Below are 251021 nucleotides of genomic sequence, written 5' to 3'. Positions count from 1 at the left end.
ACGTAAGTAAATAAGTTTTTGGTTGACTTATAAATCCGAGGGCATTTCTCTGTAGGAAGCAATGTTCCGCTACATTGCTGCCTAGCTCGGAATGTAATGTCATATAAGCTTATAGAGATTGTATGGGGACCAGTAGTGCCGCGACAGGACTGTGACAGCTGGTAACAGCACTGTTGCGGCAGCGCTGCTGCGTGCAGCGTGGTTCGGAATCATACCGTAAAGCAGTAAAGAAGAATACTAGCACCTACTTAAAGAAGATATTTTTATCTAACAAATCACACTACAGTATAATTCGAAACTTGTGACGGTTCATATAGGTATTTCTGGAATGACTAACATTAATTAAAAACCTAATTTATGTTAGTCTACTCTTAAAGAACCTCGTGAGCACTATGAAATTGTCCAGCAATTTCCATTACAGTCCTCTTGGAAATTGCTGGCGAGCGGCCAGTAAAGATCCAATTACAGTCCTCTGTAATGAAATCCATTCTTCAGTAAAGTAGAGATTTCCAAGCAAGTGAGAGAAAAGGTAATTGTTCAGTAAATGCTAAAATATTGGAAAATGGATAATCTTTGAACGGTGATAAAGATAGATAGCGTACCTAGTACCTACCTATTTGAGTTTGCACGGTCAAGTTCATTCGGTGACTGCTGACAGAGGATTATGCTCTTAAGCTAATCGCCTATAATCTATGCAGAAACCTATGCTGTTTATGCATATATTGGCTTTATCTAGCTAACTAGGTGCTGGATAGGTAGGTACCTACGGCTAGAACTCAGAATTCGTAATTAGACCCTCTAATACGTAGCACTTTAGTAGCACCGTAGACCTTGCTACGAAAAAGTTAATATTAGGTATGTTGTTCTCGATTTCAATACAGATGATGAAAACTTTAGGCATTGGATTTTTTTAATTTATAGGCTAAGCAGGTATGAAGTAATAGATAATAAGAATTAGAGCGCTTGACTGCAATCACATCTGTTGGTAAGTGATGACAAGTAATGGTAAGTAATAACACGCCTCCATGGCGAAGCTTGGCATGTAGGTATGGAATGTCAGGACCCTGAGATATATCTACCTATTTATTTTATGGTATGAGGTACCTATACCGACGACCAGCCGCAGCCCTCTTCTTGCCTACACTAGGGAATCTCTGTATTAAATTTCCAAGGCTTTCGACGGGGCGTTAATGAGTCAGTCAGTGAATGAGTCAGACTTTCATACATAGGTGTAGGTATTTAGATATCTTCCTAATTAAAAATGGCTGAAAACGGCAAGCGGCGCAAGTACCTATACCTCTCTTATCGAGAGTTACGTTTGCCGTGGACACCCTTGGGCCATGGGGTCTTAGTGCTAAATTAATAGCCTCATCTGGTGACAGAAGGACTGGCTTATTTTTTGGGCAACGGATCAGCCTGGTAGTCCTGCGCGAAAATGCAGGCAGTATTCTTGGCACCATTCCACGCGGGCATGATTTGTATAGTAATTAGATGGCTATAGCTTTAAGTTTTACTGAAATATTTTCAATCAAAAAAAATTACACATCGAATATCTGCATGTACTATGAATAAATAGGTAGGTACCTACCTAATGTTCATATTTGATTCAAACTCGCGTAACTCGTATAAACTGCAGCAACCGAGCAATCATTTCCGCAATAGTTTCATAATTAAGCTATCACATTATTCTCATTACACAGTTATTATACAACTATAAACCCGCTGATTGCTCTATTAGCTACAATTTATGCGCCACTATAAAGGTTTATGCGCTGCGAGTCCAGATTAGCTGTTATGTTATACGTGATTACTTAGCCTACTAATTAGTGATATTCAGAGAGTCGTCACATTACTATACAGGCAGCGATGACAGAGAATGTTACCTACTGCAAAATGACCTCAGCTTTTACAAAGGTACCAGTCAAAACATTTTTTATCAATAAATGAAAGCTGGTCCTGCTCTCAATACTAATTACTTAGTAATATTAATTCAGAGAGTTATCATATTATAGAGGTAGTGATGACAGAGACTGACGTCCAAATTGGCTGTTGAGTCAGTTAGTTGCAACTAGTTGAGGCCACTACAAAGGGATCAGTCGTAGCATGGCCGTAGCCAGGAATTGATTTCAGGTGGGATTTATCAGAACTTTTACTGAATCCTTTCTTAAGAAACGCTCTTTTGCTCGACTAATTGACAGGGTAAGTACCTGATTAGACGAATTTTAGTTTTCAATTTGACAGTAAGACAGAATAGGTACAAAATAAACAGAGTTGGGCCGTGAAAAGCTAGCACACTCTTTCTCATTTATAATATTAGTATCGATGTACATCACGGATTAATAAAAATTAAAAAGGGTTGGGTCCGTAACAATATTGAAAGCTGTAAAAATATTTTTTATATCACACTATAGTATAGTGGCTTAAGCCATACATAATTCCATTTAGGTATTTACCTATACCTACATTCGTGGGTGTAAAATTTTGTGATTGATATCTAATCGAAAAATACAGTGGCATTGATAAGAGTCTAGATTTACTTTTATTTACGACCATAGATAACGCTACACGTATGCAATGCTATAATATAAACATGTCACTAATCCCTTTATTGCACCCGCTATCTGTTTTTCGTGAATATGAAATTTGACAGGGATAAGAAACGAAAATAATATGTATGGTTTATATTATGTTCCTGTATAGGTAGTAGTAGGTAGGTACTTACCTATCAGTATTATTACATTGTCTGATGTACTGTTCTGTATGAGTAGGTATAGCCCGCGACAGGTCGAGAATCTCGAGATAGCAATCAGGGAGGTAACGCCCCGCACACCCGCACAGGTGATGTGTCAGTATGCCGGGTGACCCCCCACCTCATACCCCGATTGCCATCTAGACCTGTCGCGTACTATACCAACCTACGTGGGGAAACCTGCCCTAAAAGTTTTCCATATTGTTCTTAAAGGTGTGTGTGAAGTCTGTCAATCTGCACTAATTGGCTTGCGTGATCATTCTGAAATAAAAAAAATAAAAAAATGATATTTTAAAAATTGAAACCATTAACTTTATAATTCCCTCATTTTATTTCAGAAAATAGGTAGGATCAATCGGTCACAACAATAAATAATTTATTCTTGATGAATATTCATGCTCAATAGGTACCTACCTACTCGTTTAATTTCCTAATAATATAGAGAATAACTAGACGTTGTTTTGGTAAAATCATACTCAATAATACTTTGGGTGGGTATCTCTTACAGGGGTGACTATGATTCATAAATAAAATGGATTCGAATAACTGTAGAGAGAGATGGATCATAAATTATACCTTCGAGAAATACTATATAATTTACATATACCCACAAATATGATAATGTATAATTAATGTAGGTATATAGGTATGTTCTATAATGTATATCATAAAAATACAAAGGACAGCTGATTAAAAAGAAAAACTTAAAAGGTAAGAACAATAAGGCGGTCTTATCTAAAATAAATATAGGAATTTTTTTAACCGACTTAAAGATAGGTAAATATTTTGTTCTTATTTGAGTTGTTTCAGTTGTGGCATAGCATAATTATTTTAATATTTCCGTACCTCCAAAGATAAAAGGAGGGTTCCTAGGATCACTTCGTTTCGTTGTCTGTCTGTCTGTCAAGACTCAACACCCGTCAAGAGAAACAAAATCCATAGGGTATACCTACTTCCCGTACTCCCGTTGATCTAGAGTCATGCAATATCTCAATGTCAATGTCAAAGCACAGGTAGGTAAGATCTGAAAACCGTGAATTTGTGGTTAAGCATCATAGAAAAAAATTAAACCTTGTACGATGGTACAGAATCCCTTCGGTCTGACTCGCATTTGACCTGTATTTTTATTAGATACCTACCCACTCGTAAATTTACGAATCAATAGATAATATGTATCTACTTACTTGATAAAAAATAATTTATTTATAAAATATTGACATCTATTATTATTATATCTGTTATCTTTGAGAGATAGTGAAATATAAATTCATTTATTTATAGGTACCTACATAATATCTAGTCAAAACTTGCTGCCCATTTAATTCGGTTAAATTATTACGATTAAACATAAAGTTTGGTTACAATACAATGGTGGGTAAAGATCCCAGTTATTAATCATTTGATTGCCTTAATGAAGCGAAATTATGCGTATTCAAAATGCGTTCACAATGGGCACGATCTCCGCGCGAGCCCGGGCTTAGGGCTTTGCGCTAATTCTGCAGAACCTTTCACAGACCTCTTTATTTTATAAACAATCGAGAAAGTGTTAATGTATTCAACTTATACCTATTATCTACCATTGGTCGCTGCCGCTCACTGAAATACGCAGTAATTGTATTTACAGTGTGTAATAATATTATTAGAGTTCTTCTAAAATCTCGAAATAAAATAAAATATAGGTAGATAGAATAGATTCATCGACTATTCAAAGCACTTGGTAAAGTTTCCTAGAATAAAAATTATTAACAATGAAATAAAAATGTAAAATAAATAAATTAAGTAAATAAAAATTGTTTCTAATTTGTTCTAAGTATACCTAGATATGTATCTCACCGCTTTGAAATTTGGCAACGTTAACTGGATCGTCAGACTTAAACTTACTTATCGTACCTAGTTAAACAGTAGGGACTGTCAATAATAATTATGGTTCTACACTTGGTTCTAGGATGTAAAAAATCTCCTGTGGTTTTCGACAGATACCTACCTACTTATTCATCAAAACTTAAGGACTGTTTTACGAATTGCTTTGAAAAAGTATTTCCCACCTAAGTAGGTAGGTAAAATTTCAACAAATTGGTTCAAATTTTGTCTCAGATAGGTAATACTTGAGAAAACGTCGCCCTGTAATTAAGAGGAGCACCTCTAAGCCTACGAGAACAGGAAGAGTAAACAGAACAATAGGGATGTGCGACGCGCGACGTCGTCGATTAGGTAGGCATAACTACTCGTAAGTAGGTAGGAGAAGTACGATTGTTCGTGAAACATATCCCATCATCCACCCATTGCCGGTCCACTACTAAGTACGGGTCTCTTCACGGGATGAGAACGGTTAAGTCCAAGTGCGGATTGGCAGACTTCAAAGGAGAACTCTCAGGCATGAAGGTTTCCTAACGATGTTTTCCTGTATTTCTTAAAACGCACATAACTCCGAGTTAGAAATGCGTGCCCGGGATCAAACCTTCGACCTGCCCAAAAGGTGGACGTCTTACCCACTATTCATAAGCACTTTTAAAAAGTTTACATGGATAAAAAAACATTCTATTCTATTCTATTCTATTCTATTCTATCATGGCTCTTCGTAAAAAAAAGTAGCTTGAAGTATTATACATATATGTAAGTACGCGACGGGTAGAAATGGCAATCGGAGAGTGAACACCCCGCACAACCACACTGCCCCCATTGCTCGCCCAGTGCGGGATAGCGCTGGTGACGTGTGGGCGTGCGGGGAGTCCCCCCGCCTTATACCCCGATTGTCATCACTGACGCGTACTATGCATTCTTATAGAACGTTCTTTGAAAAGTATCGACATTTTCGATACATCTCTATAAGAAGGGCTCAAATTAATTTAGTCCAACATGTCCTTTTAGGGGTCATCCACTGAACTTCGCAAATTGAGATCTTATCTTTTAATTCGGTTTCGACTAAATGTACCTACCTACCTACTCTTTTAAGTATCGGTATACCTACCTACCTATTTTTATCATAGCGAGAAAACTCCCATCATTCGATGTTTAATGGATGGCGTCACGACCCTCACCTGTATGAGATACCTATACTTTTAATGAGTTTAATGAGCTGCATATAGGCTGCCTTACCACAGGGGTTGTGTGATGATGCATAAATGAAAAAGAGTGGCAAAGATTGGGAAGAATTGGGAACCTCTTAATTTTCATGTAGCTCATCTTAGTTTTAACAGAAAAGGATCTATAGAGCTAAGCTATTGGGATAATTACCGCAATTTTAAAAAAAATCATCTATAATATTAATTATTAGGGTAAGGTTGCCACTATTGGACCACATTTTTTTACATTTCGATAACTTGGAAATATTTAATTGTAGAACTATTAAATTTTGTCATTAGTTAGCAAATATGATTAACTGTAACGCGAAACTATTCAAATGTCATAAAAATAACTTATAGTAGAGAAAACCTCGAATAAAGCTCAGCTAAAAAGTTGCTTTGATTGGACCACCAGCACCTTGATTGGACCCCCAAAGACTCCACGATTGGAACACAGGCTACTTATACAACTGGTCCAATAATGGAAACTCGAAAAAAAATTTTTTTAATAAGAAATGAAATTTTTTGTATACTTAATTTTTATAATTTTAATTTACTTCAAATAATCAAACAACTTGAGATCACAATATTGCGACATTACAAAGCTTAATTTTTCACGTAAATAACAAAAGCAGAAGAGTGGCTCTCAGAACTCCGTAAGATCTAGCTGCCCCATTGAGACCAATTTTTTTTGGACTTAAGTGCTTCAAGAGCAAGCGCCATACTTGTTGCGTTACAGGTATAGTATAGCCTTAACTTTTTGCTTTTACTGGGCTCATTTTCATCATTTTCAGCCATCCTAAAAATAAAAAATAAATTTGGTTTTCCGTACAGATCCATCATTGGACCAGTTCAATAATGGCAACTAAGACTGGTCCAATGATAGCAACTGGGTACTTCATTAGTAAAATGTCATTCACCACTTATACGTTATCCTAAAACTTACTAATCGTGTACCAAAAGCAAGCCAGTTTCATATGAAACCCACTAGCTGTAGTAAAATTGAGACACATTAAAGAATAAAGTACTTACTTGCTACGTCAAACCACCATATGAAAAAATTTACTGCACTCTCTGACACACAAAAAAACTTCACTTCCAAATGGACGTTGCTGGTACACTGGCGGTTGTGGAGTAAGCAAATGAGTTCTAGAGAATGTGTTTTATCTCTTTCTTTCACGCACAGGTCCTTCCAATTCCGAGAAACATCGATGGTCCAATCAAAGCGTCGGTCCAACGATGGCAACCTTACCCTAATTATCATTAAAGTATGAATAGGAAACATAATGTCTCGCACTTGGCCGGCTTTTATGGACAATGAATAAGTACTTACGTACTTTTTAGCTCGGAAGATCAAAGAATACCCATGGGATTTTTGAACCCAAATCGCCGCGAACAAAGTCGTAGGCATCATTTAGTCTCTAATAAAACAATAGTAGGGAGCTGTTATTCCATTACCAGTGACGGAATTAAGGTTTAATTGCCGTCTCGAATCAATAAAGCCTCGTGTAATGCAGTCGGAGTGAGTCTTACTGCTCGTATCGCTAGTTCACTGCTCACCCGCAGTTACTTCCACTACATATAATTACGATTCGATTTACGGCCCGTGTTCCGTAGCAGCGGCAGATTGGAACTACAGGTTTGATGTAAGTATCTGCTTTCCATCACTAATTGTAGGTACCTAAGTAGATCCAGACCCTCATCATCATCATCAACCCATAACCGGCTCACTGCTAAGCACTATTTCTACACGGGTTAGGCCAAATGCGAATTGGCAGGCTTCACACACCTTTGGGAATGTTATGGAGAACTCTCAGGCATGCAGTTTCCTCACGATTTGTTCCTTCACCGTGAAAGCAAGTGATACTTAATTGTTTAAAACGCACATAACTCTGAATAGTTAGAGTTGCGTGCTCGGGATCGAACGGGAATGAGTCGCAGGGAGTAAGACGGCGTGTGGAAGTTACTACAAGAGACCTAAGTCGAGCAGTAAGTATACGTTTATTAAATATTCCTCTTGAAATGTTCTGAATGATAAGGAACCCCTGACCCCTGAGAAGTTTAGATACCATAAAAAATCTCCTGAAACTGCATTGCACCTCCTTATGTACTATGACTAACTAGGTACCTAGTACCTAGCTATCTACAGAGTTTATGTAAGCAAAGTTTAATTACCTCCCCAGTTCAATAAAGCTATCTCTAATGGAATGCTTAATCTCACGCTAGTTCACCCCGCAGTTACTTCCACTACATATAATAACGATTCAATTTATGGCCCGTGTTCTCAAACTACTCTACTTAATAGTAGTTACTTGCCTAGTTACTTGGCTATGGAAAGATACCTACCTATGTTTCAAAATCTATTTGAATTTGGTACAGATAGGTGTACTTACCTAAATCTAGTGATTAAGGCTTTGGCCTCCTATTCGTGGGGCCCGGTTCGACCCGTGTACGGGATCTCTGTCTTTTCGTGGTGAAGGAACACATCATAAGGTAAGCTGCATGCCTAGAAGTTCTCCATAAGTCGGTCTTTTACCTGATATTATGTATACCTAGGTAGGAACTTATAGGAGAGCGTTTCAGGAACTTCACAGCAAGAATTGAACTAATTAAGGCAAAACTCTCGCAGGCTGCAGTTAATAATGCTGCTGAAACTACAAGAACAAGAACTCTAGACAGATAAAGCTTCAGCCAATTTTCACAAATGCTAAATATCTATTGTAGATAGTGAAAACTAAAAGTGAAAAATTCAGAATAAAAGGAAATTCTGACTGATCTATTAACGCACAGCTCAAACTACTGAACGGATCGGGCAGAAATTTGGCACGCAAATAAGTAGCTATTATGACCTAGACATCCGCTAAGAAAATATATTTTTGAAAATTCAAGCCCTAAAGGGGTAAAACAGGGGTCTGTAATTAGTGCAGCCCACGCGGACTAAGTCGCGGGCTAGTTACCTATATTTAATCCCACATACAACATGACAGGTCAATATCATTAATAAGATAAATAACTTAATCCGTACACTCCACATAAAATCAATCTCAACCAATTGTGAGCCCCCAAACGCAAAATTAGCGTGTAATATTTCCTGTTAGAATTATAAAATTACCCGATTTTTCCCGCCAAAATATTGTCAGTAGATTGGAATTGAATGCCGCCCCCGCGTGCTCGCGCGTCGGCACGCGTCGGCACGCGGCGGCCACGCGGCGCTTCGCCCCCGCAGCTCGCAAGTATTAAACAGCGAACGCCCTACGCGCCCTAACTCCTAGTATTTATTTTACAACCATCATCTCTCTGTAAGCCTGTGTCATCCGACCGCGCAAATTTAGTTGTGCTATTCTGTAAAATATATAGTTCCTCGTTCTCGCTGTTGAAATAGGTAAGAGTACCTATATTAATTTTATTTTAGCGACCCGCCCCGGCTTCGAACGAGAGAATTACAATTTTTGTAAAGATCTCAACTTTTTGAAAAAAAGCCTATGTCACTCAGGAATAATGTAACTTTCTATAGGTACGTAAAAGATTTTTCGAAATCGGTTCAGTAGTTCCAGAGATTGCTTCCTACAAACAAAGTTACAAATCTTACCTCTATAGTGCTTATTAGTATAAGTGTATGGACACCACATACCCATTCTTTTTACAATAATTGTTTACAGATTTGTGTTTCGTTAATATTACCCGATGATGACTTGTAATAGATAGATATAAGTAAAAACTTAGGTAAAAACGACTTAGTTGAACAAGAGGATTTCAAGATCGACTTAGTCAAGCGCTCACTTTGTACAGCTACAAAAAGTATTATTTATTTCATCGCTGCGTCAGCGCTGTAAGCGAGCTAGTGTTTATAGAATAGCAGTTCAGTTTAGATTTCATCTCTCGCCCCCGTTACGTCATCGCGCGCTAAGCAAACAGATTCCCAGATTGCATTATTATTTAATTGTCTCGAGTGTTTTCTTTTGTGAATTTAAAATGAGCATCGCCTCGTTGAGCTTTGATCAGCGTGCGTTCTCTGCTCGCTCACACGTGTCTGTTAGTAGGTATATTTTGAGGAATTATAGGTAAAATGTGCTAAGATTGTGATTCCCCGTATTACATGATACACATTCTATCGGTTCCATAAGTAGGTATGGATTGCCTGGAAGAAATCACTTTAGTGATAAGCTTTCAAGTGTACCTATGCTGTATTTTTAGGGTTCCGTACCTCAAAAGGATAAACGGAACCCTTATAGGATCACTTTGTTGTCTGTCTGTCAAGAAACCTAGAGGGTAGCTACTTTTCCGTTGACTTAGAATCATGAAATTTGGCAGGTAGGTAGGTCTTATAGGACACATAAGGGGAGAAATCCGAAAACTGTGAATTTGTGGTTACTGGTTAGATCTCAAAATCAAAACAAATTAAAATGTGTTCATGAACAAAGAATCAGTATTTTCAACTTAGGTACGGAACCCTAAAAACAGTAAAATCACACTATAAGCGATCTTAAATCCAAACTCGCCCAACCTGGAGGCTGGAGTAATACAGGCGGCCATACATCAGCCGGCTCCATTCTAATGGTAATGCGGGATATACACGCTCCGATATTGTGCCCGGTCCCTTCTGCCATAACAAATGTTTATTTTATACACAACGCCACTAACAATAGTGTGCAAATACCTAAACAGCGTAAATGGTGGCGATGCGATTTAGATGATAATGCCCCACAATAATAATGGACGGCCGTAATTTCGCGCGGTGTTGCCCGCCTGGTCGTACCGCGGCCGCGGTTTCCAATTAATGGCTTCATTTTTCGATTGTAATGGAGACTTTTTGTTTTGTTGCGTAATTTATTTATTTGGAAATACTTAGGTTGGTAAAAATTATAGACGTTACGGTTAATCCATACCAAGTTATATTATAAATGCGTGAGTGTGTCTGTCTATCTGCTAGTTGTTTACGGTCCATCCGTTTAGCCAATTTTATTGAAATTTGGTACCTATACAGAGAAAGCTTGCATCCTATGGAGGGATTTAAAATAAATAAATAAATAAAATAAAATGTTTTTATTTCGACCAACAAGGATCATATTGGTGTTAGTAATTACACGAAACTTAAACCTATTTGTTGTAGATTTAGGCTATTTATCCCGGAAAATCAAAAAGTTCCCATGGGGTTTTAGAAAACCTTAATCCACATGGACAAAGTTGCGAATATCGTTCGCATGTAAAAAGATTAGCTTGCATCCTGGACGGACTGGACGCGGACATAAAAATTACATTATTTATCCCGGAAATTCAAGAAGATTTATTATTAAAAATCTGTACCTACCTATCAAGGCGGATGTAAACCTATCAGTTTAGGGTAAGTAGATTATAAAGATAGGTACCTATCTATAAAGATTATAAAATATAGATTATAGAGACTATTCAACACCCAGCCGAAGCCGCGGACCTAGAAAGATGAAATTTTGCACAAAGCTTTTCTTTATAATGTAGATAAGGAATAAGGACGGATTTTTCAAAATTTTCATGAGAGCGAAGCCGCAGGCAGTCGCTAGTAGGTAGGTATATAAGTACGAGTAGATAAATATTAAGTCTATTGTTTTGCACGTACAAAACATATTTCGGGTTATACCTCGTAAACTGCCTGTTCAAAATGCTAACAGAGTATAACTTCACCCATTCGTTATAATATATTATGTATTTATACTATACCTATGTGTAAAATGTTTCGCTACATGGCCACGTGTAAGCGCCTACATGTTTAATTTGATATTTAAAGGTGGCCCCGTACCTGACAGCCTTAACACTCATGCATATTCATGTGGCGTGATTAATCATCCCCTTAAACTAGGGCTGTTACCTTGGAGAAAATTATACAAACACGAGTACGACGGTCACTCAGGTTTTTAAACGCTTGGGTATATCAGTGTCAAAAAAAGGTCTTTCGCATAGGCCTTCTTCCTGCGTCTTCCTGCGTCGCTCCCTCAATTTTAAGGATCGTGGCTCCCCTTAGATACAATCTTTCCATTTCCCTCTGTTTCTTGCAGCGCGGATTGAATCGCAGATAGGTGTGTCGACTGTCGACCGCTTCTTTTATTTGGTCTGACCAACGTCTCAGGCTACGTTCGCGGGGTCTCTTTCCTTCGATCTTCCCAGTGATCATGAGTTTTTCAATATTGCTGGCGTCCTTTCATGCGATGTGACCGAAGTACCTAAAGGCCTACAGCTCAAATTAATAGGTAACTAGGTACAAGATTTTAAGGTACAGATTTTAATTATCCCTGTGGTTTAGAAATACGTAAAAATATTGCCCTGTAGACGATTAACTTGGGGTTCAATAATGCTAGTTGATCTTTTTTCAATAATAGGGTTAGGTAATCACAAATTACGATACGTACCTTCTTTGGTAACTATTAAAAAGCTAAAACTACGCACAATCTATTTCTTTTAGCTAACAAAGCTAGCTTCGCCATTATAAGAGGCAAAAACATCTTTAAAAAAAGTTATTTCATGTGAAAATAAAAAAGCTTACCCTGCCAACCCTACCTAAAACAGCCACAAGATACGCCGTTATTGTAGGTACGGAATTTCGTGAAATATAACGAAGTATTAGTTATGCATGCTAGTGCAATTTGTTACTGGAAATTGAGCGTGCTAACGAAATTGTGTGTAAATATTTGAACATTATAATATTATAGTACCTATCAGCCTTTCGATTTATTTATTTACTTACTTGATTTACCTACATTATAATATCTACTAATAACACTGATTGACGCGTATGGATAACGCTGTACTTAGGCAAAATCGTAGTTGTAACCAGTATAGTAGAAACCTAAATATCCTAATCTTTTTTTCCAATATTTTTTTTCCAAATTTAATTGGCAATAAATGCCCCTTACTATTTTCCAGTGCCATGCCAAACAGCCCTATTCGTCCAGTAGTTTCAGCTGTGCGTTGATAGATCAGCCAGTCAGTCAGTCAGCTTTTCTTTTTATAAGTATATATATAGATGAATTAATCCTGGTTTAAAAATAAGAACTCATAAATATACTTTTCGTAATTTTTATTGTTTTTACTGACTGCAAAAAAAGTCGGAGTAATTTTTCATATTCAAAAATCGTAATACAAAAGCAAAAAAGATTTACGTTCATGGCGGGATTAACCCGCGCGTGCCCACAATTTTTTTTACAATCATAAAAAATAGTTTCTTTACAATGTTCTGTACAGTTTTTTTGATATTAGCATACGGAACACGTATTAAAGTCGTATAAGGTTTACATCTGTCGGTGGGCGGGAACGCGTAAGATGCATTTCGGATTTATGCTAATAGGCGATTAGCGACATGCGATTACAATATTGCCATTTGTATAATTTTCGCAACCCTATTTAGTAATCAGTAGTTTACAAAATGTTTTTTATTTGGCTGAAAATTAGGGTTTTATAAGTACCTACTCTAAACTTCCTTAGTTCTATAAACACTTAACATTTATCCATCCATACTTCCATAGGTACTAATCCATACTCCATACTAATATTATAAATGTGAAAGTGTGTCTGTGAGTCTGCTAGCCTTTCACGGCCCATCCGTTCAACCGATTTTAACGAAATTTGGTACAGAGATAGCTTGCATCCCGGGGAAGGACATATGCCACTTTTTATCCCGGAAAATCAAAGACTTCCCATGGGATTTTTAAACACCTAAATCCACTTTACATATTATTGGATCATCCATCTAAGTGTTATTTTAATATTTTTTAAAGAAAAGCAAAAAATATTAAGCAGAAGCGAAGCGAGTGCAAAATTTTTACTCGCTTCTTTCACGCTTTTTCAACTGTTCATACCTAACTCGTTTTTATTTTTTCTACTCTGCATACCTAGATATCTATCAAAAAAATGGAGCTCGCTTTGCTCGTGAGTACCTACGTATTAATAGATATAAATTATAAATGTAAGTAGGTAGGTAGCAGGTACCTACCTACTTTTAGTGGTACTTATAAGAAAAAAATCATTCGGAGGTCTAAGTTTTCGTAATATAAAATTGGGCCTGGTTTGAGTTGAGTACCATATTGATATGTTAGTCAGTCAGGTCCTCTTTTTATAAATATACCTATAGTGCGCGACAGGTCGAGATGGCAATCGGAGTGGGGACGCCCCGCACACCCTAACAGCCCCCGCGCTTACCCGATGCGGGATATCGCGGGTGACGTGCGGGTGTCCGAGGCGTCATCCCGCCTCATACCCCGATTGCCATCTCGACCTGTCGCGTACTATACTATAGATGATCTTTGACTTTCATCGCAGTGTTATCAGTATGGGAACAAAGTGCTAGCGACACATGTCAGTGTATGGCGCGCGTCAGAGGCGATCGCGCGGCAATCCGTCAGTGGCGCGGTCCCGCGGGAGGCGGCGCGTGCCTGGCTAGCACCCCGCTAATTTGTTATTCCACTTGTCCAAGACGAGATAACGATTGTATTTGGAAATATTTAGGACTAGCATATGCTCGTGACTTCGCGTGGAGTACATAAACAAACTCCTACTTTACCCCCTTAGAGGTTGAATTTTCAAAAATCCTTTCTAGCGGGTGCTTCGTCATAATAGCTATCTGCATGCCAAATTTCAGCCCGATCCGTCCAGTGGTTTGAGCTGTGCGATAATAGATCAGTCAGTCAGTCAGCTTTTCCTTTTATATATTTACTTAGATAGATATAGATATATTATGTAGATGGGTAATTCTGTAGATTTTATGAATTCTGAAACATCGGTTTCTCCAAGGATCTCTACGATTTTGCATCGCCGGTTCACAACTGAGTACCTACGAGTCAACTCTTGAATAAGTAGGGTTTGGCCATAGTTTACCACGCTGGTGATCAAGTGCAGATTGGCAAACTTCACACATCTTTGAGAACATTATGGAGAACTACATGATGCCTGCGACTTCGTCCGCGTGGATTTAGTTTTTTGAAATCCCGGGGGAGCTCTTCAACTTACCGAGATAAAAAGTAGCCTATGTCCTTCCCCGGGATATAAGCTAACTCTTTACCAAATTTCGTCAAAATCGGTTGAACGGTTGGGCCGTGAAAGGCTAGCAGACGGACAGACAGACAGACAGACAGACACACTTTCGCATTTATAATATATAGTATAAAGTATGGATTCTCAGACATATTATCCGTCACCGTTAAAGCAAGTGCAATTTAATTGCTTAAAACGCACATAACTCCGAAAAGTTAGATGTGCGTGACCGGGATCGAACACCGAATGTGTCAACCACTAAACTATGGCGACGGCTTCAAGTCAAATGTGTATTGCCTCAAACAACTCAAATCAAATTTAGGCAAAGAACTGAAAACTAAAACGCAAATGTTTTAAGTAGCTTAATCCTTATTCGATTCATCAGGCTTTGCTTTGCAGTGCCTAAGTATAGGTACGTTTGTACAGCTAACTAATTGCTAGTAGGTAGGTAGTTTTTGCAAATAAATCTCCAATCGCCCAAAAAAATGTGTAAAGGGGGAACACATAATATTTTAACGAACCTTTCAAAACGATCATCCAATTGGATTTACCAATCTGCGATCGGCACGATAGCGCCCATATTTTCCACTACGCTGAGTCAACACGCGCCAGTCACCGATGCAATGAAAATATTGTCCATTTATCTCTCGTTTTTCCTCTGAACCTCACGATTTAACTCCGACTGTGAACGTGTAGTGTGTGCAACGTCATAACTCATTTAAGTATATCGGCTCGCTGATATGTGAAATCACTTATATTGTTTGACGTCGACGGGTATTTTCAATTTGCTGAATTCTGAAATGGATTGATCCCGACTCCCTACTCGTAACCTCATAGAGGTACCCAAAGTAGATAGACGTACCTACGGTTTGTGGGCTACCATGAAACTAGGACTCCGCATAAAAATACCGTGAAAAGCTAGCCGACAGACCGACAGACTAACAGACTGACACACTTTCGCATTTATATTATTATAATATATATTATAGTACCTATATTAGTATTATTAGTACCTATAATAAGTAGGTATAATAGTATGGATCTTTTATGGATATACTTAGCAAATATTTTTGCAAAAAACTTTCAGCACACTGCACACCTATATTAATGGTGGAGCATTAGGAATTAGATAGGTACCTACGCTGTCGGATTCTAAGTGGACGATTCAACTTATTGGGCTGAATTCCAAGTCTTTCATTTTAGTCTGGGTCTGTCACGGGTACCTAGATACCCTACCACTCTTACACCGACAAACAGCAGCTGTTGCCTGCTACTTAATAATTATAAGCATCACTTACCTAAATTTTAAAATTACAACCTTTTTAGGGTTCCGTACCTAAAAAGGAAAAATGGAACCCTAGGATCACTTTGTTGTCTGTCTGTCTGTCTGTCAAGAAACCTACAGGGTACTTCCCGTTGACCTAGAATCATGAAATTTAGCAGGTAGGTGGGTCTTATAGCTGGCCCCGGCGTGGCAGAACTGGCTAATGGTCTGGGTCTCAGCGGCCCACGAACATTCGCCAGCTCGGCTATACGAGGCATCCTTCATGCAACCGGGCGGGTCGGCGGGGTTGCGGATTGCCGGTGTCCCCCAGGACCCTGGACAAGAAGGACTGCTACGGTACCACTCCCAACACCGGAGCAGAATCCAGCAACCCTCTTTCCGTGTTCCACCCATCCCCCTCCTAACCAAACAACCTTCCATCAAATTCCTGTAAACAACCCTAAACTCCCGCACACTCCACACTCACTCTAAACACACAGAGACACACATAAACACTATACAACTAACACACCTTTTCTAAAAAAATGGCGGACTCGATAAAACATAATAGTCTCCTGGTGGGTAGCGGCTCAGAGCCCAAATCCCACCCTGGCACCCAGGCGTCGTCCACGGACGGCACCCAGGGCCCAGGCTGCCCCACCGTATCAGGAGGGGGCAACGACCCGCACCTTAAACCAACGACCTCAGCAAACCCCATATTGGACATGTCCGCCCTAGCCGCAGCGATCCCGGCACCTGCCAGCGCAAGTGCATGGACGCTTGTGGCTCCAAAAAAGAAGAAAAAGGGAAAAAGGACAGACCGACGGACGAGACAACAAATGGATACACGCAAGGACGGACAGACGGACACAGGAAATAACCGACCGACTGACACTAGGAAGGTCGAAGGCGGGAAGCGGAAAGAACCCGACTGCCCAACCGCGGGTGCCGGCGACTCGGCCGGGGGAAGCAAGGGAAGAAACGAAGGGCGGCCCCCGCTAAGTGGAGGACGTCCTCTCGTGGACACCCGCGCAACCCCTAGCTATTTCGCCGGCGGACATGCGAGCGGGCAGGTATCGGCCTCTGACCGCAACCCACATGCCTCGGGAGAGTCGAGCACCACCACCGGCGGGGCTGGGCAAACCGTGGTCATGGACAGGGGGAACGATGGCGGTCACACTGACCCCAAAGGGAACCCAACCCGGACGCGGGGCGCAACGGGCCCCGACGGTTCCAACACCGCTCGACCCCCAACGACAACAACGACAACAACAACAACAACAACAACCAAACCAGACAGAGACAACATGCAGGAAGCCCCCCACCCACCTAACAAGCGGGCTCACCCCCGCTTTAGGAAGAGGAACAGGGGAACGACACAACCAGACACACAGAACAACCCCGGACCGTCGTCAAGTCAACCTAACAACAAAAGGAACAGACTTGACGACACAATATCACCCAGGGGGGAATATAAACGTCCACGAACAGACCACAGACCACACCGAGACGCGAAGGACAACTACGCGAAAGCCGTCCAATCGCACTTGAGTGTGGCTGTGACAACTACCCCTAGAACTGACCTAACCCAAGCTGAGGCGAACACCATACAGGGTCTGATACAGAAGGCGATTTTCGCGGCCTGTATCGAACCCTTGGCGCCAGGCCAAACCCGATACGCCCCGGCGTTTGAAGGTAAAGCCTTCCTCAGCGAGGGTGTTCTAAAAATGTGGTGCCACGACGACCAAGCGCTTAACTGGCTCAAGAACGTGGTACCAAATTTGACATCACCCAAGAGCGGAACAAAACTCACTGTGATACAACAGACCGAAATACCAATTAGGGTAAGGTCGGGGCTATACGTCCCGGGCTACGACGGGGAGATAGGCCAACTACATCAAGTCCTATCTCACCAAAACCCGTGGTACAAGGTGTCACAGTGGGTTTTGTTCAGCTACTCACGAACAACTAGCAGCCCTCCTGGGGTGTTCCTAATATTAGGAATCCCCAACGAGGAGCTACCAACGATCCTGGAGCGCGGCAGGAAGGTCGCCTACTCCACGGGCACTATCTACATCAGGTTCTTCACGGATGAAGGACTAAGTGATGTACCGCCCGGGCATAACTTAGAGCCTGAAAACCGAGAGGAGCCTGATGTGGGTGGTGACATGGATGTGGATGAACTAACCAGTCAGCTCCCTGCAACACCTGAGCCCTCCGTGAGCACAGTCCTCGACAGAATCGAGGAAATGCTAGCGGACCCCCGGACGAACCTTATACGACCCCGGGAGGAAAAGGCGACACAAGACGCTCCAGAGGAAACTGCCCCTGCCGAACAACCCCCGGCACAGAGGGCGACGGAGAAATGAAAATTATCCAAACCAACCTCCAGCACAAACACCTTGCCACGGCCACGTTACGTAGGCAGCTGGAGGTTGAAGACGAGACCATCGCCCTGATCCAGGAGCCGTGGGTCAGGGGAAAAACTATATGTGGTTTCGGAAGCTGTCATGGTAAGATCTTTTCACACAGCACCGACGAACCACCAAGAACATGCATCTACACTCCACGCTGTATTACAGCGTTACTACTAACACAATACTGTTCCAGAGATCTGACAGCAGTCAAAATAAATAACGGAATACAACAAGGCATGGGGCGACCACCAAGACCGGTGGTTCTAGCATCAATATACATGCCCATCGAAGACCAAATACCACCAAAAGAACTGGTGGAACTTGTAATACACTGTGAGGATAACGACATCGATTTAATTATCTCTGTCGATAGCAACGCGCATCACAACCTATGGGGATGCAAAGTCAACAACAAACGTGGTGAGCAATTTGTGAACTATATACTAACCACTAACCTAACAATTATTAACATAGGCACCGAACCGACCTTCGTGACGAGTAGGTACCAAACTATAATTGATATAACCTTAGCGTCAACCAGAGCCGCAGATCAGGTAAAAAACTGGCGAGTCAGTGACGAGCCTTCATTATCTGACCACAGGCGGATATGCTACGAGCTAGATCTCATGATAACTCCACACGTACCAAGGAGAAACCCAAGAAAAACCGACAGATTAAAATACAAAAGCCTGCTGACACATCAGATAGGCGTAAATAAACCACAAGACATCGATGATATCGCCAACATCGAAGAAAACGTAAATAAACTAACGAAATATATTAAGACAAGCTATGAACAAGCTTGTCCCCTAAAGAAAAACAACATAAAGCAACCATCGAAAAACAACTGGTGGGGTCCTGATCTGGAAAGAATGAGGAAAAAACTCAGACATCTTTTCAACAGAGCCAAAAACACCAAGCAAGAACAAGATTGGGACAACTATAAGGAAGCCCAATACCAATACAATAAACGCGTCAGGGAAAAGGAAAAAGCTTCCTGGCATAAGTTCTGCACAAGCATAGAATCAAACGATACTGCTGCTCGCATACGCAAGATTCTAGCAAACGACAACACCCGCACACTCGGCTCACTGAGGAAAGCGGACGGAACATACACCAAGGACGACAAAGAGATAAGCGAAACGCTCATCGAAACACACTTCCCTGGCTGTAGAATAGTAGATTCAACAAACTGGGGAAGCACCCTTGGTCACCATCCAATAGTAGAGGATTGGGACTTTGCCAACAACATAGTCACGCGAGATAGAATCAGCTGGGCTATTGACACCTTCCACCCTTTCAAAACAGGAGGGACCGACACCATTTTCCCAGCACTTTTACAATGGGGAAAACTTCAACTGACACCATGGCTGGAAATAATATACAAGGCCTGCATAGCATACAAATACATACCAATGGCCTGGAGAGAAGTGAAAGTGGTCTTCCTACCAAAACCTGGAAGGAGTGACTACACATTGCCGAAGTCTTTCAGACCAATCAGCCTTACATCTTTCCTACTAAAAACGCTCGAAAGACTTGTCGACAGGTCCCTCAGGGACAGAACCTTAAAACATCTACCTTTACACTCACATCAACACGCTTACAGTACGGGCAAATCAACAGAAACCGCACTTCATTCTGTTGTTACCAAAATCGAACATGACCTCGAAAACAAATTATCGACACTAGGCGTGTTCATAGACATTGAAGGAGCCTTTGATAAAACAACTTTCGATAGCATAGACAAAGCCTTGGGAAGATACAAGGCGCCAAAAACCATACGCAGCTGGATAAGAGCTTTACTAGAACAGAGAATCATACAACTAGACATCAACGGAGTCACAAAAGGCATAGTGGCGAGAGGCTGTCCTCAAGGAGGTGTCCTGTCACCAATACTATGGAACCTTGTAGTTGACGACCTGATAACCAAACTAAATAAAAGTGGGTTCTATACCATTGGTTATGCAGATGATCTCACCATCCTAATCAGTGGCAAGCTAGAAAACACATTATACGAAGTCATGCAACGAGCTTTGCGCTTAATAGAAAGATGGTGCAAGGAAAACGAACTTACAGTAAATCCGAAGAAAACAGAGATGATACTGTTTACCAACAAAAGGAAAATTGAACTAACCAAACCACCAACTTTGTTTAACACAAGCCTTGAACTGTCCGCAGAGGTAAAATATCTCGGTGTGACACTGGACAGCAAACTCAGCTGGAAAAGGCATACAGAAGATAAAACCAAAAAATCACTAGCAATACTAAACCAATGCAAACGCATGCTAGGGAAAAAATGGGGGCTAAAACCAAAGATAATGAAATGGTTATACCTATCGGTAGTAAGATGTTCACTAACATATGCTGCACTTGTATGGTGGCCAAGAACTCTCCTTACTACCGCCCAGCTAGAACTACAGAAATTTCAACGACAAGCATGCCTCGCCATTACCGGCTGCATGAGCACCACACCAACAGCAGCGTTAGAAGTCATATTGGGCATTCCGCCCCTACACATACACATCAAAGAAGAAGCAACACTCGCAGCCCTGAGACTGAAAACCTCAGGGCATTGGAAAGAACAAAACACAATGCACACTAAAATTCTAGGGCAAAGCATAAACAAAGAACCACGTTTGCAGTGGAAATGCGACAGAACCGAAAAACAACACATACTAGACAAAAACTACAAGATAAACTCAGAGAAGAACTTAGATCCGAAGCCAGCACAAGACACAATAGAAGTGTACACCGACGGATCCAAAACGAAAACGGGCACAGGAGCTGGAGCCTACTGCCAAGAACTAAACATGAGAATAAGTCACGCACTCGGTAAGGACAACTCTGTCTTCCAAGCAGAGTGTGTGGGCATTATGACCGCGGCTATAGCCGTGGCCAATCGACAGGTAACAAACTTTAAAATTAACATTAACTCTGATAGCCAAGCTGCTCTTAAAGCCTTGGCTAGATTCTCGACGACCTCACAACTCATACAAGACTGCCACAAGACTCTGGAAACACTCGCCATGTCAAACGACATCACCCTAAGGTGGGTCAAAGGACATGATGGAGACCAGGGAAACGAGGCGGCCGACGCACTAGCACGAAAGGCTACGACATTGAAGGTGATCGGGCCAGAACCTATTGTTCCCATACCCTTCAGTGAGTATAAAACCTGGTTGCATGAACTAACACAAAAAGAGCATTCCCAACTATGGGCGAACACAACAGACTGCAGGCAAGCCAAAGAGGCTTTCCCCAACATAGACAAACGGCAAACTAACAAACTACTCCGCCTGGACAGAGGTAAACTTAGAAAGGTGGTGGGACTCATAACAGGGCATAGCCCACTAAACAAACACCTTTTCGTTATAGGTGTCACCGACAGTCCTTTGTGCAGGGCATGCATGGAGGTCGACGAAACACCGACGCACGTGGTCCTAGAGTGCACGGGCGTAGCAGAACAACGCGAACGCCATTTGGGTTCCCCGACCTCATTCCATGAAGCCCTCGGCAACCTGGGCGGTCTACTCGGCTTCTGGAGTGAGCTTGGATGGCTGGAGTGAAGACTTCAGCGGGGAGGGGCAATGCACGCACAACAGACGGAAACGTTTAAGTGCGGAAACCAGCCCAGAGCGAAGAAGAAGCTGGCATTAGGGGAAAAATCTGAAAATCGTGAATTTGTGGTTACATAAAAAAAATTAAATTGTGGTCATAAACTAATACTAATTAGTATTTCCAATTTTCGAAGTACCTAAGATAACTAACTACATCAAGTGGGGTATCCTATGAAAGAGCTTCACCTGTGCATTATAAAAAAGATTTTTATTCATTTTTATGCATCATAGTTTTTGAATTATCGTGCAAAACGTCAAAAAAATACGACTGTGGTACGGAACCCTCGTTGCGCGAGTCTGACGCGCACTTGGTCAGGTTTTATTATAAATTTTTATAAATCTACTAGCACAAACGCGGGCAAGAGCAAATTTTTCAAATAAACATCTCTAAACATTAAACGTTGAGTGCCATCTGTTGTTGAGTAGAGAAACTACTTTTCAAGTTTGTAATAAATCGACTATTCGTCACTAGATGGCGTGATTAGGAAATTCAACCATAGATCATAGACCTTTGCTTGGTTAATAATCTGTGCCAATTCAAAAAACTAGAATCCAGCGAGTAATAAGAACATGTTATTGGTCTGTGATAAGAACCGCGCCTTTTTTTTAAATCGTACATACGCGACATAACATCTTCTATGATCTTCGCACATAAGCGACATACGGATATAAGTCACTGTTCTATTTAACTACGATTTTATTCTAAATCAGTTTGATATAATTTAATTGCAATATAAGTAATTCGATAAAAGTTGTTATAAAAATAATGAAATAAAACGAAGCATTTCTAAAAATAGCTTTAATTTTTTATCATTGGTAATTTCCATTGTCATCCCGTGAAATAAGAAAGTAGAAATATAAAAAAAACAACGAGCACTTCTAAAATAAAACATCACAGTCAATAAAATAAATGCTATTATAACATCAGATCTTGATTAAATTATTCTATAATGTAGAGAACACATAGAGAATTGATTAATAAGAAATAATTTAACAAAAGTTAAACTTATTTCCTAAATCTTCACACAAGGTAAGTTTTCGAGATGGGTAAGGTGATAAATTAAAAAAAAAACTGCATAACAAAATCTTTTCTTGCAGTTTTTCTTTCTAAATGACAAAAGATTTTTTTGTATTTCTCTAGTCGCCTTACTGACTCGGTATATTTTAACAGTAGCTCGAATAAAATATAGACGCTCGACAACGCAACGCAATCAGCCTTACATTCGTAACTTATAAATTATTCTATGAGCAGCGACAATACGTGAAACAACTTAGGCAGGTCTGGCGCTACGGGTATCTTGGTCTAGAACAAAAATATGCAGTGTAGTGGAGGAAATCGCATAGAAAACAGTGGACGACGACTGTTCAGCAAATCGCGTGATCCCGCGCGGTAGAAATATCTTTCGATCGATTTCCTCAAGTTGTGTACCAGATAGGTACTGTAAGTATCTACGTTAGAAAATGTATCATGCATTTATTTAAGTTATAGCACTGCGGTATTTGGTGGCAAGGTGGCAGTGGCGTGCACAGGGCTCAAAGCCAGGGTAAGCGGTAGTTAAGAAGAAACCTACTTACATTGAGCATTAAGCTATTTCAACTAGGGTAACTATTTATTGGGTAAGCAGTGCTTTTATGCCTCTATGAGCTGCACGCCACTGCAAGGTGGCAATAGTCAATTACAAACATTATGTAAGACAAGCTGATTTTCGCCGTTCTGTATTTTATGCGTTGCGCCTTTATATGATTTTATCAAATTTCTTCAGAGCATTGCATTATGAGAGTCTCGCCAGTTTGTTACTAGACTTATCGTTATATATCGAAAGCTTTTATTTTAAAAGTTTATTTTACAATAGATAAATAACATAAACTACTTAACTCCAGCAAGTCATGCTCGAGCTAAACAAATAGTTTATATATTTTTAATTGATTATTATTAATCTAGTTAAATATTGAGCAAGGACTTATCATTAAATAACATTAGTCATGTTATCAATAAACTAGCTTATGTTCGCGACTTTGTCCGCATGGACTACACAAATTTGAAACCCCTATTTCATCCCCTTGGGGGTTGAATTTTCAAAAATCCTTTCTTAGCGGATGCCTACGACATAATAGCTTTCTGCATGCCAAATTTCAGCCCGATACGTCCAGTAGTTTGAGCTGTGCGTTGATAGATCAGTCAGTCAGTCAGTCACCTTTTCCTTTTATATATTTAGATAACATTTTGAGACAATAAAATGTTGTGGCCCATTTTTAATGTGGTAGAAAAATGATTGTGCGCAAAACAAGTGGTCCTATCTGAATACGAGTTGTATGACTGCGCATTGTACAAAAAACAGATCTCTTCAGTCGGCCTTGTGTAGATATCGTAAGTCTATTACCTGCGCAGACCGTTATGCTACCACTTCAGATTGGACTACAGTACGCGGCAGAAAGTTTTTTTTTGCGCTACAAGTTAGCCCTTGACTGCAATCTCACCTGGTGGTAAGTGATGATGCAGTCTAAGGTGGAAGCGGGTTAACCTGAAAGGAGTATAGCAGTTTTTATTAAACCCATACACCTTTTGTAAGTAAGTAAGTAATGTACAACAGCCTTTAGAATGACATTTCAGCTTTGTAGAGCGTTGTCTCTGTCACTCATACCTGTATGAGTTTTGTCGGTCCCAACGACGGGACAACGCTCTACAAATCTGCTATCTCCTTCTAAAGGTAAGGTAAGATACGGCAATAACGGCACCAATTTTATTACAAACACCTCATAGGACAATGGTATATTTATTTATATCTATCGCTTTAGAATCCTGATTCTTGTATAGTAGCGACAGGACAAAATAGCAATCGGGGTAAGAGGTGGGGGACGCCCCGCACACCCGTACGTCACCCGCGCATATCCCGCACACTTTTACTTTGCTTAGACTCGGTACTGTAAGAACGAGACAGCGTTGGCATTATTCTGTCATGTTTTAACTGAATCTTAAGTCAAGTCAGAGTGCACTCGATATATCTTCCTCTGAGAGTCTATTCACATTGACAATGAATCGAAGCGAAAATCTAAAATTTTCATAGCATATTAACCTTGTAACAAAAAAAGAGGCAACCCTGAGACCCTAAAGACTTAACGCTAACAAAAGAAAAGCAATATTCCGGACCGAACTTTTACATGGCCTTTGAATGATTCGGAAGTTGAATTTAAATCCATTAACTTTACTAAGTCCAACACGAAGACTGGATTGTTCTAGATTCTGACCAGGTTTTAAGAGTATTATAATATTATCTATCTAGCTAGTATTTGAAATACAGTACGACAAGGCTCTTTTGGCACTTGAATGACATTGACAGGGGGCATAGTTGTAGAACAAAGGCTTAGACTTTTCAAACAAGAACAAACGAAGAAAGGGGATACTTGATGGCAACGTTAGTTCCGATTTTCGCCACGCGCCAAAAGAGCCTTGTCGCCACTGCACTAAGACCATCAATACAGATGAAATTCAAGACTTAAACTCTACACATGTCATGACACAGACCGTTCACTACAACTTGTCCCCTGCCGTCATGTTGGCACCATTGCTTTATTCCTTAGACCTTAGGGATTATTCGTAGATAGAGTAATAAAGGTAGATACAGGAACGTTTTCTTTCTCATTCTTGTTTGACATTTCATAGCCTTTGACATACCTAGATACAAATCTTGAAATCGATCAATTCTTATAGTGCGAACAGAAATTCAACAAAACAAGTTATGAGATTCACATACGACGAGCTGCCAAACATTCGCACGTTTAATGTCTTTTGGCGCAAGCTCACAGTTAGAATATCCGCATGGTGTTGGCGCAGCCGTGGTTCATGCGGTACTGCACGTAGATCATGGCGGAGTTGTGCCAGTAGTACAGCGCGCCCAGCACCAGAACGTGCCACCACTGGTGCGAGTGCCCGATGTAGTCCACCTTGCCAGGGAACCAGCGCTCTGGTATCTGGAACGAGCGAAATGGTTTTGAAGATCTTGTTCCTAACTAACGAGGTAAAGAGCTCGAGTGGGAACAAATCTAAATATATAAAAGGAAAAGGTGACTGACTGACTGACTGATCTATCAACGCACAGCTCAAACTACTAGACGGATCGGGCTAAAATTTGGCATACAGATAGCTATTATGACGTAGGCATCCGCTAAGAAAGGATTTTTGAAATTTCAACTCCTATGGGGGTGAAATAGGGGTTTGAAATTTGTGTAGTCCACGCGGACGAAGTCGCGAGCATAAGCTAGTATTGAAATAAAACAATATAACGGCAGTGAATGTAACAGAAGTGACCAAGCTATTGAAATGGAAACTTCAAAGAATTTTTAGCGCGAAAGGCAACACAACGGCGACGCGCCAACAAGAGAGACGCGTCGCCATTGTGTTGTCTTCTGCATGCTTAGTACGAGATTTTATGTCTTACCAACGTTGATAGTATTCGAGTGTCGAAACACTTCAGCGTTATAGTAAACTGGATCTTAACCTGCCTTGTTTTAAAGCTCAAGTTTGTCTATACATCGGAATGCTATGAATGTCTACACAATATGCCAGCGCTCCAAGCGGAAACGTTGCGAAATTAAAATCGGTGGTATTGAATTTTTGACTTTAATTCAAGGAACTTACGATCCATTTTACTTTGACGTTATTGTGTTTCGACTCTCAAATACTATCAACGTTGGCTAGACTTAAAATCTTATACTAAGCGTACTGATAGAACCGATCTGTTTACTTCAGATGGACTCTGTTTTAACGGAATCAACCGGTAAACGACGTGTGCCTGCACATTAAAAGCATCATTTATAAAATTAAAATATTATATACCTTGAAGGCGTAAATCGCAAATGCGGTCCCGCTGATGACATACATCCCTATAACTCTAGGGAAGAATATCTGAAACAAAAAGATAAGATTAGATATTAGAACATGAAATGAATGCGTTAACGGGACCATTACAAAAGGTACAGTAGCCGGCAAAAAATATTTTACATCGACCTTTAGAAAGACATTTCGGCTTCGTAGAGCGTTGTCTCTGTCACTCATACCTATGTGACGTTTTGTCGGTTTCAACGACAGAGACAACGGTCTCCGAAACTGCTACCTCTTTCTAAAGGTCGATGTACAATATTTCTTGTCGGCTAATGTATTTCTATTATGAAATAAAAGTTCTAGTTCTGTTTCAAAATGGAGTTTAGCCTATGAACACGCAGATATTCACGAGGTATGACTAACCTGCACCATGGGGTTATCGAAGCCCCCCATCACATAGGTCCAGTGCAGCGTGGGCAGCACGCCGTACGCCGCCCAGCCTATGAACACGCACATCTTCACGAGGTATGGCACCTGCAGACGCGGAATCTGCAGCACCATCGCCACGGCGAAGATCAGCGTCACTGATATCATGTAGAACGTCTTCCATTCCTGGAAATAAAGAGTAAAAACCTTGAGTCTTCTCTCTTTTTCTCAAGCATTTTCCGGTTTTAAATTACAATCAGGGCAGCAGTAGACGTATCTATACCTAATACATAAATTTTAAGTTCTCACTCGCCATTTTAACTTTATGTGTCAACTGTCATGTCAAAAGTACGATTTCAGTTGAAGCTGTGATCTGTATTTTTGACATGGCAGTTGGACACAGAGGTAAAATGGCGAGTAAGTTTTAATTTTGTAGGGACTATACGTATTATATTAGTTTAGCGTTGAGACACCGATGACAATGACCTCTCTTTCACTACATCGTAATCCTCATTGCGGAGGGTCGTGGCCCCTTTCCTTTTAAATTACATAATGATAGGAGTTTTATTGGGATGATAATGCGATGCGTTTCTGAAGACCTGGGTCTTTCCACGTACAACTCTACTAAAGAGAACTTGATTTCGAATCGTAGGTTTTTACTTTTTACAGTTATTTTTACAAAGATCGAACCGCACAACGGTTTAACGTGCTAAAGTACGTGACAGGTCGAGATGGCGATCGGGGGTATGAGGCGGGGAGACGCCCCGCACACCCGCAGGTCACCCGCGCTATTCCACAGCGGGTTAGCACGGGGGATGTGCGGGTGTGCGGGGCGTCCCCACCCCGATTGCCATCTTGACCTGTCGCGTACTTATAGGTAGGTAATCTTAATTATATAATACTTCACGCTACTCTATTTTACGAAGAGCCATCATAGACTAGTGGGTAAGACGGCCACCTTTTCGGTAGGTCGAGGATTTGATCCCGAGCACGCACCTCTAAGTATTCTCAAACTGTCGCATACTATAAGTATAAGTACGAACTTGCTAACTTATTCTTTGTTCTTGAGGTGGATGTCAATTTTCCAACAACACGCACATAAAACTGCGGATGCGTTCTCGTATTGCAAATTGCAATACAAGCAATCAATGGCTGCGAAGTGGCCGACAATGGATCATTTTGCTCGGGACCTTGCCACTATTGCGTTACTGCGCGTCATATAAATGCGATTGTATGATGTTACTGATGCAGCTACCGATAAGTTGTTTGTATGGATAACAATTTATAGAGGTACTAGTTTATGCTCGCGACTTTGTCCGCGTGGACTGCACAAATTTCAAACCCCTATTTCACCCCTTTAGGGGTTAAATTAAAAAAAATCCTTTCTTAGCGGATACCTACGTCATAATAGCTATCTGCATGCCAAATTTCAGCCCGATCCGTCCAGTAGTTTGAGCTGTGCGTTGATAGATCAGTCAGTCAGCCAGTCAGTCAGTCACCTTTTCGTTTTATATATTTAGACTAGCTGATGGCCGCGACTTCGTTCGTGTGGAATTAGGTTTTTGAAATCCCGTGCGAACTCTTTGATTTTTCGCGATAAAAATTGGCCTATGTCACTCTCCAGGTCTATTATACCCATGCAAAAAATCAATCTGTTGCACCGTTGCGACGTGATTGAAGGACAAACCAACAAATCAACAAACCAATAAACCAACAAACCAACACTTTCGCATTTATATTAAGGGTACTGAAGTACACTCACTCTACCTCTATAGATTGTTATAGAGGTATCAGGTAGAGTACCTACCTACTTAGATAGGCTGGTTACTCGGGCACTATAAGTTAATTAAAAATATATTATACAGTTGAACAGTTATACATATAAAGGTTTTTAAGCGGCCATTATAGCTTTCAAGTAGCGAAATTTTAACCTTTTGGTCAGCTAAAATTGCGCTATTCGAAAACGACATCATCATAGTTCGGCTAATGTACAGCTACACTAAATCTTTAGTTACCTATAAATTATACACTTAAACCTTATCGAAGAATCCGTCTAGGTAGGTACTCACTTATACATTTCGTGAAAACTATATGAAAATCCATTCAGTAGTTTTTGAGTTTAGCGCAAACATTAACTGACAGACAAACTTGGCGGAGGAACTTTATTTTTAGTAGGTAGGTAAATTAAATAATGTCATTTACAAATATATTTTTTTAAGTTTCCTCCTAGTTACTTAAGATTTTTATTTTTAATATTAAAGAAATAATAATAGGTGCCTACCTACCTACTTACTTACTTATTTATCTTAAGGAAGTGTAGTGAGTAATCACATTTCAAAAGACTCTTATTATTTTTATATTGTTACAATCTCAATTACCTTTTATGTAGAATAAAATAAACGTATAGGTATAGTGCATTCAAAATAAACAGGCGTGTTTCCACATGAGACCGTCATTAGCAATAACAATAGGATTACATTCAACATGCCACGTAATCAATAGGGGTAATAAACCAAACACTCATAGAGCCCATTCATTTTTAAAGGAGCCGGTTCAACCTCATAGTGTTGATATTTTTGAATTCACCCGCCACGACTTAATTCTATTGTTATTGTTAATTTAATGAAGGTATCAAGTGGAAACACGCCAGTTTATTTTGAATGCACTATACCTATTACATACGATGTGCTACCTATCTAGTTGCAAGACACTGTGGCTAATTCCTTTGTACACAATATCTAAACTAAACTAAAATGACACGTCTAAATCGATTGCTATCCCTGTCATAATATTGCTTACGGAAAAGGATAGCACTAGATTTAGACCTGTTAATTTAGTTTAGTTTAGAGATTGTGTACAAGTGAATCGGCCCCAATGTTAATCTCAGCTGCCTATTACAAAATTGTAACATTTGTATAACTAATCAACTGTGCGCACCTCGCGCAGTAGTCACTAGACCGATCTACAAGAGACCTATGTCCAGCAGTGAACGTCTATCGGTTGATAATGATGCTGATGATGATGAACACCTATCTCTGGCCAGCGTACAAGCCTTACCCGCAACTTTCACGATGACGTCTTCCCATCTACTGGGTTCAAGTGAGACATATTCTATTAAAATTACAACTTTACACAAAGGTGTTGGTAGAACATGCATCACGAAGGTCAATGGCGTAACTCGTAAGGTATAGTGGTAACTGCCACTGGTAACGCAATGTTACTCAACAGTCAACATTCGGCCGGATGAATCGATAAACGGCCGACCGCTCGACTCGGTAGTAGTTAGTTCAAGGGCGGATCCAGCTTTGGTGCCAGGGGGGGGTCACATAGTCGTGGTCAAGTCACAACATCTCGACCTCTTGCGACAGGTCGAGTTGGTAATCGGGGTATGACGAGCGGGGGTTGGGGGGGGACGCCCCGCACACCCGCACGCAGGGCCGTCTTTAACCTATTGGAGGCCCTGGGCACATTAGAATAACGGGGCCCCTATGATCTTGACAGAGTAGGTACTATTTTCTTGGAATAGGCAAAGAAAGCAGATAAGTCACGTTCAAGACGTATTATAAATGCGAATGTTTTACCTTTCTGTTACCTTTTCAAAGTCCATATTCTAAATCAAAATTTGGTACTATTCAGAGATAGTTTACACTCGGAAACGGCTTTTTATCCCGGAAAATTAAAGGGTTCTCACGGAAATTTTAAAAAACTAAATCTATGTGGACGAAGTTGCGGGCATTAACCAATATAAAGTAAAAGCGCGAGCGAAGGGAGCGCGAAATTTTTCATATATTTACGAAAAAATCATAAGGTAGCGTGTCTATCTACTTATCTGTTACCATTTGACGGTCTATCTTTTTGACCAGGTACTACACAGAGAAAGCTTTCGTCCCGGAAACCTGCATACACTTTTTATGCGGAAAATCAAAGAGTTCCTATGGTTTTTTGAAAACCTAAATCAATGCGGACAAGGTTGCGGGCGGGCAACAACTAATACAGAGCAAAAGCGCGAGCGAAGCGAGCGCGAAATTTTCTGTCTGTCTATCATCTCGTTAGGTACTTTTTCACGGCCAAATGTAGGTAGGTAGGTACTACTCAGTGATAGCTTGCATCTCGGAAGGGATTTATAATCGTAGTGAACCGTACGTGCGAGCGAAGCGAGCGCAAAATTTATGACATTATTTACAAAAAAGAAAAGATAAATGTCAGAAATATTGTATTACGATATAGATAAATGCCAAAATTTTTGTACTAAAAACTATAAAGTCATCTGTTGTATAAAGAATAGTTCTATTATCTTTAGGGGTCCCCAGATGCAACGAGCGCTTGGATAATAAAAACTTTACTATAAATAATGAACGTAAAGGAGCAATCCGACCAATACATTATAGGTATATAATACATATTATTTTTTACTTTTAGAGGTTTTTACTGTCGGGAATTTTTTAAAAAGTGTGAAAAAGAATGAAATATTCTATCATTTGCGTAAAGGCAATAAAGATCGGATATAAGACTATTTAACAATCTCTACGGTCCTTTGTTTGAGATGGCTTTTTTGACCGTTGATTTTATCGAAATAAACATGTTTTTGGGTATTAAAATATCGGTTGGTCTGTTATAGTTTGGTGATCTGGCAGGGACTACTGGGCCCCAATCGATCGTGGGCCCTGGGCAAGTGCCGTGTGATGTTCTTCAATAATTGAAGAACGACACACGAAATGTGACATCTCGATGAAAGGTAGCGGTGGCGCGGTAAAATTCAAATTTTGGATGCGTTTGTTCGCAAGAACATAATGTTTTTGCCATCATACAAAATATTATATTAAATTGATTAAGTATTGAAGGAACTTACATAAAATCTAGGTATATAAAAAACATTATGTTTAACAATTTTAATTAGTGGTCCACCTAGGTCCTGGACGCAGCCCAGGGGGGGGGTCATGACCCCCGTGACCCCCCCCTTGGATCCGCCCTTGAGTTAAAAGGAATAGGGAATAGATAATATTATGAGATAGGTATGCCAATGACATTGACTATTACAGAATTTGTGATTTTATCCTACTAATATTATAAATGTGAAAGTGTGGATGTTTGGATGAATGAAATTTGGAATGGAGATAGATTATACTCGTACCAATGACAATCGTTCCAAATTTACAAATCCTATTCTTAGGCTATGCGTTTTAAAAATCGCCCGCTTCTATCGACCAATGAAAATAGGCTATAACATGCTAATAAACCCTAATTTTCACAAGTACAAAAGCTGCAAATGTAATGTGCCAAAGTAGAGATGAAAGATTGGAGAGATTTGCCTTTCACTGGCGGAACCATGATTAAACTTTTACTTGCGTGCAGCCTGCGTGAATTTAAAATGACACCAATATGATTTTTTAAAGACCATACAGAAATTAAGGTAAGATAATGTTATGTAGGTTATTTTATAAAGGTTGACAATTTCATAGAATAGAAACCGGTGATTTAGTCGAGAATGGTCACTTCTTCGTGGTATTTTTTTTTTGAAATCTTGGTTATCGTAATTTTATCTGATATAAGTATTATGGTTAATAGATAAATGATGATTTACAATAGAAACATAATGTACGGGACTTAAATATTTCAAGCGCCACAAGCGCTCGCTGTGAAGACTTCTAATGAAAATTGGTAATATAAGTCATGTAAAAGGTAGTAAGAAGATGGCTTCAGCGCAATGACTTCAAGTATACATTGTCTAGAAGTCATCTGCGCGCACGATGTACCTCATCATCATCATCATGATCAACCCATCACCGGCTCACTACAGAGCGCGGGTCTCCTCTCAGAGTGAGCAGGGTTTTTGGCCATAGTCTAACTTCACACACCTTTGAGAACATTATGGAGAACTCTCAGGCATGCAGGCATGCACGATGTACCTACTTGCTATATATTATCAAGTGCCTAAGTAAACCACGAACACTAAAGCGAAATGTAGACTGTAAAGTGTGAGTAAATGCTGTTCTTATTTTAATTATCTATTATGTATAATGTGTACCTATGTGCATTCTTAATAATTATTATTGTTATTTTAGAACACTAACAAACTTTATATTTAAGTATGTATACCTACCTACCTAATTAGAAAAAAAAATTGAATCTTTTCATAGTAATCTAAGTACCTAATAAGTATGAGGCTAAACAATGTATTCCACATTGTACACACTTACTTTATTTTAATAATGTAGCAAAAGGTGAAATCTAAGTCAAGTTTAGTCCAACGTGTGAGTATAGAAAACATGTAATTACGCCATGCTACACAATTGAACTCGGCTACGCGCTATGCTTCGCTAAACGAAATATCGATTCGCTTGATATGACACAAAAAAAATAAAAACCGACTTCGTTACATAAACACTAAAAATTTAAAAATAATTTAATTTATTACCGAATATATTATGTATACAAGAGTTAATATAGTTCCATAATAATACTTTTTGGTGCCGGTGCCAATTAGCTTTAGCTGCGCGAATCGTCTAGACTTCATATTTTTATGGGACTCCACAATGGCACCTCATTGGCACCGACCCCAAAAAATATTATTATGGAACTATATTAACTCTTGTATACATAATATATTCGGTAATAAATTAAATTATTTTTAAATTTTTAGTGTTTATGTAACGAAGTCGGTTTTTATTTTTTTTGTAAAAAAAATTTATTTCACAATTTTTAGTGGCCCCATGGAATTATGCTATGACTGGTTAAAAATCTACTGTTTACTAAGCTATTACACTGATCGCGAGCAATTTACTCTTATCCGTTGAAGAGTTCCAGTATCTATCTTCGAAGATGTTCATCAGATCTTCACCAAATTGAAATGGGACCAACTTTGAAGTATACCCTTTCAAACAAAAAAAGAATTTTCAAAATCGGTCCAGGCGTTTTTGAGTAATCGGGGAACATACATAAAAAAAAAAAATCCGACGAATTGAGAACCTCCTCCTTTTTTTGAAGTCGGTTAAAAATATCGTAAATAGGGTCCCATTTTACCCTTTGGGTACGAAACCCTAAAACCGATCAAGTGCGAGTCGGACTCGCACACGAAGGGATCTGTACCATCAAATCGTAAAACGGACATAACTCCGAAAAGTTAGAGGTGCGTGCCTGGGACCGAACCCCCGACCTCCGATTAGAAGGCGGACGTCCTAACCACTAGGCTATCACAGCTTACGTAGATATCTACCTATCAAACCAGTAGGTATACCCACTTTCTCTGTATGCTCCGGAGATCACGTTAAACTGTAGACCAGCCATTATCTCCACATCTCATCCGATGTTAGGTATTTTATTACGGTTATCAACCAATCATCATTACACATTCTGTTTGTAAAAGTTAAGTATAATGAAAGTATGAGATCCGAAAAAGAATTACTCAGGTAGGTAGTTATTAGTAGTATTAGTCCCGCAAATTGCTAATGAGCGTGGCCACCATTTTAGTGACGTTAGCACTAGACTGAAGTTTCGAGCTGATGGTAGATATATATTTATTTCGGCTTACGTGAAAATTACGTCATTTCGATGTTAATGAGACATGGTTCCAGCGCAATAGCAATTTGCGGGACTTATACTTTCATTAATGTTTGTGACAAAATTACTAATTAGTAATCTTGACTGTTCAATTTCAATAACCTTTTCGTACCTACTTTTAGAAATAAATAACAGAAAAGTCATTCGGAGTCAATTCATGCCAAAAATTTACAAACGTATGTAGACAATTAAATACAATTAACATTTTTTACTCACTTACTTTAGCGAAGTGATTAGATATATTCTAAGTATAACAGAAACGATTTCAAATTATTTTATTTTACTTGGCATTAATAAAGGGCAAATTTATCTTGGCCCTATAAAGGATTATTAGATTTATCAGTGGCTAATATCATTAAAATTATCATTAATAAATATGGTATTAACTAAGCATTTGGTCATGTAGTCGTTTTAATAATAATTATAATGACTAAACCACATTATTTAAAAAAAAACTTACATTTCACAATATTATTTTATAAAAAGTTCTGTCACACATATTTGTTACGGTACTAAATCGTCAAAATAAATTATTTATAGCATATTACAACAATCGGTAATATAAAATTGCAAAATATTGAAGTAAACGCAAGTAACTTACATGGTGGCACCAGAACGCGTAGTACACACCGGAAGTGTATATCGCGAGCAGGGACAGCGCGATGCCGAAGAGATCGTACATGAGGAACGTGTTGTAGTCGTGCTCGGATCGACACGAGAACGTGTGGTATAACGCCGACAGAGCCATGCACACCTGGAAACAAATATACTCATCTTATTACACAAGTCTTATTAAATAAAAATTATACAAATTTTGAAGAAACTGATTGACTGGCATATCAACGTACCTATTGGCTACGTTCACTTATCTATAGATATTGGCTATATTCACTTGTCTATAGAATCTAGAGATTTTTCATGTAGGTTTTCAATGTAGCTGTAGCCCTAACTAAGGGTTTTTAGGTAAAGATTGAGTTACTGTAACGATACTCAACTGGCATACTAAAATATTATAAAATTTTAATATGCAAAATAGTACAAAATTTTTGCTATAAATTTATCGAAATTAGGTTAGTACATATCAGCAGTAAAGTATTCCACATAAGAATATAAAGGTTCACTTTTAAGAGTTTCAATTTTAACTCCTAACGCATAACGTTGGCAAACATTGGGAATCGAGGATATACGCCGCACGGGTTATCGGGAGCGAAGACAGACAGCGATGCGCGGGGTCGCGTCGAGGCGTTGAGTGCGCGCCGCGCTGAGCGTAATAGCGCTCGGAGCGTTCATTGCTGAACTAGCGTTGCGTGCGGCATCGCGCGCGTCGGTCGAGACGGTGAGTGTGCGCGCTCGTCGTTGCGTAGTGGCGCTCATAGCGTGCTCTATTCAAACGGCGATGTGAAAATAGAAAATATAATTTACTTATTGTAACTTATGTGCTGGGGCGACACACGAGGTTTATAATAAAGAATACTAATTTGAGAATGGGACCACTTTGAGTACAAGATACATAAATGCTGGAGATGGGATTAGGCCTGTGGATATAGTCTCCTCGCTTCGGCGTTTGTATCGCAGTGCGCCTGGCTCTGTTTGGCGTCTGACTATCAGTTAGATGTTAGATAGGGATTAGGCCTGTAGATGCCATGGTGAGCCTTGTTCATTCTTGACAATAGTTTGCTATGTTTGAATTTGTGATTACATCGGCGTGCGTTCACACATAGTGCGAACGTATGTTAATGGGGTTGCATTCAAGTATAGTGGATGTTAAATTGAGTTGTAGGCCCATGTACTAAATCTGCAGTGAGCCTGGCTCGTCTTTAGGATTTAATTACATTGGAAACTAGAATAGGATTGGCTAGCGATGGCAGATCATACGGCTATTTCTGGTTTTGTCTTGTTCTGGTATCCTGTGTTTACTTTTGAATTATTTGCTGGTATGCGTTGGAGCGCGTTGGAAGACGCTTATGCAGAGGAGACCCAGTGCCTTTGATGCTTTGTGATTCTTATATGAAGGAGAACCTAGTATCTCGGGCTTTGTGAATCCTTTGCTGAGTTGATTCTAGCATGCTTTAATAGCTACCAATCACAGTGGGCAGGTAATGCTGCTGTACTGTTTGTACTCTGACATTCGTTGGAATGCTTAACCACCTTGTGGTGTTTACTGAATACACGCACAATATAAATGCAACATTATTATACCAATACATAAATATTGAAGGTTGGGTTAAGGCCTGTGGATATTCCCGCAGTGAGTCTGACTCTCCTTGAAACCTATTAACAGGTCTGTAGTGGGAGAGCACCACTCTAAAAATGCTGTATCAGCTATGGCTGCATCGTGGGATCATAAGAGGCACGCACCTCTTTCTAAAGTATGCTTGCATACGTTGCGCCGTTTATCAAATGATGACGTTGTGGGGGGGGGGGGCTACTGTTCGTTGGTATTTTATGGACTTAGTGTCATAGGATACCAAGGGAAGGCAGAAGCTCACCGTACATGGCGCGGAGGGGCTATGTACCATCATTTACTTTTCATTCTCCAAGTAAATGATGCCATCCTTCCAAGCAACTATCCCGAAGGGATAGTTGGTTGGAACTACACGTCTTGACAACGTGATCTCATCTCAAGGTTAGAGAACTCACTCTTACAATATTATTCAATGTATCCTACGAACTTCGGTTTTCCGAAAGATTGTATTTGACTCTATTAATGTGATATGTCTTGTGAGAGCAGTCTCTTGATCCTACCATGTTCAAACCGTTTCTATAAGTGAACAGCCACTTTGAATTGAGCAGGGACGGGTATTCGTCTTGTCCGACCAAATGCTTAATAAGTATTTATACTCGAATACGCAAACCCCACAACCGTCAACGCACAAAGTCGTTGGGCCTGATGAACTCATGATTTCTGACGCTCTAAAAGTTCTTGGTTTATTATGGACGCAACATTTCAAGCGGTCTTACTGCTATACGATACACGTGCCACTTTAGGGGAATTAATTTATATCATAATCTTTGGAAAGATTCGAAGGAAAAATAGGGTAGAGGTTCTTAGGACCTCGTCAGGTTAGTTACATTACCTACATTTGTTTAACAAAAAAAGTGAGTTTAACTTTCTGTTTAGCTTTTTCTAGCTTATGCCCGCGACTTCGTGCGCGTGGACAACACAAATTTGAAACCCTTATTTTACCCCTTTAGGGGTTGAATTTTCAAAAATCTTTTCTTAGAAGATGTCTACGTCATAACAGCTATCTGCATGCCAAATTTCAGCCCGATCCGTCCAGTAGTTTGAGCTGTGCGTTGAGAGATCAGTCAGTCAGTCGGTCAGTCGATCAGCTTTTCCTTTAATATATTTAAAAAAGAAGTTTTTTTTTTTTTTAAAGAATATTAGCCATGTTAAATGACTAATATTCCCCTTTCCTCTCCAACTAAGCGTCACGCTTGTGCTAGGAGTAGGTACGACAATAGTGCAACGGGCGGGGTTTGAACCGTCGCGACCTTTCGGTTTTCAGTCCACTCCTTTACCGGTTGAGCTATTGAGGCTCTATAAGATAATTATAATAACGAATCAAGTGTATAAAGCAACAGCTGATATGATAACGTAATCTAATATTTCAAATTACGGTTACTGAGGATTTAATCTATGCGTTAACCGTGCGTTAGTATAGAATTCATGGGAATGTTTTCATTGTGACGGACGTGGACATAGCATCTGTTAGCAATTTGCTGTGACGTACGCGCGGCGTATGCTAACCGGTTCAATTAAAAATGTGAAACCTTCCATGGAGGACATATTCACTTTTAAATTTCCATATATCGCACTAGTTTTTGAAGTTAAGCCTTCTTGTTGCTTATTTTATCTTTTTCTAGGCATTTAATAAACGCAAATTAGTGAAGGATAAGGTCTCATAAAATCAGCTAAACTGTAAACAAAGTTTTCTAAATTAATTTCCAATTAGAATGTACCTTTAGTCTCTTGGGTCTTTTCATGGGGAAATAAAAAGCAGAGGCGGTCAAAAATATTTATTCAAGTTCAATGTTGGTATTAAAGATAATTAATTAATGTAGAATAGAATATTTTTTGTCACGCACCTGAAACTGGAATGTTTTAAATCGAACAATAGACCTTTTTTATATTCAAGGTAATTAAATCAAATCCTATTACAAAAAACTTGACGTGTGGCTACCGACGACAAGTCAATTCTTTTTCGATTAACGAATACCTAAACCTACTATAGGTATAAGAATTAATACCTTTAGCTACTGAAACTCGAAAGGTAAATAATCAAATATTTTAATAGTTATCCATGGTACGTATAAGAGTAAATAACAAAAACAATTATTGATAATATAAAAACTTATTTTCCATAAAATAGTACTAAGTATTATGGATCATTTTCCAGGATTATAATTTATAATGTAAGTATTAAGTACTATTCTAATTAGATATTTGGAGAATCACCAATTGTCAACAGACATAATTATTATCTGCGGAAACCAAACCCAGGTGTTATGATCATGAAGTACAAATATGCGTTATGACTTATGACTTAATGATATAACAACATGTACCTATAACTGCACATATAACTTTTTCAACCATTTTCCGGTATTCAGTCATGTCTTTTATTATTCTAACCCAGATTTTATACAATGGGTTTATGCATTACAGTATGGCATTCCGACACGGTAATATTATATAGATAACATTACCGTGATTCCGAACAAAAGTGGTAAATTTTTTTGACGATTAAAAAAGCACTTTTAAAAGTTTATTGTTGTGTTGTCAATGTTTTGGGGGCGTAGAATAGAATAAAACTCCTATTGCAACTAGGCTACATCTCACACTTGTTTTATAGTTGCTTTGCTTCCTCGCTATTTTATAATTAAAGTTTATTGAAATACAACGTAGGTATGTACTTATTACCTGCTAACCGCTAACGTAATGCAAAAACAAGATTTATAGGTACAGCATAAATCTTGGTTTTTTTCGAGATTTTTGTCATTTATTACTTACTAGTACTACATAATTAAAGATTTACTAAAGCATTATTTCCTTTACACACTTTGAAACTGTGCAAAATTAGTTACCTATACTATAATAGTAGGTAAGTACTTCATAATATCCTGATTTATTATACCTACTAAAGATTACCTAAGTAGGTAATAAATAACATTCTTAGATTAGATTAGAAGGACAAAATCAATTTGTTTAAGGAGTTGATTTCGTTTCCGTTTCCACAGTCGATTAAAATTGTCGATATTAAGTTATTATTAAACAAATTCATAATTGTTTCTGATGATGCTTAATTATTTTTGATGATAAGCTGCTAGTTTTAATATTAATTACATGGTTAAATACAATGATTTAAAAAAATATTGATGTTGAGTTTTATATGATACAAAATACGATGTAACTAGGCTTCAATATTTAAATAGGTATAATTAGGTATAGGTATAAACGTGCTTAATTACTTTTTAGGGTTCTGTACCTCAAAAGGAAAAACGGAACCCTTATAGGATCACTTTGTTGTCTGTCTGTCTGTCAAGAAACCTTACAGGGTAGGGTACTTCCCGTTGACCTAGAATCATGAAATTTGGCAGGTAGGTGGGTTTTATAGCTGGCTTTAGGGGAAAAAATCTGAAAACCGTGAATTTAGGGTTAGATCACACAAAAAAACTTAAATTGTGGTCATGAACTAATAATTAGTATTTTCAATATTCGAAGTAAGATAACTATAATATAAAGTGGGGTATCATATGAAAGGGCTTTACCTGTGCATTCTAAAACAGATTTTTATTTATTTTTATGCATCATAGTTTTTGAATTATCGTGCAAAATGTCGAAAAATACGACTGTAGTACGGAACCCTCAGTGTGCGAGCCTGACTCGCACTTGGCCGGTTTTTTATGAATCATGATGTTCACCGACACTTTTATTTTACTTATTTTTTAAAACATTAGGCGTTTTCACTATTTTGAGTTTTATTGAATCCTATGAATATAATTGAATAACTGAAATTGTAATCTTCCTGCAACACGACGTGCTCTGTCTGGATAAGAAAGGTGTAGAAACAGGTTCTACTTCAATTGCATCTCATAGTTACCGTACCATTGACAGTGAAAGTAGAAGTACAAACGACTTTACATAAAGCACGCTCAATGACGCGATTCTTTGACTGATATAAGCCGAAGCTTAAAATAGAAAAAATATAACAAAAAAATATATCAAAACATTGAATTAAGAATAAATTAAGTGATTTAATATTAGCAGAATTATTAGTTTAAGAAAGAACTGCATCAACACAATGTTCGCTGCGGAAAGGGAGAGGTTGGTGTCAGTGTAGAAGGGATTGACCCATCCCATCAGTCGTCAGTCAGCTTATACGCATTACAGTCATACATTTAATTTAACATGTATAAACCACGTATATTAAGCAATGCATAATCATTAGCAAGACAGTCAAGTTGACTACACAAATTTCAAACCCCTATTTTTACCCTCTTAGGGAGTGAATTTTCAAAAACCCTTTCTTACCGGATGCCTACTACGATCATAAAAGCTATCTGCGTGCCTTTCAGACCGATCCGTCTAGTAGTTTGAGCTGTGCGTTGATAGATCAGTCAGTAGTCGGTAAGTCACCTTTTCCTTTTATACTTGGGTACATTTTCAGATTCTGAGGTGATGAACAAAATTGCAGGCTTATCTTCCGCCCGTACATCCCATTGATAGTGAAAGTCTCAATGGTAAGCGCTTCAGTGGTGTGAACTGTGAAAGCAGGTACAGTCATTGACGAAAGTCATTGACACGTGTATACTATCAGGTGAGAATGATCAACCTCGTAACTGTAAAACTACAGTTAGTGCTATTCGGCTACTACAAAGAAAGCTTTCTATAAATTATATGGGATGTTGAATAGTCAATTTTTAGGGTTCCGTACCTCAAAAGGAAAAACGGAACCCTTATAGGATCACTTTGTTGTCTGTCTGTCTGTCTGTCTGTCTGTCTGTCTGTCTGTCTGTCCGTCTGTCTGTCAAGAAACCTACAGGGTACTTCCCGTTGACCTAGAATCATGAAATTTGGCAGGTAGGTAGATCTTATAGCTGACATTTGGGGAAAAATCTGAAAACCGTGAATTTAGGGTTAGATCACACAAAAAAAATTAAATTGTGGTCATGAACGAATAATTAGTATTTTCAACTTTCGAAGTGAGTGACTATATCAAGTGGGGTATCATATGAAAGGTCTTCACTTGTACATTCTAAAACAGATTTTTATTTATTTTTATGCATCATAGTTTTTGAATTATCGTGCAAAATGTCGAAAAAATGCGACTGTGGTACGGAACCCTCATTGCGCGAGCCTGACTCGCACTTGGCCGGTTTTTTTTAATGGAAATGGAATGGCATGGGAATTTTACGAAAAGTCTGCACAGGTTACAGACAAACCTAATGTTTAAGGTGGTTTGATAGATCCAGCCGCGATAATTCAAATTTTAGTTAGTTTTTCGGAAATAGTAGACTAATCATACATCGAAAGCTTATGGTAATAACTAATAAGTTTTGCGGGCATAACATATAATAGATTGTACAATACAATCTACATGTTTTTCCATAAAAACTTTGGTCAAAAATACTCACTTAGGGAGCCTACAAATTTGGCGCAAAGTCACTGTCGCGCCACTGCAGCGCTACACCCGCGTATCAGTACGCTGCAGTCGCGCTGCCTCTGCGCGGCACTTTGCGGTAAAGAAGTAGGTATTCGTTTTTGTCTGGTGGGAGGCTTCAGCCGTGGCTAGTTACCACCCTACCGACAAAAGCCGTGCCGCCAAGCGATTTAGCGTTCCGGTACGATGCCATGTAAAAACCCAAGGGGATGAGTTGAGTAAAAACTGAGATACTCCCTATGTTAGCCCGCTTACATCTTAGATTGCATCATCTCTTACCACCAGGTGAGATTGCAGGCAAGGGCTTATTTGTATCTGAATATTAATTTAAAAAATCGTCATACCTATCTACTTAAGGCGCGAAGACCTGCGGTTTTAAAAGGCCTAGAAATGATTAATGGATTGCAAGGACTTTTTGTAATTTTAACCTTATAAAAATGAATCAGATTTTCTACAGTAAAATAAATATGCACATAATTACGGAACGTAAACAAATTCGCGACGTTGTTATTTTTACTTACGCACACGGAAGACATTTAAAAGGCCAACCAAACTATTTCATTATCTCGATTTAAAAAAAACAATTTATTTAAATTATTTTGTTGCCTTCCTATCCTAGCTATTACTATAAACTACAGTATAATAAATAACAAAACTTCTGTTTAGCGCCACGAATCACAATCCAGACTTCTTACCGCGCTAATCTAGCAAAACTAAAAAGTAAAGAAAAAATAATATAAACTAGCTCATGCCCGCGACGTCATCCGTGTAGATTAAGGTTTTTAAAAATACCGTAGGAACTCTTTGATTTTCCGGAATAAAAAATTGCCTATGACACTCTCCAGGTCTTTAACTATAGTCTATATACCCATGCAAAAAATCACGTCGATCTGTTCTCTGTTGCAACGTGATTGAAGGACAAACCAAAAACTAAGAAACAAACACTTTAGCATTTATAATATGAGTAGTGATAGCGTATAGGACAACTGTGCCTGGTCCCATTCATGAGGTAAAATATTTCCTCAGCTTTGGCTTTCTGGTGACATTGATCTTCTACACCTAGCAGTTTTAAAATGTCCTTACTGCACCTCCAGGTTAGTAAAAAGTTGAAAAACCGGTCAAGTGCGAATTAGACTCGCAAGCGAAGGGTTTCGTACCATCATATTATTATGCTCGCGATTTCGTCCGGGTGGACTACACAAATGTCAAACCCATATTTCACCCCCTTAGGGGTTGAATTTTCAAAAATCCTTTCTTAGCGGATGCCTGCGTTATAATAGCTATCTGCATGCCAAATTTCAGCCCGATCCGTCGCACAGCTCAAACTCTGTCCAGTAGTTAGATAGATCAGTCAGTCAGTCAGTCAGTCAGTCAGACAGTCAGTCAGACAGTCAGTCAGACAGTCAGTTAGTTACTGTTTCTTTTTACATATTTAGATAACACTTTTTAACTTACTTGGCGGCCATTTTGATTTTTTTAATATTTATTGTTATAGCGATAATAGAATTACATATTCTGTGAAAGTTTCAACTCTCTATACCTACCTATTACAGTTCTTGAGAGCCCGCTGACATACAGACAGACAGGCGGACAGACAACGGAGGCTTAGTAATATGGTTCTGTTGGTCTCTTCGGGTACGAAGACGTATCTTAAATATTTCCTGACTACATTATCCAGCATCTACGTTACGTCAAAGATAATATATTAAACAAGTACAGATCGCTCACTCTCTATTTAAAATTGTAACTAGTTCAAAACTATTACTAGATGGCGTCACTTGGTTCGTATGAAATATATTTTTTATGGATTTGACGAAATATCATATTTTACTTGTCTGGTTCATCAAATTTATTTGTATTTAGTAACAAAATACAAAATTTTCACAACATCACCATCGGAAAAAGCTAATTCTTAATTTTAATTATTGACTCATTGAACTTTACGATATCCATAGCATTTTGCTTTGGATAGCTGAAGTAGTATTACAAAATTCCAGTAGATGGCGTAACAAAATGACTTGTTATTTGAAAATAAAATTATTATTTTGCCTTTGGATTGGTGACGGTTGAATTTGACGGTGTATTACAATTTTCTGAGTGCTTTTATTTCTTTTCCCTATTTCGTTTGGGAATTGTTTCTGCTATATGAACTCCGAGATTCTGCTAACCTGATTACTTGTACTTGCTCCTGGATTTTTGATGATGCCAAACTGCTGACCTACGCTTGATACCGGACCCTCTGATGATTGCCTGTGATTTTGGATTTCGTTTATTATTTGAGTAAAATTTGAGTTGGCTCTAAATAAAATTGAGTTTCATCAGCTGTTCGATAGAGTGCACTAAATAAATTCGCATCTCACATTTTAGCTTGCACAATAATGCCATCACACTATAAGGAGTTGACCTACAAGGTACCGGCGACTTAAAGGAGTTTTACGCAAGCTTTAAATGAATGTATGACGTTAGCGATCTTACTTGTATATATTATCTTTGGTTACGTGGAATACTTTCAAATATGGTGCAGGAGCGGGCTAAAGCTAGTGTGTTAATACTTATTATTAATGTCAATTATTTTACCGTGTTTCGGCAACGCAAAATTCCGAACTTTCACTAAAGCAGACAGGCGGGTCGGATATGACATGAGGCTTCGCTTTCGAGACGTCCGCGTCGACCAATGGTGTCTAAAGTACCGTGCTCATATTTCGTAACTTGTAAGTCAACATTATGTAGGCATTCAAGCTGTATATAGCCTTTAGCGACGCGACGGGTTAGACCTAAACCACTCGCTTTTTCACCACAATTACATAATTGGTATAATATGTAAATATCTTGAAGTTATAAGCCCGGCAGATATTATTAGAAAGAGATAGCGGTTTTGTAGAACATTGTCTCTGACGTTGAGACCGACAAAACGTCACAATATGTCGTTGAGTAGGTAGGTGCCTAAAAATGTGTAAAAATCTTACGTCAAAGTATACTTAAAGTCTAATTTTTTTATATCTTTAAGAGTAACCATTACAAATCACGTCATGCATTGCCAGACACCTTAGTTTACTTAACTTAATCACTTTATTGGCGAAAAATTCAAGGACTTAAGAAAATTCCTAGAAATTATACGTAATTGCGTATTTCATAAATTTCCTGTAACAAATCGGAAAAGCTTTGAACATTTATTATTTTTATGATAGTGTTTTTTTTATCATACTTATAGTGCTTTCCGAAGTTTTTTATTTTGTTTTTTTTAATAAACTGCTATTTTCAAGTGCCTTACTGCGATCGTACACAATGGAGGTTAATGGCCTGATACCTACCTCTCGTAAACTTTTAATATCTATCTATATTCTATATACTTATATACTTAAATCGGACGCACATGAATGAAGATTTGAAATTTTAAATAATAAATAATGATTCATAAACAAGCAGGCACCTGCTTACCTTATAGCTTAATCTCGCGACTTCGTGATGCTATAAGGGTTCCGTTTTTCCTTTTTAGGTACGGAACCCTAAAAATGAAATATATCTTAAAAAAACTAGGCTACTTTTTATTCCGGAAAACTTAAGAGTTTCCACAGGATTTTTAAAACCTATGTCCACGCGGACGAAGTCGCGGGCATCAGCTAGTGAAGAGTTAAAAAGCTTATAGTTATATATAAGCTAATATTTATAATAATAATAATATTTATTTATTTAAACAACTCAGTACAGTAATCAACTTTCTGAAATCCTGACCCCTAAACTAGGAAATCCCGTGTCTTAGGGGCCAGTGAAAACCAGTAATCACCTTAATGCGTTTGTGTGGTTTGTAAGGAAAAGCGCGTGAGGACTTCAAATAGGAAATACCACTTACTAGAAAACAGGAGAACAATATAGCCGCGACTGTCTTGTCGGTGACTGTCGCGTGTATGTTGATGATCACAAGGTCGTTGATGGTCAGGAACAGCAGGAGGAAGAAGCCGAATATGTGCGTCCAAATGTTCATCGTCTCGTTCGTCCACCAGAAAATGCTGCAAGGAAATTTTGCATGTAAATCCATACTAATATTATAGATTGAAAGTGTGTCTGTCTGTTAGCTTTTCACTGCTCATTCGTTTTAACGATTTTGGTGAAATTTGGTACTTACAGAGATAGCTTGCATGCTGATGGACATCGGATTTTACTTTTGTCCCAGAATATCTTAGAGCTCCAACAGGTTCAGTCAAAACTAGGTGATGCTCGTGACTTCATTCGCGTGGATTTCGTTTTTTAAAAATCCTGTGGGAACCCTTTGATTTTCCGGGATGAAAAGTAGCCTATGTCCTTCACCGGGATGAAAGCTATCTCTGTGCCAAATTTCGTCAAAATCGGTTGAACGGTTGGGCCATGAATGGCTAGCAGACAGACAGACACATTTTCGCATTTATAATATAAGTTTCACATAAAGGAGTCTTGGGCATTATCTATTTGGTACAGAGATAGCTTGCATCCTATAATTATGGCTACTTTTTACACCCTGAAAATCGAAGTTTTGTTCGAATTGTGATAGATCTGTAGAATGATATTGCTATATCATTCTACAGATCTATCTGCTGATAGCTTGCTTTTATCCTGGAAAATCAAAGAGTTCCGGGCATCAGCTAGGATTCTAATAGGTAGCAAAAAAAAACAAATGTGTACAAAATCATCATCATCAATCATTATAAATACTATCTGTCCCGGCTTACTCACGTGTAGTCGACGGTTTTGCCGCGGTTTTGACTGCCCGGATGGGTTCGAAACTAGTCGGGCTAACGTCGACTACACACGTGAGTAAGCCGGGACAGATAGTATTTATAATGGAAATCACTCACGGTAGTTTAAACGCTAAAATCATCAATCATACTAACAATCAGTGCCTTTATTATAAATGCGAAAGTGTGTTTGTTGGTTGGTTTGTCCTTCAATCACGTGGCAACGGTGCAACGGATTGACGTGATTTTTTTATGGGTATAGATAAAGACCTGGAGAGTGACATATGCTACTTTTTATCCCAGAAAGGCAAAGAGTTCCCACAGGATTTTTAAAAACCTAATTCCACGCGGATGAAGTCGCAGGCTAGTTCAAAAATAAAACAAATTATTACCTCTCCCAACATAGTCTGGTTGGCAATAATTTTCTATACCCGTCTCTGATATATGGGTTGTGCTGCAAGTACTCTGGGGCTTCTTCATATTTGAGGAGTCTTCTGAAGTTTATGTATTCTAAGTCCTCTTTCAAGAGGTTGTTGTTATCTTCTAGTTTTTTGCCTCGCCTGAGCAGTGTACTTCCTGAACTAAACTCTTTGTCTTGTATGCAGTCCTCTTCCAGCTTAAACAATATCACTGAAGTCAATGTTTTGTTTCATATACAGGGTGTAATGAAAATGCTAATTAAAACTTTGTGAATTGGTGCTTGTAAAGCAATTACAAATAGTGATAAATTATTTATTATTTATCAATGTAATTGTAAATTGTTCTAATTATTGAGCAACTAATGACAGCCTTCGCCACCATAGCGTTACTATAGATACTCGGGCTGGTGGAACCTCAGATAAACAGCTTTACATTGCTTGTTTTTTTTATTCTGGCATTTTGTTGTTTTTTTTTCTACTTAAAATCAAGTTGAGATAGATTATGTAGATGATTAGTTTAAATAAAAAAAGGAAAAACATTATCATCATCATATAAAGACCAATGGAAAATTCCAAGACTGAATTTGCATATCTCTGACACCCTTTATATAAGTCTTTTATATTATTTATTACCTATTTATTTACAGTTTAAAAAAATTAAAAAAAAACTCAACATACAAATGTCCAACAGGTTGCAAGGGAGAGACAAAGATAAATGCGAAAGTGTGTCTGTCTGTCTGCTAGCTTTTTCCGGTCCATCCATTCAACCGATTTTGACGAAATTTGGTACAGAGATAACTTGCATCACGGGAAGAACATAGGCTACTTTTTATCCCGGAAAACCAAAGAGTTTCCACTGGATTTTTAAAAACATAAATCCACGCGGACGAAGTCGCAAGCATTAAGATCTCTAGATAAATATTAAATACCTCGTGGCTCGTTGAGTAGGTACCTATATAAGTACCAACCTACTAAGTTAAAACTTATAAATATCATTTATATTCCATTACAAAAATCAAAGTTGTATAATGTGCCTATTAGATCTTAGTAAGTACCTACTTAATCCTAAAAGATACTGAAAAAAATGTTTTTTTAGAGAAAGCTTCTTGTGAAGTTGTGAAAGAGGTGTTGAAAACTTTACCATAATTATTACAGAAATAAATAAAAGTATGTACTTTCTTTTGACAACTTACTTTTTGTACGGGCATAAACTGGACAGTCTCTGCTTGGCATTCGCTTACTTTTCTCGTCATGGTTAGAGTCATGATGGAACGGAACAACAAAACTCTACTGATGGAACTGAAGATAACTTAATTTTTTACAAACAAAATATAATGATTTTAATCATAATAACACCAGATATCACAGACATTAAATCATTCATTAAGATGGCTATCTAAGAGGCTGAATTTTGTTTTTAAAATGCACGATTAATTTTAATTATTATTCGTAACAATAATATTTGCCACTCGCGGCGCGATAATTACACACAACCAAACATGCCGCGCTGAATTGCAAAACTGGTGCGCGATTTTGGGAGAATGACAGCTACAATGTCACGATCGCAATAATCTCTGATTGGTTAACGCTCGCTCACTATTGGCTACAATGCATTGTTGCAACAAGAATCGCACAAATTCAGCCAATCAGAACAATTGAGATTGTAATAATGATTGATGCAGGTTTTAGACAATCGCCCTACAGTGGCTCTACCGCGGTTGTTTGACAGCTACAATGTCACGATCGCAATCATCTCTGATTGGTTAATGCTCGCTCACTATTGGCCACAATGCATTGTTGCAACAAGAATCGCACAAATTCAGCCAATCAGAACAATTGAGATTGTAATAATGATTGATGCAGGTTTTAGACAATCGCCCTACCGATCACAGACCAATATGAAAACTGACATGAAACTGACAAAATGAGAATGACATTCGTATCAGCATTGCCAGATGATGTGCGGCAATTTCTACTAACGAAACCCTAAAGCACAGTGTTCTGAGCCCTAAAGAGATTTAAAAGTTATAAAAGATAAAAAGATTGTAAAATCAGTTATTTGCAAACATGATAATAATTAACTAGTTATATATTACACCTGACGAACATAACCCAAAAAGTATTAATTTCGTACATTTTGTAGGTACCCTTATGGCAACGCTTGTGCCACCGCCACAGGCAACGTCATTCGCAGATAATATAATGTTGACACTTTGATAATACATTGCCATATTGCCATACATTGTCAAATTCATTACAAGAGCAAAACTCCAAAAATAACTTCTCACCATCTACGGGCTGTACGGTTCACCCAGTTCACATAAGATTAGGGGCAGAGTGAACCAGAGTGAGGGAACTCTCGGTTTAATCCGAATCGACGATAATATGACAAATTTTAGGCTACCTATTTTAACGTAAAATCATAGAAAAATTTGACTACATTAAGCTACCTGCGTCAAAATGAACTAACATCATAAGACTAACATAGTGACACCTGCCAGCCAGTGATATCGAAGCCTGCCTTGACTTAGCCTTTGGCTATAAAATAATAATACCTTGTCAGAGCAAGATAGGTGTATAGAAATGCTCTGAAGAGTGATAGAGATGTAAACACAGTTTTTTGTCTTTGTCATAGTTTAGCTTTTTTGTTGGGCACGTTGTAGTTTGTGCCCAACAAACCTCTGTGATAGTAATTTATTGCGAATATTACATGTTTTTATTTAGTTTTCTGTTTTAAATTTAGTATTGAAAGTGTGTAGAAGCCATTTATGGTGCATTGCTGTGTAACAGTTGTAGCAAACGCAAATTATGAAACATAACCTTTTATAGGTACCTACGTAAGTATGATTTCTTTTGTTGTTTTGTCCCTTTCGGGTATACGCGTTTGACAAGTCTCTTGGTACTTAGTCTGAGACGCAGCCGAAAGTAATGTACATCGGCCTTTAGAATGACATTTCTGCTTTGTAGAGCGTTGTCTCTGTCACTCATACCTATGTGACGTTTTGTCGGTCTCAATGACAGGGACAACGCTCTACAAATCTGCTGACAATCTAAACTAACTAAATGACGATGTACCTACATTACTTTCGGCCGCGTACTGGACACTCGAATACAACAAAATCGTATTGGTCTTATAGATATAGGTAGTATTTTTTATCTTTAGTGGTGGTAGTATTTAGCGCCATCTATGAAAATTTTCTCGAACGTTGCCTGAAAACCTCCTCATTGCGATTGTAATGATGATTGATGGCATTGATGCAAGTTTTTCGCAATCGAGCTGCTGAGTGCTGATTCATGATTGATAGACGCTCGCCCACTATTGGCTACAATAATTTGCAGCAAGAAGAATTCAGCCAATCACAACAATTGCGATTGTAATAATGATTGATGCAGGTTTTTCGAAATCGACCTGCTGGTTTTTTATGGGTTTTACGGTTGCTTGCATTGCTCGTGAAATATTTATGAATATTATACCTATACCATTAATTAGCAATAGATAACAGGTGTTATAAAATACTATATCTTTTTTTAGGAAAGAGATTTGTAATATAATTCCGTCATTACCACCTGAGAAAGTTTCAAATTGCAAAAATGTGCTTGAAAATAACCTTTTACCTATTTTGTTATCCAAAAATAGCGCCGAGAATTCCAATGCTCATTACGTCATATCCGTAGTCAATATTGAATGTTGCCATATACAGCATTTGTATTGAATAAAAATTTTCAGTGAAATAATTTATATTATGTGTAAAATATAATGCATTAGGGTCATAAACTGTTAAAGACTATTTTTTTATATTTTTCTTTCGTCCAATTAACTATTTTATCAAGAATCCCAATGAAAAAATGAAATTCAATATCAGAGAACATTTATATTAAAAAGTTAAATAATCATGAACGTTCTTTGTAAATGGTCGATTTTCCTGTTTGCTGTTCTCCATTCGTCGCGAGTGTATTAATTTTGTTAGAACCTGCGCTCCGTTCTAATTCTTATTATTTCTTAATATTAGTTATTATTTTTTAGATAAGACTTTAAAGTTTTGCCTTAATTGTTATTTTTTCACTATTAATGCATAAAACGACTTAATGTGGTACTTTTGCGTTTAGACGGGAGCCATCTTGCAATCTCTAATCAAAGGTCCTTGGCTCACAGTTTCGTTGTCTAGTTGAAAGTCAGTTTATTCAATCATAAAATAATCAAATGGCGTTAAAACGAATTAATAGGGTACGTATTCGAAGATTAAATCGTTTATTTTAAAGATTGATAAGTTAAAAGTGGTGTGGTGCAAAACGGTAACAGACTTCTTCGTAGTGAATGTTTCGTCATTGTGAATACCTATTATCAAAATTTCTTCTGGATATTTCTGTGTGCGATGATATATTTCCCGTTTTTTTCTGCATTTATAGTGGAATCACATTTTTGGCCATGTAACGGTGTATTACTGGTTTTCAAAGTCGACAATTTTATGCACACGGCGTACATAAAATGTCGGAAATATGTGCCAATTTTAAGGATTTCTTGTCATATAATTGTGACGGGGAAACAAATAAACTTGAGGAAAATGGTGTCGTGCAGTGAAAAACGATAGTAGTGACTTTATAACGATCTGTTGGCACTGCTTTGTTCATCCCTCTTGTTTTGTAGGTGATGATGTGTTTGACACATCTTGCTTGCCTTCGTATTGTTTCCTGAATCGCAGACTAAAACTATTGCCTACTATTGCAGGAATTACAAGACCTGGGTAGAGATCCTCCAGCACAATGTTCAGCAGGACCACACGGAGAAGATCGTAAGTACTAGCATATTGATCCCTAAATAAGTAACTGCGTTATATTCGTGACTCATCGTAGAGAACGTTTAAAATGTCTTTAAAATTTTGATGTATTGTGTTCTGAATGATTTATGAATATTTGCCTGACAATACTTTCATTATAACCTAACCATGTTAGAGTAATTATAATAATCGACTTATCTAAATAAGCAGTAGTTATTAACTATTACTTGATGATTCATTGGCTGTTTTTGCTTTGTATTCAAATTATTCTTGATGTGTTGATTGATATTGGTGTACTGTTATTTGTGCTAAAAGTCAATATCAGCTGTTTTTGATAGAATGACTAGGATGGATGCCATTGATTGGGAGTTATAAAATGTAGCCATAGTTCTTTTAAAACATATACCTAACTAACAATAATATAAACGTGTTTTTTTTACTTTACAGTTTTTCACTGGCAAGCCACAATTATGGGTCCAGTAAGTACAAATATTGTTAAAAACACTAGAGATTTCATATGAGTAAAAGTATAAAATAAAAGAACTATATTTGCACAGAATGAAATTTCAGACCTGTACTGATAGATCTTGTATTTCAATGAAGCCATAGAATCAATGAAGCAAGTTGATTACATTGTCTTATACAGAAATAGACTTGGAATGTAACTTATATAATGTGTCTTTGTTTGCAGGTCGACAGTCCCTACCAGGGTGGTGTCTTTTTCCTCACCATACATTTCCCTACAGACTATCCATTCAAACCACCAAAGGTTGCATTCACAACGCGTATCTATCATCCCAATATAAACAGTAATGGTTCTATTTGTCTTGATATTTTGCGTGCACAGTGGTCTCCAGCACTTACCATATCCAAAGGTATTTTCTCATTCATGCATGTGATATATTTGATAATCTGTGTCGACAGTCACTTAATACATGTTTTTGTTTCAGTGTTGCTCTCAATCTGCTCACTTCTATGCGATCCAAACCCAGATGACCCCTTGGTGCCAGAAATTGCTAGGATCTACAAAACGGACAGAGAAAAGTACAATGAATTAGCCCGAGAGTGGACGAGGAAGTATGCCATGTGATGAGTCAAAAGTGACATCAGCAAAACATATACACACACATCGCCACAGCCCGGGCTATACCCTTCCTCTCGTTTCCGTTCCCCACTACCGTTTGGTCTCAATTCCTTACCATTAAACTAAATTACTGGCATTTGTGTTTAAACCAAGTATAAGTCTTTTAGAATCTGATAATATGATTGTCTTGTACTTTTCAATGCCAATTATTACAGCTAAGTAAAAAAATTAATTCACAATGTGCAAATAGTTTCTGTTCATCTAATGTGTAAGTAACGTTTTCTATAAGGAGAAATTGATTTCTGTTTAACATTGATGTGTCGGTAGATGTCTTATCGCATACACTGATTTAGTTAAACATAGTTAAATTATACATTATTTGAATTCATATAATTCCTAAAGAATTTGTACTTTAACTAGATCTAAATTGCATTGTGGAACTGTACAATAGCCATACGTTTAGATAATGGAGCGTTAAATGCTTGACACTTGTCCTGTTCAATAAGAATTTTGTCAATGAAATGTGTATGTATAGCTCACGTGTTACGAACATTCTGGTTAATGTAAGTAAATGGAATAACAAAAGGAGCTTGTTGACGGAGTCGAGTGAGTGTTATTTTTTTGTAAACAAACTTTTTTTATTAAGTTAGTAAATATGTAGCAAGCTGCTGAACAGACTGACAGTGATTACAGTGGTCAGTTTTCTTTCATCCACAATATTTTCGAAAACGCTCCTATAGTTAAAGAATCAATATAAATTACAGTGTATCTCATAAGACGATAAGTTAAATCTAGAGTTTTTCAATACAGCAATCTTTATTATAATTTTATCTAATATATATTGTGGTTGTAAGGATACCTGCGTTGTGATTTCCGCAAAACAAATCCTATCCACAACCTATCCTTATTCCTTGGTTTTATTATTATCAGTATGGCAAGCCGACACGGCTTGTGGCCAAGTATGATGTGTTACTTTACAGCTATTGAGGAAGCTTTTGTTCACTTGGTTAACACAGGGACAGATAGTAACCTAAAGCTTTTATCAATCTGTAATCAATCGACAAGATGTATTTTAGCTTCACTAAATTGTAAGAAACAATAAATTATTGTGAATGTAAATAACATTGTGAGCTTTATTTAGGCTACTTCCTAGATTCATTCAACTTTGAAAAAAAATAGTAAAAGTTGAAAACAATTATTTTGAATTACACCAGATGATCACTTTGGCATTAGTTGAGGAACTTCCAATACATCAATGAATAGAATATATATTTATTATTTTGAAATGGCATCATTTCACGAAAACTAATTTTATCTCTTGTTGATTGAAAAAAGGATGTGTAAGTAGGTCATTCCCCTTTATTCAGGTCATATGGACTTGAATTTTCTATGCTTAGGTAGTTATGATGACGACAATGTTTTTAGAAATAAGATCTATCAACATACCTGAACTTTAATTTTTATTAGCTCAAGCACCCAACATCTTGCATTAATAAGTTATTATTATCGACTAGACGATATCTGTGTGGATTTAGGTTTTAACCTGAACTGTTGGAATTCTTGAATTTCCGGGATAAAACATTGTCTATACCCGGGAAGTAAGCTCTACCAAATTCGTCAAAATCGTTAACAGATGGAGGTGAAAAGCTAGCAGACAGACAGACTGACATTAATTATGATATTAGGTAGGATAATAAATAACTTTTAAGGATTTAACAAAAAATAATGTTTGTTTCTGAATAGCGTATGCGCTACAAAATTTTAAATAGCAGCTGCTGTGACTATGAATTTTATACAAATAGATTCAGATGACCTCGCTGGTTCAGTGGTGGTTAGTCGAATGTTAAGAAGACCCGGGTTTCAAGGAAAGTGCAATGCTACGTCCATACATATATTATTTCAGATATAGGTATAGTCCGCGACAGGTTGAGATGGCAATCGGTAGGTGGAGGGACGCCCCGCACGTCACCCGCGCTCGCCCGTACCGGGTTAGCGCGGAGGCTGTGTGGGGATTTTCCCGATTGCAATCTCGGCCTGTCGCGTACTATACCTAATTTATCTCTGTAGGTACCGCATGAATTGACCAGGGGTATTGCTAGTTTAGTTATTTCGCAGTCAAGCGCGAATCAGTAAAAATAAACTCGTCATCATTCAACCCACATAGCCGGCTCACTACAGAGCATGGGTCTCCTCTCAATATGAGAAGGGTTCGGCCATAGTCTACCACGCTGACAGACAGGCAGCTTGGCAGACTTCACACACCCTTTGAGAACATTATGCAGGTTTCCTCACGATGTTTTCCTTCACCGTAAAAGCGGGTGATATTTTAATTTCAAACGCACATAACTCCGAGAAGTTTAGAAGTGGGTGCCCGGGATCGAACCCCCGACTTCCCGAATAGGAGGCGGACATCGCAACCACTAGGCCATCACGGCAAATAAACCAATCGAGGATAATAGGAAGAGAGTAATAAATAGGTACACTTAGTTGTCTTAGTTATTTAATATTTTCTTTTTAATCTGATAGAATTATACTTTACAATATTTATTACGTTCACTATAGAAAAGAGAACAATATACATACAGAATTTGCGGCACCTATATAAAAAAGATCTTTTATCATCCCATATTCTTACAAATAATAATTTCATTTCACGATGGCAGTTGACAATAATTAGGTAGGTAGGTACATAATTGTGTATTTACTTTGTAATAGAACGGTTTGTTTCTTATATTGACTATCTCTAAAATAGATTAGACGGTAGGTATATAAGGCAACTTTCACACAATTCTACTTTGTTGCATAGTTCCTTCCACTATTCCCCTTGACAATCGCCTTCAATGGCGATTTGTGAACTTTTCTTCCACAAATCCCCATTGACACTCTAGACTCTAGAGAGTAGATACCCAATCCCCATTAGGGATTCCAGAGTCTAGAGTTCTTAATGGGAATTAGGTCACTAGAATAGGTCCCCATCTTCCCCCACCAGAAGGAAAACGAATAACAAACAGCCATCATGTTACATAATCGCGAGTGAAGGTGATTTTTCTTTTAACTGTATAGATATCCTATTTTTAACCGACTTCAAAAAAAGGAGGAGGTTCTCAATTCGTCGGAATCTTTTTTTTTTTTTTTTTTTATGTATGTTCCCCGATTACTCGAAAACGCCTGGACCGATTTTGAAAATTCTTTTTTTGTTTGAAAGGGTATACTTCAAAGTTGGTCCCATTTCAATTTGGTGAAGATCTGATGAACATCTTCGAAGATAGATACTGGAACTCCTCAACGGATAAGAGTAAATTGCTCGCGATCAGTGTAATAGCTTAGTAAACAATAGATTTTTAACCAGTCATAGCATAATTCCATGGGGCCACTAAAAATTGTGAAATAAATTTTTTTTACAAAAAAAATAAAAACCGACTTCGTTACACAAACACTAAAAATTGAAAAATAATTTAATTTATTACCGAATATATTATGTATACAAGAGTTAATATAGTTCCATAATAATATTTTTGGGGTCGGTGCCAATGAGGTGCCATTGTGGAGTCCCATAAAAATATGAAGTCTAGACGATTCGCGCAGCTAAAGCTAATTGGCACCGGCACCAAAAAGTATTATTATGGAACTATATTAACTCTTGTATACATAATATATTCGGTAATAAATTAAATTATTTTTCAATTTTTAGTGTTTGTGTAACGAAGTCGGTTTTAGACCTTTAAATTTTGTAGAGGACCTGCCAACTCAAATTCCTTTTATTTACTGAACATTTTTGGGATTAAGACTTCTCAAAGTTAGGAAGAAGAAATCCTTTAGTGAAATTCTGAGTTTCGAGACGGACTGCCACCGTATAGTTCTGTAGTCAATTATTTATTCTAAAAACTAAATAAATATAAATGTAGGTACATAATTTAAAAAGGCACATATTTTATCCCACAAGTTACAGCTCAGTCGTTTCCATGTTTTTGGCGTTTTTCATCTGTTCGAGTTGCTGGTAGAAATCGTAGTTTGTTGGGTTCGGTTCGGCATCCCCCTCCGACTGTATGGAGGGGAAGGCAGCTGCGGTTATGAAGTAGGGTTTTTCGTTGGACATGTCCTGGTCGACTGCGTTTTCGTCGAGGGAGTCTCTCTCTGAGTGGCTGAGTTGCTCCTCAGACTTGTACCAGTCGTTTTCGTAAGCGTGGAGCCATATCGGGTTGGAGCCCTTGGTGGTGTGCTTGTTGGTGTTGGGCACTCGGCCGCCGGAGCTGCGTATCGTCATGTCCGACTCGCCTGGTGTTGGGGAAGCTGGAAAGAATAATACTTTTGTAAATGGTTAAATGGAGGTTTTAAAGGATGTTTTAATGAGCAGGCATTTTTCATGACTAACAATCTACGATTTTTATTTTACTCCAATACAAGTATTTGCGATCTCACCTGGTGGTAAGTGATGATGCAGCCTAAGATGGAAGCGGACTAACTTAGAAGGGGTATGGCAGTTTTATTACCCATAGGCACAGCTTTGCCGGTAGCGTTGTAACCACGGCCGAAGTCACCCACCAGACCAGAGAAAATTTAGAAATTATAAATTCCCAAATAGCTCCTGCCGGGAATCGAACCTGGGATCTTCCACTTATAAGTCCACACTGCGCCAGGGAGTTGGTCAAAATTTTCGATCAAAACATTTTTTTTTTCTAAAAAAAATCTTAATAAAACCGCACCAGTTTAATAAAATACATACCTACCTAAGTAATATGATCATTTTTCTCTTATCTATCTTTGTTGAAGCATAAGTGATGAGAACAACCTACACAAGAGTGCCTATAAGTACATTTAAAGTAAGTAGAGCAAGCGTTTTCTCACGAGAAGGCACCAGTAAATCTTCAAGCAAAAAGGCGATATTGGTTTGTTGGGAATACACAATGCAGCCATAAATTGTCACTGAAATCTGCTTTTTATGTCCTCACACTACAGGTTTAAAGTTTGACATGCCCATGCATCATGAGTTGTAGCTATTCCGCGCAGTGGGTGTGAAAAACTTACTCTAGCGTTACCAAAAACGTTCTTAAGAAGTACTAAGTAGTTACGACAGTCGACACCAAAACTCGTTGGTGGGTGAAATACTTACAGTAAGCCGCGGCAGTGGCGGCCTTCAGTTTCCTGACAAAGTCCGCGCGCTGCGACAGACACGTCATGACGGCGAGCACTAGCAGCACGACCAGGAACAGCGAGGTCCACACCAGCCAGTACACTGTTTGATTTGACGACAGGGAGTCCGCGGTCAAAGGCTGGTACTCCGCGGGCTGGGTGTCCAGGACATTGAATTCCTGCAATATTACCTAGTACCTATTGAGTTCCATCTCCGTAAGTCTCTAAAGGTACGCTTACACGGGCAACTGAAATTCGTCACATCATGACCACATGAAGCAATTTTTTTAAATACTAGCCAAGTTTATCATGTTCACTAATATTCCCCTTTCCTCTCTAATTAAGCGTTTAAAGCTTGTGCTAGGAATAGGTACGACAATAGTGCAACGGGTGAGGTTTGAACCGGCGACCTTTCGGTTTTCAGTCCACTCCTTTAACCGTTGAGCTATCGAGGCTTTTACTGCAATACCGGGCAATACCTGACAGCAATGCTATGCACAATAATTGCTCCAGAATCGAGACTGATCCATACGTGTTGCGGAGTAAGAATTGCTTAGAAAGTTGCCCATGTAATTGCAAGCGCACCGTCAAACTTAAAGTAGGTAGGTATTAAGTAAGACTAATTCTACGTCTATGTTCATAATAATCATCTAGCACCAATTTTACGCTTAGTTAGCGTGTAAGATGAAAATTAATCAGAATTTCGAAAAAAAATACTGTTTATTTATTAAAATAACGAATGGAATCTAGTCCTGAAAAGCCATTTTGGGTCAAGAACGCCATTTTGATCAGACTGGCTCAGTTTACAATTTATAATGATGAAAAGGGGAATAACATACTTTTAGATACGTACCTACTCGTACCTACCTATAGGTACTTATAGAACCAATACATTGCACAGATACCTACGCATGCATAATTAATGTATGGAATAAAGGAGAGATCTACTTGATTCTATTAGCACACGCACACGCTCATATTGTTATTAAAATGAGACTTGAATACAAATAGCAATTAGGCATTGTGGCTAATTCCGTTGTACACAATCTCTAAACTAAACTAAATTGACACGTATAAATCTATTGCTATCCCTTTCATAATGTTGCAAGTGGAAAGGGATAGCACTAGATATAGACCTGTTAATTTAGTTTAGTTTAGAGATTGTGTACAAGAGAATCGGCCCCAGTCCAGGTTAAATTCACCTGGATTTTGGGTAGTTGAACCTGGTTAATTGGACAAAAATATTACAGTTAGTTCTACTTTGATTTTTTTTAAGTTGACCTTATTGGAATAGGGCTATTCTAAATAGAAGTCAGATTATAGGTATCTGTAAAAAATTTGATCTCTTTAGTGATTTCCATTCCCATCCGGGGTCCGGGGTCCGGGGTCCGGATGGGTTCGAAACTAGTCGGGCTAACGTCGACTAAAGTGATATGTGAGTAAATCCGGTTTTTCCACATTTATAATTTTGATCTCTCTCGTTTTTTACAGCGCGAAGAGATTATTTTACAATGTTCCCTGCGGAAAAGGATAGCAATACTTTAAGAGCTCTTTAGTTTTAGTTTACAGACTGTGTAGGCCGGCCGGCACAATATTGCCCATGAAAGGCATATATTTGTTTCCTTTTTGGCACCGCCCGAAATCAAATCTAGGTAGGTACGTAAATTTATAGGCGGTCGGCTTGCGCCCCCTAGGACTCTGCGCCCGGGTGCACCGCACCCCTTGAACCCCCGGGTAAACGGCCCTGTGTGTGTGTAGGTAGGATTACTGATCAGGATCAGTGTCTTAATCCCAGTCCCAAAATGTGCATGCCAGAGAATTGGTTTGTCTTTAAAAAAATATTTTTTTAATCGGAAAATAAATTTACAACAGCGGCTTTCTATTTTTAATATAAGTGCCTATTTATTTAATGAAAAGCAAGAGATAGTGGCGTATTGAATAGGCGATAGATATAAATTGTAAAACATATTAACTTATATACATAGTAATATAAGATAATAATATCTCATTAAGGTCCACCGTCCAGGTGCATGACAGGCGGTTAAAGTTGCGATAACAGTTAAACTTTGGCCGCCAATAAATAATAATAATTATAGGTTTACCAAGGGATTACAAATCACGCGTAAGTATTCTAATGTTTAACTTAATTTCTAAATATTTCTATGCTCTATAAACGAGAACGGATTTCATACACCCTGTAACATGGATGTGGTTAAATTGTCATTACCGCCATCATAAAGATTAAATGTAAAATTTTGATCCAAAAAGTTAACAAACCCTGACTTATTCAAACCAAATGATTAATTAAATTAATTATTTTTGACCGTTAATAACTGTTCTCAAAGTGACCGTAACACAATATTAACCGGCTGTCATGCAACTGTGCTTTAGCGAACATGACGTCAAATGATAACGTTTTTTTGTATAACAGATAAATAAATAGGTACAGATAATAATCAAAACATAGTGATAAATTAACCCACTTGTCCATTGAGTGGTAAACATTAGTCTTATAAACCTACTTAATATTTTGGTAAGAACAGAGTAGGTTCTCATGATATTAAGACTCATAAGAGGCAGGGACACTTACCTACAATCAACTCGCGTCCATTTTCTATTGGCCGCTCTTGATTCGCGCTCGAATCGCGGCGCAAAACAACATTGTCGATGGTGTTTTCGCAAAGTCCACGGGGTATGTGTGGGGGGCTTCCGCACCGAGATTTGCACAGGAGTGAAAAGTGGCCAATAGGAAATGGATTTCTAAGGGTTACTAAGTAAACACAGAGAATTCAACTCCTAGAGTACGCATATACAAGGTTTTGCACGAAACAAAATCGTAAAATGTTGGCGTGGGACAGGGGAGAATGCTTTGTTGTGATTGGTGGACTTAAAAATCACGTAATCAAAACAATGTGCGGAATGAGGGTACCGAACAGGCGTGGGCCGACTTTTATGCTAAGCAAGTGCCTAAGCTTGGCGAGCGGGGGTGTTCGGCTATTAGGCGTATATAGGTTGTGGTCTGTGCTAAGTAAAGTACGGTAGGGTATGAATCTCAACGACGGGTACGTACCGAACAAGACGTTCATCCAACAAGTATCAAATATCACAGTAAAATGGACTTTAACACCTTTAATTTAAGACTCAAGTTAGGACATAGCTACAACCAGCGCCTCGAGCAGTAAATTCGAAATAAAAATATCTAATACTGAATTGATGACTTTAAAACATGGACCTTTAGATCTATTTTAAGTAATTGAGTTTTGAATGTGATGCTTGTAATCTACGAACGTTGTCGAGATGTGCCAACTTGATACTAAGGGTACCTACAGATTATACAAAAGTACTTGCCTTAAACAATTCATCAAGCTGCTCGATATTCTTATCAACCAGTTTCAGTACTTGGTCCACTTCCAACACCGAATGGTCTTCTCCATTAACGAGGTGCAAATACAGATCAGTCTTAGTATTGTCCACGGAACCATCTTTGTTTTCATGGACTCTCAAATCGTCGATGTTTACAACAGAGTTCGTTACACGCGCGAGTTTTTCGCGGAAAGTGTTGATTTTGTCGCGTATCTCGGAAGGATGCGCGCGTAAAACGAAACGCACTCTTTGGTCCTCTCTAAGGAGATATATAAATACGTGGGCTTCGTCCTCTAGACCGTCCGTGTCGTTAGCTAAAACCTAAAAGCACTACAGGATTACTAAAAAATTGGTTACAGACACAAAATCTTTGATGAATATAATCTTTATCACATGCACTATACAGTGGAACAACATACAGTACGCGGCAGAAAATAAGCCGAAAACTCTTTCGGCTTTGTAGGGCGTTGTCTCTGTCACTTGTACCTATGTGGTGTTAGTCTTAACGACAGAGACTTGCTATTTCAAACAAAAATCGTGTTGCATAAAGCTGTAAACTTCTCACGCGCCATTTTAACTCTATGGTTGACCCATAGAGTTAAATTGGCGCGACCCATTGGCGCGTGAGGAGTCAGGAGGAGTTTTGTCATGTCAAAAGTACGGTTCCCTTTAAAATAAGGACTAAAATCCTACTTTTAACATGAAATTTGACATATAAAGTTATAATGGCGTGTGAGGAGTTAAATTTTACGAGTAATATATGATACTGGCCAAGTTGTAAGCAAAAATGAATTGCAACTCGCAAAAATTTTTGCTCGGAATCTCTCATCCTGTACTACATAAACATAAGTTGGAAAAATATATCAAAATGTAAACATCAAAGGAAAAATGATTTTGTCGAGATTTACCTTGAAATCAAAATATCCTTTCATCCCTTTCTGCGGGTCGAAGTTGAGTGAGACAGCACCAGTTTCGAAGCCCACTAAAAAAGGGGACACAGCCAAATTTTCCAGACCTTCTGTCAGAGTTTCCTTCACGTCTCCAATAAGGTAGTATGTTATTTTTGCGTTTATACCTTCGTCTAGATCTATTGCCTAAAAATGTAATATTTATTAAAATTGCTACTAGGTAGCATATATCATCAGTATCCATTGAAAGAAGAAAGAAAGAAAGAAAAACGTTTATTTCTTTAATGTGCCTGACATCACATCTTATAACTAATATTGCTGTCTGATTAACTGACTTAGAAAAAGGGCAGGTTTTCAGGAAAACATACTTTTAAGAAGCCAGAAGCCGGAATACATTTAGGGTCATTAAAACTTATAGAAGTCGTTATTATAATACTAGTACTTATAGACTATAGCCTATAGCCTGCCGTGCTAGCCTAGTGGTTACGAAGTCCACCTCCTGTTCAAGAGGCTCCTGTTCGATCTCGGGCACGCACCTCTAACTTTTCGGAGTTATGTGCGTTTTAAGTAATTAAATATCACTCGCTTTAACGGTGGAGGAAAACATCGTGACGAAATCTACATGCCAAAGAGTTCTCCATGGCCAAACTCTTTTCATACTGAGAGGAGACCCGTGCTCTGTAGTGAGCCGGCTATGGGTTGATTATGATTATAGATTGTAGATTACTAACCTTTACATGCATGAACTCTATACCAAAATCAGCTTCTGTAGTGACTCCTCCAGTGAATATCTTGCTCAAGAATTGCGGACTATTGTCATTAACATCGTTGACTAGTACATGGACTTTCAGCGTACTGGTTCCGTGCAAGTTTTCGTCGTACACTGGTTTGGTCAAACAATCTTCCGTGGCCAGTATTGTGAGCAAATATTGAGCTTTCTCTTCCCTATCCAGAGATTTGGATGTTAACCTGTGGCGATGAAGTTCACCTATTAGATCTATCCAGTTATTTCATAAGATAAAAACGTTTAGTTTTATTGTTCATATATATAAAAGGAAAAGGTGACTGACTGACTGACTGACTGACTGACTGACTGACTGACTGACTGACTGACTGACTGATCTATCAACGCACAGCTCAAACTACTGTACGGATCGCGCTGAAATTCGGCATGCAGATAGCTATTACGATGTAGGCATCCGCTAAGAAAGGATTTTTCTCAATTCAACCCCTAAAGGGTTAAAATAGGGGTTTGAAGTTTGTATGAAACTCGGTCAGTTTTGAAGTTAGAATCGTGAAATTATGCAAAAAAGGAAAAGGTGACTGACTGACTGATCTATCAACGCACAACTCAAACTACTGAACCGATCGGGCTGAAATTTGGCAGCAGATAGCTATTATGACGTAGGCATCCGCTAAGAAAGGATTTTTGAAAATTCAATCCCTAAGGCGGTGAAATAGGGGTTACGCGGATGAAGTCGCGGGCATAAGCTAGTTGGTCATAAAAACTGAAATTAACTTACATGCAGTGTGTTTAACGAGTTTATTAGACATCAGTCCAACAGTCAGAGTCTCAAAGTTCAGACTTTTACGTTTAACGTACAGGAATTAACTACTTCATATGTCTTTAATTGGTTTTTAATATAAATAAACACAAAGCTTTATTTGGATTTGACAGAGAAACGCAGGAACTATATTCTAAGACACCTAAAAATTTCACATGAAATCTCACACGTGAGCCTTGAGTGTAAGATTTTTAAGTATAAAGGAAGGTGAAATAGGGGTTGCTTTGAATCTGCCATAGTATGGAGATGTAAAATCACGGAGCGGTAGTTTTATCAATGCAGATAACACCTCATTAGTTAACATAGATACGCTAAGGCTTTAAGTCAACAAAAAATGCAAGAAAACTCACCGATGTGTATTTCTGTCAACATCAAACATGCCATCGTCATTTCCTTCCACGATATAATAGCAAACAGGCAACACCGGCTCATCGCCTCTGTCTATCTCATCTCTCTCTATCACACTAGGCAGGTACGTGCTGTAGTCCTTAACGTTCTCAGTGATGTTCAGGTGTATGTGTTTGTATGGGAACCGTGGACGGTAGTTGTCGACGTTTTGTACGTACACTGTCAGATCGAGGTCTGAACTGAGCGGCGTTGGGAGACCAAGGTCGTATGCTTCTATTCTGAGCTGTTTGAAGGACAGAAATTAAAGTTATAGGCCAATAACTAACTTGCAATAAACATCACATTGCCTGTCATTCTCTCAGTAAAATCCATAACTGCTGTAGACAGGCAAAAAATACCTACTACAATTGAACCATTATGGACGTGCGAACTGGGTCAGCTCGTAGCTTTAGTTTTAAGTTTACGTAATTAATCATCAGCACTATAATATCATCTTACACATCTAACAATTTTTACAATCAATAAGAGTAACATGTTAACTATTTTGAATAAATCATTTGACTTTGACTTTAAATCATTTTTATCAGACGTCTCGCTCGCAATTTTAGGCCTTATGGAACTGGAAAATGATTCTCTGGTGTTGTGTGTAACAGTAAAAGGATTTGTCTATAGTCGTTAACAGGTTATAAACCAATAAAAAATAGCTACCAGCTACCTGCTAACGGCATCTCGTTATCGATAACGAATTCAGCGGCATTCTCACAATCATACGATCATAATGATTTATGACTCAGTTCGCACGTTCATAATAGCCCAACAGTATATAAATTTTACTAACTGGAATTCTTGAATATGGATTATTTAGTTATTATGACAAAGCTGTATCCATTTACACCTAATTAGGCCATTTACTTCATAACTTTGAAGAAACATATTTTAACTTGCTTGAAAGTTAAAGGAAAACATCGTGAGGACTGAGGAAATTTGCATACCTGAGAGTTATCGATAATGTTCTTAAAGGTGTGTAAAGTCTGCCAATCTGCATTTTGGCAGCGTGTCGGACTATGGCCAAAGCCCAAAGCCCTTCTCATTTTGAGAGGAAACCCGTGCTTAGTAGTGAGCCGGCGATGGGTTGATGATGATGAAGATTATTTACCTGATAAGTGGTCTGTTTATCCCGATCCAGTGATCTAGCGGTTCTCAAGGCGCCGCTCGTGGCATGTAGAGAGAACGCCCTCCAGGAGCCCTGTGCGTCCTGTCTCAGTCTATACCGGACCGCCCCGTTAGGTCCAATGTCCGCATCTATTGCACGGACCTCCAAAACCGTGGTGCCTATTGTTGCGTTCTAAAAATGAGTTTTAAGGAAGTGATTTGGCATAAATTTTTTTTAAGAAGAAACATTTCAGTTATGAAATCATGACAAACTATGATGGCAAAGATATCGTAATGACAACGATAATAATCGATTAAAGTTTCAGATTCTTCAGAATTTGGCGACACAACACGAAAAACGTTGGTAAACAAAACTGATCTAGTTTGAGTTTTGAGTTTCCTGCAATTGATACGTCAACTGACTACGACTGCCTCAAATAAACGGGCGGTTCGGATTTATAGTGGATATGAAGATTAAAAAATTTAATAGATATTTTATCTTCTGCTTCTGCTGATTGCAACCAAACGCAATTAAAAATAAAGATATACCTACCCAATAACTGATCGACGCCTCATATCCTGGTAGATAATTACGAGTATATTATAATATTGGACATGATGATTCGGGAAACACTTAAATTTTTTGATGAATACTTGTTATACTTAATGATTTGAAGCTTATTTCGTGGTTTAACGACATATTTTAATGTATAAAACGGGTAGTACATACCACGATTAATTTTTGTTTTTATTTGTCGGATATTTCAACCCAATTGCACGGGTTAAAAATTAATCGTGGTATGTACCCGTTTTATACATTAAAATATGTTGTTATACTTAAGTTCCCAAAAAAGACTACCAAAATTTACCTCAGGTACTTTGATAGTGACATTCTGTGGCGGGTGTACAAATATCGGTGCGTGGTCGTTGTAGTCCGTGACGCAGAGTTGCAACTCCCCTCTCACCACGTTAGCCGGCATGCCAAGGTCTCGCGCTTCCACAATCAAGGTATAGTTGCCAAAACGGTCTTTCAGGGGTTGCTTTGCGAAAAGACGACCGGTGTTTGCGTCGCCGCCTACTTGCTCGAATCGGAATAGATCTGTTAAAGATTAACATTTTGATAAGACATCTAGGCAAAAGTATATTTTGTAATGTACGTGAATGTCAAGGTTAAATTAAAATAACTATAAGGACTTTATTAGTTTTATGAACGTTTTTTTGAACATTGCATTGATTCGCCAGATCAGGATTGAACTAGCGAAGGTTAATGGTGGATAGCCACTACTTCCAAAAATCTAATGTCAAAACAGTTCCGAACATTCACGTAACATGCTTTATTGCAACTGGCAGCGGGGTCTCCACCGTTTGGCCAAGGCCATCCGTACCTCAATGCCTGGCATCCTTGGCTAGATGTGGCGCAGGGAAGAACGCTTCACCGATCACTTTTTTTAAGCCATCATGGCTTATGGCCACGTGGTCGTCGACAAACCGAAGTCTCGGGCTTCTTGGCCTTTTTAGTCAGGCGCATCCCCATCTTTGGGTTATTTGTTCCAGTTGCATTCTTGGAATAGTCTACTTCTTGGAGGATCTCCGATGGTAATGGTGCGATGAGTGTGTTATATCTAATGAATGGCGTGTCACTGTGCAGTTTTGAGACATAAGGTGATAATTGCAATTAATAAAAAAAAATCCTTACCATATCCCTTCCCCGCCACTAGATGGAACTGCACGCGTCCATTAGGGGTGTTGTTGTCGTCCCCGTCCGTGGCTGAGACAGATACGATCGCTTCCCGGTGGTTGTGGAACTCGGTTATAGTCGTGCACTCCGATGGTAGTTTTAGTATGGGTGGGTTATCGTTTACATCCTCTATTTGAACGCTAAAAATTATATGTTTGTTTAAGTTTCCTAAATATGTTGAGAAAATGTGATTAACAGCCGTACTCAGAGTCGCTAATCGTTACTTAAGATTGAGTTAAAAAGAGACAGATTTATGTGAGAGATATAGCTCTGTCTCGTTTTGACTAAACTTAAGTAACGATTAAGCGTCTCTGAGTACGGCTGTAAGATTTCGAATTCTCTTTAACTTGTTAAAATTTTAATTACATACACATAATTTAAATTGAGAGAATATATTTGTCAGGAAATTAGAAAATAAAAAATATGCTACTTTCTTTGATGATTATTTTTCAGACATTGAGATTGTAAATGACCATTTTCTAGCACTTTATGAAAGAAATGCTTAAAAAACCCTACTAAGTACTGCTACTATTAACTGCGATGAAATCACTACAACACGGGAAGCATTAAGTGGTATGTTTTTGAAGTTGAACAAAAATTTTATTTTTGATAATACCAAAAACTTTATTTTAGGTAACTATACTTGGGGGAAAGTTAAAACGATGGTTAAAAAGTTAAGTTAAGTAGAGAAAATAAATAAATTTACATAATCTGTTTGAAGGCATTCCTGCTCTCGCCGCTCAGGTAGCCAAACTGGTAGTTGTCCCACGCTTCCACTACTAGATTGTATGACGGTTGCGTTTCTCGATCCAACCAGTCAGATACCTTCAGAGCACCCGTGTCTGCATTTATTAGGAACTTCCCCTGCAAATTAAACCAACATTTTAGATGCAACTAACTTTGAGAAGTTGTAACTATAGTTTCAAGAGCTGCGACCCTGGAGGTCGTATTTCACAGGTACTCGCGATTTTGTTGAAGTGAAGATTCTTGCCAGACGTTTGGACTGAAGAATCCTAATTGTCAGGTAAAAATTTTCACAACCTATCTCGTTAAAAGTGAAAAGAAGGAACACGGCAATGAAATGCACCTCGTTGGCTGGGCAGCTCGTCTAACGAGAGAACGAGACAGTAAAAAGCCCGTACTAGGTATTAATGCTACAGTGTGTCTGTTTCTTACCTTTTCACTACCGATTTTTTATGCATTCCGGTGATAGGCTACTTTTTATCCTGGAAGATTAAATTGCTCCCACAGGATTTTTAAATCCAGGCGGACGATGTCGCGAGCATCATCTAGTATTATATAAAAGGCGTAAGAAGCTTCGCTTCCGTCGGCTGTCTCACGACACCTTACTGATTTTATTTTTCTTGTAAATTAAGTACCTTACCTGGGTAGTAACTCTGTCGAGCAGATAAGTGACTTTCCCGTACTCCCCGGAATCAGCGTATCTTGCTATGATGTTCGCTTCGGTTGTACCCGGCTCCACGTCTTCCTGTACCCGGTATTCAAACAGCGATTTTGGCAGTGAGCGAGACAGCAAAAGAGATATTTTATATATATTGCGTAAGAAGCTTCGCTTCTGTCGAGTCCAATGACACCTTACCTTACAGCTTTTTTTACCATTTCCTAAAAGTTAAGTACTTTACCTGAGTAGTAACTCTGTCGAGCAGATAAGTGACTTTCCCGTACTCCCCGGAATCAGCGTCTCTCGCTATGATGTTCGCTATGGTGGTGCCCGGCTCCACGTCTTCCTTCACCCGGTATTCAAACGGCGACATTTCGAATATAGGGTTGTTATCGTTTTCGTCTACCACCTACAAAATAAGTAATCAACTGTTGTAGTATCATACAAGAAATAACACTTTTTAGGGTTATGTACCTCAAAAGGAAAAATAAACCCTTATAGGATCACTTTGTTGTCTGTCTGTCTGTCTACCTGTCTGTCCGACTGTCACTCGTATCTGTCAAGAAAACCTATAGGGCACTTCATGTTGACCTAGAATCATGAAATTTGGTAGGTAGGTAGGTAGTTCTTATAGCACAAGTAAAGGAATAAATTCAAAAATATCGAAATAGGGTAACAAAACGGAAACATGGAGTTATATCACAAGTACGCGTTGTATTAAGACGATATAAGTATTTTCGGTGTCGGTTAAATCAGAACAAGCAAAGCAGGCTTTTTAAAGATCCCTTCATATTAAAAGTATAAAGAATACGAACGTGTATTTTTTATAATTTTTTAGTGTTTTACCTACACTTCACGGAAATTACTAAATAATTTTAAATACATATCAAAAATTGCGTAACCGGCAGGAATCGAACCTGCATCTTCTGGGTTCGCACCCGATGCCTTGACCACTCGGCCACGGGCACGCGAAATGACATTATTTGCTTTTTACTATATTTTTTTATAATTTATAAAAAATACTAATCACACAAAACACTAAAAAATTATAAAAAATATATAGTAAAAAGCAAATAATGTCATTTCTCGTTCAAAGAGCTACATTGTAATATGGGCCTTTGAAAGTAGTTTCGATAACTGCAAAGTGTCGCTACTAGATGGCATTAAACAGTCGCTTCAGTACTGAGTTAACATGCATATCACCAATTTCGTCACTGGCAGTAAGCAAGACCGTGGCCGAGTGGTCAAGGCATCGGGCGCGAACCCAGAAGATGCAGGTTCGATCCCTGCCGGTTACGCAATTTTTGATATGTATTTAAAATTATTTAACACGAACCTGTATGAACAAGTCCACAACAGCATATCGAGGGGGCAAGCCGCTATCCACGGCTTTCAAAGTGAGGTTCAACCACGCATGTGTCTCATGGTCTATTTTGCTCGCCACCACCAATTCCCCGGTGTTGCTTTCCATGTGCACTAAATTAAGTAGTTCCTCTGGTCCTAGGAAAATCAAAGAAATATGACAACAGACATTTAGGAAGGGCTAATAAATCATACTGTAATTTTTTTCTGCGGAGAACATTATCCATACAAATATTATAAATGTATTTGTCTGTCTGTTTACTAGCCTTTCACGGCCCATCTGTTCTACCGATTTCGACGAAATTTGGTACAGAGATAGCTTGCATCCCGGGGAAGGACATAGACTACTTTTTATCCCGGAAAATCAAAGAGTTCCCACGGGATTTTTAAAAACCTAAATCCACGCAGTTCGTCTGCGTTCGTCGCGGGCATAATCTAGTTGTGATGTAAATGACATAATTTTTAGTTCTACTAATTTAGGTTAAAATATTTTAACAGCTGTCCAAAAAGTTACCCAAGTTCAGTAATAACTTTCTAGTAAAATTTAGTACGAGAAAGTTAATACTGAAATTGATAACATTTTCAACTTAGATAGCTAGTGTGTCCGGCGAGTATAGGATATTTTATCCTGCAAAACCGATGAAGTGCGAGTCAGGCTTCCGCACCGAGGGTTCCGTAGTACAGTCGCATTTTTTCGACATTTTGCACGATAAATCAAAAACTATGATTCATAAAAATAAATAAAAATCTGTTTTAGAATCCACAGGTTTAGAAGCCCTTTCATATAATATTACCCCACTTGATATAGTTATCTTACTTCGAAAATTTAAAATACTAATTTTTAGTTCATGACAATTTCATTTTTTTTGTGTGATGTAACCACAAATTCACGGTTCTCAGATTTTTCCCCCAATGTCTGCTATAAGACCTACCTAACAAATTTCATGATTCTAGGTCAACGGGAAGTACCCTGTAGGTTTCTTGACAGACAGACAGACAGACAACAAAGTGATCCTATAAGGGTTCCGTTTTTCCTTTTGAGGTACGGAACCCTAAAAATCAAACAGTTCCCACAAGATTGAAAAAATCCGAATTTATGGGCATGAATTTATAGGCAAGGGTCAACAGCTAGTATCAAACAACGCTTATTTAACAATAGCTTTCAAACCTTCAAGAAAATACGCCATGGTCCTGTTCTTATCAGCATCATCTGCTATCACAGTTTCGATATGCATGCCATTCTTAGAGTTCTCCGTGATCGATGTTTTGTAGAAGGGCTTCCTGAATTTCGGGTTATTATCATTCTCGTCTTCCACTATGATGGTCAAGGTCGCTGCCGCGGTCTGTATCGGGCCCCCGTCTATTGCCGCCATGTCTTCTACTGTTATGGTAAGTTTTATGATTTCAACTTTTTCCCTATCTAATAACCTGCAAAAAATATGTGGTCTTTATCTTAGACTAGTTATGACAGGCGCCCGAGGCACGCGCCCAGTGCGGCCTCTATTTTCGAATTAAAGTTGTTAGAAGTGCATCCTCTATGGTTTTATCATTCGCTGGACCCCACAGAAGTTGCTCTATGCTCATAATAATATTAAGATCAATTATTATACAGGGTGTAACCAGAACGCTGGCAAAAACGAAGACAGGTGAAGTACTGATGATCAGTGATATGATATCACAAAAAAAAATTATATTTTGTAAAATTTCACGATATATTGCAAACTAGATGATGCCCGCGACTTCGTCCGCATGCATTTAGGTTTTTGAAAATCCCGTGGGAACTCTTTAATTTTCCGGGATAAAAAGTAGCCTATGTCCTTCCCCAGGATACAAACTATCTCTGTACCAAATTTCGTCTGAATCGGTTGAACGGTTGAGCCGTGAAAAGCTAGTAGACAGACAGACACACTTTCGCATTTATAATATTAGTATGGATAAAACATCTGACTGACGCTAAAGGTCAACGAACCTTCCGTATGTAGGCCACTCAGAGTCAATGCCGCGTCGTAGGTAGGACATTGACTTGAGTTTTGCACGCTATACATTGCGGGTTTGAAAAATACTAAATCACTAAAACTACAAAACGAAGCAAATGGTTATTGGTATTGGATAAGTTTTTGCTAGCGTTCTGGTTACATCCTGCATAGTAGTCTGCTACTGAAATGAATAGACAAAAATCTTACCGCACAACTCTCAAAGTTCCATCCACAGTATTCAAATCCCACAACGACAAGTAATCGTATTCAGTGAGAGGTACGGGTACACCGTCCTCGTTCTTAGCGTAACTCGCCGTCTTGTCCAAAGCAAACCGAAGCACTGGCTGCTCGTCCAAATCATAAGCTTGGGCCCGATATATTATTGTTCCGACCTAAGATCATATAAAATTCTTTAATTTTAATTTTATATTATTCATTTATTTGTAATCAACAGTTACAGATAATATATTTTACATTTCAGACTTAAAATAAGGCCAAATAGGCAATTTTGTTTAACAGATTACTTAGAAATAGTTATTAATTAAAAATTATTGTATTTTCGAATGAAGCGAAATTATATAAAGTCATATAAATGTGATAGAACTTCACACAGGCAAGTTCGTTTAATCATCAATTAATGTTGAAGGTTGAATGTTCATTAAAAGGCTCAGGTCAGAGAAAATCTAGCAATAAGATTGGTCCATTATCCTATTCTCGAACACAGGAAAAATAAATCGATATTATTGTCTGATTTGAAACATCAATATTGAACATTTTCAAGATGTAAGAAAAATATGAATTTCTTTTAACAAAAGTCTTTTCGTTGTTTAGACTGACCTGTGTGTTCTCCATAACGTGTACTGTCTCAGGGTCTAGCAAGATCGGTGGTTTGTTGTTCACATCTACTATGGTAATGTTGACTAGTACCGCTGCACTCAGTTGCTGATCTCCTATACCACCGTCGAGGGCCACCTATGAAATATTCAAAACTTAAAGAAGTCATTTTTCTTTCAATATGATTTGTTCCGTCCTTAAATTTTTAGGTAAAGTCCATTTTGAAAGATCTTTCATTCGAAGTTTTGGGAATTCATTTGAAGCACACTTTGATGGAGTTAGAAAAGAGTTGTTAAAACTAATCTAATCTACTAAAAAGTTGTAGAAATCTGCTAAAAGATATAGTACATGTAATAAATATATAAGACTAGCTGATGCCCGCGACTTCATCTGCGTGGAATTAGGTTTTTAAAAATCCCGTGGGAACTCTTTGATTTTCCGGCATAAAAAGTCTAAGTGATATCCTATGTCAATCTCCAGGTCTTTATGCAAAAAACCCATGCAAAAAATCACGTCAATCCGTTGCATAGTTTTATGATGTGCATACGACATTCGATCTAAGGATGGTAAAGCAACTTTGTGGTCAATGTTACAAGTCTAATACAAGGCCGGCCTTACACCTGCCCGCACCGGGTTAGCGCGGGGGCTGTGCGGGGCGTTCCCTCCCTGATTGCCAATTCAAATAAATAATAATATTATGTTTGACGATATAAGTCCCGCAAACTGCTAATGCGTGTGGCCGCCATTTTAGTGACGTCAGCACTAGACTGATGTTTCGAGCTGATGGTATTTTTTTTTCGGCTGACGTCAAAATGACGTCATTTCCATGTTAATGAGACATGGTTCTAGCACAATAGCAATTTGCGGGACTGATATCAATATTACGGAAAATGGAAATTAAGGTCACTTTAATGCCATCTAGTATTACTACTAGGTCGGCACTGCAAAAATATTAGTAGGTAAGTATACTAGCTACAATAGCCAACAAATATTTGTAATTTCTGCTATTTAGGTGGACAAGAACGTTTAGTGCCCACGCGATTGAAAGTCGCACGCACGCCATCTATACTTGACTTGTGTAACTAGGCTGTGACCTATACACACCAGGGTTGTTGCGGATGCGGATTTTTAGAAGTTCACATCCGCGGATGCGGATTTCAGGATTTTTTTAAGATTTTTCAATTTTAAGTACAAAAATAAATGAAAATCGGTTTAATTTTAATTGTTTAACTGTTTATTAAATAAAATCAATTTTTAGAAAATAACATAGCCCAGTCAATAAAAAAGTATTAATATTTATCGTATCCAACCGCAACTAAGTTGGAGAAACAAGATTGTATAAGTATATCTTTTTGTTTTTTCAACTAGTTTTCACTATTAGCGCTTTCGAACAAACGAAACTCCTCTTTCACTTTATATTTACATCAAAATATCCATCAACCACAAAAAAACTTAGATAAACACAGTAAACAAACACTGTAATTGATTCGCATTGGGAATCACGCCGATAACTAGAACAAAACTAACAAAACCTGTAGGATTTTGTTACCAATGTGTGCCTTCCTATTGGTATGCTGCTGTCGAATGAAGATAGCAACTAGCAAACCCGTGCGAGGCACGCGCCACTCTGGCTCCCACTTTCTTTGCAGGTCGCTACTTGTTGCAGATCCGCATCTGCAACTGCGGGACTTATATCAATGTTATAGGAATTTATGGTCCCTTTAATGCCATCTAGTATTAGTACTAGGTCGGCACTGCAAAAATATTAGTAGGTAAGTATACTACATATCTACATTGTTTATAGATAAGCGTGCATATACGGTAAGTACAGGACTGCTTTCTTCAATAATAATGCTGTATGTTTCCCGGAGGCACATCAATCTGCTATTTACGTGCACAAGAACGTTTAATGTCCACGCAATTGAAAGTCGCACGCCCGCCATCTATACTTCACTTGTGTAAATAGGCTACAGTACATTTTTTCTATGACCTGACATGGAACCGCTCGAGCAGTTGCGACTGCTCCGGGCGGCCAGCAGCAGTTATCAATGGCAGCTTCAAATTGTTGATCAATGACTGCTCGAGCAGTCCGTATATTTTGATCACTGGCTAACTGTTTGAAGCGCAAACGCATTTGTTAGTGATTGCAGGCGTTTCAGTATACGCCTGCAGTCTATGCAGGCCTTCGGAGGTACTCACCGACCTTGTATTTCTAGTTAACGAAGCTCCTTTTCTGGTATCTTACAGGTTTGTTAAAATTAAAAGCGGAGAGGCTTCGAAACACGTTCATTTATTTCCAGTTGAAGGCGAAGAGAGAGAGCGAGAAAAAAATACAATTGACAGATGCAATTTACAGATTAAATAATGTAGACACAGACTAAAATTTAGTTATATACTAAACAGCATTTTTAGACCAAAATCACTTACCACAGTTAGCGTGTATTTTGTGCTCTTCGGATCAGTTCTATCGGGATCCAGCGAAGAACCGTTGGCGACAGAAATGAGCCCTGTCCGAGAGTCGATCACGAATTTGTCGCTTGCGCCGCGTTGTATTCGATACACTACGCGATTGTTGGGCGATGATCCGTCGCCATCACGCGCTTTTACCTAGTGAAAAATTGTAGTAATCTTTTACAAATCTTTATGATAATTTAAACGTTTTATAGTTCCGTACCCGAAGAGTGCCAACGAGACCCTATTACTAAGCCTCCACTGTCCGTAAGTCCGTACGTTAGACTTTCTGTCAGCGGGCTGTATCTCATGAACCATAATAGATAAAGAGTTGAAATTTTCAGTGTGTATTTCTATTGCCTCTGTAGCAACAAATAATCAAAATGGCCGCCATAAAAAGGTGTTATTTCTTGTTCGATGGTACGGATGGTTTAAGCGAGTCTGGCTCGTACTAGGCCGGTTTTTTATTTATTTATGTTGAATACCTCAAGTACGCTAGTCCCGCCCGGCATGTCCTCAGGAATGGACCGCTGGTCGTCCATACGTTAGACTGTCTGTCAGTGGGCCGTATCTCATTTACCATAATAGATAAAAGAGTTGAAATTTTCAGTATTTCTATTGCGTCTATAGCAACAAATAAAAATTTCAAAATGGCCGCTATAAAAAAATGTTATTTCTTGTTCGATGGTACGGATGGTTTAAGCGAGTCTGGCACGTACCTGGCCGGTTTTTATTTATTTATGTTGAATACCTCAAGTACGCTAGTCCCGCCCGGCATGTCCTCAGGAATGGACCGCTTGTAGATCATCTGAGTGAACAGCGGCGCGTGATCGTTGACGTCTTGCACGTATATCGTCACGGGCACGGTCGACGAAAGGGGCGGTATGCCAAAATCTCGGGCTTTAACCTACAAAATACACAATCCATACTAATATTATAAATGCGAAAGTGAGTCTGTCTGTCTGTCTGCTAGCCTTTTACGGCCCATCCGTTCAACCGATTTTGATGAAATTTGGTACAGATATAGCTTACATCCCGGGGAAGGACATAGGCTACTTTTTATCCTAAATCCACGTGGACGAAGTCGCGGGCATCAGCTAGTAATTATTAAAACTAAAATAGAATTAATATTAATAAAACTATGATAATAAAATATTTTAAAATGTTAGAAATTAAATAGGAACTAAGAACAATGTTTATTGGCAATTTATGACAATATTTAAAAAAAACATCTGCGAATTGTGTATACTCACAGTTAAATGTATGGGTCGAATATTGCTGTTATCGCCAGGTATCTGTTCAAAGTCTAGACCCCCGACTGGCGTGATAATGCCTAGGTTACGATCTATTGAGAAGTTGCGTTTGTAATCGCTTTCTACTATTGAATATTCTATGTGACTGTTTTTTGTACCTGAAATATTATTAAAATCACTTTATTTGGAGCTACCTACTCAAGGTTCAACTTTTAGTATCGATTCTATATAGAATCACTTCGTTGTATCTAAAGGTCTGTCGCGTCTGTCAAGACCCGTCAAGAGAATCAAAAACTAAAGGGTACTTCCCGTTGACCTAGAATCATAAAATTTGGGAACCATGGAAAAGGTTGGAGGAGGCTTTCACCGCTAAAAGAGGTCTTTTCTATCACACCTAAGCAGTAGTTATTAAGAACTTTGTGGAAATCACACCAGTAAAATAAAATAAAAGTTAAATTTTTAAAAATTTTAGGATATGTATCAATATGAAAGGAAATAAAGCTGTTTTTATTTTATTTACTCCTAAAAGATCTTACCATTTAAATCGATGTCTCTTGCCTCCAAAACGAGTGGATTTTCAAACTCTTTCTCATTCTCCAACAGCCTCGCCTCGTACTTGTTGGCGAGGAACATCGGCGCGTTGTCGTTCACGTCTTCAATGTTTATTATCAGTTGAACGGTGTTCCGGTTCCCTTTACCCTAATCAATTTTAATAACATTAATATTAATTAAATAAAAAATAAAAAAAAACAAATAACAACAGTTTGTTTTTACCTGATCATCTCTCGCCTCCACAGTAAGGTAATGCCTGGAGACCAGTTCCCGGTCGAAGCTGTCGTCACCCGCCTCCCTTACTGTTATAACGCCTGATATCGGATTAAGGAACAATCTGAAACAGTGATCACAGTGTAAAAATATACAGTGACTCAACGCCTTTGATATTTGCGGAAGAGCATACTACACACTCTACACAGTGTATAGTAATACCACAGAGTAAGGATACCTATTACATACAGAGGTTCGACGAAACCGTGTAAACAGAACAATCGTGCGGTATACGTAGTTTGGGCCGTATATTGAAGGGTAGTCGTGAACGTCATTTACCACGAGACCAAAGGTGTCGAACTACTGTATCTCTGTATATACTGTGGAATTACTTACAAATGAGCAATGCTGCCTCCTAAACTGGTATACCGAATGCCCCTAGTGCCGTAATTATCAGAATCCTGGTCAAAGGCCTGCACCCATGCGACCGTAGTGCCGACCCCACAGTTTTCCGGTACGGACACAGTGTACAGGGCCTCGGTGAATTCAGGGAAGTTGTCATTGTCGTCCTTTATGTGTACCATCATTGGGACAACACTGAAAAAGAGTTTAAAATTGATTTAGATTAGTCAATAAGCTAAAGGCAGATTTTTAGGTTCAAAACTTTAGTGTCACGCGATCGACTGTCAAGATCTATGGCTAATGGTAGACTTTGCAGTGTAAGATCTCGACGTGACGGCGACATTCAAGCGAAATCTACGCACTGCTTTGTATTGAAATGTATGGAGAGCAATTATTGAGGTGAAACACCGCAACGCGCGACATTTACTGTCGTGTCGCAGTCGCGTATCACATAGTTGACCTCGCGTCATAGTCGCTTACCTCAAATTATTCTCTACACATTTCTATACAAACAAGTGTGCAAGTGTCGCCTCCCAAGTGTCAATACGGTATTTGACAACGTCAAAACGCGCGCTTAGTATGCGATATTCTATGAAATACTAGAATGTGACGTCACATTATGATGATCGATTAAACTAAAATGGTTATTACACTTGAAACTAACAAAGGACGTGGATTTTACGTATTTTGGAAGACTATCTATTTAATAATCACTGAGAAATAATTTATTTTTGATATAGTCAAATACCCAATTGTCGCTGCAACCGCGACATGCGAGCTCGCGTTGCTCCTTTGTTTTATTACAATTGTTTATTCCAATGTAATAAAGCTTAGTTTGAATTGTAATCAAGAAAGATACACTCCACTTAGCGGGTGTGCGTTGCGCCTTAGGCGTGGTTTATATTGAAACGTTAGTTGGTGTAGCCTAAACATACAACACTTCATAGAAAGTCTATAATTAAATACCAAACATTTATTACCTCATTTTGGGATCTTTGGATACAATCTCTTTGGCAACTATACTAAAATTCATAACAGTCACTTTCTCATAATCTAAGTATGATGGGTTATTCACTCTTATCAGAAATGATGCTTCATTGATTCCCTTGAAAGGTGTGACATCAAAAACACCATTGTCACCCACTAAATAAAGTTCAAACGTTCCATTTTTACCCTGAAACAAGGAAACTTTGATTTAATTATGTCATAACAAGTTTTGTGAAGAAGGAATGAGATGTCATTTTCATCATCATTCATCACTAATCCATTGCCAGCCCATTATTGACTATTGGGTATGGGCAGAGTGACCTAGAGTGAGGGAACTCTCGGTTTGATCCTGGATCGATGATAATATGACAAATATTAGGCTATGGTGACGTAAAATCAAAGTAAAATAGGGCTATCTGTGTCAAATGTACTAACATTTCACGCCTGCCAGTGACGTCGAAGCCTCGTCGTTTTGTTAGAATTTCTCTAACTATTGTGAACTGTGGTACAGGACTCCTCCCAGATTGAGAAGGATTTGGCCCAACAACAGTCCATCACACTGGCCAAGCTCAGATTGGCAGATTTCACACAATGTTTGAGTACGCTCTGCAATTGAGGTTTCCTCACAATGGTTTCCTTCGCCGACAAAGCAAGTGATATTTAATTGCTTAAAACGCACGTTGTTTAAATATTCTAACAGCCGTAATCAGAGTTGCTAATCACTACTTAAGATTGAGTTAAAACGAAACAGATTTATGTGAGAGATATAGCTCTGTCTCATTTTAACTAAACTAATGATTAAGCGACTCTAACTAGTGCTATCTTTTTCACAACGTTTCCTGCAGAAAATGATAGCAATACTATTAGATCTTACAATTATTTAGTTTAGAAATTGTATTTGTGTTGTATTACCTGGTCATAGTCAAACACCTCTGGGACACCATCTTGTAGGAATGTAATGGGTGTGTTTTGCTGAGCGTTCTCTATCACCTCACCAACATATCTCAGGCTCCTGAACCTGGGCTTCTCGTCGTTCACATCTGTGACTATAACCGTCAGTTCTGTGGTAGCGCTGGGTAATGGGGACACAGAGTGTGATTCCTCAGTAGCCTGTAAGCAAAGTAAGATTAAATATTAGAGATCTAAACATCTAAACAGGGTGTTGAAACATGGGATTGACTGATTAAAACATTGAATTACAAATCTGTCTTTGATTTAATTTCAAGGGATCAAATCTTAGAATTAAAATTATGAATCTTTAATCCTTATAATTATAGTAGTTGATGCCCACGACTTTTAACCCTCGGTGCGCAAGTCTGACTCGCACTTGGCTGGTTTTTGAGGACTTCATTTCAAAGTATTGAGTAAATTGCATACCAATATTTCCAGTATATAAGCTCCATTGCTATTATTAGGGTCTTCTCTATCCAAGGGGCTGACAGTGTACACTGTTCCTGAGCTGCTGTCAATGTCAAAGTGCTCTTCACCACCCGATATGATGCTGTAGGAGATGCGGTTGTTGATGCCCCTGTCACCATCAATGGCTCGCACTGTAATATGCAAGTATAATAAGTTCTAAAAATACCTCATTGTTAGGTGGAGAAGTCAAGTATAGACAGAAAATTATGTATTAATTGCAGCATCATACAGTTTTATACGCATTTACATTACAGCTTAATGGGAAAGTGTGTTGCAGTCCTAATTTGGATTTTGTTGCTATAGAGAGACATTGAGCTGTTGTTCTGTCCCTAGTAATTATCGCTATTTCTTATAAGTAATGTTTGTTAACCCTAAGCTCCTTGTTTTTCGTTAAATGGTTACAAACTGAAACATCAAGAACATCCGATTTCGTCCTAGATTTAGTAAATTATCTTGAGTAGGTAGGTACTGGTAGGATTTTTTTAGATGAATCTCCTCCGGGCTTGGGGAAAAAAGAACAGTAGGTATGTCTTGTCATGCTGAGAATATCATGGAGAAATCATGTTCTCAATACCACCACTTTGCAGAGAATGGGAAAATCCACTGATCTACCCAAAAGCGTGCAAAGTAGAAAGCTCGAATATCTGGGCCATATATGCACAATTCAAAATATGACCTTATTATACTTACCAACCTTACCTTACCTACCTTACCAATTTATAATACAAGGCAAGATAAAGGACAAAGTTCATTGGCTTGGTCAATCTCCGATAGGAGATGGCAATGGAAGAAAAAGGCATACCTTGTAACACAGAAGTTCCAACAGCTGCATCTTCACTGATCCTCGTGACAGGGCTGGCAACCACAAACTCTGGTGGCTGGTCTTCAATATCTTGGACTTTTACCAGTACCGCCGCAGTGCCCGTGTTCACACGGCCCTGGTTAGCTCTGTCCACCGCCAGCACCCGTAGTTGGTAAAGCGACTTGCGCTCATAATCCAAACGATTTGTTAGACGTATCACACCTTTGCCGTTCACCGTTTGTATCGCGAAGTTGTCTACATCGCCGTCAAGTTCTTGTAAATTGTATAATACCTATAACACGAAATTAATTTTAATTTAAATTAGAATCAAAATAAATATAAAAATTCACCAGGAATAGGTCATTCACCTTTTGCCACAGACCAACATGTTTTGCTTTGCTATTTATATTAAGTATATTTGACATTGATAAATGACATTTGACAATGACAACAATGATAAAAGAGCTTTTCTACGTTTCGTTTTGTGAAGTAGTATTGTTTGGATTTACATAATTAATTATTTTAATAATTTTTTCAACCAAATAAAAATAAGTGTTTTATTAGCTTTGTAGCAGTTTATACTATAATTCATAATAAGTTCATCGTTATCTTCCGACGATATTGTGAAAAACAGATTTTATGATTATATTTTTATCATGATATTACATACATAGAATGGAACGGAAAAAAATACCCTCAAGAGGTCCGTGGTTTCTCAGTGCGTTTTTTGAACTTTTTGTCCGTTATGTTTGATATATTTTTAGCGCTTCGTAGCAAAATATTTTACTGTAACTAACTTACTTGTCCATAAGCCCCTTCATCAAGGTCAGTCGCTTCAACCGTGAACAACACACCAGGTGGCGCGTCTTCCTTGACTGTTATTGCTGAGGGGTAGGGCTTAAACACGGGTTCGTTGTCGTTCACATCCTCTACTAATAGCAAAAAGCTTTGCGTGATGAAGTTGCCGTCCCCCAAATGGCCGTCTGTGAGAGTTAGCACAAACGAATATTCATCACGCACCTGAAAAATTAGGTAGGTAGGTACCTATTTAATTCCAGTGGTAGCAACACGTCATGAAGGTTTAAAAAGTGGGAAAACGAGCATATGGGGCCGATATTTCGATCGCTAAAATATTATAATGTTTAACTATTATAAAATAGACGTAAGTTTTTTTTTATAAAATAACTATTATAATAAAACTTACATCTTGTAAGTTTTTGTATTGAAATCTACCAAAATGATTGAATTCGTCGGTTAAAGTTTATTTGATGTCTGAAAAAGCAATGAAGGCATTGATTTTAATAAAAAGATCAATGCCTTCATACTAGTTCTAAAATAAAAACAGCCTCTTATAAAATATATAACGTCATAAGGTACGTGTGTTGTAGATAGTTAGGTACACTGACGCTGGTACAGTAAAGTTATTATAATATACATAGGTACGTATTATTTCAATAAATTAAAAAGATATAGCACTTAAGTTATTCTCACCTCTCTATCTAATTCCTTAACTAAATAAATATTAGCTTCGTTGGAAGAAATGGCTTCTATTCTTATAATATCACTACCTACTTGCTCCCGTATACCGAATCTCAACGTATCTCCATCAGGGTCAACACCCCTTAACCTGTATATTAAACTACCTGAAATGAATATTAGTATCATTAGTAGGTACGTGATATTATGTATTAATGTTTGCGTGACAGTTAATTACAATGAGAGCATAATTTTTAGGGTTCCGTACGCGAAGGCTGCCAACGGGATCCTATTACTTAGCCTCCGTTGTCCGTCCGTCCGTCTGTCTGCCAGCAGGCTGTATCTCGTGAACCGCAAAAAATAGTGAGTTGAAACTTTTTCAGAATGTGTATTTCTATTGCCACTATAACAACAAATAGGTATGGTAATGGTAGCCATTTTGAGATTCTTTGGCTGCTTTTAAAGTTAAAGATACTCAAATAAAAGTGTTATTTCTTGTACGATGGTACGGAACTCTTCGTGTGCGAATCCGACTCGCACTTGACTAATTTTTTTCCTACATCTACGATTGAGAGTAATTTCTTCACGTTCCTAGCGATTTTCTCCTTCCAAAAGCGTTTCCTTTCAAAAGAGACAACTTTTCCTTTCGGCAAGAATTTAGGTTTAATGATTCGGTAGACAGATACCTAATCGGTACTTACAGGAAAAGTGTGCCATTGGAAAAGAAACGTTTTTGGAAAGAGAAAATCAGAAGGAAATTTCTATCAGTATTCCCGCGTATTGTGGAATATCTGTTTTCCATTGGTCTATATAAATATGGTCCATAGAAATGTCTTCAGGATGAAATTCAGGATATTATCTCTGTGCTCTAAATCAAGATCGATTGTATGAAGAAATCGTGATACATAAAGTTGTTAAACAGAATAACCTACTGTCGCTTTACTACTAAGTAAATACTTAGCTATTAGAGCTCCGATTTTTAACATCAAATAAATTTAAGAATACAAAAATATTGGCATCTCTGGGGATCAGTTTAAAACGGATCAATCCCACTACCTAATATTAGAAATGCGAAAGTGAGTTTATTTGTAAAGAGAGTTATAGTTTGTGAGTTTGATTAAATCGCGTACATCACTTAAGTAAGTTTCTACGGACTTTTCCGTATAAAAGTCAGCTTTTCGCTTTTATCATAATTATTATGTTACGCATTAGCAGGTTATTCAGTCGCCACCGAAGCAGATCGCTAGCGTGGTCTACGTGGACGGTTGAACTCATGTGCTGAGATATGCATGAGTGATTGCAGTAGGCATTACAGTACCTATATGGCTACGTCATCCTCGTGTGAATGTCCGCCGCGCATTCAAGAGACCAAAGGGATCATTTTAATTATTTATTTCTAACTTATTTGCGTAGAGAATCAACCCGGCTGCGTGGAACTGCAGCCAGCCAGTATTTTTGGCAACATTCCATGCGGACAATACTATGTAGATAAATAGGTAAGTACGATAAAGATAGAATATATAGATCATCATCATCATGATCAACCCATAGCCGGCGCACTACAGAGTACGGGTCTCCTCTCAGAGTGAGAAGGGTTTTAGCCACGCTGGTCATGTGCGGATTGAAAGACTTCACACACTTTTGAGAACATTATGGAGAACTCTCAGGCATGCAGGTTTCTTCACGATGTTTTCCGTTAAAGCAAGTTATTTATTTAATTATTACTTACTTAAAACGCACATAACTCCGAAAAGTTAGAGGTGCATGCCCGGGATCGAACCCCCGACCTCCGATCAGAAGGCGTCGTCTTAACCTATCACAGCTTACTACCTACCTATCTATCATGTATCTATATACCTACCTAATTGTATAAAATGTACCCGAAAAGAATCTTAGAACTTAGGAACCAAAAGATAATTTTCTGCTGATATAAACAAAAGGTGCTTTATTGAATTAGTACCGATAAAATCCATATTATTTATACGATGAGTAATAATGCACCGTTACAGGTAAGCGGGATATTTGTATGGGTTCCCGTGTTGGCGTGCTGGTTGTCTCGGCAACACCGTTTCCCCCTAAAGCAATTTCCGGGTGTCTATCCTGTCGTGGTTACCACTCAACGAACTGGAAAGTGGAACGATTTTGTGTAGAAGCTTGTTTTTTTGGATGCTTTTTGTATGACTAATCGGTTATAGGTACAAAGTAGGTTAAAGCGTAGATTTATATTTATTATTATCGTTTAAAGTAAATCTTTTCCAATTTTTAAATTACTTACCTCGGTTCTAAATAAAGTAGCTATTTACATTAAAGTAAAGAGGGGCAACCGAAGCCTGTATTGTACTTAGGAATTAATATAACTAGGTATAATTTAATGATTCTAAATTGGATAACACGATTTCATAAAATGACCTAAATGAAAATCGAACCATAGTACGATGTTTTGCCTACGTGGCGTAAATAGTAGGTAATATTTACCAGCAAATTATGAAATGAAGGCCATTCGTATCCAAGCCAAATGGTAAATAACGGAGTAAGTACCTAGGTAATAGGTATCCAAACAATCAAAGCCATTGCATCGATCCAGATATGATACGAGTAGCTTCTGAATAATTAAAAATTAAATAATGCAAACTGCAAACCGATCGATATCTGTTTGAGGTGTTGCAACTTGCACTGCTTTATAAGACGTTAGACGTCATTAGTATTTTAAAATGCCAGCATTAGATTATATACTTAGTCCTCTACCACACTGTTCACAAGCCCACTGAGAAAATGTGTCTGTCTGTCTGTTATATTTTCACGGTTTAGCCGCAGAATTATACTTGACGTATGACACAGGCTACAGAGATAGCTTGCATTTTTATTCCGAAAAATCAAAGAGTTTCCATGGGATTTTTAAAAACATAACTCCGTCCTGACGAAGTAGCAGCTATCAGCTAGTGGAAGCATTTATCCTGTGCATTTATCCATCTACTAGCTCATGCCCGCGACTTCATCCGCGTGGATTTAGGTTTTGAAAATCCCGTGGGAACTGTTTGATTTCCTTGAACAAAAAGCAGCGTCATTCTCCAGGTCTTTAATTTTTGATTTACTAAATCTTAGAACTTACCTACAGGAGTATCAGGTCCTTCCTTTAACCTTATAACAATTTCTGAACGTCCGTCGATGAGGAAACGCGGCGGTCTGTTGGCTGCTACGACTTGGAGACCAACCAGTAACCAAACCACGCCTTGGATACATCTGTAGAGCTCCGATTTTAATCTCACACGTGGTAGCGTCTTCGCATTTTTGCTCGAATTTCGTAACCCTTTCATGGTTCACCTGCCGCATCGGGTTTTGCTTCTTATTGTGGTAAAGAACATTTTCTTAGTATTTTCCGTCGCACGGTTTCTCCGTGAGAAAATTCGGTGCGCGTGCTGTACGGGCGAAAGTGAGACTATTTAATTTCTTCTAGTAAAGTAGCATGTACAGTTGACTCGCGGGTACCTGTAATGGATAGGTGACAAAGTTTTAATTATTTCGCAAACTTAGAAAGGCGAGTGTGAGAAATTTTAGCACTTTAAAAGAAACTTGTCTTTTACGTGCAAGAATTCTTAGGACGCTTGCTAATTCTAAAAAAACTTTAAGTAGGTAATTCTAAAGATTCTGAGCAGCTACCATTCTTATTTCTAAAGATTCATCCTCCCTGGCGTAGTGGTGAACGCTGTGCTCTTACAAGTGGGAGGTCCTGGGGTTGATTCCTGGCAAGGCCAATTTGGGAATTTATGATTTCTAAATTGTCTTTGGTTTGGTGGAAGGCTTCTGCCACCCTTCCAAGGTAGCCTGCTTTCATCTTAGACTGGATCATCATTTACCACCAGATGGGAGCGCAGTCAAGTGCTAACTTAGAACTTGGAATAAAAAAAGTTTCTGCAAAGTTCGATTTAGAACATCCTTTCCGTAATGTTTTTCTTTATTATTTAAAAAAGAGCCTACTTGAAGGATTGTTGATTAGTTGAACTCTTTAGTAACTTTATATTCTCTTTATTTTAAGATTTTAGAACCTGCCCCTGGTTTTTCAAAGCTTTGTCAAATAAGATACCTACTTGCCTATTTACGTAAAGTTTTTGCAATAATATTAATTAAATTTAATAATTCATGCAGAATAACCGCTGCAGTGTTTCGAAAACAAATATATTTATTTTCTACAATGTCTTAATTGCGTACATAACTCAAGATAAGGTAGACCATAGTAGTTAGATACCTAGTTTATTATTGTATACTTGTAAAGTGCATAATGTGGGTTATCGCTCCGGATAACCAGTGCGTGTCAAAGGCTGTGCTTGCTAACTAGCCGTGTCTTGAGGCATGGAGAGATAGAACTCACGACGGCAGACGTCAAGTAAAAAGAGCTCTAGGGGACGGTGGAGGGAGAATAGAGCACTGTTCGTTAAACAAATACCTCTTCATTCTAGGTATCAACAACATCCCTCTATGCAGAGCATGCATGGAAAGAGAAGATACACCAAAACACGTTGTTATATCTGCCAAACGTAACGTCTGCTTTGGCTCCCCGGCAACACTCCCTGAATTCCTCGCTGACCTCGGTGGCCTGCTTGGATTCTGAAGAGAGCTTGGCTGGCTGAAGTGGTCCGGGGGGCACCGGTGGTCTCGCGGAAGTATGGAAAAGAATGCTAGGGCAGACAAAAAAGAAGACGGTGGAGGAGACGTTTCTGCGAAAAGGCACTTTCCTATCGCACGGAAAGCAAAAGGTTGGTCGACGAAACAATCGCGCACCTGAACAGATATCATCCCCCCGCATCAATTTGTACTTACTGCTAAAAGAACGATAAATCATCCACTGTGCAGGTTCAAGATCAGAGTTCTTTTGCTTGACGCCAACTGTAGAAGCTGTGATAAAACGAACTGTATGATGGCGTTAATACTGTGAGCGCAGGGAGCGAACGGCAGCAGCGTCACATACAGTGATCGCAAAATAAGTAGTCCAATCTGAAGTTGCAACATGGTGGTCTGAGCAGGTTACAGGTTTAAATATACAAGCCCGATTGTTTTTGTACACAACGCAGTCGTACTCCACGTGTTCAGAATTCAGATTGGACTATTTGTTTTGCGCGCAATTCACCTAAATATCAAATCGCGTCCAGTGTAAAGTTCTGTTGCATACTGTCGCGCTTTGTGTATGACCAGACCTTTATTATCTTGTTGCAACGTAATGTTTGCGGCTGTTTGCGCATATCTTACTTCACTTCTGATAGTTGAAGGTGATTTTGAATTTACTATCAGAAGCATCTTCGTACCATCATCGAAAGAAACATCTAATGTGATAGATTTATATAACTGATAGAGTTCTGTGACTCGTGATCATCGCGGTCCATAATTTAGTTTTTAAGCTGATATGATAGGTACTGTACTATGTTACTTTACTTATTGGGACAGGGTTGGTAGAGTCGGTCTATCTAATGATTACAGAGGTTAAAAATATGTGAAAGAGCCTTTATGTAAGTAAGTAGCTAGTTTAGTGTCAGAGCCGGATTAAATGTCGAGAGTGCCCTAGGCAAGCACTTCATAGGCGCTCCTCTATTAAAAAAATACTAACTTCGAAAGAACGAGGAATCGTCTTATTGCATAGCTGGTTGTTGATGATTATACTATTTATGTGAACGAGTGATTAACATCACGTCATGACACTTTGCTATATTAAAGAAGACATAGTTTCGGTCACTCCAAGATAAGTAGGGATAATTTATAATTAGGTAATGGAACTCTACTGGATCGCGCGCGCCCCTTCGTAACATCGCGCCCCTAGGCACGTACCTAGTTTGCCTTAGGGATAATCGGTCTCTGATAGCTGTTATAAGAGTCCCTGATGTGAACGCCCATCGGTTCAAACAGCCTCTAATTTACATAGGTAGGTACATAAAATTAAAAATATTTATTAGTTACCTACAAAGCAAAGTATTATGTAAATATATTTCTTTACCTAAAAGAGTAGACGTAAGTTATTCTGAAAACTAATTAAACAACGAATATGGAATACTTTCTGTTTACTTTCATAAATATGCCCATAATTTAGTACGAATACCAACGATGCAGTTGAGAAATATCTGCAATGCTAACAGATTTGTGAAATATCTATCTCCAAACTTGATATTACCGTTTGAAATTTATTTGGAACTAATGGAACGCAAAAGATCAACTTGTGTACTTGATCTTGATTGCACAAGTCGATTTCTTTTACTGGCCATTTACGAATAATACGACGTTTTAGATTGAATAAGTGTTTCATAATAGTATTTCTGAAATAGTTTAAAGGTGGATACACACCTGTGCATGCGCATGAACCGCGCACATAACGCACATCAAACGCCTATGGCGTCCCTATGATCGTCGTGGCGTCGCGATCGCGTATATCATGTTTGTAGATGTTACAGGAAATCTGTGTATTGACAGACGTCACTGAGGTTCAGGCATCAATGAGTCGGTGCTATTTTGTTTGTTCAATGGCCCTGTCCATACGAAGCAATATATAACTCAATGGTCCTTTTTCTTTTCTCAATTCTCAAAGTAAGCAGCTAGGTAAGTCGGTAAGATCAGAAACATCTGCTATGGCCTATGCTCTTTTTACAAACGATGACTTGACGATTTTGCGTTTATTCAGAGTCGCCTACAAAGTTACAATGGTTACAACATAAAAATTTCAAAGATGTCTTCATTATTACCAAGTGAAACCATGTGAAATTGTCCGTAAATCATACTAAGTGAATCTTTCTCATAAAAAGTTGTCGTTGCATAATTTCTAATTCCCAGATTTGTTAATTAAGCTTATAATAAAGTAACAATTACTACAGCGTTCACAATGACACGAGCTCTACAATTACGTCAATTTGAACAGGTAAAATTTTGTAAAGTGCAGTTCACACGGGTCAGCTTTTGAAACAATGGTTGAAATTACATAAAAAATAATTAAAACATGACCCCGCTCCGCCGGATGTGTGTAACGTATTGAGGAGTCGTTGACAGTCTACGTTCACACGTCAGCCATTTTATCTATTCGATTTTTTCGCATAAATGTTTTAATCAGATACGAACGTACTTCACACGTTAAAATGAGAAATGCCGAAACTTTTAGCAAGCCGGTAGGACAAGGTTTATTCCGATTACCTACCGATTATACTTACGATAAAAAGTTTCGTATCAGTTTAGTGCCAGAAAAACAAATTATAAGTAGGCAAGTACACATCATACACATAAGTCTTCATAAGACGGTAAATGGTAATAAATCCCTATTCACAGAATACTTATGAGCGTTTGATTGGCGCGGGCGAATGGATTGATGATGATGTTTGTCCTAATCATAATTATCAACCCATCGCTGGGTTACTAATGAGAAAAATTTGGCCATAGTCCACCAGGTTGGCTAAGGGTAGATTGGCAGACTTCACACACCTTTGAAAACATTATGGAGAACTTTCAGGCATGCAGGTTTCCTCATGATGTTTTTTCACAGTTAAAGCAAGTGATATTTGATTGCTTAAAACGCAAATAAGTAGCTCCGAAAAGTTACAGGTGCGTGCCCGGGATCGAAACCTTGACGCGACTTCCCCCGAATAGAAGGTCTAGGTTGGCCAGTCACAGAACACCACCTTAAATTCTCTGTGGCCAAGTAGGTATAACTAAAAAAAAATTATGAAAAGAAGAAGCACTTATCTATCTAGGTGACGTATTTATCTATCGAAATGGTATACTTAGCGATGTATTAATTGGATTGAGCTCAAAATGAAGCCTGACAATCCATCGCATCGAGCGTCGAAATACGTGGTTGGTCGTTTCGTTTGAAACAAAAGGTGCAAAGTGCGCAACGGGTGTGACTGTGAGTGTGAAGGCCGTTGACTGGCCGGTAACGAATGGGACAATTTCATCGGGGAATGAACTTTGAACTTGTCTATCATTCTATGTGGAAATAGATAAAATTATCATTTTAAAACAGTGAAATATTGACCCCTGCTCATTTTTTCGTATTTCTACCAAAAAAAATTAACAGTAAAAAGAAAATATTTGGACAAGCACTTATAATATCTATAAGAGATCTCTACCAGTGGCCCTTTGCAGATTTTCGCCATTTTTGGTTCTGATACGCGTTGACAAAATAATTAATCGTCGAGCCGAGAAGTTAACTTCTCTGACACTACTAACAAGGGTCCATGCAAAGATGAATATAACAGAAACACCTAGACTCTAGAGGAAACTAATTTACTAATGCTTTAAGCATTTCAGAATGGTTTACGTTGTAAACTCTGACCGCTAACGCAAGAGTGTGACGATCGTAATCGCTTATCTCTGACTAGCTTATTCCCGTGACTTCGTCCGCGGGTACTACACAAATTTCAAAGCCATATTTTACCCCTTTAGGGATAGACTTTTCTAAAATCCTTTCTTAGCGAATGTCTACGTCATAGTAGCTATCTGCATGCCCAGCCCATGCCAGTAGTTTGAGCTGTGCGTTGATAGTCAGTCAGTAAGTCAGTCAGTCAGCTTTTCCTTTTATATGTATAGAGATTAGTTGACACTCTCTCACGATTGGTAAAAATCTGACAATTGCTGGTTGCAACAAGAAAATTATTAAGCATCATAACAGTTGATGCTGTCGCAATGTGAATCGCCACTGTGAGGGTAATCCAAAATGTTTTGTTTTCATTGATTTCACCTTCGGTTTATCAACTCTGGTTAGCTAGCTCAGCCTGCATAGGTACCCTAGATTTTCAAGCGACTTTATCCACGTGGATTTAGGTTTTTGAAATGTCATTGGAATTTCTCAAAATCTTTTCTTATATAAGTATGCTGATAGTCCATGAAGAGTACCTACCTACTTAAGTTACTACTATACCCAGCGGTTTGAGCCTCATATTGATATGTCAGTCAGGCAGTTTAGTTAAATAGATTTACAGTTTCCCAAAACACCAAGAAAGTGTTATACGTACGAATTAATGCCTCGACACAATGTGTGTTATTTGTGCGATGGGCGTGACGGATGATAGCGAAGTACGAAAGGAGATCAGCTCGGTTACCGAAACGAGAGAAAGCCTCCCTGCGCCGCCGTTACTTCAATGAGCATCTGAGATCTCTAATATGTTAATTTATTGAGATGTCTGCGATATTATTTGAGTTAGTACGTAGTGGCGGCCACTCAATACTATAAACTTTAGGCTCTCTGCCGATCTTACCATTAGAAATAATTTTTATTCAAATAAAATTTAACAGTACCTCTCAACCGTCAGAATATTACCACTGGTTCGGAATTCCAATTCCTACTGAGAAGAACCAGCAAGAAACTCAGCGGTTGCTGTTTTCAAATTACTTAAACTCATCGAAAGAGTGAATTGAGGAATTGAAAAGTACGCGCGTAAGTATCTACTTATTGGCCATTTAACAATTAGGTCTGCATTCGAGGCAGTCCGATGGACAGAGGACCTCAAGAAATTGATGGGATGAAAAAGGCAGGGTACTCTCAAAAATACTATGTCCAGCTATTGCGGAGGTTAGATTGTTTCTTGTCGAAAGTATTAGTTTGAAATAAAAAGCATGCACAGGTTAATACCTAGTACCTACAATAGTTATGTTTATGTCATACACTGCTATACACAGACCAAATGTAACTAGCTGACTCCATGCTCCATGTGAAGAAAAGAAGTCTACGACATAGACAATGAAGAAGAGAAGTCTGTAGGCTACGACATAGAACGACGCAACTGAATCGGTTGGTGGGGTGCCTAGATAAGTAGCATTGGAGATATTTTGGTAGATTATGTACATAAATATTATTATAATTTAATTAAAGAGATATTAGGCAGGAAATAGAAGCCTTAGCGTTAATCCGGGTAAAGCCAATTTGCACAATAAAAAGCAACGTGGCTTCAATCAATAATCATCATGAATTAACCCATCGACGGACCACTACTGAGCACATATGCCATATGCCATAGTTAGAGGTGCGTATCCGGAATCGAACCCTCAACCTCCGAAATAGGAAGCCGACTTGCCCATTAAGTCCCAAGGTGCTAGAATGGCGACTTCGCCCTCGAAAGCGCAACGTTGGAAGACCCTCCAACTCCTCTGAAGGTGGACAGACGATATCAAACGAGTTGCGGAGAGTTATTTAATTCAGGCGGCGCAAGGTGCAAGCGTGGCGTGTGGAAATCCCTAGACCTACGACTATACCAGCATAATGAATATCTAATCAGTTGACTGTGATGATGTGGTATTTTTTGGGATAATAATGCGGATGACTCGCAGATCTATACTGGATCTAACAGCCTCTTCAATCCACAGAAGAATATTAGATACTTCATATTCTTTTTCAGGTATATGTCGACAAACTTACTTGAATTAATAAGGTTTGTATTTGTATTTATTTATTTTTCGATTTAGACTTACACAAGCGCTTACGAAAGTCAGATAAGCATACCTAGTACATGACGAAATTACTTAGAAATAACGGTTCATAGGTAGGTAGTTGGTTAATAGATAAAATGAAATTTTGATAGTTTTATTATTTTACATAAAAAGGCAGGGATATTAGATACTAACCACCGCCGTAGGCAATATCCCACATAGAAGTTTGGTTATGCCAATATGTAACATAAATTTTTATGAGATATGTACGCTTATCGAATCTGTAATTCTGCAATGAAATTTTATGATAGAGGCAGGTATTTCACAAATTTACAAAGCTTTGATTAAGTATTATAACGATGTATGACAGACGTAGTAGTTTTAGAATAGTGACAAATATCGCTGTAAGTAACCGAAGGAAACCATCGTGAGATAACCTTCAAGTCTAAGAGTTCTACATACCTAGTTCTCAAAGGTTTGTGAAGTCTGCTAATCTGCATTTGGCCAGCGTGGTAGACTATGGCCAAATCCTTCTCACTTTAAGAAATGACCTGTACTTTCGATAAAAAATTAAACAAAAATGTAGGTTGGGCTACCTACACTGTGCTTATTTTCACATTTCATTAAACTAAAACAGAACGTCTTTTCTTCCTATTTTCTCGTAGCAAATTATTGTGCTGGCTTCGTAAATTGTAATATCTAAGACATCCGAGTGCTAACAAATGTGTTTGTAATGAAGGCTCTCGTAAATTGTAACATTAGAATTTAGATATTATGCATAATAGGTTTGTGTCTTCATTCTTTGTTTCTTTATTGGATGAAGTGTGGTTGCATTGCTTATGTACATCCGTTATACAGCCTATAATAACAATTGAGCCATTATTATCAATGCGGAAGGAAGTGTGTGTCTTTCCATACCTTTTCACGACTCAGCCATTTGGCACAGAGATATCCTAGAGTAGGTAAGATATGGTAATCAATAATAGATATATCATTAAGTTTGCGCCACCCCGCAGGACACACCCGTACCCACGGGCCGCAGACTAAGTTTAAAAAAAGGCTGTTGTTTTAATTTTATGAGAAAAGCAAGAAAAGTCATTGTCATCATTTTAGGCGATATACTTCAAGATATCGTTAGGTTTTTAGGATATCCACAAAAGACAACAGGTGTTTGGCGTCTTGTGATTCTTGTCATAACAAATCTGAACCAAATCTATATACTTTAGGTTATTAAATAATTAAGCTTCTTTGTCCTTAACAAATAAGTAGTTATCTGTATCTAACCCTCAAAACAATATTTGACGAAAGCTATGAAATGTACAAGAATTATTTTCTTCAGGGTTAAATTGATAAGAAAACATCAAACATCCTGTAAAATAAAAAAGGTTTCGTTCTCACGACCCACTACATTTTTTGTCGTCAGTGTAGCGATAATGGAAACTGCAAATACAAATCCGGTGGAGATGCGTGGCATAGCAGGTGAACCGCTTTTTATACGCGAAAGTATCTCGGGCCCGCAATAGTTGGCGTTAATTATAGGGTCAATACGCACTTCCTTTTTATTCGCGTTGATGTTTCTACTGTACCTACACATTCATTAACCATTAATGATAAGACTTTGATAAGTGTTCTTAGCACGAATTTTACGTAGGTACTTTCAACTAGCGTAGCGTACGTATTTATTTCATTCGCGTGGTTTTAAAAAATACTCTTTAATTCTTTGATTTCCAGGATAAAAAGTAGCCTGTCATCCTTCAGGTCTTTAATAAATAGCTAGTTATAAGTCGTCCCTATTACTTAGCTATATTTATCAGTTATCGCAGTGTAGTGCAAAATTCTTACCAAAATCGTTTATCTCAAGCATTTTGTGATTACATTTTATATAGGTAGGTAGTTGAATATAAGTCGGTAGATGTATAAATGCGTCATGTAAGTAATAGGCGGTTGGGATTACATACAGTTTATTAAAACACTAGCTTATGCTCGCGACTTCGTCCGCGCGGACTACACAAATTTCAAACCCCTATTTCACCCCCTTAGGGGTGAATTTTCAAAATCAAAGAATCAAAACCCTCTTCATCCATTCAATCAAGCCTATTCATAATATACTTGTTCATATTTTGTTTGACTGTTAAAGTTTGACCACTGCTTTTCCGATGTTTTTACCGTAGAATAATTCTATAAATGCATCAAAAATGTTGTCAAAGCCTTCTGTTACGTGTTCACGATATTTCAGCTTTCCTGACTTAATCCATTGACGTAGATCTGTAAATGCTTCCGAATACCGTTCCTCCCAACGGGTTGTTAAGAAACCTTCAATTTTTAATTGTCTTTTTATTATGTCTAATTGTAAAACCGTAGCTTTAGATAGATTTGCATGGTCTTCATTGTATACACTGATGCTACCGCACACAGCAACTCTTCCAAAGTCATTCATCTGACTTATAATAATGCTGCTTATTTCACCTCCTACATTATCGAAGTAGCAATCTATGCCATTCGGTGCCGCATCTTTGAGAACCCTTTTAACATCTACAGTTTTGTAATTAAACGCTTTATCGAATCCAAGGTCTTTTTCCAACCAGTTAACTTTGTCATCTGAGCCTGCGAAACCGATCACTCGACAACCTTTTATCTTAGCGATTTGTCCCACCAGTGATCCTACAGCTCCTGCGGCACCAGTTACTACAACAGTCTCTCCCATTTTAGGTTTACATATTTCAAGCAATCCAAAATATGCAGACAAGCCTGACGCTCCCATCGCTCCAACTCCTAAAGAAGGCGACAATCCGTTCATATCTGGTAGTTTGTATACCACTTCAGTGTGGTCAGTCACAGGTGCATTCATGTCGATGATACTATAATCGCACCAGCCCTTGTGTGTCAACAATCTAGTACCTATTGGGTATCGAGGGTGGTTAGATTGCTCTATCAATCCTATTTGAGGAGAAAATTGGTCAAATGGTAAGGGAAGCATTTTGTTATAAATTCGTATGTAGGGATCAACGCTTACCCACTCAGTTTTAACAAGAATTTCACCATCCTCTAGTGACGGTAACTCGTATTCTACGATTTCAAAATTATCCCGTTTTGGCACTCCCTCAAAATATTTTATTACCACATATTTCCGAGCTCTCACCATTTTGTGTACTTTAAAATACCTGATATTCTTAACTAATAAAGAACTGTATACAATTTCTGTTTAAATACGAAAATTATCATAGTTAACCCCCTCGTGCAAGTCATGGGACACTAGTTTTTTTTTTCAGTAGCTGGGCTCACGCTTCTATCATGGGTCCAACTTACACCCATACATTTTGAAAGTAAGTAACTGAGGTACATATTAATTTTAATTAATTAGTAAACTAAATTGGCATTCAGAGAAGCAATTTTTAATGATGATGATAAGTGAATTCATCAACGGGAACTGATAACCTAACCTAACCTTTACTTAAAATTATAAAAATATATAAAATCTTGAAACTAGAAAAATGTAGATGAAAGATCTAGATCTAAAAATATTAAATATTAAAAATCTTTGCCAAAATCTAAAAGAATCATTTAAAATTTAAAATAATGCCAAGCTTCGTTAAAATAGAAATATTTAAAATACTGATGATGACAAACCATAAAAATAATTATTGCTTGCTTTGAAAAGGGTAATGTAAAGTTCTTGACAACATTATTTTCAATGCTTGATAATATAAGCCGTTACTTGTTTATTCATTTAATATTATTAATATTGTTAAATCGGTAGTGGCTACTGGCTACAACGAGAAAGTGAACTCGTGACAAAAATTCGGATCTGTAAAGTCGTGGATTAACGCATAGTTATTTAATAATAATTTTGTTTGGTATATTATTTATCACTCATCATGGAATGAAATACTTCTCCTCTCATTTATCCTTTTTTGTTCTGTTAACTTTAGAAGGATACGTACCTACTTGGGAGAAGGATTTATGTAGCGTACCTGCGAAGTCTGGGGGATCTAAAAAGTGTGAAGAGAACGTGGGTCCAGTGGACCTAAGACAACTACAGTTAAGTGTTAAATATAAAATAATGTTATCAGAAACAGTTGATAAATAATGTTATTAAACTTGTTTAATTATCGTTTTACTTGACTGTGGAACGTACCTACTTGAGATAAAAAGTTTTATTTTAGGTATAAATAAAAAGAAACCACAATATATAATTATTTTGTGTAATATTATTCTTATACACATAATATTTTCATTGAATAAATTTACAGTCTCTAGAGGAACATTGTTTTACTAATATTAATAAAAATGTTACGAAAATGCTTCTTACAGATTTTGAACCAATTAAATTTTCACTACAGCTTTACCTGTGTTTTCACCATTTAACATTCCTATAAAAGCATCGTATATGCTATCGAAGCCCTCAGTAACGTGTTCTCTAGTTTTCAGTTCACCTGACTTAATCCACTTCGATAGATCTGCAAATGCTTCAGACCACCGGTCTCTCCAGCGTGGTGCTAGGAAACCTTCCATTTTTAATTGCTTTGACACTATAGCTAGTTGTAATATAGGAGCTTTTGGTAGTTTGGAAACATCATCATTATAGGCACTTATACTTCCGCATACTGATACCCTTCCGAAGTCGTTCATTTGATTTATAACAATGCTGCTTATTTCACCTCCGACATTATCGAAGTAGCAATCGATTCCTTTTGGAGCCGCTTCCTTGAGAACCTTTTGTACATCCACAGTTTTGTAATTGAACGCTTTATCAAATCCAAGTTCTTTTTCCAACCAGTTAACTTTGTCATCTGAGCCTGCGAAACCGATCACTCGACAACCTTTTATCTTAGCGATTTGTCCCACCAGTGATCCTACAGCTCCTGCGGCACCAGTTACTACAACAGTCTCTCCCATTTTAGGTTTACATATTTCTAGAAATCCAAAATACGCTGTTGCTCCGGTCAATCCCACCGCTCCAATGCCTAAAGAGTTCGACAGGCCTTTCAAATCGGGCAGCTTGTATACTATATCTGCCGGAGATCGAAATACATTTGCGTTGATGATACAGTAGTCACACCAGCCCTTATGTGACACCACTCTTGTGCCAACGGGAAATCGAGGATCTTTTGAGTCTTCCACTAATCCAACTTGGTAAGAAAATTGGTCGTAAGGCACTGGAAACCGTCTGTTGTACGCTCTTAAGTAAGGGTCAACGCTAATCCACTCGGCTTTAACAAGAATTTCTCCATTCTGGATAGGTGGTAATTCGCACTCCACGATTTCGAAATCGTCCCGTTTTGGCATACCGTCAAAGTGCCGCTTGACCACGTACTTCCGTGCCTTGACCATGGTGCTTCTTTTACCGGTATATCGCAACTGGGTATGATCTACAAAAACATTATTATATAAGTCATAGCTGTTATCATAAGACATACATTTTATCTAACATAATATCGAAGTTATTATCACTAACATCGTATCTATTGATTAAAAATATTTGAAAAAATGATTTATGAAATGTTGAAATAAAATGTTTACTTTGCTCAGTAAGTTAATTGAAAAAATTTATGCTACTCAATAGTAAATTCATTGAATTTCAAGTAGGTATAAGCGTAAATAGAACCCGTCTGATGGTATATGCATATTGCAAGTGTTTCTCTCTTGGTTTGTGAACGATTAGAATTTGAAACATAGGTATAATCTAAAGTACAATCTTTCGTTACGATATCATGCTGACGAAGCATGACGGGGTCGTTGGCAACTACTAGTTATCTGGTTATCAACTTTTCCTTGCGTAAAATCGTAGAATAGGTAAACTAGAAGTTTCACTGAATATACGATAAATATATGTGTTATGAAAACCCGATTCCATACGTCGTATCACATTTTAACAGAGTAGGTAGGTACTTATATTATCACCACAGACGCATACATAAAACTAATCATATTATTAATTAAAATAATACAGACTTACGATACGGGAACAAACAGCTATCTGTGAGTAAAACTGACAATATGAGGATTTGTTAATGTGACACAGACTTTATCTTTACAGCGCGGCGGGCGGTTCTACACATAGTTCGCACGATTTCCAAACGAACAATAACTTTCCTTGCAAATAAGATCAAAGATTTTCCGACATCTACAGATTCCGTGAGGAAACACGAGGTAGGTACCTATCTAACACCTTCTGTTAATTTTAATTTATTACAATGGAGAAACGATAGCTAATTATCTGGTTATACTTTTTAACTACTTAAGTATTAACTTGTTAGGTACCTACGAATAAAGTGATTGTTTCGGGTATGGTTCATACCTTTTAATCAACGATATATAATACTAGTTGATGCCCGATACGATATATAATACTAGTTTAAAAAACTAAACTATGTCCTTCCCCGGGATGTAAGCTCATTCTGTACCTTTCATCTAAATCGGTTAAACTGTTGGGCTGTGAAAAGTTAGCAGATAAACAGACAGATAGACACATTTTCGCATTTTTAATATAAGTATGGAACTATGGATGTACCTACCTACCTACCGACTATCGTACATAAATAAATAATTATGGCTCTTATTATCTAGATAGCTAACTAGTAACTAGCTTTATTTCGTGTTTGGGTGAGCAACTACGTTGATTATCTTTATTAGGTGTGTTTTAAAATATATAAAAAATAAAATTATTAACTATTTTGATTTGGATTTCTTAATTTTAATATTTTTGACCGAGCGAAGGGAGGTTCTCGAGTGTACTAATTAGGTGAATTTGCATTTATCCGTCCGTCCGTCACACACATTTACAATTTTGTATATCTATTATAAACTAGCTGATGCCCGCGACTTCGTCCGCGTGAACACAATTATAAAACATTATTTCCTTTTCCATGTTTATAATGAAATAAACTTTCTTCAAAAGATAAACGATGATTTTGTATGGATATAAAATTGGCTGACCCATAATAGCAATTTGTCATGATCTACTTCACGCTATGATTCAGCTGGCATTTGTGTGATTGTGAATTGTGATGCACTAATCGAGATCGTCGCAGAAACTGCTATCTATTGCAAGTTCGGCTCACGGCTCACAGCTCACACTAGAATAATTATAAGGAATCTTTAACACGTAAAGGATAGGTTGGATGTGTCTCTACTTAAGGACCTTTTCTTAGGATTCCGTATCTCAAAATTAAAAACCGGCCAACCATCGCTCACCGGTACAATCGTACCAGAAATAATAGGTAGGTACCTACTATTTTTGTGATGTAACCACAAATTCAACGTTTTCGAATTTTTCCTTGTGCTATAAGACATTTTGATACATGCTAAATTTTATGATTTTAGGTCAATCTGAAGTACCCTATAGGTTTTGACTCCCTTGACAGTCACGACAGACAGACAAACAGACAATGAAGTGATCCTACAAGGGTTCCTTTTTTCTCTTGAGATACGGATCTAAAAACGGAAGATTAATTTTGTTGTCCGTCCAGTTGTCTTTCTCTATGTGTCAAAGGCCCTTTTTTCAGAAACGGCTATCAGGAAGTTAAAAAACTGAATACCTAGTAAGGTAATTAAGGTAAGGCCTCTAATTGCTGTACCAATTTTCTAGTTAGAAAAATCGACAAATCACAAATTAGATAAGATATATTATATAATAGGGTATAATATAATAGGATCGGATCGTAGGGCCCCTAGGAGTCGTCGACGGGCACAGAAAGTTACCTGGGACTGGTCAGAAGATAAAAGTACCAAGGGACTTAGGGAGTAAAGTCTACCTATACCTAGGTATAGACGTTTCTCCTCCACTTTAAATGGTCTCTGTTGTAATAAACTCTGGTAGGGTTGTTTGATCTCATTCCGCCCTCCTTTTTCTACAACCGCACCGCACGCCACCGCAAAAAAATTTACCCTCACCTGGGTGCCTGGTGACCTTCGACCGCCCATTGGATCAGGTCCTTTTTTCCACGCATATGCAAACTGTGGAATCAACTCTCTTCGACGAATCTTACTTTTTCTTACTTGTAAACTCTCAGAAAATCCCTTTCGAGTACGATTTAGGTATTACAATTATAATCGCTCTGCAGAAGAAGTAGGTAGGTACCTACCTACCTATACTTATCGATGCCGGTGACAAGTTACTATGTTTACTAGACTTGAACCTGTTTCTAACAAGTAGTTCTATAGGTATTCCTACATTACGCTTTTTGTCCCGGTAGTACGTTTAGGACATAATATTATTACTAGGAAACTACAGGTTCTAAGCCTGCGGCACGTTTTCAAGGGCGTTTTGACATCTTTGTGGAACAACTATCGTACAAGTAAGTTCCGACTGCGGTTGGCATTACATCTTTTTCAGCCCGCACATAAAATCCGCCATTATGATTAACACAGTGACACTCGCATCATCGAGACGAATCTAATAGTAATGACGTAGGTTGTAGAAATCATATTTTATCAAAATCGGTTAAGCCGTTGTGTAGTTACGAATGGATATAGGATAGGAAAGGGCAACATTACATACAGGTCAAATATATCTATTGTTCTTTGGGCTTCGTCGAAGTCGGGTAAAAAGGTTAAGTGCGCCAGTTGTACATCATGGTGAGTTATCATCATCAACCCTTAAGAAACACTCGTACCTATCTGTCTGTTTGTTACAACACAATTTCTATAACTCAAGGGTTCTGTTCTCTATGGTAGGTACCTAAGGGTCTGAAAACTTTTTAAAATAATTCAAGAAAATTGGTGAAATTTGAGAATTTGTTAGTCTTTAAATATAAAACTTTCAATAGTATGTTTGTGTTCATATTACCTAATTAATTTATATCCGGTATCCACCCTTCCCTCCCCTCCTGATATTTTGGTGTTAACTTAAAAAAATATTTAAATTTTTCTTTAAGCTGGGGTCATAATGTAAATAAGAAGTAAAAAATAATAATCATTATTCTACTCGTAGTTTATAAATTGCATTAGGAGTTAAGACTAAGGGCTCAAACTTAAAAACTTGACATAAGGCTTCAAAAAGCTGAATTTTGAACTTTTATTACTTCTACAATTTAATTTTAAGTAATTTAATTAATAAGCCTTCGATTTATTAAACCATAATAATATGCTTTAAGAAAATATCCTAATTATTTATTATTTAAAAAGTTCACTAACGGCCGAAATTAATCATATCTATCTTTATCTGTACCTGTAAAGTGTAAACCTATTTAATGAGTTACTTGACAAGAGGCAACGTTGTTATATTTTGTCAATAATTATTGTACCTTTTAACAACGTCGCTAAGCAACTTATCGACAGATTGATTCATCCATATATGTATGAATTTACGTACTTACCAATATCCAAGAATCCTTAGCAGTCCTTTTATAAAATAGAAAAAGAAACCAAATTTAAATTAAACGTCAATATAATAAGGGTGGTTATACACTGCACTTTCAGTTTACGGACACCTTATAGCGCCGGCGCCGCACGTCGTATTTGACGGGTTGACTACGACTAACTGGCTTGTTGGTGTAAAGTTGCAAACAGACCACATCCCTCTGTAGGCTCTACTTTCGATTTATGAGCCCTATAATTACCTATTATTAATATCAAAATATGAAATAGAGAAAACTATGATTACCTACTTATTATGATCTCTACATAGAAATGGTATCTAGAGGAAAGTAAATGTTATTGCCGAGGTACCTACTTTTAGTTTTTAGGTCTACTAATTACCGCCACTATGAAATTTTAATTAATGTTTTAAATTTTTAAAGCTTTCGACGCGACGACTTTTAAAAATGACTTTTGAAAAGCGAAAATTAAGTGGTTAGGTAACTTTTAACAAAGTTTTGAAACGGCAACGTTTTTGTCAATGAAGAAATTAATTTTGGAACATCTGGAACAGATGTACCGATTTTAAGTAAGTAATTGTAGTAAGAAAAAAGTCTGCAGTTTAGTTGAGGGATTGCATTTTTAGGCAAAAATATGTATGAAGGTAATTGATACTTACTGAGAGTAAGGCCATAGTTATTGTAAGCATAGCAAAATATAGGTAGGAAGATAGTGCAGTACGTATAGGTATACCATACCTAGACCCTAGTATGTAAGAGTTTATTAAAAGGAACTCTAAGATTAACTTTTTCCAAAAATAAAAATAAAATTGTAACATTCGCGGTTTATAATATTTATATACATACCTACTTACTTTATATTATTTGAATGAGATTGGGTACGTTTCAGTAAAATTGAGACTTTCCTTTGAAGTTTCATCTTTGAAATTAAAAAGCATTGCGTCTTTTAAAGCCTTTGGGCGTAGATATAACCACATTTTTCCATAGCTAGGAGAATATAGTTATACTCTAACCCTCTAACAAATAAACCTGGAATAGCGGTGGAATAGTTATACTCTGTTTTGTCTTTCTCTGTCATCAGTAATTTGACATTTGAAGGAAAAAGACAAAACAGAGTATAACAGCTATTCCACCGCTATTCCAGGTTTATTTGTTAGAGGGTAAGTTTACAACAGACTTTTTTTTAATTAATTCAATTATTCCATATTTAAAAAAAAAAATTTAAGATTGTAGAATTTAATCCGCTGTTGTTTGTTACCTTAGCCAGCGTAAAAGTATAAAAAAGTCTTTATAAATAGAAGATAGCATAACTTGTGATGTTTTATTTGAATTTGGAACGCGATCGGCCAAGCGCGACGCTCCCTCGGACGCGGTGGACGCGCGTTGACCGTGACGCTCAGCCGGCTCGGTACCTTAGTACTGTTATTATAGTTTTCGAAAACGACATTCGAGTTCATTTTTATTCATTACAGGCATGCGCTTGACCACACTCAGAAGTGAAGATGTGGCCTAAGAGGGGACGCGTTTGCCTAGAAGGTGCCTATTGACTCTTGTTTTAAAGATATCCGCATTTTACCTACTTGCTAAGGTAATAAACACTGATGGACTATTCCAAAGCCTAGCGATGCGTATAAGCAATGATGACGCAAAGCGTTTCGTGCGTGAAGATAGAATGTCGACGACATAGGGGTGGAAACTCACCCGGCGTCTTGCGGTGCCTACGGTGGTAAAAATGTGAAAGGGGTACAAAGTCGAAAAGCTCCTTCTGAGCACTCTGCGAAATGTATCCTGTAAAACAGCGATCAGCCGGCAACCTTGCGGCGGTGATCAAGACTAAAGTTTCACCGAAACTGGTGAACCTTTGCCTATGTTCTCCTAGCTCGACGATCGATGGCGTCTAAAGTAAAGATGGCGGCTCCGCTAAGTAGCAACTGCTAGCTATCGTAGAGATGTCTGCACGACTTGAGCTGAGCTTGATACCAAGTGACCAGTTGGTGCAGCGTGAACTACTGTTCGACCTTGTTAAGGATTCCATAAGTCTACTGCAGCCAACGCCTTAGCAGTAGCAAACATTAAAAAATATCGGTCAAGTGCGAGTCAGACTCGCAGGCGAAGGGTTCCGTACCATCGTACATTTTGAAACTGTACGATTCGCATATTCAAAAATTATTTCTGTCATAGCGGCAATAGAAATACACATTCTGTGAAAAATTCAACTCTTTACCTATTACTATTCAGTAAATAGGAACAGATGGATGGACTGACGGACGGACAGCGGAGGCAATAGGGTCCCTAGTCTAGTAGAAACTAGTCGGGCTAACGGCGACTAAACATGTGAGTATAGCCGGGTGAGAGATATTATATGTAATGGAAATCACTCACGATAGTTTAAACGCTAAAGTAATAGGGTCCCAGTATCCTTAAAAGATTGGTAATATCAAATCATCGCTTTCCTAGGAAACTGTAATTTTATAGTCCACTAGCTGATCCGTGACAACAATCCCGTGGAAACTCTTTGATTTTCCGGGATAAAATTCCCTATGTCACTCTCCAGGTCTTTGAATATACCCATGCAAAAAATCACGTCAATCCGTTGCTCCGTTGCGACGTGATTGAAGGACAAACCAACAAACCAAAAACCAACAAACCAACAAACAAACACACTTTCACATTTATAATAGGGGTAGTGATTTTACTCTGATGTTAAATTTTCGAAACTCACGATGCTAAAGTTTTCGAGTGATGCAAACTCATAGCAGGGCCTACCGGCATAATATTATGCTACGTGGGTAAAGAGTAAAGACAGAATATTAATAACACCTACCACGTCTACTCACTCCACTTGTCGTTTCATACTGGGTATCTAACTGCTTTCTTGACCAGTATTTTAAATCAGAGAGTAGAACGTACCTATTAATTAAGTGTGTATATACTTTTACTGTGATAGCCTAGTGGTTAGGACGTCCGCGTTCTAATCGGAGGTCGGGGGTTCAATCTGCACGCACCTCTAGCTTTTCGGAGTTATGTGCGTTTTAAGTAATACTTATCACTTGCTTTAACGGTGAAGGAAAACATCGTGAGGAAACCTGTATGCCTGAGAGTTCTCCATAATGTTCTCAAAGGTGTGTGAAGTCTACCAATCCGCACACGTGATAGACTATGGCCAAAAGCCTTCTGACTCTGAGAGGAGACCTGTGCTCTGTAGTGAAGCTGGCGATGAGTTGATCATGATGATGGCACTCCGGGCGGGGACGCTCCGCACACCCGCACAGCCCCCGCGTTATCGCAGTGCGGGATAGCGCGGGTGATATTCGGGTGTGTGGGGTGTCGGCCCGCCTCATACCCCGATTGCCATCTCGACCTGTCGCGGACTATAGGCACTTGAGTGGATGTCTACTCTGTGCTATAGGTATGAATGCAGACATATCCTGTACAAGCGTCCATCCTGTCGTGCTCGGTTGGTGTCGTGCAGCGCTCGCGTCACGCTCATCGACTCCGTGCACAATTACATGCACTTGTAACCGATAACTGTATAATTCTTACCTTATGTACAAACTAATGCATTAGGTGATATTAGGTAACGTTCTCACGCATCTTTTAATTCGTGTTTTTTCAATAATGTATAAGTAATATAAGTTTCTAATTATCTACCTATTTAGAGCGTCGTTGTAACGTAGTTGTCTCAACCACTAGGTAAATGTCCATTGCGCACTAGTGGATATTGTAGGTACCAACCTCCTACTAAAAATATTATGTGAGCCGTGATAGCCTTTTTTTTTTCGAGGGGGAAATCTTCTGAAGATACCCAATCGGGTTATGTGGGATTTCTACCCACTAAAACCCCCTCGGTGGCCCTCCTCAGCGCGTTATTGAGAGGCTCCGGGAACTCTAAAGGACGTACGCCGGTGCCTCTCTCGCGCGACGCCCGTTGGACACATCCTGGAGAAAGTGCAGCCACTCACGACTTCGAAGTCCTAGCGCCTAGACTATTGGTTTAACTGATCAGGGCGTTGATCAACGCCGCCCTGATATCTCCGCCTTCGAGCAGGATCAGCGCGCTCGCGAACCCGCTCGGCGGGCTCCTTCTTGAACATTACTGTTTCACAGAAGGAGACCACTGCCCGAAGCCGTGATAGCCTAGTGGTCAAGACGTCGACCCTATTCGGGAGGTTGGGGTACCACTATATTAAGTGACACTTGCTTTAACGGTGAAGGCAAACATCGTGAGAAAATCTGCATGCCTGAGCATTCTCAAATTCTTAATCACTAGGCTTATCACCGCTTATTAGGTCCATCGATTTTATACAATTTTATTAATAAGAACTAAGTATTATAATTAAGTAATATAATGCACTTCTGCAGTGTCACAGAGATAACTGTTCAGTACTTTGAACTTGATAGTGATACCTTGCGTCTAGGAGAGGTTATCACGATCAAAGCATTATGATTTGTGAACAACTACTGATGTAAATAATATTCTATGGAAATCAAAGTCTCAGTATACTTTTTATAAGACGACACGCTGGTAAAAGTTATTATGTTACCACAACCAAATTGTTGTAATTATGTTTTTAGGGTTCCGTACCTCAAAAGGAACCCTTATAATCCTATGAGGATTCCCCTTTCCTTTTGAACACACTTCGTTGTCTGTCCGTCTGTCGTGTCTATCAAGAAACCTATAGGGTATTTCCCGTTGACCTAGGTAGAATCATGAAATTTGGCAGGTAGCCTGGTCTTATAGCACAAGGGAAAAATCCGAATACCGTGAATTTGTGGTTTCATCACAAAAAATAAAGATTTGTTTCCGAAATTATTAGTGCACTAAATCACATTAAGAGGGCGTTGTACGGCATTAACTTGCACATTTGTATTATACTGGTTTGAGATTTCTTGTACGATAATGCGGAACTCTTCGTGTGCGATTATGACTCGCACTTGACCGCTTTTTTAAACGAGGAGCTGGCGAATAAAACGGTGTGATTGCATGAAATAAATTTTTATAGGAGGAGCAAAAAACTGGATAAAAGCTGTTGAAACTGTAATAAAATTTTACCTACCGTTTTGATCAAAATGATTAATCCTTGTAAATGAGTTGATGTCTTTAATACCCACTGATTAAAAAAAACTACTGATCAGAAGTAATAAGACTGTTTTGTTCGCCAGTTTCTAAATCAGGATTATTTATAAATAAAAAACAAAAGAATTGAATCTCATAATTATCTTTTATTTATAAGATAAAGTAGGGTATGTATAAGGTATATTGTACATTTTTTCAGACACAAGTCACATTCCTACAAATAAATTATCTTTGTGTAAAGACAGGGAGTAGCGTAAAAAATAAAATGGTTTATTTTAAGCTAATTTTTTGATTAAAATAAAAGTGTATTTTATCGCTATAAATTGTAGATAGGCAAGAATTAACGACTTTTTTCGCTAAGTATAACTGCAAAATATACGTAAAGATTCTAATGAATGGAAGCGAAATATAATAAACTTTAATTAACATAATTTTTAAGTTTTAATTTTAACATAGTAAGTAGTGTATTAGCCAAAATAAAAGTAGTAGATACGAGTACGTTAAGACATTATTGTTATCATTAGGTATTATTATTCAAAGATGGGCTTTTCTATTTCATAAAGCGATTTTTTCTGTTTGTATTTATGGAACTCATTTAAGTTAAATCAATTAGGTACCTACCTACTTATTATTATTGTTTCTGTACATTTTCATTAATGGTGATTTTATAAAAAAATATCTTGATTCTATGTGTCATAAATAGATTTACGGATAAATTAATATGTATTACAGTTTGTTTACTTCGCTTAATAAAGTTTATTATATCCGCTTGTTTGACAAACATCGATATAATAAGGCCTGGTTCCAATACATTTGCACCTAAGTTACATTACAGTTAACAACTTCGATGGAAACACTAATTGGAGAGACCACAAGAAAATCATACCTGCCACTTCTTCCATTTCGATTTAGATTTTTAAAAATTCAATGGGGACTCTGATTTTTAAAGACGAAAGTAGCCTAGGTATGTCCGTCTCTGTGCAAGCCCTATACCAAATATCATCAAAATTGGTTAAACAGATGGGTCATGAAAACGTATTAGATAGACAGACTCACAAATAGTCAGACACACTTTAGTATTTATAGTATGGAAAATTACGTTAGCAAAATTTTTGCTGGTCAATTTTTTTAAACAAGAATAAAATAAGTAGGTAATAGGTAACCAGTGGTTATCTCAATCAGCGTTAACTCCGAAGTCAAATTTATTTCAATAGGTATTTCCATTATTACAATATTTAAGTTTACTTATAAAAGTAACACCTACTAACACAAATCCATCACAATTATTTAGAATATCAGTTGATTCCATTTCGTTCTGGTTACTTTATCGATAATAATAATAATATTTTATCATTATTTAGCTACGCAATTTATCTAATAAAATAATCTTATTTATATTAAAATAGGTGAGTCGATTTGTCGATAAAATCTTTTCATACGATAACATTATATTATAAGAAATTAATTCAATTGTTTGTAGAGATAGAATTTCGATACTTGACAACCACAGATAAATAACGATAAATTTAAGATACTATAATCTGCATTCCTATATTATTACGATTCTTTTGAAAGGCTAATCGCTATAATTTAATTACAATTTAGATTTGACTAGAAATAATCAGTACCTATAGATTTACTTAGAATTATAACATGAACTTAGTTCTAAGATCGGTACTTTTACATGCGGGGCATTGACGTCACGATTAAGAATTTTTCCTTTTATTTGTCTGAGAAAGTAAAATGAATATTAAAAAATTCACAAAACCAGTTATAACGCTTGCGCAATACGTCATGAGACCTGCATGATATGCGACTTCCTGTTCGCTACACTTCATACCTCCCCACGCGTGTCCGTGTTGTACTTTTTTTAAATCGTAGGTATAATGTAAAAAATAAAAATTAATTTCTGGCAACTCAATACCTTGTCCAGAAGAAGGCGAATTTGCCGCGCATTGTTTCGCGCGAATTCATACGCGCGTTTGAATATATTATATCGCGCCTAATTTGCGGATAATTCGCCCCGTCTGAACAAGTAACAATAATAAAATTAAGTCAGAAGGCTTAAAAAGGTCTCAAAATCACAAGCCATGTTCCAGCTGTTCCTATAATAATTATATTAACATTTTCTTATGACCTATGTTCTCCGAACATGGTTTGGATTTCAAATTTCTGTAATGTAATTTAATATTATATTTTTTAATTGTTATTTGTTTATTAATCTTATTATATAGCTTTGTATATATACCTAGTAAAAAATAAATTCTACGTAAGAGATAGTGATTTTGTTAGCACTTTAGTAGTCGTAAAGTGCAAATTCTATGTAGTTAATCACAAAGTTAGTGTTTTAGGATATTGGGTTTTATGTTTTATAAAAAAAAAAATTAAGAATATGCCAACCTCTGAGCCTGAGAACAATATTAAAGGGAGATTTTAAGTAAATTCAAACTGCACCAGTATTTTGAAAATGTTTCGCGACCTTAAAAAAATTAAAGTGAGCGCACGCCGCACTTTGCATTCGTGTTCGTACGAAATTCTGTCGTGCGAACATGTACGAAAAGGCACTGCTTCACAGTCCCAGGTAGGTACGTGAAAAAGTTAAATACGCGTTGTTTTTACAACTGATAGGTACACATTACTAACAAAAATTACTCGTGGAATGCTATATTTATACATAATATTTTGGACTACAAATGAAGCCACACGATAATTACATAGTAGGTATGTTATACGTCCGTTGACCGTTACGTACGTTTTATGTTTTGAATAGGTAGGTACAAAAGTTGCGGAGCCGACCGGTTTAAATTAGTAATATAAACTGTTTTACACGAATAGTCTAAATAGACTATTCAATCCCTGCCGGTTCCGCAACTTTTGATATGACGTATTAAAAACTTTTTTTTTGATTATTCAGTATTGAATCTTAGTGAAAAATATTGATATTTGATGGATACCGTCAAGATCTTTCTATGGCTATCTATACCTTGATAATTTTTGTGTGGTATCTCTCGAGTCTAGAAATCAATTCCATAGGACAAAACGATATTTTGAGATTAATTAATACAAGTTCTGCTAAAACGCTTTTTGTGATTGCTACATTTTTAGGGATCCGTACCCGAAGGGTGCTAACGGGACCCTATTACTAAGACTCCGCTTTTCGTCCGTCTGTCTGTCAGCTCGTGAACCGTAGCAGGTAGAGAGTTGAAATTTTCACAGAATGTGTATTTTTAGTGCCGCCATGAAAATTAAAAATAAAATAAAAAGTATTATTCGATATTTTTTGTACGATACGGAACCGTTCGTGTGCAAGTCCGACTCGCACTTGACCGATTTTTTATTTATTTTTAGGACCATAAAAAGATTCAAGTAATTGTCTCCGTAATTTAATATTAATATCGAACTAGCATCATTATAATAAAATATACCTACTTATTCTGTAGCAATCAGTTGAACCATTCTTTCACAATCAAATACTGATAATAATTATGTACAATTTGACGTAAATGTATTTATAACTTTTTAATTTTATTTATATTAATTAAGTACTTTCATTATTTTAGATTTTCTTTTATATTTTACTACTCGCGTTTTTTTTTGCTCGCGTGTTTAGTATAGAGTAAGTAAATAATTTTATTAGTGACTGTTTACTTTTATATCGAGCACTTTAAGCCACAGTATACCTACTAACGTAAATTACTTACTTATTTACATAAATAAAACCACGTAGGTAATTTAATAATGGTAGGCATAAAACAGTCATATTTTAAGCACTTGTGCGTAATACTGACGTTTGTATAATCTAAAAATTATATTAGAGAATGATTAGTGAAAAGTTTAATAAAACGTGTAAACTTCGTAAATGGATTTTAAGATACAGCAGCGTTCAAAGTGCTCTAGGTAGATTATTTTCTGATTTAAACCACTATTCTCGAAATTAGTAGCTATAGTAATAGGGGTTTTAATAATTTGGTACATGAAATTTCATCCACTACTTTATTTAAAGTTATGAACTCTTTATGAATGAATATCTTAAAATCCAAGCCTAAAGATTTAATATTTTCAATTTTCAAAGTAAGATAACTATACTAAGTGGGGTGTCATATGAAAGGGCTTTATCTGTACATTCTAAAACAGATTTTTAATAATTTTTATGCATTATAGTTTTTGATTTATCGTGAAAAATATCTAAAAAATACGACTGTATTACAGAATCTTCGGTGTGCGAGTCTGACTCGCACTTGGCCGGTTTTTTTCCCCTAGCACATTCTACGTGGCTATATTTTAAAATAGCGAATGTCTCTATCTATCCAGCTGCAACATTAACTATAAAACAAGTGTCTAATTCTGTAGTAGACAATCTCTAAAGTAAACCAAATTGAGAGGTCTATTTTTAATGCTATGCTTTTCACACGAAGCATTATGAAAGGGACAACCATAGGTAGGTATACAAGGTGTACCTAACTAGAACGCTGGCAAAAACGGAGACAGGTGATAGTACTGATGATTAGGCTGGTATGATACCACAAAAAAATCCTAAAGCCAAGTAAGTAAAGCCGGGTGAGAGATATTATATATCACAAAAAAAACCCTTATATTTTTGTAAAAGTTGACGATATATTGCAAATCTGACTGACTCTAGAGGTCAACAAGCGTTGCGTAAGTAGGCTGCTAGGAGTCAATGCCGCGTCGTAGGCGGAGCATTGACCCGACTTTTGCGCGCTATACATTGCGGGTTTGAAAGATACTAAATCACTATAACTACAAAATGAGGCAAATGGTTATTGGTAATGGATTGTGTTTAGGTAGTATAACAATAACGCTAAGTTTTTGCTAGCGTTCTGGTTACACCCTGTATTTAGACGTCAGTTTCATTTACAGATTGTGTACAACAGAATTAGTCACATTATTGCTTAACATTTTTAACTTACAATTGCTCAGTCAATCTTCTCGCATTCTTTAAAAGTAGTGAGATTCTACGATATGAATGAGTAGTTCGTGGATTCAATGTTCTTACCTCCTATATACATTAGTTATTTTGGTACCTAATCAGCCCCTCGATTACAGTAAAATGGCAGCTACAGTGTGATAGTCGCAACGCAATCGCCTCTGATTGGCCGACACTCGCTCACTATTGGCTACAATGCATTGTTGCAACAAGAATATCATAAATTCAGCCAATCACACCGATTGCGATTGTATAATGATTGATGCAGGTTTTCCGGAGTCGACCTACAGTTTCATTGCAAGTTGGGCGGCCGCAGGACCGTGATGCAGATCGACCCGCGAAGTAACCGCAACAAATCTATCACTTCCGGGGTCTTCATTGACGTCACGTTTTCATCATTCACCTGCAATAAAAATAGTAATTAAGTACAACATGTTTGTGGCAATCAACCTTCATTGTACTGAGTATAAGAATAAGAATAAGAATAAGAATAATTTATTTTGAATTTAGAATTTAGGCACAAGAAACAAGTTTCCTACCCTCTGCACTAGGAAAACCCTGTATTGCAGAAGGCAGTTACAAGTTTTTTAAAAACTAAGGACTTAATATATTATATCTAATATTATACTAAAATTATAGGTAAGAGAACGAGTTTCCTACCCTCTGCACTAGGAAAACACCTGTGTTGCAGAAAGGCAGTTACAAGTTTCCTAAAAACTAACCTAATATTATACCTCACCTAATACTATACCTAATGTTATACTAAATTATAGATAAGAGTGAGTGTGTGTACGTGTGTTTTCTGTATGTGTGTGTGTATATATGTGTGTGAGCGTGTGTGTGTGTGTGTGTGTATGTGAGTGGGCGCGCGCGCAAACTATATTCTAATTTTTAAAATATTTTCTGTTTCTTCATAGCCTTTGGATGCCAGCCAGCTTTTAATTGCTTTGGTCAAATTGAATTTATTTATTTGGTATATTTTGATATCTTTGTTAGCCCTGCTAAATATATTATACGCCAATGATGAGCTAAATTCATATTGTGATCCAGCGAAACATGTATTTGCAGAGTGCGTAGGAAGTTTGATTACTCTTTTGCTATTGTCTATAGTGCTGGGATCGATTTCAGAGTGGAAGCGCAAAATTATTGAAAATAGGTATTGTTGCCGGACATTAAGTACATTACATCCTTTGTATAAGTCGTCAGTGGGATATCTAAATGGTTTTTCAAAAATAGTTTTTAGTAGGGTTCTGTGGGCGCGTTCTAAACGCAACATAAAAGTTTTGCCAGCCCCACCCCACGCACATATGCAATAGGTCATAATCGAAAGACATAGTGACTTGTAGACCATCATTGTTGTTTCAATAGGGGCAATATCTCTTAGATTTCTAAACAGTGGGATAAGTTTCTTGATTTTACTAGAGGTGTTATGAATATGAGTTGACCAGTTAAGATGCTCATCTAATGTAATTCCAAGATATTTAACAGTAGCCTCTTTAGTTAGTATGTCACAGCTACAACAAGCGCCTAGGCCACTTTTCCGATTACAAGGAAAAGTGTGGATAGGAAGTTTAAAGTATTTGTCAGGATTATTTTTAATTGATGGAGTGAAACATATATATTTTGTTTTCGCAGTGTTGATAGTAAGTAGGTTGTCCTCTAACCATGTCGTGATTTGTTTAAGTCCTTCTTCAGCAAGAAACTTCACTTCTTCCCAATAATTGCCTTTAAATAAAACCACAGTATCATCGGCAAAACAAAATATGCGTCCCGATCTTATGGACAGGTTACAAAGCGGATTTATATAAGTAAGGAATAAGGTGGGGCCCAGAACACTCCCCTGGGGGACACCGTATGTAATGTTAGAAAATTCACTGGTAACATCACCTATTTTAACACATTGCTGTCTATCCTTAAGGTAGTTTTTGAACCAATCCAGTGTAATACCCCTAACACCCATGTTGGAGAGTCTGTCAAGCAAGATAGGGATTGACACAGTATCGAAGGCCTTTTGTAAGTCAAGAAAAATACCAATACATTTTCTTCACCTATCAAGGCACTTTGTAATGTAATTGGTCACATCCAGTACCGCGTCCAGGGTTGATCTATTAGCTCTAAAACCGAATTGATTGAATGCAAGGAGATTTGTCTGTTCAAGGTACTTTATTAATCTGACGTTTACCACTTTTTCCACAATCTTACTCAACACACTCAATAGTGATATGGGTCTGTAATTAGAGATGGACTGCTTGTCTCCACTCTTGTATACTGGAACTACGACAGCTTTTTTGAATTTATCTGGGAAAACACCAGTAGATAAACTTGTATTTACTAGATGAACTATGGGTTCTAAGAGTAAATTTTTAAACCTCTTAATGAAGTACGTTGCTATTTGATCATGACCTGGAGCACTACTAGGTTTAAGCTTTAAAATAATTTTATGAATTTCACATATATCAGTGGGATAGAACATTAGCGAATTAAGGGGAGCATCGTATGCTACATTGGTGTTATTATTTTTGTACTGCACTCCTAACTTATTAATAATTGTAGTTGCCAGGTTATGCCCTATACTAGTGAAGTACTTATTTACCTGTGCTAATGACTCCTTAGGAGTATTCATAATATTCATTAAGGCTGTAGCAGGGGCATTTGATGTTGGTAAGTTACAAATTTCTTTGACTGTATCCCAAGTGCCTTTAGAATTACCTGCATTTTGTTTTAATTTTCCTTGTAAGTAATTTCGTTTAAGTGTCTTCAGTAGTGTGCCAGTTTACTTAGGTAATTAGTGCAAAATAATTAGGTATATAGGTATATCCAGTGCAAAACAAAGTTTTGAACGGGGCATGGTGCGAACTTTCATCGTTTCAGCTTAGCTTTTGTATCAAGAACTGCACTCTGAAGTTATTGTGTTTCCACGCTGGAATTCTATTAACGTAGGCGAGCTGCGAAATCACATTACCTGAAGTATGACGTCACCGCGCCTCAGCCTGCCGTCTCTTGCGGCGACGCTGTCGCTGTACACAGCGGAGATGTAGCTCTGGCCCGAATCCGGATGGCTCTGGACGCTGAACCCCAACCGACTGTTCCAGCCGCGGTTCAGTTCCACAGTCACTATCTGAAACGGGAAAAAAGCATTATGCTCATCTTTCCGAGCAGACTTTGTGTTAACTAGATAGACTCATAGATAAAAAAACTGCAATTACGTACGACTAATGAATTTTTATTTCAAATCTGTCCTCCAATTGTGGGACAATATTACCTGTCTTGTACAATGGGTGAAAATGGGAATTTCTTGGCTTATATTGATTGTGTTCCAACCGGAATTTTGGGACGTTTGAGTGGCTAAAGTGTATTTTACGCCAGAGCAACAACGTACGATAATGCAGCATGATAGGTATAAATAGAAACATTATATTTTCCAGTCTTTAGCAGAATACGAAAGAAGCTTCACTTCGCGTTCCATACATTTTTCTGGCGTTTACTAGGACTTGCAGGTTTTTAAGACTTTTGTTTGGATCGTTACTGTTGTTATTTGGACATTTGTCTGAGCCTTTGGCTTGTATGCCAGTATCATCACTTACCGTAGGTTCTGTGCTAGGAGCTTCTACCGGTGGTTCAGGTTTGATGTTTTCCTTCTGAGCAGTATCGATTTTTGCAGGCTTCGGCGCAACTTCCGGAAAAGGCTTCGCTTTGCGCTCGTTATCTGGTGACAATGCAACACCTTTCCATTTCTTTAATCCATTACCTGGAACATTTAGCATAAGACACTTTTAGGTATAAAGAATATAATATATTATAGTTTTGTCATCATATTTTGTAAGTAGGTAGGTATATGTGGCTAAAAGGCTCTAAAAGCAACGTTGTTATAAAAACATACAAAAAGATGTCCCTGACTCTGACTTATCAACGCTTAGCCCAAATCCTTGGCCTAGAAAGCTGAAATTTTGCAGTTTCCTTTTTAATATGGCCGGATGTTGTAAGATTCCTAGTGATAGGGAATAAAGAGGATTTATACTTTCGCCGAGCGCAGCCGCGGACGCTAGTTAAATATATTCCTTACCATCGTCTTTGTGTCCATCCGAAGCACTATCATTAGTCGTAGTGTGTAAAACTGCACTCTGATACGTTGGGTTCGAGTGTTTGAACCGTTCATCACTGGATAGTTCTGCGGGCATCGACACTGGCTCGTCGGAGTCTACGGGGAATGCTGGCTCGCTAAACCGTTGTAAATTTATGTCCTCCTGGTACACATTTGGGGCATCGAGCGTGTCATTGTCCAAGTTATTTAGCTCGTAACCATGAGGAGGCACTGTAAAATAACAAGTTAGATATAAATTTGAGGAAACAAGTATTTTATACACAACGGTATTTTTTTCATATTGCTTTGTCGTATAACAAAATACTATAAACGTAGGCATAGACTTATAGAGCTGTAATCGAATGTAAAAGATAACTGAGTACAAATAATATGGCGTAGTAAAATGAATAGGTACAAATAAAAAAATTAACTCCTCACGCGGCATTTTTATTTTATGTGTAAAATGTCATGTCAAAGGTACGATTTTAGTTCTTATTTTAAAGGTGAACCTTAATTTTGACATGACAGTTGACCCATAGAGTTAAAATGGCTCGTGAGGAGTCATTTTGTACGGAATATAACGTCGAATGGAAGCTAGAATTAGTTAACTTCCCGAGGTCGGAAGCAACGCCTGATGTGGGCTCATGGGGTAGGGTGCATGTTGCGGTGTGCGGAAGGGTGACAACTACATTGAATTTCTTAGTTTTACGTCAACTTTCACTCTTACTCTACCTCATGAGTCACGACTCACGATTTTGGTATGAAATTACGTTGAATAAGTTGTATTATACCCTGGCCAAAGGCGGCAAAATTAAATACTTAAACAAAAAATAAAAATTAAAATAGTTTAAAGCGATACTTAAAAAATGCCTAACCCAGATTTTGTCACATTTTACTTTTAGTTATTAATTTACAAAGTTACGTCAGTTTCTCTTTCTTTAGTGTTATTTTTGGAACATGCGTGTGCACGCAAACTTACGAGTATCTATAGGTAGTGGACTGTGTAACAAGTGTTTATCAATAAAATCTCTCTGACTTTTCCTTTTAACAATGATACAGAACTTTTCACACGATCTTTCTACTCGTACCTACTAGATTTTCATATTTAATGAGGATTCACATACCTAGAGAGGTTGAAGTATTTATACTATGTAACTTATTAAGTACCTACAAAATATTTATTAAGTACTTACTTGTTATTTTGTAAACTTAACTGGGTAATTATTAATTGTAATTTTTTAACAAAGTTCCAGAATTTAACAGTTCTGAGGTCTTTGAAATAAATAGATTTAGAAAGAGGTGGTTACAGAAACTTTAAAAAATAAAGTAAGCTTAATAAAATTACTAAAATAAGTTTCACTTCAACACCTAGGTACTTACTCGCACTAAGAACAGTCATGTTAAATAGTGGAACTCATCTATACGTAAGGATAAAAAGATAAACTGAGTGATTGATATCGTAGTCTACCTACAGCACAATATGACCTAGGAACTTGAGATTTTCCATGTAAGATTTTTCTATGACGTAATAAAATCCTTTCTTAGTATGAGTTCATCATACTAAGAGAGAATATTCAGAGATTCGCCCGAGCGAGCGAAGGTAGGACGGGTCACCTAGTACCTATTAAATAAAAAAACTCTATAACAAATCAAATTACAGAGAAAAATGATACAAGTTAGAATCTAAAAGGTTGAACGTAATAATATTCTAAAAACTTTTAAGATACTTACCTATATGAATCGTTTGCTTATATCTATGTAAAATAATGTAGGTTACAAGTTGTGTAAGCTGTAACTAATGCTATTCGTTCGTAAAAGTATCGACAATGGTGCTTTATGGGTTTGTCCAAAGCATGGTTTAAAATCCTCCAGACTGTCTATTGCTATTGGATTGGTAGGTATACAGGGAAGCGCTGACTGACGACAATCGATTGTAATATAAATTTAATATATAATTAACTATAGGTATGTTCTTGGAAATTATCTGAAAAACACTGGTGATTATTCAGATTAATTTTACCTTTAAAAATATATTTGTAAAATTAATTGAAAAATCTTTGAACATTTCGACAGGAAATTAAATATCTCCTCTTCTTAATTTTCTAATTAAGTCTAATGAAGTCCAAAATCAATAGAAAGTTTAATTTGTTTACGGTCACTCTTAATAATTATTCAGAGCTAAGCGTCTGAAAGAAATAAGACCTTTTTTTGGTAAAATCATGAGATTCTTAAAAATAAAGGTAGTAGGTAGGTGATAAAAGACAATAGTTTGATGAAATCAGATTAGTAATAATTGTAACAGCTGAAATTAAAAATCAATTTATCCATAATCCCTCGATAACTGATAAAGTTACTTAGCGACGTTATTAGTTATCAAAAAGACCATACAATTTTAGATGATGATAATAAAATGATCATACTAACATAGTTTCTAATCATTGTCAATACTAACAAAATATGGGTCTCTGTTGGCTTAATAAAGAATTTTTTAATTTTTTATTAGACAATTAACAACGTTGCTAAGTACACTAACTAACCTATCGAAAAATTACAGATAGAATTGATAACGCCCGTAAAACAGTAAATGAAAATCGAACGACTTTTTTTATAGTTAAGAAACGAAAGTCTTCAGCCAGCGGAGAGAGGCAAAGTATGAAAAGGCTTAAAATGCGTGAGCCGACAGAGTCTCACCTGTCAAGCTTAATTTTTGCTTTCTACAAGTGGGCGGGGCAGTAGGGCTGACAATAATAACTGCACGCTGCCGCTTCGCTTCTTCAAAGACAGGGCATTCTGGGCATTTTGCGTTACTAAACTCTACAGTAGCCTGCGGTTCCATGGCTCCGACGGATGCTGACCGTTCCATGGTTGACCGGCGGTCTATAGACGCTGAACGTTCCTTTCCAGATATTTCGGACGAACATTCGATGGTTTGGGATCGTTTGAAGGTCTCAGTACGTTTTGAATGTTGTGATTCTAGCGTAACGTTGCAACTTGGCAAATCTGTGCGGGAAAACCTACTAGCTTAAATATTGCGTGGTTATAACGAGTGCAGTGTATAGTGTTTGTACATGTACAGCCAATTTGTTGGGATAGCCATAACTAAAGCCTCGATAGAGTCGCAGTTGCGAAATGGTTATTGCATTAATATATAAAATCAAATATGTAAACAATTTTACTTGTAAGTAAAGGTTTAACACAGTTTTAATGTATACGTATTACTATAAACAATTAATACAGTAAGAATAGAAGCCTCTTTTAGTTACACCTAGACCATTCTGCAACACATGGCATAATAAAAACATTCTGTGATCGCTTTTAGATTGGATACACAAGACTATGTAGGTAACTATTTGTTATTGAGTGATGTTGACAAATATCTGCAAATATTTAACAATTTGAATATTACTGAATAATATAGGTAATATTTGAAATTTTAATTTAATTGAATTCAGTTACAATCTTTATTTATATTACTAGCTCTCTCAAACTCCCAAACTACAACTAGGAATTTTTTGTATATAGAAAGCATTGACTCAAAAGAAGGGAGTCAGTGACTTTCCTTTAATACACAATTCGAGAAATTCTCGTTCTCTACAAGCTTGATTATTAAACGTATATTAGATATTCGAAGTATTGGGAAATAATATTATGTCGTTTGACATGATTTGTTCACACAAATTTGAAATATCAATCTTCATTATCGCGAGCATATTTTGCCCAATAAATTGGTTTGTGGTTCAAATTAATTTAAATCACTATTCCGCAGATTGCATGGTCGGGATATTTACGATTGTTTGTTGGCTAGAATTAATGCACGGTAGAGCAGTACCACCTTCAGCTAAGTTATTGCATTGTTTGTGACAGATATCGTTATTTATTTCTATAAATCGTGCATCGGTATGATTTATTTGTGTACAAATCTCTCTAACGATTGATTCAGATCAATGCAAATATAAAACAAGTTTTTCGTTTCGCTGTCGGATTGTTCACTGAATATGATTTATAAACGATAAATCTGTCCGAGTGCCTAACATATGACATTTTTAAAATTTATTTAAAATTTTCAATTGAATATTTATTTAAGTATCGTACATTTCATTCGAATACTTTACGGTGAACGAATTTTGGTGCATAATATTCATTTTATAAGTATTTCGTTGATATATAATAAATCAAATGTAGGTCAAATTGAATACAACAATAAATAGGCAAGAGTGCAATATATTGCAGATATAATTGATTTTAAATTCTGTTGTAAATTTTAGCGTGGATATAGGTATCTAACTGTTCCATAGGATTTTATTATATTGCCTATTTCGTCGACCTATTTGCAGTAACCTGGCGTGTAATATTGTTATTTGCGATATATTCGTACCTACTTATACTAACCGAGTCGTGACAATTCGCTTTGTTACACGTAAATGATCGAATCACTACACACTGACGTCTTTATTATGCCATGGGTTATTTTCACAAATAAAGTTAATTTCGTAAAAATCACATCGCTTTCATGTTTCAAGTTGTAATATTATAAAACTTTTGTTTGATGCACAGTAATTGACGCATTCACACTCGCTGGTAACTTACGACAATGCGTCATGCTTCAAATACCGAGACAGTGTCAACTATCTTGCTCTAGAATTGGAATATGGTACGACAGTCTTTAGAAGATTTTTGTTATATTGAAATTACTGTATCATGCAGCCTTTTAGCATGCCTCAATGTCGCACCGTGTTGCTCTGGCGTAAATCGACCTTTAGCATTATTGTCTCAATCAAAAGTTAATGAATCAGATTATCTCGTAGATAACTGTTGTGAAAGGATAGCTTTTATACCAATTTTCTTTTTTGTTATTCAATCTTTTTTAATATTGTAGGTACTTATTATGATTGCATCGATTTCAATGCACCAACGAAATTACTTAAATGTCGAGTTTGCTTTGCCGTTGCCTCAACAATAAGATCAATATTTTATTTGAATATGAGATCACGTACCGTTGGGTTGTTCATAGTGATTGTTGTCTTTAGTTAGCTTTCGATGTTTGCGCGGTGACAAACACGGAGAGCGTGAGCCGTCTCCAGCGTCAGGCGTCAGACGTCGCGCTGCCAGGTCGCATAGCATCGATACTGCTTCGGCTCTGGAAAATTGACCCAGTTTAACCTAGTACTTCCACCAGGGAGTTACGAGGATGTGTTGCGAGCGACATGTTTTACACACATTTCTCTCAACAAATAAGATTCTTCATTTTCATAGCTTAGCATTTCGTACCTACAGTTTTCTACCAATCTAACAAGACAGCTTTTTATGTAATTCTCAAAAGAAAACCTTGTGTTCAGCGGCAACAATAAAAAATCGGCTAAGTGCAAGTCGGACTCGCACATGAAGGGTTCCGTACCATCGTATAAGACATTATACCACTTTTCAATTTTTTAAATTTTCATGGCAGCCATTTTGAATTTTTTATTATTTGTTGTTACAGCAGCAATAGACATAGTTACACCATTCTGTAAAAAAATAAATTCTCTACCTATTTCGGTTCACGCGATAGGTACAGCCTGCTGACAGACAGATAGCGGGACGGACGGACGAACAGCAGAGGCTTAGTATTAGAATCCCGTTGGCACTCTTCAGGTACGGAAACCTAAAAACTAAAATAACACAGCCTTTTGAAGCTATTTCTCTTTATAAAGTAAATTTAGGTCAATAATTAATGTACCTATAGGTATACATAGTTTTTACCTAATTAAACTACCTAACCTAATTAATTAACCTAATTAAATAGAGTTGCTAACGTAGAAAAGCACGCGTTTAGTTAAATTAGGCCTGTTTTTGCATGATTATTAATACATTGTCATAATAGTAACCTCAATGGTGGTTTAGGCCTATTGATTGGTCCATCAGAGTCCGTAGGTCCTTCTTCTTTCGGCGACATCGGCGACAAAGGTGTCGCAGCGTGGTCGCGGTAAAGTCGCAGTCGCACTTCTGAGCCGCACGAGCGCAAAAATGCAACTGCTTCTGCGTGCGACATGTTCGACATGGGGGTATCGTTCACCTGCATGCGAAAATATTAATTAAAAAACATATTATTCTTTTGCCCGCGATTTTGCCCATGTGCATTCAGGTTGTTTTAATCTCGTAGGATCCCTTTGTTTTTACACGAAAAAGGAAACATCGTAAGGATCATATTATATGATCGCGATGCTATATCCTACGGCCATCGCTAGAATCTTTGAAATCGGATGTCCAATGGGGGTGTAAAGAAATAACAAACAAATACCCAAACACCTGACAATCACTTTCTTTTACACTTGGACCACTGCATTTATTCTTAACTAGATGATGCCCGCGACTTCGTGCGCGTCGATTTCAGTTTTTAAAATCCCGTGGGAACTCTGATTTTTCAAGATAAAAATTTGCATATATAAATTTCCGGGATGCAAGCTACCTTTGTACAAAATTTCATAATAAATCGGTTAAACGGATGGATTAGGAACTCTTGATTTTCCGGGAAAAATACTTAGTAGCCTATAGTATATATCTTTTCCCCAAGATGTAAGCTAACTCTGTACCCATTTTCATCAAAATTGATTCAACTGTTGTGCTGTGAAAAGCTAGCAGACAGACAACCACACTTTCGCATTAATAATATTAGTATGGATTTTGAGTATTTAATTGAAACTTGGCCTAAATAGCTTTCCTTAGTCGCATTTTTGGAACACGTATTTTAATCGTGTCAGAAAATTAACGGCTTTTGTGGGTGTGCGATCTTATTCGGGGGCGCACATCGAGTATTTTTGATGTAAGTAGGTATTATTATATTTTATGCTATGCTAAGTACACACCAGTGGAACGAGCGCCAACGAAGGGATTGATTAAATGTAAAACTCGTGGGTTCGATGTTGATGGACATCCGTATAGTAACGAACATTGGATGACAAAAGAAGAAGAATCGTTGCTAAATTGTTCGTATAGGCGTAGGGCCATTTCACCGGGTTTGTTTATTCGCACTACGCAGCGTATGGAAAGGTTTCCTTTTAGCGAATTTTGTACCTACTGGCTACTTATAGATTTAGCATCGGCTTACATTAAGTGCTCACCACGGAAACCTAAACAAAGTACCTAATAGAAATGATATCTATTCCTAACTATTTAAAAAAAAGTTTTAAGTTTTTTTTTTTTTTTATTACCAACATAAAGAATGTTTAATAAATCCAATTTAGACACAGCAAAAAACCACGAAGGTTTAAAAAAAACTAGAAAGAGTGAAAACTATTTTAAACGCGTTAGGCAATTTTCAATTTTGGGATGGGTAAAAACTTCAAGGTCACGTTACCGAAACAATTTCAATAGTGCAAGAAGTGCCGATAGATGTGAAAAGTAAACTAATTATTTTAATGTTCAGAGCCTCAATAGCTCAACAGGTAAAGGAGTGGACTGAAAACCGAAAAAGGTTGACGGTTCAAACCCCGCCCGTTGCACTATTGTCGTACCTACTCCTAGCACAAGCCTTACGCTTAGTTGGAGAGGAAAGGGGAATATTAGTCGTTTAACATGGCTAATATTCTTTAAAAAAATGTTATGTTGTAAAAATATTATGAAATTTTAATTTTTTTAGATACGTGAGTTTTTGCGAGATTAATCATATTTTATTCAAGTATAATAAAAATCACAAACGTCAGTATAAACACCTAAATTAATAATAATGTGCAATGATGGGTGGTAACTGGTAGCCTATCGTAGAGGTGCGAGCGGTGCCAATCTCACGCTTCTTTAACAATTCTATACCTACTTATTCTGATTTCTGTGGTCCACACTATAGACCGGTATAAGCTTACCGGTCGAACAAGGCACTTATCCCTTTATCATCTTCTCCTTTTTTACTTTTTAATAACATTACACATACTAGGTTTATCTCGTCCACATGGATGAAGTTTAAAAAATCCTGTCGGAATTTCTTAATATGCTTTCTTTACAATATGCAAAATCTCAATTTTCTCCAACGGTTCATCATCATCAGTTATCTATATGTATCAGATGTATAGACTAGCTGTACATCCCCAGCTTTGCTCGAGTGGAATTTTTGAAAATCGGCGAGCAGGTAGAATTTGAAAAAATCCTGAAACAGGTCGTGTTACCTACTTTATTTTTTACCAACAGTCTAAATATTAATTTTAAAGGCTTGAAAAGTGACGGATTTCGATACAAACTTTCATCTCTAAGAGCTGGAATTTGCCCGCTGGACCGATGATGACAAGGTAGCGGGAAGCGGGTGGACGAGGAATGTGGAGGACTGTGTTTGGTGGCGCGCCTAGGTCGAGCAGTAGACGCATACAGGCTGATATTAGTTGGATTGGATTTGAATATAGAAGAAGATTGGAATAAAAAAGAAACATACTTTTGAAATTTAAATTTTCTAACTCCAGCGGCTTAGGCTGTGCATTGACAGATCATTGTGCATCAGTCATTTAGGCAGTCTCGGCAAGTCTTTTTACACAGGATTTAATAACAAGCAAATCGCGTAGTCTAGTTTAAGTTTTGGAATAATTTTATCTAGTTAAAATGCTTACCGCAACAATCCGATCTCCCGGCTGTATTCTACCGTCGCTCAGTGCTGGCTCTCTGACTAGAGCACGTACGTAGTGCCCTAAAGCGCTGTGGTCTTCCTTGCGCAGCGTGAACCCGAGGGAGCCGTTCACTTTTGTCATTACTATGTCGAACTCCTAGAAACATCCAGACATAGACATAAGAATATGTAGCGTGGTGATTCTAAAACATTGCTTTTATACATGGCATAATATTATTGTAGATAAATCGAATCTTCGAAAAGAGCAACTGCCGAGTTTCTTGCTGGACATGCGGTCCACTCCGTATACCTACGGGGTTTTATTTAATAGTTACCTGACCACCAATGGTATATAGATAGTCATATTCAAAATTCAATTTTTTTTATCAAAACTCATAGGTATACAAACATGCTTTATTACAAACATTCATTACCTATTGGTTGAATGGAAAATTGGTAGCTGTAGGTACGAGGAATAGGTATGTATAACCTGTATTATTTTGAAAATTGGTACACATTACTACGGCGATCTAAATAAGTCCACGATTTTAACTTTTCTGATTTTGGATTACCTACCCACGAAATACCTCTGAAGGGAACCAGAGTACTTTCCTAATTTTATTAAATTAATTAAGTATGTATTTTTATTATTTTTATTACTCTTTATGTATATTTCGGGACTAGTACCGAAATAAAAATATATACAAAATCAGCTATAAGGATATAAAACAGAGAGTCATGCAGCTACATTTTTACTCACCACAGATCCATCATCCTAAGGAGCGTGAACAGAAATCTTATTAGGAAAAAGGGCATTTGGGACGTCTATCTACAGGGTATTCAATAAATAGATACAATAGCACTTTACAAAATACATGAAAGTCACGAAACACAAGATACCATTATAAGTAGGCAATAATGATTGATATTTAGCAAAGTTTTTACATATAGTTGCCTAATCTATCTATAGTATATTTTTTAACTTACGGTCGTGGCTAGATATCTACCACCCTACTAGCCAACGTTGTCTTTTCGGTACGATCCATCTACGATATTATCCTTAAGTGGCCTAAACGCTTTCTCTTTCTACACGGCTTAGGAGCTGATTACGGATAAGTCTTTCGTAGCTCTTCCAAGATGGTGAATTCCAGCACCTTGGGTCTATCGGTCGTCTATAAATATTTTGAACTGTGTTCTGCTCATTACCCGCTGGGATAATATGTCGGTTACTTTGGTTCTCCTACGGATCTCTTTATTTCTGATTTGATCACGTAGAAAACTCTAAGCATAGCTCTCTCCATCACCCGCTGAGTGACTCTGAACTTTTTTGGGTAATCGTGTAAAAATGGCTTTCCATACAACCTCTGATCATTTTCTATTAGAGATAAGCCTAGTGCAAACATCAACCTGTCATCGATGAAAAAGGTAATAGATATGCGGTATTTTGTTACATTTTTCAATTTACCCTATGACCTAACACAACAGTATGAACACGACACCTAATTGCGTAAACTGATCCTATGACAGCTGATAACCGCACTGTAATAATTGATACAATGGATCAATACTTGAACTAGTCGACAGCAGGTATGCGAAATTAGTTACGCCTGATTAATTACTGATTAGGCAAATTACTTGGCTTATATACGAAGTTAATATCAAGTAGGTAGGTACTTCAAAATACAATGGATTTCAGTCGTGGTTAAACCGTAACTAAGAAAATTACCTACTTACCTATTTAAAATTATCTACTGTAGCAGAAACTTACAATATAATGATTTTGTATTAATATTGTAAATTCATAGGCACCTTGCAGAGTTTGAGAAGGGAAACTTTATGAGCGAACCTCTATAGCTGTAGTAGTTTTAAATTAAGTACTTATACCTAGCTTGGTAGGTGAAGGTGAAGCTTTTTTAATTGGTTATGAAATACGAATAAAATTAGAGCTAGTATATAGCTAGAATAGAATAGAATAGAATGTTTTTTTATTCATGTAAACTTTTTACAAGTGTTTATGAATAGTCAGGTAGTTTTAATTTACCACTTATATTTTAGTTATTACAATATAGCGTCTGTTTTTTCTTGGAGATTATTACAAATTGCTTAGAGTACCTACTTAATGTTTTTTTCTTTAAGAAAAAAGTAGCCTGTGTTCTTCACCGGGATGTAGACTATCTTTGTACCTATCAAAGCTGATTACAGAGATCATTGAAAAGGTAACAGACAGACACATATTAGTTAGTTTAGTAAGTATAAAAGTGTAGATTTTTATGTGCTCTCCCGTATTAACTCAAAACAGTTAGGTTTAAGAAGAATAAAACACCTAATTACTTGACAATCACTTAAAAATAATAAATAAATAAATACATAAAAAATGTTTTAGAGGTACCTTAGGCTCATAACAATAATGGATTACTACGATTTGATTTGACACAACAGGTAAGTTCATGAGATGGTGTAAGTATGTTTCCGACTTGAGTCATCGTACACGTGGTATAGCGAAGTATCACTAAAAGCCCGAAGTACGGATGTAAACTGGGTCGAATGAGGTGCAGCGCGTTGCAGTAAGTTCGCCCGTATATTGCCGGAGTTGTCACATCTGGTGTTTGCTCAGATAGGCACAAAGACAATACCGCATTGGACAGGTTGCATTACTCTACTTACCGAAGCTCCGCACTGTTTTACTGAACCAACTATTCAATATTAACTGGCGGGTTTCCACTTGAGATCGTCATTAGCAATAACAATAGGATTAAGTCGTGGCGGGTGAATTCAAAAGTATCAACACTGGTTGGTTTGCAACAAAATAAGGTTGAACCGGCTCTAATAAAAATGAATGAGCTCTATGGCTGTTTGGTTTATTACCCCTATTGCTTACGTGCCATATCGAATGTAATCCTATTGTTATTGCTAATGACGGTCTCAAGTGGAAACACGCCAGTTAATATTGAATGCACTATACTACTTATAAGTGGTGTTAGAAGTTCTACCAAATCGAATAAAATATTGACGGGGTATAGAGGCAAAGAGCAACCTTTCGCGTTAACGTTAACTGAGTGTTTTGCCAAGATAAAGGATGTCCCAAAATTCACGCAAGAAGTAATTTATAATTGAAATGGGTTTGACAAAAGAGTGCGAATGTGCCAGCAAAGCCGTGGAAGCCAAGATAAGATATTCTATTCCATGCGTAAGCCTATATTTTAATTTCATGAAAGAATAATAAATACGATTTTTAATCAAAACCCCGTGTGTTTTATGAAAATTACTGCTTGCGTAAATTTTGGGATACCACAGACGCTCGACTCTAAATTCCACCTTTAGAGACTAGCCAATGATGAATTCTGAGGCGGAGATCTATAGAGCGCACTTTGACTTTGCTCAGACTTAAGATTGAGTTAAAACAAGACAGATTTAAGTGTAAGATATATATAGCTCTGTCTCGTTTTAACTCTGTCTTAAGTCTAAACCAAGCCAAAGTGCGCTTTATAGATCTTACCCTGAAACTCTACGCATATCACTCAGTAGCTTATATAACTTTTTATTTCTGATAAGTACTCACTCCATATTGTATATCGTAAACTGGTAACGGCCTGTCGAGATCAGGTAAGTGCAGGTCGTGGGATCTCCTGTCTTCGGGACTTGCTTCGCGCCTGCCTCTGCCTTCTGACGACGACGTGGTGGCGCTGCTGGTGGTTTGTGACAGTCTAGATAAGAAAAGGTAAATTGAATGGGTACTGTAGTAGTAATTCATAACTTAAAACCACGTAATTTCTTTCAAGAAAATTTAAGGAAATAGGTATCCTTATTAGACATGTGTCCGCTATAGCTAAACTTAACTGAAAACCGCTGCCGTGCCTATAGCGTACCGTAGCGTTATTGTCGTAGCTAGCAACGGTTTTCAGTTATCATCTATGACGATCCACCTGACAACGCAACACTGCCAACTGGCAACTGACAATGCATTGTTTGGTTTTTTGGTAACTAGAAACGCAATAATTATGCCTTCTCTTTCTTTCTTTCACTGAAAGCTGAGAAGGAGCGGTTATTGGCTACCGGCTTAGTAACTAAGAACTTGGTAAACCAAAGCCGACCTTATCTCTATTACGCTAAGGCTTAACTGTACAAGTACTTGTCCATTACACTTTGATCTATCATTCTAAATACAGTTAGCCTTAGAGTAATAGAGATAAGGTCCTCTTTGGTTTATCAATCTTCATGAAATGTTTTTGGTTAACTGGACTGTGGCAAACTATTCGTGCAGGCGTCCACTATAGTTTGACCTATGTCAATGATCAAATTAAACTTTACTGCTATGAACTTAAGGTTGTGATTACTTCACGATATTCATGAAAGTAAAATTGGTTTTATTTTAGTGAATATGCGCGCGCTAGCTATACAGACGGTATTGATACGGCAGCTAGCTTAGTTACTACTACGGAAACCGCTGCGCGTTGCGCATATTAAATTAGTTGAAACACAACTCTGATACCGATATTCAGCAACGGTTAACAATATCGGTATTGAAACTAAGTAACTGTTGAATAACCGTTGCCGTAAATAGCCAATAACGCCCATCTTTAATCCTTATAGTATAGCCTCTCAATATAATTATTTACAGTAACATAATTTTTGTAAGACAAAATATTCACAATACACAACAGGCTAACTAGAAAGCGTAATAAGATTGCTTGCTTAGGAAAGCTCCGCTTCAGTAAAGTCCAAAAGTCATTTCTGGGAATGGGTATAATCTTTTATAATAAAATTCTAAATCTATTTTAGACTTGCCTTTAAGTACAGAAGTTTTAAAAAATCTATTAAAAGTATGCTCCTGAAAAAAGCATAGGTTACCAATTGAAGATTTTCTAAATGATAAACGAGCGTGGATTTGAAGAACGAGAATGTGTGTCTGTCTGTGTGTCTGTCTGTTAGCTTTACACGGCCCATCTGTTCAACTGATTTTGTTGAAATTTGGTACAGAGATAGCTTGCATTCCGGGATGGATAGGCATTACTTTTTAAAAAATCTAATTCCACTTGAATGAAATCGTGGGCATCATCGATTTGCAACAGAAATAGCTTGCATCTTGGATATGAGTATAGACTACTTTTTATCCCGGAAAATTGAAGAGTTCACTTGATATTTAAAAACCTAAGTCGCGGACATCAGCCAGTAAATTACAAATACAAAAGTGTGTAATGCTCTGTCTGTAAGATGTTCCTTTTTTCTGGCCTAGCCACTGAACATCTTGGCAGAATTTAATTCTACTTGTGAATAGAATATCAATGAAACAGATATCATGAAAGTAACAACTCTTATAAAATCTTGTTTGATTGCTGAGGACGAAAAAAGTAAATTGGTAATATTTTCATGGTCGATGATAATGCTAATGTTATCATAATGGAATGATTTCAATGGAGATTTTATAGCACGGTACAGCTGAACTTGTTTTAATGTGTAGTTAAACAATAAGCCAGTTTTACGACGCCATTTCATTTGGAGTATCAAGAGGTAGGTAATAAAATGTTAGGTTTAGTTGCGATGCGAATCAATTTCAAACATATGAGCTAGTTTGTGTGTTAGTTTCTCATGAATTTGTCAATATAACAAGACTAGCTGATCCCACTTCTTCATCCGCGTAGAGTACACAAATTTCAACCTCCTATTTAAACCCCTTAGGGGTTGAATTTTCAAAAATTCTTTCTTTACGGATGTCTACGTCATAATAGCTACCTGCATGCCAAATTTCAGCCCAATCCGTCCAGTAGTTTCAGCTGTGCATTGATAGATCAGTCAGCCAGTCAGTCACCTTTTCCTTTTATATACTCGTATTTAGATATAGATCTGTGGTACCTTTTGACCTGGCCCGATTAAAAAGTGTAAGAAGCTCGAGAAGAAGTTTGCTTATGAAGACTTCAAGAAAATGAACGCGTTACGCCGTATCTGGTATTTCACAGAGGTAGGCCACTTTTTATCCTAGGAAATCAAAAAGTTTTTACGGGAATGTACTCACGGACAAAGTGGCGAGCATCATCTAGTTGCAAAACACAAGTTTCGACCACGTATATGCTCGTTTTTGTTTACCAGACCCTTTATACGATTCTATAGGGACGGTTAAAACGTAGTGCGTAACACTATAACAGTAAACATAACTCGCTTTGAGTAGCGTTCCCAGTTTTAGGTACTTTAGAACCAACAATAGCGAAATGGGACTGAAATTATTATTTCCACTCAAAGGCGCCGCATTTACCGAAGCAGGCGCCTATATTTACCAGTTTCGTGTTTGAATAGCACGGAACAATTATAGGAAACAGTATCAACGGCGTTGTATTTACGCCGGGTTTCCCACAGTGGGAAATTTCTCTTCGTGACATTTTCCGTGTCTACCTATTTCTAGTAGGCTTACAATTCAAAGTTTAACATACTTAATGGACTTTTTGTTAAGAAGTTTTTGTTTTTTGTATCAGTGTTTCAAAAAAATTGGAAACAAATGAGCGTCACCTGATGTTAAGTTATTGTCGCCGCCCATGAACATTTGCTGCACCAATGGAACCGCCAGGCGCCAAGCGTTGCCGACTTTTCAGGAATTTGTTGTTTCGTGCTATAATCTAGTGGGAACACCGCCGAACGAAGTTGATTCTACAGTTTGCAAATTGTTGCGAAGGAGCAGTCTCAATTTTGTTAGGTAGGTAGAATATTAGTTATATAAAATTAGTTTTAATTGTTAATTAAGTTAATCTATGTTATAAGGTACGATAGGGTTGTCACATACATAGTGTATAAAAGCCCTTTAAAAATAAAGATATTAAAATAAAAACCGGCCAAGTGCGAGCCAGGCTCGCGTAATGAGGGTTCCGCACTACAGTCGTATTTTTTCGACATTTTGCACGATAATTCAAAAACTATGATGCATAAAAATAAATAAATATCTGTTTTAGAATGTACAGGTGAAGACCTTTCATATAATACCCCATTTGATATAGTCACTCACTTCGAAAGTTGAAAATACTAATTATTAGTTCATGACCACAATTTTTTTTTTGTGTGATCTAACCCTAAACTGACGGTTTTCAGATTTTTCCCCAAATGTCAGCTATAAGATCTACCTACCTGCCAAATTTCATGATTCTAGGTCAACGGGAAGTACCCTGAAGGTTTCTTGACAGACAGACAGACAGACAACAAAGTGATCCTATAAGGGTTCCGTTTTTCCTTTTGAGGTACGGAACCCTAAAAAAAAACTTTTAGCTCAAATATACCACATGGGTAATACAGGAACGTATTTTGGGACATACCTACTTACTTAAAGTACCTTGTAGGTATACGGTCGAGTTCCGAGGCTTGTATTGTAACTTCTCAAGTTAACGTAAACTGTGCGTAAATCTGTCATTTAGTATAGACGAAAAAGTTTTCTGTCCCTTTTCCGTTCATACGAAATGAAGATTTATGCACATTAAGTTAACGTTAACTTGAAAGTTATACCTTTGAAAGTGTTTTCAGTATAATTTTTGACATCTTGTCCATACAATAATAGTGAATACACAGCTGGGATATTATTTTACGGGCGTCCTCTACCTCGCGAGCTTCTGCGGTCACCCACACCAGCGCAACGTGCTGATGAAGAGGACGACGATGAGGACGACGCAAGCTTTACCGGCGTTGATAATACCCCTGTGCACAATGACGAGCCCACAGCCTACAGTACGGGCGCCCTGGACCCAACACAAAACCGAGACCTCGAGGCCCTAAGCCAAGAAGGCAGGCCTTAGCCGACAACGGCTTAAAGGACGTTACCGGGGAAGCGTTCTTCCCTGCGCCACACCCGGGCAAGGAGGCCATGCCTCGAGGCCCGTACCCCCGTTTTGGCCTAGGTCAAACGGAGAAGACCCCGCTGCTGAATATTTGACTTCAATTCAAGGCTGTTTAGGTCCATTTTACTGTAACGCGGAAGTATTTCGACTCTCGAATTTGGTTTCGTTTGGTGAGACGTAAAATCTTGTACTACGGGTACTGGCTGGTGACGTGGGAGGATAAGAAGGTGTAATACTGTCGAGGACATTAATCGGTGGTCAACAGATACGTAGTTCCACTCGCGCTGAGTCCGAGTGTAGTTACTTCAGAGTCTCCACCCTCCCGTATATAAATTCAATCTCACCTCGCATTTAAAGTATAATAGTTGAGCGGGTCAAGTAGTAGATGCAGCAGGTACCATGCCAGTGGGTTGTGATGCGAAGGGATGCCTCGCACACCCGCACGTCACCCGCGCTCGCCCGTACCAGGTTGGCGCGGGGTGGTAGTAGATACGGCGGGTGTGGCATCTTGGCTGGTAGTATTTTTTAGGACGTCGCACGTTAGCCGACAGATACGTTATAGTTCCACTCACGCTAATGCTGTGGGTTGTTCTTTCACAGACGTCGATTGGTGGTCGACAGGCAGTGTGTAGTACTTCCAGTATCGTAGTTCGGTCTCACCTTGCATGTAAATGATGACAATTGAACGGGTCGAGTGGTAGATACGGGGGCGTGACATCTTGGCTGGTGGTATTCTCTAGGACGTCGCACGGTAGCCGGCAGACACGTTATAGTTCCACTCGCGCTAATGCTGTGAGTCGTTCTTTTACAGCCTCCTATGTATCTTACCTTGCGTGTAAAGGATGACAGTTGAGCGGGTCGAGTGGTAGATGGGGTGGGTGCGGTGTCCTGGCCGGTGGCGTGGGCGGATCAGGCGGCGTGATACTCTCGAGGACGTCGATCGGTGGTCGACAGACACGTAGTTCCACTCGCGCTGACGCCGTGCGTAGTACTTCCAGAGCTTCCTGTGTACAAACGAAAGGGTTTTATTCAGTCTCCTGTTAAATAATCCTTAGTGGGTAGTCTAGTACACTGAGATCGTTGGGTGTTGAAATTACTGGATTGGAATTTGACCCATTTGATAGGTCCTGTACAGAATGGGTCAAATTTTGCTCAGGGCATTAACGAATTCAAAGTTATTCTGATGTATTTTGTTAGCAACGAAGCCGATCCTACAATGTTGCACAACTTCCGTGCATAGCTGAGGAAATGTCACAATAAGTACATCTATTTACTTAGTTAGTTTATCGTTGACTGAGTACAATTTTTCAAAATAAGATTTCAAGAAAAGAAGAAAATACGGATTTAATTTTATATCTCCTTCATTGCTTGCCCTTCTATAGGAGGAGTTAAAGTTTTTCTAATCGTCGTCACTATTGAAATTCTTTTCATATAGGGGCCCTTTGAATTCTCAAAGAAGTTTATGAAATATGTTTAGGCATGAACGATAAAACGAGAAAAGAAATATTTTCTTCAAAGCATAAATCAAATAATGTATCACCGACCCAACGATTGAAACCAAATCGCCCAAAAAAGAGGTCAGATATTCGTTTCCTTGGCTTTTGTCGCCACTGGTCGAGTTGGACTAAGAGCCCATTGAGTGCTAGACCATCGTTATTTTAAAAGAGCTGAAAGTTTTTCTGCTTATTGTTCAACACAAGGAAGAACGTGCAGCGACTATGAAGTTTGGATTATGGTGGCTTTGGCAGATAACTAAGGTGTACAAAATCTTACTTCAAAGTACTAAAGTGTATTTTTTTTATATTTTCTTCGGAATAATATTAGAAATCACTTCATGCATTGCCAGACGTGATATTATATCGTGGCAACCTATTGCCAGACACTCTTAAACTTTAACAATTTACTAAAGTTTAAGGGTGTCTGACACCATGGATCATGGTGATCCAAACTTCATAGTCGCTGATCGTTCCTTCCTGTGTTGGGGAAAATACGTAGAGAAACATTCAGCTTTTATAAAATAACGAAGGTAAGGCCCTCACAGGCTCTCTCTCTAAGTTAAATAGCTTATACAAAACCGAGGTTGCGAAAGCAATAAGCGGTTTGTGGGTTAGTCGTAAAACGTTTCGATCCCATTCCACGTCGGAAGGTTTTTGTTCCTACCCTAGAACTTACAATTACAATGTTATTAACTGTTTGCGTGCATGCTCTTTTTTGACCTGCTTGTAGCATGTTCTGGGTATTAAAAATAGGTCTGATTCTAATAAAAACATTTATTTCATGTAGGCCACCTCATGGCAAGACGAGTTACGTTCCGTTCGAAAAGCTGAAAAAAACTACATTTTTAGTGTAATATATAAAAGAAATCTTACCGAAAGTATTGAAATCAAGCGATGTATAAGTACTCTGATATTATTGACAACTACCTAAATGATGCCTGTGACTTCGTCCATGTGGATTTTTTTTTAAAATTCCGTGGGGAATTCTTTGATTTTCCGGAATAAACAGTAGCTCGTTTCCAGGATGCAAGCTATCTCTGCATCAAATAGGTGATGCCCGCGACTACATCCACGTGGATTTAAGTATTTTAAAAATGCCGTGAGAACTCTTCATTTGCTGGGGAAAAAAGTAGCTGGTTCCCTGCAAAAAGTGTCTGGGATATGTAAGCTATCTTTGTACCAATTTTCGTCAAAAATAGTTTAACAGATGGGCTGTGATAAGCCAGCAGCAGCCACTTCTGCATTTACAATATTTAGTGTGGATTTAGAGTTCGTAGTGTGATGCTACCAGCTACAAGGATTTTTAAGCACCTATGCTATTTCGTATTTTCCTTTCTTACTAATTAATAAGTTGCGTCAAACAGGGTGACTATACAAAACCTTGTAAGTCCAGCCTTTCTTCGTGTCAACATGTCGTTACACAATACACATTATACTATGTCCCTCTAGCTCTACATAGACGTAGTGGACGACGTCGAATCACCCTCTTAATACCCTTTTGAGTAAATCTTGTTAACACCAAGGCGTATGTTCATTTTCTATTTTAGGTACAATGACGTAGGCCGATACATTATATTGTGGAGATATTGCGAAAGGTAGAGATATTTGTCACGTATTGTTTAGAAATTATACTCCCCTTGGATTTTTTGCCCATATTTTATAACGTCATCTGTTTTTCTCACATTACCAGGGTTCAAATATATATTAGAACTATGTACACTTAGATAAGTATACTTGTTTACTGATTTTAGGTACCAGAGCATTATTTGTTGTAAACAACAACTGCAGAATTTCTCGCCGTACCGAACGGAACCGGTGGTAGAGTTTGCATTTTTGACATTAGGTGCCAATAGGTGTTCTACATTATTTCATTTCAAAACAACGACAAAAACCTTAAAGGATAGGTAAGTTTAAATAAGGATACAGGTCAATATAATGTTTTGAGAATAATTATAATATAATATATGTAATTATAGGTATCAGAAGCGGGATTTATAATATGAATTTGAGAGAACACTGTAAAAACGTGAAATATCTTTTAGGTATTATGAAACACCTATTTCGTAGCAAAATGACTTTACAAGCGTTAGACCATTTACTGCTGTAAGTAAACTAAGTAAGTAGGTATACAAATAGAAAATGTTCTCTAATTAGAGAGTGCTGTAATTGAAACGCGGGCTCATCTAATTCTACGTTTATCTGTTGTTATGTCGGGTACTAATTCACTTGGACAAAGGACCTCATCTATTTTTTAAGTGGCACCGATAGGCGAACGCTTTGTGAATAGTTAGATTTTTAGACTTAGGCCCTAATTTTGACTAAAAAATAAAAAGTTCTGTCCTAGTTTCTTCTTCATTGCGCATCCAAAAAAAAAAATTGTCATAAATTCATGCAGCGTTACAATGTTTATTGATTTTGAGCGTTTTTTTAAATAACATGAATATATAAAAACGTTGTTATTGAAGAACAATGCTTAATTATATCTAATTCTAATATACATAGGTAGATATTATAAAAAAATATATTTAGAACGTAACATTTCCTCAAATCTCTCGGTTAGCTTTTCACAGTTAAACAAAAAACATGTTATTGGTAAAAAACATTTACAGGATCGGTTTAGCACAGTAGTCACAAAATAATATTCAAAATTTTAAAATAGAGATAAAAACCGGCCAGATGCGAGTCGGGCCTCGCTCTTTTAGGGTTCCGTACATAATCACGAACAACATAATTGTTTAGGGTGCATGAAATATTTCATTTTGGAGCTAGACATCGCTACAAACCGTGAAGGAAAAGCTTGAAAAATGTTCATTTGTATTGGTCACATTTGTTATATAAATACAGTATATAATATATCGAAATTTCATATTCCTAATTAGTTTAGTTTTTGAGATAGACCCCGTCACAAAAAAGGCCTAAAACTGGAAACTTTGACGGCCCCCCATTTCTTTATTTTTAAGATAAAATATAATAAAAAATATATTCGTACTCTACTCAATGAGTTTTAAACAATAATGCCCCACATGCTAGGGTAAGAAATTTTTTTTTTCGACTCCTTCAAACACAATTTAATTGAATTTCTAGTTCAATATTTGATTTTGGGTTAATGTTCTACATCAAATACCAAAATTTCAGGTCTGTAACCCATTTTGTCTACGAGGTAGATACCTGTAACACGCGGACAGACAGATAGACGGACAGACAGACAGACAGGGACATTAACAGAGCTCCGTTTTTATCATTTGGGTATGGAACCCTAAAAAATAGGTTTTAGGTATTCATTGCATATACTGGCGTTTTTACTATTTAAAAAAATGGTTCTAAGTATAAAATCCTTTGCCGAACTCACTGGCGTAGTCGTGCGAATATTCGCATCTGGACGAATCACGGGATGAGTTTAGGAAATTATCATTTCTAGATTTAGGTAAAAGGGTACGAATTTATACACTTCACAATTTGAAAATTCACTGAAGTGACGCTGGCGAATTTGAGAACGGCCGCAGTATTTATTCTTTGGAACTTGAAAAATAGGTGCCTACCTATGCAAATATAAAACATGGATATAATATAAAAGCACTTAATTTATAAGAAAATTGTATCAAATTAGAGACAGCGTATGTCTCTTATTAAAAAGTGTCAATTGAGGACAGCGCCATGTTCTCATTAAATAATTGAGTTCAGTCTCGTACCTACAGTGTTTAATGTTATTAAGTGCAAATGGGATTTGATATGGATTTGATCAATACACATTACTGATACATGTCAGTAGGTTTTAATAATATGTACTAAAATCTGTATATCAGTACAAAAGGTAGATAGGTACCTAGTATAACTGTGGGTCTTCTAACATCGTCATCATTATTAACCCTTCACTGGCCCACTACTGAGCATGGGTCTTCCTTCGGAATGAGAAGGATTTTGAGTATAGTCCACCACGCTGTCCAAGTAAGCATTGGACTTCAAACACCTTTGTGAAAATTATGGAGAACGGCATGCAGAATTCCTCACGATATTTTCCTTCACCGTTAAAACAAGTGATCTTTATTGCTTGAACGGCACATAACTACAAAAATTAGGATACGTATCCAGGACAGAACTCTGAACACCCCAAATAGGAGATCTTAACCACTAGGCTATCACCACTACAAAGTTTTCTAACATGTAACGGTTTAATCTAAACCCTAAAACAACTTGCTTAGTCCCACTTCAGATTAAATCGCTTGTTTATTTTCAATTTAGCGTAGAAATCGTATTAACATTTTTGGGATTATTCTATGGAATGATCCCAAAAATTTCAAATTGATTTCATTTTTAATTAATAACAATTTTACGGTATATTCGGCCTAAATACTTGGCTGAAAATAAATGAAAATAAATAATCTTCAATTTAATTGAATTTTGTTAACCTGGTAACAGTTTTATAACACACATTTTTCAGTTATTGAATGGCCAACGTTGTCATTTACGTTGAATGCGAGCTTTTTGCGAGCTTTCGACCTATGAAAACTAAATTACGTATAAAAAGCAGCAGTATGAAAAATCGTATTTAAAATGGTCGTTTTCATATTTGCAGTAGCAGCTGCGTTAGGTTTGTATAATTTTTGCTATGAATAACGAAATTCTTTATAAATTTAAACGATAAAATAACAATATTTTTTATATTAATCCATAGCTTCCCCTCCCACCTAGACCACGGGTAGTTTTAACAAAAGTGCAGCGTTGGAAGAACCCGACGTGTACAGAATACAGGTGTGGCGTGTGGAAGTCCCTACACTACAAGAGACCTATGCCAATGTCATCTCAACCTGTCGCGGACTATAACTACGCCATAAATGTGTGCTCTCAAAATGGCCTCTCTAGCTGTGGATGCATGCGGGCTTCGATGGATTGGATTTGGATTGGATTATCAGTAAGATCAGTCTATAGTATAACTGCAGCTGTTTAAATATACCTAAAATAATAAGATTCCAAATATTTCTTTACTAGCTTATGCTCGACTTCATCCGCGTAAATTAAACAAATTTCAAACCCCTATTTCACCCCCTTTGGGGTTGAATTTTCAAAAATCCTTTCTTAGCGGATGCCTATATCATAATAGCTATCTGCATGCCAAACTTAAGCCCATAGATAAAAGAATCTATAATCTGTGTTTCAGCCCAATCCGTCCAGTAGTTTAAGCTGTGCGTTGATAGATCAGTCAGTCAGTTACCTTTTCTTTTACATAATATTTAGAAAATTCATAGCACTGTAATTTTTATGATTTTTTTTCTAAAAGATGTTGATTCAAAGCCACACAGAAGTTTTGAAATTCTAAGCAAATATACAGAAAATTTCACTATAGTAAATATTATACGCAATTGCTTCTTTTTTTCAATTTTTTGGAAAAGATAAGATAAAAAAAATTCTCTTGTGAAGGTAATGTACTTAAAAGCTACAAACAATTGCTATCAGTGACGAAATCGCATACTTAAGTATGTTACGTTTTCTTCTCTGAAAATGTGATTTTCAATAGAAACTGTGTTTCTTAGATAGATAAGTTTGTTTAGCCTCGATATTGCCCCCAACAATTTCATTTCAAGTCCAATAACAATATTTCCTTCGCATTCGCGGCTCTACCTACTCAAGAGCATTATTGACTTTTAAAATGTGTTGGAGAATTTTTCATTTAATAACTAGACTTAGTTCATAAAATTCTCTTGTTAACTCTTACATTTTCCAGAACAAAAACTAGCTTATGTTCGTCCCCGTCCGCACCAAATTTCGACAAAATCGGTTAAACGGATGGACCCTATAGACATAGGCTACTTTTTATCCCGGAAAATCGAAGAGTTCCCAAGATATTCTTAAAAACCTAAATCCACGCGGACGAAGTCGTGGGAATCATCCAGTGTTTTATAAAACATTGATTTTTACATGGATTGAATGGTCATTAGTATTACCTGAGAAAATATTGCGCAAGAACTGAAAGGGCACTAGCTTGGTAATTAAATAAAACTGTGCACATTTCATTTCTATTTATTATTATGAACGCTTCTATTTGTATAATCAGGTTATCTTTTAACCAGGATGTAGATACTACTAGTAGTCCTACTACTACTAGTAGTAGTACAACCGCTAGCGGTTGTCTGCAATTTTATCCTCATGGATTTAGGATTTTTTTTAATACTGTGGAAATGTGGCTTTCTCGAGAGTTTCTGAGATTATCGTGTTAAAATTAAAAACGTAAAACCAGAGCTTTTAGGATAAAATAGCCTATCATTGCTTCTGACAAGATAAGTGCCGTGCGAAAAAAAATTGTCATCAGCTTATGAACTTAAGAGATGAAGAGAAGTTAAAAATATCTCAAATTGTCATCTGGCAAACAAAACTCAAGCTGCCTCCAAATGAATTTGGAAGTTCCATTCACGTTATCTGCGACATGTGTTCAGTTTCGAAGATTTCACAAACATCGTACGACAAAGTTTCCCCGTGTTTGAACATCATTGCCACGACGTGCAAAGAGATACTAAACTTTTCTTTGCAATGGTAGATAGGTATATTTAGAACGATACCTGGTTACTTATTAATTATTATAAATGAAATATGAATTCCTTTACTATATGAGAAACTGGCCACTAACATAATATTAACATACAGGGTGTAACCAGAACGCTAGCAAAAGCTTAGCGTTATTGTTATACTACCTTAACACAATCCAATACCAATAACCATTTGCCTCATTTTATAGTTTTAGTGATTAAGTATTTTTGAAACCCGCAATGTATTGCATGCAAAACTCGGGTCAATGCCCCGCCTACGACGAGGCATTGACTCAAAGTGGCCTAGTTACGTAACAAAGAAGTAGAAAGCAACTAGCGAATATACTTACAGACAAAAGTAGATTGCGCCTTTGTTTTATTATACTATTGAGAGAGATTCAGTACAATTAATCCAGCTTGTATATGAGCTAGCTAATCACGCTCTATTATCGAAGTTTTGGAGCCCAAGAACTGATACCGGTGCGGGCTTAAATTGCTTATAGTTTGGGCATAATTACAAAACTGAATAGACTCGGACAGTGAATTAACATTTAGAGCGGCACAAAGGAAAGGCTAACAAGCTCAATTCAGCTGAATGTAGCTTAATAGAACTAGTGCAGGCCTCAATTCATTACATCATATTGAATGACTGGGTTAGACAAAAAAATTGCCCTTTAAGTTTCTTTAGTGCGTACTTCAAGTAAGTTAATATTGTGGTTCAATTTGCTTGTAGACGACGCGATATTGCGCTTGGGACATACTAAATTAATATTCTTTTAAAAATATTATCCACCGCTAGCCCATATTTCTGATAGAAAAATAATCTATCGTTGCGTTGCATCAAAAATTCACCATATCGATTTTCACATAATAATCATCAAGTAATCGATCTGAAGATCGATTACTTGATCTATTTGATCGATCAGCATTATCGACAATCGCGGTTAGGTGTTCACTTTGCAATAAAGGTAAATATACTTACTTTATACTATGGGTACCTAGTACCTACCTATAATAAAAATGGAGGGGAAAACTGATGCCGGGAGAGCGTTCCATATCAGCCAGCGGTTCGAATTTGAAACGAGGGAGCAAATTTAGCTTCGCACGTATCCGTGGAATACCACCGTTTTGTTGTGTACCCATATAACACCCGCGTAATGTTGGGGTGAATTAGCTAGTTCATTATCTATACAAGACAGACTGACATATCATCATACATCTCAATAAAAAAAATGAGATTTTGCATGTAAGTTTCTTCTTACATGCTTAGAATCCTAATAACAAAGAATTTTCAGAAATTCGGTAGGTATATCTGAAAGAATCTGAGGCATACCATCAAGTTGTACATAAAGCTTTAGAAGGCAATAATGCAAACTTACATAAGTGCTAAGTCCAGCTAGAGGCACTCCATTGGCAGACAGAAGCAGGTCCTTAGGAGCGAGTCGTCCGGTCCGCCACGCTGGTTGCGGAGGGTACAGCCTTCGTATCCTCACGAGACCGCCTCCGCCACAAACTGACATTCCTAGGCCACGTCCATCCTTTTCTACCACGACCGTAAAGGTGTTTTCTGTGGAGAAGAAAGAAAAAATTAAAAATCTTGAAACTTGGTATACCTGCTGGTATTCTCTGACTATTATATCAAAGGAAAAGCTGATTGACTGACTGACTGACTGATCTATCAACGCACAGCTAAAATCACTGGACGGATCGAGCTGAAATTTGGCATGCAGATAGATATTACGACGTTAGACATTCGCTAAGAAAGGATTCTTGAAAATAAAACCCCTGGGGGTAAAAAAGGGGGTTGAAATTTGTGTAGTCCACGCGGACGAAGTCGTGGGAATAAGCTAGTCTATACTTCTATTATAAAGAGGTAAAATATGTGCGATTGTATTGTATAATTTCAATTCAATTCAAGATCTTTGTAAACAAGCCATTGGAGAAACAATTGGTTTCTATAAAATACAAATAGTTATTTCAAAAGTTTACATAAAAATAAATGTTTACTGAATATTTCACAACGTTTCAGATTTTAAAATAAGAAATATTCAATTCAAAAACAGAGAATTATATACGTATATTTTGGGTGGCGACTGGCGAAGTTTTCGGAGCAAATTTAGCAATTCTATCCGGCCGAATATTTAATATTCATTTCGGCGTAAAATTAATATCGAAGTTTTAATAAAGACTGGAGGTAAGTACGCGACATTTTTTTACCAAAAACAAGTCCTTGACTGCGATCTCACCTGATGGAAAGTGACCTTAGTGGCATGGCGGTATTTACCCGTAGCAGTCATCCGTTTCCATTGTGATTTGTGGGTAACTCTGTTATAGGCACACAATCTTTAAACTAAACTAACATGATATTGAATGTATTGCTATCCCTTTCATAATGTTGTTATAATTGATTGATCTATGGTAAATAAAAAATATTTTTTCATTTTTCAAAAAAAAAAAAAAAAAAATGCTACTTGTGGAAAAGGATAGTCTTAGATGTCAATTAAGAGATTGCGTACGCCGTATTAGATATTATAAGTCTTCAATTTGATTCTTCCCAAAATAGAAACTCCTCTCATCGCTGCGTCACGAAGGAGAAATGTCGTTATGGTCAATTTATGTTCTTATTAGTGTTCCGTACCTCAAAAGAAAAAAAGGAACCCTTATAGGATCACTTTGTTACAATACAAGTAAAGGAAAAAATCCGAACACGGTGAATTTGTGGTTACGTTACAAAAAAAATTAGAATGACGTGTTCACGAAAAAAATGATTTACACTCAATAATAATATATTATGTAGGTGGCGCAATTTGTCATTACCTTGCAGTGTTCTATGCATAAAAATGTTAGGTATACCTTATGATGGTACGGAACTTTCGTGTTTGAGTCAGACTCGCGCTTTAAAGGTTTTTTTATTATACCCGTAACGGACGACGGAGGGTGCTGGACATGAATTAAACATTACCTAAGGGAACCCAGAGAAACAATTTCAGCAATGATCTCATTCAATTCAGCCGTTTCAACCCGATTCTCTCCACATAAGGCAATTTTTGAGGCAATTTGTGGAGTTTTATTACTTTCGCTCCACTTCGTATCGTGATTTTGTCAAAATCGTGTTATCGAAGGCGTCGATCTCAATTTTACTCGTATTTATTACTAGACAATGTTCGCGGCTTCATCCGCGTAAATTTAATTTTCATTAAATCCCGTGCAAACTCTTTGATATGCATATTATGTTCTTCCCTGGGATGCAAGCTATGAGTAGCTTTGACCTACCCGTCAAAATCGGTTAAACAGATGGGCCGCGAAAAGTTAGCAGACGGACAAAAGATTCACACTTTCGCATTTATAACTATTATTATTTATTAGTATGGAAGTATGGATATGGATTAGAAGACTAAATGATGCCCATGACTTTGCCCGCGCTTTTTAAAAAGGAAGGAAGGAAGGAACTCCTGAAGGAACTCTTAATTTTTCGGTATAAAAAGTAGCCTATAGGTAAGTATATCCATCTCCAATGTACCTACTCAGGCTATTTTATTTTGTCCCGGAAGTTGTGTGGATTTAGGTTTTCAAAACCTAAATCCACTTAAATCGTCCAAGAAATCCACACAAAATCGCGGGCATTATGTGTCTATAGTTATAAGCCTAAAGATAGCAAGCTAGATAATAACAAATATTTTTAAACAAAATTCCCCGCAATATAACCACAACTTTTAATAACTCCGTTAAAGTAATGTTACATGGACGGTTACAATGATTTATACAAGAAACGTAGAGTTCAGAATTATCATTGGTAATCTAACATCTCTACGATGGTATCATGAAGATAACCGTTATAAGGTTATAGCCTATAACTAATCGGTTATTGTTGTGATCAATAGGTTATTAGGCTTGAACAGACACACAGGGAACTTGTAAATGCTGTTTTAGCTGGAGCAATAATATGCGACAATCGGCATGCTATAATGGAAACATAATTTTGCGGCCTAGGCAACATAGGTAGGTGCGACAATGTCGTCTTGTAGAACTGGTATATATTGCGGTACGACAATCTGCTGACGATTGTTGCTACATTTGAAAGCATTTGCTGCATGTGACTCTGTGGCATGCCTCAATGTCGCATTGTTGCTCTGACGTAGATCAGTCTTAATCAAAGGAACTGTATGAAGCACGTCACATCGCAGAGAAATGTTTTCTATTTATTTAAAATAGTTTATTTTCAACCCAAATGAAATGGGAAAAGGGTCAGAGAAGAGTAATTTTCAAAACAGTAGCCCGACTAGTTTCGAACCCATCCGGGGTCCTTTTTCAAGGGAGTCAGTTCGCGAACGCGCCGCGGCTGCGTTAGTTTAAACGCTAAAAAAGTATAATTTTATTTTTGCAAGCTTTATTGCCATCCCTTTCTGGGTTTACAGAAGTTATTTATTTTTCTCTCATTTTATCTAAAAATCAGTTTCGCTATGGCGCCTTAAGAGGTTTGCCGTAATGTGGGTCCGGGTCCACTTTTACCGAGACCTTTCCCCTTTACCATCAACTCATGCCACCTTTGGATAATCAGTCATGCTTAAACACAATAGAGGCTTTGTAAAAGCTACTCACAGCCTTATATAAGGCCCCATCCTTTTATGTTAAAAAGTGCTTTGGAGTTGTTTTTGAGAGCTGTTGTTGATTTAACGTAAATCTCTGCACATTAAAAACATTTTGAAAATTCTATTTAGCATTCAAATCAAAGCATTATTATTATCGGCAGTCCAAAACAATATTTTCGAAATTCTTGTCTTTCTGTCTGTGTACACTTCATCCTGAAACTACAGTAACGGATTTAAACGAATCTTGGTACAGTAATAGTTAATACTCCAGATTAACTTAAAGTACCTATAGTTTTATCTCGAAAAACGGTTTCGTTCGGGATAGGGGAAGAAATTTTTTGACAATTCTTTATTTACAAGGATGCCTACTGTCAGGCAAGTTTTGATGTAGTATGTCTCTACGAATAACAGCGATGTTGATGATAACGTATTACACGTATGTATTTGTCTAAGGAATTGGTAGACTCCCCGTGCGAAGTCGGGGAGGGTCAACTACACATATTTAGATCGATGGTTTAGATACGAGTACGTCTTACAAGCTGCAATTCAAACTAGTGCAAGATATTGATTAAGTTATAGATAGTTCAACTGAATAGACATGAAAGTTATATAGAAATACTCTGGACTTTGCCAAGACCTAATATAACGCGCTACTGTCGTCTTATGAATAAGTTTGTTCCCCAGCTTCTTGTTTTAGACTTTTTGTGCAAGTCTGTGTGTACAATTATGTGCAGAGCAAGTTCGCTTCGAATACTTTGTTGCTCAATCACCTGCTTGAGCAACACATTTAAGAGTCCCAAGTCACAACAGTAACTTAGATGCAACATTTTATCTTTCTTAATGAGCGCAAAAGGCTCGCTAGGTTCCAAGTTGTTTGTACAAAAAGCCCTCTCATATTTAAAGAATAGACGTTGCAAAGTTAAGGATTTTGTTATTAAGTTGTTGCATAGTTTTAAAATATTCAGGTAAGTACAATATTTTTCTCGACAAGCACTGGATTTTTATATAATTTTCCTTGGATTTGCTACCTTTATTGACTCTGGAAGTCAATTTACATTATTTTATATGTGGATTTACATGGTAAAGCTAAAGTGATTGTTTAACAATTTAAAATAGGTAAAATGTAGGCCAGAACGAGATCTGATCACTCTAGTCCTCGCAGTCTTATCAGTCTTACCCTTAAAACCTAGTCTTGTAAAGGCGAAGCCAGGTGGTTCCGAATGAAACAAGCCTACAAGATCGAGTGGAGCAACGAGGTGAGGTGACGTGCGAAACCAGTTGTTGAAATCGCTAGTGTAACGAAGGTGAAGACGTTATCATTACTAATATTATAAAGAGCTAAAGTATGTTAGTTTGTTTGTAGAAAGTAATCCCTGGAACTACTAAACCGGATTCGAAAATTCTTTCACTAGTAGAAAGCTAGATTATTCCTAAGCTAGGCTATATTTTTTTAAAGAGATCCCTACGAAAATTGTAATAAGCTACACTTAAAAAGCCGGGGCAGGTCGCTATTATTATATAAACTAAGAAATAATATTTTAGCGTTTAATCTATCGTAAGTGATTTCCATTTCATTTCAGTCTCAACCGCGCTGCGTCAAGAGCTGAGTCCCTGTGAAAAAGGACCCCGGATGGGTTCGAAACTAGAAGGGCTTACGTCGACTAACCACATGAGTGTAGCCGGAATCATCTATATTATATTTATATAAAATAAATAATATTAACTACAGTTTGGCTGTTTTAAAATTATTATTTCTATAATGTTTTTTCGACAGTTACAATAGCAATATTATAGAAAACTAAAAACAAAACAACAATGAAAAACATGACATAATGTAGGTACCTATCTACTAGCGGTGCGTCGAATGTTAAATGTAGGCCGAACAATATTGTCGGCCAACTTTGTCAATATTGGAACTACGGACAACAAGCACATTCAGCTGTTGTCCTTTCTCAAATTGGAGCAAAGTGGATTCGCTGAATAAGTGCTTTTCATCTTTGTTGTGTATGTGATGTTTTTTACGACATTTCTACGTAGAAGAAATATTTTTTTTTTTTTTTTTTTTTTTTTTTTTTTTTTGAAAGTAATCAACAGCGTAAATACATAATTATTATTTAAATTTAAATCTAGGTATAACAGAAGGCCAAAAGAGATTACTTAAAATTATAATTAAACTATTTTAACAGAATAGAGTTAGAATAAATGTAGGTATATACAATAATAAAATAAAATTACAACAGTGTGTGTATGATTGTATGTGTGTGTGTATGCGTATGTGAGTGTGTGCTTATGAGTATGTGTGAGCGTGTGTGCATGTGTGTGTGTGTGTAAATGGGAGTGTATGATTGCATGCATATTTAGATGTTAGCTACTTTTTTTTTTTGTTTTACGATGATAGTTTCTTAATTCCTTTTTAAATTTATTGTTTGATAGGTAAAATAAGTCAAACTCAGCGAACTGATTGTTATAAGTACGTACCAAGCGTGGAATTATAGAATTTCGCGCATAATTTGAGTTAGATTTGGGAACATTTAGAAGGCGCGTGTGACGCGTTCTTAAAGGTTGAGCATTAAATGAAAAGGCTGAGAGTAAGCTAGGACAATCGATTGAGCCGGTTAAAATTGCTTGCAGTAACAACATATCACATTGTTCCCTTCTATGTTCCAGTGAGCCGATACCGTAGTGAGTACACGCTTCCTCATAACTATTAAATTTTTTAAAGTCTTTAAAAGCTAAGTATTTAAGAAACTGCCTCTGTATGGTTTCAAGCCTATGGGCATATATTATGTATTGAGGCGACCAGATATTACACGCATATTCTAGAATACTCCGGACATACGCGAAGTAAAGTGTTTTTATGCATTCCACATTACTAAAAGAACGGGTTACCCGTTATATTAACCAACGAGTAACTAAACTCGGCATGTTTTTCAAGGAAGGCCATACACGTACCTAATATTTTTTTACAAACAATAATTTTCTCAAGTAAAAGTACAATTTAGTAGTATGACTTTCAGGGTTGAACTCAACTCAACTCAACTCAAACATGAAGCACGTGCTATGAAAAGTTAATACAGCTAGTTTAAAAATAAAATGTATCAGACATTATTATGCTCATTTTCTATGACATAGATGCTTACCTATAAAACGATATCTTTGATTAAATCTATAAGTACAGTTTCATTCCCAAAGATTCAAGTAAAGGTAAAGTTATGTGAAAGAACAAAAATTCCCAAAGAAGCAAATAAGTACCTAAAATATTTTCTGACTGCGTCAGTACTTCAATGGACGTATACAGAAAAGACGAAGAATAAAAAAAGCGTTTTAAATATATTTTTAGACGGGCATAATAGCCAAAGTTAACTCCCGGATAATGATCATTAGTGAACTGTCTAATTTAATGAGTTGCCAGTTGCCACATATTCGCACTGAAGGAACCTTACGTAATCTAATTTTGTGGGTTTCTGAAATAATTTATGATGCCAATTTTTTATTGTTTGACAGGTTTTTGTTTAATGTCAATCTCCTTCTAACCTTGGAGTAATGATGCTGCTTGGTAGAGTTATGGCAGTTTTCTCTAAAAATCCGCTTACCTCATCGAGCTCTACTGATTAAATGGAATGGCTCTACTATATTTGGTACAGGAATGCCAAATTCCTTTTAGGTCCTATATAATTTTTCCAAGGATGCAGAATGAAGATGGTACCTAATTAAGTAGTTGCGGCGAAGTTTTCTACCATGCTTGGGCAAAATTAGAAAAAAAATGATTTTCAATCAAAAGAGAATCCAAAAAACATGAATAAAGTCTTTAAATTAGAAAGTGGAACCTGTAAACTTTTTGCTTGCTTTCGAAGTGCTGCGCCATAGATGACGTTAAAATAGATGCTAAGCTCGTCTGGTCGAAGCGCGGCGCGAACTTCGAGCTTCGAAGACTCGTACGAATAGAATATGGAATGCCTTTCTAGCTAAACGAAGAGTGAATAGGGACCTTCTAGGCAGGCGCACGCTTTGGCTGCATCATTATATTATACTGTTTGGTATGATTGCAGTCAAGCACCTGTCTGTATATTTAAAAAAAATGCTTCTGAACCTAATTGATTCAAAAAGTCGTGTTGAACCTTTTATATTATAGACTAGATGATGCCCATGACTTTGTTCGCGTGGATTTAAGTTTTTAAAAATCCCCTGAGAACGCATTGATTTTCCGGGACAAAAAGGAGCCTATGTCCTTCCCTGGGATGCAAGCTATATCTGTGCTAAATTTCGTCAAAATCGGTTGAACGGATGAAAAGGCTAGCAAGCAGATAGACAGACAGACATACAGACAGACACACTTTCGCATTTATAACATTAGTATGGATTTGATGAACAGGAATAACCTATCGCGTTCTGGATCAGCGGGCACCTCCACACGCCTGCTCTATGATGCGTGTTTATCTACCTACCCAGTGCCCACTGCTGCGTGTAGAATAATGTTGCCTCAACATTTATATTATGCGTAATTAACTTTTTTACCTTTTTATTTTATACAGATTTTTGTACTGGAAATCTTTGGTCCACTATTATATTCCCGGTATTATTCAAAACCCTAGCGATGATTTATTTATTTAAACATCTTTTCTAAAACTATGACAAAGAACTACTTTATTGCAATACATTAATAAAAATAAATATCTTATAGGAAAGTAAAAATAACAAAATTCTTCTACTTATAATCTTACACGTAATAAGTTTTTTGTCTAGTTAAATTTATTGTGTTCTGTTGCTATAAAGCCATGAGGCATGTTTTCAAAAATATACACGTATTTAATAATAATTATATTTCCTTTGCTGAGATAGTTAATAACCGTGGTAGGAATAGTTAAAACAATAGACTTTTTCTACCGCAAGGTTTAATCCACAGGTTAATTTTTAGGAGCAGTTGGCTGTCAGACAGATATCAGCTAAGGTCTGAAATATATACCGATCAATAATCAATAAATATCTTACCTACTACTGATAGTTGACATCTGAAAGAATTTTAAGTTAATAACCTTCTTAACAGAATGTGTCGATAGGAGGTTCTACAAAACGCTTTCGTCGTTTCGAGATTCACTCGAGAATAGTGTGAGAAATGAAGTCGATTGTGGAATTTCCTCTGATCATGAGAAAGCACTCGGCCTCGAGTATGTATGGGTAAAAGGTCAACATAATGTGGAGTAGAAAATCTATTGTGGATGAAAGACGTTTGATGTATTTTTACGAATTCAGTTACGCAGTGAATCTCGAAAGTTATGGATGTTGAATGGCTAAATTCTGATTTAACGATTTTGCGAAAAAAAATTGTAGCGAAAATTGGTGAATTAACTTCATATTTTATATAAAAAAGAAACTTAACGATATAGAGAGACTAAAGTATTTTAATTTCATGCCCATTCTTCTTATCGTATTATAAATCAGGTAGTAAACTGAAATGTTGAAACTACAAGTTGGATTGAATCAGGCGACAATATTATGCAGGAGAGACTTTGCAAAAGTCATATGATTAACATGGAACACATTGAACAGCAAACTTATTTTGCTGTAATCAGCTAGAAGTGCTATAACTAGATAAGTCTGTATGTGCGGCATGCTAAATGGACAGGCAACCTTCTGCTACTACACATGCAGGCAAAGTAAGCAATTGGTTTCATCACACGATTGCATCAAGACGCAACGCACCACTCGTAGGAATATACAGATTTATATGCTTCTCAGCTTCTAGCAGATAATAGAACGGCATAATACCTAAACTTTGTCCTTTGTGTAAAGCAACATATATGGAATATGTATATTAGGAAGATATAGAACGGAAAAAAATGTTTTCAAAGAGAATATTTCTTTTAAGTCCTCAACTCTCATCAATCCAGAAGACAAACGGATGACAAATAATGACTCTTCCTATTTTGTCCAGGTTATTGGCAGCACATTAATATTATTAAAACTTGCATCGTCCTCTCCAACTTTGAAAGCAATTTATTTGTTGTGTTTTAAACAATGCGAAACATTTATTTGTCAATATTTAAATTACAAATGTAATAAAGTTGTTTCCTTTGTCAAAAGCAAAATTAAATGGAAAATACCGAGTAAACAATTTCTGAAGTTTCCTCAAGAGAGCAAATTGTAAAGAAGAAATAACCTAAATGGTTTCAAATGAAACAAAAATAAACCGTTTGTTGGAGAAAAATCGAAACATCAAAGTCACTGCATACCTACCTGCCTACCATATTGCTTAGGCTGGTCGATAGAAATAGCTATTAATTTTCTGATTTCTTGAACAAGAAATTAGAAAGAATTAAGTATGTTCAAGGCAAAATATGTTCAAGAATTTTATACATAAATAGCTTATGCTCGTGATTTCGTCCGCGTGGACTACACAAATTTCAAACCCCTATTTCACCCAGTTAGGAGTTGAATTTTCAAAAATCCTTTCTTAGCGGATGCCTACGTCATAATAGCTATCTGCATGCCAAACAGCCCGATCCGTCCAGTAGTTTGCGCTGTGCGTTGATAGATCAGTCAGTCAGTCAGTCAGTCACCTTTGCCTTTTATATACATATTTAGATTTAGTTTAGATTTAGATTCCCACTTCAGTTTTCAAAGACGTATCTACAATTTAGAAAGCTGTAGCCTAGTGGGTACTAAACAGATAGCTATGATGACGTAGGCATCCGCTAAGAAAGGAGTTTTGTAAATTAAATCCCTAAGGGGGTGAAATAGTGGTTTGAAATTTGTGTAGTCCACGCGGATGAAGTCGCGGGAATAAGCTAGTAAAATATAAAATTATTATTTTTGAGACTTTTGAGATAAGAGAATTCACAATTGGCTGGGAACTTTAGTTTCAGCATTTCCTATTTTATTAGTGAAATAATGGTAGGGGAAAGCAGGTAGGATTCGTACACTTTTTACTCTAGGTAATGTAAAAACAAAACTAATAAATATTTTAAAATAATTTCAACGCTGCTGGATTACCTAGTTATCTGGCTTTAATTATAGCGTAGTTCAGTGTTGATGCAAAGTAAGATGACAAAGCTATGATGAATTTCCCAAAAAATGGAAATCGTACGAAAGCACCCCACACGCGAGGTAGCTTCGTACATCGACTAGGGTACATTCGTACATAGTGGGGAGCCTTCGTACACAGGAATTAAAAAGGCTATTTTATATGAAATTAAACATTTATTGATATCAAAATTAACACAGAATCAACCTTAAACATAGTAATAACTAACAATATGGTGTTTACAAACAATTTGTTACAATTTAAGTCATTCATTAATCAACATTCTAATTTACCGTTATAGTAACTCGCGTTTCATCTCTTTAGCCTTCTGTTTTCTCTCTTGTTCTTCTTTTTTCATCTTTTTTGTTCTTTCCTTTTCTATCAGTCTATTTTTTTCGGGATTATATGTTATATCCTTAATTTTTCTAATACTTTTCCTTTCTTTGTGTCTTTTTAGGTGCATTCTCATTCACTTTAGGCTAAGGTAAAAGGTTGCATAATTTCTGGCGTCATCATCCCACAGTTGATGTAGATGGTGATGGAGGTGGCAATCTTGATGATAGATCTTGTTGAGTAAGAGTTATTTCTTTGGGAGTTGAATTGGGATAGCGCCTATGTCAAAAATAAACGATTTCTTAGTAATTATTATTAAACAGAGGGTCTTCCAAATTTCGTGAAATCCACGTCCATTGTAAGTTTTAACAATTACTAAACTGATTCTAAAGTTGTCGATTTAAATATAAAGAGTACGTCAAATGTTTATGACGTCATATCTATGTATATCTTTTATACAAGCTGCCATAGGTACCTACTAAGCCAGCGTTTTGACGTTTGATAAGAAGTTGCTGATTTGACTTATAGCGCAGCTAACCACAGGCATGAAACTTCGAAGAAAGAAAACATCGAGGTTTCACCCACACTGGCAGGCGTCAAATGTCACCTATATTTGACGCTCGGTAGGCTATGAAACTACTAGGTATTTTTGATTTAACGACACCCCTAGCCTAATATTTAGCAGATGTCGATTTCAGGATCAAACCGAGAGTTTCTTCACTCTAGTTCTACTCTGCTAGTCAAGGCACCACCACTATTTGTTGCATGTTATCATCTGGGAGTGGTTTAGAATTGGAATCCCATAACCCAGTTAGTGCAAAAACGATCCTGAACTCACGCGGGGTGCATTCGTAAAGTACGAATCCACCCCACTCCTAACTGCACGAAGGTACCCCAACTAAAAAAATCAAACAATAAATTTAAAACAAAAATAACGGTGAAGGTTATCCCAAAATTAATGTTTACACATGAATCTGAGGCACTTATCCAAAGACTATTATATGTTACTTTAACAATTTGAGCCAAGCTTATTACGAATTAATGTCGTCAAAGATGAGTCGAAAAATTATTTTCGCGGTGTGAAAACACGTTTTGACTTATTCTAAAAAAACTGACTGTTGTACAGCCACTGCACTTAGCTGTGAGCCTATGAATATGAGCGGGCCTCACATATACAAAAACACAAACGCGTCACCATGTAGCATAGTGTAGATATGACTGTTGTACGAATGCTCCCTCTGTACGAATCCTACCTGCTTTCCTCTACATATTCGAGAATAGTGTACCTACACGGATGTTAGAAAATTAAACCGTGAGAATGCCTATAAATATTAAAGCCATGTCCTACGCCGCCGCGCCGTTTAAAAGGGAGTGAAAAGTAAAATTAGAAAAGTTAAATAACGCTACCTACCTTACAACAATTATTTTGCGTACCTTTATCCTACATAATACAGAGTTTCCCAGTAAAAATGCGATATGCTATTTAAATATTCACGAAATAAAAGTCTTCAGGGATGACAATTATAAAGTTTTTAATGTAAATTCCCTATGGGTTGATCTTTAAAATATACCGTGCAAAAAATAAAACAAAACAATTTCGTAGGTAGTTTCCAACGAGTATGTTGGAAGGTAGGTTTCATATATTCGTTTCGCTGTTCGATTTTCTTTTTGCAAAGAAACCTCCGCTATCGACACAGACTTTTAGAAAATTTGTAGACGGGCAAGGATTTTTGGTACTTACAGCTATATTTGTTATTTTATCGTTTTTATTGTTCCGTAATCTAAGATTTAAGCTGTAGATTGAGTAAAACAGCTAGATTAAAGTACTGTGTGACCACGTATGAGATAGCGATAGTACGACGTAACGATTACCATTGTTTAGTAGTAAATATTTGTATAAACTATTAACCGATCAACAGTATTTTCTATTAAACGTTTTTTATGTGAAAACAAATAAATAACTAATGAGAAATACAATGACGCCACGAATTCTCAAGTTTGTTTTGCAACTAAAGTTGTATTCCTTCCTTGTAAAAATCGGTTACACGATAAGGGACTAAAAATAGGTTAGCTGCGTCTCTGCTTATCACATTAGTAACTTTATCTGTGCTCTCTTTTTAGTGTGAATGAGAAAGCAAACGTTCCTTTATCTAGCTTTATTACTCTATCTACGATTTAAACACTATTATTTAAAAAAATTAAGGGTTTTAAAAATGAATGGAACTTAAATTAAAAAAAAACGGCCAAGTGCGAGTCAGGCTCGCGCAATGAGGGTTCCGTACTACAGTCGTATTTTTTCGACATTTTGCACGATAATTCAAAAACTATGATGCATAAAAATAAATAAAAATCTGTTTTAGAATGTACGTACAGGTGAAGACCTTTCATATGACTTGATATTGTCACTCACTTCGAAAGTTGAAAATACTAATTATAAGTTCATGACCACAATTTAATTTTTTTGTGTGAAATTACCCTAAATTCACGATTTTCAGATTTTTCCCCAAATGTCAGCTATAAGATCTACCTACCTGCCAAATTTCATGAAACAAAGTGATCCCATAAGGGTTCTGTTTTTCCTTTTGAGGTACGGAACCCTAAAAATAGAAGTATCGCTATTTAGTCTAACGACGTTGTGTTACTTAAAACATTCAAGTTATAATAAATTATTTTTTCGTAAATCGTTTTGAATTTGTGCCAAAAAGGAAGTGGGCGATGTGACTTGTGAGAGGTCGCAAGGAAAGCCGCACCCTTTGCATGAAAGGGAATAATGACGCTATTTTGTTCAAGATTTGGGAGTTTAATTACTTGCTTAGCGTTGGATTTTCCGGAACATTACGCCCCGTCATGGCGGATGCCCTTTGTAAAATGTTCTTTAATTTTCAAAGTAAGGCCAACTGAGATTTTCGATATTGTAGGCGATTGTCACACTTACATTATAAAACCGAAAGATTGTATGTGTGTGTGTGTGTACGTGTGTGTGTGTGTGTGTGTGTGTGTGTGTGTGTGCGCGCGCGTTTCACGCAAAAACTACTGAACGGATTTGTCTAAAATTTGGAATGAAGATAGATCTCGTGAGGAAAATCCATCATGAACCAGCCACGGGGGAGCTATGTCGGAACCGACTAAAACTTCACGAAGTTCCATCCCACCGCTAACGACGGAGCACAATTGACCGAAAACGCCGCCGCCGCGCCGGCGGATGTCCGCCGCAGCAGACCCACCGCTGGGGCACTACGTGCCCCCAAACACCGTTACCGGAACCAGAGCACGCCAACTAACCCGAGGACCACACCGGGACCGCACCGGCCCGCGTCCAACATCCACAGGTTTCGCGGCTAGGGCTCGCGGGGAGGGCAATTCCTTCTCCACGTTCCCCATCCTCAACAACTCCCTTACCCGTCACCAAACTGGACAGTCAGGAATCGGTCGGTTAACCAGTGATTGAATCGGTGATGAAACATTCATCACAGCCACACCTTCCGCTCCTGAGACTATGCCCCATGGATGCATCTACTGCGTCTCCTGAGATAAATTATAGCCTGGATTAACACAGGCTATTCAGCTAGTTTAAAAATAAAGACTCCTTACGGCATCGTATTATGATGACATACTAAAAACTTCTTTACAGGTTATACACAGGTCATTAAATTTTAATGTAATGAAAAAGGTACTTTAGCCTAGTTACACAAGTGAAGTATAGATGGCGGGCGTGCGACTTTAAATCGCGTGGACACTAAACGTTCATGTGCACCCAAATAGCAGAAATTACTAATATTTGTTGGCTATTGTAGCTAGTTACCTACCTACCATATTTTTGAAGTGCCCACCTAGTATATCTAGATGGCATAAAAAAATTAAAATTGCCATTAATAACTTTAAAAGGAACCTACACCTACAGTCTACAGTATAAAGTACGCGTCGGCCGTCAGGTCAAGATGACGCACGACCCCCGCGCTAGCCCGGTGCGGGATAGAACAGGTGACGTGTGCGGGGCGTCCCCCCACCTCATCTCATACCCCGATTGCCATCTTGACCTGTACCTGACGAGTGACGCGTACTATATCTGGTAGGGTAAAAAGTTTTCTGTTGAACAGGTAAGTATATTATTCTCTCATCATCATCATCATCAGCCTGTGGACGCCCACTGTTGGACATAGGCCTTCCCTATAGAGCGCCACCACACCCGGTCCTCAGCCTTCCTCATCCAGCCACTTCCCGCCAGCCTCTTTATATCGGCGGTTATTATTCTTTAAAAAAATAAAATTTTTAGTCGCCAACTGGTTTCATACTATTTATATTAGCATTTTGCATGAAAAATTCAGTGTACACTACCTCCTACTAGTTTATGTTAGCATAACGCTAAGTCAACATTACATGCCCCTTGCGTGAGCGGTTTTCCAAGCATTGTGTCTACACACACTGTTTACGTACGTTGTAAACTGCTACGCAGTGAAATTTCTAGCAACTATGCACAATACGAGCTTAATATTATAACTAATAGGAATAGGAGACGATCGTTATACTGACTCTTTGTTATTTAATCTAAATATATAAAAGGAAAAGCTGACTGACCGACTGATCTATCAATGCACATCTCAAATTATTGGAAGGATCGAACTGTGAAAGATAGCTATTATAACATTCGCTAAGAAAGGATTTTTGAAAATTCAAAGTAAAATTTTTAAAAATCCTGAGGTAAGTCTTTGTTTTCCCGTAGTAAAAAGTTGCAAAAACTTACGTCGATCCATTACTGTGATGAAATGATGGTGTGATTGAAGGACAAACCAACAATCAAACACATTTTTGTATGTATATTATTATTAGTCATGTTTTTTATTTGATTTCTTTTCTTTAAAAAAAAAGTTGCTTGTGATTCAAATTACATATGCATACCTATATACTATATAATAATGTATACCTACTGTATGTGAGGTGTTGCGAGCTCTATCGAAATACCTTGCGAATAGTCCTACCTATTGAAATGCATAGAATATTACAAGTTGAGACTTATACTGATTGCTTTGGTAGAAAACTTTCAATAGATTTGAAATAGGATGACGGATAGATAATGCAGTGCTAGCAATATTACAAAAACTCAAACGGATGAAAAGTCGAAATCTAATTTCATTTACCCGAAGGCAGCGTCGATTGGAAGTTGGATTCTATCAAGAACAATCGAAAGCGCAGAATTTATAGACTATGGCTTGGCTGCAATCAGACCTGGTGGTAAGTGATGATGCAGCCTAAGATGGAGTGCGCTTGCCAAGAAGATGCCTATTCATTCTTGACTTGAAGGTACCTATATTATAACTGGAGGAGAAAACTGCTGCTGAAAGGGTGTTCCAAATCTTAGCGGTTCGAATCAGAAATGTGGAGGCAAATCGTTTCGTACGTATCCGTGGAATTTCGACTACTTACGGGTGCAGGCCTTGGCAATGCCTTACGGTTACGTAAACCTTCTATTCTATAGGTTATAGACCAAAACCGAATTGTCGCGATTGGCCTAGGCAATCCCAAGAATGGCCAGGCCCAGAGCACTACCAAAACTTCCGCTTGTGTCTAACATTTTTTTGGGCCAATCTAAAAGTGCCTTAAAATATCCCAAAGCCGAATTGATAAAAGTTTATTACCAAATCGCATCCACCTAGCTAAGGAATGAAACTTTTTGAAAAAATAATTCCCAAGTGATTTAATCGCTGTAATCGGTCTGTAAGGAAATTAATAATTGAAGAAACTATAACACTACATGGTACTTACTTAGATTGTTAATTTTTTTAAGGCAACTTGTGATCGAACGTGCAGTTCGCGGCAGAAAGTAATGTACATCGGCCTTTAGAATGATACTTTGGTTTTGTAGAGCATTGTCTCCTATATGACTTTTTGTCGGTGTCAACGAAGTAGACAACGCTCTACAAATCTGCTATCTCCTTCTAAAGGTCGATGAACATTTTTTCTGCCGCATACTGTAAACTGTTATGGATTTAGAGATAATGTCAATATGTTTATAGAGACGTGTGTAAAATAGTTCCGCATACAAAGCCCAGTGAATGTATAACATACAGAGTACAGACATGTCAAAAACAGCCGTAGCCGTCGAGAATAAAACACAGCAGCAAAGCCAGCACCCAATTTATCACTACAAAACACGAGACAACCATAAATCATGTGTAACATATTCAGAATCATATGCCTAAACGTGGCCTAAACGGTTGTAAGCCAAATTTGCTGTTGGCTTTTTGCTGGCCCGTACAGAGTTAGCTGCAAATGACGCAGGTCGAAGCTTACCCAGGTAACCGTAGGCCTTGCATACAAATTGAATACCTAAATGAGATGATACCTTTCGCGATGGCATTCAACACGTAATTTGAACACGTTTGTTTTTGGTTTTTCGAGTAATTTGATAGTTGTGATACAATTCGGACAACAAGGTTCGACGCGTACCTGCGTAGAGTGGAACCAAATCGTCGTCACCGTTATGCTAATGCAAAGGAAGCTTAGTTTGAGTTTCCATAATTTCTTTAAAGTGTAGGTAAAAACATTCATAAAAATTATATATACATAGTTTGGATAAGTACTTAGTTACCAAAATAAACAGGCTCCGCCTCGGCTCCACATCACTTTGCAGGTGTGCGTTGTGTGTTAGATCATTGTAGCGAAGTCGTTCAATAAAAGTTGTTCTACAAACTGAAAAGAACATTTTAACGAAGTGACAGAACTGACGGACAAAAATTAACACTTTTATAAATTGGTCTCTTTCTGTAATGTCGTCTCATGGTTTTTAAAATCAGTTTTCCTAGTGGTGATCGCTTATCGAAAGTGTGTTTACTGCGTGGTGACGTTTCGAATGCCATAGCGACTAGGGCCCTTATTGGCTCGCAACACACGAAGCCAGATTAGGCCCTGCAATAAAAACAGTAATGGAAATCCCTAATACGCCAAAGTATTTTAGCAGCGTAATATATTTGTTTCAAAGATTTTGGACTTCGGAGAGTAATTGAATATGAATAGGTAGCGAAAAAAGTGCTAAAAGGTGCGCCGTGCATGTAGATAATTTCCTAAAAGAACAGTATTTCAGAATTGCTGTAAGTATTATTAGGTTTAGTTAGAGCCGTCGCATGTCGTAGGTTTGGAGTGAAATGGGGCCAGGTGTTTTTTGATAACAACAACTCCGCTTTGTGTACTTTGATATCAATTGAAAGTGGTATTCATTATGATGGAAATTAAATACTGAGGTGACAAAGAAGACACATCTGATATGGCCAATGGCCACTGGCCATTACAGATGTCAGATTAAATACAGGTTTTTAATAGAGTGGCCGCTATTTTAGGATAAAGTAAAATGGCGGACTGCTAGGTATACCAAAATATTTAAAGCCCTTTGTGTAAGTCCACAAGTCGCGGGCATAAGCTAGTTATTTATGAAGTTTGTAGGAACACTGTAATTATGACTATGAGCTTTTTGTTTAATTAGAATAGTAGCATAGAAAATGAGGAGGCTATGTTGTCAAGGCTTTTAATTAATTTAGTTACGCTTTTGTAAATTCTGGTAACATAATTTAAGGCAAGTTACCAAAATTATACATTGCAAAAGTAGGTAGGTGATGATCAATTTTACAGCAGATTAATTTAGCTCACTTGCGTATAGAATAACCTACTACTATTTATTAATTAGATAACCCGAATAACGGGTATCGTTTCATTCGATGGACATTCACACACAGTTGGACATAGATCTCTCATCTCTTGAAGAGATTCCCATTTCTTCTAGTTTTCTACACGGCATCGTATCGGAACACTAAGTCGTTTGGCGGCACGCTATGTAGGGTGGTAACTAGCCACGGCCGAAGGGAGGCCGTCAATATGCATTGACTACCATGACTATATATTAGTATGTTTCACAACTTCAATACAGCAGGGATAATGAGAAACAATACCTACTATATGATATATGTAATAATATGAGTGACCTACCTGAGTGTTTGGGGCGATATACTGATATGCAAAACTTAAGATAATTATTTTACGGTGCTCGTTTGTGTTCGATAAAAGCAAGGTAAACCCGCGATTATTGTATAAAGAGCTTGTTAACCCATTTTTCAGTATATTTTACAGATAATTTTTGAGGTGTAGTGTCAGTGTTGAAAAATTGGAATTAATTAAAAAACACCGCTTATCGCTCACGTTCGCACGTTTTAAGCCAATATCTGTTAACGCAATTAAGGATAATGGGCCCTTTCTAAATTGGATCGTACCCATCATCGAACAATGTTTTCAGTTCAAATCAACCCTTTTATATGACGGACAAAAAGTTTTCACCCAATTCTTTCGGAGATAAAGCATTTCACTCGTAGTATCGGATGTATTTTTAAAAGCTTTTTATTAGTTTGACTTGTTCGTGTGTTGTCCTTCCGTCGAAATTGGTAACTTGAAGTTCAGCTAGGTAGGTACTTCAAATTCCCGATTGAGTTGAATTTTCATGTGCGGATGAAAATTATTAGATAACTAGCTTATGCTCGCGACTTCGACTGTCCGCGTAGATGACACAAATTTCCAACCCCTATTTCACCCCCTTAGGGGTTGAATTATCAGAAATCCTTTCTTAGCGGATGTCTACGTCAAAATATCTATCTGCATGCCAAATTCCAGCCCGATTCTATGCGTTGATAGATCAGTCAGTCAGTCACCTTTTCCTTTTATATATTTAGATACTGAGCGTATTCGATATTCTGTTAATATAATAGTATTAATGCATATGAAATCATTAAAAATTATTAAAAATGTTCTTTTTAATAAACGAGCTGCAGCCTGAAGCCGCCTCCCGTAATGCGTCAATCATACAAATGCAATATGTCGGAGATCCAATTTCTTGATTGCAATTCTCATCAGAAGTAAGCAACGTGTTCGTTTAATGTAATTAAAGTGTAAAAGTGCTCGTTCTGATTACTTTATAGGGTTCCGTACCTCAAAAGGAAAAACCGGCCAATTGCGAGTTAGACTCGCGCACCGAGGGTTCCGTATCACCCGTACCCGTACTATTTTTTTCGACATTTTGCATGATAAATCAAAATGGTATTGTATAATCTTAATGTGAAAGTTGAAAATACTATTTTTTTTGTGATGTAACCACAAATTCACGGTTTTCGGATTTATTCCTTTCCTTGTGCTATAAAGACCTCCCCGCCAAATTTCATAATTCTAGGTCAACGGCATGTACCCTATAGGTTTTCTTGACAGACGCAACAGACGGACAGACAGACAGCGACCTGTACCTACCTACTAGGTATAATGCACATCGAACGTAAAATATTATGTTACTGAAACTCCGGAAAGGACAAAAGTTTTTTTGCATCCCCTTTATTTATCTCGGCAAGCGAGGGTTAAGGTTTCCTGTCGATAAAGATAAAAGGATAAAATGCCATTTGCATTTTCACGTTGTTTTTTTAAATTAACCCTTCAATGTTTCAAGTTTGTAATGATGTGAGTTTTTATTCTAGACATCTTAATATTTAAAAGGAAAAGGACTGACTGAACTGACTGACTGATCTATCAACGCACAGCTCAAACTATTTGAAAGATCGGGCTAAAATTTAGCATGCAGATAGCTATTATAGCGTAGACATTCGTTAAGAAAGGATTTTTGAAAATTCAACCTCTAACGGCGATTACGCACTGCACCTCCGTCATCCGAGTTCCATACAAACAAAAAGGAACGTATTTTCACGGACTCGGATCGGATGAGTGCAGAATCGCCGTAAGGGTGTACAATAGGGGTTTCAAATTTGTGTAGTCCACGCGAATGAAATCGCGAGCATTAGCTAGTTCAGTTATAAAATTGAAAATATTTCAAACATTTTGACGAGACATTCCAATTAATTAAATTATATACTTAATACCATTCTATTTGAATTTGTTATTGTAAACCAGTGTATTATTTTAAATTTTGCATAGATTTAGCATTCGAATAACAGAGAATTTTCAATATTCAAATTTCAATTGCTTTTACCATTGCTCTTGTATTAATTTGAAAATGCGTATGAAAACAGTATTTGTTCTTGATTAGGGTATAAAATAATTTTGATAAAGTATAAAAGTACCTACAATGAAAGAGTAAAAATGTAATACTTATAGCGAATACTGTAACAGTTAATTCAAATGTAGCAATAAGAACTGAATCACTTTCACCGAATTAGCTTCTCAAGAACTACGAGTAGGCAATGACAGAGGGAATTATGCTTGAATAATTTAGTTCAGAAACTACATTTACAAAGGTGTGGCTAAGCATATTAGGTCGGAGTGTGGAGCAGTTTTGTGCTCCTAGTTTCTGATAGTACCCTGGTACTTTATTTGCAACTGTTACGTATTGTTCTGTAGTAACTGAGTACCAACAAACTTTAACTTTGTCGGTCTGTCTATTTCAATATATTCGTTCTGAAACGATCGGAGCATCTAACCATAAACTACCTAAATATAGTAGGTAATGAAGCAGAGCGACAAAATAAAGGATTGAGTTAAAAATTAAGGATTCGTTGGGTAATTCTCGCTTAGTCATTTACTTCACCGTGAAGTGTAGGTAAATACGAGTATTTCCCTGAAATATAAACTGATTCACAAGAGGAATTAGCATAAATTTATTAGAGGGAAGTGCTTTTCGCTTTAAGTACCATTTGACACAAATGGAACTGAATAAAGAATGTAATGAAAAAAAAGTTAATTATACTTCTTAGAAAGATATATTAAAAACAAGTGACAAGTGATTTTGAATAGTCAAGTGAATCTACCAGGTTAATCAATAGCCATACAATTATTTTCTTAAATTTCCTTTTCAAAGGAACGTCCGCGTCGCCCTAAATCTATCAAATTAATTAAAACTTCTGAGAAACTCTCAGCTTAAGAAAATTTAAAGAATTATCCAATTTTGTTTAAGCCTACTTATATTACCTATAATGTCTTTGGTAAGAATCTTGTAAAATGGTCGTTATTCAAAATAAGATTTAAAAAATATTGTAGTATAAATTTGCTACTCATAAGAAATTATCGCAGCATGTTTCAAAAATTACATTTTACTATCTGATGCCCGCGACTTCGTCGGCGTGGAATTAGGTTTTTTAAAAATCCCGAGAGGGAACTCCTTGATTTTCCGAGATAAAAAGCAGCCTATGTCACTCTCCAGGTCTTTATCTATACCCATGCAAAAAATCACGTTAACCCGTTGCACCGTTGAAATGTGATTGAAGGACAAACCAACAAACAAACACACTTTCGCATTTATAATATTAGTACTGATTTTACACTGGATTTTGGACTACATTTTTCAAGTGAAAACTTCTATAGGTGCGTTGGAAAATTTTGAGATGGGAAGAAACGTCAAGGTCATGTCACCGACATGCTAATGCAACAGTGCTCGGATTTTTTATACTATTTTATACATGGCATAATTTTGTACCTATATCAAATATTTGAAAAGAGCAACCGCCGAGTTTCTTGCTGGTTCTTCTCGGCAGGAAAGGCATTCCGAACCAGTGGTAGATGCATCCGACTATTCGTAAGCACTTGTAAAAGTTTATACGAATAAAAAAGATTTTCATTTTCATTTTCATTTTTTTTTCATTTTTTCCTTTAGGTACTTGTGCTATAAAACATTTCTACTTGCCAAATTTCATGATTCTAGGTCAACGTTAAGTACCTACCCCTATAGGTTTTGATTCCTCCGAATTTACAGACAGACAACGAAGTGATCGTATAAGGGTTCCTATTTTTTCTGTAGATACGGAACCCTAAAAATTACTTACCATCAGTGATAAACGGATAGACAGTCCGCAGCTCTGCTTCATACTGCTCAAGAGATATCGCCGGTACGATGGGAGGTACGAAGTCCTCCTCCGGCGACCGCTCCGACCCGTAACCCTGGTCGAAACCAGGATCTTGAAGCTTCCATACTGGCTCAGCATTGGAACCTGAACAAAAATAACACATATTGTTACACACATAATTAAAAAAAAGACTAATTACGCCAATTTAGAAATTAGATCATCGATATTTCAAATCTATAATTGTTTTATGGTACCTAAGTACTTAAATATAATATTTTTATCTTTAAAGATTCTAGCAGTTGCCAGCTCTTGGTACGCGCTAAATATTTAATTCGCAGATGGAGAAAAAAATACGCTTGCCTGCTAAAGTTACTGTAAAATCGGTTCAGTCGTTGGTAATCAAAACAATTATGTGATAAGAAACCTAGTTTTCTAATTTTTTTTTTCGTATATTAATTCGATCTGATATTCTAATTAGCTGATGCTCGCGACTTGGTCTGCGTGGATTTAGGATTTTAAAAATTCAGTTACAACTTTTTATTTTTCCGGGATAAAAATTGGTATATGTCACTTTTCAGGTCTTAATTAAAAAAATAACGGATAGTGCACAAAAAATACTAAACACTTAATAAATAAAAATAAATGGATACGTATATCCGGTATATCTAAAAAAACTTTATAAAATTAATAAAAAGTAATAAAGCCATATTTTAATTCAAAATTGGATTGCTTATAAATTTCTTATTATATTATATTATATTATTATAATATATGCCATAGTTAAATATAGAATAAGCTCTAACAATCTATGTAAAAAGGAACTCCGTCACTCAAACAATGTTGAACGGAGAATTAGGTAGGTAGGTATATAAATAAGTAACATGGAAATCAAATGAAAACTTTCTAAATAACCCCTTACAGAATTACAGTTCTAAGACAAAACAAATCCCTTTAAACATTAACAATTCTAAAAACACACTTAAAGAGGTCTATAGCCGCCATCAACTTAGGAATGTACCTAATCAAGTCTCAACAAATACTAAAATGGAGTAATTATGCAAAACGAGAAAAAGGCCTTTGGATAAAAGAAAACAAAATCTCATTATATAGGCATTACTCCTTTGCTATTATTTTCGCCTCACCCCTTTTCTTCGTTTCTGTAAATAGCTGAAAACTTTTTTCTTTAATATAGGCCGAGAGATCGTCATGAATTTAATTTTAAGACAAGTACTTACTATTTTATGAGTGCTCCAAAAGTAATTTTCATAAAATAATATACTGAATGTCAGAAGCCTGCCACTTGCCAGGATGATAACCTAGTCCTAAACATATTTTTTATTTTCAAAAATGTGGCAGTTGAAATGTTTCATAGCATTTTAACTCAAAAAATGCGAAAATTTGTGTGTATGTTTGTTACTCTTTCACGAAAAAACTACTGGATGGATTTGGCTGTGGATACTACTTTTTATCCCGGAAAATCAAAGAGTTCCCAAAGAATTTAAAAAACTATAATATTGTATAAGTTAATATTATTGTTCTGTGCATTTCTACTGTGGTTAGTTTATAATATTATATAAAAGGAAAAGCTGACTGATTGATCCATAAACGCACAGCTTAAACTACTAGAAGGATGGGGCATGCAGATAGCTATTATGACCTAGACATCCGCTAAGAAGGGATTTTTGAAAATTCAACCCCAAAAGGGTTAAAATAGGGGTTTGAAATTTGTGTAGTCCACGCGGACGAAGTCGCGAGCTTAAGCTAGTAGACAATAAAAATTAGAATAGTAATACTGGACTAGGATCGCGAGAATGGCGATATTTATATTATTGACACGGTTTTATCAACTGACTTTCTTGACAGTCTGTTTTTCTACCGGGTGGTACAAATTTTGATTTTTTTTTTTGATATAATGAGGTTTCAATTACAAAATAATTCTGGACCGTTATAAGGACTGCGATCAAATAATCCACCTGCTCTTAAGCGTCTGTAGTTTTCAATTGTAATTAAATTCGGAATCTCAACCATGTTCAGATAGCCGATCTTGTCGTTAAAAAACAACTTTTACAACCTTTCGTACACTTTCATTGCTTTTTAATTAAAATTTTAAAAACACTACACTAATTTTACATAATGAAGTTTTTGTAAGCTTTCGTAATAATTCAATAACAATTCAACTTTTTAAATAAAAATTATGCATGAAATCGGTAAAATAAATTGGGTAAAATGTCGAATATGTTGTGATATTTTACAAAACTTACTTATATATGGGTATGTTAATCATGATTAATAGTTAGTTCTCAGTTCTCACAAAGATCTCGTTTCATTCGCAACAGAATTAAAGCGTTTAAACGATTCTCATTATATTATCTATCTTTGCAAAGTAGTACTTTGAAAGTACGTAGGTACTTCTTTGTGAAACTAATTTGTAGACAAAGCTGACAAAGTTTACCTTAGGATATTTAACTAAGAAATTATGAATATAATGAGAAAAAATAAAGTTTCCTAGCGGAAGCATTTCAAAAATGAAAAACATCCTTTTCAAAATAGAAAAGTTTAGGTACTGTTAAAAGGTCTACATGATACATACCTACGAGTTGTTTGGAAGAACCTTCTTATTTATGTTAAGGTTCTTAATTGAAATGATTAATTGTTAGTATAATGAGATAAGTTAATTAGACAAATACTACTAGTAGGGCACGACTTAGAACATTCCAAATGGCAAATGGAAACCAAACAATTCCACAGTCCAACCATATGTAAGTAATTTCTATATTGGCAGTCTCTAGTCACCTTACAGGGGATTTAGAAATTGTTCAACACTAGTGTTGGTCGCTTCCGGTAAAAGAAATTGAAAATCGATATATTGAAAATTGATTTTTTAATTCGAGTCAAACTGTCTGATGTGCGTAGTAAACTAATCAGTTTTATTTTTGAACATGTAATCGAGTTGTTCTTATGTTTTTTATTTGTATTAAATTAGATAAATAAAATGTAAAATATCATGGAATTGGTATTTTTATTCATTTGAATTAAATTTGATAAAAAAATGCAATATTATAGAAATAGTATTATAGTTAATAGTCACTTTTCCTTAAAATAATTTACAGTAACCAGCAGGAAATATTGTACATCGACTATTAGAAAGAGGCTTCGGCGTCGTAGAGCGTTGTCTCTGTCAGTCATACCTATGTGACGTTTTGTCGGTCTCAACGACCGAGACAACGCTCTACACAACCTCTATCTCTTTCTAAAGGTCGATGTAAAATATTTCCCATTTAAAATCTTTTGTTTTGCTCACAAGTTGACCTTTTTTCTCGATAAAATTAGACCTATAGGTATTGACAAAGTTGGGTGGAAGCAACCGGCTGAGCTTTCAATTGCCCTCAAGATGGTGTTGTGTATTGCTACATATTGTAACTTAGATTTGAAAAGAGCAACTTCTGAGTTTCTTGCCAGCTCTTCTCAGTAGAGTCTGCATTCGGAACCTGTGGTGGAGTCAGACGTACTGTACGCGGCAGAAAATAATATACATCGACCTTTAGAAAGAGATAGCGGTTACCGACAAAACGTCACATAGGTATGGGAGACAGAGACAACGCTCTACAAAGGGGAAATGTCATTCTAAGGTCCGATGTACATTATTTTCTGCCGCGTAATGTAGCAATAAGTGTGACAAGTGAACATTATACTACTACAACAACACTACATGAAATAAATAAATTTTGATTTTGATTTATTTCCAGCAACGATCAATAGCAACGATCTACTTATAAGCTTGAAATTTTCTATTAGACCACAGGTGTGACGACTAAGGCTTACTTTAGTTACTACTTATACCTAACTAATCGCAAAAAACGCTACGCTATAATGCACTGCGAACAATACGAACTCTGCCTCCAGTTTAAATAGCATAGCAACAAGCTGATAAACAAAGCTTAACTAATATCGATTATTTTTAAGTTAATAAGTTGTACACTGTACATCCCTACTCGATGCAGCATTGAAACTTAAAGCACGTACGCGTTGTCTCTATCCAGGATCGAGATCTTCTCTATTTCAATTCACTTAAGGCAATAGAGGTACTTTAAGTAAATTATTTGGAACAGTAAACTTTGATATTGTAGTACGATCATTACAATTAGCTTCCATTGCTATTTTATATGTAGCACGTATTCATTCGCCATTTATTATACGGCCCGCTATTTCTTAGGTTATATTTTTTTCTAGATTTTAAACTATTCTCCTCCCTTTGACATGGTGTATTTTATACTTACTCTCAGGTCAGAACTTTGATTCGCTATTGCCTTTTGACCTATTTTTGCTCCATATAGGTAAATCAGTAAGAGTGTAAACTGTAAGTATAAGCAACTTATAGATTTCTAAGGGCCGATTATTCAATCGTTAAATAACTTATAATATATTAGAATAAATTTGACGTTTTAACAGATTTCCTACACAAAAACTATCGAAACCACAATTTTATTTGAATTTGTGATTTATTCTGTGCGTAAACGCAATCTCTATACTGAACTAAAGTGATAGGACTAAATATATTTATATAATGCTCTCTGGAAATTATAGCACTACCCTCTAACAAATAAACCTGGAATAGCGGTGGAATAGTTATACTCTGTTTTGTCTTTTTCCTTCAAATGTCAAATTACTGATGACAGAGAAAGACAAAACAGAGCATAACTATTCTACCGCTAGGTTTATTTGTTAGAGGGCTAGAGTTTAGGGATTGTGTACCAGAATACCACAGTGGCATTGCCTTTATGGTACAGTATATCGATAAACGTTGGGGCCTCATGTGCTGAAATGGCAGTCTCGCACGGAAAGCTATAGTCACAAAATGTAGGTCTCTATTTTATACAGTGATCTGTATCAGTACAGTTGTGTTACAGTAGGTATTAATAAAGCCCTATTAGGCGTCGTAGTCACCACCATACCGGCAAGGCCGTGCCGCCAGGCGATTTAGCGTTCCGGTACGATGCCATGTAGAAACCGATCAGGGGTATGGGTTTAATGAAACTGCCATATCCCTTCCAAGTTAACCCACTTCCATTTTAGACTGCATCATCACTTATCATCAGGTGAGATCGCATAGATTTAACTTGTATCAGAATTAAAAAAAAGAGTCTTAGGAAGCCGTTGGACATAAGCAACACACGACATGGTATGACGTTGAGTATAAGAAATGAGAATCTCTTCAAGAGATCACAGATCTACATAATATGTCTAGCTGTGAACGTCCATCGGATGGAACGACAGCGGTTATTCTGGTTATCTAATTAATGAGAACCACCTCCTTTTTGGAAGTCGGTTGATAAAATAATAGCAGATTATTCTAGTATAGAAGATACAGTACCAGATATGTTTACGTGAGTTTAACGAATACATAGTCCAGGTCCATAATAGTCGTAAACACATTCGCAATAATAGACAACAATATCTAACGTGTAAGTATAAACCATGTTTAAAAGAACAAAAGTAAAATATCGGTTTGCGTGTCATGGATTAGTTAGGGGCTTTCTAGAGTAGGTACGGCGTTACTAACTTTGATTTATCGCACCGCCTATGCTTTCGGTACGTTTTGTAACGTGAAGAGATTTATGGGGATATGCTAATGTGATGTCGGCGTACTATTTCTGTGCTTGCCTCGAAGTAGGTTTTGTTTCAAACTTGCAAATTCTACTGAAATAAGGTGGTCTGTAGTATTCTTTAAGCAAATTGTAAAGGGATGCGTGATTTGAAATATTTTAATTTGTAGGAATGCTTTTACATTACAAATTTCTTTAACTATAAAAACTATAGTCGGGTTTACTAGCTTAAGTTTTATCGATAGTAGGAATATATACCTGCCTAATATAATATTCAGATTCAGATTCAGATTCAGATTTATTTGCTTTCATGTACATATTACGTGGTAAGTACATATTTTACGACTAAAAGTATCATTAGCAAATAAGTGGTAAGGTACGCACAACAGACGGAAACGTTTAAGTGCGGAAACCAGCCCAGAGCGAAGAAGAAGAAGAAGAAGTGGTAAGGTCTCTGCTAATAGAATTTACGTGACAAAAAGTAAATGTAATTAATGACTGTCCTATTTACTAAGTACTTAATACGGGAATTATCCATTGCAATCACGCCGAAACGTTCGGAATTCCACAAATACACAATTCACAAACTATACCTGTTATATTCCAGTATGAACCAATCTATCTATCCTTACGAAAACACGGTAGCTAAGTATGTAGGTACTTGAATTAAATTTGAAAAAATCGCTGGCATTACCTTTAAAAAAAAACGTGCAAATGATACACATTTCTTCAGATACGCACATGAATTTTAAAAAAAGGTGCTCTTCTTATTATTTCTTTTGTAATACTTTCTTTATTTCCTCTCAAGGCTAAGAACCGTCTCTACTCAAGATCCTTGAGACGAGGAGTGAATCGTCATGGTATAATTAGTGGCAGTTTTCTTTTAAGCTTTGGATTCTTGCAAGTTGTGGGCTTTAGTATTTTGAAATATTTTTTTTATTCTTTATAGAACGGTGTTAAAGGTTTCATACCCGAAGGCCGCCAATATGGGCTCCTCTTACTAGGCCTCCGCTGTCCGTCAACCTGTCCGCCCATATGCCCGTCTGTCTGTCAGCGGGCTGTATCTCATGAACTGTAATAGGTATAGAGACTTGAAATTTTCACAATGTGTCAAAAACACAAAAATCAAAAAGTTTACAGTGTTGCACGATGATACGGAACCCTTCAAGTCAAACGACCAAGTGCGAGCCTGCGACTCGCATTTGATCGTTTTTTGTATGCGACCTTATCACTGGAGAGGAGACTAGACTAGAAGTATTCCTACTTAAATAAATAAATGGCGTAAGTGAAAAAAAAGAACAGTGCCGCTAGTGAAAAATGAAAAGTTTTGTCTGGTGAATGTCAGCTCCACTTGTCAGTGCCTCTAGGCAGCCCGCTAAGTTTCTAGAGTATGCTCGGATGAGTGGAGCGACGAATGGCGGGAAGAAAATAGTATTTCCGCACAATAGGCGAAAATTGTATAGGTATCTACTTAATTGAATTTATCAGCGCCGAAAATTAAGGGAATCACATATTTTGTTTGAAAGGATGTATGTAGTCTATAGTAAGCGTGGGTTACCTATACCTAAGTGCTTGCTTTGATGTTACGAGTATTTAGGCATCAATACGAAGTTGAATTGAATGCCGCAAGCTTAGAATAGGCCGCAATAGTATTTCTAGATTTTTAAGATTTATAGCAGCTACACACTTCTATAAATCTAAATTTAAAAAATAAGCAAAATAAAGTGGAAAGTCTCGTACAACGGTTATGGATTATTAAATTACTAGATGATGCCCGCGACTTTGTCCGAGTGGATTTAGGTTTTTTAATCCCGTGGGAACTCCTTGATTTTCCGGGATAAAAAGTAGCCTATGTCCTACCCCGGGATGAAACGAATTTACGAAAATTACGAAATTTGGTACAGAGATAGCTTGATCTCTGTACCAAATTTCGTCAAAATCGGTTGAACGGTTGAGCCGTGAAAAACTAGCAGACAGACAGACAGACACACTTTCGCATTTATAATATTAGTATGAAATGAAATGAAATGAAATGAAATGAAAATGAAATGAAATGAAAATCTTTTTTTATTCGTATAAACTTTTACAAGTGCTTACGAATAGTCGGATGCATCTACCACTGGTTCGGAATGCCTTTCCTGCCGAGAAGAACCAGCAAGAAACTCGGCGGTTGCTCTTTTCAAATATTTGATATAGGTACAAAATTATGCCATGTATAAAATAGTATTTGCAGTCTTGTGCGTTGCTGGAACGAGCTGCAGGTCAAATCCACGCTCTTTTATCATTTAGATAATCTTCAATTGTGTAATATGCTTTTTTCAGGAGCATATTTTTAATAGATTTTTTAAACTTGTGCAAAGGTAAGTCCAAAATAGTTTGCGGGATTTTATTATAAAAGGTAATACCAATACCCACAAATGACTTTTGGACTTTCCTGAGGCGGAAGGCAGGAGCTGCATGGATATGGATTTGTAAGCATTGCATCCAAAACTTGATCTAAGTAAAGAGAAGAGACGAATATTATTTCCATTCTATTTGTGGTACCTAGGATAATGCAGCGATAATGTTCTCGGTGTATTTTGGCCTCGGGACGAGGTCCCGAATATACTGGTTGTACCTACCTACTAAATGATAGACGAGAAACGGAAAGCGGGGCTTTTGTTGTATTGAAACGGATCGAATTAATGTTTGAATTTCCTACGCATTCACGTTTATTGTACGCTAATGGAAGCCAAAATGTCAGAAAATCACAACAAACGGATTATGGCTTTTAGAGAATAATGTATAGTAAATTTAAAGTTTAAAACCTAATCACAAACTTTTAAAAATATGATAGGTACTTACAAAAAATAGGTTATCATAATATGTTTTCAAAACAGCTGCAATGAATAAATTTAATTATGAAATTAAAGTATATATCCGTTTTTTACTTAATACATTGACTCTTTCTAATAATTTAGTAAAATAAGAGAACATTCAACATTTTTTAAAAGTTTTAGGTATATTTAGTTTTTATTATGTTCACTTTATGATCAAAATATTGAAGGAACTAGCTGATGCTCACGGCTTAGTCCACGTGGTTTTAGGTTTATAAAAATCCCGTAGAGTCCGTTTCATTTTCGGGGATAAAAAGTAGCTACCTATGTTACTCTCTAGGTCTATAACCATATCCATATGACACCACAGATAAAATATATTTATTTTAATATTATATCAAATTTCAGCGTAATATGTGAGTACATTTTCAATGTTTAGTTAAATATATTTTACTTACATGTGTGGCATCCTTTATATACCAATATAATGTACAATAATAACGTGAGAAATGGGGAAACAACATTATAATAGTTAATTATTAAATATCCAATAAGTATCGACGTTCATAAGTGTAATAATATAGGCTAAATGTCTGTTCTATATTAATATATTAATTTATACACATAATATCCTATAATATAATTCTGTAAGATATATGGATATATGTTTTTATTCAAATCGGACTACATAATCCAATAAAGAATTGATTTTAGTTTAACTTATTCCGAATCATAAATGCTGGCTATGTCAAAAGGGTAGGAATATAAACTATATTGGAATAATATTTCAATGTTAACGCAAATTAAATACAAATGAAATTGCAAGAAACTCAATTTTACATTATTGACTCTTTCGAGTTTCGGTTGTTAAAACACTAGAACAACATAATATAATGTTACAAAAATCCCGTATTTTAGGTCAGCAAAAGTTTTGCAGAAAATAGCTACCGTAGATTTCTATCTTAGAATCATTTAAACTGAGACTAAAGATAAACAATTTTACAAAATATATGGAATGTGAAGTCGATTCGATGACAAATAAAATAAATTTATCGTTACGCACCATTTCATAAGAAACAAATATTTAATATCTTTACGAAAAATGAGATGATTGGACTATGATTATAAAATTTTCTATTAAAATTAAGAGAAAGAGCACAGTTAAGTTGCCTTTAATAATAATGTTCAGTAATACAAACAATAATTTATTATTTAAATTGAAAATTTATTTCATACTATGTAATCAAAGAAATTTTTATTTTGGCATTTGATATTTTACTGCCTATTAAAAAAAACTACTGATTGAAAGAATAAAATTATTTAAAGATCTTAAGAACTTCAATTCTATAACATATTCTAATAAACTATAACTACCTACCTACATGGTTCACAAGTCAGCGGCATATCGATAACATAATATATTGAACCGTTGAAGCAATCTTAGGCTGTATATACAACGCTGAACTACACCGTCACAAAATAACAATACGACAATCACTCAAAAACCCATAAAATTTTAAAAACGGTTTATTTGAAAAAGTTACTTAGAAATTGGAATCAATATAAATAAAAAAATTGTCTCCTACATCTTTTGATTCATACTATTTAACTTTTAACTACTTAAATTACCTGAAGCCCGTAAAGTCCAATATTGTTTAGAGGTAAGACCTCAGAAGTCAGAATACACAAAAGGAAAATACCTAACTTTGAAATATTATGAGTACGTAACCTGTAGAGATATACATATAATACATTGGATAAGACATCTAATATACCTTTCGTAGGTAGAGATTTAAGACCTTTATTACCTATTCATGGAAGATCTTTTGAAGAAGGATTAATACGTAATTCGAGTATAAAGGCTGTTAGATATCGCCCGGGCCATGAGATACGAAGTATTTAGATTATTATAGCTACATTCTTAACAAATTACGGCTTTTCCTATTGTAGAAGAGGAAACAAAACAGATCAAATAATTGTTTGAAATTCAAACGTTTTCGTGTTTGCTCGTATTACTAAATGAGGATTGAAATAATAATATTATTTCAGCTTAGAATGAAAAGGGATAAAGGAAATTTAATATTGTGGCGATGTTTAAACAAATTTCATCCATACCTATTCTCTTATCTTTCTCATTGCCTAAATGCGAAAGTGTGTTTGTTTGTTGGTTTGTGTTTCAATCACGCTGCAATGGAGCTGGAGATTTAGTCGCGGGCATCAGCTATGTGTATTTTATATTATTCAAAGCCAAGATTGGTAGGCGAATAAAGATAATTCAGTCCAGAAATTTTGGACTTACTTGACGACAGACAATATGGCCGATTGTCGCCTCAAAGTCTCGTTCGCGACCAAGGTTACACGTGAAAAGCAAATGGCCTGGGAGCCCGTGGGAATTTTTGAAGGTACATTATGATAAAAGAGGTATAAAGCTGAAAGTTTGAAATGTAATACTTCACAGAATATGAAAAATCTCTTTTAATGATCTTAATCTATTGTTTTTTATTTTTATTTGCTCCATTTATAGCTGAAACCTATTTTGTGTGCCTTTATAATTAAAAAAAAAAAAAAAAACTTGGCGTACCTGCTTGAACGATGTGACTTCTATGTCATAATTTTTGAAGTTGCTTGTTTACATATAAAAACACGGAACGTTTGCATTTATTTATTTAAAAAAAGGCTTAGCTGTAAAATTTCCTTTGATTAAAAAACCGGCCAAGTGCGAGTCAGGCTCGCGCAACGAGGGTTCCGTACTGCAGTCGTATTTTTCAACATTTTGCACGATAATTCAAAAACTATGATGCATAAAAATAAATAATAATCTGTTTTAGAATGCACAGGTGAAGACCTTTCATATTATACCCCACTTGATGTATCTTATTCGAATCTTTGTTGAATTGTTATCTTACTTCGAAAGTTGGAAATACTAATTATTAGTTTATGACCACAATTAATTTTTTTTTTGTGTGATATAACCACAAATTCGCGGTTTTCAGATACTTCCCCTAATACCAGCTATATGACCCACCTACCTACCAAATTTCATGATTCTAAGTCAACGGGAAGTACCCTGTAGTTTCTTGACAGACCGACAGACAGACAGACGGATAGACAACAAAGTGATCCTATTATAAGGGTTCCGTTTTTCCTTTTGAGGTACGGAACCCTAAAAATTTTAATACTGAGCATTTTCATAGTAACCAATATTTAATTAAGAGTTATTGGTAAAATAAATTGTATTTAAAATTGTAATTATGTACATTGACCATTACAAGTAAATTCAGATAGAATTACGATAAATTATTCCAAAGTAGCCAAGGCTAAACATGGTTGTGTGATGATTAAATACTTACCATTAAGGTAAAGATAAATTAATATTGTGCTTAAAATTGTTTTAGAAGACAGTTTAGGAAATATTTACTCCGTAAATCATTAATCACCTTGGCATCCTAATTTCGGAAATTTCAAACTATGAGGATAAGATCTAAAAGCATTTTATTAATTTTCGTAAACGAAAGGAAGTCAGAAGATTAATTGAGGTAGTTCTTGCACGCGGCAGCCACTCAGAGCCAAGGAGATCAGTTTCAGAGCACACTTGCGACGAAACCTGCCTGACTATGCTTACGCTGGCCATACACGATCATGTTTACCGGTCGAGTTTGCAGTGGACTTGAAGCGGCGTCCAGTAAACTTGAAGGTGTATGGCTATTAGTGTGCGGTGTATAGCTATCAGTCGACTTCAAGTCTAAAGCCATCTAAAGGCACACTAACTGAATCATCAACGCCCAGCCTAAGCCCTTGGACCTAGAAACGCGAAATTTTGGTTCGCAGTTCCATTTATAAAGTAGATGTTTGAAGGCCAAACACTTATCTCTCTCACGGAAAGCGAATTTTTGCACTTAAAATACACATTTATTTATTGCGAATCTGGGTAAACAGGTACTTAGGTATAATCATAAGTGCGAAATTTTTTGTATAAAACCACCTGCTAAATATCAGTGCTATAGACCTTGATCACTAGTTAAATTACTATAGCAAACGAAAAATCTGAAAATCAGTTCATGTGAAAAATAGCCAGTCAGATCAAGTGGTCAAGAAAAATGAAAACTTCACCTAATTAGAATGATTTTAAAGTAGTAGATAATAATGGCCATCTCTGGTTTAAACGTGTCATGCAAAGACTGACTTTGAGCCTTCAGCCTAGGCTAGCAAACAGTTTTTTAACTGAAATAATTCACTGGGAACTAGTAACTGCCTCAACTTTAAAGCACAGGAATACCGGAGTGTAATCCCGGGCCGAATTGCGAAATACCAGCGCGTTCACTATACTTGGTATATAAAGTTACGGAACCAAGAACCAAGAGCCCCGAAAGCGAAATTTTTATGTACTGGTAAAATATAGATACACCTAAAAGACTACCTGATCAGTCCGGCTTCGCCCTGGTGAACTATGGTCTATATTACTTCTGGATTAAGTGCCTATAACTTTCTAATGGTGAAAAAGTTATTAAAATCAGTTCAGCAGTCACAGAATTTATCGATTACAAACAAACAAATCTTTCCTCTATGACATTTGTGTTATATGTTTTCTGCATCGTCACTTACCACCAAGGTGAAATTGCAGTCAAGAGAAAACTTGTGTCGGCATAAAAAAACCTCATGCGCTTGTTTGCGTTCAGTACAATACGGACGTTTATGTCAATTGTCTTCATCTGAAGGTGCCCACTGAAGCAACCGACGCGCTATATAAAGTGGAACAAATGAACTATCTGCTACTCCCTGGAGTAAACTGCCACATGAATTTCATATCAAACTAGTTGCTCTACGGAACAGCGTTTCTCTCTACTTCATCAGTGCGTTTATTATTTTCATTTGGCTGACTATTTGCATTATAGAGCGTACTTTGACTTTGCTCAGACTTTACTTAGAGTTAAAACGCGACAGGATGTAAGTTCCATACTCCTTGTTTTAAACTGAAACTCTGTCTTCCAATTAAGTACGTCCTATCTCTTTATTATATTATTATTATTTATTATTATTCTCTCTCAGCCTTAGTATTACTTTATTAATAGCCTAGTGCTAGCTATTAGAATATGTGCATCTTAAGCAAATAAAAACCACTTGCTTTAAAGGCGTTTTCTTTTTCAGAAAACCTCTGACATTATATTTCAGGGTGCTAAAGTTTCGCAGTAATATTAAATTTTCTTTAACCTTTCAAAGTTTATTTATTTATTTACTAGCGGATGCCCGCGACTTCATATGCGTGGAATTAGGTTTTTTAAAAATCCCGAGGGAACTCTTTGATTTTCCGGGATAAAAAGTAGCCTATGTCACTCTATTTATAATAAGGGTACTGATTATTTCATAAGATAAAATTAGTATGCTTTAAAGGTGAAGACAACCTTCGTGAGGAAACCTGCTTGCCTGAGAGTTCTCCATAATGTTCTCAAACGAGTGGAAGTCTGGCAATCCGCACTTGGTCAGTAGGTACTTATAGTGGTATGACTTACAGTACGCGGCAGAAAGTAATCTACATCGGCCTTTAGAATGACATGTCGGCTTTGTAGAGCGTTCTCTCTGTCACTCATACCTATGTGACGTTTTATTGGTCTCAATGACAGGGACAATGCTCTTCAAATCTGCTATCTCCTTCTTAATGTCGATGTACATTGCTTTCTGCCGTGTACCTGTAAACTCTTCTCGTTCTGAGAGGAAACACGTGCTTCTGGTAACGGCCAACCGTCTGGCTATGAGATGAGATGATGATATTGATGATGAAGACTATTTAGTATAATATTTACACAGAGGAATAAATGGTAGAATATTTAATCTTCATAAAACGATTTTAGGGAGAATATTATAATCTAGGAATAAATTCACCGTCGGAAGATAATGGCTTTACATTTTACCGCAGCCTAACCGTTTATTTAGCGACTAGCAACCGCCCTGGCTTGGCTCGGATGAACTTTTTCGAAATTCTTCTCAGCGGGGGTCAACGTTAAAGAAAAAACCTGCTAGCTATAGTTATCAGGTTTTTAGAGAACCAGTGATTTAACTGTTCATTGATATTGTCTGTCGGTCAGCTTTAGCTCGCACTGGTTTTACCTACTTTAACCTACTAAGTTTAGTCATACTTCCTACATACAGACTCACAAACTAACAAATTTTACCTCTTTATAATATTACGCATCTACCTCATATTAATTTCAATGCCTGAAGGTGAAAAGAAGCACTTTTACAGGAAAAGCGCTCAAAACCCGAAATTAAAAACGCTCAAAGTTAGTATGAAAAGAGCGAACAGACCATAAGGCTACTCGGGGCAAAACTGTTTCCGTGCTAAAATACGTTACTTATTCGTAACTTGCAAACAGCTCTGAATCCTGAAATGTTTATAGCCCATTCCGATGTTATTTGCTACATGAAACCCGTATTTTCATACCTTTTTTAATGTTTCAAGCAAAACGAGGTCACGCCAAAATTGAGCTGCAGCCTTTGCGCTCCTTAAAATTTCCGTATGGCATGCCACATGCAAAGAAAGTTATTTGAAAAAGATTATACTACTATACTATAAGTATGGTTTCATTAATCAATATCAATAAAACAAAGGTGAATAACCTTCGCTAATGGCATGTTAATTGGCAACCCGCTTTACGAAATGATTTGTAATTTATAATAACCAAATGATTTACTATCTGTGATTTGAAAATTCATGCAGGTGATTATTCTCTAGATAGGTATATACTATATAGGTTAACTATAGTAAGCGACAGGTCGAGGTGGCAATCTGGGTATGAAGTGGGGGCACGCCCCGCACACCCGCATGTCACCCGCGCTAACCCGGTCCCCACTCCGATTGCCATCTCGACCTGTCGCTTACTAACAGCAAAACTGAAAAGAAAGTCGAAATATAGGCTAATGAGATTTCCGTGCAGACATTTTTTCGATTTTGTATTTTTTCATCTACAAAATACTTACTTTATTGTCAGCTTGCTATCTTTACAATGTGTTCATTTGAATATTTAAAAAATAGACTTTCCGAGCAAAAGTTAGTACATAATGTACTAGTTCTCCCACATTACTTCGTCTGCGCTGATTAATAATAAGTAGTAATTACCTACATAATATAGTCTAGGCCTATGCAAAAATTATATCAATCCGTTGATCCAATACTCTGTTAAGACACACAAACTAAAAAACATACACTTTCGCAAGATTTTGCCTCAAGTTGCTAGCTGTTTTAAGCTGAGGAAGTAGCGGGCATTCATTGGTATTAAACTAAAATAGAACTCTAAGAATTTTACAAACTCTGATAAGATTAAAACTCAAATATAAAGTCTAAAGAATAAGCCGCTCGTCTATTAAACCATAAAGTTTTCTTGTACGCCCGAACTTTGAAACATACTTAGTTTAAAATTTCGGTTGACTCAACACAGTGAAACGACGCGAATTTCCTTTTATCGAGCGAAATTTTATATGTACCTACTATACGATATATTAACGCGGAGTCGACGTAATCGGAAATGGCTTTGTTGGTACCGTGTATTATTAGATATAATATGCTACTGTAAAATAATCTCTATTTTCTCATGTAAGAAAATGTCTATATTTTAAATCAGCGTTAGAAAAATTAATCTACCGTAAATCGAACTTGGAACCACTATTTGTAAAGCGAGTATTCCTAAACCACAAAGTTAGTAAGTAAAGTAAAGTAGTAAAGTACAAGAAATCGCAACCTTATATGAAGCTAAGAGAGGAAAGCCTCAAACGGTAGTAAATGATAGGACTGTAGAAAAACGAATCTGCTACCTTAAAGCACCACATCCAGCAACCGAAATAATACAGGACTTTAGAAAATTGGAAGATATGAGCGCTGAAACCATCGAGAAAAATGATTTGACAGGCCTAAGGATATTCACCGATGGTAGTAAGATTGATGGCAAAGTAGGAGCAGCCCTGTCTTGCTGGAAAGACGGGGATGAAATAATGATTAAAAAATTTCACCTCGAGTTTTATTGCACCGTTTTTCAGGCCGAATTATATGCCCTTTACCACGCCACAGACGTAGCATTAGAGTCTACAGAACATACGGTGAATATCCTTAGTGACTCAAGATCCGCCTTAGAATCGATCCGAAGCCCCAACACATATCATCCCCTTGCCTTTATGGTAAGGGAGAAACTCCGAGAGGCCAAAGACCAACGTAAAGATGTGAGATTGTTCTGGGTAAGGTCGCATATTGGTGTAATAGGTAACGAAAGAGCCGACCATCTGGCTAAAGAAGCAGCACAGAAAAACACAACTGTGGACTACGATGCCTGCCCAACTTCTCACGTAAAACGGATGGTCAGAAAGAGGTCGGTACAACTGTGGGACCAAAGATACGCAGAAAGTAAAAACGCGACTCTGACAAAAATATTCTTTCCGGATGTAATTGGAGCATACAAGGTCTTAAATAAAATCAAGCTTACACCAATCCTCGTGCAGACATTAACAGGTCACGGTGGATTCGGGCAATATTTATACCGTTTTAAATGTAAAGACAACCCCACCTGTGACTGTGATGATGAAACCGAGGAATCAGTCTTACACATCTTAACAGAATGTCCTAAATTTGCCAAAAAGCGGTTGGAACTGGAATATACCATAGATAGCAAGATAAATAAAGAAACTATACCTGTCATTATATCTAACAAGAAAGTAAGCAAAAAATTCCTAGAATTTTGTGAACAAATAACAGGAAAGGTGAAACTGAAAAATAACACTAGAATAAGTTAATACTAAATTAGATTATAAATATCTAAAAGAGTATTAAAAGAAGAATATAAAATGTAATTAGCAAAAAAGAAACTGTACATGTAAATAGGTAGTATAAGAATTAATAAAGTAAGAAAATATGTATATTTATATTATATATGATAATGTAATATTATACATAAGAAAAAAAAATAGCATGTAACATATTATTATAATAATGAATGACAAGCTGAAAAAAAAATAAACGTAGCTGTTCATTCTCGTCCAACAGAGCAAGGCAAAAAAAAAAAAAAAAAAAGCAAGCCATGTCAGCTATAAAAGGTCTCCGATCATCATGTCGGAGGACAAAAAAGCGGACACACAAAAAAAAAAAAAAAAAACACAAAGTTATCTAAAATGTACCCAAAATTACCTATAGTACGCGACGGGTCGAGATGGCAATCAGGGGTATGAGGTGAGGGGACGCCCTGCTTGCCATGTCGACCTGTCGCGTACTATAGGCACTCATTTTTACATGACCGTCCAAAAAAGGAGTGTAATATTTTCATTGTTCGTGTATGTATGGTGTAAGTTTATTCCATGAAAACTTCTGAATGCCTGAATAGATTTAGATAAGTATATCGTTAGAATTCTTACATCATCCCAAGTAACACCGGCTATAATTTTTTTAGCCGCAATATGGCACAGTTTTCAAACGTGAAAAAGTTTACTTTTTAGTTCGTTTTTTGGCAAGTTTTTGAGCATCGAGTCATGAATGAAAAGATATTTCAAAGCACCATTTTCGTTTACAAAATAATTGTCCAGACATCAAGAAGTTTAAATCTCCAATTATCACAATCTTTACGAATGAAATGCTACGATTTAATTCAATGGGCGAAACACGAAAGTATCGGACGAAGGAATGTAGGAATCATGCGAAAGGTTCGGAAATCCAGCATTGAGATAATAATAGGCCATTTTCCATTTTCCTTTCCTTTCCCGCAAAACGGCTATACATCAATGTCAAGCCGAGTCCAATCTTCGAGGCAAATTGGGATTAATAATGGCTAACAAAGAAAGAAGCCCTCCGCATTTATTCTGCTGATTACTGAAACAAATTGACAAGCAAAAGTTTTGGTAAAGGGTAGGATGAATGGATGTATAAATTACGGTAGGTATTGTATGAATATTGTAAGACTTTTTTATTGATACTGGTGTTACCTATAACTCAAAGTTATAAATATACAACCCATCGGAAATATCTGCGAACCTGGCTTAGTGACGTCATGCAATGTGCTTGCGTTGGCAACGGTACTGGCTACGGTAGGTACTGGTAGAACCTAGTGTTTATATAGTCTTTGGGTACTGGATAGGCGAAAATGGGCGAGCTGCGGGCAAGCGCGAGGGGGAAGCGCATTCCAGCGAGGTGCGCAGATATTTTCGACGGGTTGTAAATATCTTACGCCGGAGCTCACGTGATTAGTTGGAATATGCCCGACTAGTTTCTACCCCGTTCGGGGCTTTTTCAAAGAGCTTCACAAAAAAATGACAGTTTCCTAAACGAAAGTTTCCTTTAGTTGGTCTGTCTAACCAGTAACCACTGGATAGGACTTATTCGTGGTTACTACGTTTCCAACCATGATCAGCTCTCTATACTTTCATTGGCGCGGAGAGCAATCCAAAACAACTACGGATGCGTTGAAAATGGAATAAAGGCGTGTTTTATTAATTTGTAGTTGAGAAACAAATCCATGCGTTTGTGTGTTATGCTATAGGTATAGATGATGACTAAAAACAGGACCCCATGGAAGGACTTCATTTACCGCAAGATGTTGCCGCGCCAGGGATGGACCGACTGGAGAGAGAGAATACTCCAGTTTACTTCTGAAGCTTCCCTTTATATATTATATCTAAATGTCTAAAAAGAAAAGGTGACTGACTGACTGACTGGCTGATCTATCAACGCTGAAAGTACTAGATGGATTGGGCTGTTTGGCATGCAGATAGCTATTATGACGTAGACTAGGAAAATAATTTTTGAAAATTCAATCCCTAAATAAGTAAAGTGTAAGTTTTGTAGTCCACGCAGACGAATTTGCGGCCATAGTCTCAAGATATTTTAGCAAGGATTCACTCATAACGTGCTCTCTAAGTTACCAGATATCACAGATCTTCACGGAAATTGAATTCTTGAGCTTTTATATTCTTGGAATATCTGTCAAGGAATCATGTGCAAGAATTGCTTCAGTAAACAGCGATATTTATCGAAAATATTGACCTACAGTAACACTTTCGGAATATGGAGTTTTCATGTTGAATTCAGCACAAATACGTTCGTAAAACCCAATAAAGTTATGATATCTTACGATGCCAATTCGGTGCTATTGGAGAGTATTTATGGATCTAACACTCCCGTTTTATATGTTAGAAAGGAAAGAAATAAATCCGAAAGAACTTTTAAAAATATTTTTGTAAATGGGCGATTTCTGAAAAGTAGATACCCCGCTACCAGTGTAGGTACTGGGAACTGGATATTGGTACCTTGGTAAGTATTTAAGATAAATAGGTAAACGTATGTATATTAGGTGTTTGGGTTAGGTAGGTACTAAATTATCTGACAGTAAATTATGTATTTGTTTCCCCTGCAGTGCTTGACAACAACTGTCTGCAAAGTTTTTACGGCCATTAGGACAGTACGATTTATGATAATGGTTCGCGACCAAGTGTGAATTTAGCTATACAACTCTATTTGCATTCACCATAGTGCTAAGAAACAGGGGCGGCCTCAGGGGGTGGCAAGCAGGGAAAACACCTGGGGCCTCGCTTTTGTTAAGCGGTAAAGTAGGGGTTTGAAATATGTGTAGACCACGCAGACGAAGTCGTTGGCATACGCATTATATACCTAAAACTAGTGTACCTATGCCCGCGATTTCGTCCACGTGGACTATATAAATTTCGAACCCCTATTTTAACCCATTATGGGTTGAATTTTCAACAAACCTTTTTAGCGGGTGTCATAGGTCATATTAGTAGCCATATCCATGCCAAATTTCAGTACAATATGTCCAGTAGTTTGCTGTGCGTTGCGCTGATGGAGCAGTCAGTCAGTCATCTTTTCTTTTTCATATATTTAGATTTTTAAACTGTAATTTATTTATTTATAACCTTCGCAGTTCTCGTCAAGCATCAAAGATAAAAATACTTTCAATTCACATTAACTCGACAAAGGATAAGGGCCTCGCAAAGATTTACCGCCTAGAGCCTCGCAATAACTAATGCCGCCCCTGCTAAGAAATAAAGACATGAAATCGTCGGTAAAGTGTAGTGACTTTTGTGGTCGTTTGGACAGCAAAATTTATGTCACAGACTGGCGAGTGGCGACCAAGAGTTAAATTTAGCTTTACGCGGAATACTTTAAGGTGTCCTAAATCTATTTTCAATAGGAGTGGAAACTGGGAGATAAGTTGTCCTTGACCCAAAGTTATTTGGAGCAGGAGTGACGTCATGGCTACGTCGCTGATATCCAAACCGGAATGCGGCTGAACGAACGGGCCAAGCATGATCTCGGTCTGAATTACTATATCCGTTTCAGTAAACCACTTTCTAAGTTTATTAATTTGAGTACCTAGTTTAACAATTTGTACCCGACAATTAAGATTAGTGTTATGTTAGATTTCGTGTTTCCCAGAGCCTAGAGTTTAACGTGTTGCGTGATACCTGGTAATTCTCACCGCTAGTTGGTCTTAATTTAACTATTACTGTGAACTATTTCTAAAATGGTTTAGAAAAATGATAGTTCAGTAAGTTTTTTTTAATTTTCTATATTATATAAGTACCTACCTATTTAGATAACGATTGATTTTTCTCGCTTTTTTTTGTGACAAATTTTCGCCCATTCTCATGCGGTGCCATCTTCTAACTGAAGATGAACTACGTTTCCTAGTAGGTACAGCGTTTTTTCCAACTTTCTTACCGTCGATGATCAACCGTGGAAACTCGTAGAGAGACGAAGTCTATCTCGTTTCACGCATAAAAGATACTTATACATATTCAAGGCTTAAGTATCGCGATTCAAAGTTGGCTCAGATATCGCATTTCAAACTTTGAATAACGTACTTCCGCTCACAAGTTGCGCACTTGAAAAAGCAGAGCTACTCGTAACAAAAATGTTTTCACAGAGACAAATAACAGCAGAATACTAACTAGAACCGTGCCACCGTTTAATGAAACCTTTTTTTGATTGCATCGCATACTGCATATGAAAAATCCGAATACTTTTTAACTAGTGGTAAAACTGTGAACATGGTCACTTTTAACGAGCTAACTGCGTTTTGTTCCTTTTTCGTGTCTAAACAAAAACGTGTATATAAATGTTTGCATTTATTAATTTTTTCTAAAAGGTACAAGTAGGTACGCTTTCAAACGCACAATAATTTTAGTAATTCTGTGATGCTTGAGCAAGGACAGATGTAGAATGTAGTACAACGTATACCTTAATTTTTTTTGTATTTTTTAATGTGCCCTACTTTATAGCTTTTTGATTGCAAAAAGTTGAATTCAATTCACATAACAACGACCCAGATTTCTTTTTTATTTTAATTACAAATACCAAAAGGGCAACTTACGAAAGCTTTTCCTGCCTTTTGAAGTTAAATCTTCAGCTGTAAAAATTCAATCTCAGTTAAAAAATTTAAATTCTCAGCAAAGAAAAACGAGGGATTAAACCGAACTGCGCTTTAAAACGCGACTTCATAAACCACGGAAAAATGATTAAAGTGAATCTCATTTCCATAAAATTACTGCGGTGTTGGTTTTTTCTGGCAGTCAACTGAATGAAAGATAAGGAACAAAAAATATGTGAAATGCTCACGTTTTATACCACAAGGGATAAAATACATAATATGTTGAAGATAATGGTTAAAAACGAAAACGCGATCACTCTGTTAAAAGTTTATTTGACGTAAAAAAAATCAAAGATTAGTTTTCTTAAGAAAGCCGTCTAAAAATTTCAAACTACTAAATAAGACAAAAACCAATCATAATGGTACCTATACACCCAAAATAATGTATAATTTAATATTTTATTTTATCCTATATTGTTTATAATGGCAAATATTAATTAATAATAATCGCTTTCGGTGATTAATTAATATTTCGCCTGCAGCAATACATTATATTATTGTAAAATAATATAAACGAAGACTACATCTTATAATAATTTATATCTTTGCACAATTCGCATTCCATCAGAATCCTTTGTGTAAGAAATCTTAGCGACATAACGCTTCGCGTAATTGACTCTCCAGGTTGCGGGTGGCTGTGGCATAAGAGTTTGCTCGCCTTTTTTTGAGCAAAAGATTAACTCAGCCTTCTTTTTTAATATACAGGCTTGCAGTATTCCCTATTCAGGAGAATTTTAAAAAATCTAGTCTTTTTTGTCAGTCAGAGACAGGACTTCTTTTTGTATTAAGTATTTAGATTTTAGATTACTCGTTCGATACATACATGAGTTGTATACCATGTTATAAAGTTGTATGCAAAACTAATGGCCGCCAGTACACCACGCCCGTCTTCCCGGATGCTCTGAATTATGTGATTATTATACAGTGCAAGTGCTCGCCTCGGAATTTAAAGCCCGTTCTATTACTTGCTCTATTAAAACGAGATTTGTGGGTTATGATTATGACAATGCACGTAGTTACAACTTGGCCTGGTTATTAACAATGCCAATTGCCAAGTAGGCAATGATAATAAGCGTTCATATTAACCCGCTACTTATCTTCTTGATGGGATAGATTTCTACAAGCCAAAAATATGATAAAGCAATAGGAAATCCGTACTAATATTATAAATGCGAAAGTGTGTCTGTCTGTCTGTCTGCTAGCTTTTCACGGCCCCAACCCTTCAACCGATTTTAATGAAATTTGGTACTTACAGAGTTAGCTTATATACCGGGAAAGGACATATGCTACTTTTTATCCCAGAAAATTGAAGAGTTTCCACGGGATTTCCAAAAACCTAAATCCACGCGGACGAACTCGCGGGCATCAGCTAGTAGGTAATAATTAGTGTACAAAAGTGAGTTAATTAGTTTGCGTGCAATCAACAAACCTATCAAACGAATGAAAAATAGTCAAAAAGTGTAACAAAAAATTAACATTATTTATTATTGTTAAAAGTACCTAATCATCAAAATTCAAACGTGTCGATTAAAATAAGGAAATATTAATTTTATAACCCATCGCAAAAATAAGTTGCTGACATGTAAAAGGGAAAGGCAAAGCTTTTTTAGTCTAATTGAATGCCACTACAAGTTTTCATATAACTTAACTAGACTCTCACTCCAATCGGATTGAAATTCTGAAAACTCCTTTTTAATAATACCTATCACTTATTAAAAAACCAGCAAAATCTCAAATGTTTGAGCTACGTAAATATATCAGTCTGCAAATTTGTCCTTTTATGTGTCTATATAGAAATACAACAATTTTACTCTTTTATACATAAAAAATTATGGGCACGAATAAAAATGTTCTAAGTCGTAAATGAAAATCTGTTTAGCTACCGTTTCAGCTCTCCCCTACAATCTGGAGCGGCACCTTATCGGATTACGAGATAAAACTGCTAATGGCTGGGGGATAAGGCAGCGATCTTTTACTTTGGACATGGTTGAAAAATTAAATGTGCTTCCAGGAAAGAGATATAGCTATCGTGCCTCCCTGGGATTACTTTGAACCTTTCAGGATCTTATCAATCATTCTGTTTGTGTTACGTACCTATTAAATACTAGGTTGAGGTATTTTTTGTTATTTCACAACGGTCAAATTTTAGTTGATCAATTTTAAGATGTCCATGATTTCATCCACGTAGATTCAGGTTTTACAAATCCCGTGAGAACTCTTTGATTTTCCGGGATAAAAAGTAATTCGGGATGCAAGCTATCTCTGTACCAAATCTCGCCCAAATCAATTAATCGGATGGAAAAGGTAAAAAACCGACAGAAAAAACACACTTTCGCATTTATAACATTAGTATGGAATTATGTAGGTACAACGATAAATACCTACTTATGACTTGTTTAGGCTACGACGAAAAGTAAATAGTGACGTTGTGAGTGTATTTTTGCGTGAACGGCTCGTAAAGTTGATTTGGGAAAGAACGAGAAGGCAGATCTAATTCAGCCCGTGACAGCACTATAACTTTACTCCTCGGCTTTCACAGCTCCGTAGTCCTGTGGTGACCACAATCCATGTAACTGGAACTATCGACAACTAAATTCGGCTCATATTTAACGTAGTACCTTTTTTTATAATTAACCGACTTCAAAAAAAGGAGGAGGTTCTCAATTCGTCGGAATCTTTTTTATTTTTTTTATTTTATTTTTTATGTATGTGCCCCGATTACTCAAAAACGCCTGAACCGATTTTGAAAATTCTTTTTTTGTTTGAAAGGGTATACTTCAAAGTTGGTCCCATTTCAATTTGGTGAAGATCTGATGAACATCTTCGAAGATAGATACTGGAACTCCTCAACGGATAAGAGTAAATTGCTCGCGATCAGTGTAATAGCTTAGTAAACAGTAGATTTTTAACCAGTCATAGCATAATTTCATGGGGCCACTAAAAATTGTGATATAAAATTTTTTTACAAAAAAAATAAAAACCGACTTCGTTACATAAACACTAAAAATTTAAAAATAATTTAATTTATTACCGAATATATTATGTATACAAGAGTTAATATAGTTCCATAATAATATTTTTTGGGGTCGGTGCCAATGAGGTGCCATTGTGGAGTCCCATAAAAATATGAAAGCTAATTGGCACCGGCACCAAAAAGTATTATTAGGGAACTATATTAACTCTTGTATACATAATATATTCGGTAATAAATTAAATTATTTTTCAATTTTTAGTGTTTATGTAACGAAGTCGGTTTTTATTTTTTTTGTAAAATTTGTTTATTTATTCATATTAATTTTACAAAGTTTCCTACATATCTATCTCGCCAAACTGGTAAGCCAGTTTGTTGGCGAGGTGGCGCTCTTAATACTAAGTACATAACTTACTACTATATTTCCTTAACGCTATTCATACACCTATATCTATTGTTATAATAAAAACTGTACTACATACTAATTTAAACCTACCTACTTTACTAAAAGATAAACTAACACAATTGAGTATACTAACAACTTACTAATAAATAACCAAAGAAAACCCAAAAACACAAATAAATAATAAAGAAGCATGATAGTCAGTTAGAGAGTCCCAAAGTAAGTGTTTCTTTAACCTCTTCTTAAGGACTTCCTCACTGAGCCTATCGATATCCTCCCCAGCCCAACCGATTGCATTAAATATTTTAGGAACTAAATATGCGCTTATTCTTCCACCGTAGTAGTTATACATTTTTGGCTCTACAAATCTCACCTTCCTATTTTTCCTAACATTATCCCTCATTTTAACCTTTTTTTTAAAATTTGTTGAGAAAAAAATATTTTTTACTATTAAGTATTCTACTTTCCTGTTAACAGGTAAAATTTTCAAGTCTTTAAAAACACTTTCATATTGCCCTTTGTATTTTTTCTTCTCTTCTCTTACCTACACCTGTTACATCCATAATTCCATACTATTACTATCCATATTCACTTTCACAGAGTAGAATTTTTCCAGGACTAGGTATAATGCGCAGTGCGCTCTAAAACGTATTTTTCCTGGAATTTATTTTTTAAAATTCCTGAAGTAGAGATTAAAGAGACGTCGTACTTTAGAAATTAATTGACATATTATATGAATACGATTTAAATTATTTCAAATATTAATATGTAAAAAGTAGTAAAGTCCATACTCGTATAAAATGATATCAAAGCGTATGTATGCGAGCTTTTATGAAAGCTCCATAATCCCGCTTTGAAAGAGCGCTAAGTTCCAATTCCATCTACTTTATTTACTTACATCAACTTTTCATACCCTAGAAAACACTACTCGGATCACCAGACTTTAGTAGCTAGAATTAGCTTAAGTTTTATGAAGTGAAGGTCTTGTCTGTAGAGTATACCTCGCATCCGCTATGAAATTTTGTATTTTTATTTTTAAGTCCGTTTACAATGACTAAATTATTTTATTATTGCCTGTAATAATGTAAAATAGAGTCTCATATTATCTTTCCAGTTCCCTTCAAACGTAACAAAAATATATTAAAAAAAACAGGGTCCCTTAATACATAAAAATGTATCAAAAGTATTGACTCACTGACTGATTCATTAACGCCTAGCCCAAACCATTGGACCTTAAAGCCGAAATTTTCTACAGAGCTTTCCTTTCTAACATAGGCAAGGGATAAGATAAGGCTGATATTTCTACGAGATAGGGAATAAAGAGAATTTATATTATGATAGAGCGAAACTGCAGGTGGCCACTAGTTATAAATAAGCGCAACTTTGTAGGTTGTGCTATGCCCAGCTGCCGCTGCGCGACGTAGCAGGTTGCCACAGAGTAAATTGAATATAGCAGGTTGCTGCCTAGACCGAGTAATGCGCTTTGCTATTACTATATCTAGTCTATATGAAAACCGTTTAGTGAGGATCTCGCCAAAGAGTGAGAGAGACTCGTATCACGAGGCTGGCGTGCTTAGTGAGTGAGATTTGTGTTCTAGAACAAGTCTGCCATTTCTAATACAACTTAGCTAAATGCAATGCCTGTGATTCTAACAAAGTGATTCATCAAACTTACCAGATTTAGTCACCCGATACCGCAAACCGCGTCCGCTCTTCGTATGGCACCGATTGTACGTCCCAAACTCTCCATAGTTATTGTTCACACGGCTGTAGTCCGCTAAATGTCGGTTTCCATCCAAATGGTTGGGTAAAGACCGATTCCAGCCCATAGAGTCCCCGACAACGGAGCCGCAGACCGACGACTCGGTCTGGCTCTTCGCTTCGCCATTGCAGAGGTCCCCGCTGGAGCGCGCTCGCCGGCCCTTGAGGCCCTTTGCGGAATGTTGGCTGATATTTGAGCCCATAGCGAGGCGGGACCTCAAGAGGGCCCCGCCGCCCGCATCGCGCCAATCTTCTTGGGTGTCGCTATCGCTTGTCTTGCAGGCGTTCTGATCTGGAACGAATGAAAATCCAATTAATCCACGGAATGATCATCATCATTATCAACCTATCGCCAGCTCACTACTGAACACCTGTGTCCTGTCGAAATGAGAAAGGTTTTGCCCAGTCTACCATGCTGACCAAGTGCGGATTGGCAGACTTCACACACCTTTGAGAACATTATGGAGAAGTCTTAGGTATGCAGTATCTAACGATGTTTTCCATCACCATTAATGAAGTGCGGCTTAAAACGTACATATTGGTATGTACGTTCAAAAATGTTATTTGCCTGAGTGTAAAATATTGACGAATCAGTAAACTGTACAACACTAAAGCGATTTTGTAGATTACATCATCATTTAATATTATAAATGGGAAAGTATATTTGTTTGTTGGCGTGCTGGGTTGTCCGTCAATCATGCTGCAACGGAGCAATAAACTGACGTGATTTTTTGCATGGTTATAGTTAAAAATCTGCAGTGATATAGACCACTTTTTATCTCGGAAAATCAAAAAGTTCCAACGGAATTTTTATAACTCTAAATCCGTCAGCTAGTCATCTAGAATGCTATAATTACAACATTTTTGATGGCTAGATACAATACCACTCTTCAATAGTAAAAGTAGTTTCCGTATAATTTATCATAAAAGAACAAAAGATCTTCAATAATATTATGCACCAAGATGAAGTTTTTGAATAAAACAGAATCGTTTCCAAAGTTGCTTATGCCGCATTCGTGATTGCGTTCGCGAATTTCGATTAAGTAAACAATGAAGCTTCGGTATTCAGATTGCAAACTGCGAGTAGGTACGTTTGTCAGCGATGGAATGAGACCCAGTGAGTGCCAGACCTTTGTTATTTTATAAAAGCTGAAAGCTTTTATGCGTATTGTCCCCAACACAAGGAGAAAAGATCAGCGACTATGAAGTTTGTATCAGGGTGGTTTTGGCAGACAACAAGTAAAAAACGTGTAAAAAATATCTTAAGTCAAAGTATAAAGTGTTTTTTTTTTAATTTTCTTCGGAATAGTATTAGAAATCACTTCATGCATTGCCAGACACTTAGTATCGTGGTAACCCCCTGCCAGACACCGATAAACTTTTGAACTTTAAGGCCAAAGCCACCATGATCCAAACTTCATGCTCGCTGATCGTTCCTCCCTGTTTTGGGGACAATACGCCGAGAAACTTTCAGCTTTTATAAAAAATCGACGGTCTAGCACGTAATAGCTCTTAGTCCAGGTACGTTTGTCAAAGATCTTTTACCTTAAAATTCAACGTCTGCCACGAATGTCTTCCAATAAAACAAACTGTCTTATTTAGACTGATGGGAAAGGTTTTTTATGCGTGTTTTTATTTCGGTGCCGTGCTGAATGTAAATATATCCATTCTAATATCAATCTCCTCTGTACGATGTGATATAATACATCTACTCGTGTGATAATACGTCCTTTGCGACATATTTTTTGTACGTTGCTTGGTAAAACTAAAAGGTCATGGTCACGAATCCTTTTGAAACGTTCAATCTTATCAAAATCACCTAGTTCTCATCACTCATGTGACGATGTCCATTTAATCAGATGCATTTGGAATCCACTACTTACAACTTTTTTATTCACTTATTTTCGAAAATTACTTCATTGAATTAGAAATAAAACAAAAAGAAAATATGGACAATTTAATAGTGGTTTACTAACAATAGGCCCCGTGTCATATCAGGAAGACAGCATCAAGACCGGGAGCCGCAGCAGAAACAGCTGAAAACGGCAAGCGGCGCAAGTATGCCTCTCTTATAGATAGTTACATTTTTGTGCCGTTTGCCGTGGAGACCCTGGGGCCATGGAGTCTTAGTGCTAAAAAAAATTTACGAGACATTTCACCGCGATTAATAGCCTCATCTGGTGACAGAAGGGCTGGATCATTTTTTGCGCAACGGATCAGCCTGGCTGTCCAGCGCGGAAATGCAGCCAGTATTCTTGGCACCATTCCACGCGGTCATGATTTATATAGTAATTAGATAAGGCTAGCTTTAAGTTTTATTGCAATATTAAAAAAAAAAAAACAATAGGCACAATTTTCTAGACATTTAATGGAAAATTACAAGATAAGCTTACGGGCGTCAAAAAGTGTACTTACGCGAAAATCACGATCACAATATTGGCGTACATTGGGGCCGATTCTCTTGTACACAATCTCTAAACTAAACTAAATTAACAGGTCTAAATCTAGTGCTCTCCTTTTCCGCAAGCAACATTATGAAAGGGATAGTAATAGATTTAGATGTACCATTTTAGTTTAGTTTAGAGATTGTGTACAATGGAATTAGCCACAATATCATATTATTGTATTTTACACTTTGATATTATTTGAATAAGGTCAATTTTACCTTTACAATGTAATGTTTCGCTATCCCGCACCTGGTTCGCGCGGGGGCTGTGCGAGTCTGCGGGGCATCCCTATCCCGATGGCCATGTCGACCTGTCGCGAACTATAGGTACTTTTCTTAAACAAAATAAAGTTGAATCGACACTTGCTGTCAGATTTTGTACTAGGTACGTATCTTTTCAAAAGGTGGTTACTTTATTTAAGTTCTAGACTGATTAATTTACGATCTTGCTGTGCTACTGCAGCTTAGTTATGTACAAGGCTTTAATATGCTATCTTCAATTGAATAATGAATATAGACCGCCACTAGCCAGTAGCTACTAATTCAGACATGGCCGCGCAACGTTTTGATGAGCACTGCAAAATGCAAAGTACCTGCACAGTAGTGGAACGACCGTGTTCATAAATCACGTAACAATTTGAATGGTCATAGCTGATTGTAAGCACTCTTGTAAACAAAACGTTGTACCTATCTGCTAAATCAGTGCGATTTTGAAAATGTTATAATTAGGAAGCTTTCGGCGTTGTCCTAATACAACGCGATTACGCGATCATCGCAAGTTCGCGCGAATTTTACTCGTACTTCAAACATACTGATCTCGAATAGGAGTCCTAATAATATTTGGTGTTCGCACGATGATCGCGTATTCTCGTTCTATTTAACGCAAGCACGCGATGGTCGCATCGCTTACTCGCGCGATAATCGCGTAATCTCGTTGTATTAGGACGACGTCTTACCCTTAGATTTTCATATAACTTATAAAACTTACGTAAAAATTTATATCGTAGAATAGGAAATCTATCTTCAGTTTAAAGACTTAAGAATTAGTTAATCTATTGGACAAAAATCTTAATTGAGATACAATGCGAGTTACAACTTTAATGAGACAGTTTGCCTACAGCAATATAATGCCTTATTATCATAAAACCAAAGATTGATACCTATAAGTTGGCTTCGGTACAAGCTGGCAGATATGCGTAGGTACACACTACACACTAACACTACTCTAATCCCACAAAGTTCGTTTTTCAGGAAATAAGTAACGTCTGGCGGTCCTAGGATCTTGCTTTTTATCAAGTATCTTAACTATACATTGAATTATATGTACTGGAATTATAATATTTTTATTGTTATGTATAAACTGTTCCATTTGATGTCCACAAATGCATTATCGTTAAAACAAAATTTAATGTTATGTATATATCTCAACTTCACTCAAGCCTTGGATGGAAGTTCTTTAATGGCTTTAAAATGTTTCAGGCGCTTGTACTAGTGTTTTTGTCTTCAACTAAGAGAAAAGAAAGATAACACATAACTCTTGAACTTTAAACTTTAAGGCAAGTTTCACGAAGTTTTATCTCTAAGGCCATTGTAACTTTGCAAGAAGTATTTGCTTTAAACAGCTCTTTAATTGTAATATCCGTGTACTGCCATAAATTAAACAGGTTAAACCAAGACGGGGAAGATTTAACTTGGATCGTTAGTGGTATACCTACCAGCTTATACAGTAAGTTTGCTTCTTAATATACCTTGGATACAAGTAGAGCTAGTGTAAACAAGCCGGCCAAGTGCGAGTCAGACTCGCGCACCGAGGTTCCTTACTACAGTCATATTTTTTTGACATTTTGCACGAAAATCAAAAACTATTACGCACAAAAATAAATAAATAAATCTGTTTTAAAAATGTACAGATAAAACCCTTTCATATGGTACTTACCCCACTTGGTATATTAATTTTACTTTGATACTTGAACAAACTAATTATTATTAAACACATTTAAAAAAACTTGTGATGTAACCACAAATTTACGGTTTTCGGATGTTCCTTTAAGATGTCTATTCAGTGTTGCCTTGAAGGTATTTAGGTTACACGCGGCAGAAAATATGGACGCCGGACTAAACAAGCATTTAACGTTTAAAACGACCTAATAATATAATCTATGTTTTTAGTAAAGTAATGAAGCGTAAAGTCCTTTCTGTGTCATGCAACAGATACGTCCTTGCTATTGTTCAAAGGACTGACTAAATTGTTCTTGACATTTAGGTGTGCAACAGTTGTAACTTGTTCCTACCCAGAGGGTGCACCGGAAAAGAGAAATAGCGCTAAGAAAAATAAGTAGAGAGTAGGAAAATACTGATGCGGTGTAAACTTAGTCACGAGCCGCCATTTTTTTGGAGCACGCTCGTAAGTGTGAAACTCTGAAAATGTGCGAATCTCCACGCCAATATCTATGTAGTTTAGGTCACTAGGCATAATAATGTGTGACACACAAGGGTACTTTGGCTTCACTTTGAATAATATATAAATATATCTGGAATATTGTAATATCTTTGGGTGCGGTGTATGTATTTTTTGCATACTATGTAAGTACGTTTATGTATATAATTTAATTTAGTAATATTAGATACTATAATTTAATTTAGTAATATTAGGTACTTTAAACACCTTAAAAATGAAAATAAAGGACAGACGCCTAAATTTCAAAACTTTGCTTCTACCCGAATACCTTACCATCTAGGTACCGACTACCGATTCTAAACAATATTTGTACCAGAAGTGTGATTTTAATAGATGAAGTTAGAGACAAATACTAGTTAAGGCAGGAAACCATTCGTATTAATGGTTTGAAGGCAACGCGAACTATGGAATGCTTCCTTCCGATTTGGGTCGCTGCGAAATCACGCAAAGACAATTACAAGCTCAGACAAACGAATCGGAGCGTCTCTTACTACTTTATTACGTCATTTTCCTCGCTCTTCGTCGGAGGGGTTCTATTAAAGGATATTAGGACAATTCTTATTCGTGTCTTTTGTTCTGTCAAAAATGTTTCGATGTCTTGGAAGTTTTGGCCCATTTTCTTAATTGTCGCTTTCAATCTTCTTCTTCTAAATATATAAAAGGAAAAGGTGACTGACTGATCTATCAACGCACAGCTCAAACTACTGGACGGATCGGGCTGAAATTTAGCATGCAGATAGCTATTATGATGTAGGCGTCCGCTAAGAAAGGATTTTTGAAAATTCGACCCCTAAGGGAGTGAAATAGGCCTCCACGCGGACGTAGTCGCGAGCGCGCGTAAGCTACAAAATAAGTTCTGTACTTATCACATTTTAAGCGCAAGTTTTTTTGCTTGGTAAGAAATGCGAGGATTTTTTTGTTTTCTTGATCAAAAATCAAATTATTTATCTAGTTAGTATACCTACTTCTATATATATCATAGTCAATTGCAACAGTAAAAAGTATATATTATTATGTTCATAATTTATTGTTTTGCCAAGAGAAGGCCATACAAACAAATAGCTAAGTAGGTATCTCTATTTAGTTGAAGGAATCAATTAACACTATGTCGAAAATTCGCAATAAAAGAAAATAATGCATGAATGAAACATTGAATTAGTAATCTACTTGAACGGACTAGATAATGCGACGTCTCGATTTAGGTCGCGATAGCAAATAAATACAAATGAATTGGAGCGTCTCCATTAAAGTGCAAGATCCCAAGACCGCCAAACCTTACTTATTTTCTGAGAAAGAAAATGTGTGGAATAGATTAGTGTGTACCTTTAACTTACGTGTTAGGTGCTACTCTGTGTTGACTGATATCTTTAAATTTGCCGTTGGCTCGAGCTAGCAAATATGCGTACGTCAAACAACGAAAATAATGTAGATCGACATTTAAAAAGAGATAGCGGTTTTGTAGAGGATTGTCTCTGTCGTATATAGGTATGAGTGGCAGAGACAACGCTCTACAAAGCCAAAACCTCTTTCTAAAAGTAGATATACATTATTTTCTGCCTCGTACTGTACACACTAACACTACACTATCCCACATATTTTTTTCTCATAAAATAAGTAACGTCTGGTGGTCCTGGGATATTGGATCATTAACTTTACTATTCACATAATATTTCTATGTCAAACATTGAACTTCTTGAATCTTTCACAGGCTACTTTACGTTAGGTAGCAAGTGTTACATTATATTATTATAAAAACCGCCCAAGTGCGAGTCGGACTCGCGCAAGAAGGGTTCCGTACTATTATCTATAAAAACGAGCAAAAAAATCACGTTTGTTGTATGGGAAACCCCTTAAATATTTATTTTATTCTGTTTTTTTAGTATTTGTTGTTATAGCTACAACAGAAATACCTACATCATCTGTAAAAATTTCGAATATCACGGTTCATGAGATACAGCCTGGTGACAGACGGACAGATAGACGGATGGACAGCGGAGTCTTAGTAATAGGGTCCCGTTTTACCCTTTGGGTATGGTACCCTAAAAAGGCTTTTCACACGCCTTTTCTTATGCTACCTATAGAATGGTCTAGCGCTAGTTTCTTGTATTACAAACGGACGTTGTATTTAAAACCACATCGATTCATGCGGTTGGCCCCGATCCAACCCCTGAATACCATTAAAAAAGCTTGACATGCGAAAGCAAAATTAAAGCTTTTGTTAGAAATTACAAAGACTCCTAGATTGCCTCTTATTGACTCAACATAATGCGGAGTCGCGTAAAGAGGGACTCTTTGTCCCTCAACGTATTCTTATACACTAGGCTAAGAAAATAGCTTTGTTCGCAATGTTAGCGTATAATGAAGATATTTTTTTTACAAAACATTGCCTTGATACGCCTTCTTGTGTAGGTATTATTATTATATTTTTGTAAAATAATAAGCAATGATAAGGTCCTTTACTACAATAATATGTTGCCTGGTAGTCACTTTGGTGTATCACTAAGTAATATATTCGAAAGTGTGTTTGTTTATATCTGTTGATTTGTCCTTCAATCACACCGTAAACGAGCAACACATTAACGCGCTTCTTTTGCATGGATTTAGCCATCGATATAGAATCTAGGATATAGTTAAATACCTGGAGACTGATATAAGCTGCTTTTTATCCCGGAAAATCAAAGAGCTCCCATGGAATTTTCAACACTTAAAACCACGCGGGCGAAGCCATCATCCTCCATATTCTAGTAGGTATATATATGTACATGTCATAACTCCTATGTAGGTAATTGTCTTTTCTTTTAGGCGGTAAAGGGTTTTAATATATAAATAAAACAAATTAATTATAAAATTACCTAATAAATAATATTTTTTTACTCGAACTCGAACCATGGACCTTATAGCTGAGTAAATGGCCACTAGACCAAAGAGGCAGTTAAATACATATTTTATTAGACCCTATGGTGTACAGTACGCAGCCGAAAGTAATGTACCTACATCGACCTTTAGAATGCCATTTCGGCTAGGTATGTAGAGCGTTGTCTCTGTCACTCATAGCTATATGACGTTTCGTCGGTCTCCACGACAGGGACAACGCTCTACAAATCTGCTATCTCCTTCTAAAGGTCGATGTACATTACTTTTGGCCGCGTACTGTAAGTATATTGAAAAGCCACCAAGCCAAGTGTACCTAACTACCTACAGCAAAAATTGAAACGGTTCCAAGAAATTCATCGCTACTTCTTCAGATCGTAAAATAAACGAGTTTGATGCATCAACTTACTTATCTAACCTTCTACCGTAGCTTATGCAGCTCGTGCGGTTTTAATAAGGTCAAGGCTTTCATAACTTCCACCTAAAAGCTACTCGTAAATAGCTTACTCGCTTCGGCTATTTGGGCTTTAAAATATTTATTACATTTTATATAGGAAAGAAATGTTTTTCAAAAGTCACTTTCTTGACTGTAGGTAACTCTAACTTTGACCTGGTGCAGTGGTAAGCACTGGCAAACGAAACAAAAATGTAACTCCCGATAAGAGAGCTAGAGGCGTTATGAGTTATAGCATCAGCTAGGATATTTAAAACCAAAACTAAAGCGGACGTAGTGCAGTCTATCAAAAAATGTCTGATGATAACAATAAATGGCGTGGCGTGAAGATCTGTTAAGCAGTGATCTGCTTTACACATCTTCGCTCTGCTCTGCTTGTGTGCAGTGGACAGGGATACTAGGGGTGCGTTTTCACTGAAGCGGTACGGATAATTACATACATATTATGTGTTCAATAGATCAATCCCGTTAAAATATGACTTTCCAATTTTAGACAGCTCTCAACAATCTGATTCGCTATACTTCACTGAAAATGCATCCTAAGAATTCCATTAATTTATTTACAACCTAGCAATCGTTCTCTCAGTACCCTCCGAGAACCTAATTCTGTTCAGAATCGAATTTCAATTAAGTTGACGGCAAGTTTACGCGAAGCTTGAAGGCATTCCAAGAAATTGCAAGAAATCCTTTGGAACTGCTTGCTTTAATGGAAATAATAAAACAAGGGAGTAGTAAAGTTTGTGAGACTTGAATTCGGACCACTTAAGGGACTCTGCCTCTAAGATTAGGAGACTAGTCTGAAACAAAACATGTATAATAGGTAACAACCATAGAATTATAATTAATTGGGCAGAAATGGTATACCTACTGCGAGATAGGCGTAACGCTAAGTTTTAGCAACGCACCTGTTTTATAATGATTCGAAAGAACTTATCTCTAGCGTCCCATGCAACAATTAAACTATAACGCAATGTAAATTAATCAGTAACGCGGGAAATGCGTGTTTTTACAATAACGTGCACTGATGATTTTAAGCTTATTTCGTGGTGTAACGACATACTTTAATGTAGATAACGGGTACATACTACGATCAATTCAATGTTTTTATTTGTCGATGTTTTGTCGAAAACGTGCACTGATGTTTACTACACAATCTTCGCGGCGGTGTTCGGTCCCTATATTATTGCTATACCTATTCTGGACTCTGTGGTGGTGGTAAATAACCTTTGTAGTGTCGGTATTCGGTTCGGCTCGCATAATATAGGCTCTACGCACACACACCGAATTAGATCTTTCAGATAGAGGCTTTTCCCAATCGAGCTAGTAATAAATTCTATTGTATGGATGCTACGGATGCTACTGAAGCGATAAATCATCGAAGTGTCAAAATGTGTGTTTGAAAAGCACGAAGTTTGATACGACGATTTTTTTTCTAAAATCTCAATGAGAAACGGCCCGTAACAAAAACAGGTACATTTTATACGAAATTAATAATCGACTGCAACCTAAGTTGCGAACATCACCTATTTAGTACAGAAATAGTTTACATCCTGGAGAAAGATAACTACATAAGGTTTTATTATTTTATCCCGACAAATCAAAGAGTTCCCATGGGATTTTTTAAAACACCTGGGTATTCTATTCACGCGGATGAATTCGCGGGCATCGTCTAGTAACCTAAACATACGAAAGGAAAAGCTGATTGACTGACTGACTGGCTCATATATCAACGCACAGCTCAAACTACTGGACGGATCAAGCTAAAATATGGTGATGACGTGGACATTCGCTAAGAAACGAGTCGCGCATTAACTAGAAATATACATATGTTAAAAAAAAGATTCCGACGAATTTAGAACCTCCTCCTTTTTTTAAAGTCGTTTAAAAAAGGTAGGTAGGTACGAAAAAGATTGGCGACGACGTTTTGTAAAAAACTGTCACTCCCACTGCCTTTATTTTGCAGAGTTTTTAATTGCATTGGTCGAGAGCTGACGCCGAATGCTAATGCATTCATCACAAACATCGAGAAACTACGTCCAAAGCCGAGCTTCATTGAGTCTATAGGATTACCATGCTAAAGGCTTCATTCAAATCGCTCACCTACTTTTCAAGAAATCAAGTCTGAGATAGCTATTATACATATATTTTGCCTTTATGTATCTACCAGATACCTATAGTCCACGACAGGTTGAGATGGCAATCGGGGTATGAGGTGGGGGGACTCCCCGCACACTAGCACGTCACCGGCGTAATCCCGCACCAAGTTAGCGCGGGGGCTGTGCGAGTGTGCGGGGCGTCCCCACCCCGAGTGCCATCTTCCGTTTCTTCCTCTGAGCTCTGGAGAGTATTCCTTAATTTTTAAGTAAAAAAACTTTAAATTCAAGCTTCGTCACCGACATGTTAATATAGAGCCTGGAGTGCAGCTAGATGCAAAAACTAAACTAATGTTACTAAAATATTCAAACCCGTTTATATTAATGTTAGCAGTTAGCACTCTTATAAGTGTCATTTACCTTAGTAAAGTTGTCAATTAAATACGTAATGTACATCGGCCTTTAGAATAACATTTCGGCTTTGTAGAGTGTCTCTGTCACTAATACCTACTTATATGACGTTTTGTCAGTCTCAACGACAGAGACAACGCTCTACAAATCTGCTATCTCCATGTAAAGGTCGATGTACATTACTTTCTGCCACGTACTGTAAGCTAATTAGGTACGTAAACAAAACTTACAGGTGTAATCGCGTGCTAATAGTCAAAGTGGCCGTGGTGGCCACATATCAAGTTGAAATTTAAACAGCTTCAAAAACATGGCACAGGGTAAATAAACAAAATCGAATCAAATAATTTCTCACTCAAACTGCGCCAAACACAATCGACTCTGTAATTTAATTATTGAATTACTCGACTGCTTGGACGATTTAAATCGTCCAAGCTCGACTGCAAGGTGCTTCATTTAATAAAATGAGATCAATTCTCGCAATTGCGTTTCACTTCTTTTCAACTATGTACACGCTATGCGAATCGTATTGTTCAAATTGTTTAGCTACTTCTGCAGCATTTTTGACAGTATAATTAATTAATGTTGCACGCTGGATTCGCGACGGGAAACCGCATAACGACCAGTAATTTACATTTAGTATTAGCAAAGAATACTAGCTATTCCCCACTAGGTGGACGGACGACATCAGAAGCGTCGCAGGGAGCCCGCTGGATTCAGGCGGCGCAAAACTGTGGCGTGTGCAAGTTCTTACAAGAGATCTATGTCCAGCAGTGGACGTCTATCGGTTGATGATGATGATGACTAACTATTATACTACGTAAATAAGCGCCACTCACTCTCCCCACAACCACAACGTTCCCTAACTATAAGGAGTGTAATTAAGGCTCGTTTAATGATATTCACGCCACTGGCATTTTCACGCATTTTTAGGGTTCCGTACCTCAAAAGGAAAAACGGAACCCTTATAGGATCACTTTGTTGTCTATCTGTCTGTCTGTCTGTCTGTCGGTCTGTCAATAAACCTACAGGGTACTTCCCGTTGACTTAGAAACATGAAATTTGGTAGGTAGGTGGATCATATAGCTGGTATTAGGAGAAGTACCTGAAAACCGCGAATTTGTGGTTATATCACACAAAAAAAATTAAATTGTGGTTATAAGCCAATAATTAGTATTTTCAATTTGCGAAGTAAGATAACTATATCAAGTGGGATATTATAATATGAAAGGTCTTCACCTGTGCATTCTAAAACAGATTTTTATTTATTTTTTATGCATCATAGTTTTTGAATTATCGTGCAAAATGTCAAAAAAATATGGCAAATGGCAGGTAGGTAGGTCTTATAGCACTAGCAAAGGAAAAGATCCGAAAACCATGAATTTGTGCTCACATCACAAAAAAAAGATGTGTTTACGAAGAATAATTTACTCGTACTAAATCACATACCTATAGGAGACGCAGTCTGTCATTAACTTGCAGTGCTCTACAAAAAAGTATATCTTTTACGATAGTACGGAACCCTCGTTGTGCGAGCTTGACTCGCACTTGGCCGGTTTTTGGCCCTGTGCCGCTTTTTAAGGATTTTGCGCCTCGTGTAAGTCTTACAGCCGTATGAAATGTCCTTAGCAAAGTATTGGTGATGTCGTATAAAAAAAACAAAAACTGTAGATAACTGATGAAATATAGGAATAGGGAAATTCAATCTTAACTGCTTTTCCGATCCGAGACCGCTATGATAACAATAAAAAGTTGAAAAGCCACCATTAAGATGATATAAAGCTGTGCCCGGATCTGCAGTGGAGAGCCCTTGTTTCATTGGAGTAGCGCAGGCACTGCACTTTCGATAATAAGTGCACTGAAAATACGAAATTTCTTCCCTAAAAGTTTATTTAACCGTTGATATTCGTATTTAAAATTTTAAACTGTTTATAATTGTGAGAAACTCTAGGAAATGAATATAATTAAATTTCGAAGTCGAAGTTAATTTTGCTTTTATTGTCAAAAGTAAATAAAACAAATGCATAAAGCTTTTCACAATGCACTGAAAATGCAAATATACTATTTACTCTTGATTTAAAAATTGTTGTTTATGCGGAAGCGCATAATTAGGTCAATTATAATATAAGGTTAGGTTAGGTTAACACTAAAAATTACAAAATAATCTAATTTATTACAGAACTAGCTTATTCCCGCGACTTCGTCCACGTGAACTGCACAAATTTCAAAAACCTATTTTACCCCTTTAGGAGTAGAATTTTAAAAATTTCTTTCTTAGCAGATCGTCGTAACAACTATCTGCATGTCAAATTTCAACCCGATCCGTCCAGTAGTTTGAGTTGTGCGTTGATAGATCAGTCAGTCAGTCAGTCAGTTAGTCAGTTAGTCAGCTCTTCCTTTTATATATTGATATAATAATGTAATGCTATGTATACCTACAAGAGTCGTGTTATATACCTAATAATATTTTTTGGAGCCACCAATTAGCCATTCGAACCGTCTACTCCTCATTATTTTTGTGTAACTCCCTCGACATTCGAACCTTATAGGCACCGACTGAGTGACTGGAAACCATGTACCTAACAAATCAGAAGAAAGTAATTGTACTTCGAGACCGGTAATTGTTCTGTATTGCGTGTGAAGTCACGACGCTTGCGTAGTATGATCAGATGTTTACCGTTTATCTAGTTGTTGGCTCACGGTACAGTTTTTTTCTTAGAATAACCAAGTGCATATTACGAAGTAGGTACTTATTATAGATAAGAAATATGTGTAGCTAAGTGCAGCTTGTGAATTCCATAGCGATAAGTTATACAAACAGTAATTGTCTATCTACCCCGTTGATGTTGGAGCATTTATCTATCCGTTTAAATATCTGCCTATAGTCCGCGACAGGTCGAGATGGCAATCGGGATATAAGGCGGGGGGATGCCCGTCACCCGCGCTCGCCCGCACCGGGGTAGCGCGGAGACTGTACAGGCGTGCGGGGCGTTCCCTCCTCGATTGCCATCTCGACCTGTCGCGTACTATATGTAGTACGTAATCTTTTATAATAAAATCCCGCAAACTATTTTGGACTTACCTTTGCACAAGTTTAAAAAGTCTATTAAAAATATGCTCCTGAAAAAAGCATATTACACAATTGAAGATTATCTAACTGATAAAAGAGCGTGGATTTGACCTGCAGCTCGTTCCAGCAACGCACAAGACTGCAAATACTATTTTATACATGGCATAATCTTGTACCTATATTAAATATTTGAAAAGAGCAACCGCCGAGTTTCTTGCTGGTTCTTCTCGGTAGGAAAGGCATTCCGAACCAGTGGTAGATGCATCCGACTATTCGTAAGTACTTGTTAAAGTTTATACGAATAAAAAAGATTTTTATTTTTTTATTTATTTATTTATTACGGCCAAAATTAATATCTACATTCGTGATACCTTTACCTACTTGTTACATAATTATGAAGAAGACATTATCCAAGTCACATCTCTGCCTCTCATCACTTTTTCAATAAATGAAAGAAGCAAGCACAGGTTACAAAAGAAAACAAAACTACGGATTTAAAACTACATAAGTATGAGACACTACAACACTGCGTCAAAATTCAGCAATTTTCATATAAGTAACTGGATAAACAGACATAGATGAAAATCAGTAGGTACCTAACAAGAATTCCCGAAAAACTATAAAATACATTGTCCGATATCAACACAACTCGGCGATATTTCTTCCATTTGCATAATCTAATAAAATTGTCGAAACTGGAATATGAAAACACATTGTCACCTCCTTTTGCCAGAAAATGAGCAAAAATCCTGACCACGCTCATGGCTCGTACCGATAGCATTTTCGATTTACAAATGTAAATACATATTACATATCTACCTATTGCCGCATTGAAGTAAGCCGAGCCAATATCTCTGGTGGAGAATAAAAATATTCATGTCTAGGGTAATATCTGCGACTTCGTCCCCGTAGATATAAGTTATTGTGAAATCCCGAGAGCCTCATAAGACAAGCGTTGGTATATAATTATGAAGTCCGTTTCCAGGATGCGAGCTAGCTCTGTGCATTTCGTCAAAATCGGTTCAGCATTTCAGTAAAAATGTAACAGACAGAGAGTTATACACACTTTTGATACTGATACCACTACCTCACTACCCATAAATGCGAAAGTGTGTTTGTTTGTTAGTTTGTCCTTCAATCGCGTCGCAACGGAGCAACGGATCAACGTGATTTCTAACAGGGATATACATAGTTAGAGACCGAGACTGGAGAGTGACATAGGCTACTTTTTATCCCGGAAAATCAAAGTGTTCCCCCGGGATTTTTAAAAACTTAAATCCACGCGGACGATGTCGCGGGAATCAGCTAGTGGATAATAAATTAATAATTCTCTTATAAATAATCTTTTGCTTCTTCCCTATAGTAACATGTACAATATTATTTCGGTTATGTACTATCGAAAATGATAGCGATTGTCTTCGGGTCAACCCGCACTGCGGTAATGTTATCGTACGAATAATGAATTTTATTTCGCGCTGTAAAATTGAAAGCTAAACCACACCAAAAGCACATGCGCCCGGGTTCAGTACAAAAAGTAATGCTAAAGTTAAGGTAATAGTTTAGAATTAAGAGAAAAAAAATCGGCTATGTGCGAGTCAGACTCGCGCACCTAGGGTTCCGTACTACTACAGATTAGAGAATTTTTTCTAATCTGTGCGTACTACAGTAGTTTTTTTTTGACATTTTGCACGATCAAAAACTTTTATGCATAAAAATAAATAAAAATCTATTTTAGAAATTACAGGTAAAGCCCTTTCATAATATGATACCACACTGGTATAGTTATCTTACTTTGAAAATGGAAATATATGGATGTAGCCACAGACTCACGGTTTTCGGATTTATTCCTTTACTTGTGCTATAAGACATACCTACCTGCCAAATTTCATGTTCTAGGTCAACGGGAAGTACCTACCCTATAGGTTTTATTGACAGACACGACGGACATACGGACAGACAGACATACAACAAAGTGATCCTTTTGAGGTACGGAACCCTAAAAATGAAGAATATAATAAAATAATAATCTTCTAATAACTTTTGGTCACACATTAAATTCTCATTTCTGGTTTTGTCTATGACAAAATCTATTATCAGATATATTCACTTATACAAATTTTATAACAAATTAAACATGAGCGTTATCTGTAACTTCATAACAATATGTAAGTAACAAAATAACCCTGACATACAATAAAATCCATACGGTATTTTCTCACGTACAACAAAATCCATACGGTATTTTTATCACAACCATGATACAAGATCATGATAAATGTCTAAGCATGCCATACTTACCCTTTTGACTTCTACTTAAAATGTTGGTTTGCTTGATTCTGAGCACAACCTAATTTTAGAGTATTCGCATCCTCTTCTTACTAATGGTATATGAAAAGGACAGACGTTTATTTTTAGATGGTAAAAGAAAACCCGTGATTTTAGCGCACATTCGCGAGCCTACTATTTAAATTTGTAGCGTGCACTAAAATTTAGAGTCTTTATATGTAAAGTTCATGTTCTGTCCCTTTTTAGCATTGTTAAAAAGAAAAGGATGCAGATACTCTAAATTTAGTTTAGAGAAAGACAACGGAATCGTCTCTGTAAAGTCCATAAACTCTATTGAGAAAGTGGCGGCAAGACGTAAGGAGCTTAGACACACACACCTAGAACGGTATTTATAGCTGGCGGCAACAATATAGGGATTATGGGGCATTCGCTGTTTACGAATACTTACTTTGTTTAACAATTTTATCAGGTAGGAATATTGGGGATAATTAAATTGTAAACCAAACCTTCTTATATGTGTGAAGTATGTAGCCAAAAACCCTCAGCTGAAAAATTAAATTCATAAATAATAGTTTCATGTAGGCCAATTTATGGCTCTGATGATAATTGTGTCAAGACTACAACGGGCTTGGAAAGCAGATTTCACTGAAAAGAAGAAATAAACTCAGAAGTAGAGAATGTTGTTCGGATACGCAGTCATAATAAATGATTCCTTAAAACTCTAACTAGGACGTTCCTTTAAAATGTCGAATTCCAAATATTTATACCAATATTTCTTCTGCTTTCACTGAGAAAATTTTGCTATCATAATTTACATCCTTCAGTGAAACCGTCGTAAGGTTGATAACTGAATAAAAAATGTAGATTTGAGACACAGATTCTGCTTCACTGAAGGCTGAAACAGGAAAAGGGCCTTTATGCTCAAGGTTTAAGAACTAAAGGTAGAGTATTGTGTGGCGGGATGAGTGAGTAATGAACTTGACAGTGGTGATATTATAGCTGGTGGGCGATGCATTCCAAGGCTATAAATACCTAACGCGATGCGAGACGAGTTTAGTCGCTTGCTTGCTTAGCCCCTAGGTATGTTGGGACTTGGGAGTATATATAATATTAGGTTATAATATTTCGGATCCGATTTCTTTGTTCATTTTTAACGGATGATAAGTTCATGTAAAAGCTTAGTTCAAAAGTGAGTGTGACAAGTTATAATGTTTTAGAAAATCTTTATCTACTTACACTATTTTAGGAGTAAAATTACATAACATTTAATTATACCTACTTAGATTAATAAGAACCAGACAATGACATTATGACCTCAATCTATTGTTATTTCGCTTTATTGACTTAAGACAATAATATTATTACCGCAATATACTTTATTATGACTTGTGCAAGTGACACAGCGGTCTTCTGAGTGACAAAATATCTCCAATAAGTATAATTACTTTACTTATTAATTACTATTTCATGCCTTCAATAATCAATTCCAATAATTTGAACGAAAGTCGTTCTTGAAGACGATCTTTATTACTTAGATTAATTAGAGGTCTATGCTTTATTACTAGGGCGTCAATCACTACTAAACCGGTTCACGTTAATGAAGTAAAATTTTTACTTCATTTACTTAAACTTGTTGATCAAACAATATTTACCAAACGATCAATCTTAATGGGCGCTAATTTAGTAAAGCAAGCTGTTATAAGATACAAGGTTGTTTTGTAAATGGTTGGTGAATCCACATTAACGCACATAAGCAGTTTGAGTTATACAAAAATTTCCTCTTTATATCAAATTTTGCTTAAAACCAAAATAACATAGTGATAATTTTAATTAAGCAAGCACGTCGCTCATTTTGATCATTACTGTCAACACAATTGATGTTAACGCATTCGTTGATACAATGTATCACAATGTCACCTCAAGACATCTTGTTCGTTGAGGATAATAATTATAGCTATAAATATATTATTATACTTACCTATATAAAATATATATAGCTATAATTAACATACAAGAAGTGTAAAAAAAGAGTAATTATTATGTAAATAAATGTTGCGGGACTTGTCGCATTTGTAGGATATTTACGTCAATTTGAATTTATGCTTACGCGTTCATTGACACAATCTATTCCTGTAGTTCTGCACCAGAATTAAAAACAAAGTGCTGAAAATAACGAATGTTTCAATTTTGAACGAATGTGACTCATTGTGATGATTGATTCAATTGATGTTTACCAAACTCGTTAAAATGAACGTTTAAACTGAAACAAGTACCTATTGCCGATTGACTTTCGCAATTTTGGCCCTGATAGCTGCAGGGAGCATCATGTGAGCATACTCGGAACTAAATGGTAGCAATAAGACATCTGTCAAATAGTGTCCACACGAAAACCATATTAATATATTTAATAATAGTATATTTGTTTCATTTCCTCGCAATCGAAGTGAAAAGTAAAGTGTAAGTATAACTCGATCATAAAATTCATTTTACTATCGGGTAGATAAACGTCTCAGATAAAATGGCTATTCTAAATCTAATATTACTTATGTGTATATTGTTTAAAAAAATATCTAATCACCCGCGTGACATTTTTATTTTTATAAGTAACGGAGCACGTAAAATGTTTTCCTAAAAAGGAAAGCCTGAGTTAAAAATAACTTAGTCGCTAGCCTCATTACGGGAGAGCATCAGTCATCTGGTTCATTAGTGTCAACACAATTGATCAATTCATGTTTACGTAGCTTTACGTAGCGTTCCTTGCAGAGATGGGCATTATTGCTACTTTCAAACCATTTTCATATATGTTGAATCTATCATTTTTCTTAGCAGTGATTTCACGCGATATTTTTCACGAAAAGTGATTTTTCAAATATTGTTCCTACAACGGTTTGCTACATTAATTTAGCTAGAAATTATTATCAAGATTATATTTCAAAGCATTATTTCAAATATATTTTTTACGGAAAGTGAATTTCGCACTTATGATTTAAAGTGCGAACATTCGCTTCCCGTTAAATAAAGCAAACAATTGCTTGCTACATTAATTATTGAACTCATAACTGTCGTGTTTTTCACTTTCTAACTCATAGCGATGCGAGTGTTCTCGCTCGCGCGTTCTTTAGCATCTTGGCTAAAGTTATCGACGGTTATCGATCTGAATCGATAACCGTCATAGATGAGATTTTACTTAGTGATTTTTCGCAGTCTATTTTAAGTGAGGCACCAAATGTTACTTATGAAAAGGTTTTTTACGTGATATTTCACAGGCTACCTGTGAAATGGCCTATCTCTTTCTTGACACAGTATACCTACTACCTACCTAAGTACTACCCAACATGATAGAGGCATAAATTTTGTAAGTGAATTCTCATTACCTCTGCTTGTTCTACTTAGTTACCCACTAAAGGTAAATTTTCAAAACAAAATTCGTGGAAGACTATTTAATAATCAAAACAGTAACTTGAGTAGCAACTCCTCAGAAAATAAAATCATACAAAAAACTAAAAATAGGCAAATCAAAATCAAAGCTATTCTCGTATGAAACCACGGATGCTGCTAGCATATTCCATCCGGGCCTCGTGATTCACTGTCCTAAAAAGAAAATAACGTTGTTTTGACATCTCGTATTCAAATCCCATGGGTTAGGAAGGAAGGAATTATAATATAATGTTATGAATGTTATTCGTTTCCTTTAGATTCCAGCTCATTGGAGGGCAGTGCCAGGAACGTAGATGTTGGCACAGCCTGGCACAGACTTATGAATTGATTACTTACTGTATTGTATTAAGTTTAAAGGTATGATTCCGAACCACGCTGCACTCAGCAGCGCTGCCGCAACAGTGCTGTCACCAGCTGTCACAGTCCTGTCGAGGCACTACTACATACAATCTCTATAAGCTTATATGACATTACAATCCGAGCTAGGCAGCTATGTCCTGCTACATTGCTGCCGCGACTGCGCTGCGTGCAGCGTGGTTCGGATTAGTGTTCCATACCTCAAAAGGAAAAAGGAACCCTTATAGTATCACTTTGTTGTCTGTCTGTCTGTCCGTCTGCCCCTTTTTCAGTCTAACTGTCATGTCTGTCAAGAAAACTTGTAGGGTACCTACTTCCCGTGACCTAGAATCATGAAATTTGGCAGGTAGGTAGGTCTTATAGCACTAGCAAAGGAAAAGATCCGAAAACCATGAATTTGTGCTCACATCACAAAAAAATATGTGTTTACGAAAAATAATTTACTCGTACTAAATCACATACCTATAGGAGATGCAGTCTGTCATTAACTTGCAGTGCTCTACAAAAAAGTATATCTTTTACGATAGTACGGAACCCGTCGTGTGCGAGTCCGACTCGCACTTGGCCGGTTTTTTTAATTTGAACACATTATTTCGTAAACATTTTTGTTTTATTCTGCAATAATGGTCATACTCTGCTACTCAGCAATTATTAAGCTTTTCCCATAACTTATACCGACAAATTAATGGACCTGCTTAGACTTTATGGGGGGTAAACCGTAAATTGAGTTATATTATCTTATGTAATAAGTATTAAAAATGTGTCAGCCAAGATAAAGAAAAGTAAGTATAATAATTCTCTCTGTATGAAGTCTCGACATCAAAAACTACTTGCGATACAATATTGTATTGATTTCGTCAGCGTATAAAAGTTAAAGTTTTGAGTTTGTTTGCCTTTCAACTTTCAAGTGGGACTACTGAAGTCTAGATTTTATTTATTGCTTTAGGATGTCATAGTGGAACTATTTTATCCAAGCCATTCTTTGACTAACTTGGAGATGAGTTAGCTGGCTGGGCTGCGTGAACGAGCTCTACCTCTTAGCCCGTAATCCATCCACCACCACTGATGCGTGGGACACCGTGGTGTTTTAACCCCCGACCCAAAAAGAGGGGTGTTATAAGTTAACGTGTGTATCTGTTTGTTTGTGTGTTTGTATTTGTTTTATTTGTTTAAAAAAAAAGAATATTAGCATTGTTAATTATGACTAATATTCCTTTTTCCCCTTCAATTAAGTGAAAAACTACCCCCGACCCAAAAAAAGGGTGTTACAAGTTTGACGTGTGTATTTGTGTGTTTATGTATCTGTCTGTGGCATCGTAGCTCCTAAACGAATGAACAGATTTTGATTTTGTTTTTTTTGCTTTAAAGGTGGCGTGATCTACAGTGTTCTTAGCTTTAATCCAAGAAAATCTGTTCAACTGTTTGAAGATTATCAGCTCTTTTCTAGTTTTCTTATAGTCAGTAAGAGATTTACTCACGAAAAAAATAAGGGACTTACTACTCTAATTTCTGATTTAAGAGGCCACGAGATTTAACAAAATCATCCAACCTACATAACCAGTGAACCAAGTGGAATAAAAGCAAAAATATGCTTTAATACGACACCCACACCTCTATCTAAGCACACGTAATATTAACATAATATTCAGAGCAATACGAAAACAGGTTGTGATAACAATGACAAGACGTATTTTCAAAAGGAAACATAACACGTGTATTGTAACACAGAATATATTCAGAGTGGCCTTAATGCGTCCACTTTCTTATCGTACTTTTTACGGGACCGCCCGGGAAACCAACCCGGAATGAAATGGTCGTTTTGCTCCGTTATAATGGAGGTCTATCGGCCTTTTTACCTGTCCAAGCCTAAGTGAAAAAGACAGTTAAGGGGTTATGAATATTGAATGGCTGAGACCATGCTGTTCGGTAGATATTTATAATGAAAATCAATTTTCTTGGATAAAAACCCTAACCTCCTGGACAAAGTCATGGCATTTATAAAACGTGCAGCTTTTTGCTTATGTACATATTTCCATTGATAGTGATACTTAATATTAATAATTTTCTATTTTTACTCGTAATTTATACTCTTAGATCAAGCGTAAGCTGATCAATTTAACTTAAAATTTTCATATGAAACGTAAAGCTCTTAACCGAAAGGAACCTTCTGTACAAGATGTACAGAATTTTCCTATTCCGGTATTCCTTATATTATATCCTTAACGCGCAAATGAAGATATAAACCGACAAATAGTCAAGTAAATATAACAGCATATTTATTATTACGGTTTAGTAAAGCTCCATTGTTTATTTTTTTTAAACAAGAAAATTTAGTTTGATTTCCTTATAATAAAGAATATTTGTGTCATTATTTTTATCCTATTCAAGCTTAGCGAAACAATGTATTCAAACTGAAGCTGAGTTTAATTCACTTTGAGGATAAATTTTCTCCAACGGCTTGGAAAATTCTTGGTCCATTTATTTTCTCCTTAGAGATTACGCCGTGACATGAGTGGTTTACCACAATAGTGCTGAGATTTGTCGAGACCATTGGATAATGCGAGTCACTCGGCTTTAAAATATTGGTGCAATGAATATACCGTTGTATATAGGTTGTCCTCAATTTTTGTGGCATTTATTTTTCTTAACAAGTTTAAAAAATAAAATAGGAATTTCCTTTAATTTTACTGAGTGGGTAATAGGCACCTACTCTGCCGAAAAGCCTGAAGTATAGGTATGCGCATTGAAAATATTTTCTCATGAATATTTTGTCGTATTTCTGTAACATATGAAAATAAGGTATATTGATACATTAGAAACGATTATTTATTGGAATAATTACTTATGTGCTTAACTAAAAAGTTATAAGTAACATGTGCTAAAAATCAAAATTCGGGCGATTATTTTCCGCAGTGTAGATATAGCCCTATCTAAATAATAATACATATTATTATTATATTCTTCACCAGTAACCTATTGCTGTTTTAAGCTAAATTAAATAATGTACGTACGAAAAATAAAATCAAATTAGCAGTTATTTAATGTAACAGGTATGCTACTATGTAGGCACATGAGTAGATATGTAGGTATGTATTGCACTAAATAGGTACCTAATCCTAAGTTTATTTTATTTTTCAAAACAACTTGATAATACTAAGAAAATAAATAGTTTGTGATTTGACGACCTCTGTGATATTAAAGGATTTGTGAATTTATAATTTCTAAATCATCTCTGGTCTGGTCTAGTGGCAGGCTACGACAAACCCCCTACCCTACCGACAAAGCAAAGCCGCTAAGTGTTTCAGCCACAGCTTTACGATATACGTATACCTACTGTGGTTTTAGCGTTTCGGTACGATATCGTGTTGAAACCGATAAGGGGTAGATAAAGGTTAATGAAACCGCCAGGCGAGATCGCAATCAAGGGATAAAAAAGTAGCCAAGTACATACTCGATTTTTTTAACGGGGCCTAAATTTTCAGATGTTTAAGGCCTGGCTGTATAAGAACTTGTTGTAGACTACGAACTTAATATGAATTTATAAAATTAACTTATAATAGATAGGTATTATTGTCTTCACATAATATAGTAAAGTATATATACTTTATGTTAATAAAGTATAAGTTGACTAGATAGTCTAGAACTAGATCCTTCTAAGTGTATGAACGTAACTCGAACCGTCGGGTCTAGAAACTCGAGATTTTGTATAATATGTAGGTTTTCTCTACAATGTAGACCCTCATTAAGAAAAGGTTTCCAGAAATTTAACCCAAACGAAACCTGGACGAGTCAGCTAGTTTGTGTAACATAATAATTATTATTATTGAAGGTCAAATATTCTGGAGGTCTGCCAGAGCTAGATTACTTTAGGTACCCCTTCACTGTTTCATCTTGAATGTTGAACTTTACAAATATCTGTAGTCTCCACCTATCAACAATGTAGTTTGTATCGAGCCGAACGTCTCGAGCCTCTGAAAAGCTTAACTTTTATTTTGCATACAAAGCGGTCGACATTGACCTCAAAACGTGAGGTGTTCCCAGCAACGATGGCCCTCTAGAGGCTCGAACGTGAAGACTTGCTAGAATGTTTAATAAGGCTTTTGCCGAATCGCACTCACTTTCACAGTAACCCCTAATTCGTCAAGTCAGCTCGGTCGTTGAAATGATGCAACCATTTTGTCGTCACGTAAAATACGCTATTTGTGGATGAAAATAATGGCATGTTCGGAATAAAAGTGACCTAAAACAAAATAAGACACTTTTATTAATTTTTCTGTTTCTTTTTATAGAGCGCTTTTAAGTAGTTGTTGTATTTTTGACTTTCAATGGTTCTTTAGAGCATTTGTATAAAGAATTGCAAGAATGTTCATAAAGCTTAACCGTGCGCAAATTCACAGTAATCCCTAATTCGTCAAGTCAGCCCGTTGATATGATGCAATCATTTTAAAGTGACCTAAAACAAAATAAGACTATTGAATTATTTGTTTTTTCATTGATTGTATAGATTAGGTACCCCTTAATCCATACTAATCCATTTATTATAAATGCGAAAGAGTGTACCTTAGGTGTCTTATCATACCTAATATTACTTAATACTAAAAGTTTTGCTTCAGGTCACAAGTTAAGAAGGTGCCAACATCCATTATTTCAGATCTCTCTGTTACATTAAAAATAGCTAAGACTAGATTTTCAGCTGGTTTTATTTCATAATACAAGGAAAATATTTTTATTACAAGAACATCTAGTTTTCTTCGCAGTCATACCGACTTCGTTGAAATACGGAGACAGGGAAAATTAGTTCACTGCGGAGTATTCTAGTTATTTCATCTAAAAAAGACATTATGAAGACGAACGCCCTAGCAAAATAAGAAAATATGATTTTTAACTTATTTCAGGTTTTTGTTACCTGTTAACTCTGTCAAGTTAAGAAAGGTATCTAAGGGCAAAGGCACTAGGAAGGTATCTAAATATTAATGTATCTAATATCTTATTTTAGTATGTTTCACAGCTACGTAATCTCTTTTATCTTCTACTATTTAAACATAGTTAATTAGTTGTTTTGTATGCCTACAATAATTACTCCCAAAAATTTAGTCGAAACTCGTTGAGCTTATTTTGTTTATTGACCGCGAATTGCGACCATACATACCTATATTATTAATATGTGCTGATAGCTGATCACTTGCTTTAACAGTGAAGGAAAACATCGTGAGGAGAACTGCATGCTTGAGTGTTCTCCATAATGTTCTCAAAGGTGTGTGTAGTCTGGTAATCCGCACTTGGCCAGCGTGGTAGACTCACAAACACATTCCGAGACCGTACTCAGTAGTGAGCCGGCGATGGGATGTTGATGATAATGATAGTTGATACATCATAGTAAGTAAGGGGCATGGGTTTAATAAAAACTGACATACCCCTTCTAGGTTAGCCCGCTATCATCTTAGACTGCATCATCATTTACCATCAGGTGAGATTGCAGTCAAGGGCTAACTTGTATCTGAATAAAAAAAATAAAAAAAAGTGAGGTGCCGCGGTAGGGTATGGTGGTTTAAGAAAACCATACTTACCTATCTCTAGACCCTTATCGCTTTTTATGCGCCATTGCATCGCACCAATACCTACAATACGTATAATCTTTTGGCTGCACGAATATCGGCAGGATAGATTTCTAAAATGGACCAGATTTGGTCCATTTTTAAGTTAAGTTTTTGGTGAGAAATCATAAATTCCCAAATTGGCTTAGCCAGTAGCCTTCCATTCCGACCTTCTATTTTCAATTATTTAATTCCCGTGTTCAATTATTTAATAGGATTTGAACCCGGGTCTTCCAACTTAGGCCCGAGCACACTCGGCTGCAGCAAGGCTTTCTCTGGCTTCAATGTATGAAAGGTTTTTAAAAAGATTGCTCTTATTTGATTGGTTTTGCACCTAACACTTAATGCACATTCTTAATCATGTTGAAAGTGATAGTGAAATAGTATGCGAATAGAAAGTTGACAAAAGTGAGATCAATGGTCAAAATAATCAAATATATGCAACTAGTTAAATCCCCTTAGAAAGTAATGCGACTATATAACAGAATAATAATTACGGAAGCACTTAATTTAATACGCAACCTTATTAAGTAATAATTCAAAAGCGAAATGAAAAAAGCATAGTTTGTCTCGCAATTAATATTTATAACAAAGTATCAAATGAGATAAAGAAACTACCCATGACCAGTTTTAAAACATCACTAAAGACATTTTTGATAAGCAAAGCTTATTATTCTATCTTAATGAATCGAGCATAATTTAATGATTACTTAATGCACGATTTACTTTTATTTACTTAATATACATAGGAACTCCATTACATTAACTAAAAATTTTGAATAATAACCTCTTTTTTAACCGACTTCAAAAAAAGGAGGAGGTTCTCAATTCGTCGGAATCTTTTTTTTTTTTATTTTTTTTTTATTTTTTATGTATGTTCCCCGATTACTCAAAAACGCCTGGACCGATTTTGAAAATTCTTTTTTTGTTTGAAAGGGTATACTTCAAAGTTGGTCCCATTTCAATTTGGTGAAGATCTGATGAACATCTTCGAAGATAGATACTGGAACTCCTCAACGGATAAGAGTAAATTGCTCGCGATCAGTGTAATAGCTTAGTAAACAGTAGATTTTTAACCAGTCATAGCATAATTCCATGGGGCCACTAAAAATTGTGAAATAAATTTTTTTTACAAAAAAAATAAAAACCGACTTCGTTACATAAACACTAAAAATTGAAAAATAATTTAATTTATTACCGAATATATTATGTATACAAGAGTTAATATAGTTCCATAATAATATTTTTTGGGGTCGGTGCCAATGAGGTGCCATTGTGGAGTCCCATAAAAATATGAAGTCTAGACGATTCGCGCAGCTAAAGCTAATTGGCACCGGCACCAAAAAGTATTATTATGGAACTATATTAACTCTTGTATATGTCGGAGAACAGGAGGATGGCTGATAATTATTATTCATCTTTAGCCGACATCAGAAGGTAGTAATTAATAAGTAGGTACTTTAATCCATGTTCTTTACAAATAGTTCTCAGTAACGTATCGCACATGGAAACCATCAACGTAACACAACCAGATCACCCTAACCTAACCCTACCTATGGTCGCCTCCAACCACCCCTCACAGCGACCCCTCACCTCACTCTAAACTAGCTAACCTAAGCTAAACACTACATCGTGTGATTAGGGCGCAATTGCTATTGCAACCTCTCAATCAAGTCACGACCTACTCCGTTATCTAATCATCTCAAGGTAATCAATCACAACTTCATGAACGCTCTTAAAAGGATCATTGCATCGACTCTCTTACGATCTAAACCAGATCTTATAATTGACTTCTCATTATTAATTCAGAATATCGCAATAGCTCTACCTTCTCCACTCTGTGCACATCTGCATACAGAACACCATAGCATCGTGCGCCACACGCGCCACGACTACTATCCACCCAAATAAGCGATCACAACAGAAACCAGGTAGAATGTAAGCTATTCGATCTCATGGGCAACTCATTGTCTAATCCATTTCAACATTACACGAGAGTCATCAATGATTCTTTACCAACCGGGTTATACGATTCTAAAGCGGGTACCTACTATCAAAGTTAACTTCAAGTTACTATCACACTAAGCTATCACTTCAAACTAATCATTATCTCAACTGCCGGTATATCTCCAATTACACTCTAAATCACTAGCGTCTGCAGAAATAACCTTAACGGATGTCCTTATAATAATCTATCCTCTGAGCCAAACGTTAACTCACGAATTACTCTAATATTCACCAATAATTAGTATTCCATATTCGTCAAACAACTACGCGAACATTATTAATAGTGCTTTGCAGGCAAAGTCACCGGATGGCACTAGATGTTACGATTTAACACAACGTACATTAGCATCGAACAATTACTGTTCTAACTATATCACAATCACCGAATTAAATATCACGATTAAGAAACTACCTACCTATCTCAAATAATAAAAATTAGCTAAGCTATAATCTGATAATTAATTTAACGCGAGAGAGAATTTTGAACAATCAACAAATGCGTGCGTGTCAAAGTCCAACTCTGACATCTAAAATAAAGATGGCTACCTTCCGTAGAGTAAAGCTCATACGTTTCTTTTCACGGAGTCTACATACAGTAAGAACTCTTTCAATATCGACCCTCCAATACGGCCATTCTGACATGCGACCGTCCTCGGGCGCTAGTATGTATCAAGCACAAACATTTTATAAACGTCAGAACATCCGCTCGTTCATCCTGACAATCAGCACAAGCACACAAATCACATATTCTAAAGCATGCATATCACAACCATTACAAATAAAACAAGCATGACACAACTAAAGCATAGCCCAACTTTATCCATAGTAGCAACTTCTAAAACACACTGCACCATTTGCCATAATAGACTCACCGCTCATAATTATGTCTCATAAAACCCGAACTCCAGCAGTACCCCGCTACTGATCCTATCACCTGTTCCAAACACCCACCACACTATACACCAAGCTAACTCCCCTCAGCTGAAACGGCCACGCCGCCGTCCATCCATTATCGGAACAGCCACCTCGCCGTTTATCATCTAAATGGCCACCTCGCCTTTTAGACAACTCCTTTTTTTTCAAAACAGCCACCTCGCCGTTTATCATCTAAATGGCCACCTCGCCTTTTAGATAACCCCCTTTTTTTCAAAACAGCCACCTCGCCGTTTATCATCTAAATGGCCACCTCGCCTTTTAGACAACCCCCTTTTTTTTCAAAACAGCCACCTCGCCGTTTATCATCTAAATGGCCACCTCGCCGTTTAGACAACCCATTTTTATAAATCAAATATTCTTTAACGTCGCAATAGCACTTTTCCAAAAGCAATTCACTAAGCTCTTCCTTATACACATTCAAACTCATCCTTTTGAGGTCAGTCGGCAGCTTATTGTTCATTTTTCTTTTACAGCCATAGCGCAAACGCTTTTCATGCATGTACCACTGTGACATTCTGAAATGCATAGCTCGTGCGTGCATCCAACCGACCCACTCATCTTTACCTCATAATCTCGTTGGAAATATTTTTGACATCTCCTAATAAATACGCCCATATCCTCTATGCTCATACATCACAGTGGAAGGACCCCCACGCATACACAAATTCGTCCAATTCAGCACACACATCTAATGTGCACCCTCAAATTAGAGTTCCTGTCGCAAATTATTCCCAAAAACTTTAACTCATCAACCCTCTCCATCGTCGCATGATCATAACTGCATCATTTTAGTTTTATTTAAGCGCACTTCCAAGTCATTATTACTAATTCAATTAATTATCCTCCAAAGCGCCGTTCAATTCCCATTCCTACGTTCCTTCAACATTATTCTATCATCTGCAAACAATACACAACGAACAATGGTCGCTATCGTAATGTCACCAATACAAGTTACAAAAAGAAAACAAATATTCCGGCGAATTTAAAAACCTCCGTTTTTGAAGTCAGTTCAAACGGAAGGATTCTAATACACCACACATACCACACACTCTGAGGTACCCCCCACTTATCACATTCCAGTGGAGATTCGTACACCCTTTGGTATTATTTTTCATTCTAGCAATCCCAGCGCACATTTTCAGTCCATTCAAATACGACTCTACTATCCATTCATAAGCTCTTCTTGCAACACCATATCCATCTAATTTATCCAATAATATTTTATGATTCACAAAGTCAAAAGCCTTAGTCACATCCAGAAAAATAATAGCAATAGGTACCCTGTCATTCAGGCTATCATTATCTATTCCACTTAAACAGAAACAATCCTCGAAAGTGGAGCTGTCATTGCAAAAACCAAATCGTTCATCCACGAGCACACCATTGGCATCGAATTTTTTTTGAGACGTTTCACCATTACCTTTCCAATCATTCCCGCTAATATTGGCACCAATGTTATAGGACGGTGCAACATCAATCGCCTTTTTTTTTGAACACGGGCTACAGGAATGGTAACTATAGAAATTTTTAAGTTGCTAGGAAAAACCCCTTATTCAAACGACTAATTCACTATGTCTGCAAATACACTGCATAGGCGAATAGCGCACTCCTCTACAGAGCCAGTCCTCATCTCATCTTAGCCCAGCTTCAGTGTCACTCGGTGACTCTATTATACCAAAAATCCCTTCAGTCAACCATACCGTTTTATTATTACAATTATGCATTTTCACCTTCTTAGAGGGTAAACACAGCACATAGAAAAGTTATACAACATCATGAAAGGAATCAAATGCCTCGCCGACGCTTTCCGAATATTCGAAAATGTAAGAGACAAGATAAATTTCATGAATAAAATTATTTCGTATTATCCCCGTTGTAGTCCCTCCCATATTAAGACCATGCAGACCTATATCGCACTTTTTTTTCAACCCTTACTGCCAATGCCCAAGTAGCATCATGATCTGAGAGTGCTAGATAGTCAATCTCAGCAGCTGAAAACATCAGACCACTAGCTATTAAATTAGATTACAACCGTGCTGGGACATCACACTCCCAATGCTATAACCATTTAGTAAGGAAACCAAGTAGTTTGGAACCCTCGTAGCCTTAGCTCCAAGCTTACGCAATTCACCATCACCACCATACCACATAACTCCAACAACTGACAGTCAAAATTGTAAATTAACTAAACTTAACTATTTTGAATGATTCGAGTTTGAGTTTAACTCCATTAAATCACGGCCACTTTCACCACTCCTTAGCGCATCTCTACACAAAATAATCCTTCTTTCTTTCTCTTTTTATTCAAAACACACAAAAGTAAATCAAGCTTTTCAAGAAAGACCACGTGTGGGTATTAAAATTGAAAACATGTCTTGCACAAATTAAAAAAAAAAAAAAAAAAATCTTGTAACTTTTTTTTTTTTTTTTTTTAAACAAAGCTAGTGTTGCAATGATTTTCGAAAATGTGGGCATAAATCGTGTATCCCACTTCTGATGTCGGAGAACAGGAGGATGGCTGATAATTATTATTCATCTTTAGCCGACATCAGAAGGTAGTAATTAATAAGTAGGTACTTTAATCCATGTTCTTTACAAATAGTTCTCAGTAACGTATCGCACATGGAAACCATCAACGTAACACAACCAGATCACCCTAACCTAACCCTACCTATGGTCGCCTCCAACCACCCCTCACAGCGACCCCTCACCTCACTCTAAACTAGCTAACCTAAGCTAAACACTACATCGTGTGATTAGGGCGCAATTGCTATTGCAACCTCTCAATCAAGTCACGACCTACTCCGTTATCTAATCATCTCAAGGTAATCAATCACAACTTCATGAACGCTCTTAAAAGGATCATTGCATCGACTCTCTTACGATCTAAACCAGATCTTATAATTGACTTCTCATTATTAATTCAGAATATCGCAATAGCTCTACCTTCTCCACTCTGTGCACATCTGCATACAGAACACCATAGCATCGTGCGCCACACGCGCCACGACTACTATCCACCCAAATAAGCGATCACAACAGAAACCAGGTAGAATGTAAGCTATTCGATCTCATGGGCAACTCATTGTCTAATCCATTTCAACATTACACGAGAGTCATCAATGATTCTTTACCAACCGGGTTATACGATTCTAAAGCGGGTACCTACTATCAAAGTTAACTTCAAGTTACTATCACACTAAGCTATCACTTCAAACTAATCATTATCTCAACTGCCGGTATATCTCCAATTACACTCTAAATCACTAGCGTCTGCAGAAATAACCTTAACGGATGTCCTTATAATAATCTATCCTCTGAGCCAAACGTTAACTCACGAATTACTCTAATATTCACCAATAATTAGTATTCCATATTCGTCAAACAACTACGCGAACATTATTAATAGTGCTTTGCAGGCAAAGTCACCGGATGGCACTAGATGTTACGATTTAACACAACGTACATTAGCATCGAACAATTACTGTTCTAACTATATCACAATCACCGAATTAAATATCACGATTAAGAAACTACCTACCTATCTCAAATAATAAAAATTAGCTAAGCTATAATCTGATAATTAATTTAACGCGAGAGAGAATTTTGAACAATCAACAAATGCGTGCGTGTCAAAGTCCAACTCTGACATCTAAAATAAAGATGGCTACCTTCCGTAGAGTAAAGCTCATACGTTTCTTTTCACGGAGTCTACATACAGTAAGAACTCTTTCAATATCGACCCTCCAATATATACATAATATATTCGGTAATAAATTAAATTATTTTTCAATTTTTAGTGTTTATGTAACGAAGTCGGTTTTTATTTTTTTTGTAAAAAAATTTAACTCAACATTGTTCTTATCCGACTATTTGTCATTTTATTCTGATTTGACATATTTCAGTACCAGACACATTTTTACCTTATTTTTACACAATAAAATATGTACGAGTAGGTAATATTATCAGAACTATGTACACGATGCTAGGTATAACATAATATATTGCATGCTAATAGGCAGAATTTGGCTGTACCTTTTTGTTTTTGTAACATCACCACTGTTTACCCATATTCGCAATAAAGAAATTTGTATTTGTATTTGAAATTTAACTAGGCACCTTATTTATGTTGAGTTACAAACTCAACCCTAAGTAGACGCGTGATACTACTTAGGTATGTCCAGAAGGTGGATATTTAACGGTCGATGGTGATGATGATGATGACAACGACGACTGCAACTTGCAATCAAAATAGCATTATAAAAATAATAGAATTATATAGTATATAATGTAAAAACAAAAATATTCAGTCCACCAATCAGATTTTTAATAGATGACGTGAAAAAATTATCACATCATTTTTTCAAAATCTGATTGGTTGATTAATCACATCTCCTCTCCGCTCTACTAAAGTAGAAACCAGGCCTTAATTGGATAGCACTAGGCCATCACTATTCTTTATTTTCCTATTTAAGTATTCAAATCATTTATTCAGAATTGGTAAAATTTTACGCTTCCTGATTGTCATAAATTTTTATTTGTAAGATGATATGATAATTGATGATAATTAATACGTACTTAAAACTAAAGTTACGAGGGTTCCAAACGCGCCCAGGTCTGAGAAGAGCCCACAACAAACTATTAAGTAGGTACTTGGTAGGTATATTATTCTAGCAAAGACCAACTAAGTACCTACCTACCTACTTATTTGAGGCACCTATCTACTCATGTGCCTATAGTCCCCATTCCTAAGGTCAATTACAAAGTGGGTGTCTAACACCCACTCCTGTTTTTTTATTAGGTATTTTAAACCAGTTGTCCGGTAACTAGTCCACATGTTACATCGTCAACCTATCTATGATTATTATAACAAGAGAAAAAATTATGAACAAACATTTTTTATATAATCCATTAGCTATTGTAGGTAGGTACATAAGCTGAAAAAGATAATCAATATTACTTGGAAAAACCCATGTGCATGTGACATATTTTTAACACATAAGAACAGGTAAGAAACTCACGATCTTCAATCATTCCAAACTTTAATCCGTAAATGAGGGTAGATGTTATTATGAAAACTATACCTATTCCGTAAGAGTAAATTAAAAAAACTACTCTCGATACAAATTGTATCTACAGGGTATAACCTAGGCAGTCGGTACTTAGTAGAAAAATGTGAATATTGAAAACGCAGTAAGTAGCTAGGTAAGTAGGTACCTACCTACACTCATTTCAGCTGAACAATGTATTCACACAAACAATCGTATTCATGCATTCAAGTTACGAAAACCAAGCATAAACACTTACCGAGATATGCAATGCCGTATGAAACAGAATCCGGTTCAAATCAAACTCAAAAGCAAACAATCGAAAATACCACAGCGGTTCACAGACTAAAACAATTCACACAATAAGAATGGAACTAAAAATCTCGAACACTATAAAATATTAGTTCCGTGCACTGGTACTTTCACGGATTATGTAAAAGTTGTTTGGGACCGCGGAAGGTCAAAAATCGGGGCTTGTGTTTCTTCCCGGGTCCACGTGATCGCGGTATGTACCGGCCGCGGTCGTCCGGACCGGTCGACGAGCCTCAAGTGCCAAGTGCTCGCCTGCTCGGCAGTCGGCTCAGTCGGCTCGCTGTCAAACCTACCAGCTGGTCCACACTCCGATCTTCGCCACTCTAGCGGACAAACGCACAACTAACTTATGTACAGCGGTGAAGAGGCTTAAGCCTGAAATACGCGATTTGAAGGTGATTTGAATTAATGTACGTAGCGTTATTTGATTAAGTTAGATCAAAATGACATTTAATCCATTTTAAAAACAAGCATAATAATATTATGTCTTATTCTGTGTCTATTTGTAAAAGCTATCATCAGCTATAGGTGACAATATAATATATCTTATTCTTAGCCTATGTAGTACAAAAAGCTACTGGTTTTCCCAATAAAATAAAACAGTAGACGCATAGGTATAGCCGAAGATGAAAATGATCAATTTTGGAAGGACTTCTATGCCCAGTACTTAGGGCTCTTCAAATCGAATTACCTATGCAGCATCCAGTTAGCGACTTGAGTTATTAGTATAACTTCATCAGCAGTACCGGAATATTTTAATAAAAAGTTGTAAAAAGTATGTAATTTACATACTTCTATGCTACTTGACTCAGATGATTGGTTAAGTCACTAATAAAACTCTCTTTATTTTTCAGGACATTTATTTAGGAGTTGGGAAAACTTGAAAGGAGTTAATGTCAGAGCAAGACAGGGAAAGAGACTGAAATAAGATGATTCCATGAAAACTTAAGGTTTACAAAACTGCTCAAAACTTAAGCAATGAAGAGGACGATCAAGGAGAAGACGTTCATTTTAAGAATTTAGAGGAATCCGTGTGTGCACGCAATGCACACAAATGCATAGACCACTCTGTCAAGAATGAACAATTATTGAGAAAAAGCGGAATCTAATAGGAAGACAAAATTCAATAACTACACAAAAAATGTATTATTTTAGTGACTTTTCTAATAAAATGTAGTTTTGAATGGTGGGATGATGTGACGTTTTTCAGCGACCGTTGTTATGATTGAAACAATCGAAATAAGTTAAAATCAACGATAGACCCTTTCGTCTCAACAACAGCAGCTAAACGAGCCGCGTCATGGCGGCGCGTCGGCAGGGGAGGGAGGATATTGACTTGCGGCGCCGGCACTGCGCATGTACTATACCATGTGTTTCTGTTTTTATGCCGCTCGTGCTAAGGAAATTATGGCCATTTCTTTGTTTATAAATCCTGAACAATCGCCATTCCGCATATCAGGCTTATTTTACTATTTGTTGAGCGATCGCCGCATAAGCGTTGCCGCAGTGGGCACGCGCTGCGATTTCAGATGACCCGAATGGCCTTGACCCTCAGAAGCTCGGCGAGCTTTCTGCTTGCGTTCGCTGCGATTAACACTACTATAAATAATTAGTTACCCTTTACAAAGTGGTTAGGTAGATATCTACCTAAGCACTTCTTAAAATCTACCTTTCTCAAGCTTCAATTTCTTGAACATAATTAAATGTTACGTTGTAGGTAACTAGTTAGCTTCTTCTTTTGGCTAAGTACATTTTTTTCATTTTAGATATTACATCAGAAATTAGAGATTCGTTGAATGAGAAGAACCATAGAAACTGATATAGCTTAACGTGCTGCGAAGCTGTTGTGGCAATGGACGGAGCACATAGTTCGGAAAACCAACAGATGTTGGGGTTCCAAGGTCCTCGCATTTGCAGACAGCCCCAATAAGTGGGCAGACGACATCAAACGGATCAGAAAGATTGTTGTATTCAGGCTCTACAAGAAAACTATGGCCAGCAAAGGATGTCATTCTCATTGACCATGACGACGAGATATTACAAAGAGCCTATCCTATCAAACCACGAGGGAGATGTAGAACCCTAGTTACATGATGATCTCGAAGATACATTAAACATCAACATCTCGCGATCTCGCCAATGACAACTCAGGCTACAAAGTCCAAATACCTATTTACGCTTACGTACAACGGGGTTCAATATCTAATGAAATGGGCCAACAATAAGAAGACGAAAAAGAAAAGACAGAACCGAAACGGGTCACCATATGTTAAAAATTTACTACCAGTAGATACCAAAGGAGCCACCAAGTTGCCGGTTTTTTAAAATACCTTTAAATTTTTTGAGGAATAAATAAACTAAAGTAGCTATTTTATCTTATACATGTAATTTCCCGAAGCAAGATTTTCTGAAGATAGGAGACAGGGAAATGTGATCTGGGATTATCACCGTCAATTCTCTGTACAGTGTAACTTTAGCTACAGTGTAGGTCTGGCTTATCCTACATTTATTAGGGTCCTGTAATAAAACAAGGAACCTTTACATTTTCATCTAGTTCTTAATTCTTATACATAGTTTCACCTGTCCATTCATCTGTATTCACTTCAGTTATTAAGTATATTTATTTATTACATGTTATGTTATGTATATGAAAAGTTGACTTTTCATTTCAATATGAAATATAAATTTTTTACTTCATTATTTAGAAGAATAAATGAAGATATAGAAAGATGTTTTTTCCCCGTTGATTTTCCAAAAAAAATCTTAGATACAAACTTTGTCCTGACAATAACAAACACAATAAAAAAGAATTAACCAGTTTGGTGCACTCGTTTGGAAGTTACATAAGTTTGGCGATTCATTTTTGTTTAGAAGAAAAAAAGAAGATATAGAAAGATGTATTTTCCCGTTGATTTTCCAAAAACTTTCTTTCAAGCAAACCTTGCCTTGACAATTATAAACACAATAAAAAGAAGATAGATTAAGATAGATATAGATGCATGGTGAGAATTAAAGAAAATGGTCCGATAAAACTGGCAAAATAATCTCCACGTCCATGTTTCAACAGCTCTAACTCAAAACCGATATTCCCGCCGCAAGCGTCATTATTACGAAAAAATGAGAAAAAAGATAGCTTGACCTACATCACCAGGACTCGTACAACCATTAATTTATTTCTAACTTTGTTTCCATACAGGCCTGGCTGCAACTGAAAGACTCAGTAGTGTTGCCAAGTAAACAGTTCTTAGTGGAATATCATCGCTTTTATTACAAATCAATTTGTATGAAAATCAATCTTTTAACGATTATTCTAAATTATCTGTATACACCGCAACGATCTGCAACGATTCATTAAAGAAATACTGTTGTCATCACTCATCAGCAAAGTCCAGCACTGATAAGTGACAACGACCTTTTCCTCAAAACTTATTCAATACAATCGAGACTGCCGAATTTGTCACGTGCATTTTCAGTACTGCAAAATTGTGCCTGCTGCAAGTTCTGGCCTTGCATGTCGTCTTTTACATAGTACGCGATCATCTTTCATTTCGTTCATTAGTAGTTTATTTCATATAGTTTACTGTTTAGTTATTTGGTTTATTATTGTACTTATTGTTATTTTAAATGCAATACAATAAAATTTAAGTATTTTACGCAACAAATTGTCCACTTAATCTGTACTGAATTTGGCTGGTTTTTTTAGCTAATGATTTTATTAACAATTAACATTCCTTATGCCACATAATTAATATAGAATAAGGCAACGGGTGCGCTTAGAAGCTTTGACTTATTGGATTTTATTCTTAGACCGTTGAGCTATTAAAGTTTTTCACAACTTAATTTTAAAGGTCAATCCCATTTTTAAACACTAATTTCCTTGCTACACTATTCTCAAGTATTGGCCTGAAGCCAATGAGCTAAGATTTCTTAGATGTCACTTTTTCGTCGGTTTTCTTCGCGAACGGCAAAAAGGAGAGGAAACCATTACATTGATTTATGAAACAACGAGGCGCAGCCTTCGAAACTGCTACTGAAATATTAAGGTGGGTACTCACTCTGCATACAGACTAGGCATAATATTGGATTGTACACTAGCAGTTGCTCACGGGTTTCAATATTTTACGGATTTTTGTGTTGTAGTTAAATTGAAAATGTAGGTATCTAGAGACCAGAGGGTACGAATATCTAGATAAACTCAAGAGAAATAATACCTAGAAATAGGTACGGATAACGGTGTACATAAATCGGAAGTGGATAAAATTAAAAAAGTTAAAACTAGAAAAATCTAGTTTTATTTATTTATTTATTTCGTAGATGTGTGAGGCCTGCTTCCACAATGATTTAATACAGGCTCACTATTGAGGACACAAGAAACCTAATATGAGTGCTGTGGAGATAACATTGCGAAAGTGTGTCTGTCCGTTTGATACGTTTTCATGGCTTAACAACTGAATCGATCAAAACGAAATAAGACCAGAGATAGCTTGTATCCTGAAGAGACGGAGGCATAGAATATTAACTTTTGTATCCCGAATATCAAAGTGTAAATATGCACGAGATTAAAAAAAAAAAAATACACGTGATCAAATTCGCAGGTATCAACAGCTATGAGTCTCTTATCTCTATTCCTATTCAACATAATTAAATCTAATTCGCTTCATAAAGTGATAAACTTATTTATTGTAGAAAATTCTCTGTAGTTTATTTTCCTGTAATTTTTTTTCTTATCAGATCTCCTTATGAAAAGTACATTGATGAACATAATATTGAGTTATTATGTAGTAGTTAAATATTTGCTCAAATGATGAACACCTCCATTTTACAAAAAAGCAAAGTTATCTCAATCAAAAGTCAGTATAGCATTTCTAGCACAGAATAGTCATATTTCTATTCTAGCACTACTACCGTCTACCATGTTTGGTGAAAAGCTTGAAAAGCGTGAACAAATTCAAAACTACGTTCCGAACTGCTAAGAGGACCTTAACAACAGAGTACTGACAAAGTCCGACAGAGGGCCTGGTCTTAACTGAGAACCTCTTGTGAGGTACAAGAGGTTCGCAGTTGATTTTACAGCAGCGGTGGTAAATCAAAAGGCTTAGCATAGATGGCGTTATGGTAAAACCGATTCCCGCATTGTATTGGTTTGACCCTAGGAGCCAGGAGGTAATTTAAGGTCAAAAACTAGTTACTTACTAAAAATATTTACCGTTTTAAAGCTACGTTAATTTCATTTTGTATAGATTTGTCAAATTACGATGTACCTATAGACCTACAGAATTATTTATTAACTGGTACTATAGTACCTAGATGTAATAAGAATTATAACTTTCTACTTCTATGTGTAGACCATCATAAGACTATGAACATGACAGATTCACCTCAACTCTGGTTTTATGTTCTGTGCTTGTGCCCGCGACTTCGTCTTGCGTGGGCTATAAAATTTTCAAACCCCTGTTTTACCCCTTGATTGAATTTTCAAAATTTCCCTTTCTTAGCCGATGCTTACGTCATAATAGCTATCTGCATGCCAAATTTCAACCTGATCTAAAATTTCAACCTGATCTGTCCAGTTAGTTTGAGCTGTGCATTGATAGATAAGTCAGTCAGTCACCTTGTCCTTTTATTTTAGATTAGTCATGTAGGTACTTACTTGAAAATATTTTAATTTCCAGAATTATATAGGCTGTATAGACTATAGTGGCTGTATATTATTACGGATTGATAACGTTTAATTGTTTCAGCTACATTGTTCAACATTGATTTTTGGAAAAATAATATGAAATCTTACTTACTTACTTAGCCTTAGCTACTAGTTCACATTTCGACAAATATACGTTCCGTCGAATCTACATCATCTGTGTCAAGTTTCATAAGGTCAGACGCGAACCATAAAAATATTATTGTCAATTATTATCAAGCTCTTTACGACGTTAAAGTGCGTTAAAAGGTCGGATCCGTTTGATAGTCAAGGCTTCGCTTCTAATTCCATTTATTTTTTATTGATACAAGTTGCCTTTTTTAGCGGTGCAAATGCCATATTACTATGCAGACTTGTCGTTGGTAAAAAATGCCTTAGTTATATTAGATACCTACTCATTCAACTAAACAAAGCGATACAGTTGCTATCAAAGGAAGTCTAAAGCTTATTTCACACTAAGGGATATAAATTATATTATAGTCCGGTCAAACATTCCCAACATTCGTGAAAATTTTTACTCTAAAAAGTAAAAAATAAAAAATATAAAAAAACCCCGAAGTATTAAAACCTGAATACCTATAGCCACTGGCCTGTGTCTATAATTTTAGAATTTTGCACAAAATTATATTAAACTCGTTTTAACAATTGCTATTACAACAAATCCACTATGTTTGCTTTTCATGCACACCTACGTAATAATTTTGTTAACGAACCATATGACAACCCAACCGTACAACAGTCTGTCGTAAATCATCGAATAATGGAGTGTTGTAAGGCTAACACTACCTGTATTGGACCTTTGCAAACACTTCCTTAGTACCTATTAGAGATGGACCATTTCACAGATAGCATTTGTGAAAAATTACGTGCAAAGCATTTTGTATACGTAACACTTGGTACTCGTATCTTACTTAAAATGGACTGAATTTTCACGAAGCATAAATTAACAAAGTTCACTTAATATGGCTTTATTATTTTAACTAGCTTATGCTCACGACTTCGTCCGCGCGGACTACACAAATTTCAAACCCCTATTTCACCCCCTTAGGGATTGAATTTTCAAAAATCCTTTCTTAGCGGATGCTTTCGTCATTCATAGTAGCTATCTGCATGCCTTTCAGCCCGATCCGTCCAGTACGCTGGGCTATCTACTTACCTGAGCTTAGAGAGCGCGAGCGAGAACACTCGAATCCCTACGTGTTAGAAAGGGGAAAACATTTAAGGTACGGACAGACGTGCTAAAAAAAGCGTGCTTTTATGCTAGCTTAATGTTAGCATGCTCATGCAACTGTTCACATTTGCCAGCAATAAGCATGCTTAAATAAACTGTAGAGTTATATGTTGTATGTTGTACTGAGTACATGCTAATAAGCAAACCCTGTTCAGACGCGCTCGGAGCACGCCCCCTTCTACCCGCGCCTCAGGTAGCATGCTCGAAAATCAAACGTCGGTTGATTTTTGAGCATGCTCGAAATAAGCATGCTCATTACATGACACACGTGCTACTAATGAGCACTTGCTCAATAAAAGCATGCTTTCGTGCTAGTAATGAGCACGTCTGTCCGTACCTAGTTCAATAAATTCATTAATTTGTTGAACTTATTGTTTATAGCAAACAATCGTTTGAATTGTTACGTTTCACGAAAACGAATTTTTGCAATCACTACCCATATTATAAACTAGCTGATGCCCGCAACTTTGTCCACGTGGAATTATGTTTTTTGAAAATCCCGTGGGAATTCTTTGATTTTCCGGGATAGGAAGTAGCCTAAGTCACTCTCCATGTCTTTATCTATACCCATGTAAAAATATATAAAAAAATAAATAAAAACCGACTTAAATAACCACCAACACTAAAAAATATAAAAATATACGTACTGAAAAGAGACTTAGTGCCACCACTCCTCCGTTTCTCTCTTAGCTTGTTTTTGAGTATCCTCCTCTTCAAACGGTTAAGTACTACGTCGGCCTCATCCACACTTTCTGAGGAAGAAGTGCGTTTAATTTGCACAGCACCACTCACTGAGTGTCGCCTCTTTCTTGTAAATACACTTTTGCTTCCGAACCAAGATTCAATTTCCGATATACCACGCCGATACATTTTTAAACGTTTTTTCATTTCACAGTCAGCAGCTACATCTGTTGGAATATTTGTGAACTCATTATCTGTTGTGGCATTATCATCGGCTATCTTACAATTTCGCCAAAAGTTTTCTGAGTAAAATATTAGCGGTACTCTTAGTTTAGTTTCTTCGCGAGAATTTTGTTGAGAAGCTGTTGTTTGGCGTAGGTGTGAACTACACCAGTCCGGATTAGAACTTGGTCGAGCAGGTAAGCTCCTTAGATAAGTATTGAGAAAGGAAACTTTATTCGGAGGAAGCTTGTAAATAACATTAGATTTTGATCGCGGTAATGTGTGATATTGGTTTTCTTTTGGACGTTGTAAAACTGTTGCATCATTTAGAGATTGCGATGTTTGTAGTCCTAAACATTTATTTTCCTCTTCAATTTCTTCATTATTCGACTCACAAGGTTCTAGAAGAGATACAGAAGATGTTTGTTGAGAAATCGGAGTCGAATCAATACCATTGTCCAATAGTGTACTTTTACAATTTGATAATTTATCATTAGAGGTCATATCTTCACAAGTTTCATTGTCGGAACTTTTATAGCTACTCACTTCACTCGGGCCCTCTGAATGGAAAGGCGTGGTGTCGAGGCTATTTGCTTGCAAATTGGTAAAGTTGTTGTTTATCGTAAGTTTACTTGGAATGTTTGTTACACTGCTGCTATCCTTTAAAGTAAAGCTGGGCTTTTCATTTTCACAATTTTTATTAATAACTACAGGATTATGATATACACGTGTATATACTTTATCACCAGATATTGAATTATGTTTCTTTACAATTTTTTTATTTATGACATGCTTATGATCTTTTTCTTTTAAAGACTGACTTGTTTTTAGACAAGGGTCATTAGAATCATGGCTTTTAATTGATATGTTTTCATCATTTGTTTCCACTAACAAATTTCCTTCCGAATCAAAAAGCTGTATGGTAGGGAACCTAATACTAGGAGAAAGATTTCGCGTCCGCAGTTCCCATTTCTTTTGACTGGGTTTCCTAAGTTGGATACGAATCACGTTATCATCTATTATTGGCCCATCACTATCACTCGAGTCCTCTTTTTCCGCCATTTTGCAAACTTTTCTTTGTTATTTACGACAGACATTTGTGATATTACGAAATAGAATCACAAATATGCAAAAAATTATATTACTTAATATTAAACTGTTTGTTTACACTCAGCGCTACAGTTTGGCTTGTTTCCAGCCATTCTTTGGCATTCACTTAAAAATAGCACCAATGTCAACTTTGTTTTCCCACATACACAATCACGATTTTCTTAAATATTATCATAAATATTATTTTCATCATAATTTATTTAATAATTGACACTTGCCACTTTTTACGTGTATGCACTGTAATGTTAACTGAACGCACTGTAACGAAAGGTAACGAGGTGAGGTGATATTGCAAGGATTGCATAATTCGCGTGTTCGAAGATAATCTGATGCATCGTCCAGCAACTTTGTGTTAGTAAACACTAAACTGTACGGTACGAATATCACCCGCGTCTAAACTTGTTATTAAATCGACATCGAGAGCCCGTTGTTTGGTAACTCGTAGATTTTCCGTCCGCTTTGCATGAGCGTGGGTCCCTGCTCGTTCGCGACTCCGGACATTTCTGCACTGAGAGCAAACTGCTAAATAGACGCGAGGCACTATAAATAGTGAAACGCGTCGGCAATCTGGCTGGCTCCCCTTGAACCTAGAACGTAACAAACATAATCTGCGTCCACGCAACTGTTTACACTGACACAGTTTTTCTCTTGACCACGAGACGCAACCATATGCACACGTGACTAATGTACAGCAGCTGTCACAACAACTGCAGATATTGTTCCGTCAGAATGTTCATACCTTAGTAGAATGTTTTACTTCAAATTAATTACTTAACAATGAATAAAATAAACAGTATCTTCGTTTTATATAATCAGGAATAGAGGTAAACAGTGCGAGTGCTAATGGTTCGTCTCGACCACAGATGAGAGAAACTGTGGTCTTAACATTATTATTTTGGGAGAAATTTAACAGTAGGATACTTATAGCGTCAATATCATTTTATTCGTTAGTACAGGTATATTTTATAGCGGAGTGGTGATAGCATAGTGGTTAAAACGTTAGCCTCCTATTTGAGATGTCTGGGATTCAACCTTGCGCACGTACCTCTAACTTTTTGGAGTCATGTGCGTTTCGAACAACTAAATATCACTAGATTTAGATAAGGAAAACATCGTGAGGAAGCCCGCATGTTCTCAAAATGTGTGTGAACTCTGCCAATCCGTACTCGGCCAGCGTGGTAGACTATGGCGAAAACCCTCTTCTCATTCTGAGAGGTGACCTGTGCTCTGTTGTGAGCCGGCGATGGGTTGATGATGATAACAGGTATTTTGCATTCCTTCTAATAAATTCTCATCTTATAAATTAGTGCATAATTAATACAAACTAGTTTATAAATGGTTTATATTGATTATCCAAGGTAAAAAGAATGCGCCAAATTAAATACAGACACCTACCAACTATTTGGCGTGACTAACTCAACCCAGATTTTTATATTAGACTATTACATGGATATAAATAAAATAACTGCGAAATCATGCACCGTGCGTTCCAATTGGCTTATTGCATAATATAGTAACTTATAATCGTAATACTTGACAAAAAATGTGATACTAATATTGAAAATGAAGTACAACATAAGTGTTTCAAGTTTCAAGTATGCACTAGCTTTAACCTGTGACTTCGTCCGCCTCTATAGGTAATTTTAGCTTAGATAATTTAGGTATCACTGAAATAATTTTTACCATCGGATCATTAGTTCACAGATTACAAATACAAAAACATTCAAATTACAAACCCATCAACTTTACTTTACCTCTTTATCCAAATATATATACGGAAAATTTGACTGACTGACTGACTGATTGACTCATTGACGTAGACATTCGCTAAGAAAGGATTTCAGAAAATTCAACCCTCCAAGGGGGGTTAGAAATAGGGATTTGAAATGTATGTAGTCCAAGCGGACGAAATCGCGAGTATAAGCTAGTCCAAATATATAAAAGGAAAAGGTGACTGGCTGGCTGACTAATTGACTGGCTGATCTTTTAAGGCACAGCTCAAACTACTGGACGGATCGGGCTGAAATTTGGCATGCAGATTTGCAGATAGCTATTATGACGTAGGCATCCGCTAAGAAAGGAATTTGAAAAATCCAACCTCTAAGGGGGTGAAATAGGGGTTTGAAATATGTGTAGTCCACGCGGACGAAGTCGCGAGCATAAGTTAGTCATGAATATTTTTGAAAAACTGTACCAGAAACGTCATAATGATTTTAGAAAATCTATTCAACGAATTCCTGTAGGTTCCTAACCGTTAATGCCGCCTAATCAGATCATTTACGAAAAATAAAAAAAATCAAAATTCTTAAAATTTATTAAGATTAAATAAAAAAGAAAACTGACTGCACTTTAATGCTAGGGATTGTCGCTGACGGGGACACGGGGATCGTCGACAGTTTTTACTTTTGTATGACCCCATAATTTTTAGGGTTACGTACCTACCTCAAAAGGAAAAAACCCCTATCGGATTACTTTTTTGTCTGTCTGTCAGTCGTGGCTGTCAAGAAACCTACGGGGTACTTCTCGTTGACGTAGAATCATGAAATCTGGCAGTTATTGGTAGGTCTTATAGCTGAGCTCAGTGCAGAAATGTCGGGAGTGTAAGGGAAAAATTCCGAAAACCGTGAATTTGTGTTTGCATCATAAAAAAAATATAATTAGTAATAATTAGTAGTAATTTCAACTTTTAAAGTAAGATAAGTACCTATACCAATTGGGGTATCATAAGTATATATGGGCTTTACCTGTAAATTCTTAAACAGATTTTTATTTATTTTTATGCATAATAGTTATTGATTTATCGTGAAAAATGACGAAAAAATGCAACTGTAGTACGGAACCCTCGGTGCGCGAGCCTGAGCCTCGCACTTGTCCAGGTTTTTATTAATAGACGTCGGTGTTATTGAAATTGAAAGTGAGCGACTGAGCATAGAATTCAATTTCTCAGTAATACCAATACGCTAGCATCTGTCGCAAATAAGCGCCTCACAGTGTTAGTAAATATCGCTTTTCTATCAACAACCTCACTTTTGCTTATTGAATTGCGGTAGGCGATTCGTGATGAAGCGGTCTGTTATTGCTTTCGAGCTGTAAGAGTGTAGACTGAACTAAAGACTGTTATATAAGTAGAAGATAAGCAAGGTTGTATTTGTGGTTGCGTAAGCATACAATTTTTAACAATAATCAAAAAAGGAGGAAATAATATTATGTAGATATAAAATATATAATTTTGACGAATATAATACAGTATTATAACATTTACACGTGATTTGAACCCTGGTCATATTGAGTTACAATAGAAACGAAATGTAGTGAGGTTACAATTTATTATAATGTACTTATTGAAATCTGTATTAGTTGCCAAATAAATAAATTAAATTAAATTAAATTACTCTTAGCACAAGCTTTAAGCTTAGTTGCAGGGGAAAAGGGGAATATGTCTTGATAAATATGGTTAATATTGTTTTTAATAAAATCAGAAAGTAGGCTAGGTAGGTAAAAATTGCATGTGAAAAATTTACAGTCACTTTTTTCAAGACAACAAACACGAAGGAGAATATAATATTATTAGATACTAGTGTGACAAGTTCACGAACATTAGGGATCAATTTTACTTTGCAAAGTAATTCTTTTATCCAATCTCACCATTAGTGGTGATGAATAGACCCTGCCGTCAGGTGTGGCTAATGGATGATAAGGCATTTAAGTGTAAGCTTTATTTTAGCTTTAAAAATTCTAATACACAATGCTTATTTTTTTAATTTATAGACTCGCGTTTGGCTGATAGGTAGGTAGTAGGTGCAATTCTTATTTCTCGCGGATTTTGTATCGACAAAGCGTTGCAAAAGCTGCAGCGAAAGAGTTTCTGCACTATTCTGTTTGGGCTGCAGATGAGACTTTAAAAGAGTGGCTAGACAGTGGACTCCCGCATCACACTCCGCCCAGTATAATATGTTCTACTAGCAGACATGTTACGGACGCATTCCTATACGTGTGGTAAAGGAACGTTTGGCTTTACGTCCCTATACCACGCTCGTCAGAATGACATATCTAAGAAAGAAAGTCTAAGGTTTATTTAGAAATCACTTGTTTGTGGACAGAATATTTCGGTATGGGGATACAGATTTGCCTTATTAGAGAAAGATAAAATTGATGAAAGTACCTATAGTCACGGAAAAGAAAAAGTGCCCTGCAAGATTTTGGACACGGGTATCTCTCACGAAACTATGATTTATATAATTTATGGTTAGTTCGTAGAAATGCAAAGATCTATTAGTAGGAAAGCAGTGCACCACAAATCAGGCATTGATAAAAAGTTCTTAAGAACAAATAATGAAAAACTAAGTTGATCGCATATCATAAGAGCGATCACGTACTCATCCGATCCCAGTCCGTGAAATTAGGTTCCGAAGTAGCCATAGAACTATTTGTAGGGTAGCTTCAGCACTAGCTCCGACTTCCATCATCCGAGTTCTCTCTGTCATTCGTGAGAATATCTTAAATGTGCCTCGGATTCAAATCGGACATAATATTATGACATAAATATTAGTGCGTAAGCAATATCTGAGTTCGGTCCGATTTTTTATATCCGTATTTTCACAGAATCGAATCGGATGAGAGCGTAACCACGGTAAGATAATTTGCCCGTGGTGCCAGACATACATTTTTTAGTACTGAAAATTCAGTGGCATCGGTAAGTAGGGGTTACAACACTGTCAACTGAAATTAAATTGCGCTTAGAAATTAAAAATTAGTTGCTTACAATTTTTTATTGTGCCTTTTTGCAAAGATTACAAATCCCAGCAAATGAGAAATTCTTTATTGTCCGCATCTATCAGTTTAAACCCCTGTTTATGGACGCAGTAGCGGTACTTTGTGAAATTCCCCAGCCCGTGTTGTTCAGGGTTGTGTTTTATTGACAATAGTATTTGCATAACTGGATTCCTGCGGGATGTTCAGCTTATGTTCAGCGGTGATTTGAATGTTCAGCAAATTATGACTTAGCTTCGAATGCTTAACTTTGTTTTAGAGTGGCAGCTGTTCGTATGAATATTCTTTTAAGTTTTAAGTTTAGAAATAGGAGTTTATGTGCAACATAAACTTCTTAACACGGTGTGACCCCCACTGTATTTAAAGAAGACGTTAAAAGAGCAACTGCTTAGTTTCTGCCGGCTCCTCTCAGTAGAATTTTTATATACTATATCGAAATATATAAAAGGATTGACTGACTGACTGACTGATCTATCAACGCACAGCTCAAACTACTGGACGGGTCGGGCTGAAATTTGGCATGCAGATTTATGACGTAGGCACCCGCTAAGAAAAGATTTTTGAAAATTTAACCCCTAAGGAGGTGAAATGGGGGTTTGAAGTTTGTGTAGTCCACGTGGACGAAGTCGCGAGCATAAGCTAGTATGAAATAAATAAATTCTAATTCATTTCATTTCACAAGAGACACAGGGAGTCGCTGGACGAAAGAGGCAAAAGGCCGTAGAATGTTGGATTGGATATCTTTAATTACGATAGATATTATTTACCTGTATTACTTTGTTCAAATAATACATAGTTTAAATTAATGTGGTTATAATTTTGTTAAAAATAGGTAAGTAACTGGATCCCATTAAAATAGGATCGTTCGAGCATCCACCTGTCAACGTAGGTACCGAGTGGCATTGAATATAAAATATCTCTAGTTGCTCTCAAATATTTCGAGGATACCACTTAGGTATGCGAAATGTATTCGAGGAATCGAATAACAAGCGGGCGAAAGGGAATTCATCGGGAAACGCCTCGTAATGGAAAACCCAGCTCGATAGAAATAGATTTTTGTACAACTATTTTCATGAAAGGGCCCAAGTTTGTGTGAGTAAGCACTTTTGTGTCTATTAAAGTATTATCGGAAAATAGCAATTTAACTGCGACGTTAGTCCATTTTTCGGACGTTCTGCTATAGATATAGTGAAGAGGTTGAGCGTTTTCTTACCTGACTACGGCAAAGCCAAAAGGGAGGGTTATGATTTTGACAGCCTATTTGTTTTTATATTTTTATTTATTTATTATTTAATTAGAACGGCCATAAAACTAATTAAACTACGAGTACAAACTAACATAAACATACTTACAAAAATTGTTAAAATTATAAATTTTAAAAAGCAAAATTATAAATTTTCACAAAAGTGCAAGATCTGATCCATGAGGTCAGCCCATTTGTCAGCAAATATGTCACAGCGAGCCTATGTATGTATGTATGTATGTATGTTTGTATCAGTTATGTGTGTTACTGAGCCGATTTTGATGAAAGAGATGTCAATCGATTCGTTATTATACTCCGGGTGACACAGATAAATTGATTTGGAATAAAAAATGTAAGCATCACTTTTTTTGTGTCATTCGTTATTGGTTAAGATTTTGGTATGTTACTTGGTATTATTTGCATTTGCAATCAACAACTGAATGAAGAAGTTTTGCCGTAATTTATTTTTAAAACAAGGTAAATTAAAATCAAGTAGGTAAACTCAATTAAACTAAGCTGATTCATAGCTCCGTGAACTTAATTATATTTAAGGGGAAGATTTAATTCATAAGCAACATAATTTCGCATTAGAGTCAACATTGTTAGAGTTGATTTATACACTCCTTCGTTAGCGTGTCGTTTAATTAAACTTCATCTACAAAGCACAACAATCTATTTATGTATATATAAAACTGAATGACTGATCTATCAACGCATAGCTCAAATTGTTGGATGGATCGGGCTGAAATTTGGCACGCAGATAGCTTTTATGACGTAGACATCCGCTAAGAAAGAATTTTTGAAAATTCAATCCCTAAAGGGGTAAAACAGGGGTTTGAAATGTATGTGGTCCACGCGGACGAAGTCGCAGGAATAAACTAGTTTATGTATAAATAAAATGTATATATAGAATAACTTATAATATTATATTTTTCCAAAATAGTATCCTTCTTCATTGTATTTTTTTATTAAATTAAAAATATTAGTGACTGCGAGACCCATGGAACTAGGAATCCGCTTGATATGCTTGGAACAAGGGCGAATTTTTAAATGGCTAAATAAAATTTTGTCAGTTTTGTATAGGAAATCTGCCAAAATGTAAGTCATAAGATGGTCATGAGTTAAAGTTTATTAGAATCAAATAGAAATACTCGTAGACTTATTAAATTCGCAAATAAAATAATATTTCTACTTTTTCTCTAAAAATTAATTAAATCTTACTTTAAATACGTTAACTGACGTCGCCGCATAGTTAAGATTAAATTATCTGGAAAATAAAGTAGGTTTCAGACGCAAGCATAATGCCGACGACCTGGATTCTAACTGGAGTGTTTGTCGATGGTTACCATGGCAAGCCTGCCATCGACCGATGCACCTAGGACTATAAACTGAGGTGGTAGGTGGTAGGATATACATATACCTATGTAGCATGAATGCGGCGCTGTCTTATACACCACCTTAAGAGTAAGATTTCGGTTTTGTAGAGCGTTGTCTCTGTCACTCATACCCATGTGATGTTTAGTCGGTCTCAATGACAACAACGTTCTACGAAACTACTATCTCTCTTTAAAGGTCGATATACAATATTTTCTGCCACATACTGTACTTGTAGATATATGTCCATTACAGCGACCCTAACCTTGAGACTCAAGTTAAAAGTAAAAATAGTTATTGTCACCTCTGACCTAAATCTAAGCGTAGGATCCAAAATGTGCGAGATATTTGAAATTCAAATTGAATTGCGAATATGAAGTGTTCAATCGATATACTCTGGTGACATCGTCAGTGAGTCAGCGATTATTAAACTATGGAAGTTGCATTGTCTTTACTCGGTGCATCCATGTTTCTATACTAATATTATAAATGTGACCCACGAGCAATTCACTTACTTAAACGATTTTGGCAAAATTTGGTACATCCCATGAACAGACATAAATTAAGTTACTTTTTATCTCGGAAAATCGAAGAGTTTGGGATTCTAAAAAACCTAAACCACGCGGATGAAATCACTTAAGTAATCTGTTTGTAAAAAAAAGTTTTTTTTAAATTATGTATTTCCAAGTAGCCGGGAATCAATTTCAAAACCATCCATAAGACCACAGAGCTTACCATTGTGCTAGGAAGAGAAAACTTAAATTAAATAAGGTTATATTATAAGTTCACCAATAGCTTTCCTCAAATCAATCAAAGTTTACGGAAACTTTTCAGATTTCTGCGATATTATTTTTCGGTTTTTCCTCCCCGCCAACGATAAATAAAAGCAAAATATTCGCAGACACTTGGAGGTTTTCCAAATTACTGCTATTGGATGCACAATACCCGGGATTTGCGGTACCAATTAAATATGAATGCACCAGCGTTTTTCCCGTCGCGAAAAAGCTTTGCAAAATAATTTGTTGAGTTAAAAGTATTGCTTTTACTCCATTCACACTTCAACACATTCCTTTAATGTAGGTATATTTCATGACTTCTGAGTCTGACCCATATTGGACTGCGTACTATTATTTATTTGAACCGATTTTGATGAATGAGGATTGAGGTGTCAATCGATTTGTTATAATAGGCAACATTTTAAATGAACAAAATCAATATGGCAGATGTTGCACCAAAATGTCGGGTAATCATTTATCTAAGGTCGGGGTCTCAAATTTTTTTTTTACTATCGTATTGAGTGGTGTGTCAAATGAAAGAAGAGAAAATTTGAGTTGATAAATATAAAAATATACTACAACCATAGATTAATTATTGGTCCTCGCTCCGCTCTACACTACAACATTTAAATATGTCAAACGACAAAAAAATAATTTTGCTATAATTAATATTTCAGAGTTTACCTACTATGACGGTCGTAGTCGGGTTTTAGATTTCAACTTTATCTTGTTGGTTGTTATGAAATTATTCCGGAAATGGAAATCAACATAAATATTACTGTTCCGTGAGTAAAGAACCTTTATTTTATAAACCGAAAAATAATTAACAATTTTAGAATCATTTTTATCACAGCCTGTTTTTCTTTTTTAGCACGTTGTTATTAAAAAAAACTTGCTGGCTTCTAAAATAATCCTCGGATCTCGCCGTTAAAAATACATCACAATTTGCCGTAACAAACCCCTGTTTCACATTAAATTAACGGCCGGACGAGTGGAAATCGTCGGAAGGGTATTAAAAGTTAAACCGAAAATGGGTGTTTTTAATCGAATCATCTGATGCTGGGTTCAACTGTAGGCTTAGTATAAGATTTTATACATTACCACCGTTGATAGAATTCAAGCGTCAAAACATTTCAGCACTAAAGTAAAAGGGACCTCAGTACCTTGTTTTAAAGCTCAAGTTTGTCCTAATCTATATCCAGCCAGCGCGCGCTTCATATGGAAACGTTGCGAAATTTAAATGGGGTCTTGAACTGTTGTATGAGAAGTATCTCAGCCTATTGTTTACTAATCTAAAATGATGCTAAAAATATTTTCCCGCAGAAATAAACTATGTTAAAAATAAAGAAAAATCATGGTTTTTATTTAACTACTAGCTTATGCCCGCGACTTCGTACGCGTGGATTTAGGTTTTTATTTTATTTTCGAGATAAAAAGTAGGTCTTAAACTATACCCGTGCAAAAAATCACGTCCACCCGTTGCTCTGTTGTGACGTGATTGAAGGACAAACCAACAAAACAACAAACAGACACACTTTCGCTTTTACTATATGGGTAGTGATTCTCTTTAATAGTGAATTCTAACCCTAATTTTAACTACCGCTAAAAATCGCTTTTTTATTAATACATTCCAAGACCTTATATAGGTGGTACCCACTGAATTTTCGGCTCTAAATCACTAATATCTAAATATTAGTGATTTAGAGCCGAAAACCTATTTTATTCTGACGTTTTTGTGTTTCGAAGCTCAAGTTCTATATTTACGTTCGTGAGAGGTAAAATCTCATACTAAGCTCACTAACGTTCACTGTCGATACAAACGCAATAATACAAATGAAAAAAGAAGCGTTGCTATTTTCATGCTGAACAAGCAACGAACATACAATTTTCACCAAATGGTTCTCTCATTAGAAAAAAGACAGAGATAACTGGAGAGATAACTGAAAACGTTGTGTTCAAATTGGTGGTACTGAATTTTTGGCTCTAAATCACGGATGTTTAGGTCTATTTTACTCGGTCGTTTTTATTTCGAAGCTCAAAATCTTATCTCATACTAAGCAACTGACGCTCGTGGTCGATACAAACGCAATAAAAGTGTTGCCATTTTCATGCCGAACAAACGACGAACAAACAATTTTCACGAAATGGCTCGCTCTTTTTTGAATTAGATAAAAGAAAGAGATAACTGGAGTCTTTGAGGTCGGGGTTCAATTGTTTGGCATGTTGGTATATAGTATTATGGAAGTCAAATTAGAGTCTATTCAGACGGACCACAACACAACACAGCGACAAAAATGTCGCCAGGCAATGTTCTTGCTGCAGCTGGTTTCATTACCTATTACAAATGACTAAGTATGGTTCAGTGGTGATTGGTGAGTGGTATAATAATATGTCTGTTGCGTGTTGGTGAACCAGTACCAAACCTTCGATGGATTTTATTTTATTTTATTTTTAAAATAAATTATTAATAAATTAGATAATGCCCGCGACTTCGTCCGCGTAGATTTAGGTTTTTAAATTCCCGTGGGAACTCTTTGATTTTCCGGGATAAAGAGTAGCCTATGTCGTTCCCCGGGATATAAACTAACTCTGTTCCAAATTTCATCAAAATCGGTTGAACGGTTGGGCCCTGAAAATCTAGCAGACAGGCAGACATATAGACAGACATACAGACACACTTTCGCATTTATAATATTAGGATGGATTAAGTAAATTAAATAAAAATAAATTAAAAATAAATGTCAAATGAGCTCGGTGGTTATCATTCAGTGTGAGACACTGATTTGCCGAATCAGTAAGGAGTACTGGTTTTCAGTTTGGTCCGCGGTATTGACCAAACTTTTACGACAGACATCCAATGCGTCTGTAAACGATACTCCGAATTTTCATATAATATTGTGCCCAGCAACATTTTTGTCGCTGTTATGTGGTTCTGTTTGGGGCACGCCTAAAAGCACTTTTAGACGTTAGAAAGGCCTTCCCACCTTTCAGCACGTAAAATTGGTGATTGATCACTTTGTTGTTCGATACATTCTTTTACGTATTCGTCATCAGCACAACAAATACAGCTCCCTGGCGCAGTTGGGAGCGCTGTGGTCTTATTAGCGGGAGGTATCGGGTTCGATTCCCGGCAGAGGAAATTTTAAATTTTATAATTTATTAATATTCTCTAGTCTGGTCTGTAGTAGAAGGCTTCGACCATACCAGGGTGGTAACTAGTCATGGTCGAAGACGTGCCGCCAAGCGATTTAGCGTTCGTGTACGATGCCGTGTATAAAAAAGGGGTTTAACAAAAACTGATATACCCCCTCCAGGTTAGCTTGCGTCATCACTCACCACCAGGTGAGATTGCAGTCAAAGGATTATTTGTATCTGAATTTAATTTAAAAAAACAACTTTATTGCCAACAAACTCTTGTCCTATACAAACCAATAGTAACTTAGTTATTTCCAGCAGTAGAGCTCTCGCGTTGATAGTTTTCCGACTCGATTAGCCTCGAGCTGTTGAGGTTTAATTAAACCTTGTAAGAGCAAAACACAATTTCATTACTTGACCTATAAACTCGGAGTCAAAATGTAACTCAATGCTGATTGCTGACCTATAACTAACGCGCTCTATTATGAAAGATACTTTGTAGTTTGTATGTATCTCACATGTTCCCGTTTTGAGCCTGCGGCCCAGGTGGGAGCGGGTGCGTCCTGAGGGGCGGCCAGCGATTAACTAACTCTTAGTAAGTATTTACAAAAAACCGGCCAAGTGCGAATCAGACTAGCGCACCGAGGGTTCTGTATTACAGTCGTATTTGTCGACATTATACATGATAATTCAAAAACTATTACAAATAGGAGGCGGATGTCTTAACCACTGGGCTATCGCGGCTTAACATAACGGCCGATAACAATCGTTGACTTGTCTAACTAGCTTTCTAATATTCTATGTTACCATTTAACGTGTTTCCTGATAGAGTCTCCCATACAGACCTATTAGATTACCGGACATAAGGTCTAAGTGCCGATGTTCCCGGCAGCTCACTAACTTTATTAGTGTCACAAGCTTACAAGTTGTAACCATAGAGGTAACAGACCTATGAGCACAGAATATAACTAGCGGTTGCCCGCGATTTAGTCCTTGTAAATTGTCTGGTTTCTCATGAGATCAGAATTTTTCCAGCTGCAAAAGGCCTCACTTATCTAATCACTCAGTCTCACCTTAAGGCATGAAACCCAGAATACCTTAACGCCGATTTTCATACATCAAACTTCAAAAACATTGGACTTTCATACAACCTTTCAACCCCTATTTTACTCTTTTAGGGCATGGATTTTCGTTAAAAAATCTTAGCTGACACCTGCCCTCTAGAGAGAACCTACCTTCCAAATTTCAAGTTAACAATAACAATCATTAAAACTTTCACATACAAACTTTCATTCCCAATTATGACCACCCTTGAGGAAAGAATTTTCCAAAATAATCTATACAAATTTTTATTATTTTAAGCTAATAACCTAAATGTCGATTTTCACGTCTGTAACTTCAAAAACATAGGACTATCATAATTTCCACTCCCCATTTCACCCTCTTAAGAGGGATTTTCTTAAAACCGTTTCTTAGCTGACACTTACCCCCTAGAAAGAATCTACCTAGATGATCTACAGATATCCTGGGAGACGTGAAAAAATCAATTTTGCAATTTTTAATGGTGCTATTCATACTTAAACTTTAAACCTTTGCGTTTCAATAGGTAAGTACAGAACGCGGCCGAAAATAATGTACATCGGTTTTGGCTTCACTATCGTTAATACTGACTTATTCATTTAATAGAGCCTGCCATCCATTTTCAATACCTAATGATAATAATAATAATCTTTATTTGTTCCAAATACAATTTTGCTTAACATTACCCTCGACCCCCAAACTAGGTTCACCCGTGTCATGGAGGTCAGTCTCTTCCCAGATGTTCAATGACAATGATAATTATTTCTACTTTAGAGTGTGTATGAGCGCGCGCGTTTCGGTGTGTGTTTTTGTGTGTGTATGTGTATATTCCTAATGTAAGTAGGTAGGTACTTACAATGAAGAAGGTACTTTTACTAAATTGGTTCTGGAACTTTGCATGAAGATGTAGAGATAATATTTTTAATGGGTAAAGTTTTATCGACCCTCTTGATTAATGAAAATTAGGTATGCACGCGATTTCGTCTGCATGGATTTAAGTTTTTTAGAAAAGTCTTTGATTTCCCATGATAAAAGTAGCCTATGTCACAATCCAGGATCAGGATCAGGATATCATGAATATAGTCCATGCAAAAATTATTTCCACCCGTTCCTTCATTGCGGCGTGATTGAAGTTTGTAAACCAACAAACTAACACACTTTATAATATTAAAATAAGGAAGTAGGAATGGTTGCAATTATTTATTCTCCATCACTTACACGAAATTGGGGGTATTTTGTTAGGCTATTCTGTAAATAGAACATAGAAAAAGTTGTTATCTGGTCATTCGGAATTTGGCGAAGTGAAAGTGTTTTATCTACAAGCGATACGAGTAATTTGAGGCCGGGACACCCTCGTCAAATTGATGTTGTCAGTCTGGCTAATGCTCACTTGGGTGTTCCAATGTGGGTATACATTTATATGTACCTACAGTATTATGGTTAGGCACGTACTCGGACAATAATGTACATGCGAGATTAAGTTTTTGCGCTGCAATATAAATTTTAAACAAATGCAATTTTATAATTTCTGCAAGACTGCGCACCATGAAGAGTATTAGGTATGCAGCTACTGCTCATCGAAATATACATTTTTTTTATTTAGAAAATAAACAGCTAAACATAATATTACATAGTTTTAACCTTAATCTAGAAATTTTTCACAAAAAAATTATAATCACTATACTTATAGTTCCTACATATGCCTATCGGGTAGATATAATTATATTTAACTTTGGCCCACATACAATAGTTATAGGCAGGTAAGGTTTGCGGCTGCAGTCAGGAAACGAATCAGACACGTTTCCTGATTTTAGATGCAAACCTCCCGTACTTATAAAAGAATATAAAAGGAAAAGGTTACTAACTGACTGACTGATTGACCTATCAACGCACAGCTCAAACTACTGGACGGATCAGGCTGAAATTTGGCATGCAGATAGCTATTGTAACGTAGACATCCGCTAAGAAAGGATTGTTGAAAATTCAACCCTAATAATAAATAATAAATAAATAATTTATTGTTAAAAATTATTTTCCCTACTCTTGAAGGAAATCAAAAATTTATTATAAAGGTTTTGTCTATGTTTACATGAAAATTTTGAAATATAAGAGTTAAAAGAAAAACGAGGACATTTCAGTTATCACCATGGAGTTTGGTTTAACTGGGGGTGTTTCTTTTTGACTGGCGTTTTCTTTAAATTGAGTTTTTCATCAAACTGGAGATTTCTTTTGACTAGATCAAAGATATTGCTGCTATAGATATTCCCTTTCACTGAGACGGCTCGTGAGCGAGGACCCTTTAAAAGGACTCGGATTGCAGGAGGGTGACAGCTGTTGACGTAAAAATAAAGGCCTTCAACGTCATTGGGCCTCCCGCACCCTCCCCTTGAGTCATATCAGGCATGATGTGGCACGACAGATCCAGTTTGGAACAAAATTTTTAAAAAGCACGCACCAGGGCTTCACCTACTTGACTGGTAGGTGTTTAAATTAGGCTGTAAAACGTATACGGCAGGTTGAAATGGCAATCGGGGAGGGAAGGACCTGCACACCCGCACAGCCCCTGTTCCCGCTGTGGGCGAGCGCGGGTGACGTGCCGGTGTGCAAGGCGTGCGTTCCCCCGCTTCATAACCCGCTTGCCATCTCGACCTGTCGCGGACTATACAGAAAATAACTGTTTTTTTATTAGGGTTCCGTACCTCAAAAGGAAAAACGGAACCCTTATAGGATCACTTTGTTGTCTGTCTGTCTGTCTGTCTGTCTGTCAAGAAACCTACAGGGTACTTCCCGTTGACCTAGAATCATGCAATTTGGCAGGTAGGTGGGTCTCATAGCTGGCTTTAGGGGAAAAATCTGAAAACCGTGAATTTAGGGTTAAATCACACAAAAAAAATTAAATTGTGGTCATGAACTAATAATTCGTATTTTTAATATTCGAAGTAAGATAACTATATCAAGTGGGGTATCATATGAATGGGCTTTACCTGTACATTCTAAAATAGATTTTTATTTATTTTTATGCATCATAGTTTTTGAATTATCGTGAAAAATGTCGAAAAAATACGACTGTAGTACGGAACCCTCAGTGTGCGAGCCTGACTCGCACTTGGCCGGTTTTTTTTTCATGATGTAGCCAAAATTTCACGGTTTGCGATTTTTCCCTTTAAATTTTTTAATTTAATTCATTATAGGTGCACTTTTATTCAGGATCACACCTGATGGGAAGTGATGATGTGGCCTAAGATGAGACGCATTTGCCTAGAAAATGCATACTTATTCACTGTTACGTATACCTGTGCTGTAGGACATTGTTACGCCTTTCATGATTCTAGGTTAACGGGAAGTACCTTATAGGTTTTGATTCCCTTGACAGACACGACAGACTGACAACGAAGTGAGCCTATAAGGGTTTATTTTTTCCTTTTGAGGCACGGAACCCTCAAAAGTGTCACCGTTATGATTATTATCTACAGTGCCTCCGTAATTTCATTAAAGGCGAAGTTGGTCTGAAATATCTGTCGACATAAAGCGCCATTCCGAATGGAAATCCACGATATTGGCAGTTATTCAGTTATGCTGCTTTTCGGTCTTCTACTAAATATTCGGCACGTTGGATTTCCGAGTGAAATACTTTAAAGTACAGTACTTAATTTATTATTCTTAGATTCAATAGTTATTTTATCCCACTGACAAAATTTAGTAGGTATCTATTGTTCAACATTACATTAATTTTCTCTCACGATGTTTTCCTTCACTCTATGTCAATAGTGTAAATATTGAACTAACGAGCAGGTGGGTCACCTGATGCTAAGTGATTACCGCCGCCCACAAACATTTGCAGCACCAGAGGAACTGCCGATGTGTTGCCGGCCTTTCAGGAATTTGTTGGTCCGCCCCTTGAATAACCCTATGTTGTAAACTAGTGGGAACACCGCTGATGGGAGTTGATTCCACAGCTTGCATATGCGTGTTAGTATTTAAAAACCGTCCAAGTGCGAGTCAGACTCGCGCAACAAGGATTCCGTGCTACAATCGTAATTTTTCGACATTTTCCACGATAAATCAAAAACTATTATGCATAAAAATATGTCGTAGAATGTACTGGTAAACCCGTT

At 36.9% G+C, this 251021-nt stretch overlaps 5 protein-coding genes and 1 pseudogene across 10 annotated transcripts; 1 reads left to right on the top strand and 5 right to left on the bottom strand.

The window, feature by feature from the left end:
• Positions 1-24864: 24864 nt before the first annotated feature.
• On the bottom strand, positions 24865-49215 carry LOC117984390 (progestin and adipoQ receptor family member 3). The gene is made up of 7 exons (XM_034971017.2): positions 48894-49215; positions 47674-47897; positions 46423-46579; positions 35510-35662; positions 27349-27537; positions 26941-27009; positions 24865-26075 (listed from the first exon to the last, which is right to left on the bottom strand). Exons 1-7 carry the CDS (start codon positions 48963-48965, stop codon positions 25911-25913), a joined length of 1029 nt encoding a protein of 342 aa, XP_034826908.1. The 5' UTR covers positions 48966-49215; the 3' UTR covers positions 24865-25910.
• Positions 49216-51592: 2377 nt separating this feature from the next.
• Positions 51593-54681, top strand: eff (ubiquitin-conjugating enzyme E2 eff). The gene is made up of 5 exons (XM_034970793.2): positions 51593-51925; positions 52427-52490; positions 52923-52954; positions 53167-53350; positions 53426-54681. The coding sequence occupies exons 1-5, from the start codon at positions 51902-51904 to the stop codon at positions 53563-53565; spliced, it is 444 nt and encodes a 147-aa protein (XP_034826684.1). The 5' UTR covers positions 51593-51901; the 3' UTR covers positions 53566-54681.
• A 1365-nt stretch (positions 54682-56046) lies between these two features.
• Positions 56047-102748, bottom strand: Cad88C (cadherin 88C). Of its 2 annotated transcripts, XM_069500163.1 has the most exons (29): positions 102599-102748; positions 86002-86378; positions 82908-83059; positions 82218-82436; positions 81417-81708; positions 80573-80745; positions 80108-80305; positions 79189-79382; positions 78203-78403; positions 77816-77930; positions 77578-77740; positions 77042-77199; positions 76540-76695; positions 75765-75944; positions 73341-73475; positions 72711-72895; positions 71696-71955; positions 70502-70665; positions 69407-69574; positions 68470-68627; positions 67722-67903; positions 66895-67124; positions 66030-66218; positions 64876-65156; positions 63692-63929; positions 62961-63146; positions 62038-62373; positions 58670-58868; positions 56047-57849 (listed from the first exon to the last, which is right to left on the bottom strand). In XM_069500163.1, the coding sequence occupies exons 2-29, from the start codon at positions 86204-86206 to the stop codon at positions 57503-57505; spliced, it is 5664 nt and encodes a 1887-aa protein (XP_069356264.1). In that variant the 5' UTR covers positions 86207-86378; positions 102599-102748; the 3' UTR covers positions 56047-57502. The 2 variants fall into 2 exon arrangements, with proteins under 2 accessions (XP_069356264.1, XP_069356265.1); XM_069500164.1 differs by lacking the exons at positions 82218-82436; positions 82908-83059; positions 86002-86378; positions 102599-102748 and adding an exon at positions 81785-81879.
• Positions 95406-96527, bottom strand: LOC117984617 (prostaglandin reductase 1 pseudogene; annotated as a pseudogene).
• On the bottom strand, positions 97534-99320 carry LOC117984618 (prostaglandin reductase 1-like). Of its 2 annotated transcripts, none has more exons than XM_034971237.2 (2): positions 99234-99320; positions 97534-98650 (listed from the first exon to the last, which is right to left on the bottom strand). In XM_034971237.2, exon 2 carries the CDS (start codon positions 98610-98612, stop codon positions 97605-97607), a length of 1008 nt encoding a protein of 335 aa, XP_034827128.1. In that variant the 5' UTR covers positions 98613-98650; positions 99234-99320; the 3' UTR covers positions 97534-97604. The 2 variants fall into 2 exon arrangements, with proteins under 2 accessions (XP_034827128.1, XP_069356321.1); XM_069500220.1 differs by having other exon boundaries at positions 99238-99250.
• Positions 102749-107801: 5053 nt separating the features above from the next.
• Positions 107802-235135, bottom strand: LOC117984616 (uncharacterized). 4 transcript variants are annotated; one of them, XM_069500167.1, is made up of 15 exons: positions 233163-235135; positions 191723-192100; positions 164822-164986; positions 142466-142653; positions 133901-134076; positions 128824-128968; positions 126025-126039; positions 125269-125421; positions 122566-122753; positions 121696-121838; positions 119393-119701; positions 116684-116932; positions 116205-116326; positions 115583-115738; positions 107802-113023 (listed from the first exon to the last, which is right to left on the bottom strand). In XM_069500167.1, exons 1-15 carry the CDS (start codon positions 234478-234480, stop codon positions 112913-112915), a joined length of 3816 nt encoding a protein of 1271 aa, XP_069356268.1. In that variant the 5' UTR covers positions 234481-235135; the 3' UTR covers positions 107802-112912. The 4 variants fall into 4 exon arrangements, with proteins under 4 accessions (XP_069356268.1, XP_034827126.1, XP_069356267.1 ...); XM_034971235.2 differs by having other exon boundaries at positions 116205-116368; positions 233163-235133; XM_069500166.1 differs by lacking the exon at positions 126025-126039 and having other exon boundaries at positions 116205-116368; positions 233163-235132.
• Positions 235136-251021: the final 15886 nt, after the last annotated feature.

This window comes from Maniola hyperantus, chromosome 8 (assembly GCF_902806685.2).
Source record: "Maniola hyperantus chromosome 8, iAphHyp1.2, whole genome shotgun sequence".
NCBI lineage: Eukaryota > Metazoa > Arthropoda > Insecta > Lepidoptera > Nymphalidae > Maniola > Maniola hyperantus.
Note: the sequence above shows the minus strand (reverse complement) of the source record. Positions and strands in the feature narration are given on the sequence as shown.

Bases quoted from the DNA above. Each gene is read 5' to 3' on its own strand.
- LOC117984390 (XM_034971017.2), bottom strand. From the start codon at position 48,965: ATGACTCTAACCATGACGAGAAAAGTAAGCGAATGCCAAGCAGAGACT. The intron at 47,898-48,893 runs GTAAGTTGTCAA...ATATTGTTTAAG, and splicing joins AGTTTATGCCCGTACAAAAA to CTGGAAGAGGACTGCATACA. The intron at 27,538-35,509 runs GTAAGTTACTTG...CTTTATTTCCAG, and splicing joins ACGCGTTCTGGTGCCACCAT to GAATGGAAGACGTTCTACAT.
- eff (XM_034970793.2), top strand. From the start codon at position 51,902: ATGGCGTTAAAACGAATTAATAGG. The intron at 51,926-52,426 runs GTACGTATTCGA...CTACTATTGCAG, and splicing joins CGTTAAAACGAATTAATAGG to GAATTACAAGACCTGGGTAG. The intron at 53,351-53,425 runs GTATTTTCTCAT...TTTTTGTTTCAG, and splicing joins AGCACTTACCATATCCAAAG to TGTTGCTCTCAATCTGCTCA.
- Cad88C (XM_069500163.1), bottom strand. From the start codon at position 86,206: ATGAAAGGGTTACGAAATTCGAGCAAAAATGCGAAGACGCTACCACGT. The intron at 77,741-77,815 runs GTAAAAACAAAC...AAAATTGATTAG, and splicing joins TGGAGGCGAGAGATGATCAG to GGTAAAGGGAACCGGAACAC. The intron at 67,904-68,469 runs GTAAATTTATTT...TATAATTTTTAG, and splicing joins AATGCCTTCAAACAGATTAT to CGTTCAAATAGAGGATGTAA.
- LOC117984618 (XM_034971237.2), bottom strand. From the start codon at position 98,612: ATGGTCAAGGCACGGAAGTACGTGGTCAAGCGGCACTTTGACGGTATG.
- LOC117984616 (XM_034971235.2), bottom strand. From the start codon at position 234,480: ATGGCGGAAAAAGAGGACTCGAGTGATAGTGATGGGCCAATAATAGAT. The intron at 142,654-164,821 runs GTAAGTAATTTT...TCTTCTCCACAG, and splicing joins CTATCCGTTTATCACTGATG to AAAACACCTTTACGGTCGTG. The intron at 116,933-119,392 runs GTGAGACTCTGT...GTTATTTTACAG, and splicing joins GCAAAAATTAAGCTTGACAG to TGCCTCCTCATGGTTACGAG.